We start from the raw sequence: 247953 nt of genomic DNA on the forward strand, positions 1-247953 counted from the left end.
GGGCAGGATTGTCCCCCCCGGCCCCGCTGTCTCCCCACAGCCGCCCCCCAGCACCGTGAGTGGTGCCGGTGGCTCTGCCCCGTGAAGGTGCCGCTGTGGGGGCCCGGCCCCGCGGCCAGACCCCGCTGCCGCTGTGTCCCCGGAGGCGGGTTCGGGGCTGGGCGGCAGCGAACCCACGGCCGTGGGAGGGTTCCTGCTCCCTCTAGTGTCGGGGAGACCCCGGCAGCCCGCGGAGCCCGGGCCAGGGCGAGGGGAAACTGAGGCACGGCCCTGGACACCCGCCTGTGCGGGCATCTGTGCCTCGGGTGGCACCGGCACCCCCCTGCGCTGCGAGGATGGGGCAGGGGGTGCCTGGTGGCACCAGGGCTCCACTGGACCACGCTCCATCAGCCGGAGGACACACTGAGGCTCGGACGCCCCGGTTTGGGAGCTGGTTTTCCAGCCGGGCTGTGTTTGGTGCTCACCACTGTTCATCTGGGGCTTCATCCAAAGCCACTCTCTGAAGCACAGCACGGGTTTGGTCCCCGTGTGGTGACGGGCAGAGGAGCACGGAGCAGGGCTGGGGAATGAGCTGACCCCGGCTACTCCAAGGCTTGATTTATGCCACTCGTCTCCAGAGGTGGCACCAGCTTGAAGCCAGAGCAGCAGCACAGCCCAGTGCTCTGCATGCCCATCCGCACACCCACCCCAAACACCGCTGCAGGTCCATCCTGGACCTGCCCATGGGTGGCCCATGCCCCGTGGGATCCATCCTCTTGTGTGGGGACAGGCCGAGGGGAATGGCTTTAACCTGCCACGAGGGAGACTGAGCTGAGCTCTTAGGCAGAAGCTCTTCCCTGGGAGGGTGCTGAGGCGCTGGCACAGGGTGCCCAGAGAAGCTGTGGCTGCCCCATCCCTGGCAGTGCTCAAGGCCAGGTTGGACACAGGGGCTTGGAGCAAGCTGCTCTATGGAAGGTGTCCCTGCCCATGGCAGGGGTTGGGGCTGGAGGAGCTTTGAGGTCCCTTCCAAACCCAAACCATTCCAGGATTCTATAGACCCCTCCCTGTGCCACTTTACCCCCTGGCACAGGCGGAGTTGTTCCTGCAGTGGGTTCTTCCACCCTGTGGGTTCTAACACTGCAGCTCAGGAGCTCGGTTCCTGCACTTGGATGTGCTCCTGGCTCCAGGTACTGCTGCTGCAGCTGTTCCTGGTGCTGCAGCATGCATGTACGGGCTGTCCTTCGGGAAGGGGTCCTTCGTGCTGCTTTGCTGTCCCTGTGCCCACAGCTGGTGCCTGTGCTTGCAGGGACCGTCCCTCCCTTTCCCTGTCCATGTGAATTGCATTGTCCATGTGTAGCTGTGTGGGATTTCCACCCAGGATGGAAACGTGCTCTGGTTCTCTATGTTCACCCTGGAAACAGGGCGACGGCCACCGCTCCTGGGCCACCATCCCTGGCTGCCATCAGTCTGGTGGTGAGTGCCTGCCTCCAGCCTGGGTTGCTCCCTTGGTCAGCGGGGGCTGTGATGTTGCAGGATCAAACCTCCATCACAAACTCAGTGGCTCAGGTCTGTATCATTTCCCCATTGCAGTTCCTCTTTGCAATAAAACCACATTCACCATCTCCCCGTGCACTTTCTTCATTGCTGCTTTGCTGGGGACAGAGGGAAGAGACACCCCGAGAAATACAGCACTAAATGCTCCTTTAGCTACTGAAATCTGACCATCCACATGCACTGGGAGGCTCCCGAGCTCAGTGCTCAGCATCAATATCCCATTTCCCTTCCCTGCCAAAGCCATTAAAGCATTTTGTTCCCATAATTTCCTCCGGGCACAAAATCTTCCCAGGGCATTTATTTTATTAGTGTGTAGCTTTCAGAAAGCTTCATCCATCAGTAGTAAAACTGATGTAAAACCCATCCCAGCACGTAGGGAGATGCTCAGGAACCTTCCGCCTCTCACAGGAACCTTCCTGAGGGCTGAGAGGATCCCAGCCTGGTTTGGGTTGAAGGGATCTTAAAGCTCCTCCAGCTCCAACCCCTGCCCCGGGCAGGGACCCCTTCCATAGAGCAGCTTGCTCCAAGCCCCTGTGTCCAACCTGGCCTTGAACACTGCCAGGGATGGGGCAGCCACAGCTTCTCTGGGCACCCTGTGCCAGCGCCTCAGCACCCTCACAGGGAAGAGCTTCTGCCTTACCTCCAACCTGAACTTCCCCTGTTTCAGTTTGAACCCCTCAGCCCTTGTCCTGCTGCTACAGTCCCTGAGGAAGGGTCCCTCTCCTCGCTGTGTCTCCTTGCTGACTGCACTGGATGTTGTCACATTTAAGAGAGGCCTGAGGGTCTCCATCCCTTTTTGAGAAGCTTCCCTTGCAGCGCATGGGGGTTACCAGTTATAACCAGTCCCCAGAAACCCCCTTTGACTCCTGCGTCAGGCTTGCACTCTAAAAGCCTCTGCTTGTGTTCAGAGGTTGGCAGCCTGGTCTGGACGAGGATGTCCCTGCTCACTGCAGGGGTTGGACTGGATGAGCTTTAAGGTCCCTTCCAGCCCAAACCATTCCATGATTGTATAGAGCTGATGGAGGAGCCCTTCCTGCAGAGAGCAATGCAGACCTCTCCTGGTGCCAAGTTTTGAGCCAAGCAGCCAGGCTGCTGCTCGAGGCATAAGCACAGGGCATAAGATTGGGCAGAGCAGAAACTCAGGGCAATTAAAATCAACCTCTGGCCCCTTCTGTACCTCCGGGTGGAGCCTGCACCGGGAATTGTGGCTCCTGTAGCTGAGCCTCTCGGCTGCTTGTGTCTCCTCCTTCCCTCCATACGGTGTGGGACGAGCTCTGAGCAGTTCCTCTGGGGGACCAGAGGGAAAGCTCCCACACATTGAACCTGCCTCTTTGTGCAGGCCCAGCTCAGTCCATGGGGCTCATTCTGCCTTTGGGGGTGTCCACAGGAGCTGCACGGGGCCGTAAACCTGGAGCTGAGACAGGGAAGGGCAAAGATGCTGTCGGGTAGAAGCTTTAGGGATTTGAGGAAAGAATGGCGATATCCTTGCAATTGTCTGAGCAGAGAAATAGATAAAATAGAGATAAAATATAAAATATAGATCAGATATTTTTTAATGGAATGGCTCTGCAGTTACTGCAGTTTCCAAACCTGTGGAACCTGTGGTAGATGGTCCTTCAAAGACAGAGTTGAGGACCAGTGTTAGGCCTGAGGAGAAACCTGCAGGTACTGTGGGAAGGTGACTCTAGAGATTATGGTCCATGAGTGCTGTCCCCATCCTTCCTGGTGACATGAGCGTGCAGAAGGGAAGGCAGCTCCATCTTGCCTCCCTGTATTTCCACTGCCAAGAGACATCCTTTCATATGATCATCTGGTCATTTCAAGGCCAGGTTGGACACAGGGGCTTGGAGCAAGCTGCTCTATGGAAGGGGTCCCTGCCTGTGGCTGGGGGGCTGGAACTGGAGGAGCTTTAAGGTCCCTTCAACCCAAACCCCTCCATGATTCCATGATCCATGATTCGCTGAGCTCGGGACCGCAGCGGGATCAGCGCGGCTGGAGCTGGGTTCCCCCCCTGCAGACAGGAGCCTCGGCAGCAGCTCCTGGAGGTGTGGAGCCAGGATCCCGCAGAATCCCATTCCCCTTCCGCGGGATCTGCCCCAGCCGGGGCTGGGCCCCATAGCGCGGCTCGCGGCTTCCCTCTGCTGGGGGACGCGGGACCCGGGACGCGGGATGCGGGATGCAGGACGCGGGATGCTCCATGTCCCACCAAGCCAGACCCTGCGGCCTCAGCCCACGGTGCGCAGGAGGGGCCAGACCTCCCCTTCGGACACCACAAGTGAGGAAGCAAACCCATGGGGCCTCCCAGGCTGCCTCATGCCAGACGCACCCCGCAGGCTCTCACCCCGTGTCAGGACCTGCACGGGAGGGCTGTTCGTCCTTTTTGCCTTCCTCTTCCCGATTTCCTCCTCCTTCTGCAGCAGGGACAGAGCCCAGGAGTGGAGTCCCCATGAGAAGGTCCTCACCTGAGTGGCCACTGAAGGCGTTTTGCAGATGAGCCCCGGTTAAGCCCCAGTCAGAGCGAGGATGCGTGCACAGAGACCTGCACCCCCCAATAGAGCCGCTGCGTTCCAGGGGTGCCTGAGCTTTCGTTTGAGACTTCTAGGCTGAAAACCCAACAGATGAGGAGCTTGACACCCGTGTCTGCTCTTCAGACGTGGCCACCAGCGTGGAACAGGAGAGGAAGCCCTGACAGCTGCTGGGCAATGCCAAAACCCACTGTCCCTGGGACTTGAGCAGTACAAAGCTGATTTCCAGGCTTTAGAAAGCAGGTCTGCTCGTGCCACAGGGATGCCATAGGGGTTACAGGGGGCTGAGGACCTTAACTAAAACCATGAGCACTCAGAGTCACTCTGATGTGAGGTTTATGTGCTACAGCGTCTGTGCTGGGGCTGGGCAGCCCTGAGGATGCCCGTGCCAGGAGCAGTGACAAGGACTCATTGCCAATATCCTGATTTTGAGATGAGCTTGACAATCTGATCCTGCAATGTTGGTTTTGGTCACAATTGGCCTGAGAAAGGAAAAAAAAAATGAAGGAAGAAGGGAAAAGAAAACGTCTGGTGGAAAGAGAAAACACCTGGCTGGAGTCAGCCTCTCTGGTTTGAGTTCAGCAACTGAAAAGAGATACAGTGCTTCATTTAAGGTGCCCAAGCCTGACTCTTCTCATTGAATCATGGAATGGTTTGGGAGGAAGGTACCTTAAAGCTCATCCAGTTCTTCAGGTGTTCTCCAGACACCTGCCTGATGCCCCTATGCTGCATTGATGTGAGTCCCAGCAAGGGGACCCTGGCAGCGCTCAAGGCCAGGTTGGACACAGGGGCTTGGATCAAGCTGCTCTATGGAAGGGGTCCCTGCCCATGGCAGGGGTTGGAGCTGGAGGAGCTCTAAGCTCCCCTCATCCCAGATCATTCCATGGTTCTCAAAGCGGCAGCAGCTGCTGGGGTGCACAGGGAGGACTCTGCACTCACAGACCCTCTGCACGCTGGGTCACTGGAGGGATGCTGGGTGCACATCTGGTGCAGATGTGGCTGGAGGAGGCCAGACCAGGGAGCTGTGGCACCACACAGGGCAGGCAACCTTCTGGGTCCCCGGCAGGGCAGCAGCATGTGTGCATGGGAAACAAGCCAGTCCCTGCCTTTTTTAGACTTAAATTGGTGATCAGGTTTCCTGCTCGAGGCTGCCTTGGACTAAACTGCATCACTGATGAAAGAGGAGGAATTAGTGGGGAACCACAGACCAGAATTTGGGAGAATGAAGAACTTTGAGAGGCTGAGAAACAAGAGAGTGGAGGAATTACTCAGCCACTCTGCGGACAGTGAAACCATCGCTTGAGGTGGGAACCCTCAGGAAATGTTCCTGCCTTGAGCAAAAAGCAGGGGATTGGAACTGGATGAGCTTTCAAGTGCCTTCAACCCAAACCATTCCATCATTCCGTGATTCGAGGATAGGTCTTGACCATTTGTCTTGTCCTTACTCCTATCTCTGTCCCCCAAAGCCAAGCATCAGCTCATCCTAGAGGAGCAGCCAGAGCAAAGCACGCTTGAGCCTCCCCATGGCTCATGCCAGGAGATGGCAGAGGCAGAGCCTTGCCTCAGGAAGGTGTCTGGAGGCAGGACCTGGTGAGAGCACCCGTGGTGCGATGGGTATGTAGTAATGGGGAATGGGACACTGCAGTGCCAGCAGTAGAATTAATTCTTCCCTGCTCCAAGCCCTGTTTGGTTGGTTACCTGGAAGCAGAAACACATGGTAAGTGCATGGGTTAGTCGTGCATTAAGGAAGGAAGATCCCCAGCTCCTTGTGCATGGGCTGACAGCCCATCCCGAGCACAGCAGCAGGTTTGAGCCCTGGAAACACCAAGCTCATGGTGCAGGTAGAGAATCCCAGGCTGGTTTGTGCTGAAGGGAGCTTAAAGCTTCTCCATCCCAACCCCCTGCCATGGGCAGTGACACCTTCCGCTAGAGCAGCTTGCTCCAAGCCCCATTCAGCTACGCCTTTCCCTTTGTGCCCGAAGCCCCAGGCAGACCGATGGCAAAGCCATCCTCATGGGGGGTCTCCAGCTCAGCCTGTGTCTGGGGCGATTCCTGCAGCAGAGCCCCCACGCGAGGACCTCCCTTGTCAGTTCATCTGCAGAGCCACAGAGCTGGCTCTTGAGAGCACCCATCTCGTGCCAGCCTGTGCCCCTGCCTGCTGGCTAATCTTTAACTCCCCTTTGTACCCACTGGGAGTAACTGTTCTTACTGATAACCCCTTCTGCTCCTGCGTCCCCGCTGAACTGAAGCACATTCCTGATCTTCCTAGCACGGTATTCATGGAGATATTCAGGGCTCTGCTGCAATATGTTTAATTATTGAAGCATTTCTCCCTCTTCCCACCAAGGAAAGCAGACACATCATTCCCCATTAGACAGCACTGGCGGAGGAAATTAGGTCTGGTTCAATTATTTCTGCAGTTATATCACTCAGTTCTCTCATGTCTTCTCATTAAGAACATCCACCCTGTGCAGTGCAAGAAGCCACCTCTGATCACACTCATGGCCACCTTCCAGATGGAATTCCAGGGCTTAGAGTTACCCAAGTGATGAGTTTGCCCTTAAAAATACAACCTGAATCCTCGCTGCCGCTCAGAGCTGTGCAACTCCATCACCACCCGTGGGTGACCCCAACAGCCTGGGGTTAAGAAGGGCTTTGCTGCTGGTTGTGAGAAGAACAAGGATGGTTGGTAGAAATGGGATGAAACTTTGCTGATGTTCTGTTGGTGAATTGCTGCATGTGCAGGAGATGGTGGCAAATGGATACCAGTAATGAAGAAGTTACTGAACTGGGAGATTGAGTGTATGAGTGTAGCCAGTGCCAGACATGGCCTCAGCAGTGCTGAACTGGTGGGGAACCATGCAGCCCCAACCCCTGCCGCGGGCAGGGACCCCTCCCATAGAGCAGCTTGCTCCAAGCCCCTGTGTCCAACCTGGCCTTGAACACTGCCAGGGATGGGGCAGCCACAGCTTCTCCGGGCCAAGCATTCCACCACGGTCATAGTGAAGAAAGAGGGTTCTGCCTGAACAACCATGTGAAAACAAGGAAACCTCATCTCAGAGCCGGGAGTCAAGGCAAGCAGCAGAACACCATCAAAACACCGACGCCTGATCCCATAGGATGATGAAAGCTGCGTTCGACAGAAACATGGGATCCATGCCAGAGATCTTGGAGCCGTTCTCTCAAGCTATATTTAGTTGTGAGCATTGCTGCCTTCCCAACTGGAATTGCAGCTTGGAAGGTTTTAAAAGGCTTTCTGGCTGTGGGTTCATCTAATAAAAGACAACCACGAGCTAAATCTGTCTGACATTCACAGCTCCACGCTCGCAAAGCTATTTTATAGCTGCAACAAGCAGCACCCCTGCTCGCTCTGCAGCCTGAAACAGCCCTACCCATCACTTCCCACAGGCACCAGAGTCTTCCTTGGGGACTTGTGCCCAGCAGTTCCCTTTGCACTTGCTGGATGCTGGCATCAAGGATATGCTTTGGATATCCTTCAAGGATATGCCAACAGACGCATGTTGACATCAAGCATAAAGATTAGGAAAGAGCTGCTCGTTTCAGATTCATTTCCATCAAGGACTGCTAGGGAGGGAAGGGATTCAAGTCTTATTTCCCAGATTGCTCCTACCGTGAGATGAAACGGGGCTGGAGAGCTGAGCAGCAGCAGCAATAGACCTGGAGGAGGCGAGGTTTAACATCTTGTTTTCAACTGAGCCCTGAGGCACGGGGATTTGCTGTGCAGGGATTTGCTGTGCTGGGAAATGCTGTTCCTCACTCCAGAGGCTTTCCTTAGGGCATCTGCTCTCCAGAATGGTTAAAAGGGTCTCACATAATGAGTTACGGCTGTTCAAAGCCACAAGTGTTGGTGGGAAAAGGCAGTGTGGCTGAAGGAAAAGGCCCGTGAAGGCACAGTACTGTGAAAGCACAGGAGCGATGATTTCCCCCCCTTGGTCTTACCCAAGTGACCAGTTTTCCAGTAAAGCACTGTGAAGCCCCCAAGCATTACCCAAAACATCACTTCAGTGTGGGCTGAACAACCGAGCACAGTGGAGACCAGGAATTTCTCCTTGCTGTATGCGAGGACCTTGTAGCAGCGATGCTCTGAAATCCTCCAGACATCCAGAAGGATGCTGGTCCTTGTCTCTGGTCTGTACCTGTCCCATCAGGGAACCGCAGGCAGACGGGAAGTTCCTCATCTTAGTGGGGTTACAGCTATACCAAAGAAAGAAGAAATACAGACTGTACCTGCATGAGTGAACTTCCCATCAAGTTGCCACAAGCCAGGCGAGGGAGCGATGAAGCACGATCATGGAATCAGAGTGGTTTGGGTGGAAAGGACCTGCTCCAAGCCCCTGTGTCCAACCTGGCCTTGAGCACTGCCAGGGATGGGGCAGCCACAGCTTCTCTGGGCACCCTGTGCCAGCGCCTCAGCACCCTCCCAGGGAAGAGCTTCTGCCTAAGAGCTCAGCTCAGTCTCCCCTCGGGCAGGTTCAAGCCATTCCCCTTGGCCTGGCCCTACAGGCCCTTGTCCCAAGCCCCTCTCCAGCTTTCCTGCAGCCCCTTTAGGCACTGGAGCTGCTCTGAGGTCTCCCCTTAAGGAGCTTTCCCTTCTCCAGGCTGAACCAGCCTTCAGACAGCTCCACACAGCTCCAGCACATGGAGCACAGCAGTGAAGGAGCTGTCAGTGCCCAGATCTCCATCTACCCCAGAAGCTGCACCCATCATTCCTACCCCCTCAGACTCCTACATTACAGATCCCAGACCCACCACCTCCCAGGTCTCCAGCAGCCTTGTTCCACCTCCAGAGCACTTCCACCCCCTCTGTAGGGCACAACTTGGGCACAGCAAGGCTGGTTCAGAGCAATGGTTTATTGTCATCCCCACCGCTGAGGGAGCCAGAGCAGGCTGAAGGACCAGACCCCAGAGCTCAGCAGAAGACATCAAAGCAGCTCCTCCATCAGAGCAAAGACAGCCTTGCCCTGCCTCAGATGGTGAGGAACACTACCTCCATCACCAGCTGGAAGCAGAGGCAGACGAAAGTCCAGAGACAAAGGTCCAGAGGCAGACAAAGGTCCAGAGGCAGACAAAGGTCCAGAGGCAGACAAAGGTCCAGAGGCAGACAAAGGTCCAGAGGCAGACAAAGGTCCAGAGGCAGACAAAGGTCCAGAGGCAGACAAAGGTCCAAGAGCACAATTCATGGAAGCACTGGGCTGTGCACCCAGTCTGGACGGAACCAAGCTCCCTGTGCCAGCTCCTCTTGCAGGGCGGCAGCAACAGCCGCCATGTCCCTCTGGAAGGAGTCATGGGGACCCCCACCCATGGGATCCACAGCCCCCAGCTCCATCAAGGAGCACCACGATGGCTAGGGGCAGCAGGACCAGGACGGGCCACGGCAGAGCACCCTCAGCTCCGCTGCTCTCGGGAGCCGCGGTCTCCATCCCAGCAGATCTCTTTTTCCATGCATAGTACTTGGCCACAACCACGTTGGGGTTGCCCTGGGCAGGGTCGAACCACATCTGGATGCAGCGCCCGCTGCCCCGCTGCTCCGTGCTGTATCTGTAGGAGTTGGACCAGATCTTCTCGCACAGATCTTTTGGCCGGGGGAAGACCTGGCTGAAGGGTCTGCACATGGAGCCCCAGGGGCAGCGGTTCGTGCCTGCGGACAGACAGCACCACATCAGGAAACAACAGCGTGAGCAAGGACCCTTCGCCTTTATCCTTCCACCTGCGGGGATGAGGCCACCAGCCCATCACTGCACCTGGGCTGATTCCTCAGCCTTCTGGCTGGCAACCCCATAGACAGGTAAGAGCTACTTATAGCACCACAGCCTGGTTTGGGTTGAAGGGACCTTAAAGCTCCTCCATTCCCAACCCCTGCCACGGGCAGGGACACCTTCCATAGAGCAGCTTGCTCCAAGCCCCTGTGTCCAACCTGGCCTTGAACACTGCCAGGGATGGGGCAGCCACAGCTTCTCTGGGCACCCTGTGCCAGCGCCTCAACACCCTCCCAGGGAAGAGCTTCTGCCTAAGAGCTCAGCTCAGTCTCCCCTCGGGCAGGTTCAAGCCATTCCCCTTGGCCTGTCCCTACATCCCTTGTCCCAAGCCCCTCTCCAGGTTCCCTGCAGCCCCTTTAGGCACTGGAGCTGCTCTCAGGTCTCCCCTTCGTGCACCAAAGGGGCAGGATCCCCTCCCTGAGCTGCTGCTCATGCTCAGGGGATGAGCAGAGCACACGGGGGGGTCTGGCTCTGAGCTCACGCTGTGTGGGTCATAGGGGTCCCCCATGGGGCAGTGACTGGTCCTGGCTCCAGCCCTGCGCAGGCAGCGGGGATGCAGGGGTGCTCTCGCTCCGCTCTCCCCACCAACCTGTGGCCCAGTTCCAGCCCTTGTGCCAGTTCTCCTTGCACGTGACGAAGTCCTTGCAGTCCTCCCACCACTGCTCGCAGTCCTCCCGGCACAGGGGCACGTGCAGGATCCGCTCCCGACGCCAGCTGCTGTCGGCCTGTGAGGGATGGGACCACGCTGGTGCTTTGACCCTTCAGAGGTAATGGGCAGGATCTGCCCCATCCCGGACACCCCCAGGCCCATCCATTGAGCCCCAGAGCTGACCCCAGCAGAGCTTCAGCCCCAGCCTTGACAAGCAGCAGCTCTCCCATCACTTAGGGCCGGCCAAGCAGAGGCCAGCGAAGTCCTTCAGATCTTCCCACCCACCAGGAAGGTTCACAGCATCCCCAGGAAGCACATCCCCACACACACCAGGCTACGCTGCCCACCACCGGGGATCCCACCTGGTCAATCCACGGCCCCAGGTTGGGGGAGCACTCGTACAAGCACGTGTCCTGGATGAAGTGGCGCTTGCAGCGGGGGGGCATCACCCCGCAGTGGTTCCAGTTGAAGCCGTACAGGTAGGACTGGTCCCGGTGGGCCTCCAGGCTGGTGTTGGCCGTGCAGCAGGCGTTGTCCTTCCAGGGAGCACACTGCAGAGAGCAGGGGACAGGATGGTCAGGGAGCCAGGGGATGCTCCAAGGAGCTGGGGCCAGAGCTCTTCAATTGGCAGGAAGAGTCCCTAAAGCTGGCAGAAGGAGCAGACAGCAGCATCTTTCCTTGCCATCCTTCACCATGCTCTGATCTGGGGTACCACAGCTCGGAGAAGGGGAAGCTTGTGGTTAAAGGGGGGGTACACTGAGGTGACAGACTGCTCCTACCACAGCCATTGGTTAGAGGAGAGCACCAAAAACCAGTCCTCAAATCCCCCACAGGGTTTCTTCCTCAGGCAAGTGATTTCCAAGCACAAACCCAGCCCATAACGTCTGGGGAGGGGGATACAGGGGCTCCAACAACTCCACCCAGCACATCAGCAGGGTCTTACCTGCTCATAGAGCATCCCCTCAGGGCCAGGCTTGGTCTTGTGGTGCTTGGCATCCATGCAGACGTTCAGCAGCGAGTCCCTGGCAGGTACCACGGTGCAAGCAGCCAACAGCAGGAGCATCACCGGCCCCATCCCCACCCTCATGGAATCAGGGAGCTGATGGAGCTGCAGGAGTGAGACAGGGACAGCACAGGAGGGGTTTGCCACAGGCAGCGGTACACGAGGTGCTGTGGGGGCAGAGACTCCTGAGGACACACCAGAACATCAGCAACCCACAGCACCAAGTGCAGGCCTAGGGTCAGCCACACACTGTCCTCTGTGCAGCACCACAGACGGCCCTTCAAGTGCTGGGGCTGTTCAAGTGTTAACCTCAAGCATCCCTGACGGGGACGTGATGCTGTGAGACCCCTTCAAACCGGGTCCTCTGCACTGAGCCACCCAGCAGAGCTTCCAGCTCCCAAACCTGCAGCCAGACACTGCCAGCTATGGGATGTGTTCAGCGAGAGGCTCAGAGGAGGAGGGTGATGGCACCGTCACACCAGCGCCTCGTGCGGGCCAGGAGCTGCGCCTTGCGTTGAGGGGGTGTTAAACCAGACAGCATCGCCTTTGGTTCATCGGGACCTTCAGAGACCCACACCCGAGGTCCCCAAAGGGGGCCAGACTTGAGCAGTAAGAACCAGTTCACACAGCCATGGCTCAGCCTCCTCTACCCCTGAGAGGCCGATGGGACTTCGAGGCATTCACTTACAGAAACAACCCAGAGCAAACCCCCAGATCGAACCCCACCAAAAAAACCAACCAAAACCCCACAAACTGCCCCAAAACCCCCAAAATAACCCCCAACCCGAGGCAGCTGCCCCCTTCTCCCTCCCTTCCCTTCCCAACAGGGCACAAAGGTCTAAACCAAATTACCTTTTAAGAAGCACTTTGCAAAACACAGGAGGAAGTCAAAGCATTTACAGCACTAAAACAGCATAAACCAGCCCAGGAGGCAGCAATTACAGAGCTGAGGATGCAGCCACAGGCAGCAGAGGACAAGGAAGCAGCCACCCCACATCAGAACCCGACACCCACACATCTAAACCCCCATAACCCCACCACCAACCTCAGAACCCAGGGCACCTCCAGGCCCTCTGCAGCACCTCAGAACCAGCCAGCCCAGAGGCTTCCTGGGGCAGCTTTAATGGGGCAGCTCCTGACACAGGTGCTGGCACTTGGAACCACCTTGCCCTGGTGCTAAATGAGGTTTAACTTCTCCCAGCACTCGTTACCTTGGAAGCGGTTGTTTTGGGGCCGACCGGCTCGTCTGGCCCCTTGCACCAGCAGCAGCCTCGTGCTTGGGAAACAATCCAGGGTTTCCTCCCAGGGAGGGCTCTTATCGCCTTGGCCACTCACAACAACCTCTTTTCCTCTGCTCCTGCTCTACCATGGGGTTTTGATTTGCAGCGTTGCCCCAAGGAGGGGCACATCCAGGACCCTGCGCTGGCTGAGCTTTGCATCCAGGACCCTGCGCTGGCTGAGCTTTGCATCCAGGACCCTGCGCTGGCTGAGCTTTGCATCCAGGACCCTGCGCTGGCTGAGCTTTGCATCCAGGACCCTGCGCTGGCTGAGCTTTGCATCCAGGACCCTGCGCTGGCTGAGCTTTGCATCCAGGACCCTGCGCTGGCTGAGCTTTGCATCCAGGACCCTGCGCTGGCTGAGCTTTGCAGGTCCCTTCCAACCCCGAGCCGTCTGTGGTTCTACGATGGTGCGAGCCTGCTTTAGTGATGAATGACCCCCATACGCTCACTCTGAACCTGACGTGTGCCGCTTTAATTTGTCATTAACTCCCTCTCTCATCAGAAGTGACAGGGAGCAGATCCCCCCCCCATCTCCGAGCCTTTCCCCCTCCCTCCCATCTCCCCTCCATTGCCTCTTCCAGCAGAGCCACATTCTGCTCACCCTTTTCCCAGGGCAAGCCCTTTGCTCTGCGCGGCTCCGGGGCTGCAGCAGCCGTCCTTGATGCTCCGCGTGTCCCGGCCTTGGCCTCGCTCAGGAATTCCTGGTGCCGGGTTGTTTTGGGGAGCGCTGGGCACTGAGTGCATTGCGGCGCCTTCAGAACAGCGACGGCTTGTTCCTGGGAGATAACTGCTGGCCACCAGCCCGTCACCTCCTGTCTGGAGGGTTCCGGAACCCCCAGGGCATCCTGTCTTTGTCTCAATGCCTTCTTTCTAACCTGCTGGTTTGTGGTTGGTGCCTCAGCCCTGCCGGAATCACTGAGACCCCCTAAAACAGCCCTTTAAATGCTGTTTATTTGAGGCAGCAACAGAAAGAAAGAGAGGGTGGAGGAGACAGAATCAGGGAATCATGGGATGGGTTGGGTTGAGGGGACCTTAAAGCTCCTCCAGTTCCAAACCCCTGCACCGTATCCTCGTACATAAGGGGATGGGTGGGTACATCCACCGTGGTTCCACACAATGATTTTCCCTCTCAAGGGCGTGAGATTGAATTGCTTTGGATGCTTCTTCCCTGGGGTCTCATTTGGGTGAGCAGATGCTGGGGAACCACTCCAGGGTGTGCTGAGCACCCCAGGGCCTGCATCAGCAGGGACCTCAATGCTCTCACCAACACATCACTGCTCAGTGCCACTGGAGACCACAGGTCTCATCAGAGATGCTGCTCACGTCCCACGTGGCTCCCACTGCCCCTGTGCAGAGCAATGAGTGTGTTGTTGTGATCAGAACCTCATTAGGGCTAAAAGCAAACACTCCATGTCTAAAGCCAAGAGTTAATTGGTAGCGTAACTGAAAATGGACTTAGCACAAGAATCAGGTAGTGCCATGGTGCTGGGCTATGGGTCCCTGGCAGGACCTGGGCCACAGCCAGGAGGATGCTGAGGACACCTTGAATGGGATTCAGCATCAAGGAGGGGGGAAGCCCTGGGGTCTGGGGTGCCCTGTGCAGACAGGAGCCCACCACCAGCACACAGAGACACTCCATGGATGCACCCATGTTTAACATCTCACACTGGAGCTGCACCCCAGCGCTGAGTCCTTCAGGAGTGAATCAGCTACAGGAAGAGCAGAGAGACCCCCAGGTCCCTGAGGGAACATCTGAGGCTCTCCTCCTTTCCTCACAAAACTGGTGAAAATGCAATTTAAAAGTGAGTGTAAGGGGGGTTCCTGATGGACACGGAAAAGAACGGATGTGTTTCCCCTTGGACAGACTTTGTTGCTTCAGACTTTCCCCTGCGCTGTTCCATCACCACAGTCTTTGTCCCCTGAAAGACTTCAGACTTTGGTTCTAAAATCCCAGACTGGAGATTCTATAACACAACTTCTGGATCCCTTTGTGAGGGGGAATAAGGAGCTTCCTGAGCCCCTGCACACCGGGGGCAGGGTTCAGGGCAGTGGATGTGAGCAGCAGTGCTCATAGAGGACAAGGAACACGGGTCTGCCCAGAGCTCAGGGGAGAAGGAGCTCTCCTTGCCATTCACAGGGATGCTGAGCCCTGGGTGGTGATGGAGAGGCAGCAGATAGAGACTGCAATAGGAGATTTGTTCTGCTGCTGCCCTGCAGGGAAGATCCACTCATTTACTGTAGTGGGTGACACACTCCTGTGCTCTGCTTGCTGGAAGAGAAACTGCCTCTGCTTGATAAAGTGCTTTAATAGCCCTGAATGAAGAGGCAAGTTCCAGTGAGCCGAGAGGAAAACCTGGGAACAGAAAGCAAGGAAGGAGTAAAACAAGAAGGGAGTCAGCTGTAAGAGATACATGAATGAAACCAGAGCCAAGGGTGATCCTCCTTGGAAATTGAAGCTCCTTCTTGACAATGAAGTGTCTCAAATGCCTCTTCCCATGGCTTTTGGGTACATCCCATGGAGGTTCTTGTCTTAGCCCTAGAGTAAAGCGCAGAATTTGTTTGGGAGCCACAAAACAAGGTGGAAATTGGCCTCTGGGCACATAAGATGGGGAAATAAACCCAGGTGCACATGGGAATGCCGGAAATGGACTGCTGAAGTGTGTATTCTGACTCTTCTGCAGCAGATTTGTGTCGCTATGGTCACAGAATCATGGAATCATGGAATGCTTTGGGCTGGAAGGGACCTTAAAGCCCATCCAGTTCCAGCCTCATTTTGATGGTTCTGTTTCTTCCTTGCAGCTATGGAACAGGGAATCTCCCCAGGGAATGTCGCTGGGGTCTGAACTGGGAGGTCCGTGACTTTGACCCCCTCCTCCAGTCCGTTCCCCTCAGAGTGTCACAACTCCCGTCCCTGTCCTACCGGTGGTAACAAGGTACCTGACTGCCCGCCCGAATGCACGGCTATGGACCCACTCGTGCAGGATCACCTTGTGAACCCCGGTGCTGCCCTCCTCCATCGCCGGTTGTGTACACAAGTGCTGCTCTGGGTCAGACCCTTTTTCTCCTGGTTTCAGGTGGTTTTGGTATTGGTGAGCGGCTGCTGGGCCCCCAGCCCAGTATTTCATAGCCTGATACCTCCCCCAGCAGGGCCAACTGGAGTGGTCCTCACTGACACATCTGCTGGAAAAGCGGCTCTTCGCCAGGCACCGAGACAAGGTGGTGTCAGCGCAGAGCTCCTTCAGGCACAATTCTCACACTAGTCAAGCATGGAGACAAAGGGAAACTTCTTGGACACCCACAGGAGCAGCAAGAGGCGTCTGTCTCATCCCCACTAATGCCGTTTATATCCCCATCCCTGGCAGTGTTCAAGGCCAGGTTGGACACAGGGGCTTGGAGCAAGCTGCTCTAGTGGAAGGGGTCCCTGCCAATAGCAGGGGGGTTGGAACTGGAGGAGCTTTAAGGTCTCTTCATCCCAAACCATTCCGTGATTCCAGTGTGTTTTGTGCCTCTCCCTGTTACTCTCCCCTTTGAGCTGCACAGCTCCTGATCTAAAACTCAGTGAGCTGATGCTCCCACCTTCCCCTTTGTCCTCACAGGGACCCAGAAGGGTTTTGGGAAGAGGCAACAAAACCAAGCAAAGGCAGATGACAGTTTCTGTGCAAGGAGATGCTGCTTGAACCAGGACCTTCAGCCTGGAGGAGGGATGGGGAAGGCTTGGGGAGGGCTCTGTAACACCTTGTGTGGGTGGGTGGATGGAGGAGGATGCTCCGGTGTAATCACTCACTGGTGCTTCATGCGAGAGTAGGAGGAGGCATCCAGCAAGCAGCAGGTGGCAAATTGAAGCCCAATTACAGGAGGTTTTATCAGGATTAAGCTTCGGAATGTTCTGTTGGGGCCAGCAGCAGCACGAGTCTGCAGGGGCTCAGCTGAGCAGGGACATATCCACAGGAGCGGGGATCAAACCCATTAAAGGCTGTTCCACACCAGACTGCTCCTGGCTCAGGAAGCACTGGAGCCTCGGATCGATGGACATGGGCAGAGAAATGATGGCTCCCTGTGGAGGGACCGTTCTCGCCCCCAGGCACTGCCCAGGCCACAGCATCGCCCAGGCAGACCCTTAAAATGCTGTTTACTTGAGGCAGCAATGTAAAGAGAGGGTGGTGTAGAGAGAATCATGGAATCCTGGACCGGTTTGGGATGAAGGACTCTCGACCAGCAGCGCGGACCTGGCGAGGGCAGCGCGGTCCCAGGAGGCCCGGGCGGAGCTGCTCAGGGAGCTCCGCAGCTCACTATGGGTGCAGTGCAGGAGCCGTTTTGCACCCCCGATGCAGTGAGGAAGCCGCTGGCGCTGAGCCCGTCGTGTGTAAATCACCTCCCCTGCGGGAGAACGGAGCCGGCGAGAGCCCGAGCGCCCAGCAGGGATTCACAGACCGGCAGCGGCACCGCGGGAAGCAGCGGGGGGAGAGGCAGAAGTGGTTGCGTTCGGGCACAGGTTTATGTAAGAGTGGTGCTGCTGCTGAGCTGCACTGGGGCGCACTGGATGGGAGGAACAGCGGTGTCGGGAGTTACTCCCCCTGAACCGTCAGCAGCGGAGTGAGGAGTCCGGGAGCTGGGAGTTGAAATGAGGAATACCCGGCTGTGCACTGCGGGGCAGGGCAGGACGCTCCCGTCGGAGCGCTTGGAGAGGGGCAGGAGCAGCCCGGGGATTGTTGGGAATGAGCAGAAGGAGCCCCCGGGGGTGACTTCAGCAAGGGAAGTGAAAGGGAGTGAGAGATCATTGATTTCCTGAGGAATACTGAGAGAGCACGGGGCGGGTACCAGGGAAAGAGCGGCAGCGAACATGGATTTATTGGGATCAAATTGTGACGAAGCCACCTCCCTTCCCCTCTGGATGGGAAGGGTGTTGTGACGGGTGGAATAAAGAGGGAATTTAACCTGCCTGGGCTGAAATTGTGCCTGGGACGCGTTTCACACACTCAGAAGCAAGGAAAAGGGCAGAGGGAAAGCAAAGCTCATTGGAAAACAGACTTTTCCAAAGCAAAGTTCTCAATTATCCATTGTCAAAATGCAGCAAACAGTGGTTTGAAGGATCCTCCTCGTTCCTGCAATGATTCACCATTGCCTTTACTGAGCTTTTAAGGGAGCAGCAATTTCGTTGGGTCTTGTGTAACTTGGGGTGGTAGATCTGATCTTCCAGAGAAGACCTGGCCTTTCATCACTGCATTCCATGTGCACATTCCAGACTGAGATATTATCCCACCTATTTGTCATGTCTTGCGTAGCTCCAGCATCCTGGTGTTGGGGCTGGGAGATGGCTCATGAATTAGGCAGGGAGAACAAGGCAGAAGGACTAAAAGCACCACACGGGAAGGTGACATTCGGAGCATCCTGACACAGTGGATGGGAAACCAGGAATGCCATTCACATGCTGGGAATGGGAGTGTTTATGTCAGTAAGCACCAGTATCAAACTGCTTAGGGCTTCCTGAGGGAAACTCCTGTATTCCAGTTTGTGCCCATCATACTGGGAAGAGCCTGGCTCTGTCCTCTTGCTGCCTGTTTTCATGTATGGCTGATATCCCTCCCCTTTAAATACTGGGACATGGGGATAAGGTCTCCCTGGAGCCTTCTCTAGGCTGAACCAGCCCAGTTCTCTCAGCCTGGCTCCAGAGCAGAGCTGCTCCAGCCCCTTCATCACCTTGGTGGCCCTTTGCTGGACTCAGTCCAGTCTGTCCATGTCTCTCCTGTACTGGGAAGCCCAGAACTGGACGTTGAATTCCAGATGTGGCCTCACCAGTGCTGAGCAGAGGGCAAGGCTCCTCTCCACCACTGGTCTTCCTCATCCCAACCCCAGCAGCAAGGAAGAGCTGGCTGGAAGTGTCCACATCACAAGCAGTGCCTAGAGGTGACAATGTGAAGAACGGTACTAGAACTAAGAAACAACAGTTCCTTCATCCCATCAAGGCTGAAGTCACATTCGCTTACTCCAAAACTCAAGAAAACACAAAAGGGCCTTTTGGAGAAGTGAAGGAACTTGAGCATAATGGAAGAAGAAACCTCCGAGTATTCCTGGATGAGACACAGGAGGAGGTGATGGAAGGACATTCTGGTATTCCCATAACTGGGAAGCAAAACTAAAGCACCCAGAGTTGTCTCTGCAGCAGTGTTCTCTCATGGAGGAGGCAGCTTTGGCTCATTCCACAGCAGCAGGAGACATGGTGCCTCTATGGGGAGGAACCGATGTTGGCAGAAAGTGACCCCCAAAACCTTCCCCCCAGAAAAGCAACCTGAGCCCATGTTCCAGGGGTGCCCTGACCAGCGCCCAGCACAGTGGGACAAGGGCACCCTCATCCCTGTGGTGATGCCCCTGGGGATGTTCCCCAGCACCCCATTGGGTTTCTTTGCTCAGCTGCTCACCACTCACTCCGATGGAGCTGGGTCCCTCAGGGCCCCCGGGTCCCTTCCCCTGCTCTGCTCCATATGGGCACATCCCAGCCTGTACTGCACACACTCACAGACCCCACCTCTGCTGCCCACAGTGAGAGTAAATAACACTTTGTGCTTCTGCCTTCATCCACTGCAGGGTCAGGGGGCTGCAAAGCCCCTGGGTCCCCTGTAGGTGACCGTGTGGAACCTTGGAGGATGCAGCAGTGGTTTCCACCACACCATTAAGCTGCCCCCATTAAACAAATGATAAAGTCTTGATGAATTAACTGCACTTTGCTGTGGAGATAACAGTAAATTATAGATGGACCTGCGGCTGGAGCCGGCTCTGACTCAAACATCAGCTCCCTGGTCCCCAAGAGCTTCAAACAGGGAAATGGGCAAGATTTACTCACAATTTGTTCACTAAACCACAGCCCCAATGCGTTACCTGTCAGTGATGAGAAATAAAGCAAAGTCCTGCAGGACACTGTCAGCTTCCACCTCAGAATACTAGGGTATTAAGGGATTAAACATTTTTGGGGCTGTTTTCAGTTAGTAACTCAAATGAAAAGGGTGTTTTCTGTCAGTTAATGTGACCAGCCCCATAACTGACTGCACGGGGCTGCTCCGAGGTGATGCTCTGCAGCCTCGGGCCAGATCTGCAGCTCTGCTCTGGGCAAAGCATGGCCCCGATGCCACCCATTGCTGTGCAAAGGGATGCCCAAGAGATGTTTAAGCTCTTGGCCAGATATCGCAGGAAAGCAGCTACCCTGGGTAGGTTTGGATGGGATCTGAGGCAGAAGCTCTTCCCTGGGAGGGTGCTGAGGTGCTGGCACAGGGTGCCCAGAGAAGCTGTGGCTGCCCCATCCCTGGCAGTGCTCAAGGCCAGGTTGGACACAGGGGCTTGGAGCAAGCTGCTCCATGGAAGGGGTCCGTGCCCGTGGCAGGGGTTGGGAATGGAGGAGCTGTAAGGTCCCTTCCAAGCCAAACCGCTCTGTGATCCTACTGAATCATAGAATCAACTGGGCTGGAAAAGACCTTCAGATGATCAAGTCTAACCTCACCCCAGTCCCCACTAAACCATGTCACATGCAAGAAACCCCTGGAGCTATGGGGAGATGAGGTCTCATGGACAGAAGAACGCTGCAGCGCACAACTTCACATGCACCCTGCTGCCTTTAGTGTGTGCTGAGGTGGAACGCAGCCACCCGCAGAGAAGGAGCCATCATGGGTTCACCAAGATGAGCTGCTCATGGTGTCTTGTTTGCTGGCCGGGCCTTGGCCAGTATCTCAGCTGCTGCGTGGAGCTCTCCACCCGTGTCCAGCAGCGCCCGCAGGTTTGCGCCCTGGTCCTGGAAGCCCATGGCGCTGAGCTGCTCCATCTGCTGCTCAAACAATCCCTGCAGCTCCTCCTCGTCCATCTCCACCTCGTCCTCTGCTCCCTCCTCACCCAGCTCCGCGCTGGCGTTGTCCTCGGTCTCGGTGCACGGTGGTGACTCCTCCATGCTCTCCAGCCCCAGCTCCAGCTGCGCATCCCCCGGGCTGAGCAGGAAGCCCGGAGCCTCCACGGAGAGGGCCTGGAGGCCGAGCTGGATCTGCAGCAGCGCCTGCAGCGCCCGGGGGTTCCGCAGCACGGACGAGATCTCCGCCTGCTCCAGCTCCGGGGGCAGCTGCTGTTGGTCCAGGGGCAGGGAGCTCCCATCGCTGGGTGCGTGCGGGCTCAGCACCGCCTGCGCGGGGCTGCCGGGCTCCGCCAGCGCGCAGCCCAGGTTGTGCATCAGCTCCGGGCTGCCCGCCAGCTGCCGGACCATGCTCTGCACCGTGCCGGAGTCACCGCGGTCAACCCTACGGCCGGGGAGCTCTTGCTCGGTGCCACCGGAGCTGCCGGGCTCCAGAGCCCAGGGGTTGGGCAGCGGGCTCCGGTTCTCGGTGTGCGCCGGCAGCCGCGCTCCGCTCGGCGATGGGCGGCTCTCCCGGGAAGCAAAGGGGTTGTGGACCATGTGCTCCTCCACGGCCTCCAGGATGGGCTCCTCGATCTCCCGGTAGAGCTGCTCCAGGGCGCTGTACCCGCCAGGGATGCTCTCGAGGTTGTTCATGGCCAGGTCATGGTTCCTTATCATCTCCTGCATGACGGCGGGGCTGCTGAAGGCCTCCAGCGTCTCCCTGATGGTGTGCGGGTTGCTGAGGATGTGGCCAATCTCGGGGTTCTCCTCCGCCAGCTGCTGCAGCTGCGGGTTGGACACGATGAGGTCCCTGACGAGGTCGGCACTGACCATGGGGCTCTGCAGCACCTTGGTGAGGAGGCCGGGCATGGACACATCCTGCTCCTCAATGCTGCTCAGCAGGTCCAGCACTCCAGTGGAGTCCAGGCCCAGGAGATAGATGCCTGTCACCCCAAGGAGGAACCCCATCAGAAACGCGTTGTTCCTGATGGTGTTCAGCTCCAAGCCTGAAGTGAGGATCCTGGACAAGAGATCCTCCATGGTCTGTGCCACGACCTCCCGGCTGGAGGCCAGCACCTCAGACAAGTTGTGATGGATCGAGCCTGGGTCCTGCCGGTCATCCATGCTTCCGGGGCTGGAACGGTTGCGGCTGGGAGGTCGCAGCAGCCTGGTCGCTCTCCCTTGCTCTGCCAGGCTGTCTGCTGCTCTCTTCTGGGACCTGATGACCACATGGATGCTGACCCCATTACGAACTCCATGCTGGCTCAACGTGTCCTGATCCTGGAGGACCTTCCCAGCAAACACCAGGACCAGCAGCTCGGGGGGTGTTTGGAACCGCTTGGACACTTCCTCCTTGAGCTCCCGGATGGTGCTGTCCTGAGCCACCTCAAACTGCTCCTTCTGCTTGAGGGTCTTCACGATCACACTGATGATGCCCGAGGGCTCCATGGTGACAAGGGGCTGGCTCGGGAGCGGGGCCGAGCTCTGCTGTGCTGGAAGGCGCCGGCCACGGGCGGCAGCGGAGGCGCGGGGCCGGGGGGAGTTCACCCCGCAGGATCGTGCTCAGCGCTCGGGCGCTGCCCCCGTGCTCCCGCCCCACTGCGGCCCCTGCCCAGGGCAGCGCCGCGGAGCCCCCTGTGACATCACACTGGAGCTGCGGGAGTGGGGCCAGGGGAGGCCACGGGAACGCTCGGGGGCTGGAGCAGCTCCTGTGTGGAGCCAGGCTGAGAACACTGGGGCTGTTGAGCCTGGAGAGGAGAAGCTGCGTGGAGACCTCAGAGCAGCTTCCAGTGTGTGAAGGGGGCTGCAAGGACGCTGGGGAGGGACTCTTCATCGGGGACTGCAGTGACAGGACAAGGGGTAACGGGTTAAAACTGAAACGGGAAGTTCAGGCTGGAGAAAAGGCAGAAGCTCTTCCCTGGGAGGGTGCTGAGGCGCTGGCACAGGGTGCCCAGAGAAGCTGTGGCTGCCCCATCCCTGGCAGTGCTCAAGGCCAGGTTGGACACAGGGGCTTGGAGCAAGCTGCTCCAGTGGAAGGGGTCCCTGCCCGTGGCAGGGGTTGGAGCTGGATGGGCTTTAAGGTCCTTCCCAACCCAAACCTTTCCATGGCTCTCTGCAGCCGAGGAGGCAGTTCTAAACCCAGGGAGCTGCTCTGCTCCAAGGGGGATGTGGCAGTGGCCAGGTCCGGGACCAAACTGCCCAGGTCACTGTGCCACGGTCAATGAATCACCAGCTCAGCCGTTAACATCCGCAAGGCCGTGCATAATGGGCAGTAGCCGACGGATCGGGGGGATTTATGTCTCTGATGTGGTTAAACGTTACCTAAATAACCACAGGAGATGGAGCCAGAGCGTGCGCGCTTTGAATTCCACTTCCCGCTCTTGAGGGACCTTTCCATCCCCCTCGGCTCGGCTCTGGGCAGCTCTGGCCAGCAAAGACCCTTGCTGAGGACTTGGCTCTCCCCGGCGCGTGTGAGAAGTGAATGAGACCTCAGAGGCAGTGGGAGGGAAGCGGGCGTCAGTGGAGCCGCAGAGAGGAGCGCTCTGACCTCAGTGGAGGCTTGGGCAGGCTCCTCATGGTTACCAGCACTACGGAGGAGTCAACCCATTCCCCTTGGCCTGGCCCTGCAGACCCTTGTCCCAAGCCCCTCTCCAGCTTTCCTGCAGCCCCTTCAGGCACTGGAGCTGCTCTCAGGTCTCCCCTTCAGGAGCCTTCTCTTCTCCAGGCTGGACAAGGTTCATGGATCTTGTCTCACCCTCCAGCACTTCCCAGGCCCAAAGGCTTCTTTCCATGGCCTTTAGCAGCACAGACGACACTGTGACCACCGCTGCAGAGCACCACAGAGCACCTGACACTTGCTTTGCCTTCATTACATCAAAAGAGGACCAAGAACCAACCCCAGCTGAGCACAGTGGGATCAGAGCGCTCCTGTCTCCCCATGGGCTCCCTGTGGCACAGCTGGGACCCTGGTGGAGCATCATCCAAAGCGCTCCCTCCAAATGCTCCTTCCCTCGGTTCTCTGAGCATCTGCGGAGCCACCTCCACCGGAGCCCTCGTCCCTGGCACAGCCCCTCTGAGGAGCAGGACTTGGCCTCCACCTCTGTCCAATTCTCTACCTTTGCACCATCTACAAACCTCAGCAGCAGCGATTTTACCCTGGTTTCTGCAGCACTGGTAACAGCCAGAGAACCATCAGCCCCCACACACCAATCCCTGCTGAATCCCACAGGAATGTATGGAGAAGTAGTTCTCAGAGGGGAGCAATCACTGAGAGAAGAGTTTGCAGTTCCCAGACTCCATCAGCATCTGATTTACTCATCATTTATTGATGGCTTTGCTACAGTGAGGTAGGTTTAATAACATTTGAAGGTAAGGAAACGCTCAGGGTTGTGCTCTGGCCCTAGGAAACTTCATCACCCACGTGTGGAGCTCAGCAGGAGATGAAATGAGATGATTCTGCAGCAGCTGAGCACCACAAACAGATCCTGATTGCCATTGATCCCATCCCTGCCCTTTCCACTCTTTATTGATCAAGTCTCATATTCACTTCTCCACTGTTTCACTTGGAGCTGATGCCAAATGGAGCCGCCTCGAATTTCTCTGCAGACCCATTTTAAATGTAAGCACAAGTCAGAGACTTGTTCCTGTTTGTTTCTATCCTGGTTCTGCTGAGCTGGGGTCATGGAATCATGGAATCCCAGAGCGGTTCAGGCTCCAACCCCCTGCCATGGAGCCAAGAGGGGACGAAGGAGCCAGGAGGCAACGAGGGCTCTGCTGGACCCGATGGTTTGTGGCCTCGGCCACAGTGACCCTGGGGTGTGGGGTCAGGATCCTGAGCAGAGGAAGCAGGGCCTGGTCTCCTCCAGTGGCATCACCATAAGTGGTGGGAAGGGGAACACACCAGGGCAGGGTGATGGGGACTAGGAAGGACATGTACTACAGCTGCCAATGAGCCTCAGCACCCAGCACTAAGAGGAGATGATGGGTCTGGCCCCAGAGTGTCAGCAGCACCTGCCCTGCCTTAAGAAGAGCCCTTCCAGTGAGAATCATCAGGGGCACCTCAGAACAGCCCCGGTCATCACCTGCACCACGTGCACACACAGAGCTGGAGGCCAGATGGGCACGTGGAGTTCTTTGTGGTGCTGCACCACCACTGAAGCCAACGGTCCCACTGACGAAACAGCTTCGTACCCGAGAACTTCCACTCCCCACATGGGTTTAAACATGCCTGCGCGTGCAGTCACTGCTGGAAAAGCTGCTGCAGCTCTCTGGAGCTTCCAGAGCTCTTCATTACTGGCACTCTTCAAAACACGGCTCATTTCTAATCAGAATCCCTGCCTTCATCTCCCTTCCCTCAGACGCCTCCTCCAGGGCATCACAGCGATCCTGAGCATCAGGGCTTCTCTCCTGCAGCTCCCACCCGCAGTGACGGTGCCTCGGAGCTCTCTGCAGCCCTCATGGCTCGAGCTCTTCCTCCAGCACATCAAGACTTTGTCTTTGTGTCTCCTCCCTCCAGACTCCGCTCCAAGCCCAGCCCAGAGGCCAGGAGTGGGCACCGCTCCGTCCATGAGCAGGTCCGACCCCTCCAGCACCGTGACTGGCGTTAACCTGCTCCTCCCCAGCCGTCTGAGGCTAAAACACATCGTGGGTTAGAACCAGCCCCAGAAAGGGCAGCCGGGCCCAGAGCCACCAGCTCATCACATCATAGAATCAGACTGGTTTGAGTTGAAGGGACCTTAAAGCTCCTCCAGCTCCAGCCCCTGCCACGGGCAGAGACCCCTTCCATAGAGCAGCTTGCTTCAACCCGTGTGTCCAACCTGGCCTTGAACACTGCCAGGGATGAGGCAGCCACAGCTTCCCCCTTCAACCCATTGCAGTATCCCACCACCTTATGGAGCAGAATGTCCATCAGCACTGTGCTGTCAGGACGAGAAGACCAACAGGTCCCATCGAGCACATGCTGCCCAAGTCAGTGCCATGCGGAGCACAGGACAGAACAACCTCTGTGCTCGGCGATGGGAGGTGGGCAGGTGGGAGGGTGCTGCAGCTCTTCCATGGTCTTGAGGAGCTCTGGTCCAGCCCAGGCTGCAGGAACCAGAAGCCTTCTGACAGGTCTGTGGCTGCTGCTGTCAGTGTGCCGTCCTCCGTGCCCTGATCAAGCACTAAACCCCCCATGAAGCAGTGCAGAGCTTACCCCCCTTCCACCAGAGACGTGGAACTCTGACAACGTCCCCTGAGGTCTCCAGAGCTGCCTCTGCTCCCACAGGTCCTCATGAGCATGGAGCAAGGTGCGTGGGACACTCCGGCAGTGCTCAGTGCACCGAGGTTTGAGCCCTGCTGCCCTGGTCACTTGTGAGCTCCACCAAAGCAGAGGCTTTGGTCTGCATGGACAGCGCTGCTGGGGAGGGAGAGGTGAGGAAAAGCCGCTCCTTGCTGGTCACGTTGATGATGATGTTAAACTCAGACCCTATGGCGATGCCCAGACCTGTCCCTGCTGCTCCTCCCGCCATACCTCAGTGCTCCCTCTCCATGTCTGAGGCAGGTTGTCACTGACCTCAGGGAGGAGGTTATTGGTGCACCCGGTGTATCCGTCAAGCAGAGAACAAGAAACTGAGTTCAGGGAAGCTGTTTGGTGTTGGAGCGACAAAGCAGAGGATGATCCCACACCACACACCAGACACGGGCAGAAACGGATCCTGAGGAGGAACAGGCTTCACCCTGAGCTCAACACTGAGCACAGCGCTCCTGCAGTAACCTGTGGGGTGTGTGGGGTGCAGGAGAACTTGTCCCTTTGCTCACCTTGAGAGGCTTGAGTTGAGCTCTGGACATTGTGGTTTGGGGAATACGTTCCACAGGACAAGAAACCCTTTCCTGACCTGCCGGGGCTCTTCAGCATGTACACACCTGCAGCAGGAGGTCCCTCAGCAGTGGAAGCTGTACCCATGCAGACAGGAGGATGGTGCCACGGCACCTCCAGCTCTGGTTCATGTGCCAGGCTCCGATGAGGTGTTCACCATCCAGGCACTGAGGTAACAGGCGAAGGAGCAGGCACGAAGCTGCAGGACAGCACACCCCACAGCAGCAGTGGTGGTAGCTCAGCAGGAGCCTGGTGCTCCTCGGCTGAACTCTGCCCGGTCTCTGCTGGAGGGACCATTCAGCAGAAGCATCTCCAGGGGAAACCAGGAGCAGTGAAGGGGCTGGCGACCCAAGCCCACGTTTCCAAGATCCCACCACCCTCGGCTTCTCTTGAGCATCTTCTGTTCCTCCAGCAGCGCTCAGCACCTTCTCCCCCAGCCAGGACAGGGGCACCTCCCCGTGGGGCAGAAGAGGCGGGCGACGCGCTCCCGGATCTGCCGCGTCCTCACCCCGTACACGATGGGGTTGAGCATCGGCGGGACCACGACGTAGAGGTTGGCCAGGAGGATGTGGACGTGGCTGGGGATGTGGGGGCCGAAGCGGTGTGTGAGGAAGGAGAAGAAGGCGGGCACATAGAACATGAGGATGACGCAGAGGTGGGAGCCGCAGGTGCTCAGGGTCTTGACCCGTGCCTCGGGGGACGGGAGGCGGAACACGGCCCGGAGGATGAGCACGTAGGACACGGCAATGAGCACCACATCCAGCCCCGAGGAGAGCAGGGCCGTGGTCAGCCCGTACCACACGTTGGCCCTGATGTCGGCGCAGGCGAGGCGCGCGATGCCCATGTGCTCGCAGTACGTGTGGGGCATGACGTTGTGCCCACAGTAGGGCAGGCGCTTGAGGAGGAAGATGGGGGGGAACATGATGCAGAAGGCACGGATCACGGCGGTCGCAGCCATCTTCCCGATGACAGAGGGCGTGAGGGTGGCCGCGTAGCGCAGCGGGTGGCAGACGGCCACGTAGCGGTCGAAGGCCATGGCCAGCAGCACCGAGGACTCCACGATGAAGCTGAAGTGGGTGAAGAACATCTGCGTGACGCAGGCGTCGAAGGAGATCTCCCGCGCGCTGAACCAGAAGATCGCCAGCATTTTGGGCACGGTGGTGGTGGAGAGCATGAGGTCGGCAACAGCCAGCATGGCCAGGAACAGGTACATGGGCTCATGCAGGCTCCTGTCCGTGGCGATGACGAAGAGCAGGACCGCGTTGCTGAACACAGCGGTGATGTACATGAGGCAGAAGGGGACGGAGATCCAGACATGGGACTCCTCCATGCCCGGGATGCCCGTCAGCACGAAGGTGATTGGGTCAAAGCTGCTCTCGTTGAGCTCGTACATGGTGCTGCCGGGCTCAGGGCCAGCTCTGTGCAAGAGAAGGGACAGCTGAGGCCTGGAGAGCCTGCTCTCAGCCCAGTACACATACAAAGGTGAACAACATAGTCTTCAATTTCCATTCACCTTCCATCCTAAGCCATTCCTGAAGGCCAAAGGATTGATTCACTGTGTTTTACCGCACAAAGAAATCCACTCATTTGATGCTATCAACCCTACAAACTGTCTGTAAGGAAAACATCTTCTCTGTGCCTCCATGTGCACCAGTCCGGGCCAGGTCCTCCCCATCTCCATCTCCCCATCTCTACTGCCATAAAAAGGCTTCTCAAAGTCAAAGGAGTCAAAGAGGGGAGACTGAGCTGAGCTCTTAGGCAGAAGCTCTTCCCTGGGAGGGTGCTGAGGCGCTGGCCCAGGGTGCCCAGAGAAGCTGTGGCTGCCCCATCCCTGGCAGTGCTCAAGGCCAGGTTGGACACAGGGGCTTGGAGCAAGCTGCTCTATGGAAGGGGTCCCTGCCCAGGGCAGGGGTTGGGGCTGGAGGAGCTTTAAGGTTCCTTCACCCCAATGCATTCCATGCCTCCATGGCACAGCAGTGTCTCTGTTCAGGTCAGTGCCCAGGTCACCTCTGAGAGCTCCTTGTACGAACCTTCAGGGTAGGAATGAAACTGCACCAGGGCCAGCACTGAGAAGTGTCTGGAACGTGGCTCCCATTGAACCCCCACCTCTGAAGGTTGTGACCACCACAGAGCCCTCTGTAACACTTGCACTTGATGATCTTAAAGTTCTTTCCAACTTCATTATCCCATGATCCTACACTGGACACGTAACTCCCCATATTCCCACCTGTATAAACACGTGCACCTCATTGCAGACACCACAAAGTGCTCTTTGTTCCTCTCCCCCATCCACAGGGATCACCGAGACATAAACACCGAGGGGGAAAGGAGAGTGCAGGGCTGGAATTCCTTCCCATGCCCAGACTTCCTGATTGACCTGGAGCAACTCTCCCCCCTGGGAGATTCCTGCCTTTCCATAGGATCCCAGCCTGGTTTGGGTTGAAGAGACCTTAAAGCTCCAGCCTCTGCCATGGGCAGGGACACCTTCCACTAGAGCAGATCAACACCACCTTCACCTGAGCTTCCCAGGATATGGAAACATCTCATTCACAAGCTCCTCTATTCCCTCTCACTCTTCCCAAAGGAGGAGGCATCACCCCAGATGGGGTTTGATGGAAAAAACTCACCAAGGAGCAGCCCGAGGAGGAAGGAGGAACCTCAGCCCCAGCTGCTGGGGTCACAACTGTCCCGCTACCGAATCCCAGTGGGAACATCAGCCCGGTGCCTTGTGCAGTTTTAAATGCTCAGTGCATTAACCATTAACAGCATTAACACGTCCTGCCCGGGTGCAACATTCCTGCTCCCGGCATTTGCATTCCAAGATGCTTTGCTCCATCCCCACCTGGACACCAGCCCCTGAGCACAGGCAGGGCTTACAGGGGCACACTCCAGCCTGGAGAAGAGAAGCTCTTTAATGGGAGACCTGAGAGCAGCTCCAGTGCCTAAAGGGGCTGCAGGGAACCTGGAGAGGGGCTTGGGACAAGGGCCTGTAGGGCCAGGCCAAGGGGAATGACTTTAACCTGCCCGAGGGGAGACTGAGCTGAGCTCTCGGGCAGAAGCTCTTCCCTGGGAGGGTGCTGAGGCGCTGGCACAGGGTGCCCAGAGAAGCTGTGGCTGCCCCATCCCTGGCAGTGTTCAAGGCCAGGTTGGACACAGGGGCTTGGAGCAAGCTGCTCTATGGAAGGGGTCCCTGCCCGTGGCAGGGGTTGGGACTGGGTGAGCTTTAAGGTCCCTTCATCCCAAACCATTCCATGATTCTATGATCTCTGATGTTCGGGATGTCTTTTATCCCCCATGTATGAAATGATTTGAACACACTTTGCCTGCAACCAACATGGGGAACATCCATCAGTGCAGCAGCAGAAGAGTCTGAATACAGAAGACTGTGAATAAACGCTTTATTTTCCATCCTAGCACCAAATGATGCAAATGCAGGCTCCGTGACGCGGAGCAGGCAGCGCGGTGACGCGCTGAGGGACGGGCTGGGATCCAGAGGGACCGGGACAGGCCGGAGAAGTGGGAACCTCCTGGAGCTCAGCCCTCAGGGCAAAGGCAAGGGCCTGCCCCTGGGTCGGGGCAGTCCCAGCAGACCCAGGCCGGGGGAGGAGCCGGGGTCTCACCGGTATCCAGGTCAGGAGGGAGCTTCCCTAGAGCGGGCAGGTGCTGCTGTCCTGGGGGCGGCGGAAACCGGGACCTGTTCCTGGGATCAGCCTCTGGTTAAAGGGAGAGGTGAGGGGATGGAGTGACCTGACCTGACCCTGCCAGGAACCGGGCAGCCTCGGTGGGCTCTGGAAGGGGGGATCCCGGCTCCCCGCACGGCTGCCGGGAAGCTCCTTCCCCCAAAGCCCGGCTCCCAGCGCCCCTGAACGCGGCCGCTCGTCGGCTGCCACTGGGAGGGCTCAGGGACGGGATCAGGAGGGAAAGGCGCTGGCTCAGCAGGAGCAGCGCTCTCGCTCACAGCACCCCCATGCCCCCGTGAAGCGCGGACGCGGCCGTTCTAACCCAGCTCGTTGGGATGAGCCGTGAGCGGGCGGCAGCACAGACCCGTCCTGAGGAGCTCTGCTGGGGACACCGGCTCTGGATCACCCGCACAGGGAGAACGGGCGCGGGGGGGCCCGGTGCTGCGCGGGCGGCACCAGCTCCACATCCGCACCCGGGAGCGCTGCGGAGATGCCCGCGGGGGCCGCAGGACGGGGCTGGAGGAGCTTTAGGGTGCGTCCAGCACGAACCGCGCTCGGATCGGATCGGACCGGACCGGACCGGACCCGCGGCTCCGGCCTCGGCTCAGCCCAGGCCCGGCCCGGCCCTGGCCTGCCCTTTCCCTCCCCGCCGCTGCCGCCGCTGAACGGGACCCGGGCACTACCCAGCGGCCCCGAGCGCTGCGCAGGAAGTGACGTCCATCTCCCGCGCCGCCGGGAAGCCACTTCCGGCGCCCTCCAGGATAAAAGGCTCCGCGGGAGGCTCGCGGCCTCTTCTTCGCCGCGCGGCCCAAGATGGCGGACACGCAGGTGAGGGGCGGAGCGGAGCCTGCCCGCGGGCGTGCTCCGGACACACCGCGGAGCCCGCTCGGCCTCGGCACGGAGCGGCTGCGGCCCGGAGACGGGCGGCGGGAGCGGCCTGAGCGCCGCGGTGAGGCGGGGGTGGTGACTGCCGGGGGGCCGGGCCCGGCGATGGGGCCCCGGAGCCGCCGGGGTCAGGGGGAGGATCCCGGTGCCGATCCCGGCGTTGGGGTCAGGATCCCGGTGCCGTTCCCGGCCTTGGGGTCAGGACCCCGGTGTCGTTCCCGGTGCCCCCCGTGACCGTTCCCGTTCCCCGCAGACGGAGCGCGCGTACCAGAAGCAGCCCACCATCTTCCAGAACAAGAAGCGGGTGCTGCTGGGCGAGGGTGGCAAGGAGAAGCTGCCCCGGTACTACAAGAACATCGGCCTCGGCTTCAAGACCCCCAAGGAGGTGACGTGGGGCAGGGCGTGTCCCACCACCCCCGGCACCGCCCAGGCCACCCAGGGCCCTCATCCAGCCCCGGGCTCGGTGCTGGCTCCTGCAGGTGGTGACCAGCACCACCGGGTCCTGCTGCCCCACGCCTGGAGCACTCCGGGGGGGGGGTGTGGCCCGAGGGCAGGTCCCAGCACTGAGCCTGGTTCAGCCTCATCCCATGGGCCCAGACCCCTCTGTGAAGCCTTCCCCCCTCCTGCAGCTCAAGGCTCCCACCCAACTTGGTGTCACCTTAACGTCGACCACGGGTGCCCTCGCTCCCCGACACTGGCCACGCGTGGTCCTGGAAGCGTTTCTCATCCATCTGCTAACTCCTCTCTCTGCAGGCCATTGAGGGCACCTACATTGACAAGAAGTGTCCCTTCACGGGCAACGTGTCCATCCGTGGCCGCATCCTCTCGGGTGAGTGGTGGTTCCTCGAGGGGCAGCACCCATGGGTGCTCATGCTCTGTCCTGGAGCTCCTGGCAGCCCCAGTGAGGTCCTCGGGCAGCATGTGATGTCTTTCTCTCACGATGGTCTTCCAAGCCCCCCGGTGAAGGGGCTCTGCTGACAGTGCCATGTGGCTTTGCTGATGCCCAGCCCGAGGAACCGGCCATGGTGGGGTCCTGCCAGATGTGCTGCTGCCCTGGGCAGATGCTGGGGCCAGGCAGTGTGGGTGTGAGGGAGCGTATCAGGCTCTGCTTCGAGGGGCTTAGGAAGAAATGATGTGGTTTAGAATCAGATGTGAAGTTTGGAGCCTGGGGGTGAGGAGGAGAGCCCCGTCCATTGTGGCAGAGACCTTCAGAGCCCCCCAAGGGATCTGCCAGAGCTTGTTCTGGAGGTGAGGGAGGAGAAATGGGTGGGTGCTGAGAGCCTTGGGTTGTCCTCATCCTGCTGATCCATGGAGCTGCTGGTAGGCTGGAGCAGCTCTGCTCTGGAGAAAGGCTGAGAGAGCTGGGCTGGGTCAGCCTGGAGAAGAGAAGGCTCCTGAAGGGGAGACCTGAGAGCAGCTCCAGTGCCTAAAGGGGCTGCAGGAAAGCTGGAGAGGGGCTTGGGACAAGGACCTGTGGGGCCAGGCCAAGGGGAATGGCTTTAACCTGCCCAAGGGGAGACTGAGCTGAGCTCTTAGGCAGAAGCTCTTCCCTGTGAGGGTGCTGAGGCGCTGGCACAGGGTGCCCAGTGAAGCTGTGGCTGCCCCATCCCTGGCAGTGTTCAAGGCCAGGTTGGACACAGGGGCTTGGAGCAAGCTACTCCAGTGGAAGGGGTCCCTGCCCATGGCAGGGGTTGGAGCTGGAGGAGCTTTAAGCTCCCTCCAGGCCATCCCACTCCATGACTGTGTAACCACCCTGTCCTTGTTGTCCCAGGTGTGGTGACCAAGATGAAGATGCAGCGCACCATCGTCATCCGCAGGGATTACCTGCACTACATCCGCAAGTACAACCGCTTCGAGAAGCGCCACAAGAACATGTCCGTGCACCTCTCACCCTGCTTCAGGTACCTGCTGGCCCCATGGGGGGGTTGGGGGGTCACCAGACTGTTCCACACTGCTGAGCACTGCCTGACACCAACGCTGAGCCCACCCCTGGTATGGAACCCAGCAAGTGCCCACCTCCACGTGGCTTCATGGCCCCGTCTGACCCGGAACCTGCCTCTGGTGGTGATGTCCAATCTCACGATGGTCTTCAGAGCCCCCCAGCACGGGCCTGCTGACAACGCCAGTGGCAACTGCTGAACCAGAGACAGGTTCTGATCAGGTCACAGATAACAAGGGGGTGGCTTTAACCTGCCCAAGGAGTTAGTGGGGAGTTAGGAAGTTCTTCAGCACGAGGGTGGTGGGACACTGGCACAGGGTGCCCAGAGAAGCTGTGGCTGCCCCATCCCTGGCAGTGTTCAAGGCCAGGTTGGACACAGGGCCTTGGAGCAAGCTGCTCCAGTGGAAGGGGTCCCTGCCCGTGGCAGGGGTTGGAACTGAATGAGCTTTAAAATCCCTTCAACCCCAACCATTCCATGATGATCCCGTGTTCCTCACTTAAAGGCTGAGGATGGGCTCAGAGCTGGTGGGTTTTGTCCACCACTCAAGTCCTGAGCCTCTTATGCAGGTGTCACAGCCTCCCTTGTCCACCTAAAGAAGGGGTTAGCATCCTCCAGGCACCCCTGTGTGACCAGGAGGAAATCTCCCCGTCACTGCGGGGTTCCCTTCCATGCTCATCCCTCAGCCCCTCTTGAGCCTCAGCCCAGTGGGGAGCGATGGGCTCCATGGGGGCAACAGCTCCCCTTGGGGCTCCAAAACCAGACCAGCTCACTTTAGATCTTCATCTGAGGTGGCCTCTGGTGCATGTCTCTGGGGGGCACCGGGCAGTGGTGCCCAGAGGCCGTGGGGAGGGGAGTCGGGAGCGGCTGCAATCCCAGGAATGTCTGTGCAGGGACGTGCAGATCGGGGACATCGTCACGGTGGGTGAGTGCCGGCCCCTCAGCAAGACCGTGCGCTTCAACGTGCTCAAGGTCACCAAAGCTGCGGGCACCAAGAAGCAGTTCCAGAAGTTCTGAGGCAGCAGCTGCAGAAATAAACGTGATGGAAAGGTCCCTGTGTGTGGTGGTGCCAGGGGGAGCGGCACGGGGGCACCGGGGTGTCTGTCAGAGAGCCATGGAGTGGGGCTGGAGAAGAGCTCAAGGTTGGACAGGGCTTGGAGCGAGCTGCTCTAGTGGAAGGGGTCCCTGCCCATGGCAGGGGTTGGAGCTGGAGGGGCTTCAAGGTCCTTTCCAGTCCGACCCATTCCATGATTCCAAGTGCTGCAGAAGGCTTCAGAGGCTCCATCGCAGCAGCTGCTAGATCCTGATGTTCCCATCACCCAGATGGGATCCCAGCAAAATCCTGGTTTTCCAGCCTCGGGGCACCAGGAGGCTCATGTCATCCTTGGGGAGGCGGACCTGGGGCTTGATCCAGTGGAGCAGACCGGAGCAGAGATGTTCCTACTGGGAAGGGTGGGGAAAGGTGCTGTGGCCAGCAGAGCAATGGAGACGCCTCTTGGAGGCCACTCTCTGCTGTCCCTTATAAGGTGTGAGGGGGACAGGATGTCACCAGAAGGGCTGGGCCGTGTCCACAGAAGGTGTCGCCATGAAGGCTTCTGGGTCCGTGTCTGAAACCAGCCCCGTGGAGAGCCAGGGCTTGGATCCACATGGACAAGGGATCCTTGTGCTCTGCCTCTGGCTTCCAGTCACCGTCCTGCCCATAGGCTGTGCTCAGGCAGCTCCTGCCATCCCAACCCTGTTTGCTCCACCACATCAAGTGGTGCCACGTGGAGCATCCAACCGGCTCCGATGGGATGGAGCCCCAGCGTCTCCCCCAGAGCCCCCCCTGGGTCCTGCCCAGTCCCTCACCTACTGCTGCCACTGCTCCCAACCCTGTCCCTGGCAGGGGGAGCGCAGCACGTGGTGTGAGAGAACATCATCGTCATCCTGCTCTTCTTCCTTGGAGGGTGTTTGCACCCAGGTGTGCCCCCTGCACCTCAGTAACCACCCTCCCCTGTGTCACACCCCCCCACACACACCTTCCATGTCAACCCCCCCCCGTGCACCCCAGTGTGTGTGTCCCATCTGCACCCCTTCTACTGCTTGGGGGGGCAGCCCCACACCCCCATTGCTGGGTCCCCCCGGCGCAGGCAGCAGCAGACGCAGCCTCAACAACAAACCAGCCCCTTTATTGCAGCTGGGTCTGACCCCCAGAGCCCCCCCATGCACCCGCCCCACACCCCTCCCAGGGCACCCACAACCCCCCAGTGCGCCCCACGAGCAGTTGGTGGGTGCCAGGGCTGCAGCCACCCATGGAGGGGGCCAGGGTCCTGCCCTGCCACTGCCCCCCGGCTGCAGAGGTCAGAGGGGGGGCTCGCCCTCGGGGGGCTGGCACAGGAAGGGCGAGGTGACGGCGTGAGCCTGCGCGATGGCCGCCAGCTCCTTGAGGAACTCGCTGAAGATGACGGCGCTGTAGACCCCGTTCCGCACGCGCAGCGCCGGGCTCTGCCGCTCGCCCCACGGCCACGGGCCCCCTGCGCCCCCCCCGGCCCGTGGCCCCGGTGCTGGGCCCAGCCGCAGCCGCGTGGGGCTGGAGCTGGGCCGCAACAGCAGCTCCCCAAGCGACGGCCGCCGGCTGCGGGCTGGGGCCGACAGTCAGGGGGGGGCATGGACGCCCCCACACTGCGGGAGGCCAGTGCCCCGAGCACCCCTGACACCCCCTGACCCACTGCGGGGACCCACACAGTGCCCAGCCCCTGTACAACACCATGTCCCCATCTCATATACCCACATCCCATGTCTCACATCCCGATCCCATGTCCCCATCTCATATCCCCACATCCCTCCACCATGTCCCCATCCCATATCCCTTTCCCAGGTCCCCACCTCATATCCCCCATCCCACATTCCCCTATCCCGTATCTCCCACCCAACATCCCCATCCCATGTTCCCACCCCATGTCCCATCAGTGTCCCCATCCTGTATCCCCATCTCATGTCCCTTCAGTGTCCCCATCCCCTGTCCCCATCTCATATCCCCATCCCACGTCTCCCATCCCATGTCCCATCAGTGTCCCCATCCTGTATCCCCATCTCATGTCTCCCATCCCACATCCCCATCCGATGTTCCCACCCCCTGTCCCATCAGTGTCCCCACCCCATATTCCCATCCCGTGTCGCCTCAGGGTCCCCATCTCATATCCCCACCCATATCCCCAACCCCTGTCCCCATCCCATGTCCTCACCCGGGGTCTCGCTGCGCCGAGGGGGAGTCCCTGTGCCCGAGCCCTCGGTGCCCTCGAGCCGCCCGATCAGGTACTTCTTGGCCTTGAAGAGCAGCACCGGGAAATCCTCCTGCGTGGCCGCGAACGCCTCGATCTTGTTCTTCACGGAGCCCAGGACCTGCGGCAGGAGCAGAGGGCACAGGAGGGGCTGGGACCCCCACCTGGGACCCACCCAGGGCCCCAAGCGAATGCCGCACCGGTACCTGCAGCAGGGACTTGACGCTGGGCTGGAAAACCATGTTGGTGTTGAGCAGGAAGGAGCGGAGCAGGGGCTGGGGGTAGCAGGCGAGCTGGGCCACGAGCCCCGTGAGCAGCACGTTCACGTACAGCGAGTTGTGGGGCATGTTCTCCAGCTTGGCCAGCAGCGCCGACACGAAGGGACCTGCGCCGGCAGCGGCGGCTCAGCCGACACCGGCACCTGGAGCCACCGGCACCACCGCGAGGCGGGGGGGGGCTCATGGGCAGTGGGACCCCCCCACGTGAAGGGCTGGCTGGGGTCAGCCCTGTGGCCAGTGCGACCCCCTGGTACAACCCCATCTCCCAGCTGTGAAGGGCTGGTTGGAGCAGCTCCACATACCCACATCCCACCTATGGAGGGCTGCCTGGGGGCAACCCTGTGGCCACTGTGACCCTCTGGTACAACCCCATATCCCAGCTGCAAAGGGCTGATTTGGGGCAGCCTCGTATCCCGCTGTCCCACCAGTGAGGGGCTGGTTATGGGGCAGCCCCACCACCCCATGGGCTCACCTGTGAAGGGCTGGTTGGGGGGCGGCCCCACAGCTCGCGGCGGGGAAGCCACTGCTTGTGCCAGCGGGTCCGGTGGCCGCGGGGGGGGGCTGGTGAAGCTGGTGAAGGTCTCCTCCTCCTCCTCATCCTCCTCCTCCTCATGCGGCACTTTGGGGGGATCGTGGGGCTCAGTGGCCCCCTCATCCCCATCGTCCCCATCGCTGCCATTCTTCATCCTGGCCTCGAGCCTTTGCAGCTCCTCGGTGAAGGCCTCGATGGTGCCGCCGTTGGGCTCCGCGGGCGCGTTGGCCAAGAGCTCGTCCAGCACCGAGTCCACAGCGGGCAGCGGCTCCCGCGGCCGGGGCCTCCCCTCGCCCCCGTCCTCCTCCTCCTCCTCCTCCTCCTCCTCCTCCCGCTGCCGCCGCCGAACTTTCTTCACCACCACATCGCCCTCGGGCCGGCCCGGAGCCGCCGGCACATGCGTCCCGTTAACCACCGGCCCCGACTCCCGGCGCTCGGGGCTGGGCCCGGCCGTGCCGGTGTCACCGGCGCCACCACCGGGGGGTCCCTCCGGCAAACCCCGTTTCTTTGTCCGTGGGGATGGGGGACGTGGGGCAGTGGTGTCTGTGGGGAGCCCGTCCCCATCGCCCCGCGGCTCCTCGCCATCGTAGGGCGCTGACCACACGCGGCAGGCCCACGCGCAGCGGTCGATGCTGTGCCGCGCGTCCCGCAAGTATTCCAGGTAATTCCCGTCCAGCTCCGACACCTCATCCCACCTCCCAGCGCGGTGCCCAGGGCTGCCAGAGGGGGTTCCGGGAGAGCGCGGGGCCGCGCCATTGCCGTCACTCGCCGCATTGTGCTGCCGCATGAAGAAGGAGAGACGGGATGGGGTGGACGGCTTCGGCGCCGGTGCCGGTGCTGCGTCCGTGGTGGGGCTGCCAGGACCTGTGGGGAGGGCAAAGGGCTGGGACTGGGACTGGGGGTGACCTGGCAACCCAAGGAACACCAGGCTCAGCATGGGAATAAAGGTTGACCTGGCAGCCCAAAGGACACTGGGACAGCACAAAGGCAGCTCAAGGCTGGGATATGGGTTGACCCAGCAGCCCGAGGGATACAGGGCTGGGCTATGGGGTGATCTGGCAGCCCAGGGGACAGAGGGTTGGCATATGGGTGACCAGGGGACACAGGGACACTGGCTCCGTACCCCTGCTCCAGGCAGCCGGTTCCTGGTCACGGGGGGGCAGGGGCGGGCTCTGGGGCTGGCAGCACTGTGGGATGAGGGACAGGAACTTGGCAGCCGTCCTGCCATAGATGTCCAGGTCTCTGACCGCCCGCTTCTGGCTCAGCATGAGGTGGCTGCAGGGCAGCAGGTACCTGGGGGACACACACATCAGGGGACACGTGTGTGGGGGGAACACACATGCAGGGGGACATGTGTTGGGGGGACAAGTGTGTGCTGTCAGGACAGGGGGGGTACCTGAGCACCAGCTGCAGCATCACGTCCTCACAGTTGAGGCTGAGCAGGGTCCGGAAGAGGCTCAGGGACACCATGCAGAGCTGGGGACAGCGCCACATCAGGGGATGCAGTGGGGCAGCCCATTGGGCAGCGCCATGGGGCAGCCCCGCAGCGGGGAAGGGCCATGGCTGGACAGTCCATTGGGGTGTCCATGGGGCAGCCCTGCAGTGGGGCAGCAGCTCAGGGCGCTGTGGGAGGTTCCGGGGGCAGTCTGTGGGGCAGCCCCCAGGGCAGCCCCGGCACTCACCCGGGCATTGCTGTTGATGCGGGCAATGAGCGTGTCCAGGATGGTGCTGCCGTCGTGGCGGTGCAGCAGGAGGAAGCGCAGGAAGGTGCGGAGCAGCGCCGGAGCGCTGGCGCTGCGCAGGAACAGCTCCAGGTACGCGGTGCTGGCCACCGCCTCCTCCACCGATGTCTGCGGGCACGGCATCGTGGGGCTGGGGCTGGCCCTGGACCCAGGGGCAGGAGCTGGGAGGCAGGGTCTATGGGGCAGGGTCCATGGGGCTGTGGGACTCACCTTGTGCAGTGCCGGGCCCATGACGGGCACCAGGAACCCGTTGTGGATGTATTCTACCAGCTGCTTCTGCACCAGTGGGTGGGCGACCTGTGGGGCACGAAACAAGGAGCATGGCCATGGCCAGACCCACAGCAGAGTCACGAGCCCCACAGTGGTCTCCTGCCCCGCAGCCCTCCCTGGACCTCCCCCCCGCGCAGTACCTGAAGAACGGCATTGCAGAACTCAAGGCTGTTGATGAAGAGCACAAGCGGGGCCACCCCCAGCCAGTCGCGGCGCCGCAGCCGGTGCCATTCGTCACCTGGTACCTCCAGGCGCCGCGGCAGCGACGAGTACAGAGCGCTCAGCCCCGCGGCCAGCACCTGTGGGGACACGGGCACAGGCATGGAGACCTGCATCCAACATCCCATCCCGACATCGCAACCCAATATCTTCGTCCAATCTCCATCCCTCCAAGTTCTCCATCTCCATCCTGACATCTCGAATCCTCCACGTTCTCCATCTCCATCCTCTCCATCTCCACCCTGACATCTTGAATCCTCTAAGTTCTCCATTTCCACCCCCTCCACTGCCATCCCCTCCGCCTCCACCCTCTCTATCCCCCTTACCTTATCTCCATTCTCCATACCCACTCTCCATTCCTCTGCCTCCATCCCCTCCATCTCCATCCCTCCACCTCCATCTTGTCCATCCCTATCGCCTCCACCTCCATCCCCTTCATCCGCATCCTTCCACCCCCATCTCCCAGTTCTCCATCTGTACCGGGCAGAAGTAGGAGTTGTCGGTGATGGACTTGGCCACGGCGTGGTTGTTGGCCGACATGGCCATGATGAGCAGCAGCGCATCCCTGGCCTGCTGCCCCAGGACGCCCTCGTGGTGGATGAAGGGGACGAGGAGCGAGAAGATGATGATGTTGGCGGGGCCCTGCTCAGAGGGGCTGTGGAAGAAGAGCTCCAGGATGGCAGGCTCCTTGGCCACGCAGACGCAGAGCTGGTTGAGCAGGAGGACGAGGCCGTGCTGCAGCGCGGGGGACGAGGGCTGTGCGCACAGGCGCAGGAGGCGCAGGAGCGGGGCGCGCACGGCACCGTGCCGCAGCACCGCCTGCCGCGCCTGCGCCAGCAGCACCTCGTAGAGCCGCAGCTGCTCCAGGCGCTGCTCCTCGGGGAAGCCGCTGCGAGCGTGCCAGCGCAGCAGCCGCGCCAGCACCTGCTCCTGCGCCACGAACGCCAGGATGGGTCCCGGCTGCGCCACGCCCGCCCGCGGCCGCTCCTCTGCCAACAGCTGCAGCATCTGCAGCGAGTGGTTCCGCACTGCTGCCACGTCATCCGGGGTCGGGGGGCAGCCGCCACGCTCCAGCACCCGCAGCACCTGCGGGACGGGGATCGGTGAGTGCCGGGGTCCATGTCCCCGTGTGGTGGTGGGACCCGACACGACACATGGCAGCGGGGTGGGATGCCACAGTCCCCATTCCCATGGTGGTCCATGTCTCCTTGTGGTGGTGAACAGGACGTGACACATGGTGGTGGCACTAAGTGCCATGTCCCCATGGTTACGACATGGCACAAGGTATGGTGGCAGCAGCATTGAATGCAAGGGTCTATGTATGTTGGTGGCGGGACACGACATGACACAGAGCGGTCCATGTCCCCATGTGGTGGTGGGACATGACGTATGCTGGCAGCACTGGGTGCTCGGGTTCCCATCCCCATGCCATGTCCCTGTGATGGTCCATGTCCCCACGTAGCAGTGGAGAGCCCTGACATGACATGTGGTGGCAACACTGGGTGCCAGGGTCCATGTCCTCATGTGGTGGGACATGATAAGATGCCTGGTGGCCACATTGAGTGCCGTGTCCCCATATCCCTGTGCCGTGTTCCCATGTCCCCACAGCTCACCTGGGACCAGTGGTTCTTGAAGACCATGAGGCAGGTCTCGGGGTCGGCAGTGACGGGGCTGGTGGCGCCGGTGCTGCGGGGGGGCCTCTGCCCACCCGCCCGCGGTGTCAGCTTGGACAGCCAGCTCATCCGCTCCATGGCCAACGCGCTCAATGGCACCAGGACGGGGCTGCCACCACGGGGACACTCACCCCATGCTGGTGGCACACAGGGCTGCACTGTGGGGACAGCGGTGGCTCAGAGACCACAAGGACAGGGCAACCCCATAAGGTCTCCATCTCCATCCCTCCACCTCCATCCCTCCATCTCTATCACTCCAACCCCATCCCAACATCTCCATCTCCTCCATCTCCATCCCTCCATCTCTGACCCCGGCACCACTCGGCAGCACAGGGAGCACTGGGACCCAGCAGCCGGTGCCATGGAGCACGTGGTGGCCCCAGGCCAGGCCTGGCGGTGACGGGATGGAGCAGCCAGGTGACCGCACGGTGCCAGAGCACCGGGAACAGCACGAGGAAGGGGATGGGCGGGTGCCAGTGGCGCTCCCAGCCCTGCACTTTGGACTGGGAGCAGCCCAGCCCCAGCATGGGGGAAGCTCCCAGCACCCAACCAGGATAATGGGACAACTGGGACGGCCACCCCGGCTCCATCCTACTCCATCCCATCACCTCCACCCTACCTGGCTCTATCCTATCAGCTCCATCCCAACCACCTCAATCCCATTGGCTCCATCCTCGCTCCATCCCAACACGTGTCCCTGTTGCAGGACATGGCTCTGGCCTCTCCCGTGGTGCCGGGTGATTCCCGGTGCCCACTGGCACACAGACACCGGGACGAGCCCCGGCACAGCCGGGAGATACCGGCCCCATGGCAGCCCCATTCGGGCAGCTCTGTGCACATCCCCGGGCCGGTGCCCCGGAACAGCCGGAGCCCCGTGCCCGGAGCAGGGTCCCGGTAGCCCGGGAAAGGCCTTGTCGCGGTCCCCGCGTGTGCCCGGGGCAGGCACAGGGCACGACCCGGTGCCCCGGTACGAGCGGGGGCCGGTACCGGATCCCGCCGCCGCCTACCTGGGGTCAAGGTCACGGCAGCTCCGTCCCGTCAGCGCCGACCCTGAGGGGATCGAGGAGGCGTCGGGCGGACGCTGGGCCCGGCCCCGAGCCCCGGTACCGGCCGCGGCCCGGTTCGACTCCGGCGGCGCGGCGCGGCCCAGGCCCGGCCCCGCTCCCGGCCCCACCTTGGGTCCCCCCGGCCCGGGTCCCCCGCGGGGCCCCTCCCAGCCGGGTCCCCGCCCGTTCCCCGCCCGCAGGCCCCGGCCCGCCCCGGCCCCGGCCCCGGCCCGGCTCCGCTCCCCCGGCCCCGCCGCTCACCAGCCGCCCCCCCCGCGGGCCGCGCACGACCGCCGCCATCTTCCCGCCGCCGCCCGGCGCGCCGGACGCGCAGGACACGCCCACCGCCGGCATAGGCCACGCCCCGTGTCAGGGTCACCACGCCCACTGTCAGGTAGACCCCGCCCATTGCCTCTTTGACCACGCTCATTGGCTGTTCTGAGCACGGGGTGGGGCCAGCCGGGGAGGCGGGGCCTGAGCCCTGGGGAGTCGCGTGGGTCGAGGGGCGCTGGGGACGGGAGCGGGGAAGCGGCTGGGAGCAGGGAGCACCCTAAAGCGGGAGCCCCCGCAACGGGACCCTCCCTGCACCACGAACCCTGCTCCAGGGACCGCCTGCACCGGGCGTCCCCTGCACGGGGACCCTCCCTGCACCACGAACCCTGCTCCAGGGACTGCCTCCACCGGGCGTCCCCTGCACGGGGGACCCCCAATGGGAACCTCCCTGCACTGGGCACCCCCTACACCAGGTACCGCCTGCACACAGCACCCCGCTACAACCGGAGCCCCCATTCAAAGGGCACCCCCACAGTGGGCACCCCCATAGCAAGCACCCCCCTACACTGCGTACCCCTCACCGGGAACCCCCTCGACAGGAACCCCTGCACTGGGCACCCCCATAACGGGCACCCCGGGCTCTGCTCCATCAGCCTAAGACAGATACCGGGAGCTGCCACCGTGCCTGGAGCAGCCGCGGCCATGGGCACCGGCCCCGGCCCCAGGCTCCACCGGTGACACCGCAGGGACCGGAGTTGCCAGGGCGCTGGCGGCTGCGTCACGGTGCCTGGGGACAAGCTCGGTGTCACTGCTGGGCTGCAGCACTGGTACCGAGAGCAGGAACCGAGACCCACGGCACGGGATGAGCAGCACCGGCCACCGGCTGTGCCTGCGGTGGCTCCGGCGGCAACTCTGGTGGTGAGCAGGAGCCGGGTGGGTGCTGATGATGGGGCTGGTGAGGTCAGTGACCACCATAGGGTGGCCCCTGATGTCCCTCTGACCCCCCAGCAGCCCCGAGCCCCACCACAACTGGACGCTGGACCCCTCCGGTGACCGGTATTACTGGTGGATCACGGTCATGGTGCTGCCCATCCTCTACAACTTCATTGTCCCCATTTGCAGGTGACAGAGGGGACACGGGGGGTGATGGGGGTCCTGGTGCTGGTGGCAGCGCTGACGGTGCGGGTTCCAGGTTGTGCTTCCCGGAGGTGCAGGACCAGCTCCCACGGCTGTGGCTGGGCCTGGACACCCTCAGTGACGTGTTGTACCTGGGGGACATCGGCGTGAGGCTCCACACGGGTGTGTGACCCACAGGGACCCCCACTCTGTCCCACTGCGACCCACAGAGTGACCCATAGTGCCCCACACCTGCCCCACATACCCCCAGCCCCACCCCACGCCTGCCCTTCACACCACCCCCATGCCAGCCCACACACCGCCATCATCTCATACCCCCAAAGCCCCACACCTCCTGCACTGCCTCCCCCCCCATACCACTGCTCTCCCCCCACAGCCTTCCCTGAGGACGGGCTCCTGGTGCGGGACCGGGTCCGCATCCGCCGCCGGTACCTTTGGTCCCGCTCGTTCTGGTGGGACGTGGCATCATCGGCACCACTGGAGCTGCTGTGGCGGCGCCCGGAGGCTCGTGCCACGCGGTGGCTGCGGGCACGGCGCCTGTGCGAGGCCTGGCAGCGCCGCGAGACGCGGGCGGCACGTCCCGGTGGCCTGCGCGTGGCCGCGCTGCTGCTGGGCGCCGTGGCCGCGCTCCACAGCCTCGCCTGCGCCTATTTCGCACTCTCGGTGCGCCTCGGGCTCGGCTCCGACGCCTGGGTCTGCCCCAGCAGCACCGGCGTCTGGCGCCGGTACCTGCACAGCTTCTACACGGCCACGCTGCTGCTCGCCACCGTGGGGGACACGCCGACACCACGCCGCGTGCCCGAGCTACTCTTCGCCACCTTCAGCTTCCTCCTGGGGGTCCTGGCCTTCGCCACCATCACCGGCAGCATCGGCGCCGTGGTGGGAGCCACGCGCGGAGCCTGGCACTGCGACGCCGCGGCCGTGAGGCAGCTGCTGGGGCCTGGGGAACTGCGGCGGCGCCTGCAGCGGTGGCGGCCAGAGCCAGCACTGGCAGTGGAGCAGAGCACGCTGCGGGCACTGCCACGGGCGCTGCACGAGGAGCTGGCGGCCGCGGCGCACCTGCGGGCTCTGAGCCGCGTCGGCGTGTTCCGTGGCTGCGAGCGCGGCGTCCTGCGGCGCCTCGTGCTGCGCCTGCGGGCTCAGGGCTACGGCCCCGGGGAGCCCGTGTGCCGCCGCGGCCACGTGGGCCGGCACATGTTCTTCATCCGCAGCGGGCTCGTGGCCGTGCTGGGCGACGACGGCGCCACCCCCGTGGCTGTGCTGGGCCGGGGCAGGTACTTCGGGGAGCTCAGCCTCATCCACATCCCCGGTGAGCATCGCAGGGGGGCGGGGGCGGCCCTGTGGGGCAGCGTGGGTCAGCAGTGGGTCACTGTGGGGCAGTGTGGGTCAGCAGTGGGTCACTGTGGGGCAATGTGGGTCACTGTGCACCAGGTGTGTGTCACTGTGGGTCAATGTGTGGGTCAGCAGTGGGTCACTGTGTGTCATGTAGGTCACTGTTGGTCACTGTGGGGCAGTGTGGGTCAGTGTGTGTCAATGTGGGTCAGCAGTGGGGCAGTGTGGGAGAGTGTGGATCACTGTGTGGGTCACCGTGTGGGGCACTGTGGGTCACTGTGTGGTGCAGCAGTGGGGCAGTGTGGGTCACTGTGTGGGTCACTGTATGGGTCAGCAGTGGGGCAGTGTGGGACAGTAGGGATCACTGTGTGGGTCACTGTGTGGGGCAGTGTGGGACACTGTGTGGGTCAGCACTGGGGCAGTGTGGGGCACTGTGTGGGTCACTGTGTGGGTCAGCAGTGAGGCAGCGTGGGGCAGTGTGGGTCACTGTGTGGGTCAGCACTGGGGCACCGTGGGGCACTGTGTGGGTCACTGTGTGGGTCAGCACTGGGGCACCGTGGGGCACTGTGTGGGTCACTGTGTGGGTCAGCACTGGGGCACCGTGGGGCACTGTGTGGGTCACTGTGTGGGTCAGCGCTGGGGCACCGTGGGGCACTGTGTGGGTCACTGTGTGGGTCAGCTGGGGCACCGTGGGGCACTGTGGGTCACTGTGTGGGTCACTGTGTGGGTCAGCACTGGGGCACCGTGGGGCACTGTGTGGGTCACTGTGTGGGTCAGCAGTGAGGCAGCGTGGGGCACTGTGGGTCACTGTGTGGGTCAGCAGTGAGGCAGCGTGGGGCACTGTGTGGGTCACTGTGTGGGTCAGCGCTGGGGCACCGTGGGTCACTGTGTGTCAGTATGGAGACCAGCAGTAGGTCAGCGCCGCTCCCGCCCCGCAGGGAACCGCTGCGGGAACCGGCGCACGGCTGACATCGTGAGCGTGGGGCACTCGGAGCTGTTCCTGCTCTCCAAGCAGGACCTGCTCCAGGTCCTGGCAGAGTTCCCTGGCGCGCGTGCGGCGCTGGAGGCTGAGGGCCGGCGGCTGCTGCAGCTCACGGGGCGCCTGGACGCCGGGGCTGAGGCGGCGGCAGCAGCGGCCGCGCTCCGAGCGCAGGGGCTGGAGGAGGCCCTGGCGCAGCTGCGGGTGCGAGTGGCAGCGCTGGTGGCGCAGCTGGAGGCCACCGAGGGCCACCTGAGGCTGCGGGTGCAGCGCCTCGAGCGGCGGCTGCGGCAGCGCCGGGACGCAGAGGCCAGGGGGGGACAGGCCAAGGGGCAGGGTCCTGGTGCAGCGCCCAGGGCGCAGCATCCTGCTGGGGCTCAGGGTCACCCCAGGTCATAGCATGCCTCCAAAGCACAGCCCCCCCCCCCCCCCCCAGGCCATATCATCCCCCATGTCACAGCATCCCCCCAAGGTGCAGGGTCCCCCCCCAGGTCCCACCTTTGCCCCTCCAGCTCTGGGGTCCTGCGGGTGTGACGGCAGCATGGGGGGACCCAAAAGCTGGAGCCTGGTAATGGCAAGAGAGCAGCAGGATGGGATGGGATCAATATCAGGATTGGGATGGGGACGGGAGGGGGATCAGGAAGGAGACAGGGGTAAGGACAGGGATGGGGACAGGGATGTAGGATGATGACATGGGGTTGGGACAGGGACGGTGCTATGGGGATAGGAATGCTGGATGGGGACTGGGATGGGGATGGCAGTAGGGATAAGGACAGAGATAAGGACAGGGAAAGACAGGGATGGGAATAGTGATGAAGGTAGGGATAAGGCTACGGATAGCAATAGAGAGGGATGGGAACAGGGACAGGGGCAAGGACAGGGATAAAGATAGTGATGGGGATAAAAACATGATAGTTACAGGGATGGGACCCACAGGCAAACCCACAGGAGACACCATGGGAGCCACCAGTGATGGACTCCACAGTGATGGACACACGGGGATGGACACATGGAACGGACACCTGGGATGGACACACGGTGTCAGACACCACAGGGATGGACACAAGGGATGATCACACGGGATGGGCACACGGTGTCAGACACCACGGTGACGGTTGCCACCGCCCTGGCCCCGCCCACGCCTGCCCCGCCCCCGCCGCCGTTCCCGGTCACTCTCCCGGTCTCCCGGAGCCGAGCGGAGCTGCCGCCCGGGGCCGCGGTGATGGGCGCGGGGCGGCTCTGACGGGGCCCCGCCGCTGCCATGGACCCTCCGCGTCTCAACGAGTCTCTGCAGGAACTGCTCTGCCGCCCCGGCCCCGGCCCCGGCCACGGCCCCGCCAACGGCTCCGGCAGCGGCAACGGCTCCGCCTGCGACCTGCTCCGCAGGGGCCTCCGCGGGCCGCCGGCGCCCCGAGGTGAGACCGGGCGGGACGAGAACGGGCGGGAGGGGACAGGGGGGACCCTGCGATGCCGCCGTGAGCCCCGGGAAGCTCCCCCCCGCCTGCACCGGGGGGGGGGGGGTGTTTCCCGGTGCATCCCAATGCATTCCGCTGTGCCTCCGGTACTTCCCGGTGCATCCCGCCGTTCCTCCCGGGGCTTCCCGGTGCATCCCAGTGCATCCCGTTATGCCGCCGGTACTTCCCGGTGCATCCCGCCGTGCCTCCTGATGCACCTCAGTGCATCCTGCCGTGCCTCCTAGTGCATCCGAATGCATCCTGCCTTGCCTCTCGGTGTTTCCCGGTTCACCCTGCTGTCCCTGCTGGGGCTTCCCGGTGCATCCCACCGTGTCTCCCAGCGCACTCCAATGCTTCCCGCCGTGCGTCCCAGTGCCCCGCGGTGCCCCCCGGTGTATCCCAATGCATCCTGCTGTGCCTCCCGGTGCATTCCCTGTTCCCCTCGCTGTACTCCCTTGCACCCGCGGTGCCTCCCGGTACACGCTGGTGCCTCCTGGTGCATGCAGCTGTGCCTGCCGGTGCCCCTCAGTGCACTCCCTGCTCCCCCCGGTGCCTCCCATCCGCATACTCTATGTCCGCGGTTCCCCCCGCTGCTCATCCCGGTGCAGCCCCAGCACCGCTGCATCACCCCGGCCCCGGTCCCCGGTCCCATGCATCCTGGTGCACTCCCTGTGTTTCCCGGCGCTTCCCAGCGCATGTTTCCGTGCCTCCTGCTGCACTCCAGTCTGCTCCCTGTGTCTCCCGGTGCATCCTAATGCATGCTGCCGTGCCTATTGGTGCACCCCAATGCACCCCCCATTGCTTCCCGGTGCCTCCCCGTGCTTTCCAGTGCTTGCTGATGCCTCCCGGTCTTTCCCAGTGCCTCCTGGCGCATGCTGCTGCGCCTATCGGTGCATCCCGGTACATTCCCCGTGCCTTCTGGTGCCCCCTGGTGCACCCCAGTGTTCTCTCAGTGCCCCCTTGTGCATTTCCCGTGCACCCCAGTACGCCCCAATTCACTCCCGGTGCCTCCTGTCAGCCCCATGGGCGGCGCTGGGTGCCTACACCGTGCCCTGGCTGACGGTGTGTCCCGGTTGTCCCGGTGCCCTGGCCGGTTGATGCGGTGCCCTGGCTGACACCGTGTCCTGGTTACTGTGGCTGATGCTGTGTCCTGGTTGTTCCGGTGCCCTGGCCGGTTGATGCCGTGCCCTGGCTGACACCGTGTCCTGGTTACTGTGGCTGATGCTGTGTCCTGGTTGTTCCGGTTGTGCCGGTGCCCTGGCTGCGGTGGCACCACCAGAGCTGGACGTGGCACTGCGGGTGCTGCTCTATGGGCTGATCTTCGCGCTGAGCGTCGGGGGGAACGCACTGGTGGTGGCCGTGCTGGTGGCCAACCGGCGCCTGCGCACCGTCACCAACTGCTTCCTGCTGTCACTGGCGCTGAGCGACCTGCTCCTGGCGCTGTGCTGCATGCCCTTCAGCCTCCTGCCCGCCATCATGGGCTCCTTCGTCTTCGGGGAGGCCGTCTGCAAGCTCATGGCTTACCTCATGGGTACAGCAGTGCCGGGAGCGTGGGCTGGGCTGGGGTCGGGTGGGATGACATGAGGATGAGATGAGATGGGGTGGGGTGGGGATCCAGTGGGATGAGGTGGGATGGGAAGGGAAGGGGTGGGGTGAGATGGGATGGGAAGAGATGGGATGGGATGAGAGGGATGGGATGAGAGGGATGGGATGGGAAGGGATGGGGTGGGATGAGATGGGATGGGATGGGATGATATGGATTCGATGGGAGGGGATGGGATAGGATGGGATGGGATGAGAGGGATGGGATGGGATGGGAGGGGATGGGATGAGATGGAATGGGAGGGGATGGGATGGGATGGGATGCGAAGGGATGGGGTGGGATGAGATGGGATGAGAGAGGGATGGGATGGGAGGGGATGGGATAGGATGGGATGGGATGGGATGAGAGGGATGGGATGGGATGGGAGGGGATGGGATGGGATGAGAGGGGTGGGATGCGATGGGATGGAAAGGGATGGGATGGGAAGGGATGGGATTGGTTGCTGCATCCTGCTTGTTTGATATCTTTACCAATGGCTGGGATGAGGGGATTGAGGACATTCGTGGTCAGTGTGAAGACGACACCAAGTTGGGTGGGAGCTTTGAGCTGCTGGAGGGGAGGAGGTTCCACAGAGGGATCTGGATGCATGGGGTGAAGCCAATGGGATGAGGTTCAGCAAGCAAAGTGCCCGGTCCTGCACTTGGGCTGCAACAACCCCATGGAATGCTCCAGGCGGGAAGCACGAAAAGGACCTGGGAGTGTTGGTCAACAGCCAGCAAGTGACCCCCCTCGTGCCCAGGGCCAGAGGAGGCCACGGGGACACGGTTGGGTGGTGCTGGTTGGAGCGGGTGACACCGCAGCCGCACCGAGGGCGCTGACGCGCTGCCCGTGCGGTGCTGCAGGGGTGTCGGTGTCGGTGTCCACGTTCAGCCTGGTGGCCATCGCGCTGGAGCGCTACAGTGCCATCTGCAAGCCGCTGCAGTCGCGGGCCTGGCAGACGCGGTCGCACGCGTGTCGCGTCATCGCGGGCACGTGGCTGGCGGCGGCGCTGCTCATGGTGCCCTACGCCGTGTACAGCACAACGCGCTCCGCAGCGCACGGCGTGAGGCCTCTCACCACCCAGTGCACCCATCGCTGGCCCAGCGAGCACGTGCGCCAGGGCTGGTGAGAGCCGGGTGCAGGGATGGGAGCATGGAGCAGGGGTGGCAATGGGAGTGGGATGAGATGGGAATGGGATGCGGATGAGGTGGGGTAAATTGGAAATGGGGTGGGATGAGATGTGATGGGGATGGGATTGGGGTGAGTTAGGATGGGGATGGGATGAGTTGCGGAAGAGATGGGATCAGATAGGGACAGAATGATATGGGATGGAATGAGAAGAGGTGGGGGATGAGCATGGGGATGGGATGAGACACAAGCGGTGCTGCGCCCCCAGGTACATCCTGCTGCTGCTCATCCTGTTCTTCATCCCGGGTGTGGTGATGATGGTGGCCTATGGGCTCATTTCCCGTGAGCTCTACCGGGGCATCCGCTTTGAGCTGGACATCAAAGGGGATGCTGCAGGTGAGGGGCTGCTCACACAGACTGCAGTGGGTCCCCACAGTGCCATGGCCACGACCGTGTCCCTCCTGCCCCACAGCTCACCATGGTGGCGGTGGGGATGAGGCATCCCCTGCCTGTGACGAGGGTGACGGGTGCTACCTGCAGCTGTCCCGCCCGGGCGCCGCACTGGAGCTGAGGGCGTTGGGCACGCAGCAGGACCGTGCACGCGTCAACAGCTCAGAGGCCAAGCTGGTGGCCAAGCGGCGCGTGATCCGCATGCTGGTGGTGATTGTGGCCATGTTCTTCCTGTGCTGGCTGCCCATCTTCTCTGCCAACACGTGGCGCGCATTCAGCCCGCGCGCAGCTCAGCGGGCGCTCTCGGGGACGCCCATCGCCTTCATCCACCTCCTGTCCTACACCTCGGCCTGCGCCAACCCCCTCATCTACTGCTTTATGAACCGGCGGTTCCGCGCCGCGTTCCTGGCCACGTGCTGCTGCCGGCACCGTCCCTGCCCGCGCCATGCGCGCCACGACGAGATGGCCGCTGCCGCCACCAGCGCCTCACTCTCCAAGTTCAGCTACACCACGGTCAGCAGCATCGGCCCCCCGTGAGCCCCGGCAACACCGACGGCACCGGCAGCATCCCTATCCACAACCTCATCCCCATCCCTATTCCCATCCTTGTCCTCATCCCCATCCCCTCTCATTCCGTCTCACCCCATCCCTATCCCCATCCTCGTCCCGTCTCATCCCCATTCCCACCCCATTCCATCCTTGCCCCAGGTTGATGGTTCAGGGTTTGGGGGTTCTGGAGCCCCCAGCCCAGCTCCAGGTCCCCCCACACTGATCCTGGCTCCGGCTGGAATAAACTCTCCCTGTGCCGATGCTTCCCACTGCGCTCAGCACAGCCAGTACCAGAGGGCTGGGGCTGGGGTGGGATGGGGAGCCCGCAGCAGGGGCGGTGGATCCATGCCCGGCCTGGGGGATGACTCCGTATGGGACAGGCACTGCACCGGCACTGGGGTGCACCACGTGTTTCCAGACATGTGTCCTACCAGAATTCCCTCTCCTCCCGGTGGCTCTGGCCGCACCGTGTCCAGCGGAGCGGGACTGGACGGAACCTGCCGCACACACACGTGACATACATGTGTCATACATGTTTCACACAGCCACACGCATGTACACGTGCAGGGAGCAGTAACACCTCCCGCCCGCCAGGGGGCACCATCCCAGGCAGCCGCTGCTGGACTACACTTCCCACAATGCCCCGGGGCGCTGGACGTGGCGCTGCAGGTGGGGATGGGGATGGGACGGGTCGAGAACGGGGACGGGAACAGAAACGTTGAACCAGAACGGGAACGGGACAGGAGAACTGGAACCGGGACACCGGGTCAAGGGCACCGGCACCGGGACAAGGGGACGGTTGTGGGGCCACCCGGTCCGAGACGGGGCCAACAGGGGCGGCACCGGGACGGGGACCGGGTCAGGAACGGGGCGGGGACACTGGGACCGGGGACACTGGGACCAGGGACACTGGGACCAGGGACACCTGAATGGGGACAGGGACGGGGGCACAAGCTGGGGACGGGGGCACCGGGTCTGGTGTCAGCGACAGGGACTGGGACGGGGGCACCGGAAGCGGGACTGGGACAGGGGCGGGGACGGGGCGGGCGGGGTGGGACGGGACCGAAATAGGGACACGGACGGGGCGGGGGCACCAGGACGGGGGCAGCGGGACCGAGAAGGGGACGAGGGCGGGGGACAAGGATGGGAACAGGACAGGGACAGAGCGGGGCTCCGGGACCCGCAGGGGATGGGGACACGGACAAGGGCGGGGACAGACGGACGGGATGGGGCGGGATTGGAGCGGGACCTCGTGACGGGGCCGGGACGCTGACTTGTGACAGGCACGGGGCAGGGACTGGAACAGGGGCGGGATCAGGGACGGGACAGGGACAGAGAGGATGGGGACTGGGGCAGGGAGGGGGCACCGACAGTGGGGACACTGGTATAGGGACAGAGACCGGGACGGAGCAGGGGCACCAGGACCGGTACAGGGACAGTGGCACTGGAATCGGGACAGGGACAGGCATGATGGGGAGGGGATGGATCAGGAGTAGGGACAGGGCTGGAGCACATCATGGATTGTGACAGGCACAGGACCGGGGTGGGCGTGGGAATGGGATGGGGACGGGGACGGGGACGGGGATGAGGACAGTTCCACACAGAGAGACAGTGCCAGGTCAGGCACAGGCTCCTTCCCCAGAACGGGAATTGGGAACAGAGGGATTGGGGTCCCCCAGCACTGGGATTTCAAGCCAAGGGGCTCATGGTGGCCACTGCTGTGTTGGGTGATGGTATCCATTGGGTGGTGACATTCGTTGTGTGATGACATCCATTGGGTGATGGCATCCCCCTGGTGATGACATCCATTGGGTGATGACACCCATTGGGTGATGACATCCACTGGGTGATGGCACCCACTGGGTGATGGCACCCATTGGGTGATGGCATCCACTGGGTGATGGCATCCTCCTGGTGATGACATCCATTGGGTGATGGCATCCACTGGGTGATGGCACCCATTGGGTGATGGCAGCCTGGTGACAGGTCCCGTGTCCCCGCAGCTGGAGCCCACGGTGTCGCGCGTGGGGCGCGTGGCGTCGCGGCTGTGCCAGGACCTGCGGCTGGCACGCGCCGAGGTTTGCCGCGAGGCCGTGCAGCTCTTCCAGCGGGACGTGGTGTCGGCCTGGGCGCGCTCGGTGCTGCGGCCGGCCGAGGCCTGCGGGCTGCTGCTGGGGCCCCGCTGCGGCCACTGGGACATCCTGGGCGACTGGAACGTGTCCCTCCCGGACACCCCGAAGCCGCCGGTGCGGCCGCCGGAGCCGCCGGCGCCGGGCGCTCCCAGTGCACGCATCCTGTTCCTCACGGACCTGCACTGGGACCGGCTCTACGCGCCCGGCAGCGCCGCCGCCTGCCCCGACCCGCTCTGCTGCCGCGGCGCCGCGCGGCCCGGGGCCCCCGGCGCCGGCTTCTGGGGGGAGTACGGGAAGTGCGACCTTCCGCTGCACACCATCGAGCTGCTGCTGGAGCAGCTCCCCGCCGCCGCGCCCGTGGCCGCCGTGTACTGGACCGGGGACATCCCGGCGCACGACGTGTGGCAGCAGAGCCGGCGGGACCAGCTGCGCGCCCTCAGCACCGTCACCGCGGCGCTGCGGCGGCGCCTCGGCACCGTGCCCGTGTTCCCGGCCGTGGGCAACCACGAGGCGACGCCGGTGAACGCCTTCCCCCCGCCGTACGTCCGGGGCAACCAGTCGGCAGCGTGGCTCTACGATGCCATGGCCCGGGAATGGCAGCAGTGGCTGAGCCCAGACGCGCTGCGGACCCTGCGGTGGGACACGGGATGGGATGGGAGGGAGATGGGGATGGGAGGGGTGAGATGAGGGCACAACAGGGGACCTGGGATGGGGGACTCCAGGCGGGGAGGGACCGAGAGACATGGGGCTGGGGGAGTTAAGTCTGGGCGTGCAGGGGTGAGTCCTGATCTTAGGAGGGCTGAGGGTCCTCGGCTGGGGGAGATTGTGGAGTTCAGTAGGGAGGCTCTGGGGTGGGAGGGCGCAGAGTAGCTTCCAGACTGAGAGGGGCAAAGGGGGTCTCAGGCTAACAGGGTCTTGGGGGGCTCAGGCTGGGCACAGAGGGGTCACTGTGGGGCAGGGGGGTCACTGTGGATCAGGGGGGTCACTGTAAGGCAGGAGGGTCTCTGTGGGGCAGGGGAATCTCTGTGGATCGGGGGGTCCCTGTGGGGCAGGAGGGGTCCCTGCTCACGCCCCGCTGTCCCCCCAGGGCCGGGGGGTTCTACACGGCCCAGGTCTGGCCGGGGCTGCGCCTGGTGTCCCTCAACATGAACTTCTGCTCCCAGGCCAACTTCTGGCTTCTCATCAACGCCACCGACCCCGCGGGGCAGCTCCAGTGGCTCGTGGGAGTCCTGGCAGCCGCTGAGCATGCAGGGGACAAGGTTGGGATGAGGATGGGCACGGGGGGGGGTGGGGGTGTCCCTGCCCCCAGCGGGTCCCGGCACCCCCCGGCTCCCCTCTCCTCGCCGTAGGTGCACATCATCGGGCACATCCCCCCGGGCCATTGCCTGCGGAGCTGGAGCTGGAACTACTACCGCATCGTCAGCAGGTGGGCGCAGGGGACCCTGCCGGGAATCAGGGGGGCTGTGGCAGGGGGCCGGGCACTGCTGTGGGGTCCCTGTGTGTCACACATGTCTTGGTGCAGGTTCGAGGGCACTATCGCAGGGCAGTTCTTTGGCCACACGCACGTGGATGAGTTCGAGATGTTCTATGACGACGAGACACTGACTCGGCCCGTGTCCATCGCCTTCATAGCCCCGAGTGTCACCACCTACATCAACCTCAACCCCGGTGGGTGCTGAACCCTCAACACACCCCCATGGTGCCACCGTGTGATTATGGACATGCCTTGACATGAACCGTGACCCTGACTGTTATGATGGCCGTTGGCCATGATCATTACCTTGATTATAGCCATGACCTTGACCACGACCATCGGCCATGACCATTGCCATTGCCTTTGCTATGACCATTACCTTGACAATGTCCATTACCTTGACCATCATGCCCATTGGACATGACCTTGAGCATGATCATTACCTTGACCGTGCCCAGTGCACTTGACCCTGACCATGCCAATGCCCATGTCTGTGCCCACAGGCTACCGCGTGTACGTGGTGGATGGCTCCTACCCAGGCAGCTCCCACGCGGTGCTGGACCACGAGACCTTCATCCTGAACCTGACAGAGGCTAACACACAGGGGGCCGTGCCGCACTGGCAGCTGCTGTACCGCGCACGCGAGACCTACGGGCTGCCCAGCGCCTTCCCGGCTGACTGGGACCGGCTGCTCCGGCGCTTCCAGGATGATGAGCAGCTCTTCCAGCGCTTCTGGTTCCTGCTGCACAAGGGCCACCCGCCACGGGCGCCGTGTGGGGCTGGCTGCAAGGCCGCGCTGCTCTGCGCCCTGCGCTCCGGCCGCTCTGATGATCCCAGCCTGTGCCGGCCCCTGCGCCCCACGCTGCCCTTCGCACGCATCCAGGAGCTCTGGCGGCTGCGGCGGCTCTGCTGAGCACCAGGATGTGGGACACAGGACATGGGGCTCTGCTGAGTGCTGGGACATGGGGTGTGGGGTGCGGGCCATGGGATACAGGACACAGAACATGGGGCTCTGCTGAGCACCGGCATTCAGACATGGGATGCAGGATGTGGGATGCAAGACACGGGACATGGGGCTCTGCTGAGTGCTGGGACTGGGCACCAGGGCGGCAACATGGGACACCTCATTGCCATGTGCCATCAATAAAGGTGTGACAGACCCAGCACCTCCTCATCAGCATCCACCTCATCCCCATCTTCATCCTCCTCCTTGTCATCATCATCCACCTCATCCTTCTCCTCTGCATCCCACATCACTCTTCAAGTTTATCCTCATTGTCCTCATCCCCACCTGGCCACAGGACCTCCCATTCCCCTCCCAGTGCCACCAGTACCGGTACCAGTACGGTGCAGAAGTGACACCAGTACGGGCACAGGGAAGGATTGTTCCACCCAGCACAGCACAGGATGGAGCAGGATGGGACAGCACAGTGTGGTGTGGCACAGGACAGCACAGCGGGTGCAAGGTGCAGCAGTGCAGCATGGCGTGGGACAGAATGACACAGACTGGCACAGAATGGCACAGCATCCTACAGCATCCTACAGCATGACGTGGTGTGTGTGGCACAGGGCAGCAGGGAGTGCGCTGGAGCAGTGCGGTACGGCACAGCCCCACATGGCACTGACAGGGATGGTGTGGCACTGATGGGCCAGAGGAGCATGGGGCATTGCGACAGGGCGCAGATGGGACAGCATAGCACAGCACCAGGGCACAGCAGAGCACAGCACAGCACATGTAGCAGCAGCACAGGGCAGCCCCGCACAGCCCCGCCACACAGCCCGGTACAGCCCCACACAGCCCGGTACAGCCCCGCACAGCCCCGCACAGCCCGGTACAGGCCCGCACAGCCCGGTACAGCCCGGTACAGCCCCGCACAGCCCGGTACAGCCCGGTACAGCCCCGCACAGCCCGGTACAGCCCCGCACAGCCCGGTACAGCTCCGCACAGCCCGGTACAGCCCCCCACAGCCCAGTACAGCCCCGCACAGCTCGGTACAGCCTGGTACAGCCCCGCACAGCCCCGCACAGTCCCACACAGCCCGGTACAGCTCCACACAACCCGGTACAGCCCCGCAGAGTCCCGCACAGCCCGGTAGAGCCCCGCAGAGCCTGGTACAGCCCCACACAGCCCCGCACAGCCCAGTACAGCTCCGCGCAGCCCAGCCTGGCACAGCAGAGCCCGGCACAGCCCGGCTGGGGTCGCTGTGTGCCGGTGCAGCCCCGATGTTCGGTTCTCGCTCAGCAGCGCCCACCTCACCGGGGTTGCGCGGTGCCTCCCGCTCTGCAGCGAGGGCGGCACCAGGAGCCAGAGCAGCCGGGACCTGGACAGGGACGGGGACAAGGACGGGAACCGGGACAGGGACAGGGACGGGGACAGGCGCAGGGGCAGGCAGGGACAGGGATGGGGACCGGACCCCACCCAGCCAAAGGCCGCTCTGCACCGCATCCCGTCACTGGGACACAACCAGGGCTCACCGGAAGGGCCGGGCTGGGCCAGGGCCACTCAGGGGTGTGGGGCTGTGGATTGGGCACCGCGGCAGGAGTGGGTCCATCCCCCAGAGCTCCAGGTTCTCCATGCACTGGTCCCAGACCCACGTCACTGATGTCACATTGTGACCACCACCATCTCCATCATCCTCATCATCGCCACCATCTCCACCATCCTCATCATCGCCACCATCTCCACCATCCTCATCATCGCCGCTATCTCCATCCACTGCTCCATTCACTGAACTGCTCGTCTTAGTCCACACATGTGGGGACGCACAGCACAGGCCACCCCAGTGCAGCAGCCCAGGGCAGCCCAGTACAGCCCTGTGCAGCCCAGTACTGCCCACTGCAGCCCTGTGTGCCCCACTGCAGCCAAGTACAGCCCTGTGCAGTCCAGTGCAGCCCGGTACAGCCCTGTACAGCCTAGTACATGCCTATGTAGCCCAGTACAGTCTTGTGCAGCTCAGTACAGTCCAGTGCAGCCCAGTACAGTCCAGTGCAGCCCAGAGGTCCTTATGTGGTCACCCTAGTACAGGGCCCCCACCCCCAACTTCACTCCAGTGACACCCAGTGAAGGTGGAGACCCCTCTGCACTGCTCCACACAGACCCCCCCCAAGCCCCACATCCCTCCCGCCATGGGGCTGGCACGGCTGGGGGTACTTCCAGAATACTTTATTTTGTACATAGAGTTTGTCAGCGTGCGGCCGCCCCACAGAGCCCCATAGAGACCCACAGAGCCCCATAGAGACCCACTGAGCCCCACCAAGCCCCATAGAGCCCCACTGACCCCATAGAGCCCCACATGGACCCACCAGGCCCCACTCGGCCCCATAGGGCTTCACCAAGCCCCACCAGGACCCACAGAACCCCACCGTGGGGCAGCAGGCACGTGCGGTCGCCCCACATCTGGGGCTCAAGCCATGGGGGGCAGCTCCCATGGGGCAACCCACAGCTGCCCCTCAGCCCCCAGCAGCAGCTCCCTCAGCCCCCCCCCAGGTCCCCCAGTTGTGGGGCTGTGGCCCTGCCATGGGGCAGGAGGAGGGGCACGACCATGGACCCCAGATAAAGTGCACATGAAGGCCGGGGCGGCATCTGTGGGGCAGCCCCAGCCCGTGCCATGGGGCAGCCCCAGCCTGTGCTATGGGGTGGCCCCAGCCTGTGCCGCGGTGCTACTGCAGGTAGCGATAGGCCTTGAAGCAATGGTTGCCCGAGTCTGCCACCACGACGTGGCCATCGGAGGTGAGGGCCAGGCCCTGCGGCCCATACAGAGGATCTGCTGCTGTGTTGATGTAGGACAGGAAGGAGCCCGAGGAGTCAAACACCTGCGGGGACAGGGACAGGCTCCAGTGCCCCCGGTGTCCCCACAGCCCAGGCAAACCCTATCTCCATGGGCTCCCCTGCCATGGGGTCCTGGACTGCGTCCCTGCTGCGATGAGCCCACTCTGGGGCCACAAACCCCACTCCTGGATGGGCTGAAGGATGGGATGAGTGCAGGGATGAGGCTGGGATGGAGGTGATGGGATGAGGACAGGGATGAGGCTGGGATGGGGGTGATGGGATGAGGACAGGGATGAGGCTGGGATGGGGGTGATGGGATGAGGGCAGGGATGAGGCTGGGATGGAGGTGGTGGGATGAGGACAGGGATGAGGCTGGGATGGGGGTGATGGGATGAGGCTGGGATGGGAGTGATGGGATGAGGGCAGGGATGTGGGTGAGTACGGGGCCAGAGGGTCAGTACCTGGATGCGGCTGTTGCCCCAGTCGGCCACGATGATGTTGCCGTTGGCATCCACGGCCACCCCGGTGGGGGCGTTGAACTGGCCATTGCCCTCCCCGTGAGAGCCGAACTTGAACAGGAACTCGCCGTCTGCGCTGTAAACCTGGAGGGGGGTCACTGCCCGGCACCAGCACCGCACATGGGACACAGGACACGGGACACGGCACTGGCACCGGCACACGGGACATGGGATGCAGGATGTGCGACACAGGATAGGGGACACAGGACACAGCACATGGGACACGGGGACATGGTACGTGGCACATGGTACATGGCACACCGTGCAGAGAATACACCACACGTGATGTGGCACACGGGATGCAGAACATGGCATGCGGCACATGGCATGCAAGACATGGGCCACAGGACACAGGACACGGCACACAGGACATGGCACATGGCATACCGGACACCATTACTCACCTTCACAGAGTGGTTGTGGAAGTCGGTCACCACGATCTCATTCTTGTTGTTGACGGCCACAAAGTGGGGCCCTAGGAGGGACAGGGACAGTGAGTGAGTACCATGGGCAGCCAAGGGTGGCTGGGGGGGGACACAGCAAGACCCAGAGACTCAATAGAGCCCAAACCTGAGCCAGGAACTCAAAACAGCCCAAACCCAGAACCATGAACAGAACCTAAACCATGAATCCAAATTGCAAATCCCAGTCTAGAATCTGACCCTGAGACCTGAACCACAACTGGAACCCAGTCCAGAGCCACCAAGAGCCTGAGCCCAGAAACTGAATCCAGAGCTCAGAACTTGAACTTGGACCCTGAGCCCAGCTGCAGCCCCTGCCCCTGCACTGGTGCTGTCTGGGGCTGCCCAGGGCACACACTGAGGGGCACAAAGTGATGAACGCACGGTAATGGGCATGTGATGATGGGCACATGGTGACAGGCACGTGGTGATGGGCACGTGGTGATGGACACATGGGGATGGACATGCATTGAGGAGCATGTGGTGAGGAGCACAGCAGGGCTGTGGCTCGTACCTGCGAACTGCCGCTCGGCTGTGCCACGGCTGCCGAACTTGGTGACCAGTTTGCCGTTGGACTGGAAGATGAAGACGCAGCAGGCCTTGTTGTCCACCACGATGATGTGCCCGTTGCGATCCACCGCAACGCCCTTGGGGCCCATCAGCCGCCCAGCACCCAGCTTGGTCTGGGATGGGAACAGGGCCAGGAGTCAGGGTCGGTGCGGAGCTGTGTCCCCCCTGCTGCTGTGTGCCCCCCTCACCTCACCTTGAACTTGCCCTCGGGGGAGAAGATGCTGACCCAGCGGTTGTCGTAGTCGGCGATGATGATGTCCCCGTTCATGTCGACAGTGACACCGGTGGGGCGCTGGAGCTGTCCAGGGGAGCGGCCCCGCACCCCAAAGCGCAGCCGGAACTGACCCTCGTTGGAAAACACCTTTCAGGGGTCACCAGGGGGAGGGTTAAGTGGGTCAGGGACACATGGAGGGGCCGGGGCTGTAGCGGGACCTACCTGCACACACTGGTTATTGCTGTCAGCCACCACGATGCGGCCGCTGGAGGAAGTGGAGATGCCCTGGAGGTTGGTGAACTCGCCCTTCTCCCGGCCTCGGCTTCCTGCAGGTAGGGGGAGCCACAGGGGTCAATGGGGGTCAATGGACATCAATAGGCTCAAGGGGGTTCAAGGAAGATCAAGGGGAGTCAAGGGGGTTGAGGGGAATAGATGGGGGGCAGTGGGCATCAACAGGTGTCAAGAAGGGTCAAGAGGAGTCAGTAGAGATCAGGAGAGGTCAATAGGATCAATAGGGTTCAATGGGCATCAACTGAGGTAAACGGAGGTCAAGGAAGGTTAATGGGAGTCAATGGGGTCATGGGGCTTAATGGGAGGTCTATGGGAGGTCAAGGGTGGTCAGGAGGGGTCAATGAGGCATCAATGGGGGCCAACAGAGAGAGGTCAGTGGGTGTCAGTGGGCATCAACGGAAGTCAATAGAGGTCAAGGAGGGTCAAGGGAGGTCAAGGAGGGTCAGTGGGGGTCAACAGAGATCAAGAGAGGTCAATGGGTATCAATAGGGGACAACGGCATCAGTGGGTGTCAGTGGGGGTCAGTGGCTATTAACAGCTGTCAATAGTTGTCAATGGGGGTCAATGGGAGGTCAATGGGGGTCAACAGGTGTCCAGGGGGGTCAAAGGCAGTCAGTGGTGCTCAACGTCAGTCAGCGTTGTTCAGTGGGTGCCAATGTCAGTCACTGTTGGTCAATGTCAGTCATGGGGCCCCGTTGGCGCTCACCCACACGGAAGATGAGCTCGTCCTCAATGGGGTTCTCCTTCTTCTTGCCGGTGCTGTACATGCTGGAAGGCCTGCGCACAGCCTTCTGCCGGATGTGCCCCCCGCTGCTGGGAGACTTCACACGGCGCTTGACGTCGTCGGGCGAGGGCGGCACGTCGGAGGCTTTGACAGCGCGGGCGCGGAAGGGGCTGCCGCGGATGGGCTGCCCGTAGAGCAGGATGGAGAGCAGGAAGTCGCCCTCGGCGCGCGGCGTGTACAGCAGCTCGTAGGTGCCGTTCTTGTTGTCCTGCACCTCGGCCTCGGCCGCGGCGCCGTCTGGTGCCGTCACCTGGAAGCGGAGCCGGGCGCTGCCGCTGCGCACCAGCTCGCCATCCTTGTCCTTGGTGGTGACGCTGAGTGAGGCGGGCTGCCCCACCACGGCATGCCGCAGCCCCTCGCCCGTGGCCACCGTGTGGTGCGCAGTGGCGCTGGTGGTGACCAGCACGCCCAGGTTGAGGATGGACTTGCGCAGCCCGTCCGTCTCCACCAGGTAGTCGAGCTGCGCGTTCTGCTGCGGGTGCTCGGGGAAGTCGCGCGCCGCCAGGTCCCGCAGCCGCTCGCTCATCTGCTTCTGCACCAGCAGCACCTCGGGGGCCGTGCCGTGGCGCAGCGCCTGCTCCGTGAACGCGCAGCTGCTCAGGATGCTCTCCTGGCCCTGCCGCAGCGCCTCCAGCTGCGCCTGCAGCACCTGCGGGCACCAGCATGTCACCACAGGGCAGGGGAGTGGGGACAGGGGGATATGGGGACAGGGGGATATAGGGACATGGGGATATAGGGATATGGGGATATAGGGACATGGGGATATAGGGACATGGGGATATGGGGCCATGGGGACATGGGGATTTGGGATGTGGGGGCTTGGGGATATGGGGCCATGGGGATATGGGATGTGGGGGCTTGGGGATATGGGACATGGGGGCTTGGGGATATGGGATGAGGGGACTTGGGGATATGGGACATGGGGGCTTGGGGATATGGAGGCATGTGTATGGGGACATGGGGGACAGCAGTGCAGGGGTATGGTAACATGGGGGCTTGGCAGCACAGGGGCACAGTCGTGCAGAGTCGTGTTACAGCAGCACAGCAACGCGGGGCCATTTGGCACAGGTGGCTTGGGAACATGCAGCATGACAGCACGGCAGCGCAGGGGCACAGGGGCACAGCGGCTTGGCAACATGCAGGCTTGGCAGTGTGGGAACACAGTGGCATAGAGTCAGGCAGCACCCCAATGCAGCACCCCCCATGCAGCTCCCCAGCGCCCCCACTGCACCCCACCCGGTGCTTGGCGCCACACACCCTCTCCAGTTGTTCAGATGCAGCCCCCATGCAGTGTGGGGCCATGCCCCCCCCGTGTCCCCCACTGCACCCGCACCCGGTGCTTGGCACCGCATGCCGCCTCCAGGTCTCGCAGGAGCAGCCCCCGCCGCTGCCGCAGCGCCGCCTCCAGCTCCTCGAAGGTGCCGCCGATCTCGGCCGCGGCCTCGTCCCGGCGCTGCAGCAGCTGTTGGCTGATGTCCGACACCAGCGCCGCGGCCGCCGCCAGCTGCGGGAGCCTGCGGGGACGGTGTGAGCCGGGGGGGACAAACCCACCGGGACCCCAAACCCCAAACCCACAGGGAAACCAAACCCACCGGGACCCCAAACCCTAAACCCACCGGGACCCCAAACCCCAAACCCACAGGAAAACCAAACCCACCAGGACCCCAAACCCCAAACTCACAGGGACCCCAAACCCACCGGGACCTCAAACCCTAAACCCACCGGGACCCCAAACCCCAAACCCACAGGGACCCCAAACCCACCGGGACCCCAAACCCTAAACCCACCGGGACCCCAAACCCCAAACCCACAGGGAAACCAAACCCACCGGGACCCCAAACCCTAAACCCACCGGGACCCCAAACCCCAAACCCACAGGGACCCCAAACCCACCGGGACCCCAAACCCTAAACCCACCGGGACCCCAAACCCCAAACCCACAGGGACCCCAAACCCACCGGGACCCCAAACCCTAAACCCACCGGGACCCCAAACCCCAAACCCACAGGGACCCCAAACCCACCGGGACCCCAAACCCCAAACCCACAGGGACCCCAAACCCACCGGGACCCCAAACCCTAAACCCACCGGGACCCCAAACCCACCGGTACCCCAAACCCCAAACCCACCGGGACCCCAAACCCACCGGGACCCCAAACCCCAAACCTACCGGGACCCCAAACCCACCGGGACCCCAAACCCCAAACCCACCGGGACCCCAAACCCACCGGGACCCCAAACCCCAAACCTACCGGGACCCCAAACACACCGGGACCCCAAACCCCAAACCTACCGGGACCCCAAACACACCGGGACCCCAATCCCCAAACCCCCCCGGGCGCCCCAAACCTACCAGCACCTCCAAGCCCCCAAGGCACCAAACTCTCGGATCTCCTGGGCACCCCAAACCCACCTGATCCCGGACACCTCAAACCTGCCAGGACCCCAAACCCACCGGCGCTCCCAACCCCTGGACCCCCAACCCCACCTGGACCCCAAGCACACCAGCACCCACCGGCACCTCCTGACCCCCGGACTTCCTGACCCCCAAACCCACCGGGACCCCAAGATCCCCCGTACCCCACGGCCCGAGGTGGCCCCGTCCCCCGGCCCCCCCCCGGCCCCGGCCGTGCCTGCTGCGGACGGCGTCGAGCTGTCTCTGCAGCGCCGCCTTGTGGTGCTCCACGGCGTCGCGCAGGGGCGCGGTGCCGTGCTCCCGGTGCTCGCCCTCGGTGCACTCGCGGCACACCGCGGTCTCGCACGGCTCACAATAGAACTCCATCACCTGCGGGAGGGGGAACGGGCGCTGACCCCATGAGCCCCCCACATCCCCCCTGGGCTCCGCCAGGTCCCCACAGACCAGAGCTCAGATCCCTGCAGGACCCAGGCCCCTACTGCCCCCCCTGGACCCCTACAGCATCCACAGCCCCCGCTGACACCCCCCCAGATCCCCTACAGCCCCCATGAGCCCCCCCAATCCCTCCAGCACCCCCAGAACCCCTCAGTCCCCGTCCCCCCCCAGTCCCTGCAGCTCCCCCCTCCCCCCGGCCTCTAGGGCCCCTTCTCCCCTCCTGGACCCCCAAAGCTCCCCCTTGAGCACCTACAGGCCCCCAGACCCCTCCAGTTGCCCCTGGACCCCCCCAAATCCTTGCAGCCTCCATCTGTCCCCCAGTGCCCCCCCAGTGCCCCCCGGTGCGACCTCTCCGTGGTGGTTGGGGCAGCAGAGCGGTGGCGCGGGGCCAGTGCCCAGGGGCCCGGAGCCGGGGGCAGGGCCCGGCGCGGCGCTGTCGGGGTCCCGCTGCAGCACCTCCATCAGGTTGGTGATGAAGAAGTTGTTCTGCAGCGCAGGCACCCCTCGCTCCGGCAGGATCGAGGTCTGGCGGCACACGGGGCACGAGAGGGACAGGCTCTGAGCAGGGATGTAGTTCTGCAGGCACCTGCACGGACAGACACACACAGGGATGTAGTTCTGCAGACAGACACACAGGGATGTAGTTCTGCAGACAGACACACACACAGGGATGTAGTTCTGCAGACAGACAGACACACAGGGATGTAGTTCTGCAGACAGACACACACACAGGGATGTAGTTCTGCAGACAGACAGACACACAGGGATGTAGTTCTGCAGACAGACAGACACACAGGGATGTAGTTCTGCAGACAGACAGACACACAGGGATGCAGACAGACAGACACACACAGGACACAGACAGACAGACACACACAGGGATGTAGTTCTGCAGACAGACACACAGGGATGTAGTTCTGCAGACAGACAGACACACAGGGATGTAGTTCTGCAGACAGACAGACACACAGGGATGTAGTTCTGCAGACAGACAGACACACAGGGATGTAGTTCTGCAGACAGACAGACACACAGGGATGTAGTTCTGCAGACAGATGGGATCAGGGCCATGTGGCAGGAGCAGAGGGATGGGGCTGAAGGAACAGATGGACATGGGGATGGACGGATGGACAGGAGGATGCAGCTCTGCGATGGGGATGGACAGACAGACAGATGGGGGTCAGGATCCAAGAGACGGATGGATGGGCAGGGGTCAGGGCAAGCAGGGACAGACAGAAGGGATGGGGTGCTTGGGGCAGCAGCAGGGGATGGGGCTGGCAGAGGGATGGACAGATGGACAGGAGGGATCCCATTGTGTGTGGAGCAGGAGCAGAGGGATGGAGCCAGAGGCACAGACGGAAGGACAGACAGACAGGAGGGATGCAGCTCTGCAGGCACCTGCCAGGGACAGACGGATGGACAGCGGGGATCAGGGTGTGTGGGACAGCAACAGAGGGATGGGGGAATGGATGGATGGATGGATGGATGGATGGATGGAGGGAGGGAGGGAGGGAGGGAGGGAGGGATGGATGGATGGATGGATGGATGGATGGATGGATGGATGGATGGATGGATGGATGGATGGATGGATGGAGAGAGGGACGATGGATGGAGGAGGGAGGGAGGGAGGGAGGGAAGGATGGATGGATGATGGACGGAGGGAGGGAGGGAGGGAGGGATGGATGGATGTATGGATGGATGGATGATGGACGGAGGGAGGGAGGGATGATGGAGGATGGAGGGAGGGAGGGATGGATGGATGGATGGATGGATGGATGGATGGATGGATGGATGGATGGATGGATGGATGGAGGGAGGGAGGGATGGATGGAGGGAGGGATGATGGATGATGGATGGAGGGTGGAGGGAGGATGGAGGGATGGATGGATGGATGGATGGATGGATGGATGGATGGATGGATGGAGAGAGGAGAGATGGATGGATGGAGGGAGGGAGGGAGGGAGGGAGGGAGGGATGGATGGATGGATGATGGACGGAGGGAGGGAGGGATGATGGAGGATGGAGATGGAGGGAGGGATGGATGGATGGATGGATGGATGGATGGATGGATGGATGGATGGATGGAGAGAGGGATGGATGGAGGGAGGGATGATGGATGATGGATGGAGGGTGGAGGGAGGGATGGAGGGATGGATGGATGGATGGATGGATGGATGGATGGATGGAGAGAGGGATGGATGGAGGGAGGGATGATGCATGGATGGATTGATGGAGGGATGGATGGATGGATGGATGGATGGATGGATGGATGGATGGATGGAGAGAGGGATGGATGCAGGAATGGAGGGAGGGATGGAGGGAGGGAGAGATGTAAGGATGAATGGAGGGATGAATGGAGGAAGGGAGGGGTGAATGGAGGAAGGGATGGATGGAGGGAGGGATGGAGGGAGGGAGGGATGGATGGATGGATGGATGGATGGATGGATGGATGGATGGTTGGATGGATGGATGGATGGATGGATGGATGGATGGATGGATGGATGGATGGATGGATGGATGGATGGATGGAGGGAGGGAGGGAGGGAGGGAGGGAGGGAGGGAGGGAAAATGGATGATGGAGGGATGGCCAGGGCAGGAGCAGAGGGGTGGACAGTGGCACAGGGGGGATGCAGCTCTGCAGGCACCTGGGCAGGGATAGACAGACGGATGGACAGACGGGGATCAGGGCTGTGGGGACAGTGGGCCCGGGGGGGATGTGGCACACCAGGGTGCGGACAGACAGTGGGGCAGGGGGGCAGGGGGACAGGAGGGGAGGGCTGGGGGGGCCAGGCTGGGCTTGGGGGGGTTGGGGTGTGTGAGTGTCTCTGGATCATTGCACTGAGCCTGCAACAGGGACAGGACCCTCAACACCCCCCAGCACCAGGGGGCTGCCACAGGGCTCAGGGGGTTCAGGGACAGGCCCCCATGTGAGCAGGGCCCCACATTAGTGGGGCACAGGGGGGTTCAGACCTGCCTCTCACTGGGGAGGTTCTGGGGGTGCAGTGCAGTGTGTGCAGTGAGAGCCCAGTGCCTGAAGCCGCTGCAGGAAAGCTGGAGAGGGGCTTGGGACAAGGGCCTGTAGGGCCAGGCCAGGGGGAATGGCTTGAACCTGCCAGCGGGGAGGCTGAGCTGAGCTCTTAGGCAGAAGCTCTTCCCTGTGAGGGTGCTGAGGCGCTGGCACAGGGTGCCCAGAGAAGCTGTGGCTGCCCCATCCCTGGCAGTGTTCAAGGCGAGGTTGGACACAGGGGCTTGGAGCAAGCTGCTCCAGTGGAAGGGGTCCCTGCCCATGGCAGGGGTTGAGAATGGAGGAGCTTTAAGGTCCCTTCCAACACAAACCAGTCTGGGATTCTGAGATTCTATGCAGTGCAGTGGGGCACAGTGGGTGCAGTGTGTGCAATGAAGTGGGGGACAGTGGATGCAGTGCAGTGGGGTGCAGTGGTACAGTGAAGTGGGGCACAGCAGGTGCAGTGGGGCACAGCAGGTGCAGTGGGTTACAGCAGCCCCAGCTCATTTCCTGCAGGAAGGACACACAGAGAACGCTGCGGGGATGCAGTGCAGTGCCATGTGGATGCAGTGAGGTGCAGTGGGTACAGCAGGGATGCGGTCCAGGTGCAGTGGTATTCAGTGGGGGTGCAGTGGGTCACAGAAGGGTGCAGTGCAGGAGCAATGTGGGGCCCAGGGGTGCAGGAGCCCAGCTCCCCCCTGCAGGAGCTGCTGGGGGTGAACAGGACCGGGAGCAGCTGAAGGCATGAGTGGGGAGATGCAGATGCAGCTTTTTGGGCCCAGGGGAAGCAGGGGGGAGCACAGGGTCACAGTGGGGTGCAGTGGGGCTGTAGGGGGGTTGCCGTGGGGCACAGTGGGGCACAGGGGGGCTCACCTCTCGCAGAAGGTGTGCAGGCAGGGCAGCACCTTGGGGTTGCGGTACCGGTCCAGGCAGATGCTGCACACCAGGAACTGTTGGTCGATTTGCCGCACCACGGGGCTGGCGCCGGCCTCGCGTGTGGCCATGGCGGCGGTGGCGGCCCCACGGCGGCCCCACGGCGTCAGCCTGCAGGGACGGGCAGTGGGCACCCCACAACACCCCACAGCACCCAGCCCCACACTGGTGCCACTCACCCCCTGGCCCACACCCTCTGGGGGGGCTCCCCCTTAGCCCCTCCATGCCCACAGCCCCAGAGCCAGCCCCACAACAGCCTAGCCCAGCCCCACATGTCCCCATGGCCCCCAGCTCTGCCCTGCACAACGCATTGGGGTGAGCAGCACCCTTATCCCTGCCTGCCCCATGGCGCCTGCTGCAGGCCCCATGGCACCCACGCCGCAGCCCCATGGACCTACTACCTCACCCATGGTACCCACCCCCTTGTCCTACAGCACCCACCCCCTTGCCTACCCTATGGCACCCCCTGTCTGCCCCACGGCGCACACCCCCCTGCCCCATGGCACCGCCCCCTTCTCCTACAGCACCCGCTGCCTGCCCCACAGCATCCCCTGCCTGCCCCACAGCACCCACCCCTTTACCCTCCAGCCCCCACTGCCTGCCCCATGGCACACATCCTACCCTATAGCACCCTACCCCTCCCCTGCCAGCCCCACACCCCCCACCCCTACACACACACCCCAGACCCACACCAGCCCCACTGCGACCGCTCCGTGATTCAGGCCCGGACCCAGCCCCGCCCCGGCCGCCATTATGGGACCGGCTCTGAGGTGCTGGGGGGGGGGGGGGGGGGGGGAGCACACAGACACACACACAGCGCCCCATATCTCCCCATAGCGCTCCACAGCCCGTGCCCATCGCCAGCCCCACAGCGGACACTCACCCCACACGCAGTCCCCAGCGCGCTGCGGCCCCCGGCGCATCCCGAGCGCGGCAGGGATGGGCAGGGGAGGCCGGGACGTACCATGGAGGAGCTGGAGGGGGAACACTCTCTTTGTCCCCTCACTTACTACATGGGATCTCCCTCCCCGTGACCCACAACTTGGGGGAGAGACGCGTCGGAAAGCGACGCGTCTCTCCCCCAAGTTGTGGGTCACGGGGAGGGGGAGATCCCGTTGAAAGTGTGGGGCGAGAAGGGCGCACCGCCCCCCTTGCACACAAATGGTCGCGCCCAGTGCCTCCGCAGCCCCACCGCATCCCGCGGTACCCGCCCGTCGCCACGGCAACAGCATCCCCCAAAAGATGGGATGCGGGGAGAGGGATGGAGACGGGATGGGAGCGATGGGGACGGGAGGAGATGGTGGGGGGTGAAAGCGGGAGGAGAAGGGGAGGTGCGGTGGAATATGGGGTCATGGCTGCAATGGGGGGATATAGGGAGCCAGTGGGGTCCCAATGTGTGACACCCCCCCTCCCAGTGTGTGACCCCACAGTGTGGGGGTCCCGCTCTGCTCCTGCACATCCAGAGATGATGTGGGGCACAGGACTCCTGGAATCCTGAATCCGGGCAGGAGGGGGACTCAGGGCCCATCTGCTCCAGCCTTTCCCAGCGAGCATGGCCCAGCCCCATGCAGCCCATCCGTAGTGTCCAATGCTGTGGAATCACCCCTTCCCTCCAGCCCTCCAGGCCCTTCCTCACACGCTGCCATCCTGGGGTCATCTGGGCATTCCTGGTTGTGAGACCTTCCCCTTGTCCTCATTGGATCCATCAGATCCCATTACCCTGCTCTACCCAGGTCACCCCCTTGCTGAGCGCAGCCCCTCAGGTTGTTGCCACCCCCAGTTTCAGTCTCTCCTTTGAATGTCACACACTTGATCCCAACATCCAGATGATGCTGATGGAGCGGGGCCAGAGAAGAGCAATGGAGCTGGTGCAGGGCCTGGAGCCCAAGTGTGATGGGGAAGGGCTGAGGGACCTGGGGGGCTCAGTCTGGAGAAGGCTCAGGGGGAAACTGATCGCTGCCTACAAGTGCCTGACAGGAGGATGGAGCCAGGAGGGGCTGGGCTCTGCTCCCAAGGAACAAGGGAGGGGACAAGAGGAAACGGCCTCAAGCTGCACCAGGGCAGGTTTAGATGGAGCTGAGGAACAATTCCTGCCCCAAAGGGTGCTCAGGCATTGGAACAGGCTGCCCAGGGCAGGGCTGCAGGCACCGGCCCTGCAAGGGTTCACACCCCATGGAGATGAGGCCTCAGTGCCATGGGTCAGTGGTGGCCTTGGCAGTGCTGGGGAGCGGTTGCACTGGATAACCTTGAAGCTCTTTCCCACCCGCTGGTTCTATGGCTACACAGAGAATCAGTGGGGAGCCTCCCAGTGCCCCAAGAGGAACATTGGCTCCTGCACACACCAATGGACCATGAACCAGCACCTGATGGAAAAGTGCCTGCTAGCACCGGTAGCACCAGGAGCAGCAGCTTCCCTTGAAATCATAGATCATGGAATGGTTTGGGTTGGAAAGGAACTTAAAGCTCCTCCAGTCCCAGCCCCTTACCATGGGCAGGGACCCCTTCCAATGGAGCAGCTTGCTCCAAGCCCCTGTGTCCAACCTGGCCTTGAACGCTGCCAGGGATGGGGCAGCCACAGCTTCTCTGGGCACCCTGTGCCAGCGCCTCAGCACCCTCACAGGAAAGAATTTCCTCCTTATCTCCAACCTGAACTTCCCCTGTTTCAGTTTGAACCCATCACCCCTTGTCCTGTCACTACAGTCCCTAATGAAGAGTCCCTCCCCAGCATCCCTATAGGCCCCCTTCAGATACTGGAAGGCTGCTCTGAGGTTTCCACACAGCTTCTCTTCTCCAGGCTGAACAGCCCCAACTTTCTCAGCCTGTCTCCAAATGGGAGGTTCTCCAGTCCCTGATCATCCTCGTGGCTTCCTCTGGACTTGTTCCAACAGTTCCATGTCCTTTTTATGTTGAGGACACCAGAACTGCACACAATGCTCCAGGTGAGGTCCCACAAGAGCAGAGCAGAGGGGCAGGATCACCTCCTTTGACCTGCTGGTCATGCTCCTTTGGATGCAGCCCAGGATACGGTTGCTTATCTGGGCTGCAAGCGCACACTGAAGTCAGCTCATGTTCATTTTCTCATCAACCAACACCCCCAAGTCCTTCTCCGCAGGGCTGCTCTGAATCTCTTCTCTGCCCAACCTGTAGCTGTGCCTGGGATTGCTCCGACCCAGGTGTAGGACCTTGCACTTGGCACGGTTAAACTACATGAGGTTGGCATCAGCCCACCTCTCAAGTGTGTCCAGGTCCCTCTGGATGGCATTCCTTCCCTCCAGTGTATCAACCGAACCACACAGCTTGGTGTCATCGGCAAAGACATTGAACGACTTTGGGTCCAACACCAATTCCTGAGGGACACCACTTCCCTTCCCTTCCCTCCCCTCCTGCTCCCAGGGCACACAGGGCTCCTGAAGCCCCTCAATCCCACCGCTGGTGGCTGTACCCCGAGGCAGCGCCAGCTCCAGGACCCACAGCACAGGGACTCCTCCTGCAGCACCCCCAGCAGAGCCCCCCTGGGGCTGCAGTGGGACAGAGCTGGGTGCTGACAGGCCAGGCCAGGCTGTTCAGCAGCTGCAGCGCCCGTGACACCGGGGGTGGCTGCACCCAGGGACCGTCCCCTACCGCCGGCTCCCTACGGGCTGCTCCTGTGCTGGGGCTGGAGCAGAGCTGGGAAGCAGGGCCAGGAAGCAGCAGCGGGGCCGGGAAGCAGCAGCGGGGCCCTGTTGACACATCAGCAGCAGGACATTGGGGATGAGACTCTTTATTAGCACGAGGAAAACACTCCTGAGAATCCAAGGCCTGGGGCTGGAGCCAGAGCCCAGCGCGGAGCCACCAGCACCAAGTCTGGGTGGGAATCCCCCACTGGAGGCACCGGCGCTGCCGTCCCCTTCCCGCTGCCACTGGACACTCCTGGCAGCTGCTGAGAGATTCCTGATCCCGATGGAGGCTCCTGATAATGATGGAGGCTCCCAATCCTGATGGAGGCTGCAGACCCGCATGGCCAGGTCCGGAGCAGCATGAGCTCCGGCTCAGTGTGGGCAGGCTCAGCCCAGTGCCAGGCCTGGATCCATCCCGGTGCTGGATCCATCCTGGGGCCACCCACCTGCTACGTGCCCGTTCTGGGAGCCGCTGGGGGGTCGGGGGGGGCTGCAGGAAGTGCCGGGTCTTGGGATGCTGAATCGGCCGCGCGGCGCTGCAGGATGCCCGGCATCAGCGCCACGTAGGAGCGCATGAGGCGGTGGTTGGAGTGCACCAGCTTGGAGGCACAGCTGTCGAGGCAGGATTCCTGCAGGATGGTGACCCGAGAACAGCAAGTTGAGGAACAAGAGGGGAACCAGAACCAGGGGATCCGGGAATCAAGAACCAAGGGATCAGGGATGGAGGAACAGGGGACCAGGGCATCCAGGACCGGGGTATCCAGCATCAAGGACCAAGGGCTCAGGACCAGGGGACCATGGGAACGAGGATCAGGGAATGAAGGATCGGGGACCTGGGACCAGAGGATGAAGACAGAGTGAATGAAGGAGCAGGGGAACACGGATCAGGAGCAGCCTCGAGGACCGGGGTAAAGGAATGAGGGGACGGGGAACGAGGGGATCCGGGACGCAGGACCGGGAACAGGGCCCGGGCACCGCGCCCGGGGATCCCGGATCCCGCCGCACCTCGCGCCCGGTGAGCAGCCGGTAGTTGAGGTTACAGACACAGCGCCGGAAGCAGAGCTCAGTCATGCGGTTGTACACCAGCAGGAAGTCCCGCAGCTGCAACAACCGGCCCCGGCACGGAGACATCACCCACCGCGGCACCGGGACATCACCACCCCTCCGGTACCGGCACCGGGACATCACCACCCCTCCGGTACCGGCACATCACCACTCCCCCCGGTAAGGCACCGGGACATCACCACCCCCCCCCCGGTAAGGCACCGGGACATCACCACCCCCCCGGTAAGGCACCGGGACATCACCATCACCACCCCACTCCCCCCGGTAAGGCACCGGGACATCACCCCCCCCCCGGTAAGGCACCGGGACATCACCACCCCTCCGGTACCGGCACCGGGACATCACCACGCCCCCCGGTAAGGCACCGGGACATCACCACCCCCCCCCGGTAAGGCACCGGGACATCACCACCCCTCCGGTACCGGCACCGGGACATCACCACTCCCCCCGGTAAGGCACCGGGACATCACCACCCCCCCCGGTACCGGCAACGGGACATCACCACCCCCCCCGGTACCGGCAATGGGACATCACCACCCCCCCCGGTAAGGCACCGGGACATCACCACCCCCCCGGTAAGGCACCGGGACATCACCACCCCCCCGGTAAGGCACCGGGACATCACCACCCCTCCGGTAAGGCACCGGGACATCACCACCCCTCCGGTAAGGCACCGGGACATCACCACCCCCCCGATAAGGCACCGGGACATCACCACCCCTCCGGTAAGGCACCGGGACATCACCACCCCCCCGATAAGGCACCGGGACATCACCACCCCTCCGGTAAGGCACCGGGACATCACCACCCCCCCGGTAAGGCACCGGGACATCACCACCCCTCCGGTAAGGCACCGGGACATCACCACCCCCCCGGTAAGGCACCGGGACATCACCACCCCTCCGGTAAAGCACCGGGACATCACCACCCCCCCGGTAAAGCACCGGGACATCACCCCTGCGGCCCCGCACCACCCCCAGCACCCCGCTGCCCCCCTCACGCTGCGCAGCTGCTGCCGCTGCTCCTCCGCCACCGCCTCCATGGCCCGCTCCCAGCCCCGCTTCCGCCCGGCGTCACCTCCGGCCCGGCTCCCGGCGGCCTCCGCCGCCCGTGACGCAACGTCCGGCGTGTCCCGGCGAGCGGAGCGGCGGCGGCCGCGGCCGAGAAGGTGGGGGGGGAACCGGGCACGGGGGCAGGAGGGGCACGGGCGGGGCACGGGCACCGGTACCGCAGCCCGGCGCCGCAGCGGTGCCTGCGGGGGGGAAGCACCGGGCCCCGCTTCCATCCGGGGCAGGAACGGGCCGGTGGGGATCCGGCCGCGGAGCGCGGCCTGAGCAGGGCGGTGCGGCGGGGCCGGCAGCGGGGGGCACCTGCAGCGCAGAGCGATGGGGCCGGCAGCGGGGGGGCACCGGCGGCTGCCTCGGAGCGATGGGGCCGCCCCGCGGTGTCCCTCGGCCGTGCCCCCGGCCCAGCGGGTACCGGAGCGGGCGGGGCGGCCCTGCGGGAGCTCTGGAATGCGGCCGGACCGGTCCGGGCACTGCGCGGCCCCGCTGCCCCCCCGGAGCCCGGCTGCGGACGTGGCTCTGGGCTTAGATCCGCCGGGCCCGGCGCCAGCCCTGACCCGGGACAGCTCCATCGCCGGCGGCAGCGCGGGGCGGGGGGAGCCCGGACTTGGAGCGCTCCGGGAGGGGCGGCTCCGGAGGCTGCAGCCGGGACCCCGGGTCCTGGAGGTGCTGGAGCGAGGCCAGAGGAGGGCACGGAGCTGCTGCGAGGGCTGGAGCAGCTCTGCTCTGGAGCCAGGCTGAGAGAGCTGGGCTGGGGCAGCCTGGAGGAGAGAAGGCTCCTGAAGGGGAGACCTGAGAGCAGCTCCAGTGCCTGAAGGGGCTGCAGGAAAGGTGGAGAGGGGCTTGGGACAAGGGATGTAGGGACAGGACAAGGGGAATGGCTTTAACCTGCCCGAGGGGAGACTGAGCTGAGCTCTTAGGCAGAAGCTCTTCCCTGGGAGGGTGCTGAGGCGCTGGCACAGGGTGCCCAGAGAAGCTGTGGCTGCCCCATCCCTGTCAGTGCTCAAGGCCAGGTTGGACACAGGGGCTTGGAGCAAGCTGCTCCAATGTGAGATGTCCCTGGCAGGGGTTGGAGCTGGAGGAGCTTTAAGGTCCCTTCAACTCAAACCAGGCTGTGGCTCTATCCCAAGGGACTGCAGTGCTGGGCATTGGCTGCAGAAGCCCCTGTGGGGGCTCCTTGGTGCACCAGGAGCTGCCCTGGTGGGTCCTGCCCTGCACCATGGGGAGGTTGCCTCCATCTGGACCTGCTCCTAATCTCCATCTTTGTGTCCCTGCAGGCCCTAAGAATGTCAGACGGGATCATGAGCAAAGCGGCCACCATGGAAATCCCCATCAGCAGCAACGGGGACACGGGCAGCCTGCCCGAGGACGACGGCCTGGAGCAGGTTCAGGGCTGAGATGTGCTGGGCTTGCTGGGATTGCTGGATCCCCCGTGTGTTCTGTGCTCTCCCTCACCTCCTGCCTTTGCTCCAGGACCTGCAGCAGGTGATGGTGTCAGGGCCCAACCTCAATGAGACCAGCATCGTGTCGGGCGGCTACGGGGGCACAGCCGAGGGCATCATCCCCACCAGCACCATGAAAGGTACCGAGGGGCCGGGGCTGCTGCCAGGGAGGGTGGGAAGGAGAGGTCCCATCACAGGAAGATGGGCTCGGCAGCGTGTCCCACCGCGTGGTTCTGCCTCTGTACAACCTCTCCATGCCGGGATGGCGGCTCCTGCTCCTTACTCCCTGCCGGGTCTTTGTTCTGCTGCCGGCCAGGAGCACCCTGGGCTGCAGCTGGTGGTGCTGTGGCTGGGTCCTCAGATCCTTCCTTCTGTGTTGTGGAAGGGTCGGGTGTATCCTCTCCATCCCTGGGTGGATGAGGGGCTCTGGAGCTGCACTGGTGACTGTGATGGGACCAGAAAACTGTGATTGGCTTCTCCATGGCTCCGAGGCTCATTCTCTCCACTCTCCGCTTATTCCCTCTTCTCTTTGCTCAGGATTGGTTGTGGGTGCTCCGCAGCGAGGCTGCAGGTGTCCTGCCTGCAAGACACAGAGGCAGGAAGTTCAGGTTAAATGTAAGGAGGAAGCTCTTCCCTGTGAGGGTGCTGAGGCGCTGGCACAGGGTGCCCAGAGAAGCTGTGGCTGCCCCATCCCTGGCAGTGCTCAAGGCCAGGTTGGACACAGGGGCTTGGAGCAAGCTGCTCCAGTGGAAGGTGTCCCTGCCCGTGGCAGGGGTTGGAACTGGAGGAGCTTTGAGGTCTCTTCCAACCCAAACCAGGCTGGGATGTGATGAGATGTGCAGGCAGATGTGCCACAGCTCTGATGCTTTGCAGACCCTGCACCATAGGTGCAGTGCCAGGTGCTGCTGTGGCTCAGTGAGTCTGTGGTGCTGCCGGGCTGTGCCATGGTCCCTGTGTGCCCTGGTCACCATCCCCATGGTCACTGTCCCTGTGTCACCGTGTGTCGTGGTCACTGTCCCTGTGTCTCCATCACTCCCGGCCCATCTGGTGCTCGGCTCACTGGGTGCAGTGACACTGCCTGGGACTCAGTGCAGCCTGCAGCCATGTCCGAGTTCACGTCACACTCATTGCTTCTGTTGCTCTCCCTGCTGCTGCCCTGTCCCCCACCCTGCCCGCCCCTGTCCCTGCTCTGTGCCCATCCCTGCCCTCTCCCCCTCCCTGCCCATCCCCACACCGTGCTGTGCTCCCGCCTGCTGGCCACTCCGTTCCAGGCTGTCTTGTCCAGCCTCACGCAGCCCGAGGAGCATCCAGCGTGTGCCCCAGCGCGGCCGCTGCCCGCAGGATGGCCGACCCCGACCAGGCTGCAGGTACCGCGGCCGGGCGCTGCCGGGCAGTCCTGGGTGATGGTGCTGCTGTGGCTCCGGGTCCTGGTGCCGGGGCTGAGGCTGCTGCTGTGGCGACGAGGTGCGACCTGGGCAGGGAGGAGCCCATGTGAGGCCTTCCCGTTCTGCCCCAGTGAGGATGAGGATGGGCAGGATGATGCTCGGGGGAGCACCGGGACCAGGGGGGCTGGAGCAGAGGCTGTTCCCTGCATGAAACCTCGTGACAGGGCTCAGAGGAGCAGGTCCCGTGCTTGGTCATGATGGGAGCGGGGCTGGAGCGGGCAGGGGGTGCTGCTGCCCCACGAGGACTCTGCTTCTGGAGACCCAGTGCATGCGGAGTTGTCTCTGTCGCAGGCTCAGGGCTGCACCAGGCGCATCCCAGCCCTGCGGGTGGAGGGGAGGAGATCGTGCGCGGCATCGCTGTGGAGAAGTTTGACATTGTCAAGAAGTGGGGGATCAACACGTACAAGGTGAGGGCTCTGGAAAGACGTGGCCAGGGTAGGCTGGGATGTAGCCAAAGGGATGAGGCTCCACAGGCAAAGTGCTGGTCCTGCACTTTGGACCACAGCCACCCCATACAATGCTCCAGGCGTGCGGAAGAGTGGGTGGAAACTGCTCAGGGAAAGGACCTGGGGGTGCTGATTGATGGAGCTGAACATGAGCAGCTTGTGCCCAGGCAGCCAGGAAGCCCCCAGCATCCTGGCCTGGATCAGCACCAGTGCGGCAGCAGGGCCAGAGAAAGGCACTGGAGCTGGTGCAGGGCCTGGAGCCCAAGTGTGATGGGGAAGGGCTGAGGGACCTGGGGGGTTCAGTGTGGAGAAGGCTCAGGGGGGACCTGATCGCTCCCTACAAGTGCCTGACAGGAGGATGGAGCCAGGAGGGGCTGGGCTCTGCTCCCAAGGAACAAGGGAGGGGACAAGAGGAAACGGCCTCAAGCTGCCCCAGGGCAGGTTTAGATGGAGCTGAGGAACAATTCCTGCCCCAGAGGGTGCTCAGGCATTGGAACAGGCTGCCCAGGGCAGGGCTGCAGGCACCGGCCCTGCAAGGTTTCACACCCCATGGAGACGAGGCCCCAGTGCCATGGGGCAGTGGTGGCCTTGGCAGTGCTGGGGAGCGGTTGCACTGGATGATGTTGAAGCTCTTTCCCAGCCTGGTTGATTCCATACCTCCAGGGGTGCAGGAGGTTGCACTGGGGCAGGACTTCGCCCCCGTCCAACCTTGCTCCTCCTGCAGTGCACGAAGCAGCTCATCTCGGAGCGGTTCGGCCGCGGCTCCCGCACGGTGGACCTGGAGCTGGAGACGCAGATCGAGCTGCTGCGGGAGACCAAGCGCAAGTACGAGAGCGTTCTGCAGCTGGCGCGGGCCCTCACTTCCCACTTCTACAGCCTGGTGCAGACGCAGCACGCGCTGGGGGACGCCTTCGCCGACCTCAGCCAGAAGTCACCAGAGCTCCAGGTACCTGACCAGACCTCAGCCACGTTCCCTGCTCTGCATCCCCTGCGCTGCCTCCATTCCCCTGCGCTGCATCCCTTGAGCCGCATCCCCCTGCACCACATCTGCTGTGCTCTCCACTGCGCTGAGTCCCCGTGAGCTGCGGGTCCCCATGAGCTGCAGGTCCCATGGAGCACCCTGGGTGCATGAGGACGTGGAGGACAGTGGTGTTATCCATGAGCTGTGCTCGGTTATCCATGAGCTGATTCTGGGCTCTCAGATCCTGGTTCGTGCCATCCCGGCCCCATGTATCCTGTCCTGCAGGAGGAGTTTGGGTATAATGCGGAGACACAGAAGCTGCTCTGCAAGAACGGGGAGACGCTGCTGGGTGCCGTCAACTTCTTCGTCTCCAGCATCAACACACTGGTCAACAAGACCATGGAGGACACGCTCATGACGGTCAAGCAGTATGAGACAGCCAGGTAGGACGTAGCCACAGTGCTGTGAGGTGCCGTGGGGCAGCTGAGGGTCACAGCATGCCTCTGAGCCTCCCTCCGTGCAGGCTGGAGTACGACGCGTACCGCACGGACCTGGAGGAGCTGAGCATGGGCCCGCGGGATGCCGGCACCTTGAGCCGCCTGGACGCAGCCCAGAGCCACTTCCAGAGCCACAAGGACAAGTACGAGAAGCTGCGGGCGGACGTGGCCATCAAGCTCAAGTTCCTGGAGGAGAACAAGGTGGGGGCCTCACCACGGCTTCGGGGGGGCCTTTGGGGGTCTGTTTTTTCTGGGCCACTTTTGGTGGAATTTTTTTTGGAGGCTGTGTTTTGGGGCCGCATTTGGGAGTCACCTTTTGGGGCTGCCTTTGAAGGGGTCTTTGGTTGGGGCTGCCGTTTGCTGCTGCCTTTTGGGAGATGGCTCTTGGGGGGCTGCCTGCTGGGGGATGGCTTTTTGAGGGTCTCCTTTTGGTAGCTGCCTTTTGGGGACAGTTTTGGGGGTCTTCTTTTAGGTTCTGTGCTTTGGAGCTGCCATTCGGGGGCTCCTTTTAGGGTCAGCTTTTTGGGGCTCCTTCTGGAATTGCCATTTGGGGGCCTTTTTGGGGCACTTCTGTTTGGGTGCAGCCACTGGGGTTCCGCCCTTTTGAGGCTTCCTCTTTTTGAGTGGCTGTTTTGGGGGGGTCACCCTTTGGGAGCTGCGCTCTCGGGTGCCACTGGCGGGTGCCTGCAGTGACCGCGGTCCCCCCCGGCGGTGCCGCAGGTGAAGGTGATGCACAAGCAGCTCCTGCTCTTCCACAACGCCATCTCCGCCTACTTCGCGGGCAACCAGCAGCAGCTGGAGCAGACGCTCAGGCAGTTCAACATCAAGCTCAAGCCACCGGGCACCGAGAAGCCATCGTGGCTGGAGGAGCAGTGAGCATGGACACAGATCGGGATGGGGCCCCAGGAGCCGCTGTGCCCCCGGCCCAGGGACCCCCCCCCAGCCCAGGGACCCCCGCCACAGCCGGGACACCCCAAACCCCCACGGTCCCCCCTGCCCGGTGCAGGCGTGTCAGGGTCCAGGGAGTAGTGGTGCTGGGGGGGCTCCAGGATCACCCCTAGTTCCCCTGGGTGAGCCCTGTGGGACCCCAGGCCAGGCCCCTGCCCCCCCCCCAGCCTGTGGGGTGCCCCTGACCTCCCCCCAGGCACTGGTGGCTGCTCTGGGGGCACCCAGGCTCTGAAGGACCCACAGAAACATGCGTGTCCCCTTGTCACAGGACACACGCACACACCCCTCAGCAGAACACACTGACACGCATGTCCCCTCCCACAGGACATGCAGAAACACGTATGTCCCCTCCCCACAGAACACACACACACGCATGTCCCTTCTGCAGGACTCTGACGTGTGTGTGTCCCCCTTCCCATAGGACGCACAGGAACGCGCGTCCCTTCAGCAGGACACATAGAAACAAGCATGTCCCCTCTGCACGACACACAGACACGTCTCCTCTCACCACAGGACACACAGAAACACGTATGTCCCCTCCCTGCAGGACACACACACATGTGACACGCATGTTTCCCCCCACAGGACCACACACACATACAACACACACGTGTCCCCTCCCCGCAGGACACACACATGAGACACATGTCCCCCCCGCAGGACAGACACACACATGACACACACATGACACACATGTCCCCCCCGCAGGACATACACACATATGACACACACGTCCCCCCTGCAGGACATACACCCACACACACGTGTCCCCCCCCGCAGGACACAGGTAACTCGTGTCCCCTTGGCCCCGTGCTGGTGTCCCGGGGCGGCAGCGCCGGGGCCAGGCCGGGCACGTCGGGCCGGGCTCTCCCGGCTGCACTTGGGCACTTTCTCCCGTGAGCCCCGCTCGGGATTCCCGCTGATCCGCTCCGCCCCGGGCCCAGCCTGTGACATCCAGAATAAACGGTACCGAGCAGCGAGTGGGGCTGGACGGGAGCGGGGGGCTCCAGTGACGGCGTTCCAGGGACACGGGGTCCCAGGGTCGGGGATCCTGCACTGCCCCCGCCCGACCGCAGGGGCTGGAGCGCGGCACAAGGGCCCGTTGTTGGTCCTGGCTCCGGGCAGCCGGTGACCGGGGCTGCTCCGTCCTGACCTGGCCATGCCCGGCCCTGGACAACGGGGGCACCACTGAAGCTCTGTGAAGCGTTTCGCGCCGTCCCCGCAGGTGACACGAGTTGGGTGGGAGCATTGAGCTGCTGGAGGGGAGGAGGCACCGCAGAGGGTCTGGATCCATGGGATGAGACCAATGGGATGAGGTTCAACAGGCAAAGTGCCTGGTCTTGCATCTGGGACACAACCACCCTGTACAATGCTCCAGGCATGGGGAAGAGTGGCTGGAAACTGCTCATGGAAAAGGGCCTGGGGATACTGATTGATGGAGCTGAACATGAGCAGCTTGTGCCCAGGCAGCCAGGAAGCCCCCAGCATCCTGGCCTGGATCAGGGCCAGGGCAGGGATTGTGCCCCTGCACTGGGCACTGGTGAGGCCCCACCTTGAATCCTGAGTTCAGCTCTGGGCCCTTCACTGCAAGAGGGACATTGAGGTGCTGGAGCGGGGCCAGAGAAGGGCAGCGGAGCTGGTGCAGGGCCTGGAGCCCAAGTGTGGGGAAGGGCTGAGGGACCTGGGGGTTCAGATGGAGAAGAGAAGGCTCAGGGGGGACCTGATGGCTGCCTACAAGTGCCTGACAGGAGGATGGAGCCAGGAGGGGCTGGGCTCTGCTCCCAAGGAACAAGGGATGGGACAAGAGGAAACGGCCTCAAGCTGCCCCAGGGCAGGTTTAGATGGAGCTGAGGAACAATTCCTGCCCCAAAGGGTGCTCAGGCATTGGAACAGGCTGCCCAGGGCAGGGCTGCAGGCACCGGCCCTGCAAGGGTTCACACCCCATGTAGAATCAGAACGGTTTGGTTTGGAAAGGATTTTGAGGTCATCCAGCTCCAACCCCCAGGAAGAAAACGCAACCGCTTGTGCCGAGGGCGAGTTCTCAGCGGAGCGCAGCGAGGGAGCTGCCCCGCTCCTTGCGAAACCCCGGCCCAGAGGCAGGGCGCCTGCGGAGGATCGAGCGCCGGGCGCACCGCGGTCGTGCGGGGCGCGGCAGGGGAGAGGCGGCTCCGCACCCGCCCGCCCCTCCGGTCCCGAGCTCCGCGCCGGGACCACCGCGCCCCAGGCGGGCGGGCGGCTCTCTTGAGCCCAGCGAGGCGGCGGCGGCGCCGCGGTACCGCTGCGTGCGGGCCGGATTCTGGCTCGGAGGCGTTCAGCCGTCAGCCCGCAGGCTGCAGCCTCGGGCCAGGCGCGGCACCAGGGCTCTGACCCTGCGGCGCCTCTCGCACTGAGCCCGACTGCTATTGCAGCAACACATCAGTAGGGTAAAACTAACCTGTCTCACGACGGTCTAAACCCAGCTCACGTTCCCTGTTAGTGGGTGAACAACCCAACGCTTGGTGGATTCTGCTTCACAATGATAGGAAGAGCTGACATCGAAGGATCAAAAAGCGACGTCGCAATGAACGCTTGGCCGCCACAAGCCATTTTTCCCTGTGGTAACTTCTGACACCTCCCGCTTCAAACCCCAAAAGCCAGCAGGATCGTGAGGCCCCGCGTTCACGGTCTGTGATCGTGCTGAAAATCAAGACCGAGCTTTCGCCCCTCCGTAGTTGGTTTCCATCCTTCCCGAGCTAGCCTTTAAACCCCTGTGCTACGCTCTGGCAGCTGCACCGCCCCACTCAAACTCACCTGCTGCTGTCCCCGGAGCGAGATCCACCCTCGGGGCTCGCTCCCCCGCCTCACGGGATAAGAGTAGCCGAGGTCCTCGGTGCCATGGGTCAGGGGTGGCCTCGGCAGTGCTGGGGAGCGGTTGCACTGGATGATGTTGAAGCTGTTTCCCAGCGCAGCTGATCCGATGGTTCAGTTCCCGCACCCGTCAGGCTCCGGGGCTGGGTTAGGCTCCGGGTGGGTGTCAGGATTAAACCCATCCCAGGGCGCAGGGGGTGCCCTGCCTCGGGGGGGGGGTTGGTTCATTCCCACCGGCATTTGCCGCTCCAGTACCTGCTCCTGCAGCGCCGCTGGGACCGGCCTAGCCCGGCCGGGAGTGAGCGGCGGACACCGGGGTTCGGGGTGTCCTTTGTGGGGGGAGAACCTACAGCGGGGCCGGGACCAACCCCGAGCGGGCGAACGGGACGGGCTCAGCGCCCTCCGCCGTTACCCGCTGCCCGGGGCGGGGCCGGGGGAGGAGCGCCGCAGCCACAGGTGCCGCTGTCCCGTCCCGGCCATGGGCTCCCCGGTCCCGGCCATGGGCTCTCCGGTGCCGCCGCCCCCGCCGGTGCCGCCGCCGGTGCCGCCGCCCCCCCCAGCGCTGTCGCCGGGTGCGCGGCTGCGGGCGCTGCACTGGGAGCCGGTCCCCGCCTGGCGGGTGCGTGGCCGCCGCTCGGTCTGGGCCCCGCCGCCCGCGCCGCTCCCGCCGCTGGACTTGCCCCGGCTCCGGGCGCTGTTCCGGGAGCCCCGCGGGGTCGCCCCGGGGCAGCGCCCGGCGCCCGCGGTGAGACCCAAACCCTGCGCCCAGCGGGACCCCTCCCGCAGCCCCCCCTGACCCCCCCCCCCTTCCGCACCCCCCAGGCCGCGCTGCTGGAGCACAAGCGGAGCCTCGCCCTCGGCGTCTTCCTCAAGCAGCTCAAGCGGTGAGCGGGGACCCGGGACCCCCCCGCGCCCCCGGGTCCGGTCCGGGGGTCACCGGTGCCCAACGTGCCCCCAGCCCCGTCGAGCAGGTAGTGAGGGACATCGAGGAGGGCGTCGGGGCTCCCTATGGGGCAGAGAAGCTTCTGGAGCTGTCCCGGCTGCTGCCCAGCGCCGCGGAGGTGGGAGCCGGGGTACGCAGGGGTGCGCGGGGCGGGGGTTCCCGGTGCACCCCCCCCCCCCCGAGCCTCTTCCCCGCCCGCAGGTCGCCCGGCTGGGAGCGCACCTCGGTAGTCCCCGGCAGCTCCCCGAGCCCGAGCGCTTCATGGTGCTGCTGACCCGGGTGCCCAGGTCGGGGGGACACATGGACGGGGGGTGTCCCACACGGGTGGGGGCCACTGCTTTCGGAGGGGGCTGGTGCCACACATTGGGGTGGGGTCACACACTGGGGAGAGGGCCCTACACACCCGGGGGTTGCCATAAACTGGGGGGATGAGGGATGGGGGATGTCACTTTGGGGAGGATACACACTGGGGAGAGGGGGTCCCATTCATCAGGGGAGTCCCACACACTGGGGGGGGCTCCCATGAATTGGGGTGGTTTCCAATGCATTGGAGGGGTCCCACACATTAGCGGTTCCCATGAGCTGGGGGGGGTCCCACGCTCTGGGTGTTCGTTCCCCCATCCCCGCCAGCTACGCCCAGCGCCTGGAGCTGCTGGTGCTGCAGGAGGAGTTCTCCCCGCGGCTCCGCGCCCTCCGCGGCTCCATCCAGACCCTGGCGGCCGCCGGTGCCGGTGAGCGGCCCCGTGGGGTTTCGGGGCACGGGCTGCGCCCCCTCCCAGCTGCTCACTCCCCCCGGCTGCTGCCCCATAGAGCTGATGGAGTGTGAGGAGCTGCACCGCATCCTGCACCTCATCCTGAGCGCCGGCAACCACCTGAACGCGGTGAGCGCGGGCGCGGGCGCTGCTCCGGTGCTGCCGTGAGGGGCTGCGCTCACCTGTCTGCACCCAGGGGGGCTACGCCGGCAGCGCCGCCGGCTTCCGCCTCGCCTCGCTGCTCAAGCTCCCCGACACCAAGGGCAACGAGCCCGGCATGGACCTGCTGCACTTCGTGGCCATGGTGAGCACGTGGCAGCTGCGAGGAGCCCCCCATGGGCCCCTAGTGGGAGCCTGGTGGCTCTTGCCCATGTCCTGCTCAAGGTCGCTCCTGTGGGACGCGCTGCCCGGTGCAGGGGAGGATGTTGTTTATCCAGCAGCTGAGGTCCAGCACAGTTCTTCAATCTCTGCCCATGCGGAGATGCTGCTGAGCCTTCTGCAACAGTGCTGGGGTGTCCTTGCCAGTCACCATCACCCCAGCCCCTTGTGCCCCCTTCTCATGGAATCCCAGCCTGGTTTGGGATGCAGGAACCTTAAAGCCCCTCCAGCTCCAACCCCTGCCACAGGCAGGGACCCCTTCCACTAGAGCAGCTTGCTCCAAGTCCCTGTGTCCAACCTGGCCTTGAGCACTGCCAGGGATGGGGCAGCCACAGCTTCTCTGGGCACCCTGTGCCAGCGCCTCAGCACCCTCCCAGGGAAGAGCTTCTGCCTAAGAGCTCAGCTCAGTCTCCCCTGGGGCAGGTTAAAGCCATTCCCCTTGGCCTGGCCCCACAGGCCCTTGTCCAAAGCCCCTCTCCAGGTTTCCCGTAGCCCCCTTAGGCACTGGAGCTGCTCTCAGGTCCTTTGGGAGACCATCAGTGCCCCCCAAGCGTGTTCCTCTCTCTCCTCGTGTGCCTCGGTTCAGCTCACTCCGGCAGGGACGCGGCCGCGGGCTGTGGCCCCCGGTGACGCTGTGGCCTCCCCCGCAGGAAGCGGCCCGGATGGACCGGACCCTGCTGGACTTCCCGGACAAGCTGCGCCACGTGGGCCTGGCCTCGCGGTGAGGGGCGGCCCCGCTGCAGCGGCCCCGCGGGGCTGCGGCGCAGGCGGTGACCGGAGCCCTCCTCCCCCCGCAGCATCGACGCGGCCGAGGTGGAGCGGGAGCTGCGGCGGCTCGCGGGGCGGCTCGCGGGGGCGCGCGGGCTGAGCGCGGCGGCGCCGTTCCTGCGCGCGGCCGAGGAGGAGCTGCGCGCGGCCTGGCGCGCCCTGGAGCAGCAGCAGCGCGCGGCCGCCGCCACGCTCGACTTCTTCTGCGAGGAGGCGGCGGCGGGCGCGCTCCCGGCGCTCTGCTCCGTCCTGCACCGCTTCGCGCTCGCTCTGCGCGCGGCCGCGGGCGACAACGGCCGCCGGGAGCAGGCGCAGCGCCGGCGGCTGCAGCTGGAGCGCGGGAAGCGCCACTCCATCGCCGCCTGCTCCGCGCCCCCCGACACCGGCGCCCCGCGCCGCGCCCCGCTCACCCCGCAGCCCCCGCGCCGCGGCTCCGAGCCCGCCCCGCGCCAGCAGGACCCGCCCGTTCCCGCGCCGCTGCCCCCGGCCGGTGCTGCTGTTGGGGCGCTCCCGCTCGGCCCCAGCCCCGAGCCGCCCCCCTCGGCCCCGGCCGCCCCCCGCCAGGGCTGGGCCGTGCTGCGCCTCCTGCGGCGCCTGGCGGCGGGGCCGGGCCGCGGGGCCCCCCCGAGCTGAGCCCGCGCTGTTTCCCTGTCCCGTGTCCGTCCCCGTCCCCGCCCCCCCCCCGAGCGATTTGATAATAAACGATGAGACCAACCCGGGCTCCCGCATGACCAGCGCCTCCCGCCCCTGGCCCCCACGTACCCCCATAGCTATCACATCCCCTCATGTGCCCCCCACAGTCGTGTCTCTTACGGCCACATCTCACCCCTTCCATCGTGTCCCCCAGTACTGACCCATGGCCTTGCCACCCCACCCGGCACTGTGCTGTCACTGCTGTGGTGCTGGTGGTTGCACGGGTGGATGCTGCAGGGTGCTGCGGGGCTGCTCATGGAGGAGTTCGGTGGCCCCCCCAGAGGGGGCATGGCAGGCTGGGTCCTGCCTCATTGGAGGCAGGGGTGTCCTCAACACCCCTGAGGACAGAGGATGTTGAACAGCTCCAGGGAATCTGCTCCAGCAGTGCCAGGGTGGTTCTTCTGAACTGAATGGGGATGGTTTGTGTTGGAACAGAGTTGCCCCATGGGCAAGAACACCTTCCAACAGCTTCACATCCCTCTTATGCTGAGGGCTTTAAAGTCTCTTTTAACCCAAACCATTCCATGAGATCCCAGTTCCACTCCCAGCCCATTACTGGGCCCAGAAAACAGGCTGGAGCCCAGGCTGTGGCTCTCTGGGCAGATGCCAGCAGGGCAGGGGCTGTTTGCTGAGGCCCATGCCTCCCGGGAATGCTGGCGCCATCCCAAAGGAGCAGAGCTCAGTGGGGGGGGGGGGAGGAGGAGGCCCCGGTTACAGAAATAAATCGATATATTAGTGTGTACAAAACATGCTGCTGTCCCCCGCGGCCTCCACACATATAAATAACACCCCGGGGGCTCAGGCGGGAGATGCCTGTGCGGGGCCCGCCCCACCGGCACCGGCACCGGCCCCGGCCCCGGCCCAGCCCGCGGGCCCCGGCACCGGCCTGGCCTGCCCGAGCTCACTTGAGGTCCACATCGAAGTCCAGCACCAACAGCTTGGTCTCCTCGGTGCCGTTGCGGCTGCCCACGGCACAAACCAGCTTCGTGTTGGAGGCGCGGATGCGCCACACGACTCCGCCGCTGCCGCCGCTCTCCAGCGCCACCAGGTTGCGCACGAACTCGCCCGTCTTTAGGTCCCAGAGCTTGACGGTGCCGTCGTCCGAGCTGGTCACCACGAACTTGGAGCTGAACTGCAGGCAGGTCACGGCGCTCTGGTGCTTGCTGGGCCCTAGGAGCAGAGCGACCGCAGTCAGAACCGCTGGAGATCATCGGCTCCAACCCACCCCCAGGGCAGGGCTGCCCGGAGCAGGGCACAGGAGTGTGTCCATGGAGGGGTTGGGATGTCTGAGGTGGAGACTCCACAAAGCTCTGTGGAGCCTGTGCCAGGGCTCTGCCACCCGCAGTGGAAGGAAGTTCTCCCTCACATTGTTCTTCCTCGTGTTTAGGGGAGATTCAGGTCAGATGTAAGGAAGCTCCTCCCTATGAGGGTGCTGAGGTGCTGGCAAAGGGTGCCCAGAGAAGCTGTGGCTGCCCTATCCCTGGCAGTGTTCAAGGCCAGGAGCAACCTGCTCTTTGGAAGGTATTCCTGCCCATGGCAGGGTTTGGAACTGGAGGAGCTTTAAGGTCCGTTCCAACACAAACCAGACTGGGATTCCAGGATTCATTCTATGATTCCTAGGAAACTTGTGTTTTAGTTTACGGCCATTGCTCCTCATCCTGTCACTGGGCACCACTGAGAAGAGTCTGGCACCCAACTTTGAGATATTGATCTGCATTGATGAGATCCCCTCTCAGGCTCCTCTTCTCCAGACTCAACAGGCCCAGTTCTGGCAGTTTCTCACAGAACAGAATCCCAGAGTGGTTTGGGTTGAAGGGACCTTAAACTTCATCCAGTTCCAACCCTATCCCATGGGCAGGGACACCTTCCACTAGAAGATAATCTAGTCTTTCAGTTCTGAGACGTCTTCTCATCAGATATGCTCCAGACCCCCCGACCATCCTTGTAGCCTCCACTGGAAGCCTTCCAGTACCTCGTCTTTCTTGTCCTGAGGAGCCCAGCACTGGACACAGGACTCCAGATGTGGCCTCACCAGCGTCAAGGAAAGGGGGAGGATGATTCCCCTCAACCTGCTGCCACACTCCTCCTGATGCACCCCTGCATATTCCTGTCCCTCCTGGCTCAAGGTCACACTGCTGCCTCATGGTCAGCTTCTCATCCATCAACTCTCCCAGGTCTCAGCTCAACTGCTCTCTAGCTGTCAGCCCCAGCCTGTGCTAGGACTTTGGGATCCCTCAGTTCCATGCTCCCACCACAACCCCATTGGGAGCCCCCTTGACAACCTCTGCCCTGCCCCATCTAGCAGCCACACGTGTCCCCAGCGCGCAGCAGGAGGAGCTGCCCCGTTCCAGCACTCACCCTGCAGCGTCTGCAGGCACTGGCCTGTCTTGATGTCCCAGATTTTGACGGTGGAGTCGGCGTTGCCGGACACGAGGATGTTGTCCCGCAGCTCCATGCCGCTGGTGAGCGACTGGTGCCCCATGAGGGTGTGCAGACAGTTCCCGCTCTCCACGTCCCATACACGGATGGATGTGTCCAGGGAGCCGCTCACAATGTGCGTCCCATCAAACTGCCCAGGGAGACACAATCAGCATAGCCTAAGCAGGGGAAGGGGCAATACCAGCCTGCGGTCAGGGACAGGGCACAGCTGCTTGAGAGACATTCTTGTGTCCCCTGCAGCTAATCCAGGTGCGCATGTGACTGGCAGCGTATTCAAAGAACCCAAGCCTGGGTTGGGCTGGAGAGAGCTTAAAGCTCCTCCATTCCCAAACCCCTGCCACAGGCATGGACCCCTTCCACTGGAGCAGCTTGCTCCAAGCCCCTGTGTCCAACCTGGCCTTGAACACTGCCAGGGATGGGGCAGCCACAGCTTCTCTGGGCACCCTGTGCCAGCGCCTCAGCACCCTCCCAGGGAAGAGCTTCTGCCTAAGAGCTCAGCTCAGTCTCCCCTCGGGCAGGTTCAAGCCATTCCCCTTGGCCTGGCCCTACAGGCCCTTGTCCCAAGCCCCTCTCCAGGCTTCTTGCAGCCCCTTTAGGCACTGGAGCTGCTCTAAGGTCTCCCCTTCAGGAGCCTTCTCTTCTCCAGGCTGCCCCAGCCCAGCTCTCTCAGCCTGGCTTGAGCAGAGGTGCTCCAGCCCTCGCAGCAGCTCCATGGCCTCCTCTGGCCTCACTCCAACAGCTCCACATCCCTCTTACGCTGCTGCCCCAGAGCTGGATCAGGACTGCAGGTGGGGTCTCCCCATAGCGCAGCCCAGCAAACGGGGGGGGGGGGGGGGGGGCGGTTCTGGGCTCAAGCACTCACTGAAGCCGGGTCATGGGGAGTTTCTCCTCACCCAACACCTAAAGTCCTTCTCCTCAGGGTGTGTGTCCCTGCAGCACACCTGTGGTGTCAGGGAGCAGGGCAGAGGGCCTCCCCTGCAGGGATCAGACATAGCCCATGTGTCCCTGGGGCCATCAGTGGGAGGGACAGGGGCTCCAGGGTGTTACCTGCAGGGAGTAGACGCGGTTCGTGTGTCCCTGCAGTGTGTGGGTGCAGCTCTCGCTCTCGGGGTCCCACACCTTCACTGTGTAGTCGTAAGCACCGCTCACCACCTTGTGCCCATCGTACTGCACACAGCGCACAGCAGCCACGTGCCCCATGAGCACGTGCAGGCACTGCCCTGTCTCAATGTCCCACAGGCGCAGCGTCGCGTCCCGAGAGCCGCTCACCACCCTGTGGGCATGGACATGGAGCACAACCACATCTGACCTCGGGCGATGGAGGCAACCCCGAGGAGCAGCTTTTCCTCCTGAGGGAAACCTCTTCCCGCACAGCCACAGATCCACCTCTGTGCCCACACCCCAGCCCAGCCCAAGCCCCACATCATAGACCTATGGACTGCTTTGGGGACCTTAAAGCTCACCCAGCTCCAAACCCTCCCAGCACAGCGGGCAGCTGAAGCCCCCCTGCCCGTACCTGTTGCCGTGCAGGTGCATGCAGCGCACGGTAGACGTGTGCCCGTAGAGCGTGTGCACGCACTCGCCCGTGTCCGCGTTCCACACTTTGAGGGTCCGGTCCGTGGAGCCGCTGATGACGATGCTGTCCCTCATCTGTGATGACCACACACCACCGGTGTGACCCACCAGGGTCTGCACACACTGCGAGGGGCGGGATGGGGACACTGCATTGGGAAAGGCTCCACAATGTGGCAAAGGAGCAGCAGAGCACAGGACAACCCCCCCTCCCGCCCCGCTGCAGCATCCACGAGGTTCATCCCTCAGTGATCCACTCCCTGCACCAGACCCCACCAGAGTCCTCTCCATGACATGGTCCTCTGAACCCAACTGAGTTTCCTGCCCTCCTGCATCTCCAGGAAGATGCTCCACACTTGCTGACCTGAGCTGAAAACACAAGTGTAGCCAACTCTTGCTCATTTGGCACTGCACCATCAGACTGGTGGCTTAAGACAGCTCCTGCAGCCAGAGGCTCTGTCAGATCTCCTCAGAGACGGGACAAATCATGGAACCAACCAGGCTGGGAAAGAGCTTCAGCACCACCCAGTGCAACTGCTCCCCAGCACTGCAAAGCCACCACTGCCCCATGGCACTGAGGCCTCGTCTCCATGGGGTGTGAACCCTTGCAGGGACGGTGCCTGCAGCCCTGCCCTGGGCAGCCTGTTCCAATGCCTGAGCACCCTCTGGGGCAGGAATTGTTCCTCAGCTCCGTCTAAACCTGCCCTGGTGCAGCTTGAGGCCGTTTCCTCTTGTCCCATCTTGTCCCTTGGTCCTTGGGAGCAGAGCCCAGCCCCTCCTGGCTCCATCCTCCTGTCAGGCACTTGTAGGCAGCCATCAGGTCCCCCCTGAGCCTTCTCTTCTCCACACTGAACCCCCCACGTCCCTCAACCCTTCCCCATCACACTTGGGCTCCAGGCCCTGCACCAGCTCCAGTGCCCTTCTCTGGCCCCGCTCCAGCACCTCAATGTCTCTCTTGCAGTGAAGGGCCCAGAGATGAACTCAGGATTCAAGGTGTGGCCTCACCAGTGCCCAGCACAAGGGGACAATCCCTGCCCTGGCCCTGCTGTGGCACCTGTGCTGATACAGGATCTGTATCAGACAAAATCCACTACAAGGCCTCTCCCAGCCCCCCACTCGGGCAGGACCAGGTCTCACCTCCCCTGTCACAGCCGACCACACTTTGAGGGTGTTGTCGTCGGAGCCGCTGACGATGCGGTTGCCGCAGAACTGCAGGCAGGTGATGACGTGGTCGTCGTGTCCCTTCAGCACCTGCATGGGGAACACCAGGAGTGAGCTCAGAGCCCGGTGTGGACATCTGGTGGCTACTGCTGGGGGCTACCCAGGGACTTCAAAACCTGGCTGGACCCTTGTGGCTCTGAAGGCCACCTGGAGCTCAGAGCCACCACTCTGTCCCAGATCATCTAAAAATCAGACTCACATAACAGTCTGGATTGGAAGGGACTTCCAAGCACCCCCTGACCCTTTTCCTGCTCTAAGCCTGGAGGACTCCACGGGGTTGGGACCCATCAGGACCCAGCCCTTTGTCTCTTTGAACCTCATCCCCTTGGCCCATCAATCCAGCCTGTCCAGATCCCTCTGAAGAGCTTCCCACACATATTTCCAGGTGGATGCCTGTGGCTGGTGCCTCCTCAGGACAGGTCAGACCTGTCCGCCTCTTCCTGAGGCACTCTGACAATTCCTGGTGTTGTTCTCATCCAGCTGTCACAGATGTTTCTCTGCTACTTCCTTCGTGCTCCAACTTCCCACACGGGAAAGCTCTGGAGCCTGGTTCTCACCAGGACACCCCGAGGCACCCACCTTGGGGGCTCGGAGCTCCCCGCTGCGCCAGTTCATGTCGATCTTGTGCTGCCGCATGAAGGCGAATTTCCAGGGGCTGTACATGAAGCCAGGGCTGAGCAGGCGCCGCTTCCGCAGGTTCAGGGGCTCCTCGATGCCTGCGGGAGGGAACCACCGCGGGATGTGACACAGGACACGGCGGGGGCATTCCCGCACCCTGGGGGAGCTCAGGTGAGCACACGCTGGGTGCTGTGGGCTCCCTGGTGCTGCATGGATGAAAGGCTTTACCTTCCTCACGGCACTTCTCCCTCCAGAGCAGGTTGTCCTCAGCCAAGACCCTCCAGTAGCGACAGGTCTGGGCAGCGCGGAGCAGGTCCCGAGGCTCCAGGAAGGAGAGGACATAGAGTGCCAGCTGCAGAGAGGACACCAAGTCAAAGGGGCACCAGGAACTCCAGGGGCACTCCTATGGCTGGTGATGGGTGCCCAGCGCATCCCTTGGCTCAACTCACCTCCTTGGGCAGCAGGGAAATGAAGTCTCTCTGGAACTGGGGCTCAATGACCTGCATCATGTACTTGATCTGGGAGGGCTCGCAGCGGTCGATGAGCTCATCCAGAGCAAGCAGCTTCTCTGGGCCACTCCACCGCTGAGGAGAGGACACGGGTCACGCTGCCTGCACCCAGGGCAGCCCGCACCAACCCCACAGGCACCAACCCCACAGGCACCAACCAGCATAGGCAGAAAGGGCTAGTGGAGCAGGACAGGGCTCTGGTACCTGGACCTCAAGGTAGAGCAGAGCCAGAGATGGGGCTGGGTGCTCCAGGAATCATGGACAAAGCAATAACCCTCAGGTTGAAGGAGAGCAGGAGCCAGGCCAACACCACCCTGTGCTCCCTCACCTGAGGCAAAACCTCACCAAACATCAACCCAAACCCCTGCGTGAGGAGGGCTCCACGCTGATGGGCTCCCCAGGGCTTGGTTACCCTCCTGCACATCCACCAAACCCCAAGCTCCCAGTGTTCCTGTGGGAGCCCTTTGGCACCAGCCTACCTGGAAGGTGCGGAGCCAGTCCTGCAGCTCAGGCGGGGGGGCCACCGAGGGGATGCGGCGGCGCCGGGCTGGGCCTGCCTTGGCGTTGCGAAGGTCCCCGAAGGTGGTGGTGGGACTGGGGGTGCAGGGACCCAGTGTCCTGCACCGCAGCAGGGAGACACCACGTCGGCACAGCCACACCGTGCCAAGGGGTCCCAGAACAGAGCAACCCAGCCCCACCAGCCAGGAGCCTGCACGGTCCCCTGCCACTGGTAGGACACCCAAACGGCTGAGGGTGGCTCTGGCAGAAGGACACCCAGATGGCTGAGGGCTGCTCTGGTAGCCAGGTGCGCTTCCTGTCCATCTCACCTGCTGTACTCGGAGCCCTTGCGCAGCTTCTTGCCCGGGGAGAGGGCTCTGCCATCGAGGCCGTTCTCTGACTTTCTCTTCATCTGCAAGGAGAAGACATGCCAAACCCTTCTGGGGTCGCACCTTCCTGCCCGAAGGAGGCCCAAGCTGGCACCACCATGGCAGCAGGCCCGGAGGTGCTGAGGTCACCAGCTCCCACAACAGCCCCACAGGCCATGTGCCAGTGCCAGCTCCAGCCACCAGCGCCAGCCTCTGGGGTGAAGCTGCAGCCTGGGGCTGTTACCTTCGGTCTCACGTGCCGGAGGAGGCCACCATCCTCCGTCCGCTGCAGGTAGTCGATCCAGCGTTCGCCAATGGTGTAATAGAAGTAGACGTTGCCACCATCCTCCCCTTCCTCGCTGTAGCAGCTCCCCTCCTCCTCCTCTTCCTCCTCGTCCTCCTCCTGCTCCCCGCAGCCTGTGGAGCTGAGTGGCTCCTGTGCCCGGTGCCTGCCGGAGCCATCAGCCTCCAGCCCAGGCCCTGTGCTCCCAGCGCACTCCGGCTCCCAGGCGCCTGCAGCCTCTGCCTCCTCCTCAGCCCCTGCCTGCAGCAGAGGGGGGGCAGGGTCAGGTCTGGCTGTGCTGCTACAGGGGTGCCCTGGGGCCAAGGGGTGAAGGAGCTGCCCTCTGCAGTGCAGAGCCTGAGATGAGGAGCAGGGAACAGACTGTGGAGCTGAGGAGTTCCCAGGGGTCATGGGCACACTCTAGGGACAGGCCACATCCCAGCTCCACAGCTGCAGCGAGACCGAATCCCCCCTTCCCCCGTATCCTGTGTTCAGTTCTGGGCCCCTCACTACGAGGGAGACATTGAGGTGCTGGAACAGGGGCAGAGAAGGGCAGCGGAGCCGGTGCAGGGCCTGGAGCCCAAGTGTGAAGGGGAAGGGCTGAGGGACCTGGGGGGTTCAGGCTGGAGAAGAGAAGGCTTGGGGGGGGGGGGGGGGGGGGGGGCTGATCACTGCCTACAACTGCCTGAGAGGATGGAGCCAGGAGGGGCTGGGCTCTGCTCTCAAGGAACAAGGGAGGGGACAAGTGGAGCTGCCCCAGGGCAGGTTTAGATGGAGCTGAGGAACAATTCCTGCCCCAAAGGGTGCTCAGGCATTGGAACAGGCTGCCCAGGGCAGGGCTGCAGGCACCGTCCCTGCAAGGGTTCACACCCCGGGGAGACGAGGCCTCAGTGCCATGGGGCAGTGGTGGCCTTGGCAGTGCTGGGGCGGTTGTACTGGATGATCTTACAGGTCTTTCCCAATCCAGCTCACTCTGTTTCCATGACTCCAAACTTTCTTGTCCTACCTGGGGCACAAGAGCTTTATTGTCCCCCTGCAGACCAGGGCTCACTCTCGCTTCTTCCTCACTGCTTGGTCTCCTCCTGCAAGTCATCCGCTGGCTGTTGAGCTCCAAAATGCGGGTGGTGATGCCCTTGACGAGGAGAAGATCATCCAGCGAGCTGAAGCCTTTCAGTTCCTGTGAGAAGAGTCAAAGCAAAGCTGAGAAATCCAGGGAGCAGCAGGGCCTGCTCACTCACACCCTGGTTTCCTTCCTGCTGGTTCAGAGCTCCCAGCCTTTGCCTCTTCTGACCACCAGCTCCCTCTGAGTCTTCAGGGGAAGGAGGGTAGCAATGCCATGTACAGGAGATACCTTTGTACGGCCTGTCCTCACTGCTGCTCCCATCCAAAGAGAGGGATGCCTTCTCCCAAAAAACCCTTCCCATGTAATCCCTCCCACCCCCCTGCCCTGAACAAGGAGCAGCCACAGCACCAGAGCTGCCTCTGAGCAGGAGAGCAGCAGACCAGGAGCATGGCACCAATACAGCAGGGACGCGGACTGCTGGAGAGGGGCCCAGCATAGAGAACGTCCACTGTGACGAGTCACACAGAGAGCAAGGGTCTGACCATTCCAAATCATGGAACCACAGCCTGGGTTGGGCTGAAGAGAGCTTAAAGCTCATCCAGTTCCAACCCCTGCCTTGGGCAGGGACACCTTCCACTAGAGCAGCTTGCTCCAAGCCCCTGTGTCCAACCTGGCCTTGAACACTGCCAGGGATGGGGCAGCCACAGCTTCTCTGGGCACCCTGTGCCAGCACCTCAGCACCCTCCCAGGGAAGAGCTTCTGCCTAAGAGCTCAGCTCAGTCTCTCCTCGGGCAGGTTAAAGCCATTCCCCTTGGCCTGGCCCTACAGGCCCTTGTCCCAAGCCCCTCTCCGGGTTCCCTGCAGCCCCTTCAGGCACTGGAGCTGCTCTCAGGTCTCCCCTTCAGGAGCCTTCTCTTCTCCAGGCTGCCCCAGCCCAGCTCTCTCAGCCTGGCTCCAGAGCAGAGCTGCTCCAGCCCTCACAGCAGCTCCATGGCCTCCTCTGGCCTCGCTCCAACAGCTCCACGTCCCTCTTGTGCTGCTGCCCCAGAGTTGGATCAGGACTGCGGGGGGGGGGGGCCTTCCCATAGCGCAGCAGAGGGGCAGGATCCCCATCCTGAGCTGCTGCTCACGCTCTGCACGCTGCTGCTCACGCTCTGCACCCAGCACACGGGGATTTCTGAGCTCAAGCGCTCACTGAAACCGGGTCATGGGGAGCTTCTCCTCACCCAACACCCCAAGCCCTCCTCCTCAGGGCTGCTCCATCCAGCATCCACCACACATCACCCCGAACCCCTCCTGCAGCTGCTCCCTCGGCGTAACCCCGACTCCGGTGACAACCCCTGCCCCAGTCCGTTCCGTCCTCCCGGTGCTGCAGTTCCACCACCCCCGCTGCCCCGCCAGTGCCCCAGCCCCTTGCCCGACCCCGCTCCACCGCCTCCTGCCCGGCCGAACCCATCCCAGCTCCAGCCGCCCCCCGCTCCGGCCCCTCCCCTCGCTGCCCAACACCGGCACCGGACCCCGGCCCTGGCCCGCCGGTTTTTCACGCGTTGCCCGCCCCACCCGGGACGCGGCTCTTTCCGCCGCAGCCGCGCCCCCGGAGCGGGCTCCCGCCGCCTCCTCGGCCCCCCTCCCGCACCTCTCTCTTGCGCACGATGCCGCGGGCGCGGCGCCGGCCGATGCCCTGCAGCGCGCCCTGCAGCTCCGCGGCACCCGCGCGGTTGATGTCCAGCGGCCCCGCACCGGGGCCCGGCCCCGACATCCCGGCCCCGCCGCCTCGCAGGCCCCGCCGCTCCGCGCAGGCGCCGCTTCTCCCCGCCTACCGAGCCGTGACGCCACATGGAAACAGCGCGCTTATTGGTGACCGCGCCCACCTAGCCGAGGCGCCGCGCCGAAACAGCACGCTCATTGGTGGCCGCGCCCCTTGCCCCGCCCACAGGACGCTGACGCAATGCGGAAAAAGGCTGTTTATTGGTGGTGGCGGGGCGGGACCGGAGCTACCGGCGCTTGTAGAGGCAGGGCCGCAAGCGCAGCCCCTGCACGGGGCGGCCGCGGGGGGACCCGGTCTTGGAGAACTCGAGCAGGTGGAAGAAGGCGCTGGAGATGTCCTGGGGCAGCGGCGTCACCGACTGGCACCGACGGGCCCCATAGCGCCCCACAGCGGCAGTGCACCCGCGTGCCCAACACTGCCCAGCCCCAGTGCACCCCGTGTGCCCAACACTGCCCAGCCCCAGTGCACCCCACGTGCCCAACACTGCCCAGAGCCCAGCCACAGTGCACCCCACGTGCTCAACACTGCCCAGCCCCAGTGCACCCCGTGTGCCCAACACTGCCCAGCCCCAGTGCATGCCGTGTGCCCAACACTGCCCAGCCCCAGGGCACCCCGTGTGCCCAACACTGCCCAGAGCCCAGCCCCAGTGCATGCCGTGTGCCCAACACTGCCCAGCCCCAGTACAACCCCTGTGCCCAATACTGCCCAGCCCCAGTGCACCCCACGTGCCCAACACTGCCCAGGCCCAGTGCATGCCGTGTGCCCAGCACTGCCCAGCCCCAGTGCACCCCGCGTGCCCAACACTGCCCAGCCCCAATGCACCCCACGTGCCCAACACTGCCCAGCCCCAGTGCACCCCCTGTGCCCAACACTGCCCAGGCCCAGTGCATGCCGTGTGCCCAGCACTGCCCAGCCCCAGCGCACTCCACGTGCCCAACACTGCCCAGCCCCAGTGCACCCCGCATGCCCAACACTGCCCAGCCCCAGTGCACCCCGCGTGCCCAACACTGCCCAGCCCCAGTGCACCCCGCGTGCCCAACACTGCCCGGCCCCAGTGCACCCCGTGTCCCCAACACTGCCCAGCCCCAGTGCACCACATGTGCTCAGCGCTGTCCCAGATCCCAGCACCCCACACCTGCTGCATCTCAAGCCTCCTTGTGCCACCTCAAATCCAGCAGCCCCTCCCCTGAGTGCCCCAACTCCGTCCCAGACCCCAGATCCCATCCCCACTGTGCCCAGTGTGCTCCAACCCCAGCCCAAACCCTGGTACCCCATCCCAGTGCACCCTGAGTGCCACAACCCCCGCCCAGTCTCCCCTCCCTTTCAGACCCTGAGTGCCCCAAACCTCCTTCCAGCCCTTAGCATCACATCCCCCATGTGCCCCAAGTGCTCCCAGCCCAGACCATGACCCCCAGTTGGCCCAGCTCTCCCTGACCCCCAACATCACAGCATCAGTGTGTCCCAAGTCCCCCAAACATGCTCCCAGCCCTCAGTCCCTGCATGCTCCAAGTCCTCAGCACCCCCAGACCAGCTCCCCTGAGGATTCACCTTGGAGATGCTTTTGAAGCCCAGCTGAGCCATTGCGCTCATGAAGGCTCGCATATCCTCGAAGCGGCTGGCCACCTCGGCCACCATCAGGGTACCCCTGTGGAACACCCCAGCCCTCAGGGGCAGCACCGGCACCTTCCGGCTCAGGTAACACCTCCCAGTGCATTTGGCTCTGCTTACCCCAGCTTCAGCACCCGGTTGGCTTCCTCCAGGATCTCCTGCAGGTTGGTGCCCATCAGCGCCAGGCAGAACACTGCAACGTCCACTGACTTGTCTGCCAAAGGCACCTGTTGGACACTCCCGGGACGCACGTCCCAGGAGGAAGATGAGGATGGCAACAGGGCTGGGGCAGCCCTTCCACAAGCTGCTAAACCCAGGCTCCTGGATTCAGCCAGGCATCACTTCTGGAGAGCGGGAGGTTTCGCAGTGCCCCAGACAGGCACCTGTTCCCCGAGAGGGACCCCTGATTCCCCTCTCCTGCCCCACAGCATCCCCGCCCAGCCACCTTGGCCATGTCGCAGACGGTGACCTCTGGGCTGAGCGGCACCAGGTCAAAGGAGTGAACTTTGTTCTTGATGCTTTTGGCGAGTTTGCAGTCCCCGCACCCGAAATCCGCTACCACGAGCGAGGATGGCCTGGGGGTGGGACCGGGGTCAGGGCGCTGCCCGCGCCTCGGCCCCTGCACTGCCCGCCGGCCCCGGCTCACCGCCGCCGCAGGGCGCGCGCGATGCGCTGCACCGGGTTCTCGGGCCAGCGGCCCACTTGCTGCGTGAAGCCGCGGTGGTAGATCTGGAAGGCTTCGGGGTCGTCCCGGAAGAGCTTTGCCGCTTCCCGGCTGCTGGACGTGTAGAGCTGCTGGTTGATGTACCGGAACCGGGCAGCCAGCAGCCGCTCCTCCATCCGGGCGCGCAGAGCCGCCGCCCGCCCCAGCGGCGCCGCTGCCGGTGCCGCCGGGCCCGCAGGGAGCTGCTGCTGCTGCTGCTCCTCCTGCTCCTCCGGGCGCCGCTTCAGCCGCTGCCGCCGGCTCAGCTTCCGCACCGGTTTCGCGGGCTCCGCGCTCGGCCGCTCCCCGGCCCTGTCTGCGGGTCCCGGTCCCGGCCCCGCTCCAGGAGCTGCCCCGCGGGCGGTGGTACCTGTGTCCGGCCGCTGCGCGCTCCGCCGCCGCTCCCCGGCCCCGGGCCGCCTCCGCGGGGTCTCACCGTCAGCCCCCGGCCGCCGCCGCTTCCGCCTCCCCGCCGCGGGGCCCTGCGGACGGCGGGCTCCAGTCACCTCTCCCCGCCCAGGGACCGGCCCCGGACGGCCCAGAGCCCCGAGCCTGAGCCGCTGTGCGGCGTCCGTCCGGCAGGGGGCGCTGCGGCGTCCGTCCATGGGCGGAGCCTACGCGCGGTCCCGCGCCCGCGAGCCAGCGCCCTTCGGCGAGCGGAGCCGGTGAGAGCCGGGACCGGAGCGCAGCGGGGCGGGGGTGGGGAGGGGCCGGAGCGGGGCGGGGGGCAGGGAGCTGGGCCGGGGCCGCCGTTGGCGCCGACAGGGCCGGGCGGGGCTGGTGCGGGGGTGAGCGGGCAGCGGCTGCGGTTGGACGGGTCGGTAATGAGGCTGGGCCGGGCCCCGGTGTGGCGGGGCTGGGACACGGAGCCGTTGGGGGTGGAGGGGGCAGAGGCTGTTGAAGCCATGGAGGACGGGCAGGACCCACTGAGGACAGGCAGGGACCCACTGAGAAAGGACAGAGCCACCGGCCTGGGGCAGAGCCACCGGCCCTGGGGCTGTCAGGACCCGCAGGACGCGGGGCTGGGATGTGGGCAGAACTCCCCTGTCCTCGCAGCCACTGAGCCAGGATGACACCGCCGCTGCCCTGGCGGTGCTGGAGCCTCGCAGCGTTTGTGTCTCCTGCATCCCTCACCCAGCAGCCCGGGTCTCTCCCCGGGGTCAGCCGGGTCCGTCCTGCCCGTGTTTAACCCCTCACGGGTGTCTGTGGGGACATGGTGCGCGGTCCGTGCCTGCACCCTCGCTGTGGGACTCGCTGAGGGCAGCCCCACGTCCCTGCTCGATGCTTCAGACCCTCAGGGAAATGAAGGCACGGCCGGAGCTCGGGGTGTTGCCAGAGGGCTGCTGTCATGGGCTGCTGTCCCCAGGGGGTTAAATCTGCAGCCGTGTGTTCTCTTTGCCGGTCTCCGGTGGTTTGAGGGGAGCTCCCGGCCCTTTGTGGTCCTAGCGGAGCGTGAGGCTGCGCCACATCCAGCCGAGGCTGGGCAGAGACAGGGCTCAGGATGGTCCGTGAGCGGTGGGATCCCATGGGGGTGGTGCTGGACGCCCCCGGGCACTGCGGCCGCCGGCTGCGGCTGTGCCTCGCGATAAGCCCCCGGTGCCAAATGTGCTTCCTGGTGACACCGCAGCCCTGAGCTTCCCCTGCGGCGGCGGCTCCGTCCCGGCCTCCAGCGCTCCCACAGTGTTCCATAGAGCTGAGGAGGGAGCATGAGGCTCCTGTCCCGGGGGATGCCGCAGCCGAGGGGACGCCATGTCCGGGTCCTGGGGCTGTGTGCGGGACAGGGGGGCAGCGAGCCCCGTGTGTGTCTCGTGTGCCCAAATCCCCGTGTCCGCACAGCGAGAGCCGCAATGGACGACATCTTCACGCAGTGCCGGGAGGGCAACGCGGTGGCCGTGCGCCTGTGGCTGGACAACACCGAGAATGACCTCAACCAGGGGTGAGCGGAGGGGGACCGGGACGGGGGCCGGGGCAGGGGCTGGACTTGGGCTCGCTTCCGCCCCACTCCGAGTCCCGGGAGCGGGTGGGATTCAGCTCCTCCCCGCCGGGAGGAAGTTACGGCATCGCTGAGGCACGGGCCGAGACCGCTGATCCTCCGGCCGTTTGGGGCCGGGGCTGCGCTGGGGGCGCTCGGGGGATGCCCCCGTCCCTGGGGTGGGGAACGGGGCTGGGTGAGCTCTTCCCATGGGAGCACGGCCCCGGGTTGACAGCAGGGCTGGAGCAGTGAGGGACGCTTCTGCCCATCCCACCGGTTCCGTGCCCCTGTGTCCTGCCCTGGGTCTGTCCTCCTGCTCCCGGGGCTCCCCCAGGACCTCCCGTGTTTGGAGCTGACACCTCCATCGCTGTGGGCAGGCAGGTTCCTGCCGGGCCGTGGCAGCATCTTCCCTGAGCTCGTCCTGGACAAGGGACCTTCCCGTGGCCACATTTTTGTGTCCCTCCTGGGGGTCCCAGTCCCGCGGGTCATGCTGGGCACTCCTGGGGTGTTTGGTCGTGTCACAGAACCCCAGCCTGGTTTGGGTTGGAAGGGACCTTAAAGCTCCACCAGCTCCAACCCCTGCCACGGGCAGGGACCCCTTCCACTGGAGCAGCTTGCTCCAAGCCCTGTACAGTGTGTGCCAGGGCCCTGCTGGGTTGGGGTGTCGGGTGCAGGGCAGAGGGAGCCGGGGGTGCCACAGCCCTGCCGTGGGCCCCAGTCTCCTTTTAAGGCCCGGCCGGTCTCCTCCTCCCTTACTTGGCCAGGATGGAGCGAGGGGCCGGGGGAGGCGGGATCCAGGCTCTGGCTCCTGCCAGTGTCTGTGATTCATGGGAAGATGGGGTTTGGCCTCGGGCTCCGGGGCCCCAGTGGGGATGGGAGAGCGCGGGAGGAGCCGTGTGCCTGCTGCCCCCGCAGGGATGACCACGGCTTCAGCCCGCTGCACTGGGCCTGCCGCGAGGGCCGTGCCAACGTGGTGGACATGCTCATCATGCGCGGGGCGCGCATCAACGTCATGAACCGCGGCGACGACACCCCCCTGCACCTGGCTGCGAGCCACGGCCACCGTGACATCGTGCAGAAGGTACCTGCAGCACCGCTGGCACCAGGAACTCGGCTGGGCTCTGGGTCAGGGAACCACAGAGCCAACCTGGCTGGTGGAGAGCAGGAGCATCCAGTGCAACCGCTCCCCAGCACTGCCAAGGCCACCACTGCCCATGGCACTGAGGGCCTTGGCCACACAGGGTGTGAACCCTCGCAGGGCCGGTGACTGCAGCCCTGCCCTGGGCAGCCTGTTCCAATGCCTGAGCACCCTTTGGGGCAGGAATTGTTCCTCAGCTCCATCTAAACCTGCCCTGGTGCAGCTTGAGGCCGTTTCCTCTTGTCCCATCCCTTGCTCCTTGGGAGCAGAGCCCAGCCCCTCCTGGCTCCATCCTCCTGTCAGGCAGTTGTAGGCAGCCATCAGGTCCCCCCTGAGCCTTCTCCAGCCTGAACCCCCCAGGTCCCTCAGTCCTTCCCCATCACACTTGGGCTCCAGGCCCTGCACCAGCTCCGCTGCTCTTCTCTGGCCCCACTCCAGCACCTCAATGTCTCTCCTGTAGTGAGTGGCCCAGAGCTGAACACAGGATTCGAGGTGCAGCATCACCAGCACCCAGTGCAGGGGCACAATCCCTGCCCTGGCCCTGCTGCCACACTGGTGCTGATCCGGGCCAGGATGCTGGGGGCTTCCTGGCTGCCTGGGCACAAGCTGCTCGTGTTCAGCTCCATGTTAGTATCCCCAGGTCCTTTCCCTCCAGGTCCACCCAGGGCTCTCTCCCCTTTGTCACCTCCTGGGTTCCTTGCCATGAAGTTGCTGTATCCCCACATCTGAGCTCCTTCACCCTCCCCACAGAAGCCCCTCCTCACCCTCAACTTGCTCCCAGACCTGGCCAGTGCCAGAGCAGGTGATGTGCTGGTGCTGCTGCAGGGCCTGGTGCTGGGGGGGGGGGGGAGCTGCTCTTGATTGACAGGAACTGTCATCCTGCCCCAGCTGATCCAATTCAAAGCAGACATCAACGCCGTGAACGAGCACGGGAACACACCACTGCACTATGCCTGCTTCTGGGGCCATGATCCAGTGGCGGAGGTGAGTGGAAGCACTTGGACATGGGTGGGGAGGGGGGGAACGAGGCAGGAGGCTCAGCATGGCAAATGCTGATACCCGCTCCCTGCTCCCTCAGGACCTGGTGGGCAATGGGGCTTTGGTCAGCATCGCCAACAAGTACGGTGAGACACCCATGGACAAAGCCAAGCCACCGCTGCGGGAAGTCTTGAGAGGTAGGAGGTTCCCAGCACGGCGCGGCAGCCTCTGTGCCCTGCACCGGCAGCGCTGCCAACCCCTTGTCCCCTGCAGAGCGCGCCGAGAAGCTGGGGCAGAGCCTCACCAAGATCCCCTACAAGGACACCTTTTGGAAGGGCACCACACGCACGCGCCCCAGTAAGGCCAGAGCCCTCCCGCTGGGCAGGGCTGTTCCCGGGTGGTGGGAAGGTCCCAGGCCCGCAGGCTCCATGCCCTCCTTTTCCCACAGGGAACGGGACTCTCAACAAACTCGCTGGAATCGACTTCAAGCAGCTCATCCTGAGCCAGAAACTCAACGAGAACCAGTCGGGGGAGGTGTGTGGCTGGGGGAGCACTGCCTCCAGCAGAGCCCTGCTCCTGCTCCATCCCTGCTGGGTGCAGGGATAGGCATGGATGCCTCAGGGGGTCCCAGAGCCAGGCGCGGGGCTGGGCAGGCACTGCTCTCGTGCTGTGTCACTGTCACCTCATGTCACTGTGCACCCATCCTGAGGACCCCATAGCCCCATGAAGGGTTGGGAGGTGCTCGGGGGCCGTGGGTCGCTCGCAGCAGTGTCTCCACTGTCTCCTCTGGTCCCTGCAGCTGTGGAAGGGGCGCTGGCAGGGCAACGACATCATCATCAAAATGCTCAAAATTCGTGACTGGACAACTCGGAAGAGCCGAGACTTCAATGAGGAATACCCGAAGCTGCGGTGAGCACCAACCTTGTCTGCCCCAGGGCAGCGGCGCTTGAGGCCGGGCTCCGACATGGGCAGGACATGGCACAGGAGCCGTGCAGGGGGGCTGTGGGGAGCACCTGCCACCCTCAGGGCTGGTGCTTGCCCCCCAAAGGGTGCTCAGGCATTGGAACAGGCTGCCCAGGGCAGGGCTGCAGTCACCGTCCCTGCGAGTGCTCACACACCGGGGAGACGAGGCCTCAGTGCCATGGGGCAGTGGTGGCCTTGGCAGTGCTGGGAATGGTTGGACTGGGTGAGTCTGAAGCTCTTTCCCAACCTGGTTGATTCTACGATTCTCTTGCAGGATCTTCTCTCACCCCAATGTGTTACCGGTGCTGGGTGCCTGCCAGGCCCCCCCAGCGCCACATCCCATCATCATCAGCCACTGGATGCCCTATGGGTCCCTCTACAATGTGTTGCACGAGGGGACAAGTGAGTGCCCACAGGGATGACAGCACTGGCGCCTACAGCCGGTCTCCCCTTCTCTCTGGTGTGTTTAGGGTTTCTCCAGCTGCAACCCCAGCGCAGGGTGAGCTGGGTCCATGTCCCAGGGACTCTCCCCATGACGTGTCACCTCCTCCCTCCCTGCAGACTTTGTGGTGGACCAGATGCAGGCGGTGAAATTCGCCTTTGACATTGCACGGGGCATGGCCTTCCTGCACACGCTGGAGCCGCTCATCCCGCGCCACCACCTCAACAGCCGCAGCATCATGGTGAGTGCCAGGGTCATGCAGTGCAGCCTGACCCCCGCAGGCACGGGCAGGGCTCCCTCTCACCAGTGTCCCCCCCCAGATCGATGAGGACATGACGGCGCGGATCAGCATGGCCGACGTCAAGTTCTCCTTCCAGTGCCCAGGCAGGATGTACGCGCCCGCCTGGGTTGCACCTGAAGGTGAGTGCCTGGCATCACCTCCTGGCCCTTCCTCACTCTCCTCACAGTGCCACAGAACCAGCTGGGCTGAGAAGGAGTCATCCAGTGCAACTGCTCCCAGCACTGCCAAGGCCACCACTGCCCCATGGCACTGAGGCCTCGCCTCCACGGGGTGTGAACCCTTGCAGGACGGTGACTGCAGTCCTGCCCTGAGCACCCTTTGGGGCAGGAATTGTTCCTCAGCTCCATCTAAACCTGCACTGTTGCAGCTTGAGGCTGTTTCCTCTTGTTCCCTCCCTTGTTCCTTGGGAGCAGAGCCCAGCCCCTCCTGGCTCCATCCTCCTGTCAGGCACAAGCTGCTCATGTTCAGCTCCGTCAATCGTATCCCCAGGTCTTTTCCCATGAGCAGTTTCCAGCCACAGTTCCCCAGGCCTGGAGCAGTGCATGGGGTGGTTGTGGTGCAAGCACAGGACCCATCCAATCCTGCCCTGGGTTCCCTGCAGCCCTGCAGAAAAAGCCAGAAGAGATCAACAGGCGCTCAGCTGACATGTGGAGCTTCGCCGTGCTGCTGTGGGAGCTGGTGACGCGGGAGGTGCCCTTTGCAGACTTGTCCAACATGGAGATAGGCATGAAGGTGAGGAGAGGGTTCAGCAAAGGGCAGGGATAAGCCAGGAACAGGCAGCCCTTGGGGAGGAAGACCCACTGGCAGGGAGCCTGTTACCACCCCCTATCCCAGAGGTGTGGGCTCTGCACAGCCCACGCAGGGCCTGGATTTGGGATCCTGCCCCTCTCTTCCCCTGCTCAAGGTGGCCCTGGAGGGGCTGCGTCCCACCATCCCTCCCGGCATCTCCCCACACATCTGCAAGCTGATGAAGATCTGCATGAACGAGGACCCAGCCAAGCGCCCCAAGTTTGACATGATCGTGCCCATCCTGGAGAAGATGCAGGAGAAGTAGAGGGTGATACCCCCCTGCGCTGCCACGCTTCCCCTACCACCCCCAAGTGCCTTCTCTAATCCAGTGCCGGGGGGAGCAGGGACCATCCCCCTCCCGCGCCAGCCACGGACACGGTACAGACACCACTGCCCTTGCCGGGGCCACATCGCCAGCTCCAGGCACTTGCAGCACCAAGCCCAGGGCAGAACCTCCACCCTCCCCAGAGCTGTGAGCAGCCGGGTCAGGAGGCCTGGCCATGGGCTCTGCTGCCCTGGGACTGGGCAGGGCGCTGGAGCTCTCCTCCCCAAGCAGCCAGGGGGCTCTGCCTGCTGCACACCCCGGGCTTTGCGCTTCACTCCCTGGTTTTCCATCCAGGGCACATGGAAAAGCCGCCAGCATCCCAAATAAACGTTTGTTACAAAGCTGCTGTGAAGAGTGCTTGGGGCGCAGGGAGGGTGGGAGATGGACAGGGGCTGCCAACATTCCACAGGGTCTGGGCTCTGCGGCTGTGCCAAACCTCCCCCAGTGCTGGGAGGGAGGCAGCGGGGCCATCAGCACCCTCCTCTCATGGGGGACAGGTCCAAGCTCTGGCTGCAGGGCTGTGCAGCACCCAAGCATCCTCTGGAGAGTCGAGAGATGCTTGGGTGGGAGAAACGTGGGCAGCCCTAGTCCCACCACACATTCCCTGCAGGCCCCCAGGGCAAGAATAAGCCTTCTGGGAAGGGCACAGGATGCAACTGGAACCAGTTGCCAAACCCCCTCCTCACCTTCCAAAGGCACAACAGTAACCTGTGGTGATGTGATGAGAACAGAGGCACTGGCCAGCAGCTTGTGCTGTTCCACTGCAGGCAGGGCAGGAGACAAGACACTGCCCCATCAAAACCCCCTGTTTAATGGCAGAGAAGTGACCTGAAGTTCCAGTGAATACCCCTCAGTCCTCATGTGAAATAATGGGGCTTTTTCACGTTGATGCCGTACTCCGCAAGCGCTGGTGTCAGGTCTTCCATGGTCAGTGTGTACTTCTTGTCCTGCAAGAACAAGGAGTGCTGTCAGTCCCAGCCGGGGCAACCCAAACTCCTCACACCCAGGAGGGTTTTGGTGTGACCTGCACAGGCCCCAGTACCATGAGCAGCTGCACACCCGGCTTTGGGCGTTCACAAGCTCCTATGTTTGCTTTGCTCTGCGCCCTCAGTGAGCAGAGAGAGGCCAAGTGCTGCTCCATTTTATAAAGAGAAATCCCATCGGGACCATCCTGAAGCCCTGACCCATGACAGGTGATGACTGGGAGAATCCCCAGAACCAGCCTTGTGCCCTGTTCATGTTCTTTCCCAAGTACAGACTCTTGGAATGGTTTGGGTTGAAGGGACCTCAAAGCTCCTCTAGCTCCAACCCCTGCCACAGGCAGGGACACCTTCCACTGGAGCAACTTGCTCCAAGCCTTGAACACTGCCAGGGATGGGGCAGCCCCAGCTTCTCTGGGCACCCTGTGCCAGCACCTCAGCACCCTCATAGGGAAGAGCTTCTGCCTTAGATCTAACCTGAACTTCCTGTTTCAGGTCCCTTGTCCTACCGCTACAATCCTCAGAGTTCTAGTTGCTGTCAGAGGCAGGACAGGACACAAGGTGTGGCTGTTCACACATTCCGTGAAGCCTCCAAAGCCTATCCCATAAATCCTGCCCACCTCATTCCCTCACAGCACCACTTTGCCAGCAGCACAGCCTTGGGCTATTCATGTGCTGTTCTTTCAAAGGCACAGCAGCCTGCAGACGTTCTGCACGTCTCAGTGCCCACTCTTTGAGACGGTCCAGCCCTGGGGAATGCTTTCCCCATCCAAGTGGCTGCTCCCACCTTGCTCTTGCTGCGGGAGCTGCCCGAGGCCGTGCCCTTCATCTTGCAGTGCTGCAGAGCGTCGTTGGCGATGTCCGAGATGAACTTCTGTGCAGCCAGAGAGATGAGGCGGATGCTGCGGGGCGAGACGGGACCAGAGCTGCCGAGGGAGCCAAGGGGGACACCCCCGGGGACTGGAGCCCTGCCGGGACCTGGCGGCCGCCCCCCTCCCCGCGGCCACTCACATGCGCGGGTCCGAGGCCTCGAATCCCGCCCGGTTGAGGTAATACCCGGTGACGGCGTCTGGGATCTGCAGGAGAGAGAGGCGGGAGGAACAGGGCCGCCCCCGGCGCCAGCCCCCCCCTGGCGCGCCCGTACCGTCGGTGTGTAATCCTCCAGCTGCATGAGGAAGTCCACCAGCGGCGTGGTGGACACCACCGGCTTCACGTCGCCGTTGGCCACGCCGGGCGGCACGTAAACCCCGTTGGACATGGTCCCCTCAGGCGGGGCCGCGGCCACCGCCGCCGACACGGGGCCTGTGGGCACAGCGCTCAGCGGGCGGCCGAACCCCCCGGGCCTGCCCCGGACCCCCGCGTCCCCGGCCCGCGCTCCCCCGGGGCTCGGCCGCTGCCCTCCGCTCCCCCGCTCCCGGCCCGGCCGCGCTCCCCGGGCCCCCTCCCGCCCGCCGCGCCCGGCCCCGCACCGCACCGCCCACCGCGCCCGGGGCCGCCCCGGGGCCGCTGCCGGGGCTCGCTTTGCTGTCGGCGGGAGCGGGCGGCGCAGGGGCGGCCGGAGCCGACGGGTCGGCCTCGGCGCTGCCGCTCATCGCCCGCCGCCGCGCAGGGGTTCAGGAAGCCGAGGGGTGCAAGCCCCTGCTGCAGCCGCCGGTCGTTGATCAGAGCCACCATGCCTCCCACCACCGGCGTGGACGCCTGCGGCACAAGCGAGGAGTTGGAGCAGATGGACGTGAGCACCAAAGCACCTCAGCACCGCAGGCCGCAGGTCCACATCCTCACCGAGGTCCCCGACACCCAGGGCAGGGGGATGCGGTTCGTCACCACCCAGTAGTTGTCCGAGAGGGCAGCCAGGTCAGGGTAGGCTCGGCCACTGCTGTTATAGTAGGAGCTGGGTGGCAGCTTCGGAGTCGACCGCAGAAACTGCCCCACGGCAGCGGCCTGGGGACAGGACAAGGGCTCAGCTCCAGACCCTGGAGCCCCCATCACCTCACTGAGCACCCCAAGCCCTGGCTGCAGCCCCAGCGCTGCCTCACCTGGTACTGGGGCATGGGGAAGACGTTGCTGAAGCCACCGCCGCTGATGTAGTCGGTCACCTCAGCCGTCACCAGGAAGGGGTTCTTGAAGGTTGTTCCACCCACAGTGGTGACATAGGGGCTGGGGGAACATGGGGGGCACTGCAGGGTCACCCCACACACCACCCACTCCCAGCGCTCCCAGCTCCAGTCTCTGAGTGTCCCCAGGCAGGTCACTGGGGTGACCCCCAGGAGTCTCCACAGCAGCTCAAAACCAGCCCTACACTGGCACTGGCCCAAGCTGGGGCTCCAAGTACCACCAGCAGCAGCGGCTCTGTGTGGAGACCCAGACCTCCACAGGACCCATGTTCTTCTCCCCACATCTACCTGGAGGCTGGAAAGCTGGGGCGGAACGTGTGGTTCCCACTGCGCACCCTCCTGCACCCCGCACCATCATCACCTGCTGGCACAGACGGAGGGGGTTATCCCAGACAGCATTCCTGGGGGATCCCGGCTGCCCAGGGGCAGAACATCCCAACCATGGAACTCCCCAGTGCACTGGGATGCTTGGATGAACTTGCACCAGCACTGCTACCAGCACCGGCACCAGCACGCACCAGAGGCAAAGAGGATGGTCAAGCCACGAGCAGCCGCCTTCATGAACTCCACGTTGATGCGCTCCATGTAGGCCACCGAGAGGCTGTCCTCGTCGTCCCCGTAGCTGACAGAGTGCACCCAGGGCAATGAGGACATGTTGCTGAGCAGCAGCAGCCAGGCCAGGAAGGGCTCCTGGCTCTCGTGTCTCCCTGCAGACACATGGGGAGGAAAGTTCAGCTCCTTGGACCACAAGACTCGAGGAGACATGAGGGATAAAAGAGGGTGAGCATGCCTCAGCAGCACCATCAGCACCAGGAGCTGAATCTTACAATCATGGAATCACAGACTGGTTTGTGTTGAAGGGACCTTAAAGCCCATCCAGCCCCAACCCCTGCCCCGGGCAGGGACACCTTCCACTGGAGCAGCTTGCTCCAAGCCCCTGTGTCCAACCTGGCCTTGAACACTGCCAGCGATGGGGCAGCCACAGCTTCTCTGGGCACCCTGTGCCAGCGCCTCAGCACCCTCACAGGGAAGAGCTTCTGCCTAAGAGCTCATCTCAGTCTCCCCTTGGGCAGGTTAAAGCCATTCCCCTTGGCCTGGCCCTACAGGCCCTTGTCCCAAGCCCCTCTCCAGCTTTCCTGCAGCCCCTTCAGGCACTGGAGCTGCTCTCAGGTCTCCCCTTCAGGAGCCTTCTCTTCTCCAGGCTGCCCCAGCCCAGCTCTCTCAGCCTGGCTCCAGAGCAGAGCTGCTCCAGCCCTCACAGCAGCTCCATGGCCTCCTCTGGCCTCGCTCCAACAGCTCCACGTCCCTCCTGTGCTGTTGCCCCAGAGCTCAATCAGGACTGCAGAGGGGGTCTCCCCATAGTGGAGCAGAGGGGCAGGATCCCCTACCTGAGCTGCTGCTCACGCTCTGGGGGTGCACCCAGCACACAGGAGGGGTTCTGGGCTCAAGCTCTCACTGAAGCTGGGTCATGGGGAGCTTCTCCTCACCCAACACCCCAAGTCCTTCTCCTCAGGGCTGCTCCATCCAGTCTCTGCTCCTGGAAGGATGATTCCACCTCCACCTGCCCAAGGCCTCTCATCCCTCTCCATGAGGTGGGAGCAGAGCCCTCCCCTCTTGGCTGCTCACATTCTGCTGGGAGGGCAGAGCTGCCAGGCCTCAGGGCACCCCCGCTCCTGTTCAGCCAGTTTTTGATCTGGAACAGACGACACCACAGGCCCTGCTGGTGCAGGCTGTTTTGCAAGCCTGGTTTTACAGATTCCTTCCCCTCCTCCATCCTCCGCACCGACAGATTCAACCTTCAGCCCCAAGCAAGCAGAAAAAGTAACAGTAGGACAGGGTCGCTGTGCTCTCGCCCCATGGAAAAGGAGCGGAGTGGGGTAATGCATTACACTGTGTACTTGAGGTGTGGAAGTGCCTGTTACAGGATAGAGTTCACACCATCTCAAAAGCAGCTACACAAACTTGTGCAATGATTTCCCTGTGAGCAATTAGATACCAGCAGCAGCCCCAGCTTTGGAAGCCCACAAGGTCCCTCCCTGTCCTATGTGGGAAAGCATTTTGCTAGGCTCATCTCAGCAGCATGAGCTGTACCTGCCCCATCCCTGGCAGTGTTCAAGGCCAGGTTGGACACAGGGGCTTGGAGCAAGCTGCTTCAGTGGAAGGGGTCCCTGCCCGTGGCAGGGGTTGGAGCTGGAGGAGCTTTAAGGTCCCTTCAACCCAACCCAGTCTGGGATGATGATTCCATGGTGCACCACAGCAGCTCGTGTGTGTTTGGGCAGACACCAGCAGAGTGATGCTCCCTCAGCACAGGCACTTGTGCTGGTGCTGCAGCAGTGGGATGCATGGAAGCAGTCACAGGACATCCCTGGTAGGGGAGCAGTACCTGCATTGCTGAAGACCCATGTGGAGATGTTGGCACCCGTGCTCATGATGTATTCCACATCCAGGCTGGCCTCCAGCCCAGCCTTGCCCATGCCCTGGTGCCCAACGACTCGGTCAACCTGAGTGCGGTGGCTAAAGCTGCTGCCAAAGAGCTTCATGAACTCGGCCACGTCAGCCTGGTGGAAGTACTGCTCCAGGAACTGTGGGACAAGGGAAGGACAAGCGGCCTCTCATTTTCTCTTGAGAAATTGAGTTGTTTTTCTCCCCACTTCGAAGCTGCCCCAGAGGTCCCACAAAGCTCGAGCCCACCAAGTGCTCCCACCAGCCCCTGAGGAAGCCCCCCCGCTGCCCAGGGACCAGCACAGCAGGGAAGTGCTGGAGACGCATCAATGGCTGGAATTCCCTACGGAATTCCCTACCAGCTCTACCAGTTACCTGGGCACAGGCCTGGCTGTTGTTTGGCAGAAGCCCGACGTCTTCCTTCGTCATGTTGTATCTCTGACGAAGGATGGAAGGTGTCACTCCCAGATGGAAAGCTGCTCTCCCTCCACGGTGCTGCTCCAGCTCCTTCTTGATCCAGGCTCTGCTGACCATCTTTCTCTCTGCAGGGAACCGATGCAGGCCACCCACTGGTGCACAAACAAGCAGGAAAAGAAGTGGCTGTTAGAGCCCAGAGCTGCAGCAGGATGGTATCATGGTCCCTTGGCTCGCCCTTCACCATCTTCACTCAGGCTTTGTGTCCCACAGGGGTTGCCATCCCCTGCAGGACCTGACAGGAGGAGGGAAGCTGGACCCCGGCACAGGTTGTTTTTCCATAGAATCTGTGGCTTCAAGCCCCATCGAACCTGGCCTTGAACACTGTCAGGGATGGGGCATGCACAAAGCCCCTCAGGGGGCCCAGAGCAGCCTGGAGGCCCTGCTCCTGCCCTCCGGAACACTGCTGTGGTCAGTCCTGGCTGCTCAATGCTGTAGCCTCCCTCCCCCTGCCCAGGCAGTGGGAACTCAGGGCTCCCCGTGCAGGACGTACCAAAGTCAAGGTGCTCCACCAGCTCCGTGGGGACTGTGTAGGGGCGCGGGGAGCGCACAACGCTGCGCTGCCCCTTCACGTACCGGTGGAACTCTGCCCCTGGCAGGACACGCTCGGCCATGCTGCAGCACAGGGACAGCCACACACAGGGTCAGCGCCTGCCCCTGGCCCCATCCCACCCTCCCGCTGCTGGGACCCACAGCACAGGCAAAGCAAAGACCTTCGTCCATACATGACCGCCCTCACCAAACCCAGCCAGAGCTCTGCCCCTGCAGCTCTATTCCATGTCCTGCAGAGGGGACTCCGCAGCCCCACAGAAGGCAAAAACAGGTGTGGGGCTGGCCCAAACCCCTAACAGACCCGCATGCTTTGTTCCCAGCACCCTGTGTCATTGGCTGACTCTCCCAGCACTGGGACTGGGCATCCAGGCAGCCACGTTATGGCCATGGAGCCCTCAGGCCCAGGAAGAAAAGCAGCTCAGCCCTCCACTGCAGAGCCCAGGGAAAGAGAGCTGCAGCAGGAAGGGGAAGGTCTGTCTGCCTCTGTCTTGGTGGGAAGGGCAGCCATGGAATCACAGAATGGTTTGTGCTGGAAAGGACCCTAAAGCTCCTCCAGCTCCAACCCCAGCCACGGGCAGGGACCCCTTCCACTGGAGCAGCTTGCTCCAAGCCCCTGTGTCCAACCTGGCCTTGAACACTGCCAGGGATGGGGCAGCCACAGCTTCTCTGGGCACCCTGTGCCAGCGCCTCAGCACCCTCCCAGGGAAGAGCTTCTGCCTAAGCTCTCAGCTCAGTCTCCCCTCGGGCAGGTTCAAGCCATTCCCCTTGGCCTGTCCCTACAGGCCCTTGTCCAAAGCCCCTCTCCAGCTTTCCTGCAGCCCCGCTGGGCATGGGAAGGTCTCACCTTGCTGGCATGCGACACTCCAGAAAATCCAGGGTGGCGACACTCCTGCAGGTCTCAATACCGTGTCCCTGCAGCCACTTCAGCACCACCATGAGCGTGGCTGTGGATGGCTGGACGAGGTCTCGCACGTGCTCCAGGGACAGGTACTGGCCTGTGAGGCAGAGCTGGGGTCAGAGCACCTCCCTGCATGGCGGTGGGCGGTAGCGGGCGGGGGCGGGCTCCGGGCTCGGGAGTGCTGCGGGCTCGGGAGTGCTCCGGGCTCGGGCGGGCTCCGGGCTCGGGCGCTCGCCAGCGGGGCCGCGCCGGCAGTGCCGGGGCGGGCTGGGGTCACGGCCCGGCAGTGGGGGCCCGGAGGGGCTGCTCGCGCACGGTACCGGCCGGGGGGTACGGCAGGGGCCATGTGGGGCTGGTGGTTCCAGGCTGGGCCCCATTTATAGAATCCCAGACTGGTTTGTGTTGGAAGGAACCTTAACACTCCTCCAGTTCCAACCCCTGCCACGGGCAGGGACCCCTTCCACTGGAGCAGCTTGCTCCAAGCCCCTGTGTCCAACCTGGCCTTGAGCACTGCCAGGGGTGGAGCAGCCACAGCTTCTCTGGGCACCCTGTGCCAGCGCCTCAGCACCCTCACAGGGAAGAACTTGTGCCTTAGATCTCACCTGAATTTCCCTTTTCAGTTTGAACCCATCACTGCTTGACCCATCGCTACAGTCCCTGATGAAGAGTCCCTCTTCAGCATCCAGTTCAGATATCCATGTCTCGTTAGAGGAGCTCAGGCTGGGTCAGTCCAGCAGCACCCCAGGGATGGATGTTTGTTGAGGGAAGCAGCTCCTGGCAGGAGAGGAATGCACGGGAGCAGCAGGGCTGGCACAGAGAGGGCTTCAAGTCTCCACTATTCCATGGGCCTGGAAGCTTACTATGAAGAGGGGCAGCCGGGAAGGATGGGAATGTCTGTGCTCCCCTCTGAGCCTGTGCTGTGACTCCCCCACCCCAGGCCGTGGGGCAGCAGAGCTGTATGGCAGTGCCTGGGCTGTCCCCGCTGCGCTGGGACTGTACATCACCAGTGTGTCCAGAGGAGCCTGAAGCACGGGGTCAGTGGCAGAGCGTGTCTGACATCCCCGTGTCAGGGCCCCGTGTCCTGGCCCTGCTGGTGCTCACACCACAGCCACAGGGGGAAGCCACGGGCCCAAGCCATGGGCCTTGGTCAGGAGCACCGAGGGGGACAGGGCAGCGGGAGGCTCAGGACTTGGAGCCCATCGTTCGGTCCTGGGCTCAGTGTGAGGTGCTGGTGCCCTGTGCAGCAGGAGCCGTGTCTGCATCATGCTGAGCGCCTGCAGCAGCCTCTGTCCAGCTGGCACTGCAGCAGCCGCCACTTGGCTCCTGCTCCCATCTTCCTGTGCTTGTCCCCTCGGCCCTGTTCCCACACCAGGAGCTCTCCTAATTGCAGTCACAACGGTGGCGTTACGGTACTTGCAGACCTCGGGGCTGGGGAAGGTTTGAGCCTTTCCTGCAGTTGAGCTCTGGACTTCGCGGCTCTTGCACCACAGAGCAGATCCCGGTGCCCATGAGCAGCGCTGAGGGCTCGGGCAGCGGTGGGGCAGAGACTGCTGTGACCCCGGCTGCCCCAGTCAGTTTGGCTCAGCTGCACGCCACGGCTCCCACAGCTCCCACCGGCTTTCCTGCTTCTGCAGGGCAGAGTCCAAGCCAGGAAGAGACGGACAATGGGAAAACCACCTGCCAGCCCCGGGCTGCGCATCCAGAGCAGCCGCTGCCAGGGAGGAGCCCCAGCAAGGCTCTTCCCTTGAAGCAGCACGAGGCAGCACTAAGGAGGGATTGGGCTGGGGCTGGGATCACAGCTGGGCAGGTGAGGTCCTTGCCTGGGGCTGAAGCAGCCCCACTGTTCTCCCTGCTCTCAGCCCTGTGCTGCTCTTCAGCTGCTCCCCATGTGCAGCTCAAAGGTGGAGATGCCTCATGCGTGGGTGGGCAGCGCCTGCTGCAGACCTTTGCCTCTGCTCCCTTTGGGTGGAAGAAAGCACAGTGGGGCTAAACCAGCATCTTTCCTCTTCACAGAACATCCCTCAGCGTCTCACGGATGCTGTGACCTCACCCTGTGTTCCTCAGGCTCACCCAGCCCCTGCCTGACTTCCAAAAGTTCTTCCCCTGCCACTTGAGGCTAGTCCTTGTGTCCACACAACCTGAACAGCCTCGAGAGGTGGGAACCTCATGGAGTTCAATGAGGCCAAGGCCAAGGTCCTGCCCCTGGGTCGGGGCAATCCCAGCACAGACCCAGGCTGTGGGAAACTGGATGGAGCAGCCTGCGGAGAAGGACTTGGGGTGCTGGGACAGGAGAAGCTCCCCATAACCCTGCTTCAGTGTGCACTTGAACCCAGAACCCCCCCATGTCCTGGGCTGCACCCCCAGAGCGTGAGCAGCAGCTCAGGGAGGAGATCCTGCCCCTCTGCTGGGTGAAGGGGAGACTTGAGAGCAGCTCCAGAGCCTAAAGGGGATGCAGGAAGCCTGGAGAGGGGCTTTGGACAAGGGCCTGTAGGGGAATGGCTTGAACCTGCCAGAGGAGAGACTGAGATGAGCTCTTAGGCAGAAGCTCTTCCCTGGGAGGGTGCTGAGGCGCTGGCACAGGGTGCCCAGAGAAGCTGTGGCTGCCCCATCCCTGGCAGTGTTCAAGGCCAGGTTGGACACAGGCTGGGAGCAAGCTGCTCCAGTGGAAGGGGTCCCTGCCCGTGGTAAGGGGCTGGGACTGAAGGAGCTTTAAGGTCCCTTCCATCTCCAGCCATTCTATGACCCTATGATTCTAGGACCCCCCTGCCCTATGCCCATTCCTGGCAGATGCCAGTGCTCCTCTGAAGGTGCTGCTCATCGCACAAGCTGTGTGCTGCCTTGGGGCTCTCTGCTCCCTGCGGCTGGAAGCACACACAGTTCCCAGGGTGCAGCGCCCTGTGGTTTTCAGCAGCTGGAGGTGGGGGTGAGCAGGTTGCTCTGTGTGGTGAGCAGGGCAAGGTCTGGGCATGGTGCATGCAGGGCCTATGACATGGTGCAGCACAGGAGATTCAGGGAACAGAGCCCCGTGCCCAGCCTTGCTGATGGAAGAGCTTTCCTCGCTGCCCCTTCCCTGCCCGGACACGACTCGGGGTGTGCAGGGACGTTCATGGGGACGGCACCAGGACCTGCAGCTGCAGGGCAGGGCCACGTCTGGCAGCTCCTCTGCCGCTGCCCTGCACCGCGCAGCCCTCCCGTGTCCCGGCAGCCGCCTTGTCCCTGGCAGCCGAGCCGCTCCCCCCCCCCGTGCCCGGCTCCTGATGGCTCCGGCTCAGCGGCTCCAGCTGCAGCCCGCTGGGACTCTGCGCTCGGCCTTGACGCCCATCGGCTGGGGCGCTGCGGCCGCCAGCTCCAGCTGCTCAAAGCTTCGGGCAGGACCTAAGAGGGATCAGGTTTGGAGATTATTCATGGATCTGTCTGGCCAAAGCCATCACGTTGGCCTGAGAGAGCCAATTGCTCTAACGAGCAGCTGCTGCTGGGCTGAGGCGCTGAGCTGCTGTGAGTAGGGGATAAAGGGGCCTCAGTACCAAGTGAATCATCGAACAGTTTGGGTAGGGAGGGACCTTAAAGCTCCTCCAGTTCCAGCCCCTGCTACGGGCAGGGACCCCTTCCACTGGAGCAGCTTGCTCCAAGCCCCTGTGTCCAACCTGGCCTTGAACACTGCCAGGGATGGGGCAGCCACAGCTTCTCTGGGCACCCTGTGCCAGCGCCTCAGCACCCTCACAGGGAAGAGCTTCTGCCTAAGAGCTCAGCTCAGTCTCCCCTCGGGCAGGTTAAAGCCATTCCCCTACAGGCCCTTGTTGAAAGCCCCTCTCCAGGCTCCCTTCAGCCCCTTCAGGCACTGGAGCTGCTCTCAGGTCTCCCCTTCAGGACCCTTCTTTTCTCCAGGCTGACCCAGCCGAGCTCTCTCAGCCTGGCTCCAGAGCAGAGCTGCTCCAGCCCTCACAGCATCAGTGCACCTCATGTGCTGGCCTGACCTGAGTCCAGGACACTGGCAGTGGTGGCTGGGCAGCATCTGCCCCAGGGACCAGAAGCTGCCACAGCGCAGCCCACGTGCCCCAGTGCATCCCAGCGCTGCCACACGAGGAGCTGAGCGGAGCCAAGAGCAGGGCACTGCTCCTACCCGTGTGCCAGCAGCTCCTGGCCCTTCTGCCCACTGGCCGCACATGGCAAGCCCGGAGCAGCAGCAACGATGTCCGTCTCTGTACAAACAAGTGTGGTTTATTAAGGCATTTCTTTGAGGAGTTGGCACTTGGGTCCAGGCTGTGCTGGAGCAGCCATGTGCGGCCGAAGCGCAGCACCCGATACATGCAGCTCAGCGCGACACGATACAAAAGGTACAAAGAAAGTAGAAAACAGGAGTCATATTACAATGTGTAAAAATAAATAACTGGCGGCAGGGCCCCTGGCGGGGCCCGTGGCCATACTCCCCAGCCCATGGTGTGCGACACCGTGGCTGTGCCCGTGGTGTGCGACACCGTGGCTGTGCCCGTGGTGTGTGACACCGCGGCTGTGCCCGTGGTGTGCGACACCGCGGCTGTGCCCGTGGTGTGCGACACCGCGGCTGTGCCCGTGGTGTGCGACACTGCAGCTGTGCCCGTGGTGTGTGACACCGTGGCTGTGCCCATGGTGTGCGACACTGCGGCTGTGCCCATGGCCATACTCCCCAGCCCATGGTGTGCGACACTGTGGCTGTGCCCACGGTGTGCGACACCAGGGCTGTGCCCTTGGTGTGCGACACTGCGGCTGTGCCCATGGCCATACTCCCCAGCCCATGGTGTGTGACTGTGGCACTCCAGGCTGACCCATCCCTGCTCCAGTGTCCCAGACATGCTGCTCAGCCACCCTGGCCCGCATGGGGCTGGGGAGTGCTTGGCACCCTCAGTGCTTCCACAGCGAGCAGGGATGAGGGGTGCCTGCCCCAGAGCCTCCCAGGGCTGTCCCTGTGCTGAGGGAGGCAGAACCATCCTCCCCTCCCAGAGTCACCCGAGGTGCTCTGTGAGTTCCAGGCAGTGTAGGCATGGCCCAGCAGCACCCTCAGAGCCACCACTGCTGCTGCAGACCCCTGTCTCCCACGGTACAGGCTGGGCTGGGACCTGCATCACAGAGTGCGAGGCGGAGGGCTGAGACAGTGATGGGGCTGCAGCCACCGATGGCTCTTGGTGGGAAATGGGGAAGGAGTGGGCAAAAGTGATGGGTTCTGGCTGCTATTGTAAATCTTCTGGGGCTGGGGTTGCAGCCATGGTGCTGACATGCTTTGGGCTGAGGCTATGAAGTGGGTCTAGGAAAAGTGTGATAGGAAGGAAATTCCCCCAGCCCCTCCTCTTAGGTGGCTGGGTGTCTTCCCTGACACCACAGCCATGCTCACACCCAGGCTAACCTTGTATCTGGGGCAGCTGGTGTGCCCCACGTGCCTTGGTCCTCGCCCTTGCTCTGCACCCGTGTCTGTGTGGGTCACAGTGACTGTGAGCATCCAGGGCACCAGGGCTGCACCCTAGGGCATGGGGCCACCCACCGGGACCTACCATGGGCTGTGGGGAGCGCTGGCTGTGGGCTGCCCCACGGGTGATGTGACACTGGCTGCGAGGCTGGTTGTGCGAGAGGTGCCATGGTGAGGATGGGGACCAGCCCCATTGAAGCGTGGCTCTATCCCATGCTCACATGGTGTGCTGGAGTGGTGCTGAGCAGCCCTGGGGCCTGGCTTCTGTGCTACCCACTTTTTGGAGGTGTCCCTGGTGACAGCCTGTCCTGGGGGCCATGTCACAGTCACACTGCAGGGCCCCAGGCAGCCTGGCTGCATGGTGTCCCACACTGCGGCTGCCTGGTAACACACTGGCTGCCATTGTGCCTGCTTCAGGCCATGTGGCTTTTTGGGGTGCCCCTTCCCACCCTCCACCCTGCAGCTGAAGGCCTGGGGCAGCTGGGGCGGGAGAAGGACCCTGCCTGGTGTCACTGCGTGGTCACATCACTGCCTTTCTTGGGGCTGGGTCTTGGGGTCAGCTCTGCTGCAGCTCTCACTGCTCCTGCCAGCCCCACAGCACCACATATGCCTGGCGCATGAGCAGTGCCCGTGCCCGTGCCACAGGGAGCTGCAGCCCAGAGGCACCTGGCCTAGGAGCAGCTACCCTGGAATGGGGCTCCCTGGTGAGCAGGGCACCCGCCTCCCAGCCCAGGCCCTGAGGAGCGGGGCTCTCCAGCAGCCCTGGGAGGGAGATCCCCTAAAAGGGTCACCTGTAGTGGTAGGTGATGGAGGGGCTTGAGAGACCCCAAAGAATGCCCTTTCCCCACAGCAGCCATGGATCAGCAAGTACAAAGGGGGCACTGCCTTCTCCTTGCACCCCAGCTTGGCCTGGGATGGGTTTCCCCTCGCTATGGGGAAGCAGGTTCGGCCATCCCCATTCCCACAGACAGCATGGGCAGACTGTCGGGGGCTGTGGCTGTACCTGCCCTGGGAGCATCACTCCCCAGCCCTGGAGCCCTTGCAGGCAAGGGGCCAGCAGGGCTCGCACAGTGTCCTGCTGCACCCAGGCTGCTGTGCAGCTGGAGCCAGCTCTGCAGTCTCTTGGGAGCACCCATCTGCTCCCAGCCTCTCGGAGCACACAGTACCATGGAGCACCATCCTGCCAGGTGCTGATCTGGGACCACGAGCAGCAGGAGGAACCATTGCCCTTGGGTGCTGGCACCAGCAGTCCATAGGGCATCAAAACCAGCACCGAATCTGCCAGACTGCAGGGACAGGAGCCAACAGCCCCAAAGCACAAAGGAACCCACAGCCCATGGGAGCCCTGGGCCAGGCAAGGTGCTGGGAGAGCAGGATTAGCACCCACAAAATGCAGCCTGGGGCTTGGCCTCGCTCCTGACCCCACATGGCTGCAGGGGGGGGAGGAGTCCATGGGCCCAGGTCTAAATCCTGAGCTCGGCCTCCTCGGGGGGCTCCAGCGAGTGCTCAGCGCTGATGGCAGAGGCAGAAGGCCCCTGGGAGATGCCAAAGGGTGAGACCACGGGGGAGCGGGTGGCCAGTGGGGACAACGAGGGGGAGAAGCTGGGTGACATGGCAGAGGAGGAGATGGAGCCCTCGTGGCTGATGGGCGAGCGGCGCAGGGAAGACGGGTGCGGGAAGGTCCTGCCCGGTGGTGGCTTGGGGGGCACAGACTTGGCACCTGGGTGGGCCACCGAGGTGATGAGGGGTGGGGGGTCGATGCGGGGCTTGGGCTCTGCCTTGGGCTTGGTTGGGAAGGGCTTGCGCAAAGAGCTCTCATCCTTGAGGCGGGCGATCTCTGTGAAGACGCTGGCCAGCGGCTGGAACTGGGGGCACCAGTTCAGCAGGTAATCCCAGTTGTAGCTGCCGCGGAGCTCCTCATCGCTGGCCACGATGGCGGTGAGCGAGCCCTCCACAGAGGGCTTGCCATCCTCCGGGAAGGTGTAGTCCTGAGGCTGGGAAGAGACGCTAAGGCCGCAGCGCACACCGAGGAAGGCGCTGCCGCCTCCATCCTCACGGTACAGCGGTGGTGGCCCCGGCAGCAGCAGCCCAGAGCCCTTCTTGCTCTTGAACCACTGGGCGCTCTCCAGGGCGGTCGGCTCACAGGAGATATCGGAGAGCTGGTCAGCATCTTGCTGGATGCCGGAGTCGGGGCCGCGGGCAGAGATGTGCTCCTGCATGGAGGCGGTGATGCTGGCCACACGCGGGTACTCATTGATCATCCGGATCTCATCATCCTCAGCGGCTTCGGCGGAGCCTCGGCCGCTGGAGTGCGAGGGGTCCAGCGAGCCGCCCCGCGTGTAGGGCCCTGCCGGCTCGCCGCCATACCCCGGCAGGGCCTGGTGGTAAATGTGCTCGCTCCCGGGAAGCACCGGCTCCTCGTGGCCGAGCTTCTGCAGGGATCCACTCGGCATGCGGCCCAGCGGCCCATCCCCCTCCGGCTTCTCATGTCCCCGGCGGTGCCGAGAGCGGACCAGCGCCAGCACAATGGCCACGGCAGCCAGCACCACCACGACCCCCAGCGAGGCAGCCACGGCCACCAGCAGCAGGTTGAGGTCGGGAGCCAGGCCAAAGGAGGTGTGCGTGACATCGATGGTGACCTGTGCTGAGGCCGAGCGCGAGGCGGGCAGGGGGCTGCGCGCCTGCACCTCCAGGCTCATCTCGCGTGGCTCCCTCTTGGCGCGCCCAGCCCCGGCCTGCGGCTGGCTGTCCACCCGTAGGTAGATGGTGCCTGTGGTTTGGTTGATGGCAAAGTACGGTGAGGGCTTTGCCAGGGAGTACAGTACGACACCGTCGGCCCCCTCGTCCTCATCTGTTGCCAGCACCCGCCCAATGCTCTGTCCTTTGCGGGCTCCCTCTGGGACCTCGAAGTTGAAGGAGGGGCTCAGGAAGATGGGGTCATACTCGTCCTCCCCTGTCACCAGGACCCGCACGGTCACTGTGGCAGAGGCATTGCCGGCATCCATGGCCTTGACGAGAAACTGGAAAGCTTTGGCTCGTTCATAGTCAAAGGTAAGGCAGGAGCGCAGCTCCCCCGAGCTGCTGTTGATGGCAAAAGCATCGCGGCCCTCAGCCACGCTGGGCTCCCCCACTGGCTGTTCCAGCACCGTGTACCGCAGCTCCCCGAAGACACCAGTGTCTGCATCGACAGCACGCAGCGTGGTGACCAGTGTGCCAGGAGGCAGGTTCTCCCGCATGCTGGCACTCAGCACCTCCACTGGGAAGTAGGGCTTGTTGTCGTTGACATCCTTCACCTCGATGGCCACCGGTACCAGCGCAAAGTGCCCACCCGGCACATCTGTGGCCTGCACCACGAGTGCGTGCACAGCCTGTGCCTCCCGGTCCAGCGGCTGCGCCAGGCACAGGGCCCCTGTGCTCTCGTGCAGCTGGAAGAGCCCGTGCTGGTCCCCTGAGCTGATGGTGTAGTGCACGTGACCGCGGGGCCCCGAGTCAGCGTCATGGGCCACCAGGCGCAGCAGCTCGGTGCCAGCTGGCGCACTCTCGCTCACCGCTGTGCGGTACTCAGCCCGCGTGAACACGGGCGGGTTGTCATTCACGTCCTGCACAACGATGAGCACAGGCACGGTGGTGCTGCGCTGCGGCAGGCCCCGGTCTGAGGCTGCCACAGTGAGGTTGTAGACTGGGATGGCCTCAAAGTCCAAGGGCTCCACTAGCACCAAGGCTCCCTGCGTGCGGAGGTGCCCCCCAGCCCAGGCTACCCGGCTCTCCACGCGGAAGGCGTTGCCGCCGTTGCCACTCACGATGGTGTAGTCAAAGCCAGCATTCTCCCGGGAGACATCCGCATCGCCCGCTTCCAGGGTCAGCACTGTGGTTCCTGGGCGCAGGTCCTCAGGGACACTGGCGTTGTAGTGTGGCTCCTGGAAGCTGGGGCTGTGGTCATTCACATCCAGCACCTGGAGCTGCACCGTGGCCCAGGAGGAGAGGCTGGGCGAGCCATGGTCATGGGCTTCCACCACCAGGTCCAGGGTGGGCTGACTGGCATCAAACTCCAGCTGCCGGAGCGTGAAGAGGGTCCCTGTGAGGGCACAAAGAGTCAGCATGGGGGAGACACTAGGGAAAGGGCACTGGGGTTGTTGGCTGGAAGCACAAGTGTCTGGGATGCCCCAGTGGGAATGTTCAGGGCCACAGCACCACATCTGCCTCACCGGCCACTCCAGACAGTGACCTGGTGAGGGGCTGCGCCCAGGCCAGCATGGGGCACAGCCAGAGCACCCCACGGGACGGGTCCCACTCAGCAGCCAGCACCACGCACCATTGCTGGGGTCGATGGCGACATCAAGGCTGGGCACAGCCAGGCGGAAGGTGACATCCCCGTTGGTCCCCGCGTCTGGGTCGGTTGCGCTCATGGTGAGAATGACGCTGCCTGCGGGTGTGTGCTCTGGCAGCAGCACCTGGGAGAGGAGGAAGCCCCAGTCAGTGCCTGGTGCCCCAAGCTGGGAGCCAGCCACTGGGGCTGGGAGGGGCCAGGGCAACGACAGCCAAGGTGGCCCAGCTCCGCGCTGGCCAGAGCTTTCGCCACCTCTGCACCAGAGCTGGCACACAGAGGGGACCTGGCCCACATGCACAGCACCTCGCTTTGTTAGTGTGACTCCCAGTCAGCTTCAGCAGCCAGTTCCTGATCCTTTTCTCTACTTTGCTACTCCGAAGAACTATTTAATAGCTAATACTTTCTCCACAGAAGGTATTTCACACAAATCAAAACAGCTCTTGTCTTTCTGGCGTGCCAAACACATACCAACAGACAGTCCCACTGGCCTGTGCTCTCACAGCCTCCAAGCATTTCTGTGGCTTCTCAGCTCCTTGAACCTCTGCACCAGAGATGCAGCACACTGCATCAGTCAGCCCTCATTCAGTAATCTGCCTGGGGGGCCTCAGGCCAGGTCTTGCCAGAAACATTTGTCCAGGTTGTGACCCATCTCCCACCACTTCTACTTTCCCACTCTTTCCATGAGGAAAGATAGAGAGGGGCTTTAGACAAGGGCCTGTAGGGCCAGGCCAAGGGGAATGGCTTTAACCTGCCCCAGGGGAGACTGAGATGAGCTCTTAGGCAGAAGCTCTTCCCTGGGAGGGTGCTGAGGCGCTGGCACAGGGTGCCCAGAGAAGCTGTGGCTGTCCCATCCCTGGCAATGTTCAAGGCCAGGTTGGACACAGGGGCTTGGAGCAAGCTGCTCTATGGAAGGGGTCCCTGCCCAAGGCAGGGGGTTGCAGCTGGAGGAGCTTTAAGGTCCCTTCCAACACAAGCCAGTCTGTGAGTCTATGAATCTAGGATCTGATCTATTCCAGCATGAACTGTCTGAAAGCGGCTGATCCCAGTGCCACGTGTCTGGTGTCAGCCTCCTAGCTACATCACAGAGACAGCATGAGGAGTGTCAGGGTATGAATGGGAGCCCAGAAAGAGAGGGGCCAGAACAGGCTCAGACCCCAAGAAGTCTCTGTGCCTTGCAAGGCCAGGTAGGAGCCGCAGAGGGGTTTGTGTGGGACAGACCCTGCTGCTGGCACACCTCTGTGTGTGGTACCTGATAGAAGCCCTGGCTGAAGGTCGGAGAGTTGTCATTCACATCCTCCACAATGACAGTGAGGTTGGCCTCGGTCTCATGCAGGGTGTCGGAGGCTCGCAGGGTGAGAGTGTAGTGGCTGCGCTGCTCATAGTCCAGCGGCGCTGTGAGCGCAATGCGCCCGCCGTAGCGCAGCACACTGAACGTGCCCACAGCATCCCCATCCAGCAAGAGCGTGTAGGAGAGCGCAGGGCCCGAGTCCACATCATTCCCAGTCAGTTGGGCTATCTGGGTGCCCAGCAGAGTGTCTGTGGAGAGGCCAGGCATGAGCAAGCAGAGCCCCCTCCTCAGAAAGCAACTGACTCTCACTGGGAAGCCAGCTCAGTGCAGAGCCTGAGCACCAGGGACAAGAGAAGTTTTTCCCAGAGAAGCTGTGGCTGCCCCATCCCTGGCAGTGTTCAAGGCCAGGCTGGACACAGGGGCTTGGAGCAAGCTGCTCTATGGAAGGGGTCCCTGCCCGTGGCAGGGGTTGGAGCTGGAGGAGCTTTAAGGTCCCTTCAACCCAAACCATTCTATGATACTATGACAAAGAGAGACACTGGGAGGGGGACGGGGAAGGTCTCTGGAGCTGGGCTGGGCAGGCCGAGGTTGGCATAGGGCACACAGCGAGCAGGCAGGGGAGGTGTGTGCAGCCACAGCTCCTGCAGCGCTGGCCAAGGCCAGGGATGAGCTGGGAGTTCAGCTGGTTCTCTTGGGACACATCTGCAGCATCAGGGCAGTACTGACGCCATGTACACGGGGCAGTGCCAAGGGACTTCGGGGGAGCTCTGCCTGTGGGGCAGTGTGGGCCAGCCCTGGCAAGGGCAGGGACAGGTTACCCTGGATGCTTCTTCCCGACCCTCGGGTGTGCATCATACCTCACCCTGTGCCATAGGTGCCACATTACCTCATGGGGCTGAGCTGCACTTACTCTCTGGGACCCGCACCTCCCAGGGAAATGGGATGGTGGGGCTGTTGTCGTTGACGTCCATCACCACCACAGTCAGCGTGGCTGAGCCCACCAGCGGCGGGGTCCCTCTGTCCATGGCTGTTACCACCAAACTGTGGGTAAGCACAAAGGCACAACACACGGTTCACAGGCATGTGGCATGTGTGTGAAGGGCAATGCCTGCATGCACTGCATCTGGAACATGTTGGGGGGATTCCTTCATGTAAGCACAGGCTGAAGGATGTGTATGTGGCAGGGGAACTGTGCACAGCATCTGTAGTGTCTGGGGCAACAGATATGTGCAGAGCATCTGGAAAGCATGTGCGGGGCAGTGGACGTGTGCCCGAGTAGAGGGCAGGGCAGCAGATGGAAGCACGTTTAAGGTGTGTGTTTGGAGGGCAGTGGGTTTGTGAACACACAAACAACCTCTGAATGTGGGCACAAACCTTTGGAGCATGTGGTGGGCAGTGGATTCATGCCCAGCCCTGGCACGGGCACAAGGGACAGAAGATGCATGGATGGAGGCTTTGGCAAGGGGAGGGAGGGGATGCATCCCCAGCAGGAGTCAGAGACCTTTTTGGGGGATGATGCAGGCAGACCATGCTGTGGGGTGCAGGCAGGGAGGCATCTGGAGCATTCCCAGGTGTGGGGGAATGCACGGAGCCTCTCTGTGAAATGGTGATGGGTATGGGAATGGAACGAATGCCCTAGGTCTCCCCATGCCTGGGCAGAGAGACATGCAGCCACTGCAGCATGCATACTGGGGGGGAGAACATAGCCTGGGGGAGTGGCAGGAGCTGTTCCTTGCGTATGAACCATGAATGTCTACAGAGTAGGGGAAGACTTAAATTCATCATGTGTGTGCTTGCCACTACATTACATATGTGTGGCTAGACTGGCTGATGTCTGGAGTGTGTGCACATGGTGAGGGGCCCAAAGGGCCTGGATTGACTGCAGCAGGACTTGCAAGAGGGGTCAGGGCAGTGCAGAGCCCCTGGAGCATGGTGGCAGGGCAGAAGGGTGCAATGTACGGGAGTGGGAAGGGACTGAGCATATGAGGCCTGGATTAAGCAGGCAGGAAAGGGGATGGATGCAGCCACTGAAGAGACCACTACCCCCCTTCACAATCTTCGCAGCTTTGCAGAGCCAAGCTGAACAGAGCTCTGGATCATCTGATGGCCATCTGTCATGCCTTCAATACCATGCGCTCCCCATGTTAACACTAAGCCTAAATTCCTGCTGTTTGGCAAAACCATTGAACAGACAGGGCTGAGGCAGCTTTGGGTGGCACCGAGCAGCAGAGCATCAATCGCTGCTTGGTGCCAGCATGTCTGAGGATGCTGCTCTACTGCTATGCCCCTCACACCTGTGGCACAAATTAGTCTGGCTCCACTCACCGGGTCTGAGACCAGATCTCCCTGTCCAGGATGGCAGCAGTAGTGATGGTGCCAGTCTGAGGGTCGATGTGATACAAGCCTGTCATTGGCAGGGACTGGTTGATGGCATAAGTCACCTGCCCGTTTGCTCCCTGATCCAAATCATCTGCCAGGACCTGCAAAGCCACAGGAGAGGTTCGGCAGTGTAGTTGTGGAGCCCTGCAAGCCACAGCCCTCCAAAGGCTGGACCTCTCCATAGGCACCAGCCCCAGGCCCATGGTCCATCCCCTCACCCTAGCAGAGAGGCAGGCCAGGGGCTGATGTCCCTGTGTGTGTCCCCAGGGATACCTGGATGACGGGCGAGTCGTAGCTCTGTGACTCCCAGATGAATGCCACATAGTTCTGCAGCTGGAAGCGTGGCAAGTTGTCATTCACATCTTGCAGGTTCAGGTTTATGGCCATGAAGCCGAAGGAAGCTGCTGTCTCTGCCTGGACCACCAGGCGCAGCCGGGGGCTGGCCTCAAAATCCAGGCTGCTGGAGTCCTGGACTGAGATGGCACCTGGGAGCAGGGGACAGCAGGATGGGGTGGGTGAAGAGGGGGTGAGAGACCCATCAGCATATCCACCCCCCTTCTTCTCTTTCATTCCTTCATTCCCTTGCACTCAGTCTATCCCTCTGCTTACCCAGCTATTCTCAGAAACAGCACACTGAGCTCTTTTGAGCCCTCTCCAAACCAACAGCCTTCTTGCTAGCCACAGTCATCGGCCCTGGGTGATAGACCCTGCACCCCACACAGGCAGCTTCTGCTTACATTGCAGCATGCAACAGCCCTCCTACTATGGAGACACCATCTGAGCTGCTCCATGTCAAGCCCCATGCTGCTGCACAAGCTCCAAGCTAAAGTCATCTTACTGCAGCTATTGGTCTAGGCCAAATCCTTACAGACAAACTGCATGAGATGCCAGAAAATACAAAGAAAACAGTCGGTAGCCTTCTGCCTTCCGAAGGGCTGTTCCTGCCTGGGACAGAAGCAGCAGAGCCTGAGGTTCCACAGTATGGGGTTGAGGATGCTCCTGTGACATTCCCCGCTCTTGTCCACAGCAGGCACTTAAGTATGTTCTCCAACTACTAACAGCCTGTGCTAACAGCCTCCAGACAATGACAGGTTAACAGTGCTTAGTACATGTCCAAACACTAACAAACACTATTTACTGGTACAGAGCCATGGCCTGTGTTCCTGTGCCCTTTAGGGGGGCTCTGGGCACAGATTGCCTCCCACTTGTCCACTTGCCACTTGCCCTGGTGGTCTTGTTGCCATACCTGAGCTGGGCTGGATGAGGAAAGCCTTCTTCTCATTGCCGCTGACAATACTGTAGGTGATGTGTCCGGATGAGCCCCCCATGTGCACGGCCTGGATGCTCGCCACAGCAGTGCCTGTGGAAGAGTGACACTGTGAGAAGGGGCAGCAGAGCCTCATGGCCTCAGTGGGCAGCGGGTCAAGGTGTGAGGGCAGCACGTGCTGTCCCACAGGAACACAGCTCTGCCCGAGGACACTGAGGACGCAACTTTGGGCTGGGAGCCAGAACTCATGGGCCTGCCCATGGTCACCTCCATGGTCTCACTGTGACCCCTGGGGCCCTTCCAGAAGTAACTGGACATGCGTGACTGCCAGCAGTGCTCTGACCCTCCCCAGCAATCCCACAGGAATTACCACTCTGAACAGCTTGGACACTGGTCAGATCCCACAGTCCCTTGGGTCTACCCAAAGCATAATGGGGCTCCCCAGGACCAGGCACTGCTCCCTGTTTGAGCTTCCCACAGCACTGCCAGCCCAGCACCCACCTCCCCTCCTGTCCTGCCCTATTTCACCCCAGCACTTGCTGGACACTGCCCAGGCGATACCTGGGGCAGCGTTTTCCGGCAGAGCCACGTCACTGGTGCTCCGGGGAAAGCGCAGCCCGCGGAAGGGCTCTTCCTGCACATGGATCACCACCACCCCAGTTGAGGAGAGTGCCGGCTGCCCCAGGTCTGTGGCCAGGATGAAAAGCGTCCGCTGGCGCTGGCTGAGCGAGCCCAGGGGCTGCAGCAGTTGGATATCCCCGGTGTAGGAGTTGATGGCGAAGGCAGAGTTGGGGGTGGCAAGGCGGTACAGGATGGAGGCATTAGCACCTGCATCCCTGTCCTCTGCCCTCATGGTGGCCACGACCTGCTTCAGTGGTGTGTGGCGGGACAAGTTGACAGTGAGTGGGCTGTGCAGGAAGGCAGGGGCATGGTCATTGACATCTCGCACAGTGATGGTGACACGCACGGCTGCGCTCTTGGGCTCCCATGGTGCCGAGTCCACAGCCTTGGCCAGGAAGCTGTAGCTGGGCTGATGCTCCCGGTCCAGCGCCTGGGTGCTGCTGATGCGCCCACTCTGTGGCTCAACCTGGAACATGCCAAGGGATTCGTTGCCCAGGTAGTAGGAGACCTGCCCATTTGTGCCCTCATCTGGGTCATGAGCCACCAGCTGCAGCACCAGCGCACCGACAGGCAAGTTCTCTGGCACCTCCACCATGTAGGCAGCTTGAGTGAAACCAGGAGTGTTGTCATTGAGGTCCAGCACCTTCACGTGCACGGACATGGTGGCACTGCGTGGGGGAGTGCCGTGGTCTTGCACCACCACTGTGAGGCTGTAGGAAGCAACTTGCTCCCGGTCAAGAGCTTGTGCAGTGGAGAGGACACCAGAAACTGGGTCTAGGCTGAAATCCTGCCCAGGGTCTCCATCTGAAAAAGAGAGGGAATAGCAAGACTATAACCTGGTCTAGTGGAAGGTGCCCCTGCCTGTGGCAGGCGATTGGAACCGGATGAGATTTAAGGTCCATAACCATAGTTATTCTGTGATAACTAGTACAAGGAGGGACCTGCCCTATGCTGCCCAGAGAGGACAGGAAAAAGTCCATCCCAGTGTGGCCTGGCAGGGAAGGTACAGTGAATTCTTCTCTGTACAGCCCCAGTGGGATTGAACCTCCTTGGTCCAGCTCTGTGTGACTTTAAGAACTGGCTCCAACAGCTTACAGGCCAGAGCTTCTGCCAATAGGGAGCCCCAGATAACACAGGGCATGATCTCAGTAAAGAGATCACACTCAGCAACCTCTAAATTCAACAGGTCAGAGCAGCCAAGGGAGGTATGGAACTAGTCCAAGCCTGGGGAACCAGGCAAGAGCCTGAAGTGCAGCCTGTCCAGATCCTGAGGGGCTTTTTACTTGGTGCAGAGAAACTGGAGGGTTGAGAAGTGGCAGTAGCTACATGTGGTCTGGAGTAGAGAGAACTGAAGTGGAACAGGAAGTGCCATGGGTGATGCAGGCAAGCTGGGGCAGCTGCCAAGAGAAGCTGCATTGCTCTGGTGGCCTCACCTGCCAGGCGGTATTCCAGGCGCCCGTTCTCGCCTCCATCGGGGTCGGTGGCCCGCAGGGTGTAGAGTGCCACACGGCTCTGGTTCTCTGGGACCTCCACGGAGCAGGACTCACTTTCAAGGTGTGGTGCGTGGTCATTCTCGTCCCCTACTGTTATCCGTACAGTTGCCTTGGAGAGGTTGGGGGGCAGGCCACCATCCCGAGCATAGACTGCAGGAACATAGCAAGAGCACTGCAGGCTGCGCTGCTGATGAGGAGCTGCTATCAAGGATTTCATGTGAACGTCCACACAATCCCAGGGGCAGCCAGGCATGGGATCGTCAGCATTCCTGCATGTTCAAACCACCCTGTGTGCCTCACAAACCCCCATCATGCTCATGTCCTGCCCTCCCCCAGCAGTGGGGAGCACCCATGCAACCCCCTGTGCTCCCTACCCTATGTCTGGTGCACTCCTTGTGCCCCAGCACAGCCCTACCCATTAGCACATGTTGCTCCTGCTCCTCGCGGTCCAGGGTGTGTGTGGTGGTGATGAGCCCTGTCTGTGGGTTGATGGAGAAGAGCCCCCCAGAGAGGCCCCCATAGGACACCTGCCCATTGGCACCTGCATGGAAAAACATGGTTTGAGCAGCCCAGCAGCAACCCCAGAAGCCCCTCGTTTGGCTGCAGCTCTGAACCTGCCTCCTCCCATGCTTCCCACGCAGGCATCGCACAGGCTATGGGACATGACCTCACCCCTGGCAGGTAAAGCTGGAATAGAGAAGTGTGGTGGGGGGAAGTCCCAGCCCAGTCCAGCTTGCAGAAGGGAAAATAGGGCAAGAAACCCCCAAGGAACAAAGGCCACTGTTCTGGGGAGCAGAGGGAATCACAGTCCCTATTCTCATTTTCAGCTTCTCTCAGGATCCAGCCCATTACTCATCTGCAGGCCAGGAAATGATACATCCCTGTCGTGGTCAGCGAGGCTCTCCAAACCAGGTGTGAGAGAGCAGAGTGCACCTGGTCCTAGGTGCTGCACCTCCACAAGGGCCCCTGACAGAACTGGGCAGCCCATCCTTGCCCTGCATCCTCACCCAGGTCCCGGTCCGTGGCCAGCACCTGCAGCACAGGACTGCCAGCCGGCAAGTTCTCCATGATGTGAGCTTCGTACTCGGGTTTCTCAAAAGTGGGAGCTTCGTCGTTGACATCCAGCACCAGCACGGCCAGCAGCTGCGTGGCGGAGCGGCGCGGGAAGCCGTGGTCCACGGCCACCACGGTCAGGTTGTGCTGCACCACCTCCTCCCGGTTCAGAGCCCGCACGATGGAGAGTGCACCTGCAGACATGGGGAGAGTGGCGGGCTGGGACCGTGCGGCACCACAGCTCCCAGGGCAGAGCTACTGCAGGACTGCCGGCACTGGGGTGAGCCAGGGACAGTCAGGTCTCGAGGACTTGGGGGTGTTGGGTGAGGAGAAGCTCCCCATGACCTGGCTTCGGTGTGAGCTTGAGTCCAGAACCCTCCCATGTGCTGGGCTGCACCCCCAGAGCATGAGCACCAACTCATGGGATGGGATTCTCCCCCTCTACTGTGCTCTGGGGAGACCCCACTTGGAGTACTGCATACAATTCTGGTGTCCCCAACATAAGAAGGACATGATGCTGTTGGAGCAAGTCAATAGGAGGCCATGAGGATCAGGGGCGTGAGCACCTCCCATATGAAGTCAGGGTGAGAACATTGAGGCTGTTCAGCCTGGAGAAGAGAAGCTGCTTGGAGACCTCAGAGCAGCTTCCAGTATCTGAAGGGGGCCTACAAGGAAGCTGGAGAGGTACTCTTCATCAGGGACTGTAGTGACAGGACAAGGAGTAGTGGATTAAAACTGAAACAGGAAATTTAAATTGGATATAAGGAAGAAGTTCTTTACTGTAAGGGTAAAGGGTAAGGTACTGGAATGGGTTGCCCAGGGAGGCTGTGAATGCTCCATCCCTGGTGGTGATCAAGGCCAGGTTGGACAGAGCCTTGGGTGACATGGTTTAGTGTGAGGGGTCCCTGCCCATGGCAGGGGAGTTGGAACTGGATGATCTTAAGGTCCTTTCCAACCCTAACTGTTCTATGATTCTATGATTTAAGAGGGACAGCAGTATCATGCCAACCAGATGCTATGCTTAGAGCCCTCCACACCCCACCAGTCTCCCCCCTCCAGGTTCCTCAGCCCTCGCCCTCCTCCTGTGTACCGTGCTCATCCCCCAGATGTGTGTATCCCTGCATGCTCCTCAGCCTGTGTTCCCAGTGTCCCTGCTGCCCACGCTGCATCCTCCTGGGCCCTCACCTGTGCTGGGGTTCAGGTGGAAGCGTCCATCACTGTTGCCTGCTCTCAGTGAGTAGCTCACACGCCCGTTCTCCCCCAGATCCTTGTCCTGGGCCACCACATGCAGTGCCACAAACCCTGTGGGCTGGTCCTCCATGATGCTGACAGCAGCAGGCGAGAGGAACACGGGCGCGTTGTCATTCTCATCGGTCACAAACACGCGGGCCGTGACAGCTGCCGAGCGGCGCTGGCTGATGTTGCGAGCCTGGTCCGTGGCCTCCACCACCAAAAGGAAGGAGGCAGCGGCCTCCCGGTCAAGGCTCTGGCTGAGGGTGAGCAGCCCCGAGCGGCTGTCGAGCTGGAAAGGAGCCCCAGCTGGCTCCTGGTGCAGCAACGTGTACCGCACTTGGCTGTTGGGACCCACCCCATCCCTATCCAGTGCCTGGAAGGTGAAGATGGATGAGCCAGCCTGGGTGTTTTCAGGCACCACGATGGTGATGGGGTCTTCTGGGAAGGTGGGTGCCTGGTCATTGCAGTCCTGCACGTGGATCTGGACCAGCACCAGCCGGCTGGAGGGGTATCCATGCTGAGTGTCCTCGGCGCTCACCTGAAGCACATGCCGCGCCCCAGCTTCGTAGTCCAGCTCCCGGGCAGCGTAAATCTCCCCTGTCACACTGTCAACCACAAAGGTGCCATCCCCACCACCTCCTACCAGTGTGTAGGTCAGCTGTCCTCGCGCAGGGGCGTCTGGGGGTGCCACTGAGCCGATCACGGAGCCCGGCTTGACCCCCTCAAGAGGATGCAGGGTCAGCACAGTGGCATCAGGCCGCGGCAGCATGCGGGAGGATGGCAGTACCTGAGAGAAGAGGCAGCAGTGAGGGTGCTGTGTGCTGGGGGTCCTATCAGGGAGGCAGTGGAGAGGGGGAGGAGGGGCCTGCACAGAGCAGGAATCGGGCGGCAGGGTCCTGTGGCCTAACAGATGAGTAACAGCCTGAAAAACATACTGAGCATAAGCATGGGTTTGACAGGGTGGAAGCCGAGCGTCGCCGTGGGAGCTCGGATGGGTGCGGACAGAACGGCTGACCAGGCAGAGGAGCCCCAGGGGGATCCCATCAAAGTGTATCAATACCTGAAGGGAAAGTGCAAAGAGGATGGAGCCAGAATCTTCCCAGTGGTGCCCAGTGCCAGGATCAGAGGCAACAGGCACAAGCTGAAGCACAGGAGGTTCCCTCTGAATATAAGGAAATGTTTCCCTGTGAAGGTGACAGAGCTCTGGCACAGATTGCTCAGGGAGGTGGTGGAGCCTCCATCCTTGGAGACACTCAAAAGCCACCTGGACATGGGCCTGAGCAACTGACTCTGGGTAGCCCTGATTCAGCAGGGGTGTGGATAAGATGATCTCCAGAAGAGCCTTCCCACCTTGACTATTTTGTGAGTCTGTGTTTGTGTTAGATATTGCAAAGGCAACAGACAACAGCAGAAGCAATTCTGCAAAAGATAAGCAAGAGTGGGCAAGAAGAGAGGTAACACTCATCCATTTGAGAGGTACAGAGAAGAAACCTAACCCAGCATGACCTGAAGATACATAAATACTATCACTACTTTTATTAAAGATACTGAAGTTAATCCGGTGATGAGGTGCACTTGTGGATGGGAGAGACATGAAAAGCCGTAGTGTTATCTTAAGAGAAAATGGGCTGAAGTACACTCATGTGGGCCTGCTTGAGCAAGTCCAGGGGAGGCCACAGAGTTGCTGTGAGGGGTGAAGCAGCTCTCTTCTGGAGCCAGGCTGAGAGACCTGGGCTTGTTCAGCCTGGAGAAGAGAAGGCTCCTGAAGGGGAGACCCTAGAGCAGCTCCAGTGCCTAAAGGGGCTGCAGGAAACCTGGAGAGGGGCTTGGGACAAGGGCCTGTAGGGACAGGCCAAGGGGAATGGCTTTAACCTGCCCGAGGGGAGACTGAGCTGAGCTCTTAGGCAGAAGCTCTTCCCTGTGAGGGTGCTGAGGCGCTGGCACAGGGTGCCCAGAGAAGCTGTGGCTGCCCCATCCCTGGCAGTGTTCAAGGCCAGGTTGGAAGGGCCTTGGAGCAAGCTGCTCTAGTGGAAGGTGTCCCTGCCTGTGGCAGGGGTTGGAACTGGAGGAGCTTTAGGGTCCCTTCAACAAAAACCAGTCTGGGATTATACGATTCTTTGTCAAGGAGTTGGGGAAAAAGAGAACACAGCAATACCATCAGCCAGGGTCGTATCAAAACAAGCCACTGCCAAGTGAATTGCTACATGACAGGGATGGAAGCCAGCATTGCAGGGACACTAGCCTGGCAGACTAACATCAGCACTTTGAAGGCTGTATGTCGTGGTTTAAGCCCAATTGGCAACTCAGCCACTCAGCCGCTCTCTCATTCCCCCCCCCCTTCCTTCCTTCCACCTACTCCCGGAGGGATGGGGAGGAGAATAGAAAGAATGTAACTCCCACGGGTTGAGATAAGGACAGTCCAGTAACTAAGGTATAACACAAACCACTGCTGCTACCACCAATAATAATAATTATAAGGGAAATCACAAGGGAAGAGAATACAACTGCTCACCACCCGCTGACCGATACCCAGCCTGACCCGAGCAGTGATCTAGCCCTTCTGGGTAACTGCCCCCAGTTTCTATACTGGGCATGACGTGCTGTGGTATGGAATACCTCTTTGGCTAGTTTGGGTCAGGTGTCCTGTCTCTGCTTCCTCGTGGCTTCCCCTCCCCCTTGGCAGAGCACGAGACCCAGACAGTCCTTGGTCAGAGTAAACATTACTGAGCAACAACTAAAACCATCAGTGTCATCAGCGCTGTTCCCAGGCTGAAAGTCAAAACCACAGCACTGCACCAGCTACTAAGAAAGAGAAAAATGACTGCTACTGCTGAACCCAGGACACTGCAGAACAACTTCAATGGCAAGAACGGTTGCAGACATAGCATAAAGAGGAAATTGTATAAAACGTATGTGGAATGGCTGAGGGCAGATGTGCCAGGCTAACACCATGCTTCCCTCCCTGAAGCAAAGAAGATAAAGTGTGTCGAACTGGCCTGGGTGTTAGCTGGGCTCTGATGCAGTAGCACATGGGAGAGGCCTCATTAAATTGAAAAGAGGCAAAGGATGGATGTGGCTATGTAACAGAAAAGACTAAAAGACTGTCTGGCTCAAGGAGTGTGATTAGCAGACCTTTGCAGAGATGGCTCTTGGGCCTGACACTTCCTGCAGATAGGTGCAAGGTCAAAAGAAAGCTGAGAACCTTATGAGCTTGTTGATGATGTTAGAGGGCACTCCTTCAGATAAGTTGATCAAAACAGCCTTGGGAACTGCAAAAACAGGGACAGGAGATGTGAAATGGTCTGCGCCTTGACCGGGGGGGAAACCAGAGTCCGCTTCAAAAGGGATTTTTGCATTACTAACAACAGGGAAAGGACTTGGCTTTCTGGGCCAATGACAGTGAGTGCCAAAGTGATACTGATGTGAAGAACACCTTGCATGTCAGGACCACTGTTTTCAGTAGATGCTTGGAAGAATTATAATGTCTTTATGCACGGATCTCTAAAGACTTTTCTGTGACAGTGTATCTAGGATAGTGTAGACCGTCCAAGTCTGGATAAGACACGTGCTTACTAGGACAAGGTGTAATGGGTTCAAACTCAAACAGGGGAAGTTTAGGTTATATATAAGGAAGAAGTTCTTTACTGTGAGGGTGGGGAGGCACTGGAATGGGTTGCCCAGGGAAGTTGTGAATGCTCCATCCCTGGCAGTGTTCAAGGCCAGGTTGGATGGAGTCTCGGGTGACATGGCTTAGCATGAGGTGTCCCTGCCCATGGCAGGAAAGTTGGAACTAGATGACTTTAAAGTCCTTTCCAACCCAAACCATTCTATGATTCCATGATTCTACCATCAATGTTGTTGACTGCTTTGCAAATGACATCACGTGCACTGGCAGCCAGACCCATCCCTTCCTGTCCCAGTTTCTCCACAATTTTGGGGCTGGATGAGCAGATGAACAAGGGCAGAGGGTGCCCTGCGATGACAGTTGTGGGGAAGAAGGCTGTGGGCTGCTGCATGGTGTCCTCCAAGGGGTGAGCAAGGGGTAGGTGGTGCAGGGACAGGAGGAGCTGTGTGATGGCTACCTGAACGCGAATGCTGGCTGACGTGCTGCGGGGCACCGCGCCACGGTCGCTGGCTGTCACAGTGAAGAGGTACTCAGCCCGGTCTGAGCGGCGCAGGATGGTGGCAGTGCGCAGCTCTCCAGTAGCCACGTGCAGGGTGAAACGCTCTGCCCAGGCTCCTGCAGAAAGAAGGTGAAATGCTGTGGTGAGAGGCACAGAGGAGGGAGAGCAGGGACAGGCTGGGCTGGAGGAGGGAGCATGCTGTGCTCACTCATTGCCCACAGGGGTGTGCCCACCCACTGCCCATAGGGCTGATGGCTGCAAAGCAGAGAGCAACATCGGTAAGTTCTGCAGCTCATACCTATCAGTGAGTAGATGACGGTCCCATTCTCGCCCTCATCGGGATCCTTGGCCTGCAGGGAAGCGACTAGAAGTCCTGATGGCTTTTCTTCCAGCACCTGCAGCACAGCCCAGGGATCAGCAGTGGCACAGGGAACCATTCACAATACTCCCCAAACCCTGACCACGGCACAGACCTGCACCTTCCTACACCAGACCTGCACCTGACCCATGGCACAGATCCCCCTGGCTGTACCTGAGTCTGGACAACACGGAGGAGTCCACATCAAAGCTGGCAAAAGGAGTTTCTGTCTTGCCATCCCTCCTCCCATTCTGCCCTGTTTAAAAACCAGCTTAGCTGTGTTGGGGCATGCTGCAGCAGTGAGCTGCAGGGTGAAGGAGGACACTTTTGCCCACGTGAGATCCAAAGCCTTTAGAGCTATGTAAATCCAGGGCTCCATGACAGTCTTGATTTCCTCAGCTCCCACCAGCCAGCCCAGGGAGGTTTGTGATCTCTGGAAGTGCAGCTCTTCCTGGGCAGGGACACCTGCACTCCTGGTGCTTCTCCTCTTCAACCTGGTTCTAGTTAGTGCTCCTGCCTGCTGGCTGTGGCACTCAAGACCACCACCTTATGCAGTGCATCACGATACCACAAAGACATCAATTACACATGTGCTCAGTGAAGTCCACATTCTGAGGTGAGCTGCCAAGCTTCCTGACAGACACCAAACGTGACAGCACTGCACGCAAACACCCTTCCTGGATAGCCATGGAAGTGGACACATTCCCATCACTGCCCCTTCCCACCTGTCAGGTCAGTGCACACCCCATGCCTGCTGGCAGACCTGTCTCTCCTCCAGCACAGACTCCTGGCACCTACCCACCCCTCACTGGCAGGGCAGGTTCCTCGCCTGGCACAGACCCTGCAGTCCCTTCCACACCAGAAGGACATGAAATTCCCATCCTCTGAGCACATCCCACAGCACAGATCATCCCTGCAGACCCAGCTGTGCTCGGTGTTGCCCGTGCACTCCCACCTTGACACACTGGTGAAAGAGATAAGTGAAACCTGAGCAGAATCCCAGGAAAGAGGCTGCAAGCTCATGAGAGGAGCAAGCGTTAATGCTATTGCACAAGTTGCGCACGGGGAGACCAGAGGAGCTGGACTTGTTTCGCCAGGCCAAGCAGTGATGTGACTGCACTCTGGAAACACTGGGGAGAGGGGAGGGAAATTCCAAGGATGGAGAAGAGCTATTTAAGCAAAAACACAATATTGGCACAAGAACAAATGAGAACAAAATGGTCAGAAATTAGTTTAGGCTGGAAATGAAGAGCTGGTTTCTGACTACCAGATCAAGGAATCTGGAACAGCATTTCACAGCAGTGATGGAGGTGGAAGACCTTCTAAATATAGCTGGACTGGCTATGAAAAGGAGTGTCTGTGTGGACACCTCTAAGTGGAGCCATGCTTAAGAGGTACCTTACCCCTCTCCTCTGTGTCAGGCTGGGGCAGGTCCTGCCCCCCAGTGCTGTCCCTAATAGTCCTCAACCAGCATACAAGGGGCTCTTGCTTTGTGTGCGTGGTCACACTCCTCTTCCACGAGGAATCCAACTCCATCCGAGGAAAGCAGTGACTCAGCAGAGGAGCTCAGTGAGCAGTATCTGCACAGGCTCCACGCACAAAAGCCATTTCAGATGCACAAACAGAGGAATAAACAGCAATAGGAGTGGTCTTGCCTCTGCAAGAACCTCAGCCTTAATGAAATTGTGACCAGGCAGGTTTGTCCAGGTCAATGCCCACCCGCCAAGAGGCTGTTGCAAATACCAGCTTGATCCAGAGATCACAAAGCCATCTCAGCCACTGGTGTACCTCTGACTGTGGCTGGCAGTGGGTAAATGGAGATGCAAGAAATAGGGTATGTATGGAACAATCCTCCTGTGAAACCTTCCCAGCTTCCAGCAGCCTGTGGCTAAGTCACTTCCTGAGCCCCAGATCATATTTTTGTTCAACAGTCTTTGATGGATTTGTTTCTTTCCATGAATTCATCTAGTTTTGAACCCATGCAACTTTTGGCAATGATTTCACAATCTAATGATGTTCTGCATGAAAAGTACTGCCTTTGTTTAGTTTAAACCTGCTGCCTAGTAATCCCTAGGAAGCTGCCCAGGTCCTGTGAAAAAAGCAACTTGTAATTTCCCCAGTACTTCCTCTGTGCCATTCACTGTTCACCTCTCTTACACTCCTGCAGTTTCTTCCATGCCAAAGAATGTTCAAGTCTTTTCTTTCTGTATGGAAACTATTATCTACTGGAGATGACATTAACATCCTTTTCTGAACCTTTTCTAGCACTGCTTATTAAGTGGAATGGAAGCTGGGCAGAGAGCATGTGCAGGCTTTGAGATGTAGGGCAGTGATGTTTTCTTTCATTCTCTGCTCCTTCTCTAATAAAACTCAGCATTTGATTTGCCTCTTTGACTGCAGATGAGCCCAGAGCTGATATTTTCACAAAGCATTCACAGCAATGCTCCTGTCTTCTCCCTAAACTTAAGCATCCAATACAGAACCCACCACTGTGTAAGTGAAATTCATAGTGCTTTTTGCCATGTCTATCACTTTACAGTTAGTGACTGTGAACTTAATATTTCATTTTCTTTCCTAACTGAACAGCAAACCAAGATCCCTCTACAGCTCTCCACGGGGAGCCCTCACCTTTATGGCCATGAACATCAGCAAGCAACCACTTCTCCTGGAGGATGCATGAACATGCTGCACATCAAGGACACCAGCACCAGTACCAGGCACCCACCAGTGACATACCCCCACTGGGAAAACAGAGCACTTCTGCATTCTCTTTCCTTGTGATGATTTCCTGGGAGGATTCGTTACTACTGCAGTTCCTATGTGAACCCAACTGGTCCTGCTAGGGGTTACCAACGTACTCATGCTGCAGTGGGAGACACCCCTAGAGCTAACGCCTGAAGCGAGGTGCTGACACAGAACTCTCCCTCTGCTCTGCCTATGAACAGTGATATGAATGTATGAACACATCACTGAGCACGTCTGCAAGAATCAGGAATGGAAAAGGAATGACCAGGGAAGGCCAGATGAGTTGCAGTGTCCCCAGGGTCCTCTGCCGATGGCCACCAGTGATCTGCCACCACAGTCCTGCCTGCTCTGCCCTGCCTTTGGCACATGGCTCAGGCAGGACCCGTGACAGAGGAAGCTGCTGTCACCATGAGGTTTTAAGCCCAGCACAGCACAAGTGGCCTTGTGCATGCTGCCTCGAGAGCGGCAATGTGCAGAGCATCCTTCCAGCTGCAGGCTGTGCCCGCTCTGTGCAGAGGAGATGAGCACAGGGCCTCTGCTGCCCATCCTGCAACTCACAAGTGTTGCACACTCAACAGCAGCCCCACATCTGCTGCAGCAAATCCAGCAGCAGCTGCTCCCTCAGTTCTGTTCCCAGTCACACAGGGAGTTGTTCACAATCTTTCTTTGAGCCCCTGCACTCCTTTCCTGTGCCCATGGGGCTGAGCAAATGCAAGACATTTGGGAGGGCTTCAGCAGCAGAGTCCTCAAATCCCTGTTAATTTTACAGGCTGAGAGCTGCAAGACTAGTTGGGTTTTCCTCAGATGCCTGTGTCCCTACAGGAAGGCAGCAGCCAGCAGACACAGCACCCATGCATCCCTCCATAAACCACCATGTGGCTCTGGAGCTGCTCCCATCTCTGTTCATCACCCACACCATGGTCACAACATGCTCTGGAGCCCTTGCCACATGAGCCACTGCACAGAGGCCACAGCACAGCAGATGCAGCCAGTTCTCACCCACTGCTGCTAAGCAGCATGGTCAGAACAGGTCTGCAGCATGCGTAGGGGACCACTGCCACCACACAGTACTGGGAGGGAAAGCAGGGCTGGGACCCACAGCAGGGTCTCAGAAAACCCCTGTGAGCTTCTGCCCTCTGGTCACTCCTGTTGGTCTCAGAGCCCTCTGCAGTCTTCTCCTGCTCTGTGCACAAGGACGTCTCTATTTTCCAAGCACATCTTACCACATCGCAACCAGACTCACCAGAGTGCCCTGCCCACTGCATGGATGCAACTCGTGCCTGCTCATCTCCCACCCTGAAACTCACCTGGATGTCCCTTCTCCCCTCCTTCTCCACAGAACTGCCTTCCCCAAACCCAGAGGCTGTCACCCTGGTGCCCTTACCTGCACGGGCAGCTCCTGACCACTGGCCACATGAAGGAAAGTGGGAGCGTTGTCATTCTCATCCAGCACAGTGACATAGATGGTTCCTGTGGCACTGCGGGGTGGTGCTCCCCCATCCTGCACGATCACCAGGAGCTGGTAGCTGGACTGCTGCTCCCGGTCCAGGCTATGCTTGGTGCTGAGCTCCCCTGTGAGGGAGAACGAGGGACACAGCTCAGCCCCAAAACTGCTTTAGAGAAAAGCCTGTGCTCAGGAACGTTGCTGGGGAGCTCAGCACCACAGGGGTAGGAAGATGAATATTCTGTTGGGGCACTGGCCTGGTCTACATCACTTTGGACCTGCCCTGGGCCTCCTCCCCACCACCCCAACCTAGGAAGCCAGGAATTTCCTCACCTGTCTGCGTATGGATCAGGAAGTTGGGATCGTGCTGGAGCAGGCGGTAGGTGAGCCGGCTGTTCTGCCCAGCATCCCGGTCACTCGCCATCACCCTCCCCACACTGCTGCCAGGAGCCTGGTTCTCAGGAATGGTGAAGAAGTAACGCTCCTCGCTCAGCCGGGGGCTGTTGTCGTTCTCGTCAGTGATGCTGATCCGTACAGTGCTGGTGCCTGTTTTTCGGGCTTCCCCCCCGGCACCGCTGCCTCCCGCTGAGGCCAGCACCGTGAGCACGTACAGGTCCCGTGTCTCCCGGTCCAGAGCACTTTTGACATAAAGCCAGCCGCTCTCGGGCATGATGCCAAAGCTGGCAGCATCCCCATCCGCACGCAGGTGGTAGGTGAGAATCATGGATTCTGCATCGCGCGCCAGGGCCCGGACCTGCAGGAACCGCGTGGACACAGGGACACCTTCCTGCACCTCCACACGGTAGGTGAGTGTGTCAAAGATGGGCCCATTATCGTGCTCAGCTTGCACATGCACCAGCAGCGTGAACGTGGAGCTGAGCTGGGGCACGCCACTGTCCCGGGCCACAAAGGCCAGCCTGTATGTTGTGCTGGCTTCATACTGCAGGGCCCCCATGAGTCGCACTGCTCCCGACAAGCGTTCCACGCTGAAGGTGCCACCGCCTCCTGACAGCAGCTCAAAATTCACCTGACCGTTGGCACCACTGTCACGGTCCTCAGCCTGCAGAGTATACACTGTAGTCCCAGGTTCTGTGGCCTCTGGCAGCAGAATGGAGTCAGAGGGGGCTGGGAACACTGGCACGTTGTCATTCACATCCGACACAGAGATTTTGACGCGTGTGTTGCTATAGGCAGGAGGTGAACCACTCCGGGCCTGGACATCCAGAATGAGGACTGACTGGGACTCATGGTCAAGAGGCAGGCTGGTGCAGAGCTGCCCAGAGGCAGAGTCGATGGAAAAGTAGCCATGAGGATCCCCCGAGGAGATGGAATAAAAGATGTCATCAACATGGCCTGTGGACAAGCATGACCAAGGCCAGGTTGGACAGGGCTTGGAGCAACCTGGTCTAGTGGAAGGTGTCCCAGCTCATGGCAGGGGGTTGGAACTGGGTGACCCTACCAATCAGCAATAGTGATTTGAGTGCCCATCTTGCCTCCTCACTCCCTACAAACAGCAGCAGGGCTGGCCAGTGCTGTCTGCAGCAGACTCTGGTCGGGAGGTGCACAATAACACCATGTGCATGTACGCACAGATACATGTGCACACGTGTGTGTAAGCACAGGTGGGAGAGTATGCACTGAGCTGAGTGACAATTGCCTGGGTGCACATAGGGGTGTGCATGCCTCTGTGTGTGCATGGAACTCCTACTGTGAAGAAGTATGGTGCTGGACCTGCAAGATGATGCAGGGACAGGGAAGGTGACTGTGCATGAGAGGGACAAGCCCATACCTGGAGGGTTCTGGGCCCGGACAGCCCCCACACTGGCACCCTGCAGCATGTCCTCGGGCACTGTGAAGAAGTACTGAGCTTGCTCAAAGACAGGGGGTGAGACTGTCCCCTCCACGATGCTGATGTTCACCCGGGCGTTCGGCTGTGCCTGCAGGCCCCCACCATCTTGTGCAGAGATCACCAGCTGCACCAGGGTGTTGGCTTTACCACTCAGGGACCATGAGAGGGAGATGACACCTAGGGAAGAAAGCACTTCAGAGGACACTGTGCCTGCACCCCTGCCTGTTGCCTGGCACAAAGGGAACAGGCCAAACCATGAGCTTGAAAAGAAAGACCTAAGGGGCTGCAAACAATGTGCATCACAGGGCAGAGCTCAACGCAGAAGAACTGGAGTAAAGAAGAGGAACTCTCCTGGGAAAAACTCCCCAAATCCTCAATCTGAAGCCTAGCCCTGAGCTAAGCAGTGATGAGGGCTGGCGGAATTGAGCCAGAGGGCAGGTCCTGCGAGAGGGAAAGGAAGGAATAGGGCTTCCAGTGTGGGGCACAAGGTGAGGGTTATGACATAGCAGGTGGGATCTAGGCTGTGGAGAGGTCTTGGAGGTGATGTAGAACTGGAGAAACATCCTCAACAGGCCCTACAAAATATGTGGCTCTGCATTAGGATGGCTGTTAGGTCAGTCTCATCCCAGTCACATTCTGGGAACTTGGGGACAGTGTGGAGAGACCCCGATGCCTGTGCTGAGCACAGGACACCTTCCTGTCCTGCTGATATCCCCTGGCACCACATGCCCATGCACTCACCTCTCCTGCAGAAAGTGCTCTGGCTTTGATGGCCAAAGCAAGGCAGAGCAGATGCAGCCAGAAGGTGGGACTGAGTGGGACAAAATTATAGGGAAGAAGAGTAAATGGAGCAGGGGACAGGAAGGAACTGAGCAGGGAGAAGAAAATAAGCAGGATACAGCCTGATGGGGCAAAGTGAGCAGCATGCAGGAGGAAAGGTGCAATGAGTCAGGGACCGGAAATGATAGAGAAGGAAGACGTGACAAATGAGGAATGAAGCAGGAACAAGAGGTCAGAGACTGAGCCTGGGAAGGGGCTGCCAGAAGCCCAAGAAGCAGAGGCAGCTGCTGTGTGGCAGGGAAAGGAACAGCCATGCCCTGGTGGCAGCCTGTACTGCCAAGATGGGCAAGCAGTGACCCTGGGGCTGGCTTTCACCCCTGCTCCGACTGCTGCCTGCTCTGCCTGCCCCAGAGCTTGCCCTCACCCGTGTCCTTGTTGAGGGAGAAGAGAGGGGGTGAGTTTCCCAGGACAATGCGGTAGGTCACTCTCCCGTTCAGCCCCTCATCCTTATCGTGGGCAGTAACACGCAGCACTGCTGTGCCTGGCATGCTCTGTGTGCTGATGCTCGCAGCATACTCCAGCGGGTAAAACACCGGCCGGTTGTCATTTATGTCCTCCAGGAAAACCTTCACATACACCATGGAGTTCAGGCCACCCTGCAGAAGGATCAGATCAGAGCTGGTGCAAAGAGCAGAGGCAAGGACGACAGCACCCCCTGCACAGTGCTGAGTTAGCAGCATTGCATCCCCATGGCCGCTCCAGCACTCACCCCATCAACCGCAGTGATGGTGAAGTCGTAGGCAGACGTGCCCTCATCACGATCCAGCGGCTGCACAGTGCACAGCTGCCCCGTGTGCTTGTCAATGCTGAACTGCGTGGGGACAATGCTGCCGATGCCAGAACCAATGGAGTAGGACAGGGAGCCAAATGTGCCACTGTCTGCATCTGTGGCTGTCACCTGGAGGAGAAAAGGCACTACATGAGCGGAGCTGGAAACAGAGACCATCAGCCAGACCCAGCCCATCACCGCTCCACAACCAATGCTGCCCTCTGCTCCATGGTCCGCAACCAGTGCCCATCCCCAAAGCTGGCCATAGTAAAGCAGACTGGCAGTTACCTCCTCAGCCCTGCGATTCTTCTCCCACACAAGCCACACATCCTCTGCAGCCCTCCCGGAAGAGCATAGGTCCTCACAGGGCTCACTGGCTGCAGGCAGTGCCCCAGGCAGTGCTACAGGCAGCCATAGGGCACCAAGGAGCAGCCTGTGCTGTCCTGCGCCCCTAAGGGGACACAGAGGTAGGGGACCTGCATCATGCCTCTGTCCACAGTGCTGCCCTGGGTCACTGCACTACCAGAGTGCCTTGTCTCAGGTGATACCTTCCTTCTTGCACCGCTGGGAACACATCCATGACCCAGGTGAACAGACTTGCCTTAGCAAAGGAAAAGGCCATATGGAGGGGGTGCAGAAAGGCCAAGTCTCACACAGATGCCAAGGATCGAGCAGCCAAGCATCCCACTGCACCCAGCTTGATCAGCCAGGCAGGGACAGCCCTGGCTCTCTGCTCCAATCTTTTCTGCAAATCATAGAATAAAACCATAGAATTACAGAATCAACTGGGTCGGAATAGAGCTCTAAGATCATCAAGTCCAGCTGCTGCACAGCACTTCCAACGCCACCAACCCATGTCTAAACCTCCCATGGTGCAGCTTGAGGCCGTTTCCTGTTGTAGCATCCCTTGTTCCTCGGGAGCAGAGACCGACCCCCGCCCCACTCCAACCTCCTTTCAGGTAACTGTAGAGAGCAATAAGATGCTGAAGACAAAACCGGGAAGAAAACCGTTCCCCTTTCACCACGGCCCTGGCCCTGCCTTGCTCCCAGAGGTCTGTGCCCAGCAGCCCTGGGCTCTGAGGACGGTGACCGAGGGCGGCATTGCCCTGCGAAACCCATGGCCCCCAGAGCACCTGGAGCTGCTGCAGCGGCCGGGCCAGCAGAACACAGCTCCGGAGGGCGGCCCCGCTGCCGGCACAGGGGCTGGAGCTCTGCACGAGAACAAAGCTGGGGGCCAGAGCCAGGAGGGAGGCGGCTGGGCCAGGCACGGGTGAAGCGGAGTTCAGGCCTCGTCAGCCGCAGCTCCTCCCAGCAGCAGCGCTGGGGCCTCGGCTCCCGTGAGCGGCACCCGCGCCAAGGAGAGGGCCTGGCCGGGGGCTGCAGCAGCGGTCCTGGGTCAGGGCTGCACCTGAACCACCTGCACCAGCACCAGAGACACTGAGAGACGGCACAGAGCATGGCAGGGCTGCACCTGAACCACCTGCACCAGACACTGAGGACAGCACAGAGCATGGCGGGGCTGCACCTGAACCACCTGCACCAGAGACACTGAGGACAGCACAGAGCATGGCGGGGCTGCACCTGAACCACCTGCACCAGCACCAGAGACACTGAGAGACGGCACAGAGCATGGCAGGGCTGCACCTGAACCACCTGCACCAGACACTGAGGACAGCACAGAGCATGGTGGGGCTGCACCTGAACCACCTGCACCAGACACTGAGGACAGCACAGAGCATGGCGGGGCTGCACCTGAACCACCTGCACCAGCACCAGAGACACTGAGAGACGGCACAGAGCATGGCAGGGCTGCACCTGAACCACCTGCACCAGACACTGAGGACAGCACAGAGCATGGCGGGGCTGCACCTGAACCACCTGCACCAGAGACACTGAGGGACGGCACAGAGCATGGCGGGGCTGCACCTGAACCACCTGCACCAGAGACACTGAGGGACAGCACAGAGCATGGCGGGGCTGCACCTGAACCACCTGCACCAGAGACACTGAGGGACGGCACAGAGCATGGCGGGGCTGCACCTGAACCACCTTCACCAGAGACACTGAGGGACAGCACAGAGCATGGCGGGGCTGCACCTGAACCACCTGCACCAGAGACACTGAGGGACGGCACAGAGCATGGCAGGGCCAGGGAAGGAAAAGCAAGCCAGGCAGAGGTGGGACCTTCCCCCAGCCCCTCTGCTCTGCACCCCAGGGAGGACAGGCAGCACCTGCAACAGCCCCTGGCCAGTTACCCCTCACCATTTCCCCTGCCCAGTGACCCACATCCTCAATGGAGCAGAGGCAGTACCTCCAACATACCCTCAGCAGCCCTCCTGCCCTGCAGTCCAAGGGAACACCTGAGGGAGGAAGCTGAAAGCACAAGGACAACAAACACCACACTCCCTGTATGGGGCATTTGCCCCCCAGCCCCACAGCAGCTGCCAGAGGAAGCACCATGAAACAGGCTCCCCCTCCCTGCGTGTGTGTGTGTGTGTGTGTGTGTGTGTGTGTGTGTGTGTGTGTGTGTGTGTGTGTGTGTGTGTGTGTGTGTGTGTGTGTGTGTGTGTGTGTGTGTGTGTGTGTGTGTGTGTGTGTGTGTGTGTGTGTGTGTGTGTGTGTGTGTGTGTGTGTGTGTGTGTGTGTGTGTGTGTGTGTGTGTGTGTGTGTGTGTGTGTGTGTGTGTGTGTGTGTGTGTGTGTGTGTGTGTGTGTGTGTGTGTGTGTGTGTGTGTGTGCACTGCGGAGCACTGGGAGCCACAGGTGCCCTGACAGCAGCCCGGCCAGGAAGCAGTCTGGGAAAGTGGAGCCACCTGATTTCCTGTCCTCCATCCCCCTGCCCCAGCCCCCTTTGCTGTGGGAGCACAAATCTGATCCCATGGATGCTGCTGGGACCTGTACTTAGGTTACCTGTGTTCTGGCTCCATGCTGGATATCCTTCCTGGGGTAACAGCTCTGAGTGAGATGCCATGCTTGGTGTTTACCTGGTAGTGTTCTCTGCCACTGCAAGTGGAAATCACCTGAAACTGTCAGCTGCTACAGTGACTGGAATAGGCACTATGTGGTTATTGAGCAACCTCCTTGTGCTTACCACACTGAAAGTGCTCTAAAATGCATGGTGGTTGCTTTAACACGTGGCACAGCAACAAGCTCCAGAGCAGAGTAAGGTAGTTTCCTCAGCCGCCTTGGACCATGGGCTCTGGTGCTTCCAGAACAGCCTCACTTTCCCACCTTAACGACCCTCTGACAGTTGCTGTCCTAAGAAGAACACCCACAGGGGAAGCTATCTGGGCATCCAGCTTTCTGCCACAGGAGCTGGGTCAGATGTGGTTAACGGCAGAGCCGAGCTCTCACTATTGCACAATGCAGCACCATCTCCCTGGCTGCTCCTGGTACCCAGAGCCATGTCCCTGAGGACTGCCTCATGGAGCCAGCAGAGCACCATCTCCCTGGCTGCTCCTGGTACCCAGAGCCATGTCCCTGAGGACTGCCTCATGGAGCCAGCAGTCTGGCATCAGAGCCAAACCTGCTGTAGAGCCAGGGCAAGGCATCCTCAGAGAAGTTCTCTGTTCACATGTGTCCCGTACTCCATCCTGCTGTGGGACTGTGTGGACCCACAATCCAATGCAGTCCTGCCTGTACAAGCCCATGCAGGGTCCAAAGAGAGGTCATGTCATTGCTACACCAGCACCAGTGCAGCCAGCACTGCAGGCTTGTGCCTGGTCTTGGTCTAACTTGGAGGAGTGGTGCTAAATCAGAAAAAAAACAGGAAGAGCAAAGATGAGAAGGAGCAGCACGGTGTGGGGCAGCGTGCTTGGGGCCCTGCTGCTGCGTGGAGTGGAAGTGGAACACAGCAGAGCCCGATGTGAGCCCCAAAGGCAGTGAAGATCCTGCTGAAGTCGGGGTGATGTCTCCTGAGGACTTCTCTGAGAGGCAGCACAGGGTCTGCTCAGACACCAGGTACGGGCAAGCTGGATCCATGGGCCAAGGCCAACTGTATGAGGTTCAACAAGGCAAAGGGCCAGGTCCTGCGCTTGGGCCACAACAACCCCATGGGATGCTCCAGGCTTGGAGAAGAGTGGCTGGAAACTGTTCATGGGAAAGGACCTGGGGATACTGATTGACAGAGCTGAACATGAGCAGCTTGTGCCCAGGCAGCCAGGAAGCCCCCAGCATCCTGGCCTGGATCAGCACCAGTGCGGCAGCAGGGCCAGGGCAGGGATTGTGCCCCTGCACTGGGCACTGGTGAGGCCCCACCTTGAATCCTGAGTTCAGCTCTGGGCCCCTCACTACAAGAGAGACATTGAGGTGCTGGAGTGGGGCCAGAGAAGGGCAGCGGAGCTGGTGCAGGGTCTGGAGCCCAAGTGTGATGGGGAAGGGCTGAGGGAGCTGGGGGGGTTCAGTCTGGAGAAGGCTCAGGGGGGACCTGATGGCTGCCTACAAGTGCCTGACAGGAGGATGGAGCCAGGAGGGGCTGGGCTCTGCTCCCAAGGAACAAGGGAGGGGACAAGAGGAAACGGCCTCAAGCTGCCCCAGGGCAGGTTTAGATGGAGCTGAGGAACAATTCCTGCCCCAAAGGGTGCTCAGGCATTGGAACAGGCTGCCCAGGGCAGGGCTGCAGGCACCGGCCCTGCAAGGGTTCACACCCCGTGGAGAGGAGGCCTCAGTGCCATGGGGCAGTGGTGGCCTTGGCAGTGCTGGGGATGCTTGGACTGGATGAGCTTGCAGGTCTTTCCCAACCTAGTGGAGTCTGGGATTCTGGGATGCTGTGGCTGACATCCCAGCCTGGCTGGCTGCGTTGCTGAGCCCTCTGATGCAGCCTGCAGAGCACATGCAGTCTGGGACACGAGGCACACCTTGAGCTGTGAGGAAAATGAACTCCAAAAGTGCTCAGGGAGGCCTGCATTGAGTTTTCCACTCTTGGAAAGTTTTAAACCAAGTCTGGATATTTTTCTAGGAACTTTGCTGGAAGCCAGTGCAGGGCAGCCCCAGGCTCTGTATTTAGCACCCACCCCAAATCATGGATCCACATCTGCTTTTACTGTAGCTTACTTATGAGGCTCCTGACAGTTTGCTGAGACATAAGAGGGAGACGTCTAAATGCCAAGCTGTCCATGGCAGGGCCCAGGAAAACCTCCATTCAGGATTGTGCAAGGCCTGTTTCTTCAGTATGTGAAAGCAGGAGTCAAAGCTCTGAGCCTGAATGGAGCCCTTAGAGCATCCTCACCACTGACTCCTCTGAGCATCCTGCAGGCTAAGACTGGCTGTTCGCATGAGGAGTTGTGAGAGAAGTAAGGAGAGAAGGAGCAGGCTGCAACTGGGAACATGGCACCTGCATGAGTTTGCAGGGTCAGCATGCAGATATGAGATGCAGGCAGAGCTGTGGGGTCACCTCATCTACACAGCACACCTCAAAGCTCACAGCACCATCACGTTTGCACCAGGCACAGTATGCATGTGGCGTTTCTGCCCAAGACTATGGGATGTGCAGCTGCAGGCCCATGTGTCTGGAGCAGGAGTGTTCACAAAGCACAGGTTCAGGGAGACTCCCTGCACTGGATGAAAACATCTTATGTCATGTTGGATGGTGCTGATGCCTGAGCCCACCACTCTCTTCCAATGATGGGACTCCAGAGGGTGCTCCATGAGGCAGGGAGTATGGTGACCCTGATATCTAGAGTCCAAATGTTCCTATTCACAGACCCAGTCAGACGAGGAGTGAGAAGGAAGACATGGTGAATTGTTTCTATGGGTCACAGAGCAAGCCCAGAAGAGGGCACGGAGCTGCTGCGAGGGCTGGAGCAGCTCTGCTCTGGAGCCAGGCTGAGAGAGCTGGGCTGGGGCAGCCTGGAGAAGAGAAGACTCCTGAAGGGGAGACCTGAGAGCAGCTCCAGTGCCTAAAGGGGCCGCAGGAAAGCTGGAGAGGGGCTTGGGACAAGGGCCTGTAGGGCCAGGCCAAGGGGAATGGCTTGAACCTGCCCGAGGGGAGACTGAGCTGAGCTCTTAGGCAGAAGCTCTTCCCTGGGAGGGTGCTGAGGCGCTGGCACAGGCTGCCCATAGAAGCTGTGGCTGCCCCATCCCTGGCAGTGTTCAACTGTGTTCACCTCTGCCATGTACCATGGCATACCTCACCCCTACCTGCCTTTCGTGTCCTACACAGCTTCCTCATGCCCCACAACTGGGCACTAGGACTGGTGCCTTTCTCTTATCACCCCTAGTGAAAGGTCCATCCCCCCCCTGCATTGCCAGGCTCCTCCACCACTCCCTGTACAGGATACCCCTGGCCATAGAGTGGTGCCCCACAGTTCTGCTGTGCCTGTGCAGAGCCAGGTCCTGACCATGGGCTGGAGAGCATGGCCTGGGCTTGAGGCACTCGGGCACTCCTCACACCTGCCTTCCCCTTGCAGGGGAGGGAGTGAGGCAGCGCAGCTTGGCCTCAGCCTGCAAGCAGTGCCCTGGGCTGGGGCCAGCTGGAGATGGGGATTCTCCAACAGCGCAGGGTCAACTAAAATGTGGAATTCCTGGCTTCAGGACACAGTGACAGCGAATTGTACAGACTCAGAAAGCAACCGCCTGTGTTCACAGAGAAAAATTGCTAAAGGCTTTAAACTGAACAGCAGCAATGCTGGGCCAGGAAATCCCTCAGTTCAAGCTGCCAAGGAGGCAGCAGAAGCTCAGAGAAGCCTCTGGATCCTAGACCCTGGGTCTTACAAACAATTTCAACTTCCCAGGTCAGGCAGGGTGACACACAGCTGTATCTGCTGCTCATGAGCAAGGCTGAGTATGCAGTAACCATGTGGCTGTTGTGACCATGAATTAGTAGTGCTCAGGATCCTGGACCTCAAGCAAGACTTCAGCTTCTACAGGGAACAGGTAGGTGGGAGGGATCCCGTTGGAGGCAGCTCTGAAGGCCAATGGAGCTCAGGAAACAAGGCTTCAGGACAGCACACTCCAGCAGAGGAACAGCCTATCCCAGTACTCAGGAAAATAAGAGACATAACAGCAGATGGCCTTGGCTAAGCAGCGACCTTAGGGCTGAGCTGTAATGCAAAAAGGCAGCATATGGGAGGTGGGCACAGAGGGACATTGCAAAGCAGGGATTTATGAACATTGCCCAGGCATGCAGGGATGCTATCGGGAACATCAAAATTCAAGTGGGGTTGAGTCTTGCAAGGAAAATTGAGGGTGCTAAGAAGAGCCTCTATCACTGCTTTGGTGGTAAAAGGCTGAAGTGCCCATTTCAGAATGCAGTGGGTGATTTAGTGACAAAAGACACAGATAAGACTGAGACATGTGATGCCCCCTCTACCTCAGTCTTCAACAAGAAGGTCTGCCAGGCCTCCCTGCTTTTTGAAAGGGTTCAGAGAACTGCCAGACAGGGATGAAGATTGAGTGAGGACTTCTTGACTAAATTTCATCCCTATGAATCCATGGGACCCAACAGGCTGCATCAACTGATGCTGACAGAAATGGACTCAAAGGGCTGCTCTTTCGAATATGGTGGAGGTCACAGGAGATCCCTGACAACTGGAATAAAGCAAATACTGCACCCCACCTTCAGAAAAGGCCAGCAGGATGATCTGCACTCTTGTCAGCCACACATCGGTCCCTGTGAGAATCATAGCTCTAGTCTTCTTGGAGCCCGTTTTTGGCCACATGGAGGAGCCTGGGAGGGGAACAGCCAGCACATATTGACCATCCTTCTTGCCTTCTGTGATGCAGTGATGGGGTCTGTGGTTGAAGGGATGACGGCTGGGGGTGACAGCTGCCCTGACTTTTAGAAGGGTTTTGACACCTTCTCCAACAATCCTCCTATCCAAAGGTGGGTAAAGCCCAGGTTGCAGGGTTGGGCTCACAAAGCGGAGGTTCATGAGCTGTGCTCTGCCTGGCAGTGGTTGACAAGTGCAGCAGCACAGGGACCAGCCCGAGGACTCTCCTGCTTCACACCTTCAGCAATAAGCCAGTGCAGGAACAGAGTGCCCATTCGTGGAGGGTAGAGATGGAGCCAGCCTGGAAGGGAAGTGGCTGACACGCTCAAGGGCAGGGCTGCAAAGCCAGGGCTGGGCAGGCGGGAGGAACAGCCTGACAGGACCTGCAAAGAACTCAGTGAGGACAATGCTGAGCTCTGCTCTGGGAAGCAGAACACCCCTGCACCAGGGCAGGATGTCCTCATCCTGTTCCCTTACCCTCTCCTGCAGCACTGCCTTGGCTTCACTGCTCCCCTGCACTAAGCCCAGGATGATCCTTAGCACTTCCTGAACTTCTGCCTTGGGTGTTTTCACAGTCCCAGCATGTTCAGGGTCCCTCTTTCATACAACTCTTTGCACTCCTGGATCCTAGCAAGCGTTCTTGTGCTGGCACAGGCTGAGTTCCCAGGTGATACACAGCCAAAGGGAGAAAACATTCAGGAAGGGAGAAAGAAGCATGAGCCAATCCCTTTCCCAAGGGCCATGAGACACCCACTGTATTTGGATCCACAAGTTTATATTAAGGCAAAAGGCAGCAGTGGCCAGCAGGATCCTGTGCCCTTCATGTTAATGTTTCAGTCCTGGTTCATACTTGAGTCCTAAACAGATAGGTCAGCAATTTGAAGGTTACTGGGAAATAGGCTGTATATTTGATTCTTGTTGTTTCCTCCTTAAGTCAGACAAGGAAAATAAGAGAATACAAGAAAGAGCAAGTGACACACTGTGCAGCAGCACAAACCAAGAGCTTGGCTGCAAAGGAAATCCTGATGGAGGGCAATAAATATTTTGCTTACTAAATAAGTGAAGCAAGAGCAGGCAGAGGCAGGGGGAAGCCAGGGAGGATATGCCACTTCAGTGTGAGGGACAGCCTGAACCAGAAGTGGGTCAGATCCTGGTGCTGCTGAGGGCAGCAGACAACCTGGAGATCCAGTTGGAGGGCAGGGGTTGGAGGCTGATTCCAGGGTCAGAAACCAGCAGCATCCTTGGGGAAAAAGCTGTATTTCACTGAGACATTGCCAACAATGTTTAGTACAGGCAGTTGTTCACCAGCGCTGCAGCAGGCCCCAGAGCAGGACAGGGACAGGGGACAAAGGCACTCAAATGCTGGCTGCTGCTGGGTGGGCAGCGAGCCCTTACAGACAATCCCAGAGGGATGTTTTGCACGTCGGGAGCCTCTCTACAGGTACAGAACTTGTCTGCAACCACTAGAAAAAGGCTGAGGATGTTCTCAAGTCTATATCCATGACAAACAGTGAATATTGAGAGATAGGATTAGCCAGATACGGTAAACTTAGACTTAGGAGAATCAAGACAGTCGTGTGAATGCTTGTATGTACAAGGCAGGAGCATGATAACTGAAAAACACACCAAAGTGCAAAATGTTAAATTCAAATAGCTACAGTTTGGCACAATCACCATCTATGCTCCAGGGAGGAGGATTGGGAAAGGCCTGCGGATGAGAGGCAGAGGGAAAAGGGACAGGACAGTAAATGCAAAAGGAACTGCATAGCGTAGAGGTAGCATAAAGCTGGGAAATGCTATGGTTGGTTTTGCATTAAAAATCATAGAATCATAAAACAATTTGGGTTGAACCTTTAGAGCTCATCTAGTCCATAGCCTCTGCAATGAATGGGGACATCTTCAACCAGATCAGGTGGCTGATGTCAGGTCAGGAAAAGAAACTGGGTTAAAGTAAGACAAAATCTATTCTTCCTTCCTACACTGGGTGCAGATGAAATGGCATGTGCCCCTTGGGAGTCAAGAGCATGTCAAGGAACCCAAAGGATGAACTTGATGCTGTGTTTTGAAGATTTGTCTTTGATAGGTATAGAAGAGGCTGCTACCACGGGTTGGGGGGGAGGGCTCAGGGAATACACCTGGGACATTTTCTGCTGAAATCACTAACTGATCACTGAAATGACATGAAAACACGTCTGTCTGCATTCAGTTCCCAGCTGGGTTTGGATCTAGCAGGGGATGTCGAAGTCAAGAAGAAGGGCTTCTCTATATCCTAGGTAACAAAAGGAAGGCTAGGGAAGTGGTAGGCCCACAGCCAAAGGAGATGGGGGACACAGGACACGTAAAAGATTGGGGTACTTAATGCCTTCCTTCCCTCAGACTTTACCAGTAAGTCTGGGCTCCAGGAGTCCCAGAGGCTGAGGCAAGGAAGATGCTTCCTTGGTTGAAGAGGATCAGGTCAGTGAATTCTCAGGCAAACTGGACATACGTAAGTCCACGGACCCTGATGAGATGCACCCATGAGTGCAAAGGGAGCTGGCAGATATCATTGCAAGGCCACTCACAAGAATCTTCACTCAAACATAATGCTTGGGAGAAGTGCCTGAAGACTGCAGGAAAGTAAATGTCACTCCTGTCTTCAAGAAGGGTAAGCAGGAGGACCCAGGTAATGACAGACCAGTCAGCCTCACCTTGGTCAGGGAACATGAGGGAAAAGCTAACCCTGGAAACCGTTTACATGCACATGAAGGACAAGAAAATTGTTGGGAGTAGACTACATGGCTTCACCCAAGGCTGAACTTGATAAATGACTGGCCTGGAAGATGAAGGAAAAGCAGTGGCTATTGTCTACCTGGACTTCAGTAAGGCCTTTGATACTGACTCCCATCAGCTACTCACAGATAATGAAGGAGCTGGATGAGCAGGCAATGGGGTGGATTGAAAACTGGCTGGATGGCCTGGCCCAGAGAATGGTGATCAGCAGCACAGTATCTGCTTGGAGGCCAGCAGCTAGAGGTGTAGCCCAGGACTCAACACTGTGTCCAGTCCTGTTTAACATCCCATCGGTGATCTGTATGATGGGCCAGAGTGCCCCCTCAGCACATCTGCTGATGACACCAAACTGCAAGGAGGGACTGACAGGCTGCAGGGTTGTGCTGCCATCATGAGCAACAGTGAATTGGGCTAACAGGAACCTCGTGAAGTTCAGCAAGGGGAACTGCAAAGTCCTGCACCTGGGGAGGAACAAACTCAGGCAAGAGTCCATGCTGGGGGCCACCAAGTGAGAAAGCAGCTTGGCAAGAAAGGGCCTGGGCGTTCTGGTGGACACCAAGTCAAAGATGAGCCAGGAGTGCGGCCTTGCTACAAAGAAGGTGAATGGACTCCTGGGGGACTGCTGCCAGGAGGCTGAAGGAGGTGAACCTTCCTTCTGCTCAGCACTGGGGAGGCCACAAATGGAGTGCTGGGTCCAGTGTTGGGCTCCCCAGTATAGGAGAGAGATGGACATACTGAAGAGAGTCCTGTGAAAGGTCACCAAGGTGATGAAGGGACTGGAGCATTTCTGCTGTGAGGAGAGCCTGAGAGATCTGGGACCGTTCAGACTGGAGAAGAGAATTCTAGTGGAGGAATATCATCCATACATGAAAGAAGACAGCAAGAGGACAGAGCCAGGCTATTCCCAGTGCAACAGGCACAAACTGGAACCCAGGAGTTTCCCTCTGAACATCACAAAGTCCTTTTTCACTGTGCAAGTGACCAAGCTCTGGAACAGGTTGCCCAGAGAGGTGGTGGAATCTCCATCCTTGGAGGTACTGAAAAGCTGCTTGGACATGGTTCTGCGCAACCATCTCTGGATGGCCCTGCTTGAACAGGAGGGGTTGTACTAGATTACCTCAAAAGGTCCCTTCCGAACTCAACCATTCTGTGATCTCCAGCCAAAGGCCCTCCTGAACCTCCCGGTTCCCCATTTAGCTACAGTTCTTCTGAGAGAGCTGATCTGCACCACAGCCCAGACAGCAAAGTGCAGCAGCATCTGCTTGCCCCTTCTTCCCTGCAGGTTTGGTGAGAAGACTTCACTCGTGTACCCTGTACCTACTAGTAGCATCTGGGCAGAAGAGCACCTCATGGGAGTGATGGCGCCAAAGCAGAGCAGAAGTGGATGACAAAGAGCAGCAAAGATGGCTCAGGACTAGGCAGAAAGGAACCAGAGCACCAGTCTTGGGGAGCTATGGCTGCTGTGAGAGAAGGAGCCAAGTGTGCCTCTTCCCACTGCATGGAGAACTGGGAGGACAGAGGTGGGCATTGAGACTTTGTTATTTCACACCCTCTTCCAAGTCCCCTGGCAACACCAGAGGAACAAGTGGGGCCAAGGCACCACAAAGCTCTTTCCTTCCCCAGGGATGGGGATGGATGGAGAAACACAGCCCCACTCCGGGGTCCTCAGCTGTAGAAGTCAAGGCTTCTTATTCTCACAGACCCATGAGGAGAACAGCGCCAGAGCTCTCTGAGCCCTAGTCAGCCTTTGTGCTTCCAGCCTCACTGCTGACCCACGTGCCCCCTACACAGCCCATGGTGCGGGAAGGGATTGAGGGCTTCTCAGCAGCTTGGGCCTCCACGTTCCGGCTACCCTCCCCACCTCCAGCGCGCGCAGTCAGCAGCAGGGAGCGCATCTGGAGCCCTGCCCTGGCTGGATCTCTGCTACGCACATGTTACGCTGTGGCTTTGGCAAACATCTGGCTCTGGGCTCCCGCCCCTCCGAGTGACGGCTCTCGGTGGGAGAGGAGGGGAGGCTGGCGCCAGTGTGGTCAGCGCTCCCACGCACGGCTCCCGCCCCTGCGCGTGTGCCAGGCTCCTGCCCGCCCAGCCCTGGCACCGCCGCTGACCCAAGAAACGCAGCCGGGAGCGGCCGCGGCTATTTCGGGAGCCGGCCCTGGCTCCCGGGCTGCCCCCGGCCTCCAGCACGCCCTGGCCTCGGGGGAGCGAGCGGGGTCAGGGCTCGGCCCCGGCCACGTCCTTGCACGCGCGGCCGAGGCGAGGGTCGGACCCTCCGCGTCCGCGAGGAGCCCTCGGCACTGCCGGCTCCGCACAGCGCAGCGGCTGCAGGGCGGGGTAAGGGCAGCCCCACGGCCTCGAACCGGCAGGGGCAGGGCTGCCACAGCCACACAGAGCAAGGGATGGAGAACGGGGGCAGCCTCTGGCCTCCAGCACTGCTTGGGGATGGGGAGAAGCCCTCGGTTTTCCAGAGGAGGGCCAGCAGTTTAATCACAGCCATTGGCAGGGAGGCAGGGCTGTGGAGGGTGAGGCTGGGAAATGGGCTGCAGGAGCCTGGGGGTGAACGCTGCTCCTGGGAGTCCTGGAGCCACTGAGCCGAGGGGCAGTGAGGCACAGAAGGACAGGGAGCAAGGCTCAGACACGGGCACTGTGGGGCAGCAGGGCAGTGGAATGGAGCTGCAGGGCACTGGGACACGCAGCAGAGTGTGCTGGACTTCGGGAGCTGAGCAGGGCACAAACCTGGGCCTCCACAGAGGAAGACTACTCAAAGGTGGGGAGGCTTGAGTAGGGCAGCAGCAGAGCATGGTGGGAAGTGACAGGGTCCGGCTGTGGTATCCTGCAGAGCACTGATGCCGAGGACTCCAGACCGGGGTGCTGGGCTGGGGTTTGGCTGTGCAGAGCTCATGGAGCAGATCTACACCATGAGATGGACACGCTGAGCAAGACACATGGATGAGAGCGGGGCTCAGGGAAGCAGGAGGTGGCGTGTGCCAGGGAGGGTGCCCAGGGACAGAGAGCAGGAGGAGGCCAGAGTGCCCGTGTAGGTGAGCAAGGACTGTGGGAGGAAGAGGAGTTCCAAGCCTAGCGCTGGAGCAGAGGTGAGGGAGAAGGGGCAGCTGTGAGGGGGGCCAGGGCTGGCGCAGAGGAAGGAGGGAGCCATGGAGGGGCTGAGGGGAGGAGCGGAGCATGGGGGGAGCGGAGCGCAAGGGGCTGGGGCCTCTCGGCTGCAGTGGAAAAGCTGCTGCAGCTCCAGGGGAAATGCTACTTGAATTAATCATGGCGCTGGCTGCTGTGCCAAGCCCAGGAGGAGGCTGCTGGCAGCGCGAGGAAATAACTTTCACAGGAATTTGGAACAAATGCAGCTCTTCTGGCGGTAACAGCAGCATCACCTCCCCCACAGCCTCCCCACGGCCCAGTGGCTCCCCCCGTCCCCGTTCCCCGGAGCATGGCGCTCCCTCCCCTCCTGCTCCCCAGCAGGCTCACCCCTGGCTCCCCACTTGTTTCTGAGGAGGGGAGGCCTGATGGATGTCGTGCAAAGGCCTGACAATAGGTTAGTGCTGAATCCCTCATCCCAAGGAAACGAATGCACATAGTAATGTACTCCCCACCTCCTGCCACTCTCTTGGGCAGCAAAGTCGGTCAGTGTTAGTCCTCTTGCTGTCCCAGTCCCCCATGTGTCCTCTCACATCTGCCCCCTCCAGTAGCAAACCCCAGTGCATCAGGATTATCTGTCAAGACTCACTAATACAGTGGATGTGGCCAAGTGTAGCCTACAGCACTTCATGCAGGTCTTCCTATCTGGGGCACAGCCCAAGAGGCTGTCCCAGTGCTGCGCATGCGGCACAGCCAGTCCCACAGAACCACAGCTTGGTCCTCAAGCTTCAAAACTCATCAGGCACACCCTAAAAACACAAGGAGTCTATGGTAGGTGTGTTGCTTGTTCCCCCACAACCATGTGTATGGATGTGGGGGAAATACGTAAACCCTGGTTCCAAAATCATTAATATTGGATCTGTGCAAGAATCAATAATACACCATCTCATCTCATTCACATTTCTGTCAAATCAGCCTTGCTTACAGCATGGGTTTACACAGCTCTTTGTGCTTTACGACGCATGCCAGAGGACAGAGAATACTAGATTTAGCATGAAAAGTTAAAAAGGCCCAGAAAGGCAGTATCTGACCATGCATGCAGCTTAATGGTACAAGGTCTCTAAGTTTAAAACAAATGTAAGGCAGCACCTGAATGTACACCAGAACACTGCTCCACATCATGTAACCATAGCATTAGAATGTAGTCTGATGAGTCCATCAGTTCATGGCCACAGAGAGAAGAGAGTCAGTGACTCTGAGAAAACCAGTGGCTATCCTTTGCTCTTGTTTTCTGCTGTTGTGATGTTCACCAGCTCCCTGGGCATCTTCTCCACCGTTTTTTCTCTCTCAACTCAGACTCAAACTGTGTGTTTGCTATTTCCTTTGCTTAGTGCTCATCCAGAGTCTGCTACTGTGGGACCTGGCCCGTGATAAACACGAGTAATAAATAAAGATGTTATGAGATTCTTTTTCGTTCTCGGGCCAGCAGCATGCTCTGCTCGTCTCTGTTCACACACCAAACACAAAGAGTGACCTGGCAGAGAGGAGTGGGTTTGCAAGGGAGCAGGAGACTTGCAGTGTTCCTCAAGTCTCTCTGGCCATCCACATGGACTCCCCGTTTCCCCATCGTTCTGTTCTGCTCAGGAGAGCAGACATCACCATCTCAATATAGACCTGGTCCTCCCAGGGTTTTGTGCTTAAAAACATGGCAGATGGAGAACTGAACCATTTGGTTTTGTGCTGACCTTGGGGGCTGTCCTGTGTCCTGCACATCACGTTGTCAGGACCTGCCCATTGCCTAAACTCTCGTGACCATCATGTGGGGCTTTAAGCCCCCAGGGCAGAATGAGCCTCGATGCCTACTTGCCACGGACAGATGGAGTCAAGGGGGCACATTGCACACAAGCTCCAGGGTGGCTGACACAGCTGACGTGGGTGACCCCGTGGGACACGCTGCTGGCTGCTGGCCCTGCGAACCCTGACAGCACCTCTAAGCCCTCCTGTTCAGGGCAACAGAGGTGGACTTTAAAGGTTGGACTTGAGGGTCTTAAAGGTCCTTCACAGCCTGGTTGAGTCTGTGCTTCTATGACTGCGGCTGAGGGGCGGCCACACTGGGCACACGTGCTGCGAGACGCGGGCTCCCTGCCCCGGCTCTGCCCAGCTCCCCGGGCTGGCTCGCTCCTGCTGCGGCCCGGTGCCGAGCCGGCAGCCTCCCAGCCTCCTTTCCCATCCTCTCACGTTTCCCGGCTCAGAGGAAGCAGCAGCAGATGTGTGAGCTGTTTGCTTTGTGCCGAGGCCACGCGGGAGTTACCTGCGCGCAGCCCAGGCGCGCCGCTTCCAAACGAAACACAGGGGCTGAGCCAAGACCATCGAAATCCGGCCAAAGCCTCAGTCACCGCCGGGCCAGCGCCTGCCCCTGCCCGGCTCCGGCCTCACCATGGCCGGGCAGCTTCCGGTGCCATCCTCGTGGCCCTGCACCGTGCCGGCTCCTCGGCAGGCCCCGCTCTGCCTCCCCGTGCTCGCTCGCAGGCAGGAGCCCAGCCGCCATCTCCGATTGCATTTCCAGAACGGCTTCCCACCCGGCAAGCGGCACTGAGCAGGAAGGCACGGAGAAGGAGAGAGAGGGGGGCCTCCCTTCGGGGGCTGCCGCAGCCGAGACATCCCTGCACACGCCTGGGGCCTCCGTGCTTCCCCACTGAACCCAGCCCTCACCCCTTCCCCATCTCTGCTCCTAGCCCTGTCCCCGTCTCCATCCCCCCCACCTCAGACATCTGCATTGCTGCCCTACACAGACCGAACCCACGCCGTTCCCCACCCAAATCTGCCTCCCCATCTCTCGCCCACTGCTTCTGCCCAGATTTCCCCCCAGTCCCACTCTGACTCATCCTCTACCCCACAGATCTGCCCCATCCTGCACTCGCCCCTGCCCCATGTTCCCTCTCTATTCTGGCCTTTGCTCCCACCCAGTTCCTTCTTCCCCCACACTCCTATCCCATGCCCTGCACTCACTCTCCAGCACTCCTGTCCCATCCCATCAGTCCCCTCCATTGACACACCCTATGTGCCCCACACTCACCAGCCCACCATGCCCCAGCAGTGCACCCACAGCACACCCGTAGACTGGTTTGTCTCAGCAGCTCCCCTTCCTCCTCCAGGCCCATCTCCCTGGACAGGCTGCAGGACCTCCTCTTGCCTTGTCTCATGGATTCCTGCTCCCCCACACACCCTCCTCCTGGCCCCATAGGCACTGCTTACCACTGGGCCCCAGAGCTCCTCACGGCCCCAGCCACACACCCAGCACCCCACCACCCCCACACAGAAGTGCCCGAACCTCACCGACGCCTGGCCCACCGGGCAGCCTGGGGGTGCCTGGGCTGCACCACTGCAGTGGCTCCCCACGCCAGCCCCAAGCCCCGTGCCCAGCCTGGCTGCATCCCTGCCTCCAGCAGCCCCCGCGCCGGGGCCCGAGCTGCCATGGAAATGGCGAATGCAGGGAACAGACCAGAGACAACGACAAATGTCATCAGCTCGGGGCCACAGAACCTGCAGAGGGGCAGGACCTCTCCAGGCCTTGCCTCAGACCACAAAGCTGATGCAGCCTGTGCCTCACCTCTGGTCCTTAAACAGGGCAAGTTCAGGTTAGATCTTAAGGCAGAAGCTCTTCCCTGTGAGGGTGCTGAGGCGCTGGCACAGGGTGCCCAGAGAAGCTGTGGCTGCCCCATCCCTGGCAGTGTTCAAGGCCAGGATGGACACAGGGGCTTGGAGCAAGCTGCTCTATGGAAGGGGTCCCTGCCCGTGGCAGGGGCTGGAGCTGGAGGAGCTTGAAGGTCCTTTCCTAATTCTATCCCTCAGGGGCTGTTTCCAATGTAATGTAACAGTACCAGCTGTGCAGAAACAATGCCGGTGCTCACAACCAGCCTTACAAACACTGATGAACCTGGGCTGCGACCTCACAGGGTGGAGAGAGAACACAGCAGCTTCCCAGAGGTCTCGCCCATATTCCTGAGCACCATTTTGAGTGGCCTGGCTTGCAAGGCAACTCCTTACTTGTGCAAGCCAGGCCCGGCACAGTGAGCCCCAGCCTTAGCTGAGGTCACCCCCGTGCTTTGCACAAAGGACATCCTTGAGGTGTGCCCAGAGCATCAGTGATTCCGCTCAGTACTTGCATGCAGAAGGGGTGTAACAGTGCTCTGCTCCATTCCTGAGCACACAGATCTCTGTTCCAGCCTTCCTCATGCAACTGTTGCCCATCTAAGCCATGACAACTGCACCAGAGCCTTCAGTGGCAGGTCCCCCATCCCAAACCTGTCACAGCCCTGGCAGTGCTCTCCTCAAGCTTAGCTCCTGACAGTTGCACCTACCTGTAAGAAGCAGGTCCCAGTAGGGGTGTTCTCCTTCAGGGACATGTTGTAGAAGTTACTCCTGAACACTGGCTCATTGTCATTGACATCCTGGAGGGCCACACGCACCACAGCCGAGGAGGACAGGGGAGGGGTTCCCCTGTCTGTGGCCAGCACTGTCAGCTGAGGCTGAGGATCCTTCTCGTAATCCAGTGGGGCAGCAGTGGTGATGATCCCTGTGGCAGGGTCAATGGCAAACCAGCTGGAGTGGACATCCTGGCCATGCACAATACTGTACTGCACCTCCCCATTGGGACCCTGGTCCTTGTCACGAGCTGTCACCTGCAGCACAAAGCTGCCCGGGTACACAACCTCAGGGATGCTCTGTTTGTACTCCTGCTGGTCAAAGAGCGGAGGGTTGTCATTGATATCCATCACTTGCAGCACAAAGGCTGATTCTGCTCGGAGGGGAGGAGTTCCTGAGTCAGTAGCTGTCACTCGCAAATCGTAGGAGTCTCTTTCTTCCCGATCCAGAAGCTGGTCCACACAGATCAGGTAGATGATGTTGTCCTTGGTAGTGAGGGCAAACTTGCCATCCCCTCCCTCCAGTGTGACATTGACATTGGAGTACTCGCCATAGTCTGGGTCAGAAACAGAGATGCGTGCCACATACTGGCCGGGCTGGGCTCCCTCGGAGATCTGTGGGGAGCCATCCTCACTCAGGAAGATGATAGTCATGGTGGGCTGGTTGTCATTGTAGTCACGCACATGAATAGTGACAAAGGCTGTAGTGACCTCAGGATGGACAGCCTTGTCCCTTGCCTGTACCACCAGCTCATGCACCTTCCTTACTTCGTAGTCCAGACCCTTGTTGAGCTTGATGACTCCAGTCCGGGAGTCAATGGTGAAGTACTGGTCAGGATCGCTCTGCCGACGGTTGATCTCATAAATCACATCCCCGTTGTCACCTTCATCTGCATCAGAGGCAAAGACCTGCAAGATGCTGCTGCCAGGTTTCAAGTTCTCTGAGATGAGAGTGTGATAGCGGCTCTGGTTAAAGCTAGGAGCATTGTCATTGATGTCCTGGAGGGACACATCCAGTGTCATCTGGGTGCTCCGCGGAGGAGAGCCACCATCGTAGGCTTCCAACAGCAGCGAATATGATGAACGGTTCTCCCGATCCAAGATGTTGCTGACTACCAAGTCCAAATAAAGGACCCCGTTGGGTCCTCGACGTGTCTCCAGGCGGAAGGCCTGCCCCACATTGTCTCCCTTAATCACATAGCCCTGCGTATTGAGTAGGCCACTGTCAGCATCAAAGGCTGGGTCCAAGGGAAATCTGCTGCCAATGGGTGTGTGCTCTGGGATCTGGAAAGTGCTGTGTTGTCTGGGAAAGGCTGGAGCATGGTCATTGATGTCATTCACTTGGATGTTCACTTCTACTGTGATGCCCTGTGGGGTTACAGCAATGAAGCTGTAGTGGTCTCGAGTCTCTCGGTCTAAGACACGAGCTGTTTTGATGATACCGGTGTTCTCATCTATCTTCAAATCAGTGGTGACACCACTGCCCTCCTGTGCAGAGATGAAATACATGTAGGCACTAGTTCCCGGAGGCAGGCCAGCACTGATGTCCCCAATGATGGTGCCAGCTGGCTGCTCCTCATCTATCTGTAGATCCAGGGTGCCCAGGACGGCAGAGCCCTTCCCAGCTCTCAGGCCTCCAAGAATTAGCAGCTCCAGCAGAAGCATGGCTGACCCCTTCATCTGTTCCATTGCTAGTGACTTGCAGAGCAGAGGGTGGCTTGATCTCCTTTAATCCTGCATGGAATGCAGACCAGAGGATGCTGGTTAAGAAGGAGCAGCAAAGGAAGGACAGGGATAAAAACAGTGGGAAGGGAAAGCCTGTCACATATATGCCACCCCATTGCTCTGTATCACCTACCCCTTGCAAGGACTGAACGTGAAAATGTGTCAGAGCAGAGGGTGCGCAGAGTGACGGCCTGGGACAACACCAGGTCAGACCTGGTCAGCCAAGCAGGTCACACCTGAAGGCTGCTGAGGTTAACAGCTGGAACCCCAGCACACAGGATGTGCTTCCCAGACACCTGCCCTCTGGCAACACCGGGGCAGGGTGTTCCTGTGCCTTTAACAGCTGAATGCTCCCTGTGAGGCTGAAGCTGCCTGCAAGGGGACAGAGATCTGGGGACAAACAGCAGCCCTAGCACCTCTCCACCCCGAAAAAAAGCTGGTCTCAAGCTGGGAGAAAGCTCAACAAGCAACCATGTTGAGACACCCCCAACCACCACCAGTAACATGCCTTTCAGGACCACAGAGCCACATGCCAAAAAAAACAAGAAGGGCAAATCTGGTGTCCCTGGGAGGCAGCAGCTAAACTGGTGCGGGCTTACTTCCAGTGAACAATAAATCAGAGTGGCTGTATTGCAGAGGATGTATCCACAGCTGGGAATGCCCAGGACAAAATCAGACAGGGTCCATTGTTTGGCCTGGCACAGAGATCTGTGGATGCCCTGAGCGGGTACCATGGAGGGTGGTGGCACTGCAGCAGGAACGCAGCAGCTGCTCTGGATCCCTCCCGGTCCCACACCCTCCACTGCTCACTCTCCTCCTTTGTCTCCTTCTCACTGCTCCTGGCTCGTTCTGGCTCCTTCACTTCATTTCCCCCTGCTGTAGCTTCATTTCACTGCAGCAGTGGGGGAGGGACGAGCAGAGGGAAGCAGCTCCCTGCAGCCACCCCACTGCTGGACACGCTGGGTACACTCCTAATGCCCACAGGCTGTCAGCCCCCGGGGCTCTGCCCACCATCCCCAAGAGCAGCACCAGGGATCCGGTGAGGAACACCAGCCCCAGAGCTGCTTCCAGCCCCCGGTAAGCGAGGCTCAGTGGTCTGCGGGGATGGCGGCAGCATGAGCTCACACTTGGACTCTCTTGAAAGTGTTTGCTGCTGGTCCCATAACCACACTCAGGAGCCGCTCATGGCAGAGGCAGGACAGCAGGAACCTCCCTGTCTTGCAGGATGGAGGTGGCTGACATTGCCTATTTTGGGGACTGAGATTGTCAGCCCTTGATCAAAAGAACCCTATAGCACTGTTAACCCTTTCCAGGGGACGCAGGATGATTATTCCTGGGCTCTCATTCCTACCCCAGGTCAGCTGCTTCGATCGGTTTTCCCTGTGGAAATCCTGGGTTAGTGACAGAAAGAAAAAGTATTACAAAGTGTTTTCTGCATTACAGAGGTGTTTGCTTCAGTGAGCATCCAGTGTCTGAGGTCTATGGCAAGTGAGAGCACACACTCTTCTTGTACCTGGCATGTATGAATACTCCCCATCCCTCAGGAGCAGAAGTCAAAAGAAGATACTTCTACCACCATGGGCTCTGAGCGGGGGGTCTGCACTAGCTCAGTGGCCCCAGCCAGGCCTGTGTCTCTGTTGGAAACAGTTAAATGTCCCCAGCTGGAAGGGTAACAGCAGCACACATCCAGAACATGTAGTGCTGGGGACTGGGGTCCAAGTTTGCTTCTGTGATGAGATTGCACCCACCCTAACTGTGCCCTAGCTGCCCAGGTCATAGGAAGGTGCAGGACAGAGGGTTTAAAGCTTTGACAGAAGGTCAGACAAAACCTAAATTCAAAGGAGAGCAGAAAAGCAGCTAGAGGGGCAAGGCTCCCTGTGGCAATCTCAGTTGCTGAGGACAGGATGAAGCTGAAAGGTTTTGGGCAGTGCCTGGAACAAATCAGGGCACAGGTACGGGGAAACCCCCACGTGGTTTGATTAGCGATGTGGTTCTTGAGAAGCAGAAGGGAGTGCAGCAAGGAGGGCTTCCCACAGAGCTGCTGCCGGGGAGGGGAGAAACCTGAAAAGTTTAATTTGGGGAGCATGAGAAGCAGCTGAGAGCACTGTGGCAACAGGGATTTGAAATTAGGGTTCTTGGGGTAGGGAACCAGTGATACGTGTTCAAGGCCTGGTGTGAAGGGGCTTGGAGCAACCTGCTCTAGTGGAAGGTGTCCCTGCCGGTGGCAGGGGGCTGGAACGGGAGGAGCTTTGAGGTCCCTTCCAACCCAAACCAGTCTGTGAATCTGTGATAAAAGTCTGTGTAAACTTCTCCATTTCCATCCTCCCCAGACACAAGTAGGTTGTTTCAGAGCGTAGCTACCTCTCTGCTAAGAGATGCAATTGCCAGGGCTGCAGCCACTGCTGGCAGCCCCCTGCTCCTGTGAAGGCTGCAGGCAGGGGTCACAGAGGAAGGCAGCAGTGACCTCAGTGAATGCAGAGTCACCACATCCCAACAGCTGCTTCCAATTAGCAGAGAGCTCAGCACTGGCTGAAGTGGTCCAGGCCCAGGCTGTGTAATGTGAGCGGGCGGCCCCGTCCTCGCTGTCCCTCCCACCACCGGCACCGAGTCTCTGCGTCAGCAATGGCAGCAGAATCCTCTGAAGAAAACTGTTGGTGCCAGAACCTGTCCAGAGAGGTGCCTGGGGCCCACAGCCACGGCAAGGAAGTTAACAAGAATGGCAGCTGAAATGGCATGAGTTGCACCATCAGCATCTCCCAGCCTAGAGCTGATGGTCTGGGGCACCAGGAGAGCCCAGCCTACACCAGGGCACCAGGAGAGCCCAGCCTACGTCAGGGCACCAGGAGAGATCAGCCTTCATCAGGGCACCAGGAGAGCCCAGACTGCATCAGGGGACCAGGAGAGACCAGCCTGCACTTAGCACACAAACCACATATGGGAAAACAAACAAAAAGGATCTGGAATCACAGAGGGACCAGCGTGCATCCCTGCCTGCCAGTGGCACCTCTGATCTCATGGCAGCCCTAGCAGGCCCACAGTGGCCCCAGAAGAGAAGCTGGAAAGATGGCACCCACTGTGCATGCCACAAACAGATGTCAGAGTGCTTGCTGTGCAAAAGCTCCACCAAAGCTGCAGATGCTGCTGATGCCATACCCAAAGCCTCACATGAGAGGCCATGAGTCATGTAATGATGTTTTCTTGAGACTCCAGTCCAGTTGAAGAAGGATGCAGAAGCCCGTTTAATCTTTGCTGAGCACCAGTTACTGACCTGGAACATGCTTTTCTCTTCTACATTCACAGAGATCTCTCTCTCAAGAGTTTCTCATTATCGCCTCTCAGAGCCAGCCACAGCCCAGGCTTGCCAGCAGTGCAGCCTTAGGCTAACAACTCTTCTTCAGCCTTTACTGTCTGCCACTACTTACAGATACCATTTCCATGCCTCCTGGCCCTTCCACCACCACCCACCTGGGCCTTCAGGACCAGCACCCTATTGTTCACTTCCAGCCCAGCCACATGGCCTCGTTTCCCTCTGATACCAGCTCTGAACAGTGACCAGCCTTCCATGAGGTGACCACGCTCTCAGTTAAGCTCCACTGCATACCTGTGCATCCCATTTCTGTGCCACACCAGAGCTTCCTGCCTGCTGTCCTGCCTCTGGAAACACTCTCCCCCTCAGAGGACACTAATAAAATCTCCTCACGCATTAGCCAGTTCCCACATTCCGGCCCACACGCATCTGATCTGGCCCCTACCACACCATGTGCCCATCGCAGAGGTGCCGCAGGGCAGTGTCTGCGCCGTGTCCACGGGTGCCCCAGGCTGTCAGGCGTCTCCCTCCCTCAGAGCTCCCGGACCTCTCTCTCCCCCACGGCCCCCCGGCGCCTGGGGCTCCCCGCACCGCCGGTGGCTTCCCAGCCGCCCCCGGCACAGCCCAGTCCCGGGCACATCCCCATCCCCGACGCTGCGATCAGTGAACTCCCGGTGCCGCAGCTCTGCCAGCCCCGGTTCCCTCCGCCTGGCGCCTCCGCGGCTCCTCCGAGCTCCCGCCCAGCGGCAGCGCTTCCCCTGCGGCCACCTCCGTGGCAGCACCGGTCCCGCACCCTCCCCGTCCCGCTCCTCCGCTGCCAGCGCCAGCCCCGCTGCCGTCGCGCCGCGGGCGAGGCCGGTCCGGCCGCGAATCCCTGGTGCTGCGCCGCCGCGGGCGCGTCCCCCCCGCCCCCCCGCTCCATTGTCTGCGCTGCGGAGGCAGAACAAAGCGCCCGGTCCCGGTCCTGGCCGTGGTTCGGTCTCGGTGCCGGTCCCAGTCCCGGGCCTCGGCCCCGTCTCGGTCTCGGTCCCGGTCCCGCCCGGTCCGGCCCGGCCCGCCTTGCGGCGATTCCGCTGCGCGGAACGCCGGGCGAGGGCGCGGGGCAGCCCGAGGGGATCGGTGCCCGGCGCTGGCACTTACACCGCGCGTCCCGCGCTGACTGCGCTCACATCCCGCAGAATCCGGCTCCGCCAAGACGTCCCGCAGCCGCTTCGGTACCCCGGTGCTCCGGTGCCGCGGTCGCTTCGATACCGCTGGCCGCTCCGGTACCCCCAGCGCTGCGAAGCGCTCCTTTGCCGCGGCCACCCCGCTGTGTCGGTGCTACCCGGTGCCGCAGCCGCCCCGGTCGCCCCGCGGAGCTCTCGGCGGCGGGTCGGCGCTGGCTCGGCGCGGAGGCTCCTGCTGAAACCCGACCCAGCGCCGCCCTCAGCCCCCCGCTCCCCCCGCTCCCCCCATCCCCGCCCCGCCACCGGAGCGCGCCGGCGGAGGGCGGCCTCCGAGCGGCCCCGGGTTGGGGTCCGGGGCGATGGGATCCCGTGGCGGGACACGAAGGGTCCGGGGTGCAGCGTCGGGGAGAACGGCTGGAGCCGGGGTAAAGAGGGATGGGGAAGAAGAAACGGGCGCCGGGAGCCCGGGGAAATGGGAAGGGATAGGCAGGAACGAGGGCAGAGCAGTGTCGGGATGGTACAGGGCAAGGAGAGGGCTGGGCAGGAGATGGAGGGAGGCTGTGCGTGATACTGGGGGCACTGGGGCCACGATCGCAGAGGCACAGCCCATTCTCTGCTCTCTGTTCCTTCCTATGCAGAGAGCCCAGAGTCCAAGTAGCTGTAACCTGTAACATGCTGGCACCTTGGCTCACATCAGGGCATCTAATGTCCGTGTGGAAGGCACTATCTCATCTGTAGTGCCTGCACTGCAAGTGGTTGGGTTTCACCAGTCTGTGATGAGTCAAACCAAGACTCTGGTGAGTGATTGTCGAGGCTTCTTCACCAGTGGCTCCTGCTTGGCTCAGCCTGGCCGCTTGAACTGCTTTTCCCTGCTCCAGCTAGGCCAGGTCCCAGAAGTACTGGTGTGTGGGTTAGAGGCCACTCTGCCTCCAGGCCAATAATCACTGCTGGACCTTCTTTTATTCTGCCTTCTTAGTAGAGAAGCTGCCAGTGACTACTGGCTATGACAGTCCATTGCTAAGTTCTTGTGCTATAAAGGTCACAGCTCAATCTCCTTCCTCAGGAAAATATCTAGGTTCTTCCACCAGTGACAACCAATTCAGAGAATATGGACAGGCTGGATCAATGGGCCAAGGCCAGTGGTATGAAATTCAATGAGGCAAAGTGCTGGGTCCTGAACAGCCCCATGAAATGCTCCAGGAGTGGGGAAGAGTGGCTGGAAAACTGCTCATGGAAAAGGACCTATGCTGGGGTGCTGATTGACAGAGCTGAACATGAGCAGCTTGCGCCCAGGCAGCCAGGAAGCCCCCAGCATCCTGGCCTGGATCAGCACCAGTGCGGCAGCAGGGCCAGGGCAGGGATTGTGCCCCTGCACTGGGCACTGGTGAGGCCGCACCTCGAATCCTGAGTTCGGCTCTGGGCCCCTCACTACAGGAGAGACATTGAGGTGCTGGAGTGGGGCCAGAGAAGGGCAGCGGAGCTGGTGCAGGGCCTGGAGCCCAAGTGTGATAAGGAATGGCTGAGGGACATGGCAGGGGGATTGGCCTGGAGACAAGGAGGCTCAGGGGAGATGTACTGCAACCTTTCAATACTTAAAGGTGGCTTAAAAGAGAGATGGGCAGGACTTTTTAATAGGGCCTGTAGCGATAGCATAAGGGGTAATGGTTTTAAACTAAAGAAGAATAGATTCAGACTAGATATAACAAAGAATTCTTTTAGTGAGGGTGGGTTACAGGGTGCTCAGAGAAGCTGTGGCTGCCCCATCCCTGGCAGTGTTCAAGGCCAGGTTGGATGTGGCTCGGAGCAATCTGATCTGGTTCAAGATGTCTCTGCTTGTTGTGGGTGCTTGGACTAGATGACCTTTAAAGGTCCCTTCAACCTTCCAATTTCTAACCTGAGGATGTAGGGGCTGAAGGAACAGAGCAGTAGGTGAAAATTGGCTGCACCTCTGGGCTCAAAGGGTAGTGATCAGTGACTCGATACGGAGTTGGTGCCTGCAAGCCAGGAAAGCACAGCAAGCATTGAACTGTGAGCCAGTGCTGTGCAGTATGGTGACACAGAGTGCAAGTTTGCAGATGACACTTGGAGGAGTGGCTGATATGTTGCATGGCAGAACTTTGGTCAAGAGAGATGTCTAGAAACTCAAAGAATTGGATTAGCAGAAACCTCATGAAGTTCAATGAGGAGAAGTACAAAGTTCTGTTCCTGAGGCAGAATAACCTGTAACTGGTCCAGGGTGGGAACCAACCGAATTGCACTCCTGCTGAAAGGAACCTGGAGGTAGGGGTAGAATCAAGAATCCTAGTTTGCTCTCGTTGCAAATGAGGCGAACAACTTCCTGCACTACACAGGAGAAGGGTGAGCAGCAAATCAAGGGAAATAATTATCCCCTCAAGCTGGGAGGTGGTGAAGCCACCCTGAAATCCCGGGTACATTCCTGGCACCCCTGTTCATGAGGAATATGTAAAAACTAGCAGAGAGGTAAGGGCCAGGCACACATGACAGGTAGAAAGAGGCACTGAAGAAGCTGGGCTTGCTCAGGCTGGTGATGAGTAGCTTAAGGGTCTTCTTAATGGCATCTTAATGCTACTTTAGGACATGTTAAAAAGATGATGGCACCAATAGAACAGTAACAATGGGCACAATTACAGCCTGGGTGATTCAGAGTGAACACTGGGGAAGGTGTTTTTCACCAGGAGAATTGTACAGCCCTGGAAAAAGCTACCCAAAGAGGCTGATCACATTTGCCATTTATTGTCATGTTTTCAAATTATCATTTCCCTTTAAAATCTGCCTTGAATCCTTCACACTACTGCAAGCAATCTGCATTTTCCATGGACATTCACTTCACTCCTCCTTTCTTCAGTAATCTGTGACGTTTGTCATTCTTCAACCCCAGGCACTGCCCCACATCATTAAACAGCCCTCCTCTCAGACTTGCAGTTTGTGCACAAGTGTTGTTTCTACTTAGGAATGGAAATCAGTGCATTCCTTTTCCCAGTAAATTCTAATTTACTATATATTCTTGATCCCCCTTGGCAAAAGAGGGGTGAACAGATCCGTATCATGTGCTTGGCCTTCAGAGAGATCTTCAACAGTCTTTCTGACATGCACATACCTTTGAAGCTGTATGCAGACTGATAGAAAAATGTAAGTTAACCTATACCTTGTAAGAGCAACTCAGATACAGAAACAAGAGCAGAAATCTGCTATTCAGCTATTCAGGGCAGAAGTTTACTGGTAGTAGTAAAGGTTGGGACAGGACTGCTGTATCACGCCTTTCGATAGAAATAACATGGAGACCAGAGTATGGAGAAGGGGGCACATTGTGAAGGTGACTCTGGATTCATCAGTGCTATGGTGAACTTGAGAAATGGCAATAATGTAGGAGCCAGTGAAACCGAGCAAACGGAGTCAGTAGTCACCGGAGCATGGCTGGGAGGTAGCACAGAAAACACACTCTGCGTACTTTGTGTTGTCCTAGAGCTACAGGCAAAAGCTGCACTGTAATGGGATGTTGTGCTCTCTCTCTCGTGTGGCTCTTCTGCCACCCTGTCCCCGATCCTGGAGTCAAGCACATCCCCACCCTGACTGGACTCTCCATGTTCTCACCCTCATCCATAGCAGGTGGGAAGTGGTCTGTCAGTTTAGCACCTTCCTGCTAGACGGCAGGCTGCTCCTGAACCAGACAGGAGCAACTAGCAGGGAGCCCGGCAGCACTAAATTGCTCGGAGGCTTCCACGCTTGCAGGCTGAAGCCTAGCTCAAAAGTCCCAAACAGGAAATCCTTCTGGGATGTGCTTAGGCTCTGATTCCCGGACATTCACAGCAAGCAAAGGCTTCCTGCATTCAGAATGGAGGTTAAAAATAAAGGAAGGCAGGCACCTGCTAGGAACATCCATGGCTGGGAGAGAGAGAAGCAGCACAACTCTCCCTGAGACAGGAGTAAGGGCTTTGGGGTGAGATCCCAAGTTTGCCTTCACCATTTGGAATGCCCTTGAAAGCCATGAAATATAAAGGAGTTGCAAAAACATTTCACCTGGGAAATGGGGCTGGTCCCTTGGCTTTGCAGCTCTGTACTCAAAGCCTGGTCAAAGGAAATGCTGCTGAAGGCAACCTGACTTAGATTGGAAGCTTACAGTGGAAGAGCTCTGCATCTCCTGCTTGTCAGGATGGACACAAAGCTCCTGTCACATAAAGGTCCTGCAACAGGCACGTTTCTGTGTTACAGGGTTTGTTCATGAGCAGCCTGGAGCCTGAATGCCAGGTCCTCCCCCTGCACTGCATGTGGTGGGCAGTTAGGGTACAGCAGGTTGAGTTTTTGCCTTCTCTTTACCTTGGAAATGTGCTGAAGCTCAGGAGTGTTGGAAGCAGCTGGACTGAGCAGTGGTCTTAACATCACACTACATTATGCCTGAAGGAAGGATGCTGAGCCATCACCTCCCCTTGCTACCCATCTTTCTCATGGTAGCCTGGTAAGGACTCCCCACAGCCTATTTTCCATGGCTCTTTTTTGTACAGTCCTAAATGATCTGAACACTCAATTGTCCACCTTGCCTCTTTTTTTAGAGGAATTCTCTATGACAGCAAAACCTGTGAAACAGTTGGGCTTAAAATGTTGCTCCTTGCTGCCTCCTTGTCTTGAACTTACATTACTTACATTACACCATCCATCTTGCAGGCTGGGAGTTCCACTGCTCATCATTTCACCTGTCCCAGGCCTGGGCTTGTTCTTAATTTTGCCAGTTCCTTGCATTCCCAACCAGCAGCTCCCTTGGTAGCTCAGCACGGGACTTCTCAAAAAGCTCATTTGGTATTATTGTAAGTTATAGCAGCATCTAAAGGTTAAGACTTCAAGTGCAGCAATAAAACAATTCATGCCCAGAAGAGAAAACAATCAAAAGTGAAGACAAGTAGGTAGATACAACAAGGAACATGGAAGGGTAAGGCTACAAGTGAGACAGCAGCTATATTCTTTGCAGGTACTTCCTAAAGAGCAGAGCAGGGGCAGATTTTAAACAGCAGGAAAAACAAACCCAGGGCTGTCAGCTGCTTTATTCCTATCCCTCACAGAGGGTTCCACTGAGCACAGGAGCCCCTGTCATGCTCAGCAGATGTGCACCTTCAGGTCCTCCCATAATGAAGACTTCATAAACCTGCCAGTCCACCGATTCAGTGCTAATTTCTCTTTGCTATTATTTAAACCCATTCTTCCTTGTACTATCTTGTACATTCTATCTTGTACTATCCAGTGTCATGAACACTGGAAATAGATCGTTCTCCTTGCAACTGTCTTTTACAAATCAAGGTGGTTCTCATATCTTCTCACTTTTCTTCAAGTTAAACTGCCCCAGAGAATTTAATCTTCACATCCTGTATTTTCTCAGCCTCCAGCCGTCTCCTCTGGACTTTCTCAGATTTGTCTACATTCTCTGAAGGGCCCTAAGACTGGTCCCAGTACTGTGGCTAAGGGCCTTATCACAGCAAAGCAGAGCCAGAAATGTTACTTCATGCATCCTGCCAGTTATATTCCTGTTTATATCATCTCATATGATGTTACATTGGTTTTGCAACAACATGCCCATAGCTGATTCATATTCAACCTGTGGCTAACTATAAACTAAACACTGAGAACTACCGTATAGATGTTTGTTTCTCAGTCTTTATCTGTACATCTTACTATTCCTACCAAGTGGATAATCTTCCTACAAGGAATAATAATAATTTTAATATTTCTATCATCAATGTTTGTTCAGTATCTTGACTAAGAATCTGTAAGGAAGTACGGACTGACCAAAGAGAAACACACAGAACAATAGGGAAATTATATTACTGCAGCTTTAGTGATGCTAATTTGATGTTCAATATTTATAAAGACTGTAGAAAACTCAAAGCAGTCAGAGTCATAAGAAGGAGTCAACATCAGCAGAACAAGTTTCCACATGGAGAACTTCAGAAAAATTAAAAATACAAGTGATTTCTAAGGGTCTGTAAGAAAGAATTTTTTTTCCACTGTGTGTAATGTTTCAATCTAGCAAACAAACAGGAGCACTGGGGTGGAATGGCCATTATACAAACTAAAGTAAAGAGCAACAGTTCAACTGAAGGAGGAATTAATCACTAGAATAACTAAGAAAAAGGCATAAGAGGTCCCTAGCAGTCCAGGTTGTCCATCTTTGGCTGAACAGGGTGCTGGGCCGTCTTGTCTCTTTCCCAAGAGAGACTGGACCAGATGATCCTTGCTGTCCCTGGCAAGACCCACTCCAAGCTGGTATCGTGGTGTTCTGCCTTTCTCAAGAGATGTGCTAGCTCAGCAGATGTTACATGGTTTGAAAAGGAGTCTCTCCTTGAGGTTCTTTGAGCTTTGTGATTCCCAAAAGGCACCCAGACCTCGTGGCTGAACTGCCCTGTGTATGCTGCTTGCCCCAGCAGACACCTTCCAGAGAGACAACTAAACTGTGTCAAACCAAAGAATGATTTTTATGACGAGAAATAGGAAGATGACAATGAAACCATTTAATGCATTTTAGTCTGTGAGCCAAGACAAAACTGAAATCAGCATTTCCAGAGCAGGGAGTTGACTGAGCTGAGCCCTGTGCTACTGACGGCTCTACTTCCTGTCCTGGCTTCTTCCATCCTCCTCTTCTGGAAGCTCTTCGTCCACGTTTCTGCACCAGGGTGACCTCATTTGGCAGCAGCCTCTGCAAACTTAGCACTGACTGAAGCGCACCATTCTCATAGGTGCCTCTTAGAAAGCTGCTCACCAAGGCCTGGACTTCCCCCCTGCTTGCAAACAAGTCTCCTTCTATTCCCCTGAAAATCAGCTGGGAGGAAGTGAGATGGGGAGGTGGTTTCCGAAATCCTGTGGATTGTGATTGCAGACAGCCTCAGGACCCGTGCAGTGGGGGTGGGGAGCACAGAAGCTGCATTGGGAATCCAGATTATTTTCATGTGAGGTGAACACATGCTTCTGATCAGCAGAATTCACAAACATGTACAAGCCTGATGGCAAAGGGCCTGTTGGAGCTTTTAAAAGGAAGAAAACAATTTGAGGAATATCCCTTCCCAAAGAACATGGGTTTCGCTTTGGAGGAGCTTTCTATATATAGTGAGGTGATTATTTCAGAATGGAAAATGTTTGTTCAGGAAGGAAAGGCTCTGAGATCAGCAGAGTCGAGTCTCACCCACAAGCTATCGACTCCACTGGACTCTTCTGCCCAGCAGCAGGGAGCTGGGAGGAGTCTGCAGGGGAATGGGACTGTCCAGCAATCCCCCACCTGTACCTGAGTGCTTGCCTCTGGAGCATGGGGTCAGGCTCTGGGCTGTCACAGAGGGGCAGGATGTGGAGTAAGATCTGATGATTCCAACAAGAAAAACACAAATGCAGAAGGTCTGACCTTCTTTTTGCCTTAGACAAATGAAGTTTATCATCCACAGCCGATGCACGCTGGGAGGCAACAAGATATCCTACCAATACACTCTGCTCCTGCACGCCAGCAAGTAAACTGGCAACAGCGCACACTGACCAAACAGCCCGTTCTAAATATGCTGCAGGCATATATAGGGTCTGAACTGCACTAAATATACCTGCCACAAATAGGCACGGGAAGCTGCGGTTCTTAAAGTAGAAAGGGTGACACACCAAGGCACCCTGCTACCCCACCGACAGGAGGGATAGGAACTGGTGTGATACATCTCCATCTAGTGGACATATATTGGTTACACAATCTTAATCCATGGGTAGCAGCCGCAGCATGGCTTGTGAGCCCGGACACAGACCAGTTTGTATGCTAAACTTACAGTGTACAAACTATTAACCTCCCCCCCAACCATTAACTTTCAGTTTAAGGTGCTATAATGTACGCAGTTTAACACAGACGTTACCATTAGGTAACATCAACTGCTCTAATGCAAGTCACATAGGTTAAGAATACCACACACTTAAAAAAGTTACAGAGATCTCCAGGTTAAACCTCAGCCATGCAGCTCCTCCACAGAAGAGTCAAGCTGGACCTAACCATCAAGTTATTCTGCTTTACATAACCCTTGAGGGACATAACTGACCTTCCAGAACGAAGAAAATGAGTTTTATGAGTCAACTTAATGAGTCTTAAATATCTAAAAATAAGCCAGGCCACTGTGAGGCTCTGGGAGAGGGAAGAAGGGAGAGGTAACCCAGGAGGAATATCATGATCTTACACAAGCAAGAAGACAGGGGATCAGGAGACACAATGCCCACCTAGAGTCAAATCTGGCAAGAACTATGAAGTGCAACAAGAGAGCCTTCTGCAGTGGCATCAGCAGCAACAGGAGACTGACTAAGGAAAACACGGGTCCACTGCTACCAGCACCCTGGTGACAAAGAACACAGAGAAGCAGCCTTCAGGAGTCCCTGTCGTGTAAGATCACCACATTTGTCAGGCACAATTTGCACTTAGTGACACTGTGTTGGCTGTCACTCATCCCCTCCGTATTGTCCATGTGCCTTAGCATAGTCTCCAGGAGGATCTGCTCCATGACCTTGCTGGACACTGAGGTGTGTCTGACCAGCTTGCAGTTACCCAGATCTTCCTTTTTCCCTTTTTAAAAATGGGGGTTAGGTTTCCCCTTTTCCAGTCAGTGGGAACTTCAAATATGATGGCCAGTGCCTTAGGAACTTCACCCACCAGTTCCCTCAGGACCCACAGATGCATGTCACCAGGTCCCATAGATTTGTGCACTTTCAAGTTTCTTAGATGACCTCAAACCTGATTTTCTCCTAAAGTGGCAGTTCTTCATTCTCCCAGTCCTTGCCTTTGCTCTCTGATACTATTATATATTATTGGTCATAACAGACATGCCTCTTTTTTCCATGTTTCTTTACTGCATTCCTCACCTAAGGCACATCAGAGAGGTTTTACAATGCTGCCTAATGAATTTCTGAAAGGTGCTTAGATTTGTAAGGAAGGCAGTTATGTATATATATAACTGTATATGTATGTATATACACACATATAACTGTTAATTTCCAGTTTTGTAAACTGGAAATTGCACCTTGTCTGCCCAAAGGCAATTTAGTGGCTACCAAAGACTTTTGTCATCAGTCATAGATAGGATCCTTCCCTGTTCATGTTCATCAAGAGAATATCTTAGAGGAGAAGAGGATCATAAACTTTGAAAATTTAAATTTAAAATCACACTAGGGCTTGTGGAAAAAATAAAACAGAAGGAGAAGCTGATACTCTGCCTTTAACATCTGTGCCTCCATGCAATAGCTGTGACTTGTACAGTCTGCAGTTACAGAAAGTATCATGCAATTTAAACGGAAAGAGAAAAAAACATACCATGTAGGTGCTACTAAAGGTGTCCTAAGAAGTGCTTAACCCAGCTGGTTACTGGAGGTGTTCGAGGTCAGGTCAGATGGGGTTTTGAGCAATCTGATCTAGTGAAAGATGTCCCTGCCCATGGCAAGGAAGGTTGGACTAGATGATTTTTAAAGGTCCTTTCTAAGCCAAACCATTCTGATTCTATGATTTTATGACTCTGATTATTCTTCCTGATGCCAGTGTACTAGATGACTGTCCTCTTACTGTTGAGTGGGAATGACAGTGTTTTGTGCTGTTGGAAAGCCAGCAGAATCCTAGAATCCTAGAATAGATGAAGATGAAAGGAATACCTGAAGGACTTCTAGTCCAGTTCCTTTGTTCAAGGCAATGTCAACTACAGCAGGTTGCTTAGGACTGTGTCCATTTTCGTTCAGAATATCAATAAGGCAGGAGACTACACAATATCCCTGCATAACCTGATCCAGTGTTTTACCTCCCTCACAGGAGAAAATCTTTTTGTATGTTTAGATGGAATCTTGTGTTTCAATTTGATGGTGTCAGTGAGGTGGGATACCTTAAGGAACAGTGGGAAAAGTGGTTTATGTCCATATAACTGTTCTCCACAATAAATGAAGGAAAAACAGGACATAGAAAAGTAAAGGAAATAATGCTGAAAACTGAGGAAGTTCATTACAGTCCTTGGTTTTGCTCAGATTTATTTCACAATCAGGGATTGGGTACCTCCAAACCAGAATATATATGGTCATAAGAAGGATTGAATCACGGAGTAATTGAAGTTGTAAGGGACATTTACAACTAATCCACCTCCCCTGCTCAAAGCAAGGACAACTAGACCCTTCCTAAAGTTCAAGCAAACAATAACCACTGCTCTCCCCTTGTATGTCCAGTCATCTCATGGTAGAAGGACATCAGGTCAGTTAAGCTTTGCTGGCTGCTCCTGTTCACCTTCTTGCTTCCTTGGAAATAGTTTACAGGGACATTTGCTCCATCAGCTTCCCAGAGGCTGAGGTGAGGCTGATCAGCCTGTAGCTCCCTGGATCTTCTTTGCCTTTCCTGAAGACAGGAGTGATAATTGCTTTCTTCCAGTCCTCAGGAACACCCCAGGCACCAAGACTTGTAAAAGATAACGGAGAGTGGCCTCATAGTGCTGGCATCCAGCTCCCTCATCACTCGTGGGTGCATTCATTCAGGTCAGATTCAGTCATTTCTTTCCTCTCCATGAATTCAAAGCTAGCTTGAGCTTCAGTTTACATTGAAGTGTAAAGTGAAGTTCACTACTGGTTTTTTTTTTGTCTGGGCAGTCCCATAATCATGGAAATCTTTGCATTTGGCTCTGTTAAGAGCAAACTTGTTTGAGAGGATCCAGTTTACTAGTTCACTGTTTCTTACTTTTTCAGTGTATCATCTACAACTTTATCAGCAATGACTTTACTTTTAAATCACCAAAACCACTGAAGCAACACTGACCCTCAAATATTCCTTCTGACAAATTTTCTCACTGAGACATCTTAATATATTTAAAGTAAGTTTAGACAGATGCATCATGTTTTAATGGGAATATGAAGAAGTATTGAACTGTGGCTGCCCATCATCATGACAGTGAGCATACAGAGACTAGTAATGGGAATCACATTCGTATTGAGGTTCAACTGTATGTTGCTGTATTACACTTACATTGTGATTTCAGTATATGCTGTATCCCTCTGCTAAACAAATCCCAGTGTAATGTCAGATACCTTCGAGTAAGTAAATCTTTTGGCAAACGGTTTTAAACCCTCCTTTAATAGTGTGGCATATCTAAAAGAACTTGGTCAGAGAGTATCAGACCCTGACAACTGACCAAGCAAAATAGACATGGCTTTCCTGAACTGACGGCCCCAGTATGAAGTAGGGGATACAGACAAACTGGATTGATCTAAAACCCCAAAGATAAGCAGCATTTGAATTTTTGCCCTGCAGCAATGTCAACTGGCAGTGCTGCGTTGCACTGCTACTTGTGCATGAAGAGCTCTCAGAAATCACAATCTATCTGTTGCTACTTGGGACTCATAATAGACTCATAATATTGTTGCTGCTTGGGACTCGTAATAGATCATCCCACAGAGATCCCATTATCCCAAATATCTACATGATGTGTAGACACATGAAATTAGACTGCAGGTCTTAGAACTGCAAGACAGAATTCAACAAAATTCAAGGATTGGAGGTTTTCAAGGAGCAGAATATTCAGTGTTACAATAACATGGATTGCAAAAAAAAACAAACCACAAAAAAACCCAAAGCTTTAATTGTGGGAATGTGTCTGCTTTCAGCATAAGTCAAATCTGTACCCTGCAAACAGAAAAGGAGGGAGCTGGGAAGGGGAAATAGAGAATTTCTAAGTTACATAATTACTAAGTTATGTAAAAGTGAAGCCAAGGAAAAAGAAAGAATAAACCCCTGACAGCACAAAAGCATAAAAATGGCATGCTTTTGGCTTTGAAGTAAATTAAGAACAAAAGAAATCCAGCATAGAGCAGTTTTGTGAATTTATGTTATATGAAGATAGAAAAACTTTTAGTGATGCCAAGAAGGAATAGTTGGTCAAAATTCTCTTTTACATGTGTGAGATACAAGATGAAAACATTAGAAGATAATTAACAGTAGTCTAGCAATAATAAATGGCTTATAAGATCAATGGGCTAAACTGATTTGCACATACAAGTACAAAGAAGTTCACTGAGGAGATCTATAGCTCCTTGATACTGCATGAGCATGGGGCTTGAACCTGATGATTTCCAAAGGTCCCTTCCAACCTCAACCTTGCTGTGATTCTGTAGTTCTATGGCTACCATAGAATGGTTTGGGCTGGGAGGGACCTTGTAGCTCCTCCAGTTCCAACCCCCTGCCACAGGCAGGGACCCCTTCCACTGGAGCAGCTTGCTCCAAGCCCCTGTGTCCAACCTGGCCTTGAACACTGCCAGGGATGGGGCAGCCACAGCTTCTCTGGGCACCCTGTGCCAGCGCCTCAGCACCCTCCCAGGGAAGAGCTTCTGCCTAAGAACTGAAAAATTCTGCAGACTTTGGCCCTCCTCTGGCCTCGCTCCAGCAGCTCCACGTCCCTCTTGTGCTGCTGCCCCAGAGCTGGATCAGGGCTGCAGGGGGGGGTCTCCCCATAGCGCAGCAGAGGGGCAGGATCCCCTCCCTGAGCTGCTGCTCACGCTCTGGGGGTGCAGCCCAGCACATGGGGCGGGGCGGGTGGGTGGTGTCTGGGCTCAAGTGCACCCTGAAGCAGGGTCATGAGGAGCTTCTCATCATCCAACACCCCAAGGCCTTCTCCCCAGGGCTGCTCCAGCCCCTCTCCCACAGCCTGTGTGGGTGCTTGGGATTGCCCTGACCCAGAGGCAGGACCTTGCAATTGGCCTTGTTGAACTCCTTGAGGTTCACATGGTCCCACCTCTCCAGCCTGTCCAGGTCCCTCTGGATCCCATCCTTTCCCTCCAGTGTGTCAACTGCACCACACAGCTCAGGGTTGTCAGCAAACTTGCTCAGGGTGCTCAATCCTACTGGCCATGTCACTGACAAAGATGTTAAACTCACGTTAGACCAAAGATCCATCTAGCCCAGTGTTCTCTCTTTGACAGCACAGACCTAGAAAAACATGAAAACAGAAGAAGCATATCATGACATTTCCACAGAACACCACTAGCAGCTTTGTGCACAGACCAGGATGCGCTCTTTGCTTTTACGAGAATGTGAAATACAGTTTCATGCTAGCTTGATTTTTGAAACAGGCAAATTACTGAGGACCTGGGCATAAATTTTCTCACATTAAAAATTGTTCTTTCGTTTTTGTCACAAGTTTAAGAAGTGGTCACTGCATGTATACAGAGGATGTGAAAGGCACTCTGCATAAAGGTGGACATCAGTCAAAAAGGTAAAACATCCACTGGGTCTGTTCTTGATCTGGAGACTCTGAGCTCATCCTGCACAGAAGGAGGGCAAGCATTAATTCTGTGGGTATATCCTGATCATCACTGAGGGATGCTCAGCTACACTCTGGTGCTGCCGCAGGGACTGTAGTAGTTTCTTTGCAGCAGTTCACAGAACCATTTGCTAGAGACAGAAAAAAGCTCCCTGGCCAGTGAATGACACCCACTGGTAATGCAGGGCTATGCTGTTTCCAGTTCAAACGCTTTTGAGCTACACCATAGAATTTTGTAGCAAGTCACCTTCTACTTCTCCAGAGTCCCTCCTGTTGGAAGAGACTCTTTTATAACACTCCTTGTTTCTGTCTTTACTGTTGTGACATAATTCCTCTTGTTGCAATTCCTCTGTGACTCTTCACTGTGTGGGTCTTTTTCTTAGAACAGCAGCTCTTCAGGAGTTGCCCATTAGATGCTGCAAGATTAATTTGTCACACTCAGGTACTGACCTGTCAGGAGGCAGAGCATTTCAGAATGGTCTTTTATTAAGGCTGACTTGAATATTGTGTGCCACTGCTACAGCTGTGAGGCTCTTGATCTAATGTGAATGTGGCTAAGAAAATGGGTGTGAGTAAGAAGGCAGAACAGTGGATAGCTATCACTGTTCATTCGGGATAGGTTTCTGTGTGAAGCATCTCTCCAGGCTGACACTCAGAGAGACAGTTTGCTTATGCTTCTGCTTCCCAAAGTATGCTGTGTTAAGCTAGATGCTCTTTGATATCATCTGCTCCTGGCATTCCCTTTCTTCCGTGCACACTGAAAGATGCCTGAGACTAGACTGAGGTCTTCAACACTCATTTTTCCTAGTCTAGACACGTGGATGTGCTTCACCAGTTACCTCTAACACTGAAAGACGGCTCACAGAATTTTCAATGCTTTTTTTTTGGCCTCAATTTTTAATGCTAACGATAGACCTTGGGCTGCCCGGTCCTCTCAGCTGGAGGACCATGACTGTGGAACAGTGACCTTCCTTTTATGGGCACTGAAATTGCTACTGAGAGGCATTTAAAGGGCAGTGCAGTTATCAGGTGCAGTCAAAATGGGCTCAAGAGGTGAAAGTCCTGTCTGATTAATTTGATACCCTTCTATGAGAAAGTCACCTGAAGTGGTGGATGTAGCTTTTCTGAGTTTTAAGGGTTTTGATATTGTCCTTCACAGTATTCTGGTCAAGTTGCCCAACTGTGAGATGAGCAAGTACACAGTGTGCTGGGTGAACAACTGGCAGGGATCAAAGGGATATAGTGAATAGGGCCACATCTGGCTGGTGACTGGACACCAGTGGTGCTCCTCAGGGCTCAATCTGAGGGCAGCTCTGTTCAATATTTTATAAATGATCTGGATGCAGGAGTTGAATGAACCATTGGTAAGTCTGCTGATGATACTAAACTGGGAGGTGCTGCTGACTCTTGAGGAACATGAGGCCTTGCAGAGGTGTCTAGATGGACTGGAGGACTGGGCAGTCATCCATGGCATGAAGTTTAACAAAAGCAAACCCCATAATCTGCCCCTGGGATGCAGTCATGCCAGACACAAGTATAAATTAGGAGAGGAGTGGCTGGAGAGCAGCCCTGCAGAAAGGGGCGCAGGGATGTTGGTTGTCAGCAGGGTCAACAGAGCCAGCACTGTGCCTGGCACCTGAGAGGGCAAACTGCACCTTGGGATGCACCAGACACGGTATAACCAGCCAGTCAAGAAGAGGAGATTGCCCTGCTGTATTTTGTGATGGTGCAGCCTCACCTTTGGTACTGCAAGCAGTTCTGGGGTATCACAATTTAAGAAGGACGTGAACGTGCATGATGATACTTGATGATACTTGAACGTGTCCATGCTGGCCCACCTCATCAACATGTATATGCTGGAGAATGGGGTACGGGCTCCATGTCCTGCTTGGGCTTGGGGGAGCTCAAGGGGCAATTCTGGAGGGCAGCAAAGATGATGAAGGGGCTGGAAGACATGTCCTGTGAGGAGAGGCTGAGGACCCTGGGTTTGTCTAGCTTGGAGGAAAGGAGGCTGAGCGGTAAATTCCTTGCTCTCTGCAGCTTCCTGAGGAGGGGATGTGGAGGGGGAGGTGCTGATCTCTTCTCCCTGATATCCAGGGACAAAATGTGTGGTAACGGTTCAACGCTGCTTCAGGTGGAGGTTTAGACTGGACATTGGGAAGCATTTCTTTACAGAAAGGGTGGTCAGACACTGGCACAGGCTTCCTGGAGGTGGTTGATGCCAGTCAGTGTTGAAGAGGCAACTTCAGTACCTCTTCATTAAGGACAATGCCCTTAATGCCTTAATGCCTTAACTTTTGGTCAGCCTTGAAGTAGTCAGGCAATTGGACTAGAGTAGAAGGTCCCTTCCAAGTGTTACCAAACTACTATAAAATAGTAGGTTTTGGTTTCATTACTGGCAAAGATGACTCTTCCCAGCACTTTCCCAGTTCTATCCAGTCCAGTGTCCAGATCTGTGCTTAGAGAGGGAACATATCCAACTTCACTCACCTAAGACACACTTGAGATGTGCAGTGGCATCAGCATCCTCTGCCACAGCCACATGACAGAATGAACAACATGCAGCTTTTAGAGTTCTGAGAAACATTACCCCTAACCTACTTTACCCACAACTACAGGTCTTCTGCTTTGTGGCTACTATTGACTCATTACTTCTTCAATAAAAAAGGACATAAAAAGGACATGGAGCTGTGGGAGCAAGTCCAGAGGAGGCCACGAGGATGCTCAGGGGCTGGAGCACCTCCTGTATGGAGCCAGGCTGAGAACATTGGGGCTGTTCAGCCTGGAGAAGAGAAGCTGCGTGGAGACCTCAGAGCAGCTTCCAGTGTCTGAAAGGGGCCTCCAAGGGTGCTGGAGAGGGACTGTAGTGATAGGACAAGGGGTGATGGGTTCAAGGGGAAGTTCAGGTTGGAGATAAGGCAGAAGCTCTTCCCTGTGAGGGTGCTGAGGTAATGGCACAGAGTGCCCAGAGATGCTGTGGCTGCCCCATCCCTGGCAGTGTTCAAGGCCAGGTTGTCAGAGCCTTGGGTGACATGGTCTAATGTGGGGTGTCCCTGCCTGTGGCAGGGGGGTTGGAACTGGATGATCTTAAGCTCCTTTCCAACCCGAACCATTCTATGAGTCTATTAAAATATAAGGTTTAAGTGCCATTTACAGAAAATTAGCACATCTTGCAGCACTTGCTCTGTGCCTGAGTGCCTTTGTGCATCACAGGTTTTATGACTCATATTGTATCCTATAGCCTTGGAGGCTGAAGTCCAGAACCCAATGTGCTACAGACTCACTATTTGTTGTAAAAATACCGTGTTCCCTTCTAAAGCGAATGATGAGTCACACAAATTCTTTAAAATGCTTCACTTGTGATTCTCAGAACATGTTACCTGAGATTACAATAACAGAATAAAGTAGGTAAGAAATTGCTGCGTTTGTGATGGGGAGAAGAAAGAGGAGAAGAATGAAAGCAAGGCAGAGAAAGAAGAGATTATTTCTTGTTCCTCTCCTGTGGGAGGAAGCAGAGAGCTCTTACAAAGAAAGAGCTGAAAGCAGGAGAAGGAAAGAGTTTGAGGAATGAGCTAAACCAGGCTAAAGAAACCTGAAATTGAGGACAAGGGAGTAAACAAAACTTTTAACCTTCCCATTTTAAACTAGGAAGATGGCAAAATGGCGGTGGGAGGAAAGACGGTAAAGTGGCAGGATTCAGACTTTATGGGGGTTTGTTAATACCAGTGCATGAGGTGAGAGAGACCCCAGGAGTATGTAAAGGCTGATGACTTACAGGGTAGAGCTTGTAATGGAAGAGAAGGGGAAAACAAATTAAGGGTAGAGGACAACAGAGCATGAAGAGAATTAGCTGGCGGAGACTGGTGACAGCAACACTGAAAAGCTGAACACAGCACTGCTCTGTAGAGGGAAAGAGGGAAGGAGGCAGGGTAGGGGAAGAGGCAACAATGGAAAAACAGCAGTGCAGCATTTCCCACAGTCTGACCCAATTCAAGCAACATGATCCATCAGGAGTTTAGACCTTGAGAAATGTGAAATAAAGGCATCAAAGTCTCTGAAGGACTCAGGACACAGACAGGGAGGCAACAACGATGCCAGGGACAGATGCATTTTTTACAGAGGGTATTTCAGAAACAGCAGAAAGCAAGGTGATGTTAAAATCAGCAACATGACCTGCTGGGCAAACAGAAAAAGGTGGAAAGAAATATTAAACAAACTAAGGGGGAGGGAAAGAAGTAGCAGCTTTTGCAATAGGGATGCAGGATTTAGATTCATACTTACAATGGTAAAGCAAAAACAAGCAGAAAAAGGATCTAGCAAAGTTAATGTGAACTACTAACAGTTAAGGGGAGAACAAGCATCAGCAAGACAGAAGGAATACAAAATATGGGAATGGCACATAAAGAACCATCCCTCAAAGCATCTGAAGGATGAAGAGCAGGCAGGAAGCTGAGGGAAGCTGAGCAGATAGTTTTCATAGCAGGACCCCAAATTGCTGGACTGTACCATGCTGCCCTGTAGAACAGAGCAAGGCAAGGCATAAAAACAAAGAGATGAACATCTTCCACGTTTGCAACATTCCCTGCTAGGGCATCAACAGCAATGGCCCAACCTCTACCTTAGTCCTCTGGACAGGTAAGAAGGACAAGCCCAGAGTGCCATTCTCCACAGCACAATGTCACCTCAAGCAGAGCTGAGAGATGGGACAAAAGAAAGAAAAGCCTGCTGCACTTCCGTTCCTCAGCAGTGCTTGCTTTACTCTATTGCTCCAAGTCTGGCAGAAGGAGTCCAGTCCTTGTGGGAAGAGCTCCATTATGGATCTTAGTATGATCTGGCCTCATCCTCCAAGGACCCTTTTCCCATGGGGTGAGAACATGCTCCATTCCTGCAGCTCTTCTCACTGCAATAGACTGGGCTGGGACTGCACTGTTCATCAGCTCCTGCAACTACAGGCAGCCTGGCTGCTCTGCACTGATGGGAGATAATCAAAACCTTCCTTGGTGCTGCTTTCTCCACTCAGAATAGAAAGTGCCTCCCTCTCCATTCCCATCCCAGAACAAAGTTTCTGGTAAGTACAGATGACACCACAAGAAAGCAGGGGCCAGCATAATTTATATTGTTTCCTTGCTTGCCATCTATGTGTGAGGCCCCAAAGTGATGACATTGTGGCTCAGATGCTATAAACAAGGCCAAATTCATGGACCAGAGACTCCCTGGAGTCTAGCAAAATGTCTGTGTTAGGTTATGTGTTCCTGGGAGCAGAGATAATAGCAGGATAAAGCTGAGAGAATGGGAAGTTGCAAAACTGGGGATAGGGACACTGGAGAGAGACTTTTCCTTTGCTAGTCCTGTTCATCTGAGCCTCCTAGGAAGAAAACGGTGAATGTGATTCTGGTTTTAATATCATATGGATGAGAAATTCTAATCTGGGGAAAGCAGCACTATGTCTGCTGGCAAACATGGCAATATAACACTGGTGATCCTTGAAACATCAGGAAATTGGTAAGAAATAATGTCACCTGCCAGAGCAACACAGAAGGTATCACAGACCTTGGACCCTGGCAAAATTTACTCACAGTCCAGATACAGATTTGACTTCATTTTCTAGAAGTCCTTTTGTAGTTCCATCCTGGTTAATTTTACAACCATTTTTAAACTAAAGAGATTCAAACCAGAACTCCTTTTGACTCCTTTCAAACCAAATGGGTTTGAAAAGCTGATCCCAGAACACTAACATTATGCCAGTAATTATTATACTAATGAAATATATGTACGCAATACCAACCCTTTGCAGCTGAACTACATGATTGTTGTAGGTACTTTCCAAATGAACTATTCATGCTATTCCATTCCATTCCACTCCATTCCATCCTATGATGCTGTCCTTTTTATATACTATTCAAAACACCTTTTGGTCTAGCTATTTGTCTAGGATCAGTGTTGGGACCAGTCTTGTTCAACATCTTTGTCAGTGGCATGGACAGTGGGATTGAGTGCGCCCTCAGCAAGTTTGCTGATGACACCAAGCTGTGTATGCCAGTTGATACCCTGGAGGGAAGGAATGCCATCCAGAGGGACCTGGACATGCTTGTGAGGTGGGCTGATGCCAACCTCGTGAAGTTAAACCATGCCAAGTGCAAGGTCCTACACCTGGGTTGGAGCAATCCCAGGCAGAGCTACAGGTTGGGCAGAGAAGAAATTCAGAGCAGCCCTGTGGAGAAGGACCTGGGGGCGGTGGTCAATGAGAACATGAACACGAGCCAGCTTCAGTGTGTGCTCGCAGCCCAGAAAGCAACCGTATCCTGGACTGCATCAAAAGGAGCGTGACCAGCAGGTCCAAGGAGGTGATCCTGGCCCTCTGCTCTGCTCTCGTGAGACCTCACCTGGAGCATTGTGTGCAGTTCTGGTGTCCTCAACATAAAAAGGACATGGAACTGTTGGAACAAGGCCAGAGGAAGCCACGAGGATGATCAGGGGCTGAAGCATCTCCTGCATTAAGACAGCCTGAGAAAGCTGGGGCTCTTTAGCCTGGAGAAGAGAAGCTGTGTGGAGACCTCAGAGAAGCTTCCAGTATCTGAAGGGGGCCTATAGGGATGCTGGGGAGGGACTGTTCATTAGGGACTGTAGTGACAGGACAAGGGGTAACAGGTTAAAACTGAAAAGGGGAAGTTTAGATTGGATCTAAGGAAGAAGTTCTTTACTGTTAGGGTGCTGAGGCACTGGAATGGGCTGCCCAGGGAAGTTGTGAATGCTCGATCCCTGGTGGTGTTCAAGGCCAGGTTGGACAGAGCCTTGGGTGATACGATTTAGTATGAGGTGTCCCTGCTCATGGCAGGGGGGTTGGAACTACATGATCTTAAGGTCCATTCTAACCCTAACTATTCTATGATTCTATGATTCTATTTCATCAAACTGAGAACTCATACTCTGTTGGTCATCTAATGTAATTGATAAATCTTTCCTACTTTACAGGACCCAGCCACCAATTTGTAACCACGAACTGCTCTGTGGGTCTCCCCTAGAAACAATGCTGCTGGCCGACAGTGACCCACTGTGAAATACAGCAGTGGAGTTTAAACCAAAAGCTTCATCAGAATCACCACTCAGTGTTTAATCAGCTCTTCATGTACTATGGACAAATGCCTTACAGAAATCCCTTATCTATCTCTGATGAGCCAAAATTCCTTGTTTTTTCCCTCATGCTTCCCCCTCCACCTGCCTCCCCTGCATTGGAGGTATGAAATTTTGTCTTCTATCCATTTTACAGACAGGGAATTGATACAGAGATTTGAGGAGGAAACAATATGAGAGACAGATCTTTTGAGGCTTTGAAATCACCAAAGGAACTCTGAAACAGACTGTGTATAATGTTTGCATGTGGGGAGAAAAACAAGGCAGGGTCTTTTTTCTAAAATACAAAAGGAGCCTTGATATGCTTCAGCCTGCTGATTCAAGCAGCACTACCATACATCAGGCCTTTAAACAGAGGCAGAAATGTCCTTCAATGGAATTTGAAGGCTCCTACCTTGCTCATACCTCTCTGAAAAAAATCCACATTGGACAGTAACTCAAACTGGAGTTTGACCTGTTCAGAGAGAACAAGCAAACTGAGCTGGTATGATAAGGTGTTTGAGTAGCGTGAACACGTGTACTACAGCCTAAGGTGCCATATCAGTCTCTCAGAAGCATCATGGGTGCTTTACCCCAGTCATGTTCATTCACAAGACACAGAGGATCACTGAATGTAAACACACCACCACGTTTGGGAACGTGCTACTGAGAATGGAGAAAGCAACAGGCAGCGGAGGAGCTCTGTGGTGGGTAAGGAGATGAAGAGAGCCTCCCACCATGCAGACAGAAGCAGAGAGGTCAGTATCACTTGGGAAGTGTAGGAGCATCCCTCCTGCAAGGAGGAGACTTCAAGACATTTTTCAGAAAGCTGTCAGTTTTCAGAGAGAGATGACCATGGCAGTGCCTGAGGTAAGTCTCTTGGAATGGATAACATCATTTAATGAAGTTCTGAATTATTAACAAGGAGATTTTAAAAGACCACAGTGTTACTTGGGAATAAAACAGGGAAGCAGACCTCCTAGAATATCAACATATCTAGTTGTTGTTGGTATTCCAAACAGACATCATTATCTTGCTTAGAAATGTATCTTGGTTGTATAGTTAATGGCAATCCTCACCCCCTCTTATGCTGTGCGCTCAGCCCTTCCACTAATTTGCCCAGGACTGACAGTTCTTCCTTACAGGAAGAAGCACAGATTCTGTGTTGCTGAGTCAGCCGATAGAAAGACCCAAACTTCCCTGGCCCACCTAAATTGAAACCGGCATCTGGATCCCATGGATACAGAATACTTCCCTGTGAGAGCAACACCTCCCATTTAATCGGTGATTTTGTTGAGTGGTGCTGATGTCCCACCTTCCACGCTGTGCAGCTTTGCTGTGCTGCGTTCTCCGGAGAACTCCCTGTTACTCATTTGGGGCTCTCTGACATCAGCTCTGGGGTCAGGCAGGCAGGGCTGTGCCTGTCCCTTGCCCACTCCCAAACACAAAGGCCTATAGATAGCTGCTGCAGCAAATGCTTCTCATTATGGGCTCCCCTCTCCTCAGAGTGCCCGTCCAGTTGGGGGAGGGAGTAGGATGGGGCCCCCAGATGCCTGTGCTGCTCTGCTATGTGTTTTTTGTTATTTGGGGCAAGTTGTGAATTCCTCACAAGCTTCGAATGTCATGCAGAGCCCCAGGGGAATCCTCAGAGAACTGGGAGGAGCAACCAGGCAGGGGAAGGTTGCCCATGCACATCAGGCAAGAGGCATCTCCACCTCCATGTGAAGATGTCCAAACCAGAGGGAAGTGCCAGGTCTATGACAGCCATTGCTCTGTGCACAGCATCCATCCCCTCTTAAAAGCTTTCTGCTTCCCACTAGCAGAACTTCCTTAGCTAGCCTTAGTCTGGCAAAACACAGCCCAAGAGGTGACAAATTTGTTTGGCTTGGAGTCAGTGGCTGAAAGGTAAAGAAACAATTTCAGATTAAGACTAACTGTGGATCAAGAATAAATGGATATAAAATGGCCATTTATACATGCAGCAAGAAATTTGGAGGTTTCCATCTACTTACAGCAATCAGGCTCCAGAACACCCTTCCAAAATAAGAAGGACATAGAAACGAAAATACCACCTGCACACCACCCTCTCATGCTTTGCCAAGGGAATCTGATACAGAGGCTCCCTTCCTGGAGGACACACGTGGTGCCTTGAACTAAGGACAGGAAATGAACCCCCCAGCAGCACCCTCCTGTTTGGGTCTGTGTTCATGTGCTAAACCCAAGATGCCCAGTAAATGTTTCAGGGTCAGCTTACGGATTGTTACCGATATAGAAATGTAGGACTGCGAAAGACTTTCTGGGATGGGAGGATGAGTTCAGAAGCCACTTCTCAGCTTGCTGCCATGTGTTTAATTCCATCATAATTCTCAGGACACTAGTACCATCAGAAATCCTGCAGCATCCGAAGTGCCAGCAGGATGGGCTAGCATTCCCTGCAAGTCCTAACTTGTAACTAACTCAAAACATCATTTCCAGATCCCAGAGATGTGACGAGATTGACAAAGTGATGAGCAGCCAGCAAAAGGGAACCTGGAGGCGCAGGCAGCCCTGACTGATCTCTGCAGAACTGCGCACACATCTGGAGTACAAATAGAAGTACAGGAGCTACCTGTGTGTGTCCTGCCCTGCGCCTGCAGCAGCAAGGACCGGCTGCTTCAGCTACACCAGGAGTCACCTGAAAGGCAACACTGACACAACATGCCTCAGGGGAAAATCTGTACGTGGGTGTTGATAAAATGCTAGCACTGGGCTGAGGATTGAGCTTTCGAACAGCGTCACGGTTAGAAATAACCGTACTGACCCTTCCCTATAAAAGTGTCATTTTGAGACCGTAACTTATTTTTAATGCCCAGAATACTAATTTGTGGAGTGGACATGGAACAGGACAGTGACCACGGTGCTCGTGACACCTGACACAGCCCAGGCTACCGCGGCTCCTTTGCAGCTCCAAGTATAAATCCTGAAGACAAACAGCTTGAAACATTCGCTGCACTCAGCCCAGCGCCCGCCACTGAGCCCTGCACCCCCCGAGGACCTCGGCATCCCGCCTCAACGGGCACCTCGCCGGAGACACGGGCACCCTGCCCTGGGAGCCCTACACCCTCCGGGCACCCCGCGCGGGACACGAGCACTGTAGCAGCGGGCGGGGCGGGCCCGGCAGGGGGCGCGCTCCACCGGCAGCTCCTCACCGCTAACGGGCCTGTGACTGTTTGTACGAGGTGCTGCGTCACTTCCTGCGGCCGCCTTCCGGTCTTGGCGTCAAAGCGGGAGGAGGATGGGCCGTGGGCGCCCCGGAGCTCCGCGCGCCGCCGCCGTGAGTGATCTGAGGCCAGGACCCGGCGGGTCTCTACGGGACCCCGACCCGGGGGTGGGGCTCGGGCTCGGGCTCGGTTTGGGGGTCGGGGGGAAGCTGGGACGTGAGCAGCGTTCGGCGGCGCCGGCGGGGACGGCCCTTCCTTCTCCTCACCCTGCTCTCGGAGTCCCCTCGGTGCTGCCTGGCCCCGCCAGGCCCGGGCGCTTCTGGGCCTGCGGTGTCGGTCGGAAGTGCCGGGACCTTACGCCAGCGCCGTGTCCTTGTCCCGGCAGGTCCAGGGCACCGGCGGCAGCAGCGCCGTCAGCAAATGCTCAGCGGCGGCGCGGGGCTACATCCAGGATCGGTTCCTGCGGCTCCTGGTGGGGCGGCGGGGGCGGCGGCGAGCCCCGCTTGTCCACCGGTGAGCAGCGGGGGCTTCTCCGGCGGCCGGGCCCGGGTGCCTTTGCAGGGGGCCATGGCCGGCTCACAGGCGGCAGAAGGGATCCGCTGGTCCCCCAGGCTCTCGCGGTGTCAGTTCTGGTCAAGGCACAGCTTTTTAAAGTGTGTTTGGGGACACGAGCATAGTGAGCGGCAGCGCGTGGAGTGCATCTCTTGGTGTAATCTCTGCAGACTGTTGGTAGCATTTTACACGGCTTAGGAGTGAAAACTGGGAGCTTTATCTGGAGAAAAACATGTCACCGGACTGGTTCCTAGCTCCAGTCTTCGCTGCTGCTGGAAAGTGCTGTAGACATGATTTGAAAATGAATGTACCACAAAGGTTAGCATGTTAGTCTTTTGCTCAAGAACGATACAACTTTACTAAGGTGGCTCAGGACAGCAGTATTATCTTTTGAATCGGTGGTGTCTGACCACTAGCTCTTCTCTGGAGCTTTGCATGAATATTTTAATGTGGTTAAAGGGTTCTGTGCTGATGTGGAAGTGGAGTTTACATAAGAAGAGGCTAATAGCTTAATGCAGTCAGAATGACTGTGAATCACTAAAGGAGTTTCATTTGAGGTGTGTTGAAGCAGAGCTTGCAGGCCTGTGAAGATGAGTGTGGCCATCAGGTCAGGAGTTAATTTCATATTGTTATGGCATCTGATTTGGGGCAGGAACTTGGTTATTGGCTACCCACGTAAGGGTTATCCATAGTCTTGTTGCATAAAGCCCTTAGTGAGTGCTGGAAATCTGTATTTATTAACAAATGCTAGATGGACAAACTCATCAGACATCTCCCAGTGCATGGCTATAAATGTAAACTCAGTGTGTAGAAAGCAAGAGGGGAAAAAAAGAGTTTTGTGAAGTGGGGGGTGCCAGTGCTGGAGAAGCAGCATTCCTGATTACAGCTGAATTTCATTCCACAGGGGTTATTACATCCGTGCCCGTGCTGTAGATCACTGTGTTCAAGACTTCCTGCTGAAGACCCAAAGCCACCCTAGGACACAGGTGCATTTCTCTTGTCTGGGTGTACTGGCAGTTTCTGCTGTGTGCTTGACTAGTCTTTCTGGCATCTTGCCACAGAAGTAGCTTCTTGGTGCATCTGTTGTGACCCTTTCCCACAAGAGCACAGTCTGCCTGGCACTACTGTGCCTGGCCTTTGTTGCTTTGACAGACCTATCTGGGAGGGGGCAATACCTACAAACATTTCTTCTACCTCTTGCAGGAGCTTGCCTGATTTTGTCACTCTGCAAGTGATGTTATTGAATGCTTTTCACACCTGGATGGTCAGGATATAACTTTTTATGGTGCCTTCTCTGTAGATCTTGTCTTTAGGTGCTGGCTTTGACTCGTTATACTTCCGTTTGAAGGACATGGGTCTTCTGCATCGCACTATAGTATATGAGGTGGATTTCCCAAATGTGGCACGCCAGAAAGCTGCTCTGATCAAAAGAATGGAAGAATTGTCGGCATTGGTGGGAAGCAGTGAAGGGGAAGGATTAGGTATGATATTTATAGAAGGAAGCTTTTGTAGGTACTAAATGTTTAGAAGAAGCAAACAGTTTCAGCCTTTAAAAAGCGAGATATTATGATAGAGGAACTACAGAGTTGTAGGTGAAAAGATGTTCATTTTCTGAAAAACTTTGTACCTAATGAATTGTTTGTAGCACTGGGAGGCAGCAAGAAGATGTGCAGCTGCCAGAGGGATTGGCCAGGAGCAGATATCAAAACGAGTTCAGTTTCTTTCTGATACAGTTTCTGAAGTGCTGTGTCCAGCTTTGGGCTCTTGGAAAACTGCAGCATGTCCAGTGAGAGGTCATGAGAATGATTAAGTGGTGGAGCACATATCGCAGGAGGGTAGGCAGAGAGAACTGGATTTGTTCAGCCTTAGGAAGAGGAGGTTGAGAGGGAGGTGAGTCTTGCTGCAGTCTTCAGCTACCTAACAGGAAAGTGTAGACAAGATGGAGCCAGATTATCCTGGAGGCAGGAAGCAGTCAATGGGCAGTGGTTGCAAGTTGCAACAAAGGAAGATCCAGTTACATATAATGGAAGTGTTGCATGTTTTTTGTTGTTTCCTCCCCTCTCCTGCTGCCATGCAAGTAGTTAAAAGCAGGGATACAGTGCCCATAAAGGTGGTGAAATCTCCAGCCTTGGAGATAGATAGTTGACTGGAGAAAGCCTTGAGCAACCTGCTACAGGTAATTCTGCTGTGAGCGAGGAGTCGGATTAGATGATGTTCAAAGGCCCATTTCGTCCGAAATTACGCTGTGATTTATGGACTTCATGGGTAGGAGAGAAGAGAGGACCCTTGGGTGTCTTGACTGTAATAAAACATGAGTTGTTGTGTTACCTGACTCTTCTTTTTTTCTCTTTCCAATGGAGGAAAAAAGGCAAGCCTTATAAAACTACTATAGAATATAAGCAGAACTGAAAGGATTCTTATGCTGGTTAAGTACTATGGGGCAGTTCAGTGGCAACATGAGGGAATGTAAAGTATGGGGTTCACAGAGGGTTTCTACTGCATCTGATTTCCTTCAAGGTTTCCATTTGTGTTCTAGATGATATGCTATAGAAGTTGAAAATGCAATAAACCAACAGGAAATGGGTAGATGAGAGTAGGATTTTGATAAAGTATGTAAATGGTGTCCTGAACCCAGGAGAAATGATTTCTCAAATGTGGAATGAAATTCAGTAAGAACAAATGTAAGTTGCTGTGTGACTGTAATAGTCAATTGAAATGCCCATTGAAGACAAGTACAGAGATAGGTGCAGAGCACAAATATCTGCCTCCCATGAGCAGTTGGACACGTCTTAGTGAGCTCTTCCATGAGATGGTTCAGTTTCCTCTTGAATCCATTCACATGTTTAATATTGGCAGCCTTGTTGGATTGCACTGGTACAAGAGTAGGTGATTTCTGAAGGTACTTTACAGTTTGCTTTGTTTATGATTTGGTCGAAACAGGTCAGCAGCTATAGCTTATGATATTCTCATGGAGTACAGGGGTACGCAAGGATGATGCTTGCAAAGTATGTATTTGGACTAATTTCTAAGAATGGAGGTGTGTGAGACTCCCCCCAGTGTTTGCAGAGCACCAGCATGTGCTGTGTCAGGATTCAGTGCCATTTACAGACTTGAAATCTATTTAAAAAACAAGCAAACCAAACAACCTCCAAAAGCTTGGGGCTGGTTTTATGGTTGTGAGGCAAACCATTTGAACCCTGTCAAAGCAATGGTACTTCCTTTGCCTGAACTGAAAAGTCTGTAAATAAGAGTCCTTCAGATTTGATAGTGGTTCTATAAAAATATTGTTAAAGTAAATATGATAAAGTTCTTTTATAGTAAGTGTGATAATTCTGTGCAAAATCTGCAGGTTAATTTGCATTAGGAATAATGGAGTTTTTGATCTGCATTTAATGGATCACTTCTTGGCACTCTCCCATTATGGTTCATTTAGTGATGGGGATTTTCTTGTACATGTCCCAAAGAAACTGAGTTTATGGGCACAGCCTTGTGAGCGATTGCCTGTGGGGTTGATTTTCCTGTGTGTCCCTTTTGGTCTCAGTATGGCATCCGCACTGCAGTGAGATTGTACCATTTTTATCTCCAAGGAGTCATTACCTTTTCTGGAAAGGATTATAAATTACTGGGAGTGGATTTATCAGAGCTGTCTCAGCTGGAGAGAGCCCTGGAGGAAGCAGGATTGGACACTGAAATCACCACCCTCTTCATAGCAGAGGTGGTGCTCACCTACATGGAAAATAGCAGGTCAGTTGAGTTTTCCTCTGTTAGCTAGGTGGTGAAATGAAAAGAGTAAGCTTCTTTGTATGTATGTCACCTGGGGCTGTCCTGTTATAAGAACTCCTGTCTTGTAACTAGCCTCAGGAATTCTGTGGCAGTGTTGAGCAGCTGCTTATATCATGATTGTGATGGGGTAATCAGAGTCCGCATGACATACTAAAATGGAGGTGAAAAAAAAAGGAAGAGAAACCCTGAATGAGTGATTTTTGAGTTTTTTTATTTTCTTATCCCCTGAGTTCTCTGCATAGATGAGGGAGACGTTCATAAGTCCCCAGCTCAGGATTCTGTCTTGTGTATTGCCTCTGTTAGGATGCCTTAATAGCCTGCTTTATGGTGTTGCAGGAAGATAAACTGCATCTGCCATTGATAAATGGGCCCTCAATTGTTTGATTTCTGATGTACAATCTGCCTGACAGGTCTGACGCCCTGATTCAGTGGGCAGCAGAGCATTTCTCTCAGGCGTGCTTTCTGCTGTATGAGCAGATGCACCCAGAGGACCCCTTTGGACATGTCATGCAGCAGCATTTCAACCAGCTGAACTCTACACTTCATTCTGTGGCACAGTACCCTGATTGTGAGGCACAGCAGAAGCGCTTCTTGGCAAAGGTGAGTACCTACAGCTATGGGCACACGTGAAGCACCTGGGAAAGATTGTCACATGAAATAATTTGGGAAGTCATCAGCTGTGTCAGTTATGGGTTGAAACCAACAGGGCCAGGGCTGGCACACTGCCTTTTCTATTAGCATGACTAGTCGTTTGAAGGTCCTTCCAACCAACTTGCAGCCTCCTTTCTGTATGGTATTAAGGCAGGATGAGTTCCTCTAAGACTTTTGATACAACAAATTAAGTTTCTAAGAGCTTTACAGGTAAGAGACCTATCCTCACCAGATTCTGGGCTGCTGTTGTTCCAACTAGACAGCTTGTGGTTTATGCAGGTGTTTAATTTAGGGTCTTAATTTTCTTGTGGGAAGTGAGTCTATCCTTCTGAGGTAATCATTTTGGGGGATTTCTGTTTCAGGGCTGGACTGAGTGCAGTGTCATGGATATGAATGAGTTTTTCACCTGTTGTACTCCAGAAGATGAGCAGCAAAGAGTGCAGACTCTGGAGCCTTTTGATGAATATGAGGTAACCCTCCTTTATTCTGAACACGAGTGACCTGGCTAGCAGCTCCTTCCTACTGCTTGCTGTTCAGATTTTTGAGGGAGATTGGTTTTGTTTTTTCCTTTTGGCCTACTACAGGAATGGCATCTGAAATGTTCTCATTACTTTGTCCTGGCTGCATCAAAGGGGATGGAACCTTCCTGGACTCCGCTGTTACCCAGTATGACAGGTACATACCCACTAGTTTTTGTAGTATTCTTTCATCTTGTGCAGACTTCCTTGAGGGTTTTTAGGAGACAGTAAAACCCTGGAAGGAACTGATCAGATGCATCATCTGAGTAGCTTTATTCATCTTTCTAACAGTGATTCTGCTGCCCATAGTGAGGCCAGGGCAATGTCCTGATGCTGGTGATTCTGACCAGTTTCATTCTTCCAGATTATTGAGCCTTCCAGTCTGAACAGCTCTTCCTTCTGTTTATACATGGGGCCTTCCAGTGCATGATTGCAATGCCAGTCTACCGTGCTCCTCCTCCTACTTTGGGATCCCACAGACTCTCTGTTTTCAATGTATTCCCACTTGCCTCCATACATGGCTATCTGAGCCATTCTATCCTTTCAGCTCCCAAAAGGTTGTTACATTTTACTTAAAATCATAGAATAGTTAGGGTTGGAAAGGACCTTAAGATCATCCAGTTCCAACCCCCTGCCATGGGCAGGGCCACCTCCCACTAAACCATATCACCCAAGGCCTCATCCAGCCTGGCCTTGAACACTGCCAGGGATGGAGCATTCAAAACTTCCCTGGGCAACCCATTCCAGTGCCTCACCACCCTCACAGTAAAGAACTTCTTCCTTATATCCAATCTAAACTTTCCCTGTTTAAGTTTGAACCTGTTACCCCTTGTCCTGTCACTGCAGTCTCTAATGGACAGTCCATCTCCAGCATCCCTATAGGCCCCCTTCAGATACTGGAAGGCTGCTCTGAGGTCTCCACGCAGCTTCTCTTCTCCAGGCTGAACAGCCCCAGCTTTCTCAGCCTGTCTTCAGCCCCTGATCATCCTCGTGGCTTCCTCTGGCCTTGTTCCAGCAGTTCCATGTCCTTTTTATGTTGAGGACACCAGAACTGCACACAATGCTCCAGGTGAGGTCCCACGAGAGCAGAGCAGAGGGCCAGGATCACCTCCTTGGACCTGCTGGTCACGCTCCTTTGGATGCAGCCCAGGATACGGTTGCTTTCTGGGCTGCGAGCACACACTGAAGCCGGTTCATGTTCTCATCGACCAACACCCCCAGGTCCTTCTCCTTGGGCTGCTCTGAATCTCTTCTCTGCCCAGCCTGTAGCTGTGCCTGGGATTGCTCTGACCCAGGTGTAGGACCTTGCACTTGGCATGGTTAAACTTCATGAGGTTGGCATCAGCCCACCTCACAAGCGTGTTGAGGTCCCTATGGATGGCATTCCTTCCCTCCAGCGTATTGACCGAACCACACAGCTTGGTGTCATCAGCAAACTTGCTGAGGGTGCACTCAATCCCACTGTCCATGCCACTGACGAAGATGTTGAACAAGACCGGTCCCAACACCGATCCCTGAGGGACACCACTCGTTACTGGTCTCCAGCCGGACATTGAGCCATTGACCACAACTCTTTGTGTGCAGCCATCCAGCCAGTTCTTTATCCACCGAGTGGTCCATCCATGAAATTGATGTCTCTCCAATTTAGAGACAAGGGTGTCGTGTGGGACAGTGTCGAATGCTTTACACAAGTCCAGGTAGATGACATCAACTGCTCTACCCCTGTCCATCAGTTCTGTAGCCCCATCGCAAGAGGCCACCAGATTGGTGAGGCAGGATTTCCCCTTAGTGAAGCCATGCTGGCTGTCACCAAGCACCTTGTTGATTTTCATGTGCCTTGGCATGCCTTCCAGGAGAATCTGTTCCACGATCCTGCCAGGCACAGAGGTGAGACTGACTGGTCTGTAGTTCCCTGGCTCATCCATTTTCTGTTTCTCGAAAATGGGGGTTATGTTTCACTTTTTCCAGTCCGGGAACTTCACCTGACTGCCAGGATTTCTCAAATACGATGGCCAGTGGCTTAGCAACTTCATTTGCCAGCTCCTTCAGGACCCACGGGTGGATTTCATCAGGTCCCATGGATTTGTGCACATTCAGGTTCTTAAGATGGTCTCGAACCAGATCCTCTCCTACAGTGGACCTCATTCTCACAGTCCCTGCGTCTGCTTTCCAAGTCTTGGGTGGTGTAGTCAGAGCATTTGCCAGCGAAGACTGAGTCAAAGAAGTCATTCAGAACCTCAGTCTTCTCCAAATCCAGGTACCCAGTTCTCCTGATAGCTTCCGGAGAGAGCCCCCATTTTCTGTAGTCTGTCTTTTATTTGCAATGTAATTATAGGATCCCTTCCTGTTATCTTTCACATCCCTAGCCAAGTTTAATTCTAACTGGGCCTTAGTTTTCCTAACCCTGGTCCCTAGCTTCCCAGACAGCATCCCTGTATTCTTCCCAGGCCACCTGTCCTTGCTTTCACCTTTTATAAGCCTCTTTTTCCCTTTGAAGTTTCCTCAGCAGCTCCTTATCCATCCAAGGAGGTCTCCTGGCACTCCTGCTGCACTTCCTTCTGGTTGGGGTGCAACACTCCTGAGCTTGTAGCAGGTGATCCTTGAATATCAACCAACAGTCTTGAGCCCCCCTGCCCTCTAGGGCTATATCCCATGGAACCTGAAGAGGCCAAAGTCTGCTCTCTTGAGACTAGTCTTCTTCACAGTATAGCACCACAAGTAGTTCTAACTGCAACTGAAAGTTGAAATCTGGGTTCTAGGGATAGCGCAAATGGCATTCCTTAAGCCAACAAGGCCACTGAATTCATTGTGTTGTGTCTTGATTATATTTGAAAACATGTAGTGAAATCAAAAATAAGTGAATATTCATGTAGTTAAGTATATTGTGTGATTGTCACTGGTCCTGATGTGAAAACCTTAAAGGTTTCTGAATGTGTAGGATCTATCCGTAAGTTAAAAAGAAAAAATAATATCTGACGTTTGTTTAACTGACATTAATACAGTGAAGGCACTTCATTCGTTAGAGACATGAAGAGAGTCTTGCTGTTACTGTCACTGTTGGATTCACAACTGATAGCAAGAGCCTTCAAAGTCAAATAAATTATCCTTGCTTAGGCATTTTTTATTGAGAATGGGAAAAGGTTGGTCTCAAATGCTGGTCTCTGCCCCAAGCGATCCTCTCAAATAGATTTAGGTCCCTGTTTAAGAGAGTTGCAAGTCCTGTTTCTTCAAAACAGAGCATGGGAAATATATTTTCTAAAATGGAAACCCCTCAGTCTTAAAAAGATGCATCTGTAAAAAGACATGAGCCCAAGGAGATGCAGTCATCAAACAGTAGAAAGTAGGGTCTTGTACTAAACAACATTTGGTACGATCTTCCTGGGTATGGCATACAAAAAGTAGACTGAGAGCTGCTTCTCCTCCACGTCATCATCTCTTACAGCATGAGGATAAGACTCTTGTTTAAAACAAAGAAACTGATTAAAAGAAAACAATTAGGATAATGCATAGGTGTGCTAGAGTCCTCTGATGTGATCTTGTTTCATACTAAGTGGTAGAGGACTTAGGGAGAAGATATTTAGACAACTGAAAATACTCTCGTATAATAGGACCATTGGAATTAACAGAGATTATTTGTCATGCTTTAGGACTTTATTTCAATGCTTTTGTGAAGGTAGGATCAAAATCTAGCAAGAAACTTTGAAATCCAGCTTCCAGGCCCTGTTTCTGCTGGTTTTTGCTTTTTAAATAACCAAATATTGTCTTCATTAGGAAGGTATTATTTTTGATGGTGTTACAGTGACTTCTGTCTTGCTACAGCAGTTCAGGACACTGCAGTCTCTTAGTAAGTATTACTCCACCACATTAAAGTAGTCTCAGAACTGTGTCAGGAGTTGAGGGAGCAGTCAGCTGAGGTTGCAAGTTGGCAGAATGGCTGTTTAAACCATTACAGCTTGATTTCTAGGGCAAGTCAGATTCTCTGTGCTCTGTCAAGTTGCTTCACAATCTTTTCTTCTTGAAAAGCTGAAGATTTGCTTAATCTCTCATTTAAAATGTAGCCCTTGGTTCTTGTTTGTGCTGAGTTCTTTGGTTCTCTCTGGCTTACAGCTCCCCGTGGTGCTGTTGGGATGGCTGGGAGTGTCCCTGCAGTGCGTGCGATGCGCTCTGACACTTCTGGGCTGAGACGTTACGGTCACCACTCTGTTCTTCTAAAATGCGATGTGATCCTCACCACTGGAGGCTTTGGGGAGGAGGATGGACAGCACTGCCGGATGAGGAATTTTCATGTGCTAATAAAACATGCAGGCTGCTGGAAAGCTGGCTGTGTGAAGAATGAAAATACTGATAAAAGATGGGGTGAGTTCTCATGCTGGTGTCAAGTGTAAGGAAGATGTTTTTGTGTGGCAATGAATTGTGTCTAGTGGAAACCTAATGTCATGGTACAATTATGCTGTCAGTCAAAGAGATCTGAAGGTTCTGAATACTAAGTGTCAGGTCCTGCGCTTGGGCCACAACAGCCTCATGGAACCCTCCAGGCTTGGGGAAGAGTGGCTGGAAAGTTCTTCATGCAAAAGGACCTGGGGGTGCTGGTTGATGAAGCTGAACATGAGCAGCTTGTGTCCAGGCAGCCAGGAAGCCCCCAGCATCCTGGCCTGGATCAGCACCAGTGCGGCAGCAGGGCCAGGGCAGGGATTGTGCCCCTGCACTGGGCACTGGTGAGGACGCACCTCAAATCCTGAGTTCAGTTCTGGGCCCCTCACTCCAAAAGAGACATTGAGGTGCTGGAGGGGGGCCAGAGAAGGGCAGCAGAGCTGGTGCAGGGCCTGGAGCCCAAGTGTGATGGGGAAGGGCTGAGGGACCTGGGGGGTTCAGTCTGGAGAAGAGAAGGCTCAGGGGGGACCTGATCGCTGCCTACAACTGCCTGACAGGAGGATGGAGCCAGGAGGGGTCTGGGCTCTGCTCCTGGGGAGCAAGGGAGAGAGGAAACTGCCTCAAGCTGCCCCAGGAGTGGTTTAGATGAGATTAGGAATAATTTCTTCCTTGAGAGGGTTGTTGAGCATTGGAACAGGCTGCCCAAGGCAGTGGTGGAGTCACCATCCCTGGAGATACTTAAAAGATGTGTAGACGGGGTGTTTATGGACATAGTGTAGTGGTGGTATGGACATGGTGTAGTGGTAAACTTGGCAGTGTTATGTTTATGGTTGGATTTGATGATCTTGAGGGTCTTTTCCAACTTAAGTGACTCTAAACTTCTATAAATTTAATGGGAGAATAATGTGTGTGAACTGTAATGTTTTGTATTTCTGCAGATGAGCGGCTGTTCCATACTGTGTCATGTGTCTCCAACAGTCTGGCCCTGGTGGTAGGAGGACGAACATCCCCATCGAATGCAGGCTTGGGAATGTTGTTGCTGAAGTTCCATGAAACCTGTAATGCCTTGGACCCAGGTGACATTACAGTGAAACTTATAAGTCTGCAGCCTGCTGCTGAGCCAGCTGCTTTGCGTTGGAGGCACAGCACAACTGAAGTGATGTTTAAAGGTAAAAAACATGGAAATGGCTGCAGGCATGCAGAAGTATATAAATTCCAGAATAAATGGGACAGTCCTGTTCAGAAAGTGAGGTCTAAAAGGCCAATTGTCAGGATACAGCCTTACTTTTTAGTCATGTAGTATAGGCTATGATGTTAATGTTTATGCATTGTATTACCTTGTCTGAAGCAGTATCTTTTTCTGAACATTTTGGAAAGAGTGCAATCTTGTTAATTCATCACCCCTTTAGAGAATCCAATTATGTAAAGGTTTGTTCAGGTGGTGATTTTTTTTTTTATTTTTTCCCAGACTTAAAGAACTTAGGCTTCATTTGATTATATTTTTCTTATTGTATGTACCCAGGTCTTGTGCCTTTTCTTGTTTGTCAAGCCAGAAAGTATTTGTCAGAGGCTTTACCAAATCTGTCAAAAAGGAAAGGCTGAGCAGTCTCAGCTCTTTCCTGAACTGAGCATGTTAATTTATCCAACAATTGAACAGGATTTCAGTTATCGGTGCTATTAATACATGGATTAATACACAGATTCGTTACATAACCTACACGACAGATACCATGTGATAATGACACTTATTTATTCAGATCAGCCTTGTGGAGAAGGTCTTGGAATGTTGGTTGATGAGAAACTTAACATAAGCTGGCAGTGTGCTCTCACAGCCCAGAAACCCTCTGTCTTCCTTTAACCCTCACCAAATAATCTAAATCCATCCCTTTTCCTGCCTCTGGTTCCTCTCCTCAGCATCCTGTAATAAGTCTTATGCAAACACCAAGTGCTTTTCCCCTGCATCTTGTAATGTGTCTCATGCCCCTTTGAAGTTCCCCCCTCAAAGGTGCTCCAGAGAGTTGTTCCTATTCACTCATTTCAATAGGTCTCAGTGGGGCTGAGAGTTCTGGGACGGCCCTAGGAGGAGCCCAGGCAGATTGTCTCATTTTATAAGCATGTGATTGGGGTTCTCTAGCCTGCAGACCTGCTGCTGCCTCTCTGTGCTCCTCTTGGTCGTGAAGAAATAAGCCTATTATGGCTGGGCTGGGTGCAGAAATAGCTGAGGCAGGATATTATTTGGGTTCCCCAAACTTTTTTTGCCTCTGTGCTCCTCTGTGAGTGTAGGCAGGTGGGCTTTTTAGCATGTAACTGGCACTGCTAGAGTGAGGTTTTGTAATGAACAGATGCTTAAAGGAAAAGCAAAGCAAATGTTCAAAATTACTAGTAAAGGAACAAAAACCAGAATGGGGAATACTGTTCTGCCATTATGTAAATCATTGGATCGATGGTTTGGGTTGAAAGAGACCTTTATAGATCATAGAATCATAGAAAGGTTTGGGTTGGAAGGGACCTTGCAGCTCATCCAGTTCCAGACGCCTGCCACAGGCAGGGACACCTTCCACTGGAGCAGCTTGCTCCAAGCCCCTGTGTCCAGCCTGGCCTTGAACACTGCCAGGGATGGGGCAGCCACAGCTTCTCTGGGCACCCTGTGCCAGCGCCTCAGCACCCTCACAGGGAAGAGCTTCTGCCTAGGAGCTTCTTTCAGTCTCTCCTCTTCTGGTTTAAAACCATTCTCCCCTGTTCTGTCACTACACATCCCAGTAAAAAAGCAGTCTCTTCTTTCTTATAACCCTCCTCTAAGTATTTAAAGACTACAGTAAGGTCTAGCTAAAGCCTTCCTTCTCCAGGTTAAACCATTTCAACTCTTTAAGAACTTTTCCATAGGAGAGGTGCTCCAGTCCTCTGACTTCCTGGTCTGCAAGTGCACGTTGCTGACTCATATCTCATTTATAGAATTATAGAATAGTTAGGTTTGGAAAGGACCTTAAGATCATCAAGTTCCAATCCCCCTGCCATCTACCAGTATCCCCAAGTCTTTCTCTTCATGGTTGCTCTCAACCCATTCATTCTCCAGTCTGTATTGATAGTGGGGATTGCCCCCAACTAGGTGCAGGATCTTGCACTTGGCCTTGTTGAGCTGCATGGGGGTCACATCGGCCCACTTTCCAAGCCTGCCAGTAGAAAAGAAATCAAAGAGGCTTTGAGATCTCTTCACACTTGAAATATGATTGTTGTGGTTTAAGCCCAGCGGGGAGCACGGAGCCATGCAGCCACTCTCTCACTCCCTTTTCCCCTCCTGGCTCCCAGAGGGGTGGGGATGAAAACAGAAAAAATGTATCTCCCACAGGTGTCTTATCCCACAGATAAGAACAGTCCAGTAATCAAGGTATAACACAAACTGCTGCTGCCACCAATAACAATAATGATAGGGGAAGTAACAAGGAGAGTGAATATAAAACTAAAAGGGGGAAAGGGAAAAAAAAAACAGTAAATACAAGTGATGCCAAATACAATTGCTCAGCACCTGCTGAGTGATACCCAGCCCGACCCGAGCAGTGACCTGGGTTTTTGGGTGACTCCCCCCAGTTTCTATACTGAGCATGATGTGCTGTGGTATGGAATACCTCTTTGGCTAGTTTGGGTCAGGTGTCCTGTCTCTGCTTTCTTCTGGCTTCCAGTGCTCCCCCTCACTGGCAGAGCATGAGATTGAAAAGTCCTTGGTCAGAGTAAACATTACTTAGCAACAACTAAAAGCAGTGGTGTTATCAGCACTGTTCTCATGGTCATGCTAAAGTCAAAACCACAGCACTGCACCAGCTACTAAGAAGGACAAAAATAACTGCTAGAGCTGAACCCAGGACACTGTTCACCCCTTATTCCATACCATTCACATCATGATCCGATCCCACATTTTTCAATATACATAGAATCATAGAATTATAGAATAGTTAGGGTTAGAAAGGACCTTAAGATCATGTAGTTCTAACCCCCCTGCCATGATCAGGGACACCTCACACTAAACCATGTCACCCAAGGCTCTGTCCAACTTGGCCTTGAACATCACCAGGGATGGAGCATTCACAGCTTCCATGGGCAACCCATTCCAGTGCCTCATCACCCTCACAGTAAAGAACTTCTTCCTTATATACAATCTAAATTTCCACTGTGTAAGTTTTAATCCATTACCCCTTGTCCTATAACTACAGTCCCTAATGAAGAGTCCATCTCCAGCATCCTTATAAACCCCCTTCAGATACTGGAAGGCTGCTCTGAGGTCTCCATGCAGCTTCTCTTCTCCGGGCTGAACAGCCCCAACTTTCTCAGGCTGTCTCCATACAGGAGGTGCTCCAGTCCCCTGAGCATCCTCCTGACCTCCTCTGGCCTTGTTCCAACAGTTCCATGTCCTTTTTATGTTGAGGACACCAGAACTGCGCACAGTGCTCCAGGTGAGGTCTCACGAGAGCAGAGCAGAGGGGCAGGATCACCTCCTTTGACCTGCTGGTCACGCTCCTTTGGATGCAGCCCAGGATACGGTTGCTTATCTGGGCTGTGAGTGCGCACTGCTGGCTCGTGTTCATGTTCTCATTGACCAACACCCCCAAGTCCTTCTCCACAGGGCTGCTTTTCTCTCATGTTTATATATATATATATATATATTAGAGAGAGAGAGAGAGAGAGAGAGAGAGAGAGAGAGAGAGAGATAGATACTTCCTTAGTCCATGGAGTAAGTTGCTAAATTCATCCAGTCCATGATACCAGGCTCCGTGTCTTGTAACAGCCTCTGGGGACGGTGTGTAGTGTTGCATTGTTGCCTGCTGTTGACACCACCAAACTCTCAGGTCACTGCTGAGCTTGTCTGGTTTCATCAAAGTTCATTTTTTGTTGAGGTGATGACTATAGGGAAGTGAGGGTCGGTCAGTGGTGACCTGAGGACAGTTCTGCTGCTGCTGGCTTTTCCCATTACTTTATTCTCTGCTGATGATCATGACAGCACATATCTTCTTTTCAAAGCCCAGAGTGGTGGGGATGGGCATGTAGCTGATGGCCTATAAAAGTGTTACATAGCAGGCAACAGGATACAGTTGAGATCTTTGGCTGTTTTCCCAAAAAATTAAATCCCCTTGAGGTACACACTGGTCTTCCCCATGTTCCTGCATTACCCACCAAGTATATCTGGGTCCCTGAGCAAAAGCAATCCCACAAGTGAGTTTGCCTTTGCTTGAAGCAGGAATAATGCAAAACTGTCTTCCTCAGCAAACTCTTAATGTGCATCACAGGACCTTTATCTGCCCCCCTCCCCCATATATATGTATATATATATACTGTATGTAAAAGTTCTGACTGGGCTGGGCCAGCCCTGTTGGGGGATCACCTCATGTTGACCAACCAGGTGGCTTTTTGTAAACGTGTATCCCAATGTTTGAAAGTCCCACCACCCATTGCTCTCAGCGTAGTTTTTAACCATCCACTGTACCATTCCATTTTCCCAGAGGCAGGTGCATGGTAGGGGATGTGATATACCCACTCAATGCCATGCTCTTTGGCCCCCGTGTCTATAATGGTGCATGTTGTTCCAGAAATGAGTCCCATGGTCTGATTCAGTTCTCTCTGGAGTGCTGTGTTGCCACAAAATCTGTTTCTCAGGGCCCAGGATAGTGTGGCACAGTGGTGTGGGGCACAGCATATGTTTCCAGCCATCCAGTGGTTGCTTCCCCCATGGTAAGCACATGGCACTTGCCTTGGTAGGTTGGTGGGAGTGTGATCTAGTCAATGTGCCAGGCCTCCCCATATTTGTACTTCAGCCATTGTCCTTTATACCAGAGAGGTTTTAACTGCTTGGCTTGCTTAATTGCAGCACATTTCACATTCATGAATAACCTGGGCGATAGTGTCCACTGTTAAGTCTGCCCCTCGATCACGAGCCCATCTGTGTGTTGCATCTCTGCCTTGATAGCCTGAGGTGTCATGGGGCCGCGGGGCTAAGAACAGTCCACCCTAAGTCCATCTGAGCCACTTCAATCTTAGCAGCTTTATCCACTTGTTGGTTGTTCTGGTGTTCCTCGGTGGCCCGACTCTTGGGTACATGAGCATCTACATGATGTACCTTCACCACCAGGTTCTACACCCTGGCAGCAATATCTTGCCACAGTGCAGCAGCCCAGATGGGTTTCCCTCTGCGTTGTGTGGTGACACCCCCACAGGGCATTTGCCACCATCCATGAGTCAGTGTAGAGATAAAGTACTGCCCACTTTTCTCGTTCAGCAATGTCCAGGGCCAGCTGGATGGCTTTCACCTCGGCAAGCTGACTCGATTCACCCTCTGCTTCAGCAGTTTCTGCAACTTGTTGCTGGGGACTCCATACAGCTGCCTTTCATCTCCCACGCTTTCCCACACCATGGCAGGAGCTATCAGTAAACAAGGCATACTGCTTTTCACTTTCTGACAGTTCCTTATGTGGTGGGGCCTCTTCAGCACGCATCACCTCCTCCTCTGGTGACATTCCAGACTCTTTGCTCTTGGGCCAGTCCATGATGAATTCTAGAATGCCTGCACAACTGGGATTTCCTGTTCTAGCTTGTTGTGTAATTAGTGCAGCCCACTTACTCCATGTAGCATCAGTTGCATGATTTATATTTTGTATACTGCATAATCCCCAGTGGTAAGTAGAATTGAAGCCTAGGGTTGTGATCTGTTCTGGAAGACACAGAAATGTCTTTGAAATAATTTATGGCTAAAGTTACTGATGCTTCATCACACCAGAAAGAAGTTTCAGAACTTCTTGTCTGAAGGCTAGTATTTTAATTATGGAGCAGGATCCTTAGCTCTTTACCCAGGAGAAGTGCCTCAGAAGAGGCACTCTTCTGGTAGCAACTGACACATACTCAGTAGTGCTGAATAGGTCTAGAATCAAGCCCTGCACTGGCATGCTGAAGGTTTGTTTAGTAAGAGATACTGACTGTAAGGGGCAAAACCTTCAGCAGTTGTTAGCAGGTCAGTGATGGGACTTAGTGGAATTCAGGTGGTGAAAGCTGACCTTTCTTAAGCTGCTTCCTGCTCCACTGTTGAGAGGCAGGGAGCTACTGAAGGAAACACCAAGGGAATTGTTAAGCAGTTGTTACTCGAGTCTGGAGCATAGTTTGAATTTGTGGAGTGGAGTTTAATTAGCACCATAGTGGAGTTGAGGGTTCAGCCTTCCAGTTAACATTTTATATCAAATTCTAAATGGTCAAATAAAATTTTCTAAATAATTCATTGGGTTTTGTCTTTTATAGTATCTTCTTATTTTTGTCTTGATTTTGCTTTGTAGTTAAAGTAAGTGACCACGCTTGTGTTATTTGCACAGCCTGTTACAAAGAAGTGAGCTGACAGGGTATAGTGCAGTAAACACACATCCTTGACATCTACCCAAAGTACTTGTGCACCTTTTGTACCTCCTTTTTGAGGCTTCTCCAGATTAACTCCTACACACTTAAATTATCATCATCTTTTTGTATGAACAACTCTTGTTGTCTTAGGAGGTTTTATCTGTTTTTCCTGGGATAAATAGATTTCATTGTGTTGCTGTGGTTTCTGTACTTCAGATTTTCTAGTTCCATTAGTTCTACAGGTGTAATCTTTCTACTGCTTAATTTTTCTTCCTTAAATCTTTTTGGTGTATTAAAAAATATGGTTTCTCCTTCTGGTGTTGAGACTACAGCGTGTAATTCCCATTCAGACTTTAAACGTTCAGAAACTACGTAATATAAGTGGATGATGGGGGTCTTTTGAATGACCACAGACATGAAGGATACAGCTTCTTAGTAAAAATATTTAGTCTCCATGTCTTATAAAAGATGTAGATGCAAGAGTAATTCCTGTATTCGTGAACTGATGTCTTGCGTTTACTGCTAAAATCTGGAAATGTTCATCAGGTTGCAGGATGTCTCAATATAAATAGTGTCTTAAACCTCTGCCTGCCAGCATTAATTTCTGGCTTTGGTCAGCTTCCCGTCTATGCAAACAGAAGCCTTCTTTTGTGACATGACAGATTCTAACTTCTCTTTTCACCTGGTTGTCTTTTTCTGTAGGCAAGAAGTACCTCTTTGTGTATGGTGGCCGCTCTGCTCTGGAGCCTGTGCTGGGGGACTGGTATTTCTTGCACACTCAAGACCTTTCCTGCACTGGGGTAAGAACTTAAGGAGGCCTGAGAAGTAGAAATAGCCTTCGCTTTGTAGGTGTGTGCTGCTGTGTTGCGAGGCCAACTAAATTACAGAGATATTGCCATATTGAAGAGGATGACATTGGCAGTACTGACACACTCCATTGTGGTTAGAATCAGAGCTAACTTCTGAACACCTTGGCATTTATTGGAATATAGTCTTCACAGAATACTTGAGATTGGAAAGGACATTTGGAGATCATCTAGTACAGCACCCTTACTTAGAGCAGTTCTAACTAGAGCAGGTTGCTCATGATATTGTCCAGTTGGGTTTTGATTATCTCCAAAGATGGAGCCTTCACAACCTCTTGGGCAACCTATCAGGGCCTAATAGGAAAATGTGAGGGGTTTTTATGCTTAAGTGGGGCTTTTTTTTGTATATCAGTTTGTGCCCATTGCCTCTTGCCCTGACTCTGGGCGCTACTGAGCACATTCTGTCTGTCTTTTTTCATCTCTCCCAGTTGGCATTTACACATGTTGATAAGATTTCCCTGTGAGCCTCCTTGGTCACTGAGGCAGGCAGCTCACTCAGTTGCTGAACGATCTGCAGTGGATGCTCCAGCATGCAGGGAGGTTCCTGAACTGCAGAAACCTCAGGGGAGCAGCCACAACCGAGCTTCTCATGCCTGTAAAAGAACCCCTTGGGGAGCACTGTGACCAGGGTAGGCAGATGGGGCACAGCGCAGCTCTACCGAGCAGAACCTGGTGATTTAAGGCATAGAGGAAAGTTGTGACAAGTTCCTGCAGCAGGTGCATTTCCTCTATGACTGCCTCACCTTCCCAGGTGCCCTTGTACAACAGGTACGAGGTTCTGGAAGTGGAACCAGATGATGAGGGAGATGGTTCATCTAACTTGGAGGTGTTGCCAAGGTTAAGTTGGCCTGTGCCCTGCATCAAACCACTTCCATTAAGAAAATAAGGTATTATTTTCATAGAAGATTCTCTTCTGAGTGGAACAGAAGGCCTAATACTCTGACCAGACCCACTTAGGGAAATCTGCTGCCTCCATGGGGCATTTGCCGAAGATGTTACAAGAAAACCTCCTACCCTGGTATGACCCTTGGATTATTATCCATTATTGCTTTTTCATGTAGGCAGCAATGAAATTTTTATAAGATTCCAAAGGCTATCAAAAGATACTACAGGTCCTTAGGACGACTGGTTAAGGGTTCAGGAGCACAGGTTATATTTTCCTCCACCCTTCCAGTTACACAGAATGATGAGGGAAGAAACGGGAAGACCCAGTAAATCAATACCTGGCTCCAAGCCTGGTGTCACTGGCAGAATGTGAGGTTTTTTGATCTCAGGTCAGTCTGCATGACGCCAGGCTGCTGGCAACACGTGGAGTGCACCTTTCTCAAGGGGGAAAAGGGGGTTCTGCACAGGAGTTAGCAGGGTTTATTGGAAGAGCTTTAAATTAGATTTGAAAGGATAAAAGAGTATAAAATGAGGTTCAGTAGTGATAAGCCCCAGGACAGCACACCAGTGGTTGAGGGACAGCATTTGGGCAAGGCCTTTCACTCCACTCCATGATGTGCTGAGTACACCGGAGCACATTTGAAATTTCTTTATGCTAATGTTTGCATGAGGAGTAAACAAGAGGGGCTGGAAGCTTTGGCCTAGTCCCAGAGCAAGACATCATGGAGCAAGAAACCTTGTGGAACAAGTCCTGTGACTGATGTCTCATGGTGGATCGTTTTAGGCTCTACAGGAGGGATAGGCAGGGCAAGTGAGGCTGGAGGGGTGGCTCTGTGTGTAAAGGAGGAGTTGGATTGTGTGGTGTGATGCTTGCAGTTGGCAATGACACAGTTGGGAGCCTCTGTGTAAGGATTAAAGGAAAAGCCAATAAAGCAGATGATGTGGGAGTCTACTATCAGCCACCCAGGCAGGACAATAATAGTGATGAATTACTCTGTTAGGAGCTAAGGGATATCTATAGATCAGCTGCACTTGTCCTTATGGGTGATTTTAACTTCCTAGATGACAACTGGGAACCTCATGCAGGAAATTCCTGAAGCATGTTGAAGATAACTTCTTGGTGCAGGTACTAAAGGAGCCAGCTAGGAAAGGTGCCCTCCCAGATCTGTTGTTTGTAAACAGTGAAGGACTCATGGGCATAGTGGTGATTGGTGGTTGTCTTGGTCACAGTGACTATGTGAAGTAGTTGAGTTTCAAATTGTTGGTGATAGGACAATTGCCAGCAAAACTTTGACACAGGATACAGGAACTTTGTGCTGCTGAAGGAACTAGTTAGGAAGGTGCCCTGGGAATCTGCTTTTGAAAGCACTGATGACCATGAATGCTGGTCAGTTTTTAAGAGCACAGGAGCAGTCAATTCCAAAGTGTCAGAAGTCAAGCAAGTGGAGCAGAAGGCCAGCTTGGCTGAGCAGGAATCTTCTGAAACTACAGGTGGAATGTGTATTGAAAGCAAGGACAGGTGACGCAGGGGACTACAGGGATGCTGTTTACCACTGTGGGGAGAAGTTTTGTGTGGCCAAGCTTGATGAGAGTTCAAGCTGGCCGGCACTGTGAAGGACAACAAAACAGCAAAAAAAGAGAGAGAAGCTAGTTTAAAAGCAAAAGGAGGATCAGAGATAACATGAAGATGTTACTTGATGAGGTCGGGCACCTCACAAGTAGGGTCATAGAAAAAGTGCAGACTTTAATGACTTCTTTGCCTCTGTGTCTGACACAGATGGTATGTCTCTCACAATATGTCCCTTTGTTAGGGACCGTAGTGATAGGCCAAGGGGTAATGAATTAAAACTTAAACAGGGGAAGTTTAGATTGGATATAAGGAAGAAATTCTTTACTGTAAGGGTGGTGAGGCACTGGAATGGGTTGCCCAGGGAAGTTGTGACTGCTTCGTCCCTAGCAGTGTTCAAGGCCAGGCTGGACAGAGCCTTGGGTGACATGGTTTAGTGAGAGCTGCCCCTGCCCATGGCAGGGGGTTTGGAACTGGATGATCTTAAGGTCCTTTCTAACCCTAACTATTCTATGATTCTAATATCCTGAACACAGTGTCCAGCACACAGCTAGACAAGTACATAGTATGATGAGTGAATAATTGGCTAATGGGTCAGGCTCAAAGAGTTACAGTAAATGGGGTTACATCAGGTTGCTCATCTGTGGTGTTCATGGGGCTCAATTATAGGGCCAGGGCTCTTTAATGTCTCTATAAATGATCTGGATGCAGGAATTGAATGTACATTAAGTATATTTGCTTGTGATACTAAATTAGGAGGAGCTGTGGATTCCCTTGAGAGGCCTTACAGAGAGATCTGGGTAGACCAGAGAGCTGGGCAGTCACCAACCATATGAAGTTCAACAAGAGCAAGTGCTGGATTCTGTTCCTAGGATGGAATAATCCTGGTTGTATGCACAGACTGGGAGACAAGAGACTGGAGAGCAGCCCTGCAGAAAGAGATGTGGGGATCTGAGTTGATGGCAAGTTGAACATGAGTCACCAGTGTGCTCTGGTAGCCAAAAGGGCTGACCATGTCCTGGGGTGCATTGTGCACAGCATCACTGGCCAATTGAGGGAGGCAATTATGACACTGTACTGCACTGTGGTCCCCACAGTGTGGCCCCATCTTGGGTGCTGTGCACAGTTTTGGGTGCCTCAGTACAAAAAGGGCATTAGAGTGTGTCCAGATGAAGGCAGTCGAGATGGTAAAGGGTCTCAGGGGCAAGATTTATGAGGGGTGGCTGAGGTAACTTGATTTGTTCAGCCTGGAGAACAGAAGGCTGAAGGGTGCCTTCATCACAATCTACAACTTGTTTACAGGGAGCAGCAGAGGGGGAACTGCTCTTCTCCTTTCTCTGTGACCAGCAGCAGTGCATGAAGGAATGAAGTTGTGTCAGGGGAAGTTCAGATCCAACATCAGGAAAAGGCTTTTCACTGAGAGGGAGGGTGGGTGGTCACTGGAACAGTTTCCCAAGGGAATGGTCATGGTACTGAGCCTGTCAGAGTTCAAGAAGCATCTGGACGATGCTTTTAGTTACATGGTTCAATTTTAGGTAGTCCTGCAAGGAGCATGGAATTAGACTCCATGATCCCTTGCAGGGTAGTGCGAAATTATTTGGAAATCAGACTTTGAGAATATTAGAATTCACTCTATGGAAATGGTGGTGTCCCACAGGATCAATCCTGGGGTCCAGTTATTAATGACAAGAATGATGATGTCAGCTGCCTATATTATATAGGCAGAGTAGCTCAATAGTACATTAGTGGACAAGATGAAAATTCGAAATTACTTTGACATGCAAGAAATACTTGTGGAGAAAACAAACTGCAGTTTATTAAAGATAGACTGAATTTTAAATATAGTGCATAGCACAATTATATGGTGAGACATGCATAGTTACAGGAGATAATAGAATCATGGAAGGGTTTGGGTTGAAGGGACCTTAGAGCTCCTCCAGCTCCAACCCCTGCCACGGGCAGGGACCCCTTCCACTGGAGCAGCTTGCTCCAAGCCCCTGTGTCCAACCTGGCCTTGAACACTGCCAGGGATGGGGCAGCCACAGCTTCTCTGGGCACCCTGTGCCAGCGCCTCAGCACCCTCCCAGGGAAGAGCTTCTGCCTAAGAGCTCATCTCAGTCTCCCCTCTGGCAGTTTTAAAGTCATTCTCCTTTGTCCCACCACTAGTTGCTCTTACAAAAAGTCCTCTCCAGCTTTCTTATAGCTTCCCTTTAGGTACTGGACCACAAGCTAAACATGAATAAGCAATAATCATGCTGTTGTGGAATGCCTAAACTGTGTGTTCAGGTGTGTAACCAGGAATGTTATCTGTAAGACATGAGTTAGTCCTTTCTATTCTTTTCAATGCATTTATTCTCAGTGGGACCCTTGTTAAATACTCAATGCAGGTTCCTGAAAAAAAGAGGTGTCTGGGATGCAAATACAGTTCCATAATGGTATGCAGTGAGAATGACCAGACTGCATACCTTGCAGGGGAAGATTATGAGGGACTTGCAACTGTTGAGTGTGGAGAAGAGTCAGGATACAAATAAATCTTCAGCTATGTAAAATATAGCTGCAGAGAGGACAAACAAGTTGTTCTGAAATTTTACTTTGAGTAGTACAGGGAATCTATAGAGAGGGCAACTGGACACTAAGAAAAGCTGTTGTGAAGTGCTGCAACAGACTGCCTAAAGAGGAGAGAAATTCTTGTCATGACAGACTTATTTAAGCTATTAAATAACCATGTGTTCAGATGATAATCAATAGAGTTGGGTTTGCTTTAGGAGAAAGGGATGAACCAGATGACCTGAAATTTTCTCAACAGCTTGCTTGCTATGAAATTCCTTTACACCCCTTGTCTTACACAGTTTCCTTTCGTGCTTGCGTATTAGTGCTTGCATATTAGTGCTGCAGTTGAGCATTTTATCTTGCTCTGGTTTGAGCCACTGGTCACCTGCTTTGCTGGTCACTGCATTAGTCCATGTGTTGGGAAACTTGTGGTTCTCAGGTGTCTGTCTTGAACAGAAAGCAGCATACAAGAATGCAGAGAAAGATGCCTCTAATAAATGTGCAGAAATAAAGCCCTTGTTGTGGTTTAAGCCCAGCCCGTAACTCAGAACCACACACCTGCTCACTCACTCCTACCCTTCTTCTCCTCCACCCCCCCCCCTCCCAGCTCCCAGAGGAATGGGGTGGAGAATAGAAAGAATGTTACTCCCACGGGTTATACCCACTAAGGTATAACACAAACCACTACTGCTACCACCAATAATAATGATAGGGGAAATAACAATGGGAGAGAATATAAAACTAAAAGGGGGGAAAAGGAAAAGAAAACAACAAACGCAAGTGATGCCAAATACAATTGCTCAGCACCTGCCAACCAATACCCAGCCTGACCCAAGCAGTGATCTGGGCCTCCTGGGTGACTCCCCCCAGTTTCTATACTGGGTATGATGTGCTGTGGGATGGAATACCCCTTTGGCTAGTTTGGGTCAGGTGTCCTGTCTCTGCTTTCTCGTGGCTTCCAGTGCCCCCCCTCACTGGCAGAGCATGAGATTGAAAAGTCCTTGATCGGAGTAAACATTATGCAGCAGCAACTAAAAACACCAGTGTGTCATCAGCGTTGTTCTCATGCTAAAGTCGAAATGCAGCACTGCACCAGCTACTAAGAAGGAGAAAAATAACTGCTAGAGCTAAACCAGGACATCCTTCTAAAGGGTATGATATTAAATATGAATGATATTAAATAAACTGGGGGCCAGAGAAAACTGGAGATAGTGAAAATGGAAACACTTCTGCTTAGCAGTCCCTAGAGAAAGATGTGTAGGTTAGTGTTTTTCTGGTTGTTTCCTGTCACACTTTGTTCTCCTCCAGCAACTGTTCTATCCTGTGGCAGGAAAGAATGTTAATCCCACAGGACATGCAAACCGAAGAGATCGTTTAAGAGCCTAGACACGAAGAAGGCGCTTAGGCTGGCAAACTTCAGCCTTGGACTTGTTTTCCTAGATTCCTGTGGAGGGTCCAATACCAGAAAGCCGTCACTCTCACTCTGCCTGTAACTGGAAAGGAGGTGTGGTAATTGCAGGAGGTCTGGGAGCAGCTGAGCAGCCATTAGGTTCAGTTTTCTTTCTGAGGGAGCTTGAACATGGCTTTCAATGGCAGACAGTAGAGACACACCCCCCTCTCATACCAAGGTAAGCAGAAGGCTTTCAGTAGTGGATCTTTGGTCTGTCTCTGTCTCTGTTACTAATGGAGTTCAATCTCATTTCGAACTCACAGGTATTCACATACTGCACATGTGCATGATGGAAAACTTCTGCTTGTTGGTGGAGTGTGGTTTCACTCATCCTCTGTGCCAGGCATCACTGTCATTGACTTAATGAGCGGTCTCTGCTTGGACTATATGATTAATGTGGTAAGTACTGCAATTTTTTTTTTAGGGTAAACAGTGTCTGGTGAAGGAATGTGGTAACTTCAAGGCTATTCCCTGAAATGGAGTCAGAAATGCAAAGTAAGCAGATTCATGAGTGGAGTAGATATGCCCTGTTTGACACAGAATCTGATTTTGAAGTGCTTTTACCTGCTCAGAGAGCATAATAACGTTAAGAGAGTGTGAGTGTGCGGAAGCCTGGAGGGCATAGGGCAGCTCTATTCCAGACAAGGGCATGGAGCTGCTCTATTCTGGGCAAGGGGAGCAGAGCTGAGATGGGCACAAGCACAGTAATTTCAAGATGTCTGTAGAAGAAGAGAACATATCAGACCAGAGCCTGAGTTAGCTGTGTGCTGTAGGTGCTGCCAGAAATACAAGAAGAAAACAGCGTGGAAGTACTGGAAACTCTACTTATTAAACATAAGAAAACTAGTGTAAGGGTGATTGAGCACTGAACAGGTTGCTGAGAGAGGCTGTGGTGTCTCCATCATTGGAGATACTCAAAACCTGACTGGGCAAGGTACAGAGCAACCTACTGTAGTTGAGCCTGCTTTAAACAGGCGTGGTTGGACTAGATGTTACTCAAGAAATCCCTTCCAGCCTCAACTACTCTGTGCTTCTCTTCTGTGATTGAGCCTTGGGTGACATGGTTTAGTGTGAGGTGTCCCTGCCCATGGCAGGGGGGTTGGAGCTGGATGATCTTGAGATCTTTTCCAAGCCTAACTATTCTATGATTCTGTGATTCAGTGAAGAGCAATCATAAGGTGATTTTGGCATACTCTGGGCAAAACAGCCTAAATCCATGAGTAGTCCTCATCTGTGGTAATACTGCCTGGAGTACAAGGAAGACATAGAACTGGGGCAGTTCCAGAGGAAGCCACAGACATGATCAGAGGCTTGGAACACCTCCTGTGAGGACAGGCTGAGAGAGAGTTGGGGTTGTTCAGCCTGAAGAAAAGGCTCTGGCAAGACCTTATTGCAGCCTTTCAATACTTAAAGGTGTCTTATAAGAAAGATGGGGACAGACTTAGAATCATAGAATAGTTAGAGTTGGAAATGACCTTAAGATCATCTAGTTCCAACCCCCCCTGCCATGGGCAGGGACACCACACACTAAACCATATCACCCAAGGCCTCGTCTAACCTGGTCTTGAGCACTGCCAGGGATGGAGCATTCACAACCTCCCTGGGCAACCCATCCCAGTGCCTCAGCACCCTAACAAGAAAGAATTTCCTCCTTATATCCAATCTAAAGTTCCCCTGTTTCAGTTTTAACCTGTTACCCCTTGTCATGTCACTACAGTCCCTAATGAAGAGTCCCTCCCCAGCATCCCTACAGCCCCCTTCAGATACTGGAAGGCTGGTCTGAGGTCTCCATGCAGCCTTCTCTTCTCCAAGCTGAACAGCCCCAACTTCTTCGTAGGGCCTGTATCAATAAGACAGTGGTTTTAAACTAAAATAGGCTAGATTCAGACTAGATATAAGGAAGAAACATTTTACAGTGAGGGTGGTGAAACTGTGAAACAGGTTTCCCAGTGAGGTTGTAGATGCCCCATCCCTGAACACATTCAGGGTTGGACAGGGCTCTGAGCAACCTGATCTGGTTGAAGATATCCCTGCTTGTAGCAGGGGGGGTTGGACTAGATGACCTGTAAAGGTCCCTTCCAACCCAACCCCAAACTCATTATTCTATGAGAAAGCTTCAGTTGCTTGACAAGTTTTTATTTATCTTTTACATAAAGAAACAAATTTCTTTAGATACTTGTACATACGGATCCTGTCCTTGGTGAAACTGGGATTTGTGACTGGTCTGGTTTGTATCATAGGCAGTATGTGTGCATCTGGCTGACCTTGCAGCATTTTCCTGAGGGCATAAAGCATGAAGTATGCTTAAATGTAGTTTATTTTTTTTTTTCTTGCTGTCTATAGCAGCAGTTAGAAGTGGCCCAGGATCCTTCGGCTAAATAGACTTCTGTTGCTGGATAGCAGCGAGGACGGTTAAAGTAGTAATAAAGTTGTATCTAAAAAAACAGAACCATTTACGTGGCATACGTGGATGCAGGTGGATGGATTGGGAGCTGCCTTTGCTTATGAGCTGTTTTTTTTTACTTAGGTGAAACTCTGTAGGCTTTTGAACCTCCCAGTACTGAGCTAAAATATTGATAGTACTGTACAGTGTATGTGGATTGGTCCTAAGTTTTGAAAGACTGGAATTGTCAGTGATTTTCTGTGCAGCACTGGATATTATTAGTATTAGTGTTTGATACATGCACTAGAAAGTGATAGCACCAAATCCGTTGGCTCACAGCTTTCTCTCTGCTTGAAAAAGCCATGGAACAGTTAATGTGAACAGATAAGTCTGTCTTAACATTTCTCCAAGAATCTAGATGAGGATACCCTTATAAAATTTGCATTCTGTCTTGAGCATTCTACAAAGGAAGCCTCTGTAACATATCCTCTTCAGACTCTAGTGGCCCCAATGATAGTTGAATTGTCAACACAGGAGTTTTGTTACTGCTGCAGTCTGTTATCTGCAACAAGTGTCTTTCCAAGGTTCACTTTCCTGAGCTTTCAAATATTGGAGGTCATCATGAAAGAGCATCTCTTCAGATTATCAGATAAACAGGTTATAAATCAGATGTGTCTTGTACTGCAGATGTATCAGTGTATGTTTTAGGCTGTCTCCTTTGTGGTGAAGAGGGCGTGATTGTTCATTGCTTCTTCTGATGTAAGAACTAGGAGACATCAAAAGAAGCTGGTTGGCAATACTCTTCAAAAGAGTGCTTCATATGACACATAGGTAAGCTCTGGAGCTCCTTGCCACAGGATATGAATGCTGAAGGTTTACACAGATTCAGAAAGCAATGGGCTATGTTCCTGGAAGGAAAACCATTAAGGGTTCAGGGTTACAAAGACATTGTCATTAACAATCTGTTGTGCTATAAGCCAAGCCTGCAACCCAGAACCACGCAGCCGCTCACTCACTCCCCTCCTTCCTCCCCTTGCTCCCAGAGGGATGGGGAAGAGAATTGAAAGAATGTAACTCCCACGGGTTGAGATAAGGACAGTCCAGTAACTAAGGTATAACACAAACCACTGCTGCTACCACCAATAATAATAATTATAAGGGAAATAACAAGGGAAGAGAATACAACCGCTCACCACCCGCTGACCGATACCCAACCCGACCCGAGCAGTGATCTAGCCCTTCTGGGTAACTGCCCCCAGTTTCTATACTGGGCATGACGTGCTGTGGTATGGAATACCTCTTTGGCTAGTTTGGGTCAGGTGTCCTGTCTCTGCTTCCTTGTGGCTTCCCCTCCTCCTTGGCAGAGCACGAGACCCAGAAAGTCCTTGGTCAGAGTAAACATTACTGAGCAACAGCTAAAACCATCAGTGTCATCAGCGCTGTTCCCAGGCTGAAAGTCAAAACCACAGCCCTGCACCAGCTACTAAGAAAGAGAAAAATGACTGCTACTGCTGAACCCAGGACACAATCACTGAACTGCAAGTTGTTGAGTGGAATATACTAGAGGAGTGTATTGTGATTTCCTTGGTCATGTGTTCTCTAGCTAGTTCACATATGTGGGTGGTATAGTGGACTAAATGGGACCCAGTTTGATTGTTCTTAACTTCCTAATGAAGGTATGATACGAAATAACCTCTACAGCATTGTATGAAGTACACGTGTTGAAGTCTTGTATGTTCAAAACCTTTTTTTAGGAGCATCTGGAGTGGCCATTAATGCTACATAATCATAGTACTGTCTTTCTGCCAAATGAGGAGGAGTTGTTGATTATTGGTGGTGGGGGGAACTGCTTCTCCTTTGGGACACATCTGAACCCAGAGCCTGTCTCATTGAGCCTCAGCAACATCCTGACAACCACTGACAGGGACCAGACAGGACTGAACCCTGCTGCTGCATCGTGGTGAGATATCTATTCACTTGTAGGTCCAAGAGCAGCAAAATATTTCCACATGGGTTTTGTATCCAGAATGCATTTGTAAAAGTGTGGGCTTAGGAGGGACAGTTATGACAAGGGGTTTCATACGTCTGTCTTGGTTTTGTACTGCTCTTTATTTTGCTGTAAATAAAGTATCTCAAAGGTAGCTCTGTGGTGATAGCAGTAAAGGTGAAGTGAGGAGCAGTGCTGTGTTCAAAAGGGACGACTGCACAGTGTTGTGCAGTGGAGGTACAGGAGGTACAGGTGAAGTCACTGAGTCACAAAGCCCTTGGAAATGTTCAGTCAATCATAACCAAATAAGTGAAAGGAAGTGTAGCATGTGTCATACCTGAAAGTTTCAAAAGCTCATGTCCAGTCTAGATATGACAAACTCCTGCTCCTCTGGTTCTTGTTGCCAGGACTCTGCTAGCTGCAGCCCTTGCTTGTTTCCTGGAAGGGTCACAACATACCAGTGCAAGAGGGGCAGGGGGATGCTGCATAAAATCATTACTTGGTCTCATTGTTAACATTTGAACTTTCCTACATCTGGAAAGCTGCCATGGTGAGGACACTGTGCATGGAACACAATTTGAGCACAGTGTTAAAACTAGGATGATCTTGAGAAGGCACATACACTTTTGCCTGTGTTTTATGCAAGATGACCAGATTAGCTCAGGGACGTTTTTATGTTGGGGAAAGCCTTGTGGAAGATGACTAGAGGGAGACTCCTTGGAGCATGAACTAGAAAATGAGAAAGGGAGATCTCTAAAGTTATTGCAGTACCAAACTCAGTTGAGACTGCTGATTGGGGTCACATCTGTAGGCACCCAGAAATCATACTGCCTTCTGAATTCTTCAATGAGAAGAGGATAAACCTGTGAAATTAAGAAGGTGGAATAACCTCAGTGGCTCTTCATGCCATGGGGCAGTGTGTGGGTCACTCTGGAGTCACTGTGGGTTGTTATGAGGATCTGTGGGTCACCATGGTGTCTATATGGGTCACTATGGAGGGCCCATAGGTTGCTGTGGAGTCTCTGTGGGTTCCTATGGTGTGTTAGCTGCTGTGCATCTCTGGGATGTCTATGGGGCTCTATGAGTTTCTCTGGGTGGCTATGGGACATGTAATTAAAAAATGTTACTAAAAGAAAACAAAAAACAAATCTGAAGAAAAAACAGCAAATAAAGCTGAATAAAACTTCATAAAGTCAATAAAAAGCAAATAAAATGATTATTACAAAGTAAATAAAAATGAATAAAAGTGAATAAGCCTGAATGAATCTCAGATAAAAGTGAATGAACGTTCAAAAAAAAATCCGTAAAAAAGTCCATTGGTGTTGGAGTACTTATGGAGCACAGAGGGGTAGTGGGGGCTCTATGGGGTGCCCATGGTGGTTGCTGCTGCTGCTGCTGTCACCCCAATCCTGGTGATGTCATGACACCATAAGTCAATAAAAGCCATGGGGCGCATTTTGAGCACTATAGGGAACTGTGGGGCAGTCTCTGGGTCACTGTGTGGTGTTTATAGGTCTCTGTAGGTCGCTATGGTGTGTCCATGGTTCATCAGGAGTCCCTCTGCGACCCTATGGGATGTGTATAGAAAGATTATGAGGCTGTGGGGGATGTACAGGGGTCTGTGGGGCTCTTGGAGGTGTCCGTGGGTTGCTCTGGGTCACTTTGGGATATTTGAAGAAAAAAAAATAAATTACTAACAGAGACTAAATCAAATGTGGAGAAAACTGAATAAAAAGGGAATAAAAAGTGCATTAAAGTGATTAAAAAGTGAATAAAAATACATAAAAATGAACAAGCCTGAATGAAACTCAAATAAAAATGAATGAAAGACGCGTCCGGGTCCCGTGGGTCGGCTCCGCCCCCTTCGGGAGGCTTCGGCTGCGCTCGGCACCCTTCTTCTCCTCTCGGGTCCCTTCGGGAGGCTTCGTCCCTTTTGGGCGGCTTCGGCTCCCCTCGGGCAAGAGCCGGTATTCCCTCACTTTTGCCTCAGAAAGTACTGGGAACGAGGGAATTACATCACGTTTACGTCACGAAGCAATGGAAAGGGGGAATTACATCACTTTTACCGCATAAAGCAGTGGGAAGGCGGGGGGAGGGAAAGGGCGGTGCCATCTTGGGATCTTCCTTCTTCCTCCCCGTGGTAACTGCCGCACCGCGCCTGCGCCGCCGCCATTTTTCGTTCCAAGATGGCGCTGGCGAGCGTGGTGCCGGCAGAGGCTCCGCTCTTGTTCCGTTCCCTCCTCCCGGGCCCCCCGGCATCGCCGCACCCCTCCTCCGGCAGCAGCTGCCGCTGCTGCCCGGGCTCGCCATCCACCTCCTGCACGGCACCACCACCCTGGCCTTCGAGGTACGGACATCTGGGGAAGGGGTGGGCGCGGTGTGGTGCCACTCGCTACTCTATCCTGTGTCTGGAGCTCGGTACTGCAGCCCGGGCTCCGCGCATTACCCATGGCGCTCCCTTTGTCCCCGCTGCTGTTCCCGGAAGTGCCTGTGCCACGTGGTGGCTGCTGGCTCCCGGTTTGCAGTGGCCTCCGGTCCACTTTGGCATACGGATGGGCTCGTGGGGTGCTTGTGGCCGCAGCCCGGTGCTCGTGTACCGGTTCTGGTCCATTCGCTGCCGCCTTCTCCTCCGTCCCCGACTGCCGCCATCGCCCCCTCACACCGAGGGACACCGCTGATTGGCCGCCGGTCTCTAGGCGAGAAAGCGTCCCCTCAGCTGCGCGCTGTAGCTAAGGGAGAGGCGGGCAGGGATTGGACGACGCTGACCCTCCGTCTCCATGTCCCACCCTCGCTGTGAGGGGAGCGGCGCGCTGATTGGCTTTGAGCGGCCGAGGTGATAAAGGGGGCGGTGTAGGGCGGGAGCCATTTCGGTGGCAGTGGCACTGACGGAGGTAACGCCGGCCTCGGCAGAGAGGGGCGGTGACGGGTGAGGTATTAAAAGGGGCGGCGCGGAGGCGGTAAGGACGGCGGTGGCGGGAGCGGCGCGGGATTTCGGGGAGGCGGAGGCCAGAGCGGCGGCAGCACATGCGGCAGGATGAGCAGGGGCGGTGCCGGCGCGGAGGGAGGAGGCGATGCAGCGGAGGAAGAGGCGGTGGCAGCGGGCGAGGTAGTAAGACAGAGGCGGGGGGGGAGGGGGGCAGGTTCAGCGACGGCGGCCAGAGCTGCAGCAGCAGGCGCAGCAAGGGCAGTGGGCGGCTCCAACGGCAGCGGCGAAGGTTGGGCGAAGGCGACCGGAGCGGCGGCAGTGGGAGACGGAGGAATGGTGTCGGGCGCCTGGGGTGCTTGTGGCCGCAGCCCGGTGTTCTCGCACCAGTTCTGGTCCCGCCACCTTCTCCTCCTTCGTCCCCGACTGCCGCCATCGCCCCCTCACACCGAGGGACACCTCTGGTTGGCCGCCAGTCTCTAGGCGGGAAAGCGGCCCCTCAGCTGCGCGCTGTAGCTAAGGGAGAGGCGGGCAGGGATTGGACGACGCTGACCCTCCGTCTCCATGTCCCACCCTCGCTGTGAGGGGAGCGGCGCGGTGATTGGCTGGGAGGCGGAAGCGGGCGAGGTGGGGGAGGAGAGGGAGCCATTTTTTGGGCGGCAGTGGCAGTGATGCAGGGAGCGGCGGCCTCGGCAGCAGAGGCGGTGACGGGCGAGGTAGTAAAAGGGGCGGCGGTGGGGAGGCAGCGGTGGCGGGAGCGGCGCGGGGTCGTTTCGGGGAGGTGTAGGCAGAGGCGGCAGGAGCGGCAAGGGCAGGGGCGGTGCTGGCGGCAGGAGCGGCAGGGGAGGACCTGTGCAGCGGCGGGGGGGGCGGTGACGGCGGCAGTGGGCGAGGTACTAAAAGAGCTGCGGGAGGGGGTTTGGGGGGGAGGCTGGGTTTAGCGGCGGCGGCTGTAGGAGCGGCTGGGGGGCAGAGACTAGGGGATTTACGGTTCATCAGTGCATTTAATTAAATTTGACTTACTTTATATACGACTGTATAAATTTCTGTGAGTTTTAGTCGTGGTTTTGAGCCTTTTGTTCACTTTTATTCCCTTACTCAGTTTTTTATTGAGTTGTATTCACTTAATACTGACTTTCAGCACTTAACTTTTTTATCTTTTTATTCAGTTTATATTCGCTCTTTAGTCACGTTTTTCAGGTTTTGGTTTTTGGTTTTCCAGTTTTTAATCACTTCTGTTTGCATTTACTCACTTTTTATTGAGGCACATTCACTTTTACTCACTTTTACTCAATTTTTTGTTCAGTTCTGTTAACTTTTAATGATTTTTTTTATTCAGCTTTGTTGGGAAAATCTGATTTTGATAACAGCTCATGAGGCAAAGTGAAGTTTAAAGCTTTATTTGAATAAAGGGAGATTTTCACCAGATACAGCTGGTTCAGGTTTTTCCATTTGCATACAGTATTCATCTTCTTGATATCTTCCCTGCCTGCAAAGTACCTTCTCCTTTGCCTCAGATCCTGTGAGCCATTCTTCTCTTCAGAAGTGACAGTTCCATGAGACAGGCGAGATTTTAGAGACCAGTTGAGCAGTCTGGACATCCATAAATCCATGGGTCCAGGTGGGATGCACCCGCGGGTGCTGAGGGAACTGGCGGAAGTTATTGCTAGACCACTCTCCATCATCTTTACCAAGTCTTGGGAAACGGGAGAGGTGCCTGAGGACTGGAGGAAAGCAAATGTCACACCAGTCTTCAAAAAGGGCAAGAAGGAGGACCCGGGTAACTATAGACCGGTCAGCCTCACCTCCATCCCTGGGAAAGTGATGGAACACCTTATCCTTGGTGCCATCTTAAGGCATATCAAGGATAAGAGGGTTATGAGGGGCAGTCAACATGGCTTCACCAAGGGGAAATCATGTTTGACCAATCTCTTAGCCTTTTATGAGGAAATAACACGGTGGATGGATGATGGCAGAGCGGTGGATGTGGTCTACCTTGACTTCAGCAAAGCATTTGACACAGTCTCCCACAGCATCCTCACAGCTAAATTGAGGAAGTGTGGACTGGATGATCAGGTAGTGAGGTGGACTGCGAACTGGCTGAAGGAGAGAAGCCAGAGAGTTGTAGTCTATGTGGCTGAGTCTAGTTGGAGGCCTGTAACTAGTGGAGTGCCTCAAGGGTCAGTATTGGGACCGGTATTATTTAATATATTCATCAACGATTTAGATGAGGGAATTGAGTGTACTATCAGCAAGTTTGCTGATGACACTAAGCTGGGAGGAGTGGCTGACACGCCAGAAGGCTGTGCTGCCATCCAGGGAGACCTGGACAGGCTGGAGAGTTGGGCAGGGAATAACTTGATGAAATATAACAAGGGCAAGTGTAGAGTCCTGCATCTGGGCAGGAACAACCCCAGGTTCCAGTATAGGTTGGGGAACGACCTGTTAGCAGTGTAGGGGAGAGGGACCTGGGGGTCCTAGTGGGCGACAGGATGACCATGAGCCAACGCTGTGCCCTTGTGGCCAAGAAGGCCAATGGCATCCTGGGGTGTATTAGAAGGGCGGTGGTTAGTAGGTCGAGAGAGGTCCTCCTTCCCCTCTACTCTGCCCTGGTGAGACCGCATCTGGAATATTGTGTCCAGTTCTGGGCCCCTCAGTTCAAGAAGGACAGGGAGCTGCTGGAGAGAGTCCAGCGCAGGGCGACGAAGATGATTAAGGGAGTGGAGCATCTCCCTTATGAGGAAAGACTGAGGGAGCTGGGTCTCTATAGTTTGGAGAAGAGGAGACTGAGGGGTGACCTTATAAGTGTCTATAAATATATAAAGGGGGAGTGTCACGAGGATGGAGCCAGGCTCTACTCAGTGGCAAACAATGATAGGACAAGGGGTAATGGGTACAAACTGGAACACAAGAGGTTCCACTTAAACTTGAGAAGAAACTTCTTCTCAGTGAGGGTGACGGAACACTGGAACAGGCTGCCCAGGGAGGTTGTGCAGTCTCCTTCCCTGGAGACATTCAAAACCCGCCTGGACACATTCCTGTGTAACCTTATCTAGGTGTTCCTGCTCCGGCAGGGAGATTGGACTAGATGATCTTTCGAGGTCCCTTCCAATCTCTAGCATACTGTGATACTGTGATTCACAAGGCTAAGCAGGTTCTGCAGGGCTCAGTGAGTTATCACGTTATTTACACGGTTTCTTTTTCATAGAACCACAGGTCTTTCGTAAGATTCTGCTCTTGTTCACTGTTCTTATCAGGTTGTATATTTTTGGCAAGGCCACAGCTTTCCTCCACAGGTTTGTTCAGGCTTTTTATTCACCTCTTTATTCACTTGTATTCAGCTTTGAATTCACATGTGCTTGCTTTTGATTTGCTTTTATGCGGTTTTATTCAGATCTATTTGCTTTTTTGTTACTTTGAGTGATCTTCAGTTTTTTAGTCACTTTTCTTGGAAATGTATTCAGGTTTATTCCATTTTATTCTTTTTCGGTCACATTTAATTCAATTTTACTGAGTTTTATTCAGGTTTATTGACTTTCATTGACATTTATTCACTTTTCAGCTTTATTCCTGTTTTGTCTAACTGCAGTCCAGTTTAATCGAGCTGGAGCAACTGCAGCGGGCCTGGCCCATGCCCCAGTATTGACCTGAGCCCCCCCGCAAAGTTGAGACCCAGAGCGCCCCCCACACTGCCCCATGGCGAGCCAGTGGCACCCAATAGATACCCTACAACGACCCATAGACACCCTCCCCCAACCCGAGCCCCCTAGTGCCCTATAGCCCCACAACACGTCTCACAGCTTTTCTTGACTCCTGGAGTCATGATGTCACTAGGACCACAATGACATCATTAGCATCATCAACGATACAGTGCCCCATAGGGCTCCCACAACATTCCTGCAACTCATAAGTGCCCCAACCCCAGTGGATTTTTTTTCTCACTTTCATTCTCTTTTTTTTTTTTTTTTTCCCCTTTTCTCTTAACTTTCATTCACTTTTAATCGGGCTTTGTTCAGGCTTGGTCACATTTATTCCTTTTGCTCACTTTTCTTTAGATTTGATTTAGCCACTTTTAGGAACATTTTTTTTTTTTTTTTCCAGTACCCCATAGTGACCGTGAGCAGCCCATGGACACCTCATAGAGTCCCATAGACCCCAGTAGATCACCTACAGGCCCCTTGAGCTTCGTAGACACCCTGCAGACATCCCATAGGGTCCCAAAGCGCCCTGTAGACACCCCACAGCTACTCTTGGTGAACCTACAGTGACCTATAGACATCCCATAGAGACCCACAGTGACTGATACCCCACAGCAACTCATGGACACTCCAAAGTGACTTGCACATGCCCCATAGAGACCCACAGATCCCCATAATGACACACTGCGACCTGTCGATACTCCACAGACACCCTGGAGGGAGCCGTGGATGTTCCGCAGTGAGCCACAACCACCCGTAAACACCCCACAGAAACACAACTGCAACTGCTAGATCCCTATTGACCCACACATGGCCCCATGACAACCCATAGAGCCACGCAGACACCGTGCACTGCCACATAGCACCCCACAGACCCCCTGCCCACTGCCCCATAGTTCCTTACAGATGCATAACAACATGCCCCATGGCTTTTATTGACTTACAGTGTCGTGATGTCACCTGGATGATGATGACATCAGCACTGGCATGGTGCCCTATAGGGTCCCCCAGGAGCCCCATGGAGGGTCCCCAAGTGCCCCCTAGGGCTCACACAACCCCCCTGCACCCCGTAAGTACCCCAACACTGATTATTTTTCATTGATTGTAGTTCATTTTCGTTGACCTCTATTCACTTTTATTCAAGTTTTATTCAGTCTTGTTTGCTCATATTCATTTTTATTTTAGCACTTTCTTCACTCTAATGCGCTTTTAACTTGCATTTTTTTCAGTTTTCTTTAAATTTGATTTAGTCACTTATATTAACTTTTTTTTTTTTTTTTTTTTAGATATCCCATAGCAGCGCAGAGCAACCTATGGATGCCTCATAGAGCCCCACAGACCCCAGTAAATCCCCTAGGGACTCCCCCCAGCCTTGTAGACTCCCTGTAGATATCCTATAGGATCCCAGAGCGACCCATAGTTACTCCACAGCAACTGTTAGCCATGGACAAGCCATAGTGAGCCACAGACATGTGTCGTGATGTCACCAGGACTGCAAGGACATCATTGTCATCAACCACCATGGTGTCACATAGGGCCCCACTACCCCGTTGTGCCCCATAAGTACCCCAACACCAATTGATTTTTTTTTTCAATTGACTTTAAATATTTTTAATGAACTTTTGTTCACTATTATTTGTGATTCATTCAGGCTTGTTCACTTTTATTCCTTTTGATTTGCTTTGTACTGATTTATAATCACATTATTTTTTGCTTTTTATTGTCTTTATGCAGTTTTATTTATTTGGTTTCTTACTAATCTTTTTTTCTTCAGCTGTCGTTGCTTTTTAGTCTCTTATAGTAGCATTTTTTGGGTTTAGATGCTGCATAGGGACCCAGGGAAAGTCATACAGCCCCACAGACCCTATAAACATCCCATAGAGATGCACAGCAATTGCTAGAGACTCGGAGACCCCATAACGATCACATAATGATGACATCATGATGAGGGGTCGGCTGGGTGCGGGACCAAAGTGGGGTTAATAAAGTCCTAGGTGTGTGGTCTTTGCTATGGGAGGGGCTAATGTAGGAGTGTTAGGCTAAGGGGTGGGGGGCAGGAGAGGAGGAGGCCTTTGTTGGGGTAGGCCAAAGAGGGAAAAGGGGCGTGGTTTGCGGTGCAGGTATGCTCTAGGCTGTAGGTGGGGCTAGGACAAGAGGCGGGGCTAAAATGCTCAAGGGGCAGGGGTAGACTGGAGGGAGGGGGGGGTGTGGTCTCAGCTAGGGATAGGCTTCGGGTTGGTCTGGGGTGGGATGTAATATGGGCGTGGTCAGCGCTCTGGGTGGGGTTAGTGAATGACCAGGGGGTGCGGCCCAAAGGGGGGCGGGGCCGAGCTTCCAGTCTCCTAAGGGATGTGTGCGTGGTGAGGGTGGGGTTGTCCTCAGGGGGCGTGGTCTGCGTTGGGGTGGGGCTACACGGGATGTCTGGGCAGGGCTCTGGGGTGTGGCCAGATGAGGGATTAAAGAGGGCTGGGGAGGATGCTTTCTGTGCTGTGGAAGGGGTGTGGAGCGTTGGGGTGGGGGGGAAGAGAGGTGTTGGATCTTCAGCATCTGATCTGTGACCTTCGGTCCATGAGGGTTTTCTTTGACAACTGATCAATGAGCCCTGGCAGCCCATGACCACCTCCGTACGGTATTGGGCCTGTGAGGTGTTGCCTTTCAAACCATGACCATTGGCCCCTGACCCTTAACCTGTGACGCCCCCTGCAGGGTGTTTGGCTCTGTATCCACCCTACCCCAGTCTACAACCTGGGCCAACCCCTTCCCCTAGTTCCACCCCCACACCTGCCCATGGGCCTTGTCCACGCCAGCACCTGCTCACAGCCTAGGCCACGCCCCCATCCCTCATTGGCCTGACTCCAGCACGTGACTCACAGTGGTTCTACCTTTTAGCTGAGACTGTGCCCACAACTCCGCAGCACAGTGCACTCCCACAGGCCCTTACTGGCCCCGCCCCCTACTATGGCTCCACCTACCTGGCCCTGCCGTGCGTGGAACCACACCTCCATCCTAAGCATTAACTATCTACCCATGCTTTCGTTGACCTCTCATCTCGCCCTGTCCTCGGACCTCACCACACCACACATTCCCCCACCAGGGTTCAACTTCAGGCCTACTCAGACCTCCCAGCAGCTGAGACCACGCCTCCTGCGGCGACCGCTGCCTCACCTCTACCGAGGCTCCGCCCACATGTCGGCTGGATCCACCCCTTCACATGACCACAGAGAACGCCCCACTGCGGCCAGCCTCCCCAGGCACACAGTAGCCACAGCCACATCCCTTGCGGAAGAGTTGCCACTGACCGTGGCCCTGCCCTCCTGGCGCCACACCCTCAGCCTGGGCCCACACATGGTCCTGCACTAACCCTGCCCAGAGACCTGGCCACGCCTCCCCATCGCACAGCAGGCCATCCTGCCCCTAGCTGAGACCACGCCCCTCCCTTCTTCCCCCCGCCCCCCAATTAGTAACCCAACCCTAACACCCCTGGACCCATCACCAGCAGTCCCCAAACTGTGCCAAACAGCTCCCCCAGACCAGGTTATCCTGATCATGACACTGACACTAACCCCAAACATGGGCTATGACCTTTGACCCTGACTTTGATGGTGCCTCCTATATTTTTAGTATAGCTTATTTAATGGGTTAATTATGTTGATTAAAGAGTTTAACCAATTAATTAACTGATTGTATGTTTTTCCAGAAAAAAAATTTCTTGATCCTGTGTGAATGCTGGGAAAAGCCAAAAAAGGAAAAAAAAAGTCAAAACCAATTTTTTTAGCTAATTAGCATAAATACTTTTCTTAATGAGGTTAATTGATTATTTTGTTGATTAAATATTGTTTTAATCTAATTAGTGTTTTGGGGGAGGCACTTAGGCTGGGTGGGCAGTAAAGGGCAGAGGGGTTTGTGGGAGGAGTTTGATCTGTGGGTGGGGGTGTCTGTATGTATGAGAGAGACCAAGAAACATGAAAAGTAAAAATTCTAATAAATTTTTTAATTAGAAATTTAAAGTAATGCTTAGCTAATTAGCATAATGAATAGCTTATTTAATGATTAGGTGAATTGATTAATGAGCTTAATCAATTTATTAGTTTGTTAACTGATTAAATAACAGAATTTTTTTGAGGTAATTAGATGCTTTCAAGAGAAAAAAATAAATTTTCCTGGTTTTGTGTGTAGGCCAGAAAAAAACTGAAAAAAAAAATTTAAAAAAGCCATAAAATATCTTTAGGTAATTATCATTATTTTGGTTAATTAATAAGGTTCACTGACTACTTATTTTTAGTTGCTTAAATAGTTTTTAAATGTTTTTTTGGGGGGGATAGGTGCTCGGGCTGGATGGGCTGGGCAGGACAGGGTGGAGGTGTTTGTGGGAGGGGTTTGGGCCAGCGGGGTGGGGGGTGTGGGTGTGTGAGCCAAAAAAGAGAGAAAAAGCAATTTAAAAAGCTGATTTTTTTTTAGTTAATTAGCATAATAAATAGCTTATTTAATGGATTAATCAGGTGAATTAATGAGCTAAATTTATTAGTTTACTTAACTGATTAAATAATTTTTTGAGCTGATTAGTTTTTTCAGGGGAAAAAAAATACAAAAAAATATCCTGACCCTGCAGGCATGCTGGCAAAAACCTAAAAAATAAAAAATTTTAATAAAAAAAAATTAGATAATTACCATTAATTATTTTCCTTAATTGCCTAATTTGGGTCATTGACTACTCATCTGAATTCATTATTTTGTTTACTTAGATCATTATTTTAAATATTTTTTTAATCTATTTTTTTTCTGGGGGAGCCCTTTATTAACCCCACACCTCCCACAGCCCCCCCCCCCCCCCCCCCAGCACAGACAACACCCCCAGCCCTTTATTAAACCCTCACCTCCCATAGCCCCCCCCCCCCCCCCAGCACAGAAAACACCCCCGGGACTTTATTAACCCCACACCTCCCCCAGCACAGACAACACCCCCAGCCCTTTATTAACCCCACACCTCCCACAGCCCCCCCACAGCACAGACAAAACCCTCAGGACTTTATTAACCCCACCTTGGCCCCATATCCAGCCCAGACCAATCATAATGTCATTAAAAAGAGAATAAAAAGGTAATCAACCTGAATACAACTTGAATAAAAGTGAGCAAAAAGTGACTAAAAACCAAATGCAAAGTTAATTAAACTGAAGAAATTCAATGAAAAGTGAATAAAAGTGATTACACATTATGAAAAAAAAAACCAGCACGAACAAAAGAGAATAAAAAACTTCATGGGGCGTGAATTTTGGGTCTATAGGACATCACGGGGAAGTGGAAGGTGTCCATGGGGTGTGACAGGTCGCCATGGGGCAGTGTGGGGGGTCACTCTGGGGTCTCTTTGTGTTGCTGGGGGTTATGGGCATCTATGGGTCACTACAAGGTCTATATGGGTCTCTGTGAAGGGTCCATGGATTCCTCTCAGGTGTCTTTTAGTTGCCATACATCCCTATGGGATGTCTATAGGGTGTACGGGGCTCTATGGAGGGTCCATTAGTTTCTCTGGGTCACTATGGGGCATCTAAAAAAAAAACCCAAAACAAAAGCCCAACAACAACAATAAAAAGTTACTAAAAAGGACTACAAAGTAAATAAATCTGGAGAACAAAAATGCACAGCAAATAAAGCTGACTCAAACTGCATAAAGCCAGTAAAAAGCAAGGCAAAGTGAATAAACTGATTATAAAAAGTAAATTAAATAAAAAGGAATAACAGTGAATAAGCCTCAATGAATCTCGAATAAAAGTTAATGAAATTTCATAGAAATGAATGAAAGCAAATGAAAAACCTGGGGTACATATGGAGACAGGTGGGGAGTGGGGGCCCTGTGGGGCACCATGGTGGTTGGCAATGATGTCATCCCAGTCCTGGTGACATCACACCACCATAAGTCACAAGGTTTGTCATGGGGCCATGTGCGGGTGGCTATGGGCTGTGTGTGGGTTGCTCTGAGTGAATAAACCTGAATGAAATGCAAATAAAAATAAATAAAAATGAAAACGCATCAAAGAGTCAACTGGTATTGGGGTACTTAGGGGCTGTGGGGGCCCTAGGGGGTACTTCAGGGTCCCTGCGTGGCTTGCTGTGTTGGGTGGGCTGCCTGTCCCCTGGGGAGTACGGGCTGCTGGGCATGGAGGGCCAGGAATACTGGGAATGCTGCTGGGATCAGCACCGGGAGCCGCTGCCTCAGGTGCTGCTGTAGCCCCTGGACCTCACTGGCACTGTGGGGCAGCTGCTGCCAGGCTGCACCCCGAGGTGCTACCAGCCATCACAGAGAGATTTTCCTGCGCGGGATGGATCCGGGATGATGGCAATGACGACAGGAATGCTGGAGGCTCACTGCTGAGCGCCAGACACCCTGGGGCTGCCACTGCGGCGCAGGGAGCTGGTGCCCGCCTTCGATGCACAGAGATTTTGGCAGGGTGAGGGTTAATCTATCTTCATCCTGATCCATGGGCTCTTCCTCATCCTCCTCCTCCTCATCTCCATCCCCACAGAGGTGCAGCAGCACCGGGTGACGCTGGCGCTGAGGCAGGAGCTGGAGCTACACCATGGAGCCCACAACAGCAGCCTGGTCTTGCAAGTACAGTGTCCAACATCACCATCTGGTGTCCACCACCCGACATTCCATATTAGAGGGACGGAGTCTGGGACGTGGGGATGGAGAACATGTCCTCACCCACCGTGTGCTGAATCACCCCATCCACCATCTTGTCCCCCCATCTGCTTTTCCCCACCGTCGCCATTTTGTTTCACCCCCCCCACCATTCCCCTCCCTTCTTCTATCCCGTATCCCACTACCCACCCCTTTCTCATCATGTATCCCATTTAACCGCCATTATCCCCCCCTCCACACCATCTCTCCCCCCAACAGCCATTCTCCCCCCTTCCCCATCATCTCTCCCATTTAAACCGCTTTCCTCCCTCATCACCCCATCTTCCCGCCCACCAAAGCCGGAACAAGCCTTCGCCCAGCAACTCCTGGGCGACCTAAGCCCCGCTAAGTTCGACAACCGCGCATATACAGAAAATAAAGCCGCGTTTCAGCACTCGCTGCCTTCTCCTCCTTCCTTCCCGGCTCCCGCCATCGCTCCCTCACACGAAAGGACACCGCTGATTGGCCGCCGGTCTCTAGGCGGGAAAGCGGCCCCTTCAGCTGCGGGCTGCAGCTAACGGAGAGGCGGAAGGCTTCGGCTCCACTCGGCTTCCTTCGGGCAGAAGCTGGTATTCCCTCACTTTTACCTTAGAATGTACTGGGAAGAAGGGAATTCCGTCATTTTTACCTCACGAAGCAATGAAAAAGAAGAAATTCCATCACTTTTACGTCACGAAGTAATAGAAAAGAGGGAATTGCATCACTTTTACCACATAAAGCAGTTGAGGGGGAGGGGGCGAGAGCGGCACCATCCTGGACTTCTTCTTCCTCCCTCCTTCCAGCCCCGCAGGTCTGGCGCTTCCAGCCTCGCACCGCCCGCCTCCCGCCGCCATAGGGCGGCCATGGAGGAGGTGAAGAGGGAGCTGCGGGGGAAGGAGACGTGAGGGAAAGGGCGGGAGGCATCTTGGTGAGCATGGCCTTCGCCATGTTGAGTGCGGCTCTGCGCCGCCAAGTTGGGAGTGGGAGGCTGGGGCCGGCCATATTGGTGGTGTGACGTTGGCGCCACTAAATAGGCACCACTAAATAGGCGCCATCTTGTGTACGGCTGCTGGAGGCGGCCGTATTGGTGAGGTGCCATTGGCGCCACTGTGTACCCGCCATTCCTCCATATTGAGGCCAGCCCCTCCCTCCTGCCCACTCATGCCCTCTCCCATCATGGCGGCCGCGTTGCTGTGGTAACGGCCGCGCCGTGCCTCCGCCGCCGCCGTTTTTTTGTCCCAAGATGACGCTGGCGAGCGTGGTGCGGGCGGAGGCTCCGCTCATCGCCGCCCCTCTCCTCCGGGAGCTGCCGCCGCTGCTGCACGGACCCGGCATCCACCTCCTGCCCGGCGCCGCCACCACCCTGGCCTTCGAGGTACGGACATTGGGGGGGGGGGGGAAGAGACAGAGAGGAACCCATAGAGAGACACTGGGGGGTGCTGCGACCCATGGAGACCCCATAGAAACAGGTTGCCAGGCCTTCCCAAAACTACTTGATTTTTTTTTTCTGTGTGCAGGATGTTTCTCCTCACACCCCAAAGCTTTTCCAGCTTTTCCAGTAGTCAAACACATCGGTTTCCCTCTCTTCCCCCAACAAAGGGGAAGTTTGTGGCCGGTTGCAGTGATAGCACATGGAGAGGTGCTGCCCTGAAACAGGATGAAATGGCTGCATCCTTCCAGGAGGCTGTCTCTGAAAGCAGAATTGCCCCGTGAGCTGGAGAGCTGCCCCTGCAGTGAGTGCCCACCCCCAGAGAGTGGTGGGGAGCTGGGGACTTAGCACCTTCCTGCCTATCACCGGGGATGGAAAAATGTCGTGATATGAAATGGTTTGGGTTGGGAGGGGCCTTACAGCTCATCCAGTTCCAACCCCCTGCCACGGGCAGGGACACCTTCCACTAGAGCAGCTTCCTCCAAGCCCCTGTGTCCAAACTGGCTTTGAGCACTGCCAGGGATGGGGCAGCCACAGCTTCTCTGGGCACCCTGGGACAGCACCTCAGCACCCTCACAGGGAAGAGCTTCTTCTTAATGTTTAATCTCAGTCTCCCCTTGGCAGGCTTAAAGCCATTCCCCTTGTCCTGTCCCTGCAGGCCCTTGTTCAAAGCCCCTCTCCAGGTTTCCTGGAGCCCCTTTAGGCACTGGAGCTGCTCTCAGGTCTCCCCTTCAGGAGCCTTCTCTTCTCCAGGCTGACACAGCCCAGCTCTCTCAGCCTGGCTCCAGAGCAGAGCTGCTCCAGCCCTCGCAGCATCGCCATGACTGTGAGAATTGTTCTTATGAGCCCTCTGCAGCTGAATGGGAATTCCACTGAAAAAAAAAGACGTTTCTTGTTTAAATAAATCCCTGCTTCCTGTCCTGCCCCCATGGAAGTGACCAGAGTCAGAACATGAGTACTAGTTATTTCAGTGGAGCTGAAGGCATTTCAGAAGTACCAGAACTGACACTCCTGCTTAGTTTGCCTCACTCCTGTTTCTTTCCTCCCTCCCTTTCATTTAACCCCAGTTTGTGTTTCCTTCCTCCTTCATCCCCCTTGTTTGGCTTCGAGTTGAGCTGAGGTCCGGTTTCACTCTAGTGGTTTGGCACTTTCTGTGCAGCCCTGAAGTGGAGCAGAGCTGGGGCCTTTTGAGGTTTCCAGAGCAATCTCAACAGCAGGGGAAAATGCTCGGGCCTCTATTTTGGGCCAGACTCAGATCCTGCAGCTAGGAGTTATGTGAGCTGTTACAACCAGGTGATAATGGAAAAGGGATGCCTAAACCCAGCTCTTATCCCTTCCCCTTATAGTGGTGCTCAGGAGAAGGCAGCCAGCATCCTTGCAGCTCAGAATGCTTTTGGAGATACGCCTCAAAAGGACAGCTGTCCTCTTCTTCATTCCTGAGCTGTCTCCGCCTGACTTCTCATGAGTGATCAGAGCAATCATTAATACATCTCTTACTAGTTTTAGCTGCCACCAAATGATGCCCTTGGTGGTAGCATTTAGTGGTCTGCAGCAAGAACCAGAGTCAGGGGTCTGCACGCTGCCTTTCAAGGATTGAGAAAGCTGGTTTGCATCTCAGCAGCGTTACAGCTTCTGCCACGGTTCCAGTCTCAGCAATGCCATGGCAGGAAATGGGATCAGCAGCCATGTGAAATAAAGAGGAGAGCTGTGTCCAGTCTAGTGAGTGATTTGATCACCCTGGCTCTAAGGTCAGTGTTGCTGTTTGCCCTCCTGTTTTGGAGGAGTTAATGCAGGAGTATATTCCAGGTGCAGTTGTTCATGGACAGAAAAGACCTGGGAGGTCTGAGATGTCTTTGGTTTTTCCCTGCAAGGGGAACATGGCTCCGTGGGTGCAGGTTCCTGAGGCTCGAAAGCATCCTGAGCAAGCAAACACTAGGACAGTGCTTGCAGCATCTATGTGCATCTGCAGGTCTTGGCTAGCTTTGAAAACAATGCTGCTGCAGGGATCATGCCAGGAGACCTCTTCAGAGGTGAGGGAATGGCTGCAGCCCATACCTGGGGCAGCTCTGTGATCTGGACACAAGGAGGAAGTAAAGAGCCCAGAAGATACAAGAATCGACCACAACAGACAACAGGGAGAACTGGCAAAGGCTGGGACAAGCCTTAAGTGTTCAAAACGTATCTGATGGGGCCAGTATGAAAATGAGCCTTTGAAAATACACCAGCTCCAGCCCTCTCTGTTTCTCCACCACAGCTGGGGAGAGGGAGTTTGTCTTGGGCAAGCGCATTTCCCCTTCCCACTTTCCAGGCTGTCTTAAAGCAGCTTCAGAAGTGATTCTGCATTGTCTGTCTGTGCGTTACAAACCAGCCTTTGAGATTAATTCCTTGTTATTAGAGTATACTCAGCATAGAGCTTGGTTTAAATGCTTCTCTTGCATTTCCAGGGACTGATTTTGCCTTAGGCTGCTTGTTGGTGGAAGCTCACTGGAAATTGGACAAGGTGCCCCATGTCAACAGGCAGAAACCAGGAACGTGACAGGGGTTGCAGAACAAGTAAGTCGTTTGCTTTCTGGGTTAGCAGTAGGAGAGCAGGTTGATACGGCTCAACCTTCATCTCTCTTCAAAGGAATGAACATTTCTGTGGTCATCTGTTTGGGACAGGCATTCATTGTAACCAATAAGATGCAGAAGCCCAGAAGGGGATCCTACAGCAAAGGGCGTTTTTGAAGACCCTCTGTGCTGTTTGTCTTGCCTGGACATGTAAGTGTTGCTTGTCGTGAGCATTGACAGCACACCATAAAGGAGAACGGGCTAAGAGGGACCCTAAGCCTTTTGCTTTCCATGGGTACTTAATAGCTGTGTGTTTGCTGACAGCTACGAGGGTGACAACACTCACGCACCGCCTTAAGCAATGGATGATTTTTAAGTTCAGGCCCAATTTGTGTCTGGTTTCTTTCGCTCTCTTTGAAAAGAGACTTTAAAAGGCAGAATGAGGACCAAGCAGCGTGCGTTGTGATTAAGTTGGTGACGTGCGCTCTGCTTGCAGTGAAAGACCATTAATGTCAGAGCATTAAATAACCCGTCGAAGAAAACTGGAACAGAAGTGATCAACCGAGTGACCTGAATGGTTTCATCCCTTTCTCTGCTGAGCTTCCATCATGCTGGGTCCCGTGCCAAGGTAGTGACACAAAGCAGTCAGATCTAGTGTTTGGGTGAGGAGTGTTTTCTGTGATGGGAATGGTTGTTTCCTATGTTGTTTGGCTGGTGTCTTCAGCCAGTGGCTTCAGCGTGTGGCCTGCAGACACTAGAAGGTGACAGGACACTTTTAGGGGAACTGTTTGTAAGCTGTCACCAAGAAAGTTAGTTATCTGTAGGTTTAAATGAGCACAATATGTATTTGCATTCCCTGGAAGAATATTTTAGGTATGGACAAGTCATAAGAGGCTCAGAGTCAAGGCCCACGAAGCCAAAGGAGATACAGCTATCACATGCATTTCAACAACTCTGTAATGTTTCCCATGCTGACGCTGTGGGGCACTTCCTTCTAGTGCCCAGGATTTCCATTTGTGGCTTAACTGTTTTGAGCTGCTCTGTTGTCACTTCCCTGTGGGGTTGGAGAATACATGGTGCATAGTCAGCAAGCACAGGTATTAGAGAGGAGATTTGTAGTCGGAAAGCCAGCCATGTACATCGATGCGTGGTCCGGGATCCAGCTAGGAAGATCCCATCTGCACAGATTTATGTCTGATAGGCACAACTAAAAATTCTGTTCTGGGGTCTACAGTGCTTTGCAGGGCTCCGTTTTTCCATGCAGTAATGGCTTTATTTATACCCACAATGGTTTTAGTCTCACAAATGCCAGGGTGTTGCCACAAACTGGTACAAGTGTTAATGGGCAGGAATGGGGCAATAACCTCAGGTCACTGTCTTTACTCCATGCACAACAATAGCTGCAAGCTTTGAAATGATACAGGCTGGCAGGAAGCTACCAGTGTACGGTTTGGTGTGAGCAGCACAGATGTATTAGGTTTGGCATTGTAGTACATGTTTTTTTTTTCTTGGTTTTAAGTGACCCTCTATATAGCAGCACCAGAAGTGGATTTGTGTACTGCTGTGTGGGTGCTCAGTTTCCCGTGTTTAATTGCATGTTATGTACCAATAAGTGCATGGTGGAAGCAGTGGCCTTAGCATCTGTTCTCCATCCCACAAGGCTCTCCCTCATGAAGCTGCGATACAGTGATCTAAGACCACAGTCAAAGTTGGAGTCAAGTCACTGAGGGCAGAAGGACAAAATTCAAGTTAATATCAGACCCTTTGGAGAGGGTTGCCCCTTTTTAGCAGGTACGCCTGCACCTATGATCATTGCAAGTACTGTAGAAGGTCCCATTTCCTCTGCCTCAAAACTTCAGCAGCACTGGTGCCTCTTAACACCTACACTGTGCAACACCTTGTTTATGTTGTGACTTGATCTGGTGGCTGGTATGGTGGGCTAGATGAGCTTTGTAGGCCCTTTCCAACCCAGACTATTCTCTGATTCTGTGGTCTCTCCAGAGAGAAAGAACGACAGTTAGCCCAGTAACACTGAAGATGTCTTATCCTGATGTTGCAGAGATGTTTTTTTTTTTGCGGGGGTTGCTGTTTTTTATCCCTCTTGCCTCTCTCCTTCCACCCCGCACTTTCCTTTAGCAAGTGTGTTTCTGCAAGGGATGGATTTGATCTGTTTGTTCACTGCTGGTTTTGGATGTTAGAAGGGCTTCATGGAACTCCTTGGTCACAAAGTAGTGGCAGACACTATCCAGGCAGCAGTTAGATGTGGCAACACACCTTGTCATGGGGGAGATGTTCTTCATAACATGGAGCATGAAACACGTAGCTGCAACGCTATCCGTTACGAACCTGGCAAGTAACCCAAAGAAGGCTGGCAGAAAACAGACTAGAAATACAATCAGGTTTGCATAAATAATGTGAACAGCTTTCTGGATTCATTTCTCCTCTGGTGAATTGGTGTTCAGGCATCTCTTAAGGCTCTTGATCGCTTCTGTGGAGCAAAAAGTCAAGGTTGCCAATGGAAGAATAAAATGAAGAACATGGAAAGCAGGCTCAGAGCAGCAGGCACGGTGGTATCCTTCTGGAAGTACAGGGTGGACTGGCTCTGCCGAATCTGTGCGGTGGCACCAATTATCACAGAAACCCACAGAAGCCCACAGAGAAGGGCTGCCTTTGATGGAGACCTGAAGGCCCTGGCTTTCAAGGGGTGTTTTATGGCAATGTATCGGTCAGTGGAGATAAATGTAATTGCGTAGGTACTTACTGACATGTTGATGAAATACGTTGTCTCTGTAAACTGGCAGAGTTCATCCCGGGCTGACTTATTCCAGAGCAAATAAGCCCTAAAGGCAAGGTGCAGATGACAAAGCAGTCTGCAAAGACTAAGTTGATTACATACACCCTTGTTTCTGTCCGCTTCTTTATCTTGCAGAAGAACACCCAGAGGGCAAGGGCATTAAATAGAGCTCCAATAAAGAAAATGACCTTATACAGAGCAAGTTCAAAGAGACAGACATGGTGATAAAGTTCTGGACTTGTGATACTGCAGTTGCTGGACACATTCATTGTCCTGTTGTGCAGAAGTTGTGTGATGTTCTGAGACCTGAAATAGGAGAAGACATGGTAAGACTTTCCTCCTGCCTCTTGACAGATGCATATCCCGTAGAAAATAAGGTATTTAAGTACCTATTTACTTTGCCCATCACAAATGTGAATTTGAGTCTACACAGCTGGCCGCCTCAGTCAGCCTCTAACTGGGATGCATCCTTTGTCACGCTTTGTGTACATTTACTCAGTTTAGGAGTAAATATCTCCAAGTACACTTCCAATAGGACACGGCAGACAGTCTGTATTAAATAGTGGCATCTTGAATGGAGGGGTGGAATAGCAGTGAGAAGAGCCCCTATAGACAGGCCAGGCTGTGCAAATGAAGTAAGGTTACCCTTAGCTTGGTTATGAGCTAGGCAGGGATTGCAGCAACCAAACCTAAAGCCCAGCACAACCCATGAGCAAAAGCTCTTCTAGCAGGTCTGCTGGCTTGGGAGACAGAGGAGCAGTGTGAAGGCCTGGAGGGGCATAGCAGGTGTCACTGGGTGGACATGCTCGTGCTCTGGCTGTAACTGGGCAGGTTTCTGAGCCTTTGGGCTGCCTTGCAAACCTGGAGCTCCTGCTCAAAGCTGAGGAAGAGAGATGAATCTGAGTTCCTGCATCCCAAAGGCATGCTTGAAACCCTAAGTGAGGGAGTGAGGCATGTAGCTGTCCACTCCTTGTGAGGGCAATGGGGGGTGCAAGGATTAACCTGATTGTGAGCCCATGCATTCCAGGAGAGAGTTCAATTCTGTGGATGTAAAGCAGACAGACACGCCTGAAAGAGGGAACACCAGTGCAAAACAAGGAACTTGCCATTAAGGGCTGCATAAGATGGCTCCTGCTCAAGGCAGGCATTCTGCCACCCTGCCAAGTCCGTCAGATGTAAGTAGTAGCTACTGAGTCTTTGTCACACTGGCTGCAGGACGTTCTGCAAGAAAACTGGTTATGTGAAGAGTGTGAGTTCATGGGCTGATAAAAATCAGCTTTTGTCAGAGTCCATCCTGTGCACAGTGGCTGTATGTGGCCTGCAGAAGGAACAGTTCTCTGAACTGGTGATTCTGTGTATACGTCACTGAATTTCTGCTTGCACCTAAATGCACTTTGGAAGGAATTTAACTTCTGAATTTGAAGTATGTGTTTTTTTGCCATTCCTACAGGAGACTGAAATGGTGAAACCCTACAGCTTTCAGAGATTTAAGAAGGAACACCATGACCGAACAGGCTTGGTTAAGCAGTTATTTGCCTCTGCAAGCAACTCAGACCTCCTTGTGCTCAGTTGCTGAGAGCACTTGCTGCAAAATCAGACTTCAGTGACCCATAAACACACAAATAACTCATTTGCTGGGCGATATGTAAGTGTCTTAGGCACTCACAGGCACTAACGTGGGTCCTGCACAGAGCTCTCTCCAGTTCTTGTGTGCTCAACTCTGGGTTTCCCAAGAGAGGCTTGCTGCTTGCTGCCTGCACCCTGGAAGGAAGCTGTTTGCTGTCACCTGAGGAAAACCTCTCTGCACTACATAAGTAGCAGTAGGGAAATAGCTTACATCAAAGGCTGAAGCTGCCACATTGTTATGCTCATTAACTGCATCAGGCGGACGTCTTTGCTGGCGTGGCTGATGCCCAGATTGCTTTCATCAGCCCTGGTCTGCAAGGCCAGCAGCAGCCTCTGTGCTTGAGTACAAGGCAGGCAAACCGGGTTGGTGTGCTCTGCTGCATGAAAGGGCTGTGGCTGACACCACCCTTAGAGCTGGAGATGTGGCCCAAATGCAGTTCCCAGCATCGGGGCTCAGAAGTGCTCCAGGCAGATCAGAGACTGGTGGGAGGAGGGAGGAAATGAGCAGAGAGTTTTAAAGCAGGCCATGTAGCACAGATGGGATATGGCTGAGCACAAAATATCTTTAAAAGGATGCAGTCCGACAAGCTAGCATATCCTGTGGCTGCTGGAAATGCTTTACGGTGGGGTAGATAAGGTGGCTGCAGCATCAGAGGAGCTAGGCAGCAGTGTGCAGCTGTGAGAAAAGGATGGAGATGGCTGTAAAACAGCGTCTTGCTGCTGCTGGAGGACCAGGAACAGTCTGGGTCTCAATGGACGAGGTCAACAGTACTGTGGTTTGTGTCCTGCTTTCCCCCCATCATAGACTGGGGAGAATTGGGCAGTAGCCATCCCCCTCCATGGAAGGCCAGGGTGGGCTTGTTTCCTCCAGCAGCTCAACAAGTATCAGGCTCCTTCCAGACCCTTAACAGAGCTTGGAGGAAGAGAAGCAAGGCAGAGGCTGAAGGCACTGTGGGTGCCACAGTAGCACCGTGGTGGCAAACATCCAGTGGCTTTCCCAGCAGGATGCCACGAAGAAGCAGATGCGCCAGACCCCTTGCGTGTAAAATCCTCTTCATTCTTCCTTCCTTGTGTAGGGAGCTCAGAAGTGAGCAGGTACCGGAGGGGTGAGGGGTGACTGTGGTGGATGAAATGATTAAGGACAGCACAGGAGGTGTGGTGGGTGAGGGAAGGGACCTGAACTGAGCAGAGGGAGAAGAAGAAGGAAACAGGGTGGGAAGCATGGTGTACAGCATGGCGTTTTCTGCATCAGCTGCCTTCAAACCTGCCTCATCTGTGGCAACAGCCCTTTTTTTCCTCTCAAAGGTATGGGTACCTGTCAGCAAAGATGTCATATGTATGCTGCACAGGTATGAGACTAGACTTGGGCAGGGCAGTACTTCACAGGGGTGTTAATGCAACCATGGGCACTGCTGGGCAGGCCCTGGGCAGCCAGCTGACCTGGGAGGGAAGCACAGTCAGAAAGAGTGAGCGGACACACTGCCTCTGGGGCAGAAGACCTCTAGGTGAGGGCCACAGCGCTTAGGTGAGGGGCTTTTCCTCCCCATTTCCAGACAGCATAAAGAAATCTGGAAACTGCCTGCTCTGACCTTGCTGCTGTTGCTCACAGCTCTCAAATACAATGCCCTAAGGCACGACGCTTTGTTCTTTTCTTGAAACTTGTGTTCTTTCAGGCTCATCTGTCACTGCATCCCTTGAAAGCAGTCGTGTCATCAGCCTAAGCACGGAGCTGCTTCAAGAGACCCTGGGAGTGGATGCAAGGCCAAAAAAGGGAAGTTTTTTTGAATTGCTTGCTTCCCGTGTTAGAATGGATTTAGCTTCTGATCCCCAGCTCCTGTTAGGAAATAATGTGCTGTGATCTTCCAGGTAAAGTGCCCAGGGAATACCCTGGAGTAAGAACAGAAACGGAAAGAGCTGACGACCTGCTGTGTGGAGGTCTGCATTGCAGGGGCTGTGCTGCCATGTAGAAACCAGGTACCTGATGCTCCTCTGCCTCCCTCCAGCCCCAGCAGGACCCTGAGCATCAGCTCCCAGAGAGCAAGAGAGAATGAGCCCCAAGTGGGATTCCCTGTAGGTTTAGGGCCACAGAATCAGCAGCGGGTGTCAGCAGAGGCAGGACATGTGGGGCGCGGTGCAGCCACACATCCTGGCCAGGAGGAGCAGGACCAGCCTGTGGGGCTGCAGGATGGGCACAGGCTACACGTACAGGGCTGGTGCCCAGCATCAACAGCTTGCTGGTACTGAAGGGTTTCTCTGGCACCTCCTCCTCCTGCGTAGGGGATATTATCCCCCTTTGGCCTTTAGTATCGATCTGCTGGCTAAATAAATGGTGGCACAACTTTCCACTGAGGTCTAGCGTCTCATCACTCAGCGCTTCCTCAGCCGGTGTGTTTGGTGGCTAGCAGCGGTGCTCAGCAGCTGTGCTGAAACCTAAGCTAAGCAAGGTGGCAGATGTGATATCCAGTGTTTAGACACACCAGCCTATCAGCCTCATCAGTGCTGATGCTGTGGACTTGCATCAGTGGTTTCTTGAGCTGAAGAAAAACCCGGTTCTTGTTCTTAGGTAAATGTAAGAACCCTTCTGTTTCAGAGCAGCGTGCGCTCGTGTGGACATTGTGTGTGCCAGAACAGACCCTTTCGAGAGCTCCACAAGATTTTTTTAACCTCTTTCTTTCAGCTGCAAGCCCAAAAAGAAAAGAAAGGTTTCTGCTAATGGGAAAACAGAGGAGAGGAGAGGAGAGGAGAGGTATGTCTGGGAATTGTAAAACATGCTGCTCTGACCTTGCCAGGAGAGGAAATGCATTTACCCTCTGCTTTCACCAGCTGATTTGTAATTTGCCTGTAGTTATCCTCCCCCATTTCTGCATTTTATAGAATCATGGAATGGTTCAAGTTGGAAGGGACCTTAAAGCTCATCCAGTTCCAACCCCTGCCACGAGCAGGGACCCCTTCCACTGGAGCAGCTTGCTCCAAGCCCCTGTGTCACACCTGGCCTTGAAGACTGCCAGGGATGGGGCAGCCACAGCTTCTCTGGGCACCCTGTGCCAGCGCCTCAGCACCCTCACAGGGAAGAGCTTCTGCCTGATATCCAATCTAAATCTAACCCTTTTCAGCTTAAAGCTATTACTCCTTGTCCTGTCCCTACAGGCTCTTGTCAAAAGTCCCTTTCCAGGTTTCTTGTAGCCCCTTTAGGCACTGGAGCCGCTCTAAGGTCAACCCTTAAGGAGCATTCTCTTCTGCAGGCTGACCCAGCCCAGCTCTCTCAGCCTGGCTCCACAGCAGAGGTGCTCCAGCCCTCACAGCATCTCCACGGTTTCCTCTGGCTCACTCGAGCAGCTCCACATCCCTCTTGAGTTGGGGCTCAAGATATGGATGCAGGACTTTGTTTCCTCTTACACTGGCATGAATGCAGAGTGACACTGTAACAGCTGGACAGATCTAGATCCTCCTATAGAAATATGTTCTCTAATATTCTCTTATCTTCCCTTCTCTTTTCTTTTAAATTCTCTTCTCTTACGTTCTCTTCCCTTATCTTAGATTCTCTTACAGTCTCTCCTCATATATTCCTTTCTCTTACATTCTTTTCCCTTCCCTCATGCTCTCTTAGGGTCTCTTCCCTCTTTTATATTCTCTTCCCTTTTTTATAGTCCTACATTTTCTTATTTTCTCTTCTATTGTCTTACCCTGTATAGTGTTTTCACTTACTCCCGTCTCTCTTCTATATTTGCTTACATATTCTTCTCTTAGAGTCCCTTCTATTTTATTTGCTTGTATACTCTTATGGTCTTTTCTGTTTCCTTTTCTTAGATTCTCTAGATTTCTCTTCCCTTTTCCTATATGCTCTTCAATTTTTCTCTCTTGGCTTCTCTTAGGTTCTCTTCTCTACTCTTCTAGTCTTAGATTCTCTTCTATTCCATGATCATCTCTCTCCGTATATTCTCTTCTTAGATGCTCTTCAGTTCTCTAATCTTACAGTGTTAGACTCCATTAGATCTCTTACGTTCCCTGGTATTCTTTTCCACTAGATGCTCTTCTCTAGTAATCTCTTAGATTCTCTTCCCTTCTGTTCTCTTCCCCATATTCAATTGTACCCTTACCTTCTCTTCCATTAGATTGCCTCAGAACCTCTGCTCTTGTGTTCACTCTCATTCTGAAGGAAGGTAGGAGGGAGGGAAAGGAGGAAGGGAGGGTATGAAAGGAGGAAGGGAAGGAAAAAGGAAGTATTGAAGGAAGGAGGGAAAGAAGGAGCCATTTATGGCCATTTTTATCCCATTTTTGCCCATTTCTTATCGGTTTAAGCCATTTTTTGGCTATTTCTAACCCGTTTTAAACCTTTTTTTTCCCATTTCTAAACCATTTTTGGCCATTTCTAACCCAATTTTTGGCCACTTGTAACCATTTTTTGACCATTTCTAACCTGGTTTAAGCCATTTTTGGTAATTTCTAACCCATTTTAAGCCATTTTTGACTTTTTTTTTTTTATTACACATTTTTTCCCTTTTTTTAGGCCATTTTAATGTGGTTTTTTTTTTTTTTTTTTTTTTTGTATTTCTAAACTGGTTTTGGCCATTTCCAACCCATTTTTGCCAAATTCTAACCCATTTTAACCCTATTTTGGCTATTTCTATGGCATTTATGCCCACTTCTAAACCATTGTAAGCTTTTATTTGCTATTTCTAAACTGTTTTTGCAGTTTCTGACCCGATTTTCTCCATTTCTATCCCGTTTAAAGCCATTTTTTTCAATTTCCACATCTTTTTGGCCCATTTCTAGCCCCGTTTAACCCACTTTTTTTCTTTTTCTAAGCCATTTTCCCCCATTTTTCCGCCATGTTTGACCATTTCTAACCCATTTTTGGCCACTTCTAACCCAATATACCATTTTTAGCCATTTGTAACCCTTTTATGTCCAATTCTAACCTGTTTCAAGCCATTTTTGCCATTTCTAAACCATTTTTCTTCATTTCTAACCCAATTTTTGCCACTTCAAGCACATTTTTGCCCATTTCTTACCTGTTTGAAGCCATTTTGTCTGTTTCTAAGCCATTTTTCCCCATTTCTGACCTATTTTAAGCAGTTTTTGTCTATTTCTAAACAATTTATGGCCATTTCTGTCCCATTTTTGCCCATTTCTTACCAGTTTTAAGCCATTTTTGGCTAGTTCTAACCCATCTTTCCCATTTCTAACCCATTTAGAGCTTTTTTTTTTTTTTTGCTATTTCTGAATAATTTATGGCCATTTCTGTCCTGTATTTGCCCACTTCTAATCCATTTTAAGCCATTTCTGCCCATTTCTAACCCGTTTTTACCCACTTCTTGTTTTAATCCATTTTGGGCCATTTCTGGTATTTCTTTGACCATTTGTAAGGTGTTTTAAACCCTTTTTTTTTCCCTTTTCTAACCCGTTCTGCCCATTTCTTCTCTCATTTTAGGTACGGGACGTCTAAAAGAAAAAAAGTTACTTTGGTACCGAACAGTCGGCATGTGCTGCTACCACGTGTCCAAACTTCGGTA

General features: G+C 56.8%; 16 protein-coding genes, 1 long non-coding RNA gene, 2 other non-coding genes and 1 pseudogene across 37 annotated transcripts; 10 read left to right on the forward strand and 10 right to left on the reverse strand.

Annotated features, from left to right (window-relative positions):
- Positions 1 to 9297: 9297 nt before the first annotated feature.
- On the reverse strand, positions 9298 to 29220 carry LOC130600973 (folate receptor gamma-like). 4 transcript variants are annotated; one of them, XM_057412700.1, is made up of 6 exons: positions 29119 to 29175; positions 14032 to 14113; positions 11428 to 11592; positions 10847 to 11035; positions 10425 to 10560; positions 9298 to 9717 (listed from the first exon to the last, which is right to left on the reverse strand). In XM_057412700.1, the coding sequence occupies exons 3-6, from the start codon at positions 11569 to 11571 to the stop codon at positions 9362 to 9364; spliced, it is 825 nt and encodes a 274-aa protein (XP_057268683.1). In that variant the 5' UTR covers positions 11572 to 11592; positions 14032 to 14113; positions 29119 to 29175; the 3' UTR covers positions 9298 to 9361. The 4 variants fall into 4 exon arrangements, with proteins under 4 accessions (XP_057268683.1, XP_057268680.1, XP_057268682.1 ...); XM_057412697.1 differs by lacking the exon at positions 14032 to 14113 and having other exon boundaries at positions 29119 to 29220; XM_057412699.1 differs by lacking the exons at positions 14032 to 14113; positions 29119 to 29175 and adding an exon at positions 12533 to 12673.
- LOC130600968 (olfactory receptor 52B2-like) lies at positions 26785 to 29194 on the reverse strand. Its single transcript, XM_057412693.1, has 2 exons — positions 29119 to 29194; positions 26785 to 27909 (listed from the first exon to the last, which is right to left on the reverse strand). Exon 2 carries the CDS (start codon positions 27882 to 27884, stop codon positions 26910 to 26912), a length of 975 nt encoding a protein of 324 aa, XP_057268676.1. The 5' UTR covers positions 27885 to 27909; positions 29119 to 29194; the 3' UTR covers positions 26785 to 26909.
- Positions 29221 to 30909: 1689 nt separating the features above from the next.
- On the forward strand, positions 30910 to 34046 carry RPS11 (ribosomal protein S11). Its single transcript, XM_057412705.1, has 5 exons — positions 30910 to 30999; positions 31310 to 31441; positions 31810 to 31885; positions 32828 to 32957; positions 33887 to 34046. Exons 1-5 carry the CDS (start codon positions 30985 to 30987, stop codon positions 34008 to 34010), a joined length of 477 nt encoding a protein of 158 aa, XP_057268688.1. The 5' UTR covers positions 30910 to 30984; the 3' UTR covers positions 34011 to 34046.
- On the forward strand, positions 31973 to 32065 carry LOC130600980 (small nucleolar RNA SNORD35). Its single transcript, XR_008972561.1, has one exon. It is a non-coding gene; the product is annotated as a small nucleolar RNA SNORD35 (small nucleolar RNA).
- On the forward strand, positions 33116 to 33204 carry LOC130600979 (small nucleolar RNA SNORD35). The gene has a single exon (XR_008972560.1). It is a non-coding gene; the product is annotated as a small nucleolar RNA SNORD35 (small nucleolar RNA).
- Positions 34047 to 35268: 1222 nt separating the features above from the next.
- On the reverse strand, positions 35269 to 42389 carry FHIP1B (FHF complex subunit HOOK interacting protein 1B). 3 transcript variants are annotated; one of them, XM_057412666.1, is made up of 13 exons: positions 42275 to 42389; positions 41975 to 42017; positions 40908 to 41125; positions 39775 to 40380; positions 39216 to 39374; positions 39016 to 39102; positions 38746 to 38913; positions 38460 to 38539; positions 38187 to 38356; positions 37004 to 37927; positions 36460 to 36638; positions 36218 to 36374; positions 35269 to 35614 (listed from the first exon to the last, which is right to left on the reverse strand). In XM_057412666.1, exons 3-13 carry the CDS (start codon positions 41043 to 41045, stop codon positions 35334 to 35336), a joined length of 2949 nt encoding a protein of 982 aa, XP_057268649.1. In that variant the 5' UTR covers positions 41046 to 41125; positions 41975 to 42017; positions 42275 to 42389; the 3' UTR covers positions 35269 to 35333. The 3 variants fall into 3 exon arrangements, with proteins under 3 accessions (XP_057268649.1, XP_057268651.1, XP_057268652.1); XM_057412669.1 differs by lacking the exon at positions 35269 to 35614 and having other exon boundaries at positions 36224 to 36374; positions 36460 to 36483; positions 36584 to 36638; XM_057412668.1 differs by lacking the exon at positions 41975 to 42017 and having other exon boundaries at positions 42275 to 42380.
- Positions 42390 to 43148: 759 nt separating this feature from the next.
- CNGA4 (cyclic nucleotide gated channel subunit alpha 4) lies at positions 43149 to 46133 on the forward strand. Its single transcript, XM_057412656.1, has 5 exons — positions 43149 to 43204; positions 43295 to 43408; positions 43479 to 43585; positions 43800 to 44732; positions 45694 to 46133. Exons 1-5 carry the CDS (start codon positions 43149 to 43151, stop codon positions 46131 to 46133), a joined length of 1650 nt encoding a protein of 549 aa, XP_057268639.1.
- A 682-nt stretch (positions 46134 to 46815) lies between these two features.
- CCKBR (cholecystokinin B receptor) lies at positions 46816 to 51170 on the forward strand. Its single transcript, XM_057412670.1, has 5 exons — positions 46816 to 47149; positions 48468 to 48719; positions 49634 to 49895; positions 50167 to 50294; positions 50371 to 51170. Exons 1-5 carry the CDS (start codon positions 46996 to 46998, stop codon positions 50883 to 50885), a joined length of 1311 nt encoding a protein of 436 aa, XP_057268653.1. The 5' UTR covers positions 46816 to 46995; the 3' UTR covers positions 50886 to 51170.
- Positions 51171 to 51242: 72 nt separating this feature from the next.
- SMPD1 (sphingomyelin phosphodiesterase 1) lies at positions 51243 to 55667 on the forward strand. The gene is made up of 7 exons (XM_057412657.1): positions 51243 to 51266; positions 51465 to 51566; positions 52901 to 53664; positions 54117 to 54288; positions 54379 to 54455; positions 54552 to 54697; positions 55007 to 55667. Exons 1-7 carry the CDS (start codon positions 51243 to 51245, stop codon positions 55414 to 55416), a joined length of 1695 nt encoding a protein of 564 aa, XP_057268640.1. The 3' UTR covers positions 55417 to 55667.
- Positions 55668 to 57651: 1984 nt separating this feature from the next.
- TRIM3 (tripartite motif containing 3) lies at positions 57652 to 68913 on the reverse strand. Its single transcript, XM_057412661.1, has 12 exons — positions 68782 to 68913; positions 67839 to 68009; positions 64310 to 64547; positions 63744 to 63895; positions 62444 to 62624; positions 61033 to 61759; positions 60258 to 60361; positions 60015 to 60182; positions 59766 to 59934; positions 59195 to 59265; positions 58734 to 58874; positions 57652 to 58316 (listed from the first exon to the last, which is right to left on the reverse strand). Exons 2-12 carry the CDS (start codon positions 67967 to 67969, stop codon positions 58164 to 58166), a joined length of 2235 nt encoding a protein of 744 aa, XP_057268644.1. The 5' UTR covers positions 67970 to 68009; positions 68782 to 68913; the 3' UTR covers positions 57652 to 58163.
- A 2729-nt stretch (positions 68914 to 71642) lies between these two features.
- TIMM10B (translocase of inner mitochondrial membrane 10B) lies at positions 71643 to 73762 on the reverse strand. The gene is made up of 4 exons (XM_057412665.1): positions 73620 to 73762; positions 72560 to 72655; positions 72001 to 72183; positions 71643 to 71872 (listed from the first exon to the last, which is right to left on the reverse strand). The coding sequence occupies exons 1-3, from the start codon at positions 73659 to 73661 to the stop codon at positions 72004 to 72006; spliced, it is 318 nt and encodes a 105-aa protein (XP_057268648.1). The 5' UTR covers positions 73662 to 73762; the 3' UTR covers positions 71643 to 71872; positions 72001 to 72003.
- Positions 73698 to 79425, forward strand: ARFIP2 (ADP ribosylation factor interacting protein 2). Of its 3 annotated transcripts, XM_057412662.1 has the most exons (9): positions 73698 to 73787; positions 74961 to 75068; positions 75157 to 75265; positions 76397 to 76492; positions 76862 to 76977; positions 77741 to 77962; positions 78263 to 78420; positions 78501 to 78675; positions 79195 to 79425. In XM_057412662.1, the coding sequence occupies exons 2-9, from the start codon at positions 74970 to 74972 to the stop codon at positions 79348 to 79350; spliced, it is 1131 nt and encodes a 376-aa protein (XP_057268645.1). In that variant the 5' UTR covers positions 73698 to 73787; positions 74961 to 74969; the 3' UTR covers positions 79351 to 79425. The 3 variants fall into 3 exon arrangements, with proteins under 3 accessions (XP_057268645.1, XP_057268646.1, XP_057268647.1); XM_057412663.1 differs by lacking the exon at positions 76397 to 76492; XM_057412664.1 differs by lacking the exons at positions 73698 to 73787; positions 74961 to 75068 and having other exon boundaries at positions 75159 to 75265; positions 76411 to 76492.
- Positions 79426 to 82768: 3343 nt separating this feature from the next.
- LOC130600952 (FH2 domain-containing protein 1-like) lies at positions 82769 to 85743 on the forward strand. Its single transcript, XM_057412658.1, has 9 exons — positions 82769 to 83014; positions 83092 to 83153; positions 83228 to 83330; positions 83414 to 83499; positions 83843 to 83943; positions 84023 to 84093; positions 84161 to 84268; positions 84993 to 85063; positions 85140 to 85743. The coding sequence occupies exons 1-9, from the start codon at positions 82769 to 82771 to the stop codon at positions 85741 to 85743; spliced, it is 1452 nt and encodes a 483-aa protein (XP_057268641.1).
- A 771-nt stretch (positions 85744 to 86514) lies between these two features.
- Positions 86515 to 98992, reverse strand: RRP8 (ribosomal RNA processing 8). Of its 4 annotated transcripts, none has more exons than XM_057412671.1 (16): positions 98397 to 98992; positions 98196 to 98325; positions 97871 to 97977; positions 97691 to 97787; positions 94318 to 94488; positions 93273 to 93572; positions 92990 to 93072; positions 92642 to 92780; positions 92103 to 92237; positions 91882 to 92005; positions 91615 to 91751; positions 90952 to 91065; positions 89759 to 89940; positions 89290 to 89515; positions 88162 to 88372; positions 86515 to 86973 (listed from the first exon to the last, which is right to left on the reverse strand). In XM_057412671.1, exons 1-16 carry the CDS (start codon positions 98588 to 98590, stop codon positions 86705 to 86707), a joined length of 2619 nt encoding a protein of 872 aa, XP_057268654.1. In that variant the 5' UTR covers positions 98591 to 98992; the 3' UTR covers positions 86515 to 86704. The 4 variants fall into 4 exon arrangements, with proteins under 4 accessions (XP_057268654.1, XP_057268655.1, XP_057268656.1 ...); XM_057412672.1 differs by having other exon boundaries at positions 98196 to 98305; positions 98397 to 98531; XM_057412673.1 differs by lacking the exons at positions 97691 to 97787; positions 97871 to 97977; positions 98196 to 98325; positions 98397 to 98992 and adding an exon at positions 96011 to 96167.
- Positions 98993 to 99019: 27 nt separating this feature from the next.
- On the forward strand, positions 99020 to 105698 carry ILK (integrin linked kinase). Its single transcript, XM_057412682.1, has 13 exons — positions 99020 to 99118; positions 100290 to 100389; positions 101341 to 101506; positions 102452 to 102547; positions 102642 to 102738; positions 102815 to 102898; positions 102990 to 103075; positions 103341 to 103450; positions 103779 to 103906; positions 104066 to 104187; positions 104267 to 104366; positions 104849 to 104979; positions 105152 to 105698. Exons 2-13 carry the CDS (start codon positions 100301 to 100303, stop codon positions 105299 to 105301), a joined length of 1359 nt encoding a protein of 452 aa, XP_057268665.1. The 5' UTR covers positions 99020 to 99118; positions 100290 to 100300; the 3' UTR covers positions 105302 to 105698.
- Positions 105699 to 106109: 411 nt separating this feature from the next.
- TPP1 (tripeptidyl peptidase 1) lies at positions 106110 to 112941 on the reverse strand. The gene is made up of 13 exons (XM_057412660.1): positions 112768 to 112941; positions 111865 to 111986; positions 111273 to 111466; positions 110839 to 111037; positions 108974 to 109162; positions 108744 to 108816; positions 108378 to 108498; positions 108124 to 108282; positions 107811 to 108039; positions 107486 to 107715; positions 107353 to 107417; positions 107129 to 107243; positions 106110 to 106308 (listed from the first exon to the last, which is right to left on the reverse strand). Exons 1-13 carry the CDS (start codon positions 112857 to 112859, stop codon positions 106219 to 106221), a joined length of 1878 nt encoding a protein of 625 aa, XP_057268643.1. The 5' UTR covers positions 112860 to 112941; the 3' UTR covers positions 106110 to 106218.
- A 5697-nt stretch (positions 112942 to 118638) lies between these two features.
- DCHS1 (dachsous cadherin-related 1) lies at positions 118639 to 168505 on the reverse strand. Of its 2 annotated transcripts, none has more exons than XM_057412675.1 (21): positions 168212 to 168505; positions 161977 to 163773; positions 143989 to 144177; positions 143644 to 143875; positions 142380 to 142616; positions 140924 to 141943; positions 140531 to 140718; positions 136342 to 136438; positions 136002 to 136159; positions 131872 to 132706; positions 130641 to 130880; positions 130049 to 130174; positions 129574 to 129783; positions 128081 to 128944; positions 127499 to 127612; positions 126526 to 126737; positions 126199 to 126353; positions 124784 to 124914; positions 123835 to 124121; positions 122571 to 122709; positions 118639 to 122333 (listed from the first exon to the last, which is right to left on the reverse strand). In XM_057412675.1, the coding sequence occupies exons 2-21, from the start codon at positions 163726 to 163728 to the stop codon at positions 119722 to 119724; spliced, it is 9798 nt and encodes a 3265-aa protein (XP_057268658.1). In that variant the 5' UTR covers positions 163729 to 163773; positions 168212 to 168505; the 3' UTR covers positions 118639 to 119721. The 2 variants fall into 2 exon arrangements, with proteins under 2 accessions (XP_057268658.1, XP_057268659.1); XM_057412676.1 differs by lacking the exon at positions 168212 to 168505 and adding an exon at positions 163898 to 165178.
- A 5555-nt stretch (positions 168506 to 174060) lies between these two features.
- On the reverse strand, positions 174061 to 176548 carry LOC130600965 (uncharacterized). Of its 2 annotated transcripts, none has more exons than XR_008972558.1 (2): positions 176476 to 176548; positions 174061 to 175098 (listed from the first exon to the last, which is right to left on the reverse strand). It is a non-coding gene; the product is annotated as an uncharacterized LOC130600965 (long non-coding RNA). The 2 variants fall into 2 exon arrangements; XR_008972559.1 differs by lacking the exon at positions 176476 to 176548 and adding an exon at positions 175824 to 176148.
- A 15317-nt stretch (positions 176549 to 191865) lies between these two features.
- Positions 191866 to 220918, forward strand: LCMT2 (leucine carboxyl methyltransferase 2). Of its 7 annotated transcripts, none has more exons than XR_008972555.1 (15): positions 191866 to 191949; positions 192222 to 192349; positions 193293 to 193374; positions 193689 to 193869; positions 195976 to 196132; positions 196582 to 196771; positions 197185 to 197292; positions 197407 to 197497; positions 201448 to 201696; positions 202650 to 202880; positions 209779 to 209876; positions 216385 to 216572; positions 216658 to 216793; positions 219189 to 219608; positions 220532 to 220657. XR_008972555.1 is itself a non-coding variant. In XM_057412678.1 (14 exons), exons 1-14 carry the CDS (start codon positions 191911 to 191913, stop codon positions 220739 to 220741), a joined length of 2088 nt encoding a protein of 695 aa, XP_057268661.1. In that variant the 5' UTR covers positions 191866 to 191910; the 3' UTR covers positions 220742 to 220918. The 7 variants fall into 7 exon arrangements, 5 of the variants coding, with proteins under 5 accessions (XP_057268661.1, XP_057268660.1, XP_057268664.1 ...); XR_008972557.1 differs by having other exon boundaries at positions 219486 to 219608; XM_057412678.1 differs by lacking the exon at positions 219189 to 219608 and having other exon boundaries at positions 220532 to 220918.
- Positions 220919 to 240152: 19234 nt separating this feature from the next.
- On the reverse strand, positions 240153 to 241135 carry LOC130600978 (G-protein coupled receptor 35-like; annotated as a pseudogene).
- Positions 241136 to 247953: the final 6818 nt, after the last annotated feature.

Source organism: Pezoporus wallicus, unplaced genomic scaffold (assembly GCF_028554395.1).
Source record: "Pezoporus wallicus isolate ANWC-B61680 ecotype Strahan unplaced genomic scaffold, APGP_CSIRO_Pwel_v1 contig_8783, whole genome shotgun sequence".
Lineage (NCBI taxonomy): Eukaryota > Metazoa > Chordata > Aves > Psittaciformes > Psittacidae > Pezoporus > Pezoporus wallicus.

Bases quoted from the DNA above. Each gene is read 5' to 3' on its own strand.
- ARFIP2 (XM_057412662.1), top strand. From the start codon at position 74,970: ATGTCAGACGGGATCATGAGCAAAGCGGCCACCATGGAAATCCCCATC. The intron at 75,069-75,156 runs GTTCAGGGCTGA...CCTTTGCTCCAG, and splicing joins AGGACGACGGCCTGGAGCAG to GACCTGCAGCAGGTGATGGT. The intron at 78,676-79,194 runs GTGGGGGCCTCA...GCGGTGCCGCAG, and splicing joins AGTTCCTGGAGGAGAACAAG to GTGAAGGTGATGCACAAGCA.
- CNGA4 (XM_057412656.1), top strand. From the start codon at position 43,149: ATGAGCAGCACCGGCCACCGGCTGTGCCTGCGGTGGCTCCGGCGGCAA. The intron at 43,205-43,294 runs GTGAGCAGGAGC...CTGACCCCCCAG, and splicing joins CTCCGGCGGCAACTCTGGTG to CAGCCCCGAGCCCCACCACA. The intron at 43,586-43,799 runs GTGTGTGACCCA...CTCCCCCCACAG, and splicing joins CGGCGTGAGGCTCCACACGG to CCTTCCCTGAGGACGGGCTC.
- DCHS1 (XM_057412675.1), bottom strand. From the start codon at position 163,728: ATGGAACAGATGAAGGGGTCAGCCATGCTTCTGCTGGAGCTGCTAATT. The intron at 144,178-161,976 runs GTAGGTGCAACT...TTTCTCCTCCAG, and splicing joins CTGGGACCTGCTTCTTACAG to GTGACAGCCACAGATGCAGA. The intron at 132,707-136,001 runs GTAGCCATCACA...CTCTTCTCTCAG, and splicing joins CAGCCAGCATTCGCGTTCAG to GTACTGCCATCCTCCCGCAT.
- LCMT2 (XM_057412677.1), top strand. From the start codon at position 191,911: ATGGGCCGTGGGCGCCCCGGAGCTCCGCGCGCCGCCGCC. The intron at 191,950-192,221 runs GTGAGTGATCTG...TTGTCCCGGCAG, and splicing joins GAGCTCCGCGCGCCGCCGCC to GTCCAGGGCACCGGCGGCAG. The intron at 193,870-195,975 runs GTATGATATTTA...TTTATCTCCAAG, and splicing joins CAGTGAAGGGGAAGGATTAG to GAGTCATTACCTTTTCTGGA.
- TRIM3 (XM_057412661.1), bottom strand. From the start codon at position 67,969: ATGGCCACACGCGAGGCCGGCGCCAGCCCCGTGGTGCGGCAAATCGAC. The intron at 59,266-59,765 runs GTACGAGCCACA...TGTCCCTCCTAG, and splicing joins AGCCGAGCGGCAGTTCGCAG to GGCCCCACTTTGTGGCCGTC. The intron at 58,875-59,194 runs GTGAGTAATGGT...ACCCCCCTCCAG, and splicing joins TCCACAACCACTCTGTGAAG to GTTTACAGCGCAGACGGCGA.
- TPP1 (XM_057412660.1), bottom strand. From the start codon at position 112,859: ATGGTGGTGCTGAAGTGGCTGCAGGGACACGGTATTGAGACCTGCAGG. The intron at 111,467-111,864 runs GTACGTCCTGCA...TTTGTGCACCAG, and splicing joins GGTGGAGCACCTTGACTTTG to TGGGTGGCCTGCATCGGTTC. The intron at 107,244-107,352 runs GTGAGTGGCCGC...CTCGCCCCGCAG, and splicing joins GAGGCCTCGGACCCGCGCAT to CATCCGCCTCATCTCTCTGG.
- SMPD1 (XM_057412657.1), top strand. From the start codon at position 51,243: ATGCCCGGCCTGGGGGATGACTCC. The intron at 51,267-51,464 runs GTATGGGACAGG...GTACACGTGCAG, and splicing joins CCGGCCTGGGGGATGACTCC to GGAGCAGTAACACCTCCCGC. The intron at 54,698-55,006 runs GTGGGTGCTGAA...CTGTGCCCACAG, and splicing joins CTACATCAACCTCAACCCCG to GCTACCGCGTGTACGTGGTG.
- RRP8 (XM_057412671.1), bottom strand. From the start codon at position 98,590: ATGGAGGAGCGGCTGCTGGCTGCCCGGTTCCGGTACATCAACCAGCAG. The intron at 97,788-97,870 runs GTAAGCAGAGCC...GGTGTTCCACAG, and splicing joins AACCGGGTGCTGAAGCTGGG to GGGTACCCTGATGGTGGCCG. The intron at 89,516-89,758 runs GTACGGGCAGGG...CCATGCCCACAG, and splicing joins ATGCACCTGCACGGCAACAG to GGTGGTGAGCGGCTCTCGGG.
- CCKBR (XM_057412670.1), top strand. From the start codon at position 46,996: ATGGACCCTCCGCGTCTCAACGAGTCTCTGCAGGAACTGCTCTGCCGC. The intron at 47,150-48,467 runs GTGAGACCGGGC...TGGCACCACCAG, and splicing joins CGGGCCGCCGGCGCCCCGAG to AGCTGGACGTGGCACTGCGG. The intron at 49,896-50,166 runs GTGAGAGCCGGG...CTGCGCCCCCAG, and splicing joins GAGCACGTGCGCCAGGGCTG to GTACATCCTGCTGCTGCTCA.
- LOC130600968 (XM_057412693.1), bottom strand. From the start codon at position 27,884: ATGTACGAGCTCAACGAGAGCAGCTTTGACCCAATCACCTTCGTGCTG.
- RPS11 (XM_057412705.1), top strand. The intron at 31,442-31,809 runs GTGACGTGGGGC...CTCTCTCTGCAG, and splicing joins GCTTCAAGACCCCCAAGGAG to GCCATTGAGGGCACCTACAT. The intron at 31,886-32,827 runs GTGAGTGGTGGT...TTGTTGTCCCAG, and splicing joins CCGTGGCCGCATCCTCTCGG to GTGTGGTGACCAAGATGAAG.
- ILK (XM_057412682.1), top strand. From the start codon at position 100,301: ATGGACGACATCTTCACGCAGTGCCGGGAGGGCAACGCGGTGGCCGTG. The intron at 102,899-102,989 runs GTAAGGCCAGAG...CTTTTCCCACAG, and splicing joins CACCACACGCACGCGCCCCA to GGAACGGGACTCTCAACAAA. The intron at 104,980-105,151 runs GTGAGGAGAGGG...CCCCTGCTCAAG, and splicing joins ACATGGAGATAGGCATGAAG to GTGGCCCTGGAGGGGCTGCG.
- TIMM10B (XM_057412665.1), bottom strand. From the start codon at position 73,661: ATGGAGGCGGTGGCGGAGGAGCAGCGGCAGCAGCTGCGCAGC. The intron at 72,656-73,619 runs GTGAGGGGGGCA...CGGTTGTTGCAG, and splicing joins AGCGGCAGCAGCTGCGCAGC to CTGCGGGACTTCCTGCTGGT. The intron at 72,184-72,559 runs GTGCGGCGGGAT...ACCATCCTGCAG, and splicing joins GGCTGCTCACCGGGCGCGAG to GAATCCTGCCTCGACAGCTG.
- FHIP1B (XM_057412666.1), bottom strand. From the start codon at position 41,045: ATGGAGCGGATGAGCTGGCTGTCCAAGCTGACACCGCGGGCGGGTGGG. The intron at 40,381-40,907 runs GTGAGCTGTGGG...CCCGTCCCGCAG, and splicing joins TCAAGAACCACTGGTCCCAG to GTGCTGCGGGTGCTGGAGCG. The intron at 38,914-39,015 runs GTGAGTCCCACA...CCGTGCCCGCAG, and splicing joins TGGGCCCGGCACTGCACAAG to ACATCGGTGGAGGAGGCGGT.
- LOC130600973 (XM_057412697.1), bottom strand. From the start codon at position 29,205: ATGTTCCCACTGGGATTCGGTAGCGGGACAGTTGTGACCCCAGCAGCT. The intron at 11,036-11,427 runs GTAAGACCCTGC...TGCTCTCTGCAG, and splicing joins AGGGGATGCTCTATGAGCAG to TGTGCTCCCTGGAAGGACAA. The intron at 9,718-10,424 runs GTTGGTGGGGAG...GTCTGTCCGCAG, and splicing joins GGGCTGGAACTGGGCCACAG to GCACGAACCGCTGCCCCTGG.
- LOC130600952 (XM_057412658.1), top strand. From the start codon at position 82,769: ATGGGCTCTCCGGTGCCGCCGCCCCCGCCGGTGCCGCCGCCGGTGCCG. The intron at 83,500-83,842 runs GTCGGGGGGACA...CATCCCCGCCAG, and splicing joins CTGCTGACCCGGGTGCCCAG to CTACGCCCAGCGCCTGGAGC. The intron at 83,944-84,022 runs GTGAGCGGCCCC...GCTGCCCCATAG, and splicing joins CCTGGCGGCCGCCGGTGCCG to AGCTGATGGAGTGTGAGGAG.